Source organism: Rana temporaria, chromosome 10 (genome assembly GCF_905171775.1).
Source record: "Rana temporaria chromosome 10, aRanTem1.1, whole genome shotgun sequence".
In the NCBI taxonomy this organism is placed as follows: domain Eukaryota; kingdom Metazoa; phylum Chordata; class Amphibia; order Anura; family Ranidae; genus Rana; species Rana temporaria.
Window position 1 is genome coordinate 75,332,370 of NC_053498.1, and position 288,358 is coordinate 75,620,727.

At 43.4% G+C, this 288,358-nt stretch overlaps 2 protein-coding genes and 1 pseudogene across 5 annotated transcripts in view; 1 reads left to right on the forward strand and 2 right to left on the reverse strand.

Moving 5' to 3' along the window:
• Positions 1-1,157: 1,157 nt before the first annotated feature.
• On the reverse strand, positions 1,158-121,219 carry MCAM (melanoma cell adhesion molecule). Of its 3 annotated transcripts, XM_040325517.1 has the most exons (18): positions 121,119-121,219; positions 78,088-78,212; positions 76,067-76,289; positions 67,245-67,312; positions 55,281-55,368; positions 51,036-51,215; positions 46,521-46,642; positions 41,224-41,365; positions 31,854-31,969; positions 31,573-31,714; positions 28,303-28,427; positions 24,950-25,103; positions 22,017-22,052; positions 15,011-15,055; positions 8,228-8,257; positions 6,976-7,117; positions 6,174-6,282; positions 1,158-2,395 (listed from the first exon to the last, which is right to left on the reverse strand). In XM_040325517.1, exons 1-18 carry the CDS (start codon positions 121,162-121,164, stop codon positions 2,369-2,371), a joined length of 1,920 nt encoding a protein of 639 aa, XP_040181451.1. In that variant the 5' UTR covers positions 121,165-121,219; the 3' UTR covers positions 1,158-2,368. The 3 variants fall into 3 exon arrangements, with proteins under 3 accessions (XP_040181451.1, XP_040181452.1, XP_040181453.1); XM_040325518.1 differs by lacking the exon at positions 15,011-15,055; XM_040325519.1 differs by lacking the exons at positions 15,011-15,055; positions 22,017-22,052.
• Positions 52,449-52,598, forward strand: LOC120916628 (annotated as a pseudogene).
• A 144,930-nt stretch (positions 121,220-266,149) lies between the features above and the next one.
• CBL (Cbl proto-oncogene) overlaps positions 266,150-288,358 on the reverse strand; it is a 114,194-nt gene continuing 91,985 nt past the window's right edge. Inside the window, exons 13-17 of one of the 2 annotated variants that reach the window (XM_040325520.1) lie at positions 281,956-282,030; positions 276,126-276,278; positions 272,947-273,044; positions 270,129-270,293; positions 266,150-268,807 (exon numbers count right to left, since the gene is read on the reverse strand). In XM_040325520.1, coding sequence (XP_040181454.1) covers positions 268,551-268,807; positions 270,129-270,293; positions 272,947-273,044; positions 276,126-276,278; positions 281,956-282,030 — 748 coding nt within the window. In that variant the 3' untranslated portion in view covers positions 266,150-268,550. The remainder of the gene's footprint in view (positions 268,808-270,128; positions 270,294-272,946; positions 273,045-276,125; positions 276,279-281,955; positions 282,031-288,358) is intronic. The other variant, XM_040325521.1, reaches the window with a different exon arrangement.

Here is a 288,358-nt window from a genome sequence, read left to right on the forward strand (position 1 = left end):
AAATCCTTTTTCTGTAGATAATTTGTTTCCAGTGCACTTGCTGAAAGTACAAGGGCCTATCTTACTAAGATCTGTAATAGGAAACATCACACCTCTCCTATAACCATGGAGCATTTATGCAAATCTCTCTCAAAGACAAAAAACATTGCCAGCAATGCCTGTACGCTAACCTGTGCAGACTTCTGGGAAAGGCAGCAAGCCAATTACAAGGCCACTAAAAGATGGCATTTTCGGAAATCCCATCTCCCAGCTATTAATATTATTGTCATACTAAAGTAAGGAGTAGACATTCTATTTTTTTATATTTTAGGAAACTATAATTAAATTAACCAAATAGAAAAATGTATTTAATAATATTACAATAAAAAAAACGTGATTAGCATTTACAGATGGTATGTTTTTTTTTACCAAGACTGGAGTTTTCCTTAAATACGCAAGAGCAAGAGTGCAAACACTATAGGCAGTGCAGTAAGCCACACCAACCAAAAAGTATATTTTATTACACAAGATTGATATTTGATTGGAAGCTATGCCGCTTCATCATTGTAATACAATGGGATTCCTCTTTGTTTGTTTCTACATGCAATGAGCTGTGTGCTCTTACATTACAATAAACTTCTATCTAATAAAATGGGTGTAGAAACTGCATTGTGCTTATTTTTCAAGACCAGAACCTTGAGGCCTCGTACAAACGATAGGTTAACCAAAGGACAACGGTCTGATGGACCGTTTTCATCGGTCCAAACTGATCGTGTGTAGGCCCCATAGGTTATTTAACCTTAGGTTAAAAAAAAAGCCAACTTGCTTTAAAATTAACCTATGGATTCCTAACCGATGGGAAAAAAAACGATCGTTATTAGGCACGTCCATCGCTTCATAGGTTAACCTTCAGACCGTTGTCCTCTGGTTAACCTATCATGTGTACAAGGCCTGAAACAGCAGTTAATAACCAACACCACTAAAATGTCCTTCAAGAAAGGAGGTGCAGTGAATCTCCTTTACCTAAACATTGCTTGAAAGGGTTGGAAAATTGAGATCCTACATTTCGTAAATGTCATGTGCTTTCTTTTATAAATGCTAAGGGGCATGGTAAAAAGTCCGTACTCCCAATGATTAATTCTGTCTGGGTCATGTGAAATAATGGGCTGAGTCCCAGGTTACACCAATGATTGCCTTCATTTCTATATGTCCATGCAGATTTATAATTTATGAGATCATGACATTAATGATCAGGGCTATTATGTTTCCTCAAAGAAGCTCAGTAATATAATGTGGTGAGCTATGCAAGGTTAAAATAACTCCTGTTTGCCATACATATGCAATTCTTTGGGATACAAAGCATTTTGAGACTGACAAGGTAATGTGGGACAATACAAAAATACAAAAAGTGGCAGTTTTACTGGCAGATAAGCCCTATTTCTGTTCCAACAAACAGCCCCATTTATTATGTTTAAATAAGAGGAATTGTACATGATTCTATAGAACCCAGTGTAATCCATTCTTTCGATTTCCTGCCTACATTGGAAGAATGATTTCTGCATTGTGGGTACTATAGAAAGCTAAAGCTATGCAATGAAGAGCCAGTTTACTGAATGACATTGCTTAAGGCCATATTTAAACTTAAAAAAACATAAAAAAAAAATGTCTTATATAAAATATGTACTAACATACATACACACCCCCAAACTGTACACAAGCAGACTACACAGACAACAACTGTCCATGCAGTAAAAACATTATATTTTCAGCCCGCTCTAATTATTAGGATTGGTGAGTTATTTTAACTCCTGAAAATTTTCACTTAAAATGTTCAATTCACAAACATAAATATTGTTAATATAATAATACCAACAATATTTAATAGTATATTACATTTTTATGTAAAATGGGCCTTATTTTAGGACATATAATTTATTTTATCCCTCAAAACGTTATGATCTCACATGGTTCTTTTTTTGTCATTTTAAGAAATAACTTCGGAAATGATCGTCATTTTCGCAGTCAAAATATCTTATAAATATATCAAATAATGTTCATATTTGAATTCAAAGCAAATATCACATGCTAATGACAATACTGCATTGGCTTTGCTTTTGTGGATTTTTTTTAAGTTAAGTACACTTCTTTTAAGGTTTATGGTCCAATAATTAAGGCTATGAAGATTGATACAGAGTCAAAAATCTGAAGAGGTAATGATACCCAGTTGAAGCATACAGTAGATATCCATGATATATTCATATCTTTGTGCCACTTAGGTTTATGGTTATGATGCTTCCCAATGTAGGGCAGGCCTCTGGTGATCTCTTCAACATCCACAGTTATATAAAGGCATGGACACATTCCCGGAGTTCCTTGTCCATGAGAAAATTTAGTTTCTTAAATCAATATATTTTTCCTAAAAAAAAACAAAAGAAAAAGTACAGAATGTAAACATGAAGGGGAATATAACAGATAAAAAAAAAATTCAAGGCACATAAGTATTATTTTCCATGCCATGTAAGAACTCCACTAAGTGCTTCTTCTATCTAAACAAGCGGCACTGTTCCTATTATAATTGTATTACAATGACAACTCTTTCCTTCAAAGCAATTTACCCAAATGCCTTGTACACATGATCAGTTTTCCCGCCGGGAAAACCGAGAACCGGCTCGGCAGCTTTTTCCCCCTACACACGGACAGTTTTCCTAGCAGGAAAACTGCCATGAGAGCTTTGGCCGCGAATCCCGGCTGTGTGCATGCTCCATCGCAGTGTTTCCCATAGGAAAACTGACGGGCAAAAGACTGCCCGGAATCCCGGCAGGAAAAAAGAAAACATGTTTTCATTTTTCCTACTGGGATTCCCGGTGGTTTTCCTGTGGGGGAAAATCTCCATGGAGCATACACACGGCCAGTTTTCCTGGCCAAAAGCTGTCATGGCAGTTTTGTCCCGGAGGGAAAACTGGTTGTGTGTACGAGGCATAAGACCATAAATATCATTTATGTTGGTTATGAATCTCAGTTCAAGCGTTGCCACCTGTTTTCATCTTGTCTCAGTTGAGAAAAAAAATTGTAATTTCATTTTTTCTGTAAACTGTGCTGTTGATCATGCTTGAAGGTATTGACACCAACATTTTAAGGCTATCGGTTAAGGAACGGCATATAAGCCAGAGCTCACCAACAAGAGAAGTGATATCATGGAAGCAGGATCCTGGGCTACCTGAATGTCTGAAGAACATGGTGAGTGTACTCTAGCCTTTGTAGAAGCTTACCATCAACCTTCAGCCTTATAAGATATTCATACAGGACTGTATTATTGACTGGCAAAGGTTTACAGTTTACATGTAAAGCCTCGTACACACGACCGAGGAACTCGACGGGCAAAACACATCGTTTTCCTCGTCAAGTTCCTTGTTAGGCTGTCGAGGAACTCGACAAGCCAATTTTCTCCATTCAGGTCAAGGAAATAGAGAACATGCTCTCTTTTTGGCTCATCGAGTTTCTCGACAGTTTCCTCAACGAAAATGTACACACGACCGGTTTCCTTGGCCAAAAAATATCTCCCAGCAAGTTTCTTGCTGGTTTTTGCCGAGAAACTCGGTCGTGTGTACGAGGCCTTAGGCTGAAGCTAATGATTTCAAACTTCACTTCATCAGAATCTCTTTTTAAAAGACATTTTACATTTACCCCCTCTGAGCCCAGTTATAAGTTTGATTATGATAAATAATCCAACACTGGACCCAGTGAAAGAGATACTAGGCAAAAACATTTTGTTTGGAACCCATGTCCATCGTTATTTTGTGATTCATTTCACAGAGGAAACCCAGAGAAACCCTCAGCCAAGAAGAAGGAATGCTGTGATAACTAAAAGTAGCCATGCTATCAACCATGTTATCAATTAGATACACACCATTCCAAGGAGTGCACAAATTCTGACACAGATAATAGTCTTGTACTTTACATAGTTTTAGATGTCAAAGGTGAGCTAGGAGCTGGCTTATCCTCAGGGTATCTGTGTCACCATTTCCACATCTGTATTTTGGTGTTTGCCTCAGTTCATGAGCTCAGCTTCCTATGTAATCAATTCTATCACCATATGGTCTGTTGTTAAAAATGGACTGTGGCCATACCAAACTTTAGCTTTCTCACTTCTCCTGATAACTTTCTTTGTTACCAGCTGGAAAACCTCAACTTGGGTGGTATTCTAGCAGCCAAGTACGAATCCTCCATGTGGCCAATAATGATAAAAACTTGATTCTTCTGACACTACAGTATACAACCCAGGTCTACCCACAGCAACTTATGCTGCCATGTAAAGGGCCTGTAGGCCTGTCCTCACTGGTAGTTCCTGTTTCTGGTTACCTCTCCAAGTTCCAGTTGTGCCAGTTTATTGGTTACAGTCGGTGCTTTGACATTTGAAAACAATCTTTTTTAATCAGTTTGGCGTTTTTCTTTGGTACAAGTTCAAAGTATAGCAATTGTAGAATAAGTGCATACATGGCTCATCTGTTCATCACAGTGTTATCTGCTGTATATATTACTTATTTTCTTTCCACATAAAAGCTGCTGCAGCTGCTTTCTCCTCCCTGTTCCATTCTTTGTGTATGCATGAGCAATGGAAAATGATGAGTGAAGAGAAAATGATCCAGTGATAATAGATCAGGACTAAACAATACTAATCTAGCTATACCTTTAGCTATACCTCCTTAGTGATCCATTTTAAGATTTTAAGATTTTTGCCCATAAATAATCATATAGCCAGCATAGCAGGAAAAACTAGCGGTAAGCTTTTCACATACCTGGATTATCATTTTTATCTTTTGTATTTAATGTTTTTTGTATTTCATGGTGTGTTTTAACCATGTATATGTGTATGGATGCATGCACGAGTGTGCACACATATACATATTATCACTACAAGGTGTGTGAAAAATAGTGGCATACACATGGATCACCCAATATGCATTGCAGCTTTTGCCTTTTTTTGGATTACTGCCTGCGGTCAATTTAGACAATTAAAGGGTGGAGCCAGTGATCTTTAGAACTACTATTTATTTCAAAGTTTCATGTCTGTAATGTGGTTATGACTAAGGCCTTATAGGCTGGAAAGCGTCAACCATTCCTTTTTGCGTTTGTCCACTAAGGCTTGTTAACCTCCCTGGCCTGGGGTGAAATTTCAGTACCATTAGCGGTATCCCAGAGCCAGACTCGGGATTGCATCGCAGTATCCAGGCAGGGAGTTACTTACCTTGTCCCCTGAATCCTGCGATGTGTCCCCGCTGTGTGATCAAGCTGTCTCCTTGCTCGATTCACACAGTGCTCGAGTGCCGTCGAGCTCCATTCCCTGCGACGTTACAACGCACAGGGGTGGTGATCGGCACCAAATTCAAGAAAAAAAAACACAGTACACATACAGTATACTGTAATCTTACAGATTACAGTACTGTATAAAATCATTACACATCCCATTTGTCCCTAGTAGTCTGTCCAGTGTCTTGCATGCACTTTTATATTATAAAAACTGTTCTTTCTGCCTGGAAACTGGAGATTGTCCATAGCAACCAAAAAGTGTCCCTGTATGTCAAAAGTGGTTTTAGACCAGCTAGAAAACAGCGATAATAAATTAGAATCACTTGCAGAATTGAGCGATAGCGATTTATGGGGAAATTCGTCATCAAATACTGAAAGTAATGACAGCGACAATTCTGCAACTGAGCAAATTTCAGTGTTTTTGATTTGATTACATTATTAAATAGTTTTTATTATTATTATATTATTATTTGTTACAATTATTTATAGTTATTTATTATATTATAATTAATGATTTTGTGTTTCAACCTTTATCATACCCGGGATGTCTACTAGACTCTTGTTTGGACAGATATAAGTGAGTTATTCCTAAGAATTACAGGCCTACAATATAAAACGCCAAATTTCCATGCAAAACAATTGTACCGCTTTCAGCATCAAAACCCTGACATAATCATACCCCCAGGGAGGTTAATAAACACTACTAATTTTTGGGAGCAACGACCGGAGTGAGTCATCTTTTCTTCATTACTCTACCCACCATACCCGGGAACCTTGATTTCTATGTGATGTATGGGTAGCAGCACTGACTTTTTTGTTTATAATATGGTAAGCAGTAGTGCCCTCTGCTCATTATGGTGCAACTAGAACTGGAGGGAGTAAAGTACCTGATCTGATGGCTTCTTCTCTTGAGGTCCAGTAAGTAAGACAGACTCTTCTGCAGGAGAATCAGGCTTCATTTCCACAATTATTTTATCTTTAGCGCCAGGATTTGTACTACAAATATATTGAAAAGGAACAGAAGTTGATGCAATGTGAAGGAAAAATTGGGCAGATATTTAAAGTGCATTTTAGGGTCATAATTTTACATAAGCAATATAAAAAATGCACGGTAGGTAAAAAAACAACTTGGAATTGTTTAAATGGATGCTAATAGGAGCCAGGATGATAATTGTGTTGTGTGTCTGGATAGCAATGTGTCATGTTTTACAAAATGTTGGGCATTTATTTGGTGCTCTGGTACCTCTCTCAGCATTCACAGTCCCTGACAAAGCCTATGTCTGCTTCTCTCTCCAGCAGAGTGGTGCCATCCTTGTTCAGACATCATCCAGGGTTAGCATCTACTTTATGGGCGCTGTGATAATACAGTCATGTAAATCCAATGTAAAAGTTGGGAGGTACAGCACAAGGGTATTTAAACTCAACCCATGCTATATCTATGCTAGGAAAATATATGATTGGGGATTAACTGATAAAGAACCCAGCACTGTCTGTTGAGGGTGGAGAGTAAGTCCTTAGCCCTGTTTAAGGGGTTAAATATTGCACTTCTAAAGACCAAAAGGAAGGCGAGTATGTGCAAAAAGAGAGCACCAGGTAAGTCAATCTGCCGCTTAGACCTACATTGGCAAAGCACATTTTCACTTTAAATTGGAGATATCATTTTCAGTTAGTGTGACAACTACTACTTACATATCTTTTTTACCAGAGCGTCCACATGGAATATGTCCTTTTTTGTAAAGGAAGTACAGCACGGCTCCAAGAAAGGCCAAGAGCAGGATACATATGATGACGATTACAATCACTATGCCATAGCTTTTCTCGGTTCTGGATTCTGCAGAAATAATAGAGAACACCACAAAGGTAACATACCTTTCATTTGCTGAACAAATGGATCATGTTATAGATTATGGGGCCCCCGGGCTCACAGATAGCCACCACGCCAGGAGGCAGTTCAGAGGCAGGGCAGCTAAAATCTCAGGATTTTCACATCAAAAGCATGTCGGTTTAAGACATAGCAGGGACAGATGAAAAAAAAAACACAGATTTTTACATATTGTCCCTGGTTTTATTGAGCCTGGCAACCCTGATGGGGCCCCCTAGTGCTCACGTGCTCTTCAGTACTGATAGACTGGTTCCAGAGGTTTCTTCTCCCCTGCCCTCAGGTCCCCTGATCTCATTAAGGCCAATGCAGGTCCCATAGTGCCCTGAACTGGACATGAAGACACTGAGGAACAGTCCACTGTCAGAGCACGGGGGATTACTGTTTGCTGGTTAAATGGAGGATCAAGTAAGTAAAAGCAATACAGGGCAGTCAACTCTCACAGTTCAGGTGCAGCCCCACGAGACAAATGGATTTTTTGTTTTACTAGAGTTGGGCTTTAAATGTGGTGAGCCAAGCCTGGCAGTAAAAGGTTTGAGGAGAATGGTTATTCTTTTGCAGTGCTGTCTTTGAACAGCAGGATTTATGAATCAACCTGTAGAAGACTATTCTTCATATATGAGACCTGTACTGAATACACTGTATATACATCTTTAAAGCTTTACACAGATCTTACAGTCACACAATATAACCTTGTCTGACAGGGGAGGAGAACTGATTTTTCTCTGCTGTTGTCAAGTAACAGGATAGGAATAGCAGAAGACTGATGAGCTCATCTCTCTGCTCTCTCCTACTGTTAGCACATAAGTACAATTGATTGGCTCCCTATGTTGCCCCTCCCTCTCTTTTTCTGCGCTATTTTGTACAAGGACTGCAAGAAGTTAATACCAAGTTAAATTTAAGTTCTTAGACTGCATAACAAATTGTAAATGATGGATTCATTTTTGTCTTTGTTATTTTTCTGGAGTTTGGCTTTAATATGGCAGGACCAGAGTCTAGAGATATTGTGCAATTTTTTTTCAGGATGCCCAAAGTACACCTTTCAAATCTGTAATTGCTTACCAGGTTCAGGAGCTCTTGTCCCCATTGGCTCTACAAGATAATGGGAAAAAAAATAGAATCCATTAGACTTCGGTAAAAAATGATGAAATCCGAGCTTACAATTTATTTTTAGTTCACTTATTGGAAGAACTGCTCTATCAATTCAGCCTTTTCTTTGAAACTAATATTTGCCAGCTTGAACAGTAATATTTTTGAAAATGAACATATTCAGTTCTCAGACCTCATCTATTGACTGCATTCCTTTTAGTTTTACTGATATAATGCCTTATCATAAGAAAGTCATTTTCACTGCTACGTGTAATACAAACATATACCTAACAGCAGTGCTACATTAATAGCATGAGGAACACTTCGGTCGAAACTCGTTAGCACTTTAGATGTAGCACTGCTGTTAGTGCCAAAAATATATTTGTAAGAAGAAGCAATCGTGTTGCCTGCATTTCTTGCTACTTTGATGTTCATGGGACACAACAAGCCTGAGCACTGATATTCAGCTCATCGCTCTACAATTGTGCAGTACAGCTTGGGTGAGTTTCTACACTAAAAATGCATCAGTGTGAACCAGGCCTAAAGCAGGATTACAAAAAATAAAGCTGGTCCTGGCGGCGATCGCACCCCTAGTGGCCTGCGCGAGAGCCGAAGTATAGCTACGGGCTCTCGCGCAGGGGAGCCGACCTGCCGCCGTAAAACAACGGCGGCTGGTCGGTAACCAGTTAAACACCTCTTAGCAATTCTAGCCAAAACAATCTTAAAGCGGAATTCCACCCAAAAGTGGAACTTTCGCTCATTTGTTTCCTCCCCCTCTGGTGCCACAATTGGCACCTTTCGGGGGGGGGGGGAGGGGACAGGATACCCGTCTTTGACAGGTATCCTATTCCCACTTCCGGGAGTCTGAGCCGTGACCCATGACATCACCGCAGGGCTCCCTCCTCCTCCCCCTGTCGCCGGGCCAGTAGGAGAGAGAAGCGGGGCCTTGCGCAGTAGGGTTCCCGACGTTAAGCTGTAAGGCTACACTTCCGGGTTCCCTTACCCACAATGGCGGCGGTATGGAAACATCAGCTGTGGTGCCGACATCACTGGACTCCAGGACAGGTAAGTGTCCTATTATTAAAAGCTGCAGTATGTGTAGCTGCTGGTTTTTAATTTTTGTTTTTGGACCGACCTTTGCTTTAAGTAAGGGTAGATGATTAATGTAGCATTTACTCCCTGGAATCCATCTGCCCTTAGCTCAGGCATGCATGCAGAAGGGACCTCCTCTATTCCCCTCCTCCAAGTGAAAGAAAAAAATGCCCATGAAAGTTTATGGGATGAATGACATAATTTTGGCTTAGGCCAGAAATCAAGAAGTAACTGAAGAAATGGTAAAAAAGGAGCGGCTGGCTTAGCTCTCCAATTCTCACTGAGAGGCTGAGCCAGCTGCCAGTCCAGGCTTCTGGGCAAATCCCGACCATATGTTTGGGATCTTTTTTAGAGCCTGGACAACCTCTGTGATGTCAGTTATAAATGGGTCACAGGAGTGCAGAACGACCTCCGCTCCTGTGGTCCCCAGGAGAAGTATAGCTAAAAAAATAAATTTTCTTTCAGAAAACGTATGCTGTCTAATGCTGCGTACACGCGATAATTTTTAATGTTTTTCGTTTTTCTCAACGTGATTCTTGCCTGCCTTGCATACACATGATCGTGAAAAAAATGCTCGAGCAAAGAGCGGTGACGTACAACACGTACAACGGCACTATAAAGGGGAAGTTCCTTTCGAATAGCGCCACACTTTGGGCTGATTATGCAAATTTTTCTTCTTATAACTTGCTTCTGAGAAGTTCCCCGTCGTTAAAGCCTACACACGACCGTTTTTCACGACGAGAAAAACGACGACGTGAAAAACAACGAGAAAAAATAGAGCAGGTTCTAAATTTGTAATGCCCATTTTTCTCATCAAGAAAAACGCTCTGGAGCCTATACACGTTCGTTTTTAATGACCAATTAAAAAAATTGCATTTTTCTCGTCATGAAAAACGGTCGTGTTTACGCGGCATAAGACCCCTTTCACACTGAGGCAGTTTTCAGGCCTTTTAGCACTAGAAATAGCGCCTGAAAACTGGCTCCCATTCATTGCAGTGGGTGCTTTCACACTCAGGCGGTGCGCTTGCGGGACGTTAGAAAAAGTCCTGCAAGAAGCATCTTTGGGGCAGTTTGGGAGCGCTGTATACAGCCCTGCTTATTGCAATGAATGGGCAGTGCTTCCGAAGCGCCTGAAAAGTGCTTTGGAAGCACCGCAACACTGGAGTTTTTAACCCCGATAGCGGCCGAAAAGCAGCGGTAAAACGCCGCTAAAACAAGCGACACTTTAACGTGAGCGGACGCCGGGTTTAAAGGGGTCTTATACTTGAAAATGTAATCACTCAGGGATTAAGGACATATGGAGGAAGCCCACTTATGTTCATCTGAGTACCAAGGGCATACATTGTACGTCCTCTGCTAGATGTGCTCTGATTGGAGTAACTGCTGGACCTTCTGGTTAGTTTGACAGGCGAAGGTTCCAGTTTGCGTGTCACAGATGCTGACAGGATGTCCTTTCTCATGGATCAGTGTAACAGTGTGTTACATTAATAGATACATTGTACAATTAGTTATATGGTAACTAGCCAAATAGCTAGCCTAATACATTGTAATCATTTCCTCACATTGTAATAAAAAATAACGTTTTAAATTATTTCCTGTTTAAACTTTAGTAAAATCCAAACAGCCCTGATGATTCCCTTCCTTAACCTCATTCCTTGGACATTTTCCAGTTTTTAACTGTTCACATATAAACATTTTTATCTTTGTTAGTTACCTTTATTTTTTTTTTTTCCAGTTTACTTACAGATCATGCTGCACTTTCTCTAGGTCCTTGTCACCACTATTAAAGATTGTTGCTATATGCCTGTGGTCTTCACACTGTGGCCCTTTTCTTGCCTTTATCTGGCCCTTGGGGCATTGCTCCTCCCACTGACACCAACAATGGGGCACTATTCCTCCCACTGACACCAACAATGGGGCACGATTCTTCTCACTGACACCAATGAGGGATACTATTCCTCCCACTGACACCAACAATGGGGCACTATTCCTCTCACTGACACCAATGAGGGATACTATTCCCCCCACTGACACCAACAATGGAGCACCATTCCTCTCAATGAGATTAACAACCAGACACTATTCCTCTCACTGACACCAATGAGGCCCCGTACACACGACCGTTTTTCTCGGCAGAATTCAGCAAGAAACTCGATGGGAGACGTATTCTGCCGAGAAAACCGGTCGTGTGTACACTTTTCGCCGAGAAAACCGTCAGGAATTCGTCGAGCCAAAAAGAGAGCATGTTCTCTATTTCCTCGTTGGGCAATGGGAACATTTGGCTCGACGAGTTTTCTGACAGCCGAACAAGGAACTAGACGGGGAAAACGATGTGTTTTGCCCGTCGAGTTTCTCAGACGTGTGTACGGGGCCTGAGGGGCACTATTCCTCCCACTGACACCAACAATGAGGCAGCATTCTTTCCACTGACACCAATGATGGCTTACCTAAAGTCTGAAGGACAGTAAACTGGCCCTTTGTTTAGAAAGTTTGGAGACCCCTGCTATGTGCTATACAGTATGTGTTCACCTGCCTCTATGTACAGTCAGAATGGTGCATTTTATGTATTATTGCATGCTTGATACTTTTACAAATACAGTAAGGCCTTGTACACACGACCGAACTTGTCCGCTGAAAAGAGCCCGCGGACCAGTTTCAGCGGACATGTTCGGTCGTGTGTATGGGGCCTTAGAGCTTGCATAAAAATATGTCTGGGGTGTCTAAAGTGGTTGTAAACTCTTATGCTGCGTACACACGGTCGTTTTTCGGCATGATAAAAAAAAATAGTTTTTAAAAACGTCATTTAACCACTTCCCACCGCCTCATTGTGAAATGACGGCGGCAGGAACCCCTCCTCGATCCGGGTGGATGACGTCCTGCGTTCCCGGCGATCTAGTGACCCGGCGCGGGTGCCCGGCGGCCGCGATTGCCGCCGGGTGCCCGCGATTGTCGGTAATCACGGCAGGAGTGTGGATCACGGCAGGAGTGTGGATCTGTGTGTGTAAACACACAGATCCACACTCCTGTCAGCGGTGAGGAGACCGATGTGTGTTCCCAGTACAGAGGAACACACATCGGTCTCCTCCCCTTGAGAGTCCCCTCCCCCTACAGTTATAACACACCTTAGGGACACATATTAACCCCTTCAACGCCCCCTAGTGTTTAACCCCTTCCCTGCCAGTCACATTTACACAGTAATCAATGCATATTTATATAATATATAGCATTAATCGCTGTATAAATGTGAATGGTCCCAAAAACGTGTCAAAAGTGTCCGATGTGTTCGCCGCAATGTCACGGTGACAGTAAAAAAATCGCAAATCGCCGCCAATACTAGTAAAAAAATGTATAAAATAAAAATGCCATAAATCTATTACCTATTTTGTAGACGCTATAACTTTTGCGCAAACCAATCAATATATGATTATTGCAATTTGTTTTTACCAAAAATATGTAGAAGAATACGTATCGGCCTAAAATTGTGATATTTATTAAATAAAAAAGGAAAAAATATTGTGTTTTTTTTTAAATTGTCTTCTTTTGTTTATAGCGCAAAAAATAAAAACCGCAGAGGTAATCAAATACCACCAAAAGAAAGCTCTATTTGTGGGAACAAAATGATAAAAAAATTGTTTGGGTACAGTGTAGCACGACCGCGCAATTGTCATTCAAAGTACAACAGTGCTGAAAGCTGAAAATTGGCTTGGGCAGGAAGGTGCGTAAGTGCCCGGTATGGAAGCAGTTAAAATGATCGTGTGTGGGCTTCACATCGTTTTTCAGCTTCTGAAAAATTAAAAAAAAAATTTCGAACATGCTGCATTTTTTAATGTCGTTTTTTAAAATGTTGTTTTTCGGGTTGTAAAAAATGATGGTGTGTGGGCTAAAACAACGTTTTAAACCCGCGCATGCCCAGAAGAGAGTTATGAGACGGGAGCGCTCGTTCTGGTAAAACCACGTTCATAATGGAGTAATAAGCACATTCATCACGCTGTAACAGACAAAAAAGCGCAAATCGTCTTTTCCTAACAAGGAATCAGCTAAAAGCAGCCCAAAGGCGAATAGAACTTCTTCTTCAGAGTGCCGTCGTACGTGTTGTACGTCACTGCGCTTTGTTCATCATTTTTTAAAAACTATGGTGTGTGGGCAACATCGTTTTTAATGATGAAGTTGGGAAAAACATTGTTTTTTGGACATGCTGAAAAACCAAAAAAAAATGTCATGCCGAAAAACGACCTTGTGTACGCGGCATTACATTTACCCAGTGAAGTGACTGGCCTTGGGTGATATACAGAGATGAAACAAATCCCCTTACATAAGTTTTACCTATCCATCTGCAACTATCGCTTCATTCTGAATTTTAAAGCTTTTCTGAGAGTGCACAAAAAAAAGGGGGCGTATAGCTGACGTTACACTCTGCAAAGCTCAGTGGGGATAGATCTGAGAGCTGATTGGAGGGCGACACACACCCCTCCCCCCTCCACACAGCACATAGTAACAGAGCTGAGGCTGTCAATCAGCTGTGGACCCCTCCGCCGTCACCCTTTTTCTCTTGGTGTCAGGAAAACTTGTCAGAAATGACTCATGCAGATAGCAGAGGAATGAAGCAGCAGACAGAAATGACACTTACTGCTCTTGATTAAGACAAGTACACACTATAGAGAGATATGCTTTGTTTATATTTCATGTCTGAGGGTTGCAACCACTTTAAGTTTTCATTTTTCAACAAATTTATTTTGCAATTTAGCTGCCTGTGTTTATTTGCTTCTTCTTCAATAATTCACTATATAAAGGTTAATAGATCTACAAAATTCTACGTCTTCAGCAAATATGTCAACATCACTATTTATTCCCCCCCCCCCCCCCCCCCCCCCGACCATTAACGTATTGACTGAAAACAATAGGCCTGTGGTATACCACAGCTAACTACAAGCCCATTTTGAATAGATTCTGTTTATCCTTTATCCTGTTGTAACCTTTATCTTCAGTATTTTAACCAATCTTCAAACCTTATATAGGGCTATGATGAATTAAATTATCAAAGGGTTTAGCAAAATCCAAATCCAAATATCAACTCAACATGCATCTCACCATGCATCTTAACATCTCAGCATTTCCAATGTACAGGGTTACCATTCATAAACACTGATTTAACAAAAAACACAACCTGTCTTCAAACTGGTTCTAAGATTTTTTACCTTAATCCATTCCCTGCATTTAGGTAAAAATCCTTCCAATTCTTGTTTCCCCCCACCTCCCCCCCCCCAAACACTTACCTATCCATCCAGTGCTGTACTTGGCTGCAGGTCTTCTCTCTCCTCTCACAGGTTTTGCTGATAACAGCGGGAGCCATTGTCTCCTGCTGCTGTCACTCAAGCCCTGCATGGAGGAAGCGGGAGGAGGAGCTGAGCTGCACTGTGCTTGTCTATGGACATACACAGCCCAGCTCGCAAGTGAACCCACATGTGCCCACCATAGCAAGGGCACACAGAGAAGAAGAGGAGTGGAGCATGCCAGCTGGAGACCCCAGAAGAGGAGGTAGGTGGCCACCTACCACTGCACGGAGCAAGTAAGCATAAACCTATTTGTTATTTTAATTAAAAAATAATTGGTTTAAATTCACTTTAATAAACCCATGTTCATTTTCTCCTATATATGGTACAATACCTGCTGTACTCCAGTCTCCTTGGTCTGTCCAAGTTGAAAAAAACTCTAAAAAAATTAGATATTCATTTTGTTTGTTAACCTTTTTTACTGTGACATTTAAAAAAATGCACAAAATTGAAAAAAATGACTTCATTTAATTTGTAAATAACTTTGCAATACTTTGTGCAAGAAATTAAAATTTAGTCTTAATATGAGTGAAATAAATGATGCAACATAATGTACACTTTTTAATCTACGTTGACACTAATTGTTTTAGGACTAACACTGACCAAACTAGAAAAAAACTGCACTGTATTGTTTTGTTGTGCCTTTTGACTTTAGATTGCAGAGAAATTCAAATAATTTTGCAAGAAAAAAGAATTGTTTGTCCCAAAAACAAAACATATACTGTATGTATTATTTTATTATCTTTTGTACTGACAAGATATCGCCATATCAAATGGGCCATAGTCTGTATTTGACCAATTTGTCATCGTACCAAGCCATAGTTGTTTTGTTTTATATGACTATTTGAATAAAAAAGAAATAAAAATGTATTGAAATGAATTGCAAAAATGTCTTTGGTCCATAAGCAGTATACAGTGCCTTGAAAAAGTATTTATACCCCTTGAAATTTTCCACATTTTGTCATGTAACAACCGAAAATGTAAATGGGTTTTATTGGGCTTTTATGTGATAGACCAACACAAAGTGGCACAGAATTGTAAAGTGGAAGGTAAATGATAAATGTTTTTCACATTTTTTACAAATAAATATGTGAAAAGTGTGGCGTGCATTTGTATTGTAGAACCACCTTTCGCTGCAATTACAGCTGCAAGTCTTTTTGGGGATGTCTCTACCAGCTTTGCACATCTAGAGAGAGACATTTTTTCCCATACTTCTTTGCAAAATAGCTCAAGTTCTGTCAGATTGCACAGAGAACTCTGTGAAAAGAAAGTCTCAAAAGCTACAGATTCTCAATTGGATTTAGGTCTGGACCTTGACTGGGCCATTCTAAAACATGAACATGCTTTGATCTAAACCATTCCATTGTAGCTCTGGTTGTATGTTTAGGGTCATTGTCCTGCTGGAAGGTGAACCTCCACCCCAAGTCTTTTGCAGACTCTAACAGGTTTTCTTCTAAGATTGTCCTGTATTTGGCTCCATCCATCTTCCCATCTTCTCTGACCAGCTTTCCTGTCCCTGCTGAAAAAAAGCATCCCCACAACATGATGCTGCCACCACCATGTTTCACGGTGGGGATAATATGTTCAGGGTGATTGATGTGCAATGTTAGTTTTCCAACACACATAGGGCCAGTACTATACTTTACATGTAAAGAACACATCCACTGAAGGACTAGAAAAATAAAATATTCCTGAAGACTCTGGCCCAGATTCTCGTAGATCGGCGTATCTTTGTGCGGGCGTAACGTATCCTATTTACGTTACGCCTCCGCAACTTAGACGGGCAAGTGCAGTATTCTCAAAGCACTTGCCCTGTAAGTTGCGGCGGCGTATCGTAAATAGGCCGGCGTAAGCCCGCCTAATTCAAATTTGGAAGATGTGGGCGTGTGTTATGTAAATGTTGTGTGACCCCACGTAAATGGCGCTTTTTACGAACGGCGCATGCGCCGTCTGTGGAATATCCCAGTGTACATTGCTCCAAAGTACGCCGCAAGGACGTATTGGTTTCGACGTGAATGTAAATGACGTCCAGCCCCATTCACGGACGACTTACGCAAACAACGTAAAATATTCAAAATTCGACGCGGGAACGACGTCCATACTTAACATTGGTACGCCGCATGTACGCCACCATATAGCAGGGGTAACTATACGCCGGGAAAAGCCTAACGTAAACGGCGTATCTGTACTGCGTCAGCCGGGCGTACGTTCGTGAATTCGTGTATCTAGCTGATTTACATATTTCTAGGCGTAAATCAGCGTACACGCCCCTAGCGGCCAGCGTAAATATGCAGTTAAGATCCGACGGCGTAAGAGATTTACGCCGGTCGGATCTAATAGAAATCTATGCGTAACTGATTCTATGACTCAGGCGCATAGATACGACCACGCAACTCAGAGTAACGACGGCGTATCCGGAGATACGCCGTCGTAACTCCGTTGTGAATCCGGGCCTTAGCATTTTGCTTTTAGGCCAAAAAGTAGAATTTTGGTCTCATCTGACCAGAGCACCTTCTTCCACATATTTTCTGTGTCCCCCACCTGCCTTCTCGCAAACTGCAAATGTGACTTCTTATGGCTTTCTTTTAACTGTGTCTTTCTTCTTGCCACTCTTCCATATAGGCCAGATTTGTGGAGTGCACGACTTATGCCGCATACACACGGTCAGAATTTTCGACAAGAAAAGTTCGATGTGAGCTTTTGAAATTCCGACCGTGTGTAGGCCCCATCAGACTTTTTCTGTCGTAATTTCCAATCGTCTGTATGCAATTCCGACGCACAAAAAAACACACATGCTCTGAATCAATTTGACGCATGCTCGGAATCATTGAACTTTTCTTGGCTTGTTGTAGTGTTGTACGTTACCGTGTTCTTGACGATCGTAATTTCATACAACATTTGTGTGAACGTGTGTATGCAACACAAGTTTGAGCCAAAATTCAGTCGGAAAAAAAATCCACGGTTTTCTTGTCAGAATTTCCGATCGTGTGTATGCGGCATAATAGTTGTCCTGTGGACAGATTCTCCCACATCTGTGAATCCCTGCAGCTCCTCCAGAGCCTCTTGGCTGCTTCTCTGATTAATGTTCTCCTTGCCTGGCCTGTCAGTTTAGGTGGACGGCCATGTCTTGGTAGGTTTGCAGTTGTGCCATACTCTTTCCATTTTCGGATTATGGATTGAACAGTGCTCCGTGAGATGTTCAAAGCTTGGGATATTTTTTAAAACCTAACCCTGCTTTAAACTTCTCCACAACTTTATCCCTGACCTGTCTGGTGTGTTCCTTGGCCTTCACGATGCTGTTTGTTCCCTAAGGTTCTCTAACAACCTCTGAGGGCTTCACAGAACAGCTGTATTTATACTGAGATTACATTACACACAGGTGGACTCTATTTACTAATTAGGTGACTTCTGAAGGCAATTGGTTCCACTAGATTTTAGTTAGGGGTATCAGAGTAAAGGGGGCTGAATACAAATGCACGCCACACTTTTCAAATGTTTATTTGTAAAAAAAGTGGAAAACCGTTTATAATTTTCCTTCCACTTCACAATTATGTGCCATTTTGTGTTGTGTATACCACATAAAATCCCAATAAAAGACATTTACGTTTTTGGTTGTAAAATGAAAAAATTTGGAGAATTTCAAGGGGTATGAATACTTTTTCAAGGCACTGCACATGAGAGCTGAACTATTTAACCACTTCCCGCCCGGCCTATGGCCGATTTACGTCCGGGAAGTGGTTATGAAATCCTGACAGGACGTTCTAGAACGTCCTGCAGGATTTCATGCCGCGCGCGTCCGTGGGGGCGCGCATCGCGGCGATCGGTGATGCGGGGTGTCAGTCTGACACCCTGCATCTCCGATCTCGGTAAAGAGCCTCCGGCGGAGACTCTTTACCACGTGATCAGCCGTGTCCAACCACGGCTGATCACGATGTAAACAGGAAGAGCCGCCGATGGCTCTTCCTCACTCGCGTCTGACAGACGCGAGTAGAGGATAGCCGATCGGCGGCTCTCCTGACAGGGGGGGTTAGCGCTGATTGTTTATCAGCGCAGCCCCCCCTCGGATCGCCACATGGACCACCAGGGATGCCCACCCTGGAGCACCAGGGTGGGCAAAAAAAAATAAAAAAGCCAAAAAAAAGTCTAAAAAAAAAATAAAAAAAAAAAACATAAAGAAAAAAGATGCCAGTCAGTGCCCACAAATGGGCACTGACTGGCAACAATCAGTGCTGCCACCCCAGTGTCCATCAGCGCCACCCCAGTGTCCATCAGCGCCACCCCAGTGTCCATCAGTGCCACCCCACAGTGCCCATCCATGCCCAGTGCCCACCTAGCAGTGCCCATCTGTGCCACCCATAAGTATCCATCAGTGCCGCCCATGAGTGCCCATCTGTGCCGCCTATGAGTGCCCAGTGCCGCCCATGAGTGCCCATCAGTGCCGCCTATGTGTGCCCATCAGTGCCGCCTATGTGTGCCCATCAGTGCCGCCTATGTGTGCCCATCAGTGCCGCCTATGTGTGCCCATCAGTGCCGCCTATGTGTGCCCATCAGTGTCGCATACCAGCGCCGCCAATCAGTGCCACCTCATCTGTGCCCGTCAGTACTACCTCATCGATGTCCATCAGTGCCATCTCATCGGTGCCCATTAGTGCCGCCATATCAGTGCCCGTAATTGAAAGAGAAAACTTATTTACAAAAAAATTAACAGAAAAAAATAAAAACGTAATTTTTTTTCCAAATTTTCAGCCTTTTTTTAGTTGTTGCGCAAAAAAAAAAAATCGCAGCGGTGATCAAATACCACCAAAAGAAAGCTCTATTTGTGGGGAAAAAAGGACGCCAATTTTGTTTGGGTACAGTGTAGCATGACCGCGCAATTGCCATTCAAAGTGCGACAGTGCTGAAAGCTGAAAATTGGCTTGGGCGGGAAGCTGCGTAAGTACCTGGTATGGAAGTGGTTAAATAACAACCAAATTAGAGAATGAGGGCCAGGGAATGATTTCACCAGTCAGTCCATATTATATAGAATATTTTTTTTTTATAAAAGGGGGAGTTACATTTTACATTCTTATATACTATACTTTACATGTAAAGAACACATCCACTGAAGGACTGGAAAAATAAAATATTCCTGAAGACTCTGTATATATATTTTAATGTTTTTATTTAAATAATTAGTGGGATATGTGGACAGTATATTATATTTATAATTTTTAAGGCATCAGGCAGCCCAATAGGCGCTAGAGTAAGACCCAATGTTTTCAGTAACAGACCTGGTCTGACACGTCCCGTCCCCTTCTCTGCAATACAAGTCAGTGAGAAGAAGCTTGTGCTAAGGAGTGTAGCTGTTAAGCTTGCCATACATTGGATGGGGATGAAGGAATCCACCCCACTGTGTCATTTTATTCTGACAGCAGGAGAATACACTGATCAGCACTGCAGACGATTGGCTGTAGCACTGATAAAGTGAAAATATACCAACAAGTCCATTCATGAAAAGTCAATCAAAAGATTGTCTTCCCCTGTCCGGGAATGGCCATACATGGATTCGTCCGGTCCCTGTTGAACTGGCCGAATTTCTGTCCATGTGTGGCCAGCTTCATTACTCAGCTATGCCAGCATAGAGCACAAAAGAGATAAACTAGAAGCAAGCAATGACAAGCAAAAATCTGTCACAAATCATAACATGCAAAAATCAGTCACAAATCATAACATGCAAAAATCAGTCACAAATCATAACATGCAGATGAAAACACATTACAGTATATAACGTACATGTAAAGCGCCTATCAAACCCTTTTCTCTATTCTACTAGACGTAGTAACTTACCAGGCTCCATGGATAAAATGCACATTTTCCCCACCCCCATTCCTGCACCTCCTGCTAGGTCCCAATGCTATATGGAATATACTGCTACGAGATGAAACCCAATTTGACATTCTTAGATTCAGATATCAATGATATATAAATATGATGGTTCAAACGTATTAGCTACACTACAGTATAGTTAATAAGGTGTGTACCTTGCGCTACTGTGAGTAAATTAAATGTTAAAAATAAACAGATAATGGTGATTAATATCAAAAAAGCAGCAAAACCTAAAGTGTTCACAGTGCACAAAAATCAATATAGATCAAATAAATTATCTTGCGCTATATAATATAGTCACCAAAACACTAAATAATCAAACTGTGAAAAAGTCCTCAAAACTACATAAAAATGTCCAAAAATTCAATTCTGTGCTAAATAAGTGTATCAAAAACACTACATAGATAGAGAGATGGCATATAGTCTCTCAGGATCAATGAATAATAAAAGAAAATATCTTGACATCAATACTGTGACGAATGGATGAAGCTGAATCCTATCAGCAATAGTAGGTGTCCAAAGACCGGTCTCGCAAAACTCTCACCTCATTAGATGTTTAAACTTGCATGAATAAGCTGATAAGACCTCTGGCAATGTGGTCCCCCAGCCTTTTCCTGAAGAAGTCACGAGGAGTGACGCAACGCGTAGGAATTGGCTGACATAAACCAGAAGTGACGTAAGCTGATCTTTGTTATTGCTTGTTTTTTTTTACTTTTTACATGTAAGAGTCCACCCATATAGTATGTAATAAACTTATATTCATTTTAAAACGTACTACACCATTGGAAGTCTCTCCTACCCGACTTTTATATCCCACATATCCGAGTACATTAGGTTGCATATGTGGAAGCAACGGCAGTTCACAGGACTAGTGAAGACTAATGACTATAGACATATTAGAGGTGGAGAGATTTCAAGAAAAGGCTGGAGGACCACATTGCCAGAGGTCGTATCATCTTATTCATGCAAGTTTAAACATCTAACGAGGTGAGTTTTGGGAGACTGGTCTTTGGACACCTACTATTGCTGATAGGCTTCAGCTTCATCCACTCGGTACAATATTGATGTGAAGATATTGTCTTTTATTATCCATTGATCCCGAGAGACTATATGCCATCTCTTTATCTATGTAGTGTTTTTGATACATTTATTCAGCACGGATTAGAATTTTTGGACATTTTTATGTAGTTTTGAGGACTTTTTTCACAGTTTGATTATTTAGTGTTTTGGTGACTATATTCTATAGCGCTAGATCATTTATTTGATTTACACTACAGTATAGCTATGTTGTAACATGTGCAGATCTTCTACAAGATATTACTTTATATTTGTCAGAAAATATGACTCAGATGTGTCTACTTTGCACTGTTTAGCATATAATCTGTGGTCAGATCATTCTGAATATCATTCATCACATTGCTCTGTTTATATTGTGCTTTGCACCATACATATTTCTCTTGCTGCCCAATACATACCAAAGTCGGTGACTGAAAAAGGTGTAGTCATGGATTCTGTTCAAAGAATATAATTGAATTTAGTTAGATATGTATCTTCTCCTTCTATGTGCACAGCAAATATCATATATTTTAAGTCTCCCAATTGGGACAAAGGCAGCAAAATAAAAATGTTTCTTCTAGTAGTGTGAGTTAGGTTTAGAAGTGCTGTCTCGATTTAATTGCTATCTGTATCCCCAGTAGGGAGATTTACCCTCACTTCCTGTCCACATAAGGCTCCATGTATACGAGACGTTTTTACAACTGCTCCTAAATGATTAAACTTGACAGAGAGTAACCCACGTTTAACCACTTAAGACCTGGACCAAAATGCAGGTAAAGGACCCGGGCAGTTTTTGCGATTCGGCACTGCGTCGCTTTAACTGACAATTGCCCGGTCGTGCTATGTGGCTCCCAAACATAATTGGCGTCCTTTTTTTCCCACAAATGGAGCTTTCTTTTGGTGGTATTTGATCACCTCTGCGTTTTTTATTTTTTGCGCTATAAACAAAAATAGAGTGACAATTTTGCTATAATAAATATCCCCCAAAAATATATAAAAAACAATTTTTTTCTCAGTTTAGGCCGATACGTATTCTTCTACATATTTGTGGTAAAAAAAAAATCGCAATAAGCGTTTATCGATTGGTTTGCGCAAAATGTATAGTGTTTACAAAATAGTGGATAGTTTTATTGCATTTTTATTCAAATTTTTATTTTACTTCTAATGGCAGCGATTTTTTTCGTGACCGCGACATTATGGCGGACACATCGGACAATTTTGACACATTTTTGGGACAATTGTCATTTTCACAGCAAAAAATGCTATAAAAATGCATTGTTTACTGTGAAAATGACAATTGCCCGCGACCCACAGCTGGGCACTTAAAGAGGACGTACAGGTACGTGCTTGTGCCCAGCCGTCCTTAAGTGGTTAAAACGTCCGTTTGGCCGCGTTTACATGCTGCGTTTTAGAAGTGTTTAAATATATATTTTTTTTAAATGCCCAAAAACTAAAAATGCCTCTAAACGAAACGCTGCTAAACGAAACGCTGCTAAACGCAGGTTACCGTTTGGCATCTGAAACATGGAAATCTTCTGTGTCTGAACCCATTTTTTTGCTTTCAAAGAAAGGCTGTTAAACGCAACTGCCTTAGACCACTTTCACACTGGAGCACATTGCAGGCGCTATAGCATTAAAAATAGTGCCTGCAATCCGCCCCCAAACAGCTGCTCCGTTGTCTCCACTGTGAAAGCCAGAGGGCTTTTACACTGGAGCGTTGAGCTAGCAGGACGATAAAAAAAGTCCTGCTATCCGCATCTTTGGAGTGGGGAAGGAGTGTTGTGTTTACCACTCCTCCACTGCTGCTGCCCATTGAAATCAATAAGACAGCGCGGCTATACCCTATTGAGAATGTCTGTTAATGACGAAACGTCGTCTGGGAAGGCACACACTGACGTCACCGCGTTCCATCTGAAGGAGGAAGGGCTCCTATTGCCGGCCGACATACATACATGCTTTTAATCATGAGATGTTTGTAAGTACATGTCTTATGCATTTTTATTAAATATTTTGTACGGTATCACGCTATGGTCCGTTTTTATTTATATACCGAGGATATGTTCAATCATCGATGTGGTGCAATTTGAGATCTGCTCCCTGGATCCCTCCCCAGTCTGATGCTAATCTGATGTGGAGTCCATTGAATAGAATCTGTCTACATGCCTAATGTTTGGGTGGTTCTGGTAAGCGGCTTTCAGTTTGGTGGTGGTGTGTTCACACTGAAGTTTTGCTGACACATGGTGGTGCTGCTACGAACTTTTTATTGGACTGAATGTGCTTTTATTCATATTATCTATTATCATTGCTTTTTACCAGCCTGATATCTGGTTTCCTACTTGGCGCAGTTTACTTTTATATTAGCGTGGCTATACCGCCCCACTAGCGGTCGAAATGCGCCGCAAATACGCCCATAGCGTGGGCGGTACAAATAGCGGAGTTTTACCGCGGCTCAGTGTGAAAGGGGTCTAAAAACTGCAATAAACGAGACTGTGTACATGGTCACATAGGATAACAATGAGTTCAGGAGCAGTTGAAGAAAGCACCTGCCTCTGAACGTCCGTTTAGCAGCGTCCCGTGTACATGGGGCCTAACTGGCGCAACAGAAATAGAAGATAAATCTCTTCTATGGGGTTAAAAACAGCATTTCAATTTTTTTAGAAAGAACTCCTCTGTGGGAAACAGACAACAATTAAAACCTAACTAAATGAAAATCCCAAATGTATGAAATATGGTCGGTAGTGCCGGGACCCACCAGCTTGGAAAAGGACAGGAGCTCTGGCTGCTGCACCATGTTGCATTCTGATTTCCATTATGTACATAAGAATAGGGAAAATAGGACTATGAGGCTTAGGTTATTCAAAACCTTTGCTATCCCTTAAACAAAAAATGTATCAGTGGCACAGATGTTTATAGTGTCAATCCACATTAAAATCCTTGTCCAGCTTTACATTTTAGGGACCTGCAGTGGTACAGTTTATGCAGCAGCATTCTCTGATGCATACCATGGTTATCAAAAAGAAGGATGAAATTCAACCTGCTGATTTTTTTTGTATTTGTTTTACATTACAGAAAATGAAGACATAAAAAGAATACATATTGGGGATAGCAGAACCTGGAGCTTGGCTATGGAGATCTCAACGCTGGTGTTTCTGACATATTACAATCAAAATGGCCAATTAATTCCAACAACATCTTTCTAGAACTGATCCGTTGAGGACAGTTACGTCTATTAAACATTCTTAGCTAACAAACAAGCCACAGAAATCGGACACAAGCATTTCTTTTTCAGATGGCAAAAGTAACTTCACATGCAAACATACACATACATGCTAGCAAACATACAGCGACTCACTTTCCAATAGCTGGATATATGCAGCGCTGTTGTTGAACCGATTGAAGGCCACACATTTGAGACTTTGATTAAAGAAATCTTTGTGGACCATTAAGGTGAGTTCGCTTGTCACTTGATTATCTTTGATGTTGTAAATGACAGCGTGTGACGTTACCTGTCAAAACACACAGTATGAGAATCCCTGAGATACACTAAGAGAGCATTATTAGAACAACTACCCACACAGACAATACAGCATACCAAATAATGTTATTAAAGTAAATGTCATAATGTGTATTAATAAGAAAATTCTTAGACTAAAATAGAACTAGTCAATGATACATACCAATAGAGAATGTGTCTGCTTTATCCCATTCGTGACCAAAGGTCAATGAAGTCTGGATGCCCAGATTAAATTTAGCAGCATCTGATGAATTGTTGATCCTAGCTGAAAGGCCAGGTCCACATCGGTGCGCTGCGGTTTAGCCGCAATGCCAATGTATCCACGGTTTCGTGCGTGTTGCCAACAATTGTAGCCATGGTCCTATAGACTTCTATGGGACACGTTTTTGCTGCGTTTTCTAAAAGCACAACAAATGTTCTGCATACTGAATCTCTGGTGTACTTTCAGAAAATGTGGCAAAAACACACAACCTATCTCAGATGCACCTGTTCTGCAAGCAAACCACAGCGCACCGGTGTGAACCTAACTCTATGACTAATTTGTGACCCAAGAGACCTCTATCATGTGCTGCTCAGGCTCACTAAAGGGTGTGTCAATCCTATACATCCACCACTGGGAGTGCTGGTCGGGAAGGAACCTGTCTTGGCTCATAAGATAGCTCAGTATGAAGGAGGGTGTCTCTGTGACCGCACATCCATAGCATCCTAAGGTATGGTAGTAAGTGGCAACCTCAGCCTGGTCTCCAGCCAGGCCATGCCCCCAGGAGTCCCGGCTGAGGTTGCCACTTACTACCATACCTTGGGATGCTATGGATGAGTGGTCACGGGGACATCCTCCTTCATACTGATCTATGACTAATTTGCTTACCCAAATAATTTGTATGGACGTCTAAAGATTTTTTTTCCAAATACTGATTTACCAATACCATGTTCATGTTATATTTTTATTAACTGACAAATGGGCAGAAATTGGAAAAATGTGCAAGTTAACAACGGCATTGGCCTGTTCATGAACAAAGCCCTGTGATCACTATAAATAGCTGCCACAATGATTGCATGATCAAGATCTATGCTGAATCAGACAATGCATTGTAGAAACATGTATATACATATAGCAGACAGGAAGCAGTTAAAGTGAACCTGACCTGGCCTATAACATCATTCAACTGTCTATTTCTGGAACTTCCACTTGCTCACTAAAATTCTGGCGTTATCCTGACTTGGGAAGAGGTTGGTGCCTTGGACAACATGGACCTATTAGCCACTTTGGGCACAGAGATTTATTTGAAAATGTACACAGGTACTTGAAAGCACCACAAGGTCTGTGCGCTTCAGTATTATCGTCACCTTGGAAAAAACATAGGCCCTGTCTGATTCTTCATTACTTTTAATTTAAAACTGGCTTCTTTCTATCTGGGATTACCGAAGTTCCTGTCTCAGGCTTCTAACTGTGAATCATTAATATTTACAGTATATAAACCAAATGTGAACAAGTTTGGCTTTTAAATTTAAATTGTTAAACTTTACATGTGCCAGGTCTCAAATGATAACAGCAATGCATGCAAATAAATGGGGCTAATATGGTAACATCTCCAAAACTTTGACTATATGTGTATTACTCTGTGGTCCTACATTGTCAATTTGATGTCTCTAAAGTGGCTAATACAGTCCTTGGTTATGAACATTTCTAGATTGTTGTCAAATTGTTAGTTTTCTGATTATGTTCTACTAGACACAGCCACCAGTTTAATGTTGATAAATGTAAAGTTATGCACTTGGGGGCTAAGAATTTGAATGCAGCATATATACTAGGGGGAGTACAACTGGGGAGATCCATAGTGGAGAAGGATCTGGGGGTTTTGGTAGATCATAAGCTCAATAATAACATGCAATGCCAAGCTGCGGTTTCCAAAGCAAGCAAAGTCCTTTCTTGTATTAAGAGAGGTATGGACTCCAGAGAGAGAGATATAATTTTTCCCCTGTTCAAATCATTAGTAAGACATCATCTGAAATATGCAGTTCCGTTTTGGGCCCCAGTTCTCAAAAAGGATATCAGGGAACTGGAGAAAGTGCAGAGAAGGGCAACCAAACTGATAAGAGGCATGGAGGAGCTCAGCTATGAGGAAAGATTAGAGGAACTGAATTTATTCACTCTTGAGAAGAGGAGAATTATGGGGGATATGATCAACATGTACAAATATATAAGGGGTCCATATAGTGAACTTGGTGTTGAGTTATTCACTTTACGGTCAACACAGAAAAAGGGGGCACTCTTCACGTCTAGAGGAAAAAAGATTATCTCCAAATACGGAAAGGTTTCTTCACAGTTAAGCCTCGTACACACGCTCGGTTTACTCGGCAAGAACCAGCAAGAAATCTGCTGGCAGTGCTTTCTTGCCGAGTATACCGTGCGTGTGTACGAGGCTTTCAGGTTTCTCATCAAGAAAACTGCCTAAAATCTCAACGAGAAAAATAGAGAACCTACTCTCTATTTTCTCGTCGTGATTCTCGGCAGTGTTTTCCTGCCGAGAAACCCGAGAGTGTGTATACTTACCTGTCGCCGTGGAAACCCATGAATGCTCGAAATTACTTTGACGCATGCGCGGTAGCTTCCGATTGCCTCTCGGGGGATCAGGAAGGAATTTTTTCCCCTGCTGTAGCAAATTGGATCATGCTCTGCTGGGGTTTTTTGCCTTCCTCTGGACCAACTGTGGGTATAGAATTGGGTATATGGGATTGTACGATATTTTTTATTAAAATTTTTTTTTTTTTGTATGGTTGAACTGGATGGACTTTTTTCAACCTGACTAACTATGTAACAATGCAAAACTGTCAACAAATGTTATTTTCTTAGATTTTGGAAAAGCACAAGTCAGAATAAAATAGAACATTAGGCAAACAGCTAAATACAACTGAAATACTTATCTTTGTAATTTGGACCAGTTATTTTTGGGAGTGAAATAATTATGCTGACACACGGTTCATTGAGAAGGCTGGTAGTAAGCTCACTACTTATTGTACAGAGGAGATGGCTGTGCATTGTGGCAGAAGTATTTAAATCACAAGATTGACTAATCATAATCACAAATCATTTGGCAGGTGAATAACCATGGTACATAGAAAGGATTTAGACCATATATGTAGCTGTTTGCCTGGAACATTGCTTTAAAAATAGGAGAAAGCTCAGTTACCTCTGTGTCATTAATATACCAAGTGACCTGGGCTTGTGGATAACCAAATACTGTACAATTCGTAGTCACAGTTTCACCATCTTGCACCTCTATAACTTGTGAAGTCACAGATGCCTGAGGACTTCCTGCAATGAATATGAAAAACAGGATGCATGATCTAGGAACTCTAAAGTTCTCCTTATAACAGGCAGCCATTTTGAGTGTTAGGTTTAATTGTAAAGCCATGTGACTAAAGATGAAACATGCAGAAATCCACGAGAAAGTCCATACCATCCCCTAAAACAAGTGGGACTTTACAATGAACACATGCAGGGACTGATATGTTCATCACATGAGCATGACTAATACTTCATATCTGATAATTACTGACAAGATACTGATAGCAGGCTGAAGCACAAGTTATGTATGCTATTTACGAGGAAAATTTGTTTGCATAGTTATGGGTTGTGAAAAAGTGCTTCATGTTTGGATTAACTGATTCCTTCTGAGCTCTACAATAAAATACAAGCAAGGAGCAAAACACCAAATGCAAAGTGTGTTGCCCATAGAAACTATTCAGATGCCATCTTGAACTGGTCTGACCTCAACAGTGAATTCTGGTAGTTGCTATGATTTATGGTGCTTTGAGTGAAGAGCTTTGCTTCTGAGGTTGTTTATGAAAGGGACACTGTCACCTACCTATTCAGAGTGATGGTGTCTCCTGTCCAGGCACCCTCCAGAAAGTTACGGATATTCGCTCCCTTGCCACCTCTCCAAAAAGCTTTAGTGTTAGGTTGTGTTAAAGCTTACCCAGGTGGATGATGTCACTGCCCCATTACAAGGGAACTTGCCACGGGCCACTTGGGTCACATACAGTATACACCAATACCTTGCTACCTATCTGGTGAGACAGAAAGGCAGCGAGGGGGGAGCTAAGAAGGGTGACTATATTTTGCTTATGACTATTAGGAGGCACTGTCACTTTGGCTCTTTAGGCCTGTATACTGTTAATTCATAAAAGCATAGTGCATACAGTATTTTCATTATTATTAGAGATGGGTCGAACACCCCCCTGTTTATTTTGCAGCAGACCTCCCGAACAGGGGAAAAGTTCTAACCTGAATGGCGAACCCTATTGAAGTCTGTGGGAGCCGAAGAGGAAAAATCAAAAGTGCACATTTTGAAGGCTTATTTGCAAGTAATTGGCCATAAAAGGAGCATGGGGGTATGGGTACTGCCCTGGGGGACATGTATCAATGCAATCTTTTTTAAAACTATCATTTTTTCAGGAGAAGTGATTTTAATGATGCTTAAATAAAAATGAAAAATCCCTTTAAATATTGTGCCTGGGGGAGGGGGGTCCTTAGTCCACCTGTAAAGTGGCGCATCTGTAGCATGCATAGAACATGCTGTAGCAAAAATTACATTTCTGAAGAAAAAAAAAATTGTCAAATCACATTTAAATTGACTCGCGGTTGCATTGAAGGCACCCGGCTATTGAAAAAAATAAATAAATCATAAAACAGAGTGGGGTCCCCCCCCAGTCCATACCCAGCCTTTCACGTCTGGTATGGATTTTAAGGAGAACACCACACCAAAAGAAAAACAACGTCGGGTCTCCCCCAAAATCCATACCAGACCCTTATCCGAGCATGCAGCTTGGCAGGTCAGGAAAGGGGGGGCGAGCAAGCACCACCCCTCTTGAACCATACCCGACCATATGCCCTCAACATGGGGGGAGTGCTTTGGGATTTTAATAAGCGGGCCCCCAGATCCTGCCCCTCCCCCATGTGAATGAGTATGGGGTACTCATGCACTAAAAAAGTGTCAAAAATTAATAAAAACACAGGGACCGTTTTCGACAATTCCTTTATTAAAAAATAAAAAAATACTGTCCCCTGATGTAAATCCATCGCCAATCATTCCACACGCTGCACCCGAAGAATAAAAAAAACAAAAACGCTTCCATCGTCTATGAAGCCTGGCCACCTAATGCAGGCTCCATTTGACAGTTCTTATATACAGTAGGTAAGGACGGGGCCACCTGGCGACGTCACCCCCCTTCCATCATGGACAGATGCTACTAGGTGATGTCTCCAGGTGGCTCCACTCCTTAAATATATATGTACTGTCAAACGGCAGAGCCTGCAGTAGGTGGTCAGCCTTCATAGAAAGCGCAAATGTTTTTCTTGTTTTTTTCGGGGGCGTGCAGCGTGATTAACGATGGATTTACATTGGGGACACAATTTTTGTATTTTTTAATAAAGGATTGTTAAAAACTGTCTCTGTGTTTTTATTACTTTTTTACACTTTTTTGGTGAATGGGTATGGGTACTATGTACCCCATACTCATTCACGTGGGGGAGGGGGGGCCCTCTTGTAAAAGGGGGCTTCCTCTTGTAAAAGGGGGCTTCCGGATTCCTATAAGTCCCCCTGATCGCAGACGCCCATAGCCACCGGCCACAGTTTTGGGGATGAGGCCCTTGTCCTTATCAACATGGGGACAAGGTGCTTTGGGGTGGAGGATGAAGACCCCCCACCCCAAAGAACCCAACCCCCCCTGACCTTCCAGACTGAATGCTCGGATTAGGGTCTGGTATGGATTTTGGGGGGATCCCACACCGTTTTCTTTATGGACCTGGTATGGACTGGGGGGGACCCCATGCTGTTTTTTTCTTCTTTTTTTTTAACCGTCAATTTTTTTTTGTTCAGCTGTCAGTGGAGAAACCCATTTAGCTGATGACTTATTGGTAGTTAAAGACACCATGGCCGGCTTCTTAACAACAATTAGAGCGCAAAATATGCAAATTTGGGTGTTGGACGAACAGCCAATGTTCAGCCCGAAGTCATGCTCTGGGCCAAAAGGTTCACCCAACACTAACTATTATTTGCTCATTTTATTTATTTATTTTTATTTGCTACTGGGTTTAGTACATGGATCTGTATGTTATACTATTGATGTTGTGGAATTCTTTATGTAAAAGCCAATTCACACGCATATCACATAGGTTTTTACTCTTAGAAGTTAGAACCACTGCTAGCATTAACAGTGTCTTTTTATGATGCGTAAAGGTTAGAAAAAGGAGACATTCCACATGTAAATAAAATAATGGCTTTCTAGGCTTTTTATATTTGAATTTCATATGAAAAAATAATAATTCTGCATCAATGACATATTTATTTTTGTAAACTGAACGCTTTGTTCCAAAATATTATTAAGAGTAGAGGTAACCAATGCATGTAAAAAAACTGCAAACAAATCTATCTATCATGAATAACGACTTCAGTTACCTTGCACAGTGATACTTATGTCTTTGCTTGTAGTCATTCCTGGCACGTTAGGAAGGTCAGCCACACAAGTATAAAGTCCCGTAGCACTGTAATCTACAAAATCCAGGTTTAACACAGACCCATTTTCAATGGTGTTTCCGTCCTAGTAGACATAAAAAAAAAAAATTCTGTTCAAAGGTTTGTTGCCTTGACATGTACATTAGCCTGGTCAATACCAGTATAAGACTGGTAAATGGAACACTCTATGCTACTGATGGCTTTTAAGCTAGAGATTCACTAACTTGTTTCCAGTGGATTACAGTTTCATTTGATGCATCCACTTGACAGGAAACCATCAATTTACTTTGAAGATCAACAGTAACAGGAGACTCATGGGACAGCATGGGAGGATCCAGGACTAGAAAAAAAAAAACAGAGATTTCATTATATGTATTATCAATGTTTGAAGACCTGAAGATAATTGTACCGTTTAAAGTAACAGTGAGAACATCGAACCAAATGATTATGCATGCTACTTTTGAAAACCTTTTAGTTGTCAAATAGTATTTCAGTTTGTTTAAAAATAATACAATATGTGTACTAGCCATAAAATCCTTCTCTTGGAGTCCATTGAGGGATACAGGAAGTCATTCACCCCATCTTCCTGTAGGTGGAAATATAACCCAAAAGTGAACGACTTCCTGTGTCTCTGAATGAGCAAGAAAGAAACTGTAACTGGCCATGAGGAGGGGAGGGGCAGGTAGAGCAGCTGCATGCGACTCTGCAGTTGCAGGAGCTAAAGCAAAAGGTCCCAGCTCTCAGTAGAAATTTAAAGTGTAAATTAAAGAGATAAGTCCACAAGGTGGCATGCACCTATTTAGACTTAACCCATGATATTTCAGTACATTTTAGAAAGTGGCTGAATTTTTGGAGTTCAGCTTTAAAAAATGTTCAGCTCTGCCTCCTTCCAACTCTCCAAATGTGTGACTTTATAGCTGCAAATATGGTTTTGTGTCAGTGTTTCCTCTTTTATTACCCAACATTTCAGCAGCCATTACATGCACCCACAGTCATGGCCAAAAATATTGGCACCCCTGCATTTCTGTCAGATAATCCACCACCAGAAAATTGTTGCAATTACAAATGTTTAGGCGTTCTCATGTTTATTTATTTTGGTTGTATTGGTATGACACAAAAAAGGGGAGAAACAAAAAGCCAAATCTGACACATTACACGCAAACCTCCTAAAATGGACTGAACAAAAATATTGGTAGCCCACGACGGAGCACGAGGCAGAAGAGCTAGTTCCGCATAGCAACCGCCCTTTTTTTTTTCAATTTTTTATTTCTATTTATTTTTAGATTTTTTTTTGGGGGGGGGGGGGGGGTGGAACTCCACTTTAATTGACAGAAATAATTTTTATTAACATGATTTTTTAAAAACTTGGAATAAGTTGATAAATGTAAGATGCGAGATGTGTACTTGGATATGAGAAAAGAGAAAAATGTAATAAAGAGATTAAATTTTTTTTTTTACAGAAATGCAGGGGTGCCAGTATTTGTGGCCATGGCTGTATCTCCATTTCTTTTCCTTCTATATTTGAATAGTCTGTATAGTCACTTTCAGGCTAAGTCTGATCTACAATTCAAGCAAATAATGATTGCAATATTATATGAAGTAGGATTGCAGCTAACTGCATATGTTTTTAAATACCTTAAGTATATATATTTAACTCCTTAAATTTAGTTCTTAAACTTAAAAAAATAAATATGAAAACTGCTTTTTGTTCAGACTAGGCAATCTGCATCACCAGTTGGTGCTGTAAATGTGGGTTATAAATGATTTATTTGCCTATTTTTAATATTCATGTTTGTGCAATTTTCTGAAGGAAAATAATACGTGGGCATCTTTAGAGGCTGTTTTTCCGCTAGTATTTTATGTGCTTGGGATAGTATTTCATGTACTTTCTGGATTACAATAACAGAAGTAGAAAAAAATAATTACTGTATATATCTATTGTATATTTGTTATTTGAGACTCCATATATAATAGAATTAAAATAGGATGCCCTGTGCATGTTCCTTTCAATTTTTCCCAGATCATAGGTTAAAGGAAAGAATGCATTTAATCAAATAGCTCCATATGCTAATAATGGAACTGCTGTGGGAAATGTAACTAAGTATCAAATACACAGTGCACCTGGCAATACTTTGTACATGTCCTTAAACAGCTGTTCACGGTTATCTTTTTAATATTTAATACTACCCATCTGACATAATTGATTACCATGTTCTTCAACTGTAAGCTATAAAACAAAGGATAACTAGTGCTCCTTCATCCACTGTTCATTCTTTCACCAGAGACTTTGGGCCAGATTCACAAAAGAGATACGATGGCGTATCTCCTGATACGCCGTCGTATCTCTGTGTTAGGGCCGTCCTAACTATGCGGCTGATTCATAGAATCAGTTACGCATAGCTAGCCCTAAGATCCGACAGGTGTAATTGAATTACACTGTCGGATCTTAAGGATGCAATTCTAGGCCGGCCGCTAGGTGGCGAGGCCATTGCGGCCGGTGTAGAATATGCAAATGAATAGATACGGCGATCCCCGAACGTCCGAACGGCCCGTCGATCTAACTGTACGTCGTTTCCGTCGAGTTACGCCGTGTAAAATTAGGGCTGAGCCCTAGTTGTCCTAAGCCATGTTAAGTATGGCCGTCGTTCCCGCGTCTAAATTTAAAAATCAACGTCGTTTGCGTAAGACGTCCGTGAATGGCGCTGTACGCCATTTACGTTAACGTCTAAGCAAATGAAGTCGGTGCGACGTCATTTAGCGCAATGCACGTCGGGTAATTTACCCAACGGAGCATGCGCAGTACGCTCGGCGCGGGAACGCGCCTAATTTAAATGGTGCCCGCCCCATTTGAATTGGGCAGGCTTGCGCCGAGCGCATTTACGATACACCGCCGCAAGTTTACAGGTAAGTGTTCTGAGAATCAGGCACTTACGCTGTAAACTTGTGGCGGTGTAACGTAAATCACATACGTTACGCTGCCCAGGAGCAACGTAATTATATGTGAATCTGGCCCTTTGTAGCAACTATTCATTATTTTTTTTTAAATTCCAAACAAGTGGCAATCAAATTGATTTATTATAGATTGAAAACAAATCTGTATCCAGCTTATTAAAGGGACTTTATACATTGTTAGCATGCGCCATTTGATACCACCAAAGTTATTAAGGTCCAAATGCTTTCACAACACCCCAGGAGTCCACAATTTCTTATAAAACTTTTTTAGATTGTCAGGAGACACTAGACCAGGACAGACATTAAGACATTTCCCTGTCTTCCAATGACTAGCATGCAACTGAGACCAAGCATGATATTCATTCCAAGTAAACCAAGTTGTAGGTGGTCAAAAAATTTAGGTTTTTGTACCTTTTACTATTGAAAATTGAACTGAAAAAATGTTGCTGTTGTTTCAAAACAGTATGGGGACCTATTCACACATGTGCATTATGGAAACATGAAAAGCACTTGTTCTATTGTCAATGGCAAATCAATACACTTTACACTGTATGGCAGAGATCAATGCACAGCTTCACCATAGAGTACATGCCAGTGTTGTTGTCCACTCTTTGCAAAGAAAGGGTCATGTGGGATATTTTTTTTGCCATGTGTTGGTAGCCCATTCATAATGACTAAGCTGGCACAACACACAGGAACACACATTGTAGTGTGTGTCAAATTACCACAACTGAACTCACTAAAGTGTAAATCAGCTCTTTCACAATGCTTGTTTTTCATATGTCATACACATAGCTAAAGCTAACTGCGGTCTTCGCTGTAATTCTTTTTTCGATAAAAAATATTATAGTCTTTCTCCCGGTTGCAAAGAGAAATTGCATTGTGCTGGAAAATGCCTGAGTGTATTACCAAGGTCTTCCATCATTCAGACATCCTCATTATTTATACAGTATTTTTCAGGACCTTAATAAAGTATGCACGAAAAAAATATGCATTTCTTTTGTGCTTGTTTTAGGGATTATGTTAGAGCAGTGGTTCTCAACCACTGGACCACGGTCTCCTTTCTCCTGGACCTGTGCCAGCAACAGATCCCCAAATATCCCAGAGTGCAGTGCTTCTGAACTCCCATAGGGGCACTAACCTCCCATAGTTGCCCGCAATGCCCCCTAGCTTAATGCAGAGCCTCCAGCCTCCCAAGGTGCCTCCAACAATGTCCAACAGTGCCCCCAAGCCCCCACACTGCACTTCAGTCTTCCACATTGCCCCTGCAAAACACCAACCTTCTGAAGAAATCCCCAGCCCACTCCAGAGACCCTATACCCACAACTGCCCCCTGTTCCCTCCAGAAACCCCAGAAACCCCATCTCCCACAAGGCCACGAGTCTGCTGCAGAGTCCCCGAACCCCCTCCAGAACCTGAACCCCCCCAAAGTGCCTCCTAGCCCCACCCAAAATCTTTTAGAATTTCAATACATAGTTTGTATTCATTTTCTTTTTACTGATGTGGGCATGGAAAGTTTTGGAAGAATTTACCAGGCCATGGTCTCAAAAAGGTTCAAAACCACTGACATAGAGAATACTTGATTTAGATTAACTATTGCTGAGCTGTGTTTTTTTTAGATTTTTTCAGTGCTGGGGGAACTTTACATATCAATAAGGATGTCTATACATTAAAAATATTTTAAAACCATTTTTAAGGCCATGGGCTAGATTCAGATAGGTGAGCGGATCTTTAGATTTACGTTACGCCGCCGCAAGTTTTTAGGCAAGTGCTTTATTCAGAAAGCACTTGCCTGTAAACTTGTGGCGGCGTATCATAAATCCCCTGGCGGAATTCAAATTCCGCGAGTAGGGGGCGTGTGAAATTTAAATCATGCGCCGTCCGTAAAATTTCCCAGCGTGCATTGCTCTAAATGACGTCGCTAGGACGTCATTGGTTTCGACATGAACGTAAATTACGTCCATCCGTATTCGTGAACGACTTACGCAAACAACGTAAAAAATTCAAAACTCGGCACGGGAACGACGGCCATACTTAACACAGGATACGCCACACATACCCCTCATATAGCAGGGGTAACTATACCCCGGAAAAAGCCGAACGCAAATGACGTAAAAAAAAGTGCCGGGCGGGCGGTCGTTTCTGAATCGGCGTAACTCCTCATTTGCATATTCCTCGCGTATACAAATGGAAGCGCCACCTAACGGCCAGCGTGAGATTGCAGCCTAAGATCCAACGGTGTAAGTCACTTACACCTGTCGGATCTTAGGGATATCTATGCGTAACCTGATTCTATGAATCAGGCGCATAGATACGACGGCCGGACTCAGAGATACGACGGCGTATTAGGAGATACGCCGGCGTATCTCTTTTCTGAATCCGGACCCTCATGTTTAAAGATTTGATTAAAGATGTAATCCAGTCCATGATGTTCTTGATTTGCAGATGCTTACCAGTCTGCAATGTGTAACTTGCAGGCTGGTAAAAATAAAGCTGTAGTCTCCATTTTCAGTTTTGGGGGAGATAATTTTGTGTATAGTTTTTAAATATACAAATCAGGACAGCCCAGGCCCCAGTCAGAAACTGTGGAATATCCTGTCTCTCCCTCTTGTCAGGCCTGCTGGCTATATGCCACTTGAAAGTAGATAAGGATTTATAACTATTGGCAAAAAGGTTAGGATGTACTTAATGTGCTCATGTGCCTACCCTTCAGGTCCAACTGAGAGAACATTTAGCACCACTGCCGGTTACATTGCCTTCAAATGTATACTAGACTATTAGACTATTGGCCATAATCTTCAGGGAAATCTAGTCACAAGAACTACATGAAACCCCAGGTCCTTAAGGACCACATGCGACCCCTTGGCACATCTTGAGCAGCCCATAGACCCCAGCAATTTGTAACAGGAGTGGGATCGTTGATTTGTAAAAATGTAGCAGCAGTGACCTCTGCTAGTCTCATTTGACAGCAGTTTTTCATTGTATACTGCAGCACATTTCCAGTCTCCAACCAAACCTCCACCATATCCACAGTCTCTGAACATCATCTCCTCTAGCATGTATGTAACTTCTCGCAATACTTTCCATCATTACATCTATTGAAAATAAGGCCCCTTTCACACGACTGTTCCGACCAGGTCTGCCTGTCAGTTTTTCAGACGGGCCTGATCAGAAGGTCCATTTACCCCTATGGACCAGCGCATGTGAATAGATTTGTTCCTGTTTACACCTGACCGCCCATAGAGCAGAGCGGGCTATGTTCATGTCTGCTCTGCATAAACTGAGCAGACACAGACCTGTAATCCACCCACTCTGCTCAGACCAGTAGGGGATCAGCGGACAGATACCCTGCTGATCTAACCGCAGTCCGCCCCATGTAAAAGAGGCCTTATGTGCGGCCCTTTGGTTATGTCATGAGCCGCAGTTGAGGCAACCACCCCAAAAAATGGTGAATGTTTCATGTGCTCATTGTTCTGTTTTTCTTGTGCACCCACCCAGTAGAGAAAAGAAAGCTCCACCAACTGACAGTGGGAACAACTGATCTTTTAATTAAGGAATGTCACAAAAGCACACAATCTTTGTATTTGAGACCCAGATGAAATCTGACAATTTTTCTTTCTTCAAACTTCATCTCCAGACTCACATAATATAGTATACAGGAAACAAAACCATAGCATAATTCTATTTATTGAAACTAACAAAAAAACAAATATATCAACTCACTTATGGCAAGTGTACAAAGCGCTATGTGTATTGAATATGCTGCTATATGCTCTGCAACATCCCCAAAAAACATCTCTCAAAATGGCTGTTAGTTGTGCACATACATCCAGCCTCCTTCCTATCTGACCCGATCTTTTCACCAAGTGTAGGGTGGGTTCTACTGGTTTTGTTACATTACTTAAATAAGGGTTTGATAAGAAAATAAGAATCTAGTACCCAGGGGCGGACTGACAACTCATGGGGCCCCCGGGCAATAGAAGAATATGGGGCCCCTGGGCCTACAGATGGCCACCACGCCAGGAGGCAGTGCAGAGGCGGGGCAGCTAAAATCTCGGGATTTTCACTTCAAAAGCATGTCGGTTTCGGACATATCAGGGACAGATCTAAAAAAAACATAGATTTTTACATACTGTCCCTGGTTTTACTGAGCCTAGCAACCCTGATGGGGCCCCCTAGTGGCATGGGGCCCTTGGGCAGTGCCCGAGTGACTCGATGGTCAGTCCGCCCCTGCTAGTACCCATATCTACCAGCACCATAAGCAGTATCTGCTCTATTTACTACCTAAGGTCTCATTTACATTTGCAGTTGGGGGACAGCCATTTTTACTGCATTTTTAGCCGTGGGGGGGCGTACACAACTATTAAACCTCCTGCCATAACTGGCAGGCAATACCGCCTAACACGATCCATTAAAATTAATGGGGCCATGCCACAGCCCTGTACAGTGCACATGGTTGCAGTATGGTGGTGCATGCTTTTAGGGGTTAAAACAGACGACATAATGTCTCCTCACCACCTGCCAAACACCCTCTAAAAAGTGATCCAGAGGGCCAACACTAGTGGATACTAGCTATAAGGTAGCTGAAATTTCACAGAACTAAATAAGTAGTCAGAACTGGAGAGAAATGTTGTCATTACAGCACACAGAACAGAAATGGGAATGCTTCAAATCAACTGTATGCAAACACACTGCAAAAGATATTCCCATGGGCAATACGTTTAAAAGGCTAAAAATAAAACTTATGTTGCTCATAAGTTAAAATAACTATAAATAATAAGAAAAGAGCATATACAAAATATAAAAATGAAGGAACACTGTCACCTTTTAAAAGTTTTAAACAATATAATAGAATACGTAAAAGGGAAATTAAGGCTACAAAAATTGAAAACAAATGGCAGGTTGCAAACAATAGTAGGACAAACCCCCAAAAACCAAGAACCATGAATGCCAACATGTACTGTGACATACTGAAGCAGAGCATGATCCCCTCATTTCGGAGACTGGGCCACTGTGCAGTATTCCAACATGATAATGACCCCCAAACATACTTCCAAGATGACCACTGCCTTGCTAAAGATAAGGGTCTGATATGGATTTTGGGGGGGAACCCACGTAGTTTTTTTAAAATTTTGGTGTATTTTTTTCTGCATTTTTTATTGACGGCATTCCTTTGTTTACATTTCAGCTGTCCACTCCCAAACAACCAGCTATTTCACACTAATTCACACAGAATTTGAATCGGTTGATAATTGTTCGACTGATCCTAATCCGAATCGTTCAAAAAAAATTGAATTTGTTAGAAAATTAATAAACAAAACAAAATTAAACAAAACTAAAATAATTTTGGAACAAATCAACGAAAAAAATATTTGTAACATAACTAATCTTTCCGAAACTAAACAAATGTTTCTGTCCTGCACATGTCTAAGGCCTCGTACACACGACCGGATCTCATTTGGTCTGATGGCTGTACACACCATCAGACCAAATTTCCCACGGACAGGATACGCGGTGACGTGGCCGCGCCGTGGCCACGACGATGACGCGGCGACGTGCGCGACCCTGGAAGGTCAATGCTTTCACGCATGCGTCGAATCACTTCGACGCATGCGAGGGCTTTCGGCCGAGCGGACATGTCCGGTGAGTCGTACAGACGACCGAACATGTCCGACGGACAGGCTTCCAGCGGACATGTTTCTTAGCATGCCAAGAAACATTTGTCTGCTGCAAACCTGTCCGATCCGCCGGAAAATTGTCCGGTTGGCCGTACGCACGACCGAACATGTCCGCGGAAACTGGTCCGCCGGACCAGTTTCAGCGGACATGTTCGGTCGTGTGTACGAGGCCTAAGAGGTACGCATTACAGCACAGTATTGTAGTATTTGAAAAATAAACACACACCTAAACCAATTGCTATGTACAAGGGGAGTGGGATGGCCAGTTACATTTTAATAAATGTTAACATTCATTAAAAAGAAACAATTTTACAACTTTAGTGCATATTTGTCAAATAATTCAACTTACAGTTGACATAGAGTGTGGTCTCTTCTTTAAATTCCGCTGGGATCATTTGGTCTGATGGCTGTACACACCATCAGACCAAATTTCCCGCGGACAGGATACGCGGTGACGTGGCCGCGCCGTGGCCACGACGATGACGCGGCGACGTGCACGACCCTGGAAGGCCAATGCTTCCACACATGCGTCGAATCACTTCGACGCATGCGAGGGCTTTCGGCCGAGCGGACATGTCCGTTGAGTCGTACAGACGACCGAACATGTCCGACGGACAGGCTTCCAGCGGACATGTTTCTTAGCATGCTAAGAAACATTTGTCTGCTGGAAACCTGTCCGATCCGCCGGAAAATTGTCCGGTCGGCCATACGCACGACCGAACATGTCCGCGGAAACTGGTCCGCCGGACCAGTTTCAGCGGACATGTTCGGTCGTGTGTAGGAGGCCTAAGAGGGACGCATTACAGCACAGTATTGTAGTATTTGAAAAATAAACACACACCTAAACCAATTGCTATGTACAAGGGGAGTGGGATGGCCAGTTACATTTTAATAAATGTTAACATTCATAAAAAAATAACAATTTTACAACTTTAGTGCATATTTGTCAAATAATTCAACTTACAGTTGACATAGAGTGTGGTCTCTTCTTTAAATTCCATCAAAGTATCCACATCAAGTGAGGTACAGACATAAACCCCAGAATCTTCACGAGAAACTTTCCAAGAATATGGCAAATCTTCTGTCAAAGTGGCATCATCACCTTTCTGGGAACATGTGGAAGAGTTTAGACGGTCAGAGGTGTCAAAAAAGTATACAATATGTCTATAAAGCCTTCAAAACGTTTTTATACCCTTTTCTTTTCCAACATGTTTATCATTTTTTTTAGGTTTACCATTTTTTAAAAAAAAGCAGAAAAAAATCGCAGTACTGTCAATTATTTGAGTTATATGACATCAATGTATATACTCTTTGTTTGTGTTAATGAAGCTTTGATAATCACATTTTGCAAGTGGTTCTTATATGCAACGTAGACAACAATTCATAACCATTGTCAAAATAAAGACACAACATTCACATTTCCAAATGTGTGTGCAGTATAGAGGAAAAACAAGGAAAGGGTATACAAAGGATCACCATTTCACTTTTATATTTAAAGTTTTAAATCTGGTCGATCTGTAAATGATGAAATGGGACAAGATGCTGCTTCTACTATATATTTGGGCTGGTTGGCAGTAGTCCAGCATAGAGACACTCTTCTCAGAGCAGAAAGATGGGCAAAAATCGAGTGCCAACTTTAAGGCCCCTTTCACATGGCCCTTTAAGGCCCCTTTCACACTGAGCTTTCAGTCCGTAAGCTCAGTGGGGATCGCTCCGTTGATCCCTGCTGAGCCGGCGGATGACAGGGCGGTCTCCGCACACTGTGCAGGGACCGCCCTATCTTTTCTCCGCTCTCCCCTATGGGGGGAGCGGATGAACATGGACCGTATGTCCGTGTTCATCCGATCTGCAGACGGAAGAAAAAATAGGATCTTCTTCCGTCTGCAAAATCGGATGTTTGCCGAGGCGGACGATTACGGGTGTCAGCGGATGTTAATCCGCTGACACCCGCCATCACATAGGGACCAATGTATGTCCCTTTTTCATCCGCAAACGGATGGATGAAAAAGCGGACATACAGTCCGCACGTGTGAAAGGGGCCTAAGACTGGCTGACCAGCACCTTGTATAAGCCAACCTACACATTTTAGATTCTTTTTAACCATTTATTCCTGGTTTGATGTGCTACCTAGTGCTTTATTTTTCAACTACCAGCCCAGACGTACGTAAAATGGTTAACGCCAAAATATTGTTGGCTACTCCTGCGATTCTCACATAAAAATCAGCTAGAAAAAATAAAACTAGTTTGTGTCAGTACTAGAGCGATTTCTCTTGGATTCACCATTTTTAGGCTTAGATTACACTTGCTGTTGGGGGGGGGGGGGGGGGGGAAACAGGCGGTTTATTTGCATTTTACTGCCCCACAACCACTCCCCCTAAGCTGCAAAGGTAGCCCCATCATGGCCCTGCAAAAATTATGCCCACTGTCGTATTCAGCGGACAGTACCCCATGCCAAACCATTCCAGTGAACAGTTGCCCCCAGTTCTGCAGGTTTTTAGGGGTTAAAACAGGCAGTGACGGGAAACATAATGCCTCCTCACCTCCTGTCCTCTGCCCTCTGAAAAGGGATCCAGTGCAGATTCTGAGAGAAGCTAGTCTTTGCAAAGAGCTGCCCTCACTACATACCTACAAATTATAGTTTACATTAGAGTCCAGCACTCCACCAACGCTTCAAACGGTGGAGCCTCCTCAGGGCAGGACCCACAAGAACTAGAAGGAAGTTGTCTGGCTATTTCCTATTAGGATATATGCTTAACCTCCCTAAACTGAAGCTGTTTGGTGCTTTAACTGCTTCCAAACCACCCACTGCACATTTACTGCAGCAGGGTGGCCCGGCTGCACGAAACAACATACCTGTATGCTGTTGTCTCTTCCGGGTCTGGGGCGTGTTCGAGCACCATCAGCGACCCTCTCCCACTGTGATTGGACACAGCGGGAGCCAATTAGCAGGAACAGTGGACACGATGTCCACTGGGAACCTCCCATCGTTGACAGGACAGAGGTCTGCTTATGTAAACAAGGCAGACCACCATTTTGACAGACAGCTAAACAGGAACACAGATCTCTCTCTTCCTCCAGTTAAACCAACCCCCACATAGTTAGAAACCCCTTCCCTGCCAGTGTCATTAATACAGTGACAGTACATTTTTTTAGCACTGATTACTGTATTAGTGTCACTGATCTCCAAAAAGTGTCACATAGGGGGTAATCCACAAAGATCCGGCGTAACTTAATTTTTTCCATTTAAGTTACACTGCCTTAAAATTTCTACCTAAGTGCCCGATCCACAAAGCACTTACCTAGAAATTTTTGGCTGTGTAACTTAAATTCCGCCGGCGCAAGGCGTTCCTATTTTCATGGGGGCGATTCCCATTTAAATTAGGCGCGCTCCCGCGCCGGCCGTACTGCGCATGCTCGTGACGTCATTTTCCCGACGTGCATAGCGCGAAATTACGTTACGCCGAGCTTTGTGGATTGCGACGGGTCAATAAAGTTGCGTCGGAAAAAAAAAAAGATACGGCGCGAAAAAAAAACACAACACGAAATGCCCCCAGCGGCGGATGCGGTACTGCATTCTAAGATCCGGCAGTGTAAGTCCCTTACACATGCCGGATCTTCTGCCTAACTATGGAAAACTGATTCTGTGGATCAGTTCCATAGTTAGAAACAGGGATACGACGGCGTAACAGCAGTTACGCCGGCGTATCCCTTTTGAGGATCTGGCCCTTAGTGTCCAATTTGTCTGCCGCAATGTCGCAGTCCTGCTAAAAATTACTAGTAAAAATAAAAATAAAAATGCCATAAAAAGATCCCATCGTTTGTAGACGTGATAACTTTTGTCCAAACCCAAAAATATGTAGCAGAATACATATTGGCCTAAATTGATGAAGAAATTAGATTTTTTTTTACTGGATTTAAAAAAAGTTTTATAGCAGAAAGTAATAAATATTGTATTTTATTCATAATTGTCGGTCTTTTTTTGTTTATAGCGCAAAAAATTCAAACCGCAGAGGTGCTCAAATACCACCAAAAGAAAGTTCTATATGTGGGGAAAAAAGGACATCAGTTTTGTTTGGGTACAGTGTTGCATGAACGCCCAATTGTCAGTTAAAGCAACGCAGTACTGTACCGCAAAAAATGACCTGTCATGAAGGGGGTGAAACCTTCCGGGGGTGAAGTAGTTAAAGAAAAAGCACACTGTTTAACACCATGCTGACGCCTATGTGAGCAAGGTTATAGCAGTGGTGGCTGGTGCTGTATATTTTTTTGGGGGGCGGTAAACAAGACACCCGCTGACCGGTCGGTCCATCAGTCGGTTGCTCATCCGTCACCCACCAGCCCCGCACTTACCCTATCTAGCAGCTTTGGCTCCTTCCTGCTTCTCTTCCTCCTCTGCAGCGGTTTCCTCCTCGGCAGCTACATCCTGCTTTTTTGGCTTCGCAGCAGCTTCATCCTCTGTGGCTTCCCTCCTCCTTCCCTTGGCGGCCAAAACGAGAGCTTCTCCTCTTGGCCAATCGTGTCTTAAGCCCTGCTTCTTGATTGGCCAGGAGGAGAATCAGGAAGACAATAGCAAATAATAATTTACTATTGTCACACAACTGGGTGGGCTCAGGACACAGTGCTCTGCGCCCCAAGCCCACCCTTTTTTTACGCCAATTAGAACCTCGACCTCTAATCATGTGCTTAAAAAAAAAAGCCCATTGAAATCCATGCATCTGGCACACTACATGTATATTAGGGGCCGAGCATATGGATTGGGGGGGGGAGGCACCCCTATTAGACAGGCCGCCACTGGGCTATAGTATCTTGCAGATTATGGTATAGTACTTCATGTGCCAATCTAGTCTTTATAATGTTAAATCTTGTTCACATGTATTTGGACAAAACATTAGTCCATGGTCAGATATGGAGCATGCAAACTACTGTGCAATTGACAGTTACAAGAACACAAACAAAACAGGACTCAAGTCACCAGCATGGCACATTATCCAACAACATTTATTGAAAGTCACCATAAAAATGTATTCACAAACATGTGAATAAAGGTAGCTTACCAAGCTCCTCGTCTGTAGCCTGGTAGTCCAAAAGACTTAGTAACTCCAGAGTACTGGCGGACAGCAAGTGCTGTAGAGGCAGACCGGAAGTAGTGGCTGGAATGCAATTCCGGCCCCAAGCATCGGCATGCATTCCAGGCAATGCAACCACCCCATTTTTTATTTTTATATAGCACCAGGGGTCAAGTCCTGGGGAAAAAGTGTGGGAACTCCCACCCAAGATCCACTCCCCCACCAAAAAAAAAAAATGATACGCTCATATGCATAATTACCCATGTTTTTTTTTCGATCCACTGTACCTTAGTACTTCTTTATGTTACTGGCCGCTTCCTGTATATGGATTCATTGAGTAGTGTGCGGGTATTCCGTCACTTCCTTGATGCCGCAATGTCTCCTGGGAGCTTTTGTCATTGTTCCCAGGAGACATTGCGGAGGTCGGCTGCGAGTTATCGCGGGATTTAGAAAGAAGGAAGACTCGAGCTGGGCATCACCACTTAGTGAAGGATTGGCTCGGGCGGCTTGGCTGCTCTCGGCTGCTCTAGTCCTGCAAAGGGAACTGAGTTCCTATTGTGAAAAAGTGCAGGAACTCCGTTCCCACGCGTTCCCGCAGGACTTGAGCCCTGTATAGCACCCTGTGTGCCAGCAGGGACGAGTCATGTTTTCAAGCAATTTTTTTTTCAATCTTTCCCAGCTTACAATGAGCAAAGTAGGAGAACGTTATTTTACATATACCTATACTTTTGATCCATTGCTTTTTAAGCTTGGGGTGTTGGAGTAGCAATTCCCCTTCCAGAATTATAGACCCCCCCCCTTTTTTGGGAGGGGGCTTTGGCTCTCACGTTGTGGGGGTGACACTGATGTGAGTAAAGGTATTTTTATGGCTGAATGATCATTTGCTGCTGTGCTCTGATGTAGGACATACCTTCGAAACACGTCAGACAGCAGGGACTCATGTGAGGTCCACCCTAAGCTTGAGTTATCAGTTAGCCATGAGGAGTGGCTTTATAAGCGCTTAAACTACCTATGTTTGTGAGTAGTACTTATTTATTTTATTTTTCTAATAAAATTTTGTGGGATAATGCACTAGGCCAGTGCGTCCTCTTTTTTTTTTATCTATTTCTACAGTATTTAATAACTAGCAATTGCACAAAGAAACAAGGCACTGTATTCATGTCTTCATCTTTCAGAAATGATAAATGCTCTTTACCTTTCCCAGTGTATATGAGGGTTGTGGATTTCCATTACCCTCACAGATTAGATCCACGGTATCGCCTTCCTTTATGATTTCAGATGGGCTTTTAAAATATACTTTTATTGAGGTAGTAGGGTCTGTAAAGCAGAAAAACAGAATCAGATGCTAGATACAAATAAAAATGGTGCATAACACATTTATTTTTGACCTAGAGGGAAAATTAACTATATATACAGTATATATAGTATACATACTATATATATATATATATATATATATATTATACTTCAATGAGGGTGATTTACACTTCATTGTCTTTTAGTTAAAATTAGAACAGCCGCATCAAGCAGGCACCACTATCTCCGCTGTAGTACCTGAAACTAAAGGATGTGATATCTAATACATGAGGACACTCTTTTACTGGTAATCCAAGTGCAATACAATTTCAATCACATTTCAGCATAACAGCCATAACACTGCCATTTCTACCACCTGCTAAATGTTACAGTTCCAGCTCCAGCTGGCGTCCTAACAGCCAGTGACCCATCCCTGCCCTACTCTTTCCCCTGTCAGCCAGGATTCTCCCTTAACAAAACACCCTGCCCTATATTTATGAGGACAAGGGCCTGTTCCCCACAACCCTGGCCTGGTGGTTGTGGGGTCTGCGGGCGCAGGGCCGGATTAACAATGGGGCTGATGGAGCTGCAGCTCCAGGCCCCTTTCTCAAGATAGGCCCATTTGCCCAAAAAAAAAAAAAAAAAAACATTTTTTTTTTTTTTTAAGATTTTTTTTTTTTTAAGATCGAATTTGAGGGGTTGTAGCTCGATGACCAGAGGTCACAGAAACCCTACATTTGGGGGTAGGCATGGGAAGACCTACCCCACAACTGGTTAAAATATGGGACAGCTATCATTTATGGTTCCGGAGATACGGGCCTGCTTGCACAGCCTGTCAGAAGCTACATTCAGAGCGGGCAATATAAATACAAGCTGACACACTACAGCAGACTGATAGGATCACAGGGCTTATAATAATAATTATTTGTATATTACTCATGGTAATTAACCCCTTGCCACCCAGGCCAATTCTGACACTTCTCTACTACATGTAAAAATCATCATTTGTTTTTTGCTAGAAAATGACTCTATGGTGGTCTTTGCACTTTTTATGTTGCAGGGTACAGAGCTGCACGATTCTGGCTAAAATGAGAATTGCAATTCTTTTGCTTAGAAGATAGATCACGATTCTCTCACGATTGTTGCGGCGTAACATCATCTTTCACATTAAAACAAAAAAAACAAAAAAAATGGGCTAACTTCACTGTTTTGTTTTTATGGTTTTTATTATTCATTGAAGTGGGAAAATGCAGTGTGACATAAAATATTGCAGCAATAGCCATTGTATTCCCTAGAGTCTCTTCTAAAATATATATAATGTTTGGCAGTTCCAAGTAATTTTCTAGCAAATAATATTGCTTTTTAACTTAAGAAACAAGTGTTGGACTTTAAGTGGTTAAATTTAGTTACAATGTTTCATTTTGTTTACAAACTTTGCAGACTGGCCAGATTTTTTCTTTACACACAGAAGTGTATCTCTTTGATCTAAGAATGAAGTGTCAGTTACAATGTTTCCTGTTAAAAACTTGGCAGACTGCCCAGATATTTTCTTTTGACAGCTGAAAGTCTCTCCACTTGTTATATGAAAGAATCAGCAAACTCTGCATTGGAGATCGTCAGGGGGGTTGAATCGAGATCACGATTTTTTTTAACGATTAATTGTGCAGCTCTAGCACGGTATTTGCGCAGCAATTTTTCAAACATGTTTTTTTGGAAAAAAAAATTCATTCATTAAAAAAACAGTTAGTTAGTTAAGTTAGCACAATTTTTTTTGGTATCCTAAGCGATGCTTTAGATTTTTTTAGGTTACATGTTTAGAGTTACAGAGGAGGTCTAGTACTAGAATTATTGTTCTCGCTCTAACGATCGTGGCGTATGTAACCTGTGTGTATCTGGCTCTGATACTACCAGTGCCTACCCAGCCACTGACTAGTATCTCTCCCCAGCCTGTCCCCACACACCCTCTCACCTGCTGACCTGTGGATGGGGGAATCACTCCTGCAGTGTTATTGTGTTCTGCCAGTGCGTACAATGATCAGTGTTGCTAACTTTAGCTGGTAGCACTGATTGTTTTAAGAAAAAAAACAACAGGCTGGTTGTACTCAAGTTGATTATTAGATTGACTTGTGTAAAACCAGCTAGCCCATACATAGATTGACTATGGCTGGTCTCTGCATAATTGCCGTAATTTCAATCCATGTATGACCCGCTTAACCACTACGCAGTCCCTAAATATCCTTCCACTCCTGTACATAGTGCTCACTGTCATACTCTCCACACTCCTCTCCTGTACATAGTGCTCACTGTCATACTCTCCACACTCCTCTCCTGTACATAGTGCCCACTGTGATACTCTCCACACTTCTCTCCTATACATAGTACCCACTGTCATACCCTACACACTCCTCTCCTGTACATAGTGCCCACTGTCATACCCTCCACACTCCTCTCCTATACATAGCGCCCACTGTCATACTCTCCACACTTCTCTCCTATACATAGTACCCACTGTCATACCCTACACACTCCCCTCCTGTACATAGTGCCCACTGTCATACCCTCCACACTCCTCTCCTATACATAGCGCCCACTGTCATACCCTTCACACTCCTCTCCTGTACATAGTGCCTGCTGTCATACACTTCTCTCCTGTACTTAGTGCCCACTGTCGCACCCTCCACACTCCTCTCCTGTACATACTGCTCACTGTCATATCCTCCACACTCCTCTCCTATACATAGTGCCCACTGTCATACCCTCCACACTCCTCTCCTATACATAGTGTTCACTGTCATACCCTCCACACTCCTCTCCTATACATAGAGCCCACTATCATACCGTCTACATTCCTCTCCTGTACATACTGCCCACTGTCATACCCTCCACACTCCTCTCCTGTACATACTGCCCCATCATACCCTCCACACTTCTCTCTGGTACGTACTACCCTCTGTCATACCCCCTCACTCTTCCTGTACATACTGCCCATTGTCATACCCTTCACACTTCTCTCCTGTACATAGTGCTTTTTTCCGTACCCTTTGTACTCCTCTCCTGTACATAGTGCCCACTGTTAGACCGTCCACATTCCTCTCCCTCACCTGCACATACTTCCCACTTATATACCGTCCATACTCCTCCCCTATGTCGCTTACCCACAAAAACAGTTCTTTAAAATTATACTGAATATCCTCAATGTTACCAGCTCTAGAATGGACACACTTTTGTTAGTTCAACTAAAGGAAATCTCAGTTCTCATATTTGTTTTGCCCCATTATTAGTACTCCTTTAATTTTGTGATTACTACTATGATGTATAGAGGAACATCGGGGATCTCAGCTACTCTAAATCTAGCACTTATATAAAAAAGTGGCCCTGAAAATATTTTTTAAATGTTGGCAACTGTCCACTTAGGCACTGCCCAAGGGCCACCGTCCACCGGGTCAGTAGGGGGCCCCATGAGAGGCTCCTGGGATCCTGTGATAATAAAGCGGTAGTAAACTTTCCTGACATTACTACTTTTTAGAGGCCCTGGGGTAGGTTATGCCACAATGTACAAGTATGCACAGCATATTAGCACATTAGTGTACACTTCAATTTTCAGACTGAGCCCTCCAGTGCTGCGATGAATCAGGTGGGGCCCGGGCACTTCCATCTTCACCCGGTCTTCCTTCTGGGTTCTGTGCCTTTGGTCACTTGCCTTGGCTGGGCTGCGTTCATGTCATTCCCACGCATTTATTTATTATTTATTACACCCCATTCACACCTCCGCGACAAAATGCCCGATGCCGGCCGCTCGTGCCGCTGGAGGGGAGAATTCCCATTGCTGTCTATGAGATGGTTCACATCTCATAGACGCCATACACCTGCGGCATGAAAAAAGTCCCGGACCCTTTTTTTCAGGCGGCATTGGCGTTCGGCCATACAAAGCAATAGGAAGGATTTGTAAAAAAAAAGTTACACTATTCGCGGCAAAATACGCCGCGTACGTGGCGTTACTTGTCGCGGAGGTGTGAATGCAGCCTAAAAGGCCCCACCAAAATCCTCAGCACCAGGCCCATGATGTTCTTAATCTGGCCCTGTGCGGGCGGGTGGCTTATTAGAAGCTATCGGCCCCCACCTCATGTGATTGAGTAAAGGGGAATTCCACTACTTAGTTACAAAAAAAAAGAATGTACACATGAAATATAAATTTACCATATTTAGTCAATGACGTCACATAGGTGGCCCTGCACCTTTGTTTACTTTGGCATCAGGAACCCAGAGATGTCATTTAGAGAGAAGGAATGGAGAAATTCATGCAGCCTTTATCTCTTACTAAATTGATCTCACTGATTGCTAATTTCACTCTCGTTGCAGAACATAATGTCAAATAACGATTGAATAGAGTGCCATGTACATAAAACCTACTCACAATGCACTGTGATATTTTTTCTCTCAGATTCCAGCATATGATCCCCCAATGGAAGACTGTATGAGACATCACAGTAAAATAAAGCACTGGCATCCGACTGCTGCACAGGGGCCAGTAAAATACTATACACTGTGATTAAATCATCAGATCCTGTTGCGACCCGAGTATGAATTTTAACACCTATGTGGAGACAAAATCAGAAGAATATATTTTAAGTGAGGTAAATCATACAAGTCACATGTTTGTTTTTTTACATTTTTATTTAATGGAAAATAAAACTACAGGCATAACACTTTTTTTGCTAGAAATCTGTATTTTTTGCTATAAAATTACTTAGAACCACCAAATATTATATATAATTTTTTTAGCAAAAAACATAGAGAATAAAATAGCGGTCGTTGCAGTATTTTATGTCACACGGTATTGGTGTAGCGGTCTTTCAAATGCAATTTGTTTGGAAAAAATACACTTCACCGAATAAAAAAAAAAGAAACAGTAAAGTTACCTCAGTTGTTTTTGTATATAGTGTATATGTTACATATTTGGGGTTATTTACTAAAGGCAAATCCACTTTGCATTACAAGTGCAAACTACAAGTGCAAAGTTCACTTGAAATTGCACTGAAAGTGCACTTGGAAGTGCAGTCGCTGTAGATCAGAGGGGGACATGCATTACAAACAGCATTTTAGCTTGCACATAATTGGATGATAAAAATCAGCAGAGCTTCCCCTCATTTCAGATATACCCCTCAGATTTACAGCGACTGCACTTTCAAGTGCACTTTGCACTTGTAGTTTGCACTTGTAGTGCAAAGTGGATTCGCCTTTCGTAAATAACCCCCTTTGTGTATAGTGTGTATATGTTACACCGAGTAAATAGATACCTAACATATTATGCTTTAAAATTGCACGCACTCATGGAATGGCGACAAACTACGGTACTTAAATCAGAGTTCCACCCATTTAAAAGTCAGCAGACACTCACCTGTCCCACGGTCCATGAGTGCACAAAGCCTCGCTCCTCTCCCCCTCCTCTCCGCCAGCATTGGAACTGTGGGCGCCCGGCTGTGGATTCACAGTTGCGCACGCACTGTGCATGCACGAGCCGCTGCGTGTTGTAAATGGCCAGGCAGAAGATTGCAGGGAGTGAGGAGGGAGAGGGGAACTTTCTTCCAGTGCCGCGGCTCCAGGGGAGGAAGTGGGAGCTGGGTGCCTGCCAAAAAAATTACATACCAGCTGTGGCATGTCAGGGGGTCACCAGTACTTAAAGCGGAAGTTCCATTTTTAAATGGCACTCTGCTTTAAAAATCTCCATAGGTTGACACTTTACATTTTAATGTCGATTACCAGTTTAGCATTACAGAGGAGGTCTTTTTTCTAGAATTATTGATCTCGCTCTAGCAATTAAGGCGATACCTTTGCGCAGTGGCAGTATCGTAGCCAATGAGGTTCAACTGAGGCTTGATTATTGCTAATTGCTCGCTTGTCGGCTTTTTGGCTAAGATCATGTGTAGTATCCGTTCTTATCAGTTGCCAGAGGAGGCGCTGTAGTTACTCCCAAGTGTAGGGAGGGCACAGACAAATCCGATGGCGTAATTGCACCTGGAAGGAAAGTCTCGGCAGTGTCAGCGTCTGGACGCCCTTAGTCGACGTCAGCAGGGCCGAGTCCCAGCCGACCAGAAGGGTGCTCCTGGTGAGGATGGGTGGCTGCACTGGGTCTGGTCTTTTTTACCGAGTCTTAGACCGGCCTTCTGGCTAGTCGGTGTAAGTACTGCCCCTGTTGGCGATCTGGTGGAGGAGCTGGGTGGCGCCATGCAAATCCGCCGGGTTGTTGGGGGTCTGGAAAGGTTAGTATCAGTGGGGGCTGCTTGCTGCAGGGCAGCTCTGCATGAGAAAACCAGGAAGGGCTCTCTATCCGGCAGGGGCTGAGGGCTGCACTGACCGGTCGAGGGGTTGGATTTGGGACTAGAAAGCCTATGGTGTATGTGCCCCTGGAGTCCACTATCCCTTTCCCCCACTTTATTTAATCTATTAGCCTATGTTTGTCATGTTTTTGTTTGTGCACGTTATTTGTTCACTGTGTGATTAGTAGAGTGCAGGTCTTTGGGCCAGCCCTGAACGTCTTGGGAGTCGGCGGACATGGCCTTCTGGCTTAGTTCACCTGCTCTCATGGGGTCTCCCTTCGGGGGAGCCCCACCTAGTACTGGGAGGGTTCTATTTCGGCAGACCCTCCAAGGAAGTTGGGTCCGTGTCGGCTTCGGTTGCTCAGACCACAGTACCTCCGTCCCCTTCTGGAGCCTAACGCCCCAGGGGATCAGGGTTTGGGTCCTTTTTCACAGGAGGACCACTTGACGTTGCACCCGTCTGCACATTTTTGTGACCACTCTTTATGTGTGTGCACATTTTTTCTGCACCAGGTGAAGTTTTTGGGTGTGTTACACACGCCATAGGCTTTTTAAAAAAAAGTGGCAGTCCAAGGGTGCCGTACAATCACTGTGAGTGAGGGTCACATTGATTTAAGGCACCACGGTCACTGCACCAGAACATGTTTTTTTTTAGCACCTGCCTCCTGGGCCGGGCCTTTTGGAATTTTTTATTCCTGGCCGGAGGGCCTGGCCATTGAATGGCCACTTTTACTCTCCTCTTCACTATCCCTTTCCCCACTTTATTTAAATTCATACCTTGTGTCACGTTTTTGTATTTTTATGTTTTGTACACGCATTAGTTTTGGGAGGGGGTGGACATGGCCTTCTGGCTTAGTTCGCCCTCTCTCATGGGATCTCCCTTTGGGGGAGCCTCACCGAGTACTTGGGCGGGTCTGTTTCGGCAGACCCTCCAGAGAAAAGGGTCCATCTGGCTTCGGCTGGATGGACCATAGTGTAAAGTACCCTGTTCCCTGTCAGGAGCCTAACGCCCTGGGGGATTCAGGGCAGGGCCCTCTGATATTAGAATGCTAGTGTACCCGCTGCACGTTTTGTGTCACCTCTTTATGTTGTGCACATTTTTTTTGGCACCGGGTGAAGTGTTTCACTCGCCATGGGCTTTCGATTAAAGTGATTAAAAAAAATAATTGCGACGATACCTCCCATGTGTCATTTGAACACATTTGTGGGTGCCACTTACGTATGCATTTTCTTTAGTGCGCAAGCACACAGGACAGGGGCGCTTTAAATTTTTATTATTTTTTTTTGTATTTTTACACTGTTATGCAACTAGTTCAAGAAGTTGTATTTAGTCCAACTTGGTACAGCAAAGCTAAGTCTTGGAGAGAGATAAGCAGCACAATGAACCAATCAGCCATGCTGTAGTGCTCATCTGCTACAAAGGAGCATGTTGATAAGAGGAGAGATTGCCTCCCCTTTACTATCCAATCACAGGCTATGGTTATGGACAAGAGTCCATAGCAGCGAAATGTCAGGTCCCCAGGCTGGCTATGTTGTCTGGCAGGGAAAAGTGTGTGTGGCGCTCAGGCTCCATAGGGAGGTGGTATGTAGACAATGGATACACAGATGCTACTAGAGTGCTCACAACAGGAGATGGAGCCAGGGCTGGCCTTTGCGGTGTGCGAGCTGTGCGGCTGCACAGGGCGCGATGGGCAACAGGGGCGCCGTGCGGCCATCGCAGCTCGCAAAATGTGAGTCGCAGCAGGGCCGGGCGGTCGGCGCTACCACTAGGCGGATTAGGAAGGCAGCCTCCTAGGGTGCACTGCCACCTAAGGGCTCCGCTGACTCTTGCCTTACCCCTTCCTCCTCATTGTCACTCCCCAGGCTCCCTGCAGAGGATAGAGGGGCCCCGGACAGCCTCTTTGTGTATGTTTAGGTGACCAGGGGGCAAGGGGCGAAGATGGGGGGGGGGCGCCACAGGATTAGCTCGCACAGGGCGCCTGAACACCTAAGGCTGGCCCTGGATGGAGCCCATCGTGGCTCCTGCAAAGATTCAAGGAAGGAAAGGCTGACCCCTGGAAGTCGCACATCTATGGTGTCCTACTACGATTGAGTGGCAACCTCAGCCTGGATTTCAACCAGGCCACGCCCCCAACATGTTTAACTCCGCCCCCAAACCTTAGTAACGGGAATCAAATGTTGTCTTGCAAGGCTGTGTAAATCGAATGAGTGAATGAATAGGAATACTTTTCAAATTCTTTGGGAAATAAAACAGTTCCCATATACAGTATGTATTTTATATTTGTATTTCACTGTTTGCCTTGAGTTCAGTTTTATTACTGCATGATTATTGTAGTACATACCGTCTTTTGCATCTCTCAGAGGTTTGTCACTCTTATACCATTTGATAACAGGCATTGGGAAACCATTCTTACTTTCACAGGTACCGATCTGCAATAAAACAACTGTGTCAGAGGGACGGTGTACTTTTTATGTATTCACATTTACAAAATGTTGCTGTAACTTCTCAGGCACACAAGTATACAGTAGAGACAATAATTTAGTAAGTTTGCTCACTTACAAAGAAATTAAGGGTCTACAATTTTTATCATAGGTGTATTTTAAATAATAGAGACTAGGGTTGTCCCGATACCGAGCATTTGTGCGAGTACTTGTACTCGCACAAATGCTCCCGATGCCTGGCCCGATACTTGGTCGGCGGCGAGCGGAGTCAGTGGGCGGAGAAAGGTACAAAAGGGCGCAACAAGTGTAAATAATGTCCATATAAACACCAATGAATTATTTATAAAAAAACGCAGAACCAAAAAACGCAGATCCAAAAAAATTATAATAATTGAACATGTAGAACTTGTAGCGAGATTGCTGTGTTCCAGATTTAAAGTGGATGTAAACCCCAATTTTTTTTTTTTATGTCACAATGTAGAGTGAGATGAAAGAAAAATCCTGGATCGCCGCACTCCTCAAAAAAAGATGTCTTTATTCAAAACATGAAAGAACAACAAAAATTCAAATGGAAAAAACAGCCAAAATTCATGCAGTCAACCAAGAAGTGGTTTAGGAAAAAAGAGCTGACATGTTTCGCATCCTGTGATGCTTACTCCTAGCTACGAGTAAGCATCACAGGATGCGAAACATGTCAGCTCTTTTTTCTTAATCCACTTCTTGGTTGACTGCATGAATTTTGGCTGTTTTTTCCATTTGAATTTTTGTTGTTCTTTCATGTTTTGAAAAAAGACATTGGGCCAGATTCAAGAAGCACTTGCGCCCGCGCAACCATAGGTTGCGCGGCGCAAGGGCTTACTTGCTCCGGTGTAACGAGTGCTCCTGATTCAGGAACCTCGTTACACCGACTGCAGCCTAGGATGTGACAGACATAAGCCTCCTTATGCCTTCACATCCCAGGCTGCATTCTTGCATTGGCCGCTAGGGGGCGCGGCCATTGTGATCGGCGTATAGTATGCAAATTGCATACTACCACCGATTCACAAAAGTTGCGCGGGCCCTGCGCACGCAAGGTACGGAGTTTCCGTACGGGAACTTTTTTTTTTTTTTTTAACAGTAAAAGTTTTTTTATTTTTTGAAGACAGACGACAAACAAACATACAAATCCATGACAGTACAAGCCACAGAGGCAACAGAATGATTGCACAAAGTCAAAGCATTTCAGCAGCTAGTTAATACATCCATGGCAAGATAGCAGACCATTTACACAGTTCCTAGGGCATATACCATAAGCAGTACAGTCGCCAGGTTCGAGGCACACCCCTGTAGGCAACCACCCCCCGGGTGTCCTCCCCGCACCACCAGCCCCCCCCGCCCCGAAGCGGGGGGAAGAGGTGGATAGGGGAGGGGTGGGGACAACGAGGAGAAGGGCGGGGGGGAAAAGCCACCCAGCCACCAGACCCCTCAGTCAGGAGCCATCACAGGGGGACCATCAACAGATAAGGTAGAAGAATCAATCCATTTCGACCAGATTTTTTCAAATTTCGCTGGACAGTTCCTGCTTTCATACGTTAACCTATATAGTGGGAGAACCCTATGAATCGTAGCGAGCCAGGAGGACACTGTGGGGAGCTCAGTGCCCCGCCATCGAAGCAGGATCTCCCTTCTGGCATAGAATAATGCAAAGGTGATGCTCAGTTTGGTGTACCTGTCACCCTAAACCTCACCCAGGTAGCTAAGGAGGAACACTTTCGGATCCAGCACAAATTCTACCCCACTGCGGTCCGCTAGGACCTCCGCCCCCCCCCCCCCCAGTATGAGGCTAGCCCGGGGCAGGACCAGACCATATGAAGGAACGAGCCCGTATCCCCCAGGCACCTAGTGCACCTGGGGCTCCTAGAGGGGTAGATCTTAGCCAGTCTCTGCGGGGTATAGTAGGCCCGGTGCAAAAATTTTAGTTGTATGAATCGGTCTCTAGAGGCAATCATAGACGGAAGAAAGGAAGAGACACATTCCTCCCAAATCTCCTCGTCTAGATCTGGGATGTCAGCAGTCCATTTGGCCAGGACCCCCGCCGTGTTCGTGTCGTACGCCACCGTGAAACGCAGGTATAGGGACGAAAGGGGCTTCCCCATGACACCCGAGATCAGGAGGCGCTCAATCGAATCCGACTCGAGCGTCACCGGTTCCGGGAATTGGGCCGCGAGTGCGTGCCTGAGCTGCGCATACCGAAAAGCGAGGGAGGATGGAACCTTGTGGAGCCGGCTCAGCTCCTGAAAGGGCATCACCACGCCCCCCGGCATAATATGCCGGAGGGTAAGGATGCCCCGCCGAGCCCAGACCACCGGGTCGGGGACCGTGTTCAGGTGCGGGAGAAGAGGGTTACCCCAAAGCGGGGTGTGCGGGGAGACCGCGTTGGGCTTCAACATTCGAGCCCTGGAGGTCGCCCACACCCGAATAACTGTCACCATGGGCCCCGTGACGGAGGGGTGGGCCCTGCGCCCCCGAAATACCAGGTTGGATAAGGCAGCGTAGGATCCCAGGACAGCCGCCTCTAAGGTGACCGCCGGGTTCTGTCGTGGCTGAGAGAACCACCACCGGACCGTCACTAGGACCGCCGCCCAGTAGTATGCAATAAAGTTGGGGAGAGCCAACCTACCCCCGGACAGAGGAAGATAGAGGGAGCGTTTCGCAACCCGGGGAGGACTACCCGCCCACACGAACGACACTACTATACTGTCCAGACGTCGAAAGAAGGACTTCGGGATAATAACAGGGGTCTGGCGGAAGAAATATAGCAATTTGGGGAGTATAACCATTTTTATAAGGTTTCCCCGTCCTACCGGTGAGAGGGGGAGAGCACGCCACGTCGCACAGCGTTTGGTCAGGTGGTCTAGCGTTGGGAGGATGTTCTTCTCCATGTATGACCCCGACTCGAGACCCACCCTTACCCCCAGATAGGTGAATTCGTCCACCCATCGTAGAGAAGTGTGAGTGTCGGTGCGGATCAGCGAGGGGTGGAGCGGGAGCAACACCGACTTGTCCCAATTTATTCGCACTCCCGAGAAACGCCCAAACGTCTCAAAATGCGCCAGCGCATTACGGAGAGATGCAGAAGCATCTGCCAAATACAGCAGAGCATCGTCGGCATAGAGCGAGAGTTTCTCCTCAAGAGGACCCACCTTAACCCCTCGGACCCCCGGGTCTCGTCGGATGTGCGCGGCTAGCGGCTCCAAAGCCAGGGCAAATAATGCCGGTGACAGTGGGCAGCCCTGTCTGGTCCCCCTCTCCAAGGAGAAGGAAGGAGACAGGGTCCCGTTGGTGCGAATCCGTACGGCGACTTTAGCATAAGGCTGCTCCTGCTAATAGCAGGCGCAACCAATGCTAAAGTATAGCTGCGCTTCCCGCTCGCGACGTTCAAATTTTACGTTGTTTACGTAAGTGAACTGTGAATGGCGCTGGACGCCATTCATGTTCACTTAGAAGCAAATGACGTCCTTGCGACGTCATTTGCCACAATGCACGTCGGGAAAGTTTCCCGACGGAGCATGCGCTGTTCGCTCGGCGCGGGAGCGCGCCTAATTTAAATGATTCCCGCCCCCGGCGGGATCATTTACATTAGGCGCCCTTACGCAGGGCTAATTAGCATAGCGCCCGCGCAATTTACGGAGCAATTGCTCCGTGAATCGCGGGCAAAGCGCAATATTTGCGTGGGCGCAGAGAAAAATTTTTGCTCTTTGCCCACGCAAATATTGCGCCAATCTACCTGAATCTGGGCCATTGTTTTTTGAGGAGAGCGGCGATCCAGGATTTTTCTTTCATCTCATGGTAATTGAGCACAGCCAGCACCCTCTTGGTTTGTTGGGACAGAAGCAATGGGGATTGATTGTTTTTAGAGCGGTATACTTTTCTTCATCACAATGTAGAGTATAAGATTTCCTATAATCTGTGCCGTCTTGCCACACAGAGTTAATACAGCTCTGAGCTCTGATCCTCTTCTATTGTTCAGTGAAAATTAACAGACTTCCAGATAAAAACCTGTCTAAATAAAAAGTCCTTTCCTCTCTCCTTGCTTTGAGTGACAGGTTATTTACATATCTAGCTTGGACATGTTTATCATATGTTATGTTATGTTTATCATAATATGAGGTGATCCACAGTATAAAAAGTGAGAAATCCACCCCTCCCCCACATAACACATCCTGGTAATATACAATGACCTGTGGATCACCTCATATAGAGATTTGACACATCACGCCTTCACACTGGAGCGATGTTTGTATGTTTTAAACAGCTTAGATGCCCGGCCGCTGCCTTCATTCATAGCTGTGTGTGTACTTGCCTGCATGCACTGTTTTACCTTGCAAAGCTTTTAAAAAAAACGGTATTACACTATCCCCATTTTTGTCGCTCATTGCGATGGAGCCGTTTTTAATTTTTCCAGATTGAATGATTGGAACACACAGTTTTTTCACCAAGGTGCGATCTGTGTTGGATTTATTGGGAATTAATCTTATTTGGGAGAGATTGTATCAAGAAGGATCCTGAGAGAATCTTTATATGCCTGAAGGTCAAATATGGCCGCTTAAATCTGGCGAGCACATTTTGATTGTCACTTCGGGTGAAGCACTTTAATATGCACGTTGCACTTTCTGAGAGCACGGTGGTTGGAGCTTAAATCTAGAACACAGCAATCTCCCTACTAGTTCTACATTTGCAATTATTTGAATTTTTTTGGATCTGCGTTTTTTGGTTCTGCGTTTTTTTATAAATAATTCATTGGTGTTTATATGGACATTATTTACACTTGTTGCGCCCTTTTGTACCTTTCTTTCACAGTTGTATTAGTCACTTACTCGTAATTTTTTATTGCTAATCTTGAATTTTTATTGTTATTGGTGCCATTTCCCACATTTCTCTATTATCAGTGGGCGGAGAGGGCGGTGGCGTCAGTAGGCGGATCGGGCCGCCTCAGTGGCCGGCAGTGTTGCCAGCCGTCCGTATTTTTACGGACAGTTTGTAAAAACTGGCACTTTTTTCCCCCGCTCGTAAATGTCCGTGGTTGCAGAAATGTGCCAGTATAAAATAGCTGAGATCGGTTCGGCTTGGAGCTGCGCATGGAGATTGGAGATAGGGGGTGATGGTGGTGGCTGCGGTGGCACCGCAGAGGGGGATGGAGGCAGGGGGAGATTTGAGGCAGGGGGTGTTGGTGGCACCGCAGAGGGGGATGGTGACACCGCAGAGTGTGGGGGATGGAGACAGGGGTTGTTGGTGGCACCGCAGAGGGGGATGGAGGCAGGGGGTGATTGGAGGCAGGGGGTGTTGGTGGTATCGCAGAGGGTGGGGATGGTGGCATTGAGATGGAGACAGGGGTTGTTGGTGGCACCGCAGAGGGGGATGGAGGCAGGGGACGATAGAGGCAGGGGGTGATTGGAGGCAGGGGGCCTGGGGGAGATTGGAGGCGGAGGGAGATTGTGGCACCGCAGAGGGGGGTGAAGGCAGGGGGTGTTGGTGGCAGAGGGGGATGGAGGCAGGGGGTAATGTGACTAAACAATTTGCCCTTATTATATATCGAAAATAACAAAAATATGTTTTTTTACCTTAATATCTACCTTAAATTACATTGCTATTTGCCTAGTGTACTTGTTTGTAGCCTAAATACTGAAATTTGCACCTAAAAATTAAATTTAGTAACTTTTGTGAAATGGCAGTAAAAATGTGGCTGCGCCAGTAAATTTCGGGTGTCGTGCCAGTAAATTTCAATCTGGTAGGTTGGTAACACTGGTGGGAGGAGCGGGCAAATGGATTCATTGGGCGAAGAGGGCGGGCGGCGTCGGTGGGCAGAGCAGTCACCGTCAGCTTGAACATTCCGACGCCCATCTTGGCACACCCTGCACTTGGCCACAGTAATATAGTTTGGGGCTGGGTGTAACAAGATGTCTGTTGATACTTACTGATGCAGAGTGCAGGGTGTACCAAGATGGGCGCTGCAGCATAGCAGCAATGTAATTTATTGCTGCATTTCAGTGCCTGCCCATAAGTGCCAGCCACCTGTCACTGCCAGCCACCTGTCAGTGCCATCAGTGCCCATAAGTGCCACCTATCAGTGCCAGCCACCTATCAGTGCACATAACTGCTGCCAATCAGTGCCAGGCACCTGTCAGTGCCATCAGTGCCCATAATTGCTGCCTATCAGTGCCATCAGTGCCACCTTTCAGTGCCGCCCATCAGTGCCAGCCAACTGTCAGTGCCCATAGGTGCCACCTATCAGTGCCCATCAGTTAGTGCCATCTATCAGTCCCCATCAGTCAGTGCCACCTATCAGTGCCCATCAGTCAAACGGTCACATGGCATTAAAAAAAAGTATCTGTAATCAGTATCGGCGAGAACATGAAAAAAAGTATCCGTACTTGTACTCGGTCCTAAAAAAGTGGTATCGGGACAACCCTAGTTAGTACTTAAGTTGAAGTACAATGTTGTTTTATACTGTATGTAGACACTTTTTAATAAAGACTTAAATAATAATAGCTGGCCAGGCTGAAAAAGACACACGTCCATCATGTTCAGCTTCTAGCAAACTCCTGCAATTTTTGTTCCCCATCGAATTTTACTTCTTATTTTAAGTATAAAAATCTGTGTATGCAGCACGATATTTAAACTAAGATGACATGTAGTCAATAACAGTATAGAACAGTACATTCTAGTGTATTATTGTCCATTACACAATCAATATGCTCACAGAGTTAGGTTACACTAGGTGTGTCTGGAAAGGTGCTTAGAAACATTACTAGTGAAAAGAAGCATCAAAAAGATTTCTAATATGGAGGTCTATATGATTCCCACTATTCCTTGAATTCTCAACATCTAATACAGAGATATTAAGAGGGACATATCATATGATTTTTCTAAATTTAAACATATCACATCAATACATCAATAGCATTTTCATCATCCAGGTTTAAATATACATAAAAAAAAAAAAACACAGACACCTAATGATGGCATAATTGGGTCTAAAAATAAGATAGGTATTGAAAACAGAAAGCAGGTTCATGAGGAGGGAGGATAGAACCAGGAAAGGCAAAATATAGGTTTAGCTTTAATTTAGTTTTAAAATGATTCTAAGTCTTCGGTCACACTGAATGCGGCTTTGAAATTGTGCGTCTTTACTTGAAATTGCACCATTTCTAAGCCGCATGTCAACTACTTCAGGTGCGATTTGGAAGGCATCTGTGCAACTTCATGCACAGATGTCTATGCAAGTCGCACCTGAACTTACAAAAAGTAGTGCAAGAACTACTTTCAAAATAGGTGTGACTCCGGTAGAGTCAGAGTCGCACCAATTTGACTGCTTCGATTTGCGCACAGTAGGGTGTGTGTGACTTGTCATGTGATTTGAAAGTAGCACTGGTGTGACCGAGGGCTAAAGGCTCACCTTTTCGATTTTCAAAAATAACAAACATGTCATAATTACTGCTCTGTGTAATGGCTTTGCACAGAGCAGATTCGATCTTCCTCTTCTCGGGTCCCCAGCCGACGCTCCTTGCCCCTCCCTCCTGCAAAGTACTCATTAGTAAGACACTTGTTATGGGGGCACTTGTGCATGCTTCTCCTGAGTCCATGAGACATAGAAGAAGAAGGTGGCGGCACTTCCAGGCATAAAAAAGTTACTTTATTGTAGATCCAATTAAAAACAAGGACAGCAGATGTTCAGCAGATGCGTTTCACACACCTGTGCTTAGTCATTGACTAAGCACAGGTGTATCAAACCCATCTGCTGAACATTTGAGCTAGCTGCATGTCATGTCTTGTCCTCGTTTTTAATTGGATCTACACTAAATTAACTTTTTTATGCCTGGAAGTGCCGCCACCTTCTTTCTATTCTGCATCTTTTGGCTTTGGACCTGAGGCTGGCACCTGGCTTGCTTTACAGTAGTATGGACTTTACGGGTTACCTGGAGCGATACAGCTTCCCTGCTTCATGTCATGAGGCTTATGACATCATGAGGCCTATGACATCATGACATCATTTAACAAAATAATATGTAAAGTGGAGGGAAACTTCAGAATGGCAAAGATATTTTCATTACAAATTATGTGAAAAGGCTGCAGTTCCTCTTGTCTAGCTGTGTAACAGTGATAGACAGAAGCCGTCACCAACACCCGATCACACAGACTCTTACCCTAAGGTAATACCTTATCAGCAGCTAGTATTATCTGATGGCAGTCTCAGCAATCCCCCACTCCAAGGATATCACCTTCCTACGCATTTCGTCATCGGATGACATTGTCTGGTCGATGATGAAACGCGTAGGGAGGAGTTGGAACGTCTGACGCGATTACGAGCTGAGACGCAGCGACCATTTTGTTGGTTGGAAACGCTGGTCGTTTCTTCATGCCTGTATTCTTAATATGAAAATGTGAGTTTTATTCTTCGTTTCTAATAAACATTATTTGGGATGTCTGTGAGGTTTCTTCCATTTATGTTTTGAGAATACCATTGCCCTGGTGAAAAGCACCTATTGACATTTCGTGTGGGCTGTTGATGGAATATATCTCTGAACTGGCATCCATTATCTGGTATCATTGCTAATCTGGCTCAGAGGGAGGTGATATCCTTGGAGTGGAGGATTGCTGAGACTGCCATCAGATGATACTAGCTGCTTATATGTTATTACCTTAGGGTAAGAGTCAGTGTGATTCGGTGTTGGTGACAGCTTCCATCTATCACTGTAACACAGCTTAAAGGGGAGGTTCACCCTAAAAACGACTTTCTATTATTACATTGGCCCCCCACATTACAATACAATTATGCCTATTATGTTTTTTTTTGTGCTGTACATACCTTGGTACAGCTAATTCACCCGTGGCTTCCGGGTTGCGAGTCCCGCGGGAGTGGGCGTTCCTAACATGCTGTTGATTGACGTGATGACCAAAAACGAGCTCCCCCAGTCGCGTAAGCTGTGTCTCCTTTCGGCAATCGTGACGCAGCTTACGCGACGGGGGGAGCTCGTTTTTTGTCATCACGTCAATCAACAGCATGTTAGGAACGCCCACTCCCGCGGGACTCGCAACCCGGAAGCCACGGGTGAATTAGCTGTACCAAGGTATGTACAGCACAAAAAAAAAACATAATAGGCATAATTGTATTGTAATGTGGGGGGCCAATGTAATACTAGAAAGTCCTTTTTAGGGTGAACCTCCCCTTTAAGAACATCTACTTGAATGTTTACACATTTTTAAATTTTAACACAGACTTTATTTATTACAGCGCTGCACCATTACCACTTGTTACTGTTTATTGTTCCCAACAATACTGTGCTAGCTGCTATATGATAGGATTTATATTCACCCAAGCACAAGAAATTTGTATTTTTTTTTAAACTGACAGAGTACTACTGATCTCAAGTCAAGTGATTTCTGCACTTAAGTAACCTGTAAACAATTTTTCTATATCTGTAATGTTTCCAAGTGAACGCCGGTATGATCCAATTTATCTTATCTACCCATCTTGTCTCATCGCTGTGGTTTGTCAGCAGTTGCTACCAGTTATGGGACCCCAACTTGCCAGAAGAACATTTCATCTGCATGAATCACCAAACTGGGGACTGTGCCAGGATACTTCTATGATGCTTCCAGGACTGTGACACACTTCCACTCTGTTCAGATTAATGAGGAGGATCCGGTTAACATTCACCTTATTCATAGTGTCATTCTGGGAAAGAATGTGTGAATGGCATGATGGACATAAAAGGTAGATGGGCATATCTATGGAACTGATGTTCATTAAGTGCATTACATAACACAAATAAATAAATAGATAAAATATACAACAACAGGGGCGTCATTAGGCCCGGGCTTGGGGGGCTGGAGCCCCCGAATGGGACCCAGAAAAAGCCCCAAGTCTATTGAACGATGCTTTGTATTGTTGGCCCCGAGCGCCGGGGCCCGGGACCGATCGGATCGCGGCTGTGGCCGAGTGAGGCCGAGTGCGGCCGAATGTAGCTGGGGCCGAGTGAGGCCGAGTGCGGCCGAATGTAGCTGGGGCCGAGTGAGGCCGAGTGCGGCTGGGGCCGAGTGAGGCCGAGTGCGGCTAGGGCCGAGTGAGGCCGAGTGAGGCCGAGTGCGGCTGGGGCCGAGTGAGGCCGAGTGCGGCTGGGGCCGAGTGAGGCCGAGTGCGGCTGGGGCCGAGTGTGGCCGAGTTCGACCGATTGCGACTGGGGCCGAGTGCCATAGGTCCTGCCTTCTGGAGCCTGCAGCGCCAATGCCAGGAGGACCATGGGACGTGTGACATGCGTCCATCATAGCCTGCAGAGTCTCCAGAAGGCAGGGATTCCAAATGCACCCGCCGAACAATATCTCTACTCGGGCGGGCGGCTCTTCTTCCTCTCCTCCTCGGCATGACAGTACTCGCCTCCTCCTCGGCATGGCAGCTCCTCTCCTCCTCCATGGCATGGCAGCTCCTCTCCTCCTCCACAGCATGGCAGCTCCTCTCCTCCTTCTAGGCATGGCAGCTCCTCTCCTCCTCCACGGCATGGCAGCTGCTCTCCTCCTTCTCAGCATGGCAGCTCCTCTCCTCTCTGACAGTGACAAGTGACTAATTGCCTGCTCCCTGCTGTGACCGCACACCACGGCTGAGCTCAGGTAAGTCAGTGTGTGTATCTATGCCATTGTCAGTAGGTCAGTGTGTGTTAAGGTCATGCAGGTCAGTGGTCAGTGTATGTAGGTCAGTGCCAGCCCCAAAAAACGCTACGCTACGCCACATACAACACCCTCCGGTTTCCGACTTTGGACTTCGGGCTGAAGCCCCTGGTCTTTTTGCCACCTAGCAACGCCCCTGACAACAGAATTGCAGAGGGTTGCTTCTATGTTGACATTTATGTGTAAAGAACTGGTGAACGGCAAAGTTTCTGTAGCTAGTGAGCCTTGTAAGTTCAGGGCTGGCTATTTGTGAGGCTCGGGGGAGAGTACAATGGCTATATGATGGATATATAATGGCTATGTACTAAACTCTTGAGAAAATTCACTTTCAATGTCCAACGTCCCTTGCAAAGTGAACAGTCTATTTACCTTTAGTAAATCAATCCATCCTCTTTGTCTTCTTTTTGCTTCTTAACCAGTTGCCGACCGCCTCACACTGATTTACGTTGACAGAATGACAGGGGCAGGCAAATTGGCATACCTGTACGTCCCTTTAAATTTGCCACCTAGCGCGTACGCCGCGCTAAGCGGGAGCGTGGCTGTGGGTCCCGCAAACTCGATTTTTGCCCGCGACTGTCACGGAGCGGCAGAAGCTAACCCCTATTTTGTAGACGCTATAACTTTTGCACAAACCAATCAATATACATTTATTGCAAAAAAAAAATCACCAAAAATATGTAGAATACATATCGGGCTAAACTTTGGAAGAAATTCGTTTTTTTATAAATTTTTGGGGAATATTTATTATAGCAGAAATAAAAAATGTTGCTTTTTTTCAAAATTGTCACTCTTTTTTTAGTTATAGCGCAAAAAATAAAAACTGCAGAGGTGATCAAATACCACTAAAAGAAAGCTCTATTTGTGGGGAAAAAAGGACGCCAATTTTGTTTGGGTACAACAGCGCAACTGTCAGCTAAAGCGAGGCAGTACAGAATCGCAAAAAATGATCTGGTCAGGAAGGGGGTAAACCCTTCCGGGCTGAAGTGGTTAATTATTTTTGACAATTCTGAAAGATGCCTGAAGGAAAACACTTTATGTTGGTCTTTTTCGCCTTGTGATATTCTTTTACTGTTCAGAGAGGATTTCGTTTGACCCTATTTACCGTACTTCTCTTTATATACAGTAGATATAAAATGCTAATACCATTTTGCTTTTACATTTACCTGGACTGCTTCATCTGTCACTTGTATTCCATTCTGTTCCATTTTAAGTTCTGGTTCTGATGGACTCTCTAAATAAAGAAACAAACAAATGAAACATGCACTATAATCAAGCATGCAGTTACAACATATTTGAACATACAACATATTTAAAGAAATATGCATTTACCAAACCAACTAACCAGCAGCAGATACTTTAAACTAAATTGGCCACTGGCCATTGGACTGAAAAGCGCTTTGGAAGCGCTGCAACACAGGAGTTTTTATCCCCTTTTTTGGGACTTAAAGCGTTGCAAAAGTGCTGAGTGCCGCTTGTTTTAAAACAAGCTGCGCTTTACTGCGAACCCAGTGTGAAAAGGGTCAACTGCTAGTCTATTTGCCTCTAGTAAATCAACCTCACAGCTTTTCATACAGTCTGGATCAATGCTGGACAACTTTCTTGATGTAGCGGGCCTCAAATGCGGCCTCTAACATTGCTAAATGACCACAAGTAACATTTAGTGAATGCTTCAGGAGATAGTCATAGACGCGAGATGCATTACATTCAGGGCTCAAGTCCTGCGGGAACGCATGGGAACGGAGTTCCTGCACTTTTTTCACAGCAGGAACTCAGTTCCCTTTGCAGGACTAGAGCAGCCGAGCCGCCCGAGCCAATCCTTCACTAAGCGGCGATGCCCAGCTCGAGTCACTGTCAGGGGCAGGGACAGGCGAACCTTAGTAATCCTTTATGTTACTGGCCGCTTCCTGTATATGGATTCATCAGGTAGTGTGCAGGTATTCCGTCACTTCCTCGATGCAGCAATGTCTCCTGGGAGCTTTTGTCATTGTTCCCAGGAGACATTGCAGAGGTCTGCCGCGAGTTATCGCGGGATTTAAAAATAACTTGCAGGTAACTTGCGAATACCCGCACACTACCCGATGAATCCATATACAGGAAACGGCCAGTAACATAAAGGTTTACTAGGGTACAGTGGATCGAAAAAGCGGTTTGCTAATTATGCATATGAGCGTATCATTTTTTTTTTTTGTGGGGGAGTGGATCTTGGGTGGGAGTTCCCACACTTTTTTCCCCAGGACTTGACCCCTGATTACATTACTGCTACAGATCATTGTGTTTACACATTGATGCTTCCACTTTTTCGGTCTCTACAGCCCTTTTTAATATACATTTTAGAGATCATGAGGTGCCAGATTGCAGAAAGGTATGTTTATATCTTTATGCAGCAGCCATCTTACTTATCCAGCACAGTATCTAAAAAAATGTTTTTTCAGAGTTATTTTAATTTCCTAAGAAATATTTTTTTTTAAAACCATTAAAGGTTGCAATTTATCTCTATATATCCTATTTAATTTATTGGAAACAATGCTTTTCATACAGTCTGGATCAATGTTGGTCGACTTTCTTGATCTAGCAGGCCTCAAGTGCGGCCTCACCATTGCTAAAGGACCACAAGTAAGATTTAAGCCTCGTACACAAGACCGGTTTTATCGGCAAGAGTAAACCGAACGTGTGTACGAGGCTTTCAGGTTTCTCGTCGGGAAATCTGACCAGAATCTCGACAAGAAAAATAGAAAACCTGCGCTCTATTTTCTCGTCGAGATTCTTGACAGCCTGTTTCCCGACGAGAAACCCGAGAGTGTGTATACTTACCTGTTGCCGTGGAAACCCGCGCATGCTTGAAATGACTTTGACGCACGGGCGGTAGCTTCCACGGCATAGCAAGATGCAAGAAGCAAGATGGCGGCGACGGCATCGAATGTGACGAGCGCATGCTCGTCATACCCGATTACGTCACCGCGTTCTTGCCTTTCAAGAGAACCGCGGTTCTTTTGAAAAGGTCAGTGTGCACACTCGGGCGGCAAGAGATTCTTGCCAAGAATCTTGTGGGGAAAAACAACGTTTTTTTCCTGACGAGATTCTTGCCCGTGTGTACGAGCCCTAAGTGAATGCTTCAGGAGATTGTAATGAACGGAAAATGCATTTTTCAGAGTTCAGCTTTATTTTAATTTCCTAGGCAATATTTTTCTTTCTTTAATTCAGTGTTCACTCATTATTTCCTTTTTTTATTAATTAAATATTAGTAACCTCATCCTGAGGAACTAAAATGGTTTCCTTTTCTGCCTTATAGCTACAACTGTCCTACTAAGTGAAACATGCTTTCTTTTATTCTGGGAGATTTTGTTCCCACAGCAGTCTATTTTCTACACAGCATTAGCTCCAAATATTCTTTCAAAATTCCCATTTGGTTCCCATGTCTCTAACAGTACATTACCAGTCAACAAGATCGCTTCTCTGACTTGATTAGACTTTACTTTCCAAAACATGATCCTTTTTGTAAACCTCTTTTTGTTTATTACCAACTCAAATGTTACCATATTGCGTTCATGGTTACCCAAATGTTCCCAGAATTGCACATCAAATACCTAAATCCCCATCTTCAATCTACCAGTTGATGTCTGAATATAGGAAATCGTTCATGACAAGGGCTACATTTGTTTGCTTTCTTTTCAATTAGTAGCAACTTTTGCATTGTTTATATGAGCTAGCTTGTAACAAACCCCAAATAACTACTTAGGACAGCGGTTCTCAACCTTCTAGTGCCGTGACCCCTTGTTAAAATTTTCGAAGTTGTGGGGACCCCTATTGCCGCGTACAGACAAGACCGTTTTTAATGTCATGGAAAAAACATAGTTTTTCTAGACGTGATTCTTGTCAAGCCTGCCTTGCATACACACGATCATGAAAAAAAAATGCTCGAGCAAAGCGCGGTGACGTACAACACGTACGATGGCACTATGCAAATTCTGGTGCAGCTGTGCACGGTACACAATCAGCTTCTAACTTTAGCTTGTTCAACTAAACTTTGACAATAAATCCTAGAAGCTGAATGGTTTCTGTGCACAAATCCACCAGATTTTGAACTCTCCAGTTTTAGTAAATCAATCCCTTCTGTTTCACTGTCACAGTCTTGCTGACAGATTACCCTATCTGTCCTAATAATAGATTCCCTTCACCAGTCCTGTTTCCCCTGTCCTACTATTCTCGCTGCAGAAGTCATTCCACCAGCTGCCAGGGGACATATCCTGCTGCAGAACTTTCCACCTCTGAATTTACACCCTTAAAGTAGAACAACGGGCAGTGGCAGAGGAACGTCCCACCCCGTTGTTATGACAACATAGATAACACAGTGTGCGCGCTCTCTCTTTCTCTCTCGTGCTGCTTGTTTAATAAGAAGTAAGGGCTTTGTGCCCTTTTTGAACATGGCGCGGTAAACAGCTGTGATCGCGTCATTTCCGTTTTTTGCGCACAGTCTCCTGGGAAATGATGACACTAATTTCCCAGGAGTCTGTGCGGCTTAGTGAGCAGGAGAAGGACCGCGGTCCAGGAAGAAGGCAGATTAGAAATTCTGCCTAGCAACAAGCTAATCCAGGGAAGTAAAACCTTTTTCTTTTTTTTTTTGGCATAACTGTATTAAACGGATTAAAAGGAACATATTAATGAAAAGTGTGATTTTAGGGTGGAGCTCCGTTTTAATTAAGTGAAATCTCATTAAAAATATAGCCAATCTTATACTGGTGAGCAGGGCCACTGATAGGGGGGTACCACTGGTCCTCCTGTAGGGGGCAGGGCACAGAGAGGGGCCCAAACAGCAGGGGGAGTCGGATGTGAGCATGACAGGGAGGGGAATTGGTGCTAGGGTGGGGGGAAATTACAAGAATGATTCCCTTGGTGGCTCTCTGCTGCAGCTGAAAGCTGTTTTTTCCCCCTCTCCCTCCCGCTGGCTTTCAGCTGCTGCAGGGTGTGCCCCCCTGTGTGCTCCCCCTGCAGCGCTATGGCTTCCCTCTCAATTCTGTGTCCATTCATAATTGAAGCATAGTAAACTGTGTTCACTATGTGTTTCAGTGTGTGGTTGAACAGGAAATATCTTTAGTGCAGCTAAGGCTACAGAAAAATGGAATTGAAGAACCTGTGTCCTCTCTTCTTTTCTCTGTCTCAAAGGTGAGATGTTAGGGGTCTAAACACAAGTCCCCCAAGTTGCATTATAAATAAATAAATAATGCAAACAATAGTAACAAATTGTAAAAATAAATTTAAAAAAATTGTAAAAAAAAATATTTTAAATAAAATTATTTAAAAAAATTGTAAAAAAATCATAAAAAAAATGATGGGATCATTCACACAGGTTCTCTGACCTATGCAGTGTAAATGAGTGTGTTTTTTTGTGTGCAACTGGAGCTGTATGTTATTCTTAGAGGATGCAGCAGCTGTATGAACATAGCCACAGGTCCTAATATGACAGGTGTGCAGATGAGTGGCCCCAAATGCGTACTGTTATGCCGCATACACACGATCATTTTTCGGCATTAAAAAAAACAACGTTTTTAAAAACGTCATTTAAAATGATCGTGTGGGCTTCACATCGTATTTCGGCTTCTGAAATGTCTTTTTTCGGGTTGTAAAAAATGATCGTGTGTGGGCCAAAACGACGTTTCAAACCCGCGCATGCCCAGAAGCAAGTTATGAGACGGGAGCGCTCGTTCTGGTAAAACTACCGTTCATAATGTAGTAAGCACATTCATCACGCTGTAACAGACAGAAAATCGCGAATCGTCTTTTACTAACAAGTAACCAGCTAAAGCAGCCCCAAGGCGAATAGAACTTCCCCTTCAGAGTGCCTTTATATGTGTTGTACATCACCGCGCTTTTTTCATCATTTTTTAAAAACGATGGTGTGTGGGCAACGTCGTTTTTAATGATGAAGTTGGAAAAACGTAGTTTTTTGGACAGGATGAAAAACAACGGGTTTTTTTTCATGCCGAAAAATGATTGTGTGTACGCGGCATTAGTGTTTTGAGGCCATACACCTGCATCCACATGTATGTCAAATTAGGACCTGTGGCGGTGTTTGTACAGCTGCTGCGTCCCCATATGCGGAACATATGCTGCCTGCACACAGCAATAGCCACATATAAAAAAACACTGATTCACATTGTACAGGCCACAGCACCTAAGTGAATGAGCCCCATGGTTTAATTTACACACAGGACTCTACCGATGGAGGAGTAGAACTCTTCCAAGAAAGAACTATGGTTTTCCTATCATAAAAAAATAAGTAAGGTCTGTATAGCTATAGTAGGGGCCAAATCATCCACCAACCCGAGCATTCAATGCCTTATAGAATTACTTAGAGAGATAGTGGTTACCTCCTGTATACACATCAAAATATCCTTCCAACATTTCTGTATACCAGGACAATCCCAGAAGATATGCATACAGTCAGCCCCCCTTCCAGAACAACGCCAGCAAGAAGAGGTGATTGAACCAAAAATTCGAGCTATCTTCACCAGGGTCATGCATATACAGTGCTGTGAAAAAGTATTCATACTCCTTGACATTTTCCACATTTTGTCAAGTTACAAATACAAACATAAATGTATTTTATTGTGTTTTTATGTGATAGACCAACACAAAGTAGCACATAATTGTGAAGTGGAAGGAAAAAGATAAATGGTTTTCCAATTTTTTTACAAATAAATATCTGAAAAGCGTGGCGTGCATTTGAATTCAGCCCCCTTTACTGTGATACACCTACCTAAAATCTAGTGGAAGCAATTGCCTTCAGAAGTCACCAAAGTAGTAAATAGAGTCCACCTGTGTGTAATTTAATCTCAGTATAAAAACAGCTGTTCTGTGAAGCCCTCAGAGGTTTGTTAGAGAACCTTAGTGAGCAAACAGCATTATGAAGGCCAAGGAACACACCAGACAGGTCAGGGATACAGAAGTTTAAAGCAAGGTTAGGTTATAAAAAATACAAATGCACTCCACACATTTCACATATTTATTTGTAAAAAAATCTGAAAAACATAATTTTCCTTTCACTTAATAATTGCTACTTCGTGTTGGTCTATCACATAAAATCCTAATAAAATACATTTACGTTTTTGGTTTTAACATGACAAAATGTGGAAAATTTAAAGGGGTATGAATACCTTTTCAAGGCACTGTACGATGCAGAAATTTGTAGAGAATTAGTTGGACATGGGCTGAAATTAGTCTGGTGAAGTGTGCAATCCAGACATCCTCCCAATCTTCCATGTCCAAATCAGGAAACCACTGACTCCCACTTAGCTCTACACACACTCAAGAGCCGATCAGTCTCAAGGAAAAGGAACTTATAAATAGTAGATAAAGGCTTTTGAAGATCATCCTCCCTTAAAAAGGACTCAAGGGCAGACACTGAGAACTAAGCTCTTACATTTTAAATTGCATTTGGTACGTGTGTCTTGTCTTGCCATATATACCAAAAAAAATGGGTATTTGGCAACTGATGTAGAGATTCTAGTTTATCAAAAGATTTCAGGTGCACCGTTGTGATGACATCACCAATCTTTTTAATCCCAAATTTCGTCCAGACCATTGGATCTTCAAAAGCCAAATATTGTGACAGATTAGGATTTCTTCACAAAGGGGCATGAGGTGAAAGTGGGAAGGGACCCCCAAATTCCTCACCATGAGCAACCACCCAAGCATGTAAAACTGACCTCAAAAAGTGGTTAAGACATAGGGCGAGCTGAACCCTCTAAATACCAAATGGGCCAACGCTTCATAGGAACCTACTAGCGCCGCCTCACGGGCAACTGTAGCATTATCATATGAACCAGTGAGCCACCTATTAACCATCACCAACTGTCCTGCCAAGAAGTATTTGTAAAAATTTGGCACAGCTAGGCCCCCTCTTTCCAAGGCTGCTGTAACATTTCAAGCTTAAATCTAGCCACCCTCCCCTGCCATAAAAATTCTGACACTAAACCATGTATTGATTTGAAAATAGCTTTGGGAATCCATACGGGTGAGTTCAGCAATGTATACAGCAATAGTGGTAAAAGCTTCATTTTAAGAAAGTTCACCCTTCCTATCGAGGAGAGAGCAAGATTTCGTCAAGCACAATTTTTTTGCTTAGAAATTGACATAATAGGTGTCACATTCAGCTGGATAAAGTCGGAGACTGAGTTAGTGATGGTAAGCCCCAAATATTTAACCTTAGACACCCTCTGGAGAGGTGTGGAGCCAATGGGGCTAATAATGATTTTAGTGTAAATATTGTTTTGGTATTTTTGGGGGGTCCCTTTTAGGTAGGCTGTATGGGGCCTCGTGATTTCTAACAGCAGTCCTGCTATTGAGTGATGTGGCACTGAGAGGGGGGGGGGGGCAGACGTAGATGAACATAACATGTCCCTGGTCCAGTGGTACCAATGCAAGTAGCATGGTCAAACAGGTATCAACATCCTGTAGCAATCTATTAGGGTGGAGGTCATGTGTTGAGTTGTCATCCACTACAGCTACAGCATAGGTGTCTCAACCCTATAAAACATTTAATGTACCACTGATAGGAAGCCTGTTGATGGGGAAAGCAGTTATACTGTATATCATTGGGATTGATCCCCATGTCCTGCTTTTCTACCTGCACAGAAAAAGTTACAAAATCAAAAGGAAAGGAAAGGAAACATGTAGTTGCTGTTTGTGTTATTATAATTTAATAAAATAACATTTGACCCTTTTTTGTTTTAAATGTTTATTATATGTAGCTGGATGGAGGGGCACAATGAATCTGCAATTGCTTTCAAAAGGAGGCATGACGGAAAACGTTTGGGAACAAATGACTTAGGCAATAAAGAACACTTATGCCTTGTACACACGGTCAGACTTTTGACCGTGCAAAAGTCCGCCGTGACCCCGTCGGAAGTCCGTCGGACAAAAAGAGAAAAGGTTCTCTATCTAAGGTCCGTCGGACTTCCGAGAAAAAAAGTCAGATGGAGGCTACACACGGCCGGACTTTCCGAGAAAAAAAAGCCAGACTTTTTTTCTCAGAAAGTCCGGCCATGTGTACGAGGCATTAGTATGACACTAAAAGGTCTCCCTATTGACCCTAGAAAAAAAGTTCACCTGTGGTTTAGAAACTCTGGCAAACTCTCTATCCAAATAACAGCTCTCCACCAAAAGGTTACAGAAAACATGGACCAAGCTAAGCTGTCTTGCAAAAGGTTTGTGGATCAGAGAAGGTTCAAAGGGCTAGATCTATCTATCCTTGACATTTAAGGAGCGTGCTATGGGCATCTAATCGTACAGATATAACCGGGACTTTGAGGGCAACCATAAAGAGCTGATGTGGCCCGTAATGAAATTGAGTTTGATACCTTTGACTTAGGCCTTGTACACACGGGCAAACATGTCCGCTGAAAATGGTCCGCCGTACCGTTTTCAGTGGACATGCCCGCCCGGAGATTTCTGTATGATGGCTGTACACACCATCATACAGAAATGAGAGACAATCCGCGCGGACAGACAGCGCGGTGATGTGTTCGCGCCGTCGCCGCGACGATGACGCGGCGACGTTGAAAGGTCAATGCTTCCACGCATGCGTCAAAGTCATTCAACGCATGCGAGGGATGGCGGCCGCTCGGACATGTACGGTAAGTCTGTACAGACGACCGAACATGTCCGACGGACAGGATTCCAGCGGGCATGTTTCTAAGCAAGTTTAGAAACATTTGTCCGCTCGAAAACGGTCTGGCGGGCAAATGTACGCTGGAATCCTGTCCGATCGGCCGTACACACGACCGAACATGTCTGCTGAAACTGGTCCGCGGACCAGTTTCAGCAGACATGTTCGGTCGTGTGTACGGGGCCTAAGAGGAATAAATGATCTTGGATAGTGTAACATAACACAGATATAACATCTTCATTTACAGTTACATTTACTGGGTATTATACAATTTGCACCATTAGACATTTATGACATGTAAAGCTCATGCTTTGAACTTACTGTAGACATGAAGCTGTATTCTGCTTTCTTTGGTTACGCCATTTTGGAACTCCACACGGCAAATAAACTGCTTGTTATCTTTAACTTGTAAGTTGACAATCTGCAGTCTGGAATTGTTTTTTAAATCAATGCGACTTTTCAATTCAGAATTTTCTATGATTGTTCCTTTTGGTCCAGCAGTCAAAATATTTTGTACTTTTTCTCCCTTGTCTTCAGGAATTACCTGTATGGAATCGAAACATTGTTACAGATTAGCCAACAGAATCCAGCTTGCATGTCAGCTCGGTCACTCATTTAGTGCTGTACCTGTGTTATGTCTGTGAAAGTTCTCATTTAAATCAGGTATAGCTAGTAGTAGCTAGTCACCTTTACTGGGCTTGCTCTGTATTGGTGAACATTTTGCAGCTTATCTAAGCAGCGCCTTCAGCTCTGATGAATGTCATGACTATACAGGCGGTCCCGAAGTTACAAACATCCGACTTACAAATGACACCTACTTACAAAGGGAGGGAGACAACAGGAAGTGAGAGGAAATCTACCCCTGGGAAGGGAAATTCACTTCTGTAAAGCCTCGTACACATGACCAGTTTTCCCGTCAGGAAAACTGGCAGGAGAGCTTTTGGCCGGGAAAATCGGACATATGTATGCTTCCTCGCAGTTTTCCCGTCAGGAAAACAGCCGAGAATCCCGGCGGGAAAATAGAGAACTTGCTCTCTATTTTCCCGTCGGGATTTCTGGCGTTTTTTTTCCCGCCAGTTCTACTACTTACCTATGGGAAACACTGCGAAACAGTGCTGATGGAGCATACACAAGGCCGGGATTCCTGGCCAAAGCTCCATGGCAGTTTTCCTGCCGGGTTCTCGGCTTTCCACTTGGTTTTCTTGACGGACTTTTCGAGCGTGTGTACAGGGCTTAAGAGTTACTATGGGAAAAAGGTCTCTCCACTCAAGCTTTATCACCAAGGCTTGTTTTCACAACAACCCACAATTTTCAAAATCCAATTGTCATTGGGGCAGAATGTGAGGCTAAATCTTCTGTACAGGGGCACAGGCAGCAACACAAACGTTACAGGGGTGATAACCCTTCCCTATACTATCCAAAAAGCTTAAAAATATTTTTTTGGGCTGGAGCTACAGATTCAACTTAAGAACAAACCTACAGAACCTATCGTAGCTATTTAAAAACTGTCAGATGGCAGGGCAGGCAGTCGGCGGGAGCCTTTGTTGCGAGCTGAGCTTTTTTTTTTGGGTCGGTGGTGGCAACTGGCATCGTGATTGACGATGGATCTACACCAGGAGACATTTTTAAAAGAACATTTAATACAGGACTTGTCAAAAACTTGTGTTGTGTCTTTACTCATATTTTGGTGAATGGGTAGTAGTACTATGTACTCTATACTTATTCACATAGGGGGGCAGGATCTGGGGGCTCCTTGTTAAAGGAGGCTTCCAGATTCCAATAAGCCCTCTGCCCGCAAACCTCCACAACAACCAGCCAGGGTTGTGGGGAAGAGGCCCTTGTTCACATCAACATGACGTTATGTGCTTTGGGATGGGGGGCTCTGCTCTGCCCCCCCTGCTCCAAAAGCATCCCCCCATGTTGAGGACATGTGGCCTTGTATTGTACAGGAGGAGGGGGAGGGCTCGCTCGTCCCCTCCCTTTTCTGACCTGCTGAGCTGCATGCTTGGATAAGGGTCTGGTATGGATTATTAAGGGGGACTCCATGCCATTTAAAAAACAAATTTGCCTTGAGGTTGCCCTCAAAATCTATATCAGACCCAAAAAGCCAAGCAGAATAGTCTATGCAGCAAAAACATTTTTTTCCATTAATATTTATTTTGCTCATCAGTATTCCAAATTGTATTTATTGTATTTTTGGGGTGGGTAATGAAGGCTACCCCTCCTTTACATCCAAAATGTACAAAAAGCAAAAAGAAGACTTGAATTTGTTAATTTTAGGGTAAAAGATCAAATTTTATAAAGCACAATGATTAATAATGATACTAGTTACAGACACTTACATACAACCAATGTACTGTGGCCGATTCATCAGGCTTGAAAACTTTACAGGGGAGAACCACTTTGTCATCCAGCATGGCTTTCTTATCTTCTTTGGTCACATGATGATCGTATTGCCCCCATACCCCTACAAGAAATAAAGTCAAAATTAACTAAATGCAAGTAAAGATGGTCAAAAAACATAATACTAGCAGTAGACATGTGACATCCCATGATGGGCAGTAATAACATGATGCCTGTCCTCAATCTTTCTGCTGAATCATAGCAAGAGGCAGCAAACTTCGGCTGGGTTCACACCATTGCAAATTGGATACAGGATCCCGGCATTCAATTTGCAATAGCAGGAGATTTTGACCTGCTCTCTATGGAGCCGGTTCACATATATCCGATGCGTTCTGAAGAAAAACGATGTGCGTCTTTTGTTCCGTTACAAATACTGCTGACTTTTAATTAATGGACACTTACCTGTCCAGGGAGCCCACGATGTCGGCACCCCAGCCTATCTTCGGCTCGGCTGTTGGGTGCAGCCACCACCATTCCTGGTAAGGGAACCCGGCAGTGAAGATTTCGGCTTCACAGCCGGTCCCTACTGCACATGTGGAAAGTGTGCTGCGCTTTCTAATTGGTCTGGCGGCGGAGGAAGGAGGAGGGGGGACGAACTTCCGAGAGACAGGGCCGAGACCCATCTTCTGGAATTGGGGACAGGTACCTGTCAAAAACAGGTACCTGTTCCTCCCTACTCCCCGAAAGGGGGAGAGACGGATAAGCGGAAGTTCCACTTTTGAGTGGAACCCCACTTAAATGGATTATTATTCAGAAATAATAAAAAAAAATTACATTTAAAAACCCCATTGAAAAGTAGCAAAGGATATAGCAAGATCTGCAAAAAAGGAAAAGGGGTTGGAAAACAATTAAAATGAAATGCATTCTGTTAAACACAGTAAAAATATCCAAATAAATCTTCAGAAATAATAGTAGTAAAAGACAAGGCATGAAAATGTAGAACTCCCAAAAATGACAAGGCCGAGTAGCTCGCTGAAGACAAGCAGAACACAGATTTAATAGTTATCTAGTTTATGGTTCAAAAACCTGGAACAGAAGGTTTATACAAATGAGAACTAACCTCATGTTATTTCCAACCCATTTTTATAGACTCTTTAAAGTTCACCTTTTGTAGTAATGAAAAATAAATAACCGCACAGATAAAAAAAAGTTGATTTATTATGTGAAAGCCTTGGAGCCTGCAAAGCAGTGCAGTGGATTGCAGTGTCAGGTTCCTACAGATACTCCGTAAGGGCAGACAGCTGCAGGAAATGTCAGTAAAGTGTCAGTAAAGTGTCAGTGATGAGCCCCCCGGTAGTTCATTGAGAACTACAAGTCATCTTTTTTGACTTGATTCGCAGATCTCTGTAAATAAATTATGCGCCTAAATATGGGCATAACATGTAACAAGTTACTAAGGATGACCAGTATGATTAGTGGATTTAGAACTTACTTTGGAAGTTTTTTTGTATCCTTTAGTTTTTCAAGTCAATAGAGATCATTTCAGCGGTTATACAATGGGGTTGCTTTACTCAAGGCAGTGTGCAAATGTGGGTGCACACCCATTGATGTGTCTGTTTATGTGCCTTAGTGTGCATTGGCATGCGTCCCTGATGCTGGGCATGCACACATGTCCTGGAGGGTATATACAGTAAATAACTTCCCTTAGAAAGTGCTGTATCTTCTTGCCAGCAACCTTGTACCTCAGATTGCTTTTGTTTCTTCTTTACCATTGCTGACTTGGATTGCCTGACCCTACTTGTGTCCCCTGTCCTCATTGATGACTCTGCCCCTTCCTTTTTTATTCTCAAAATTCTTTTATTATTTTTTTCCACACAATACAATAAATACGACATAAAATCAACATATAAACTAACAACATAAATGGTCTCAATAAGTACCCCTTACACTAAAAAAGATAAAAAAAAAGATAAAAGAGGAGACGTCTTCAGCCAGTACTACTTCTGGAATGTTCCTTCTCATTTTGCCTCCAGATCTAATGTTCCCATTATATTCTCTATGGGGGACACCGGGAGAAAAGGCTCAAATACCCCTAGTGGAGGGGGGGAAGGGGTGGAGGGGGGAGATGGGAGAGAGAAAAGAATAGAAGACAAAGAAAAAATATATATTATTATAAAGGGGAACATTTCCCCTTTGTGCTAAAGTGTAGAAAGGATAAAAAAAAACTATTTCCTTCCTTTTCCATTCCTTTTTCCTTCCTCTCCCCTACGTCGTGAAAAGTGAAAAAACAGAAAAAAATATTCTGGGGGGAATGATTCCCCTTATTGTGTATATACTTAAGTGTGATAGAAAAAAAGACAAAAAAAAAAAAAATTGAGGGAAGGTCAGGTTTCCCTACATTGTGAAGGGTGAGAGAGCAAAAAAAGTTATTTATAGGGGGAAATCTGCCCCTTTCTTTTAATTTGTTGTCTGCTGCCTGGTTTGACCTCTGCCTGGACTTATATCACACCCTGTCTGTACACTGTAGCCATTGTCTTCTTGCAACCCCTTGGTGGGACAATCCTTAGGACTGCAAACTGGTGTCAGTTTGTAGCAAAGTAGTCCGAGGCCACTAGGGTTACTGGTCCATAACTCCTTGTGTTGTGTCCTGTTGAAGACCAAGTTGTCATAATATACACCTTGGGTGAGCCTGTGTCACCTGCCAGGGCTGTCAACCTTAAAGTGGAGGTTCACCCGAAAAGTTAATTTTTAACATTAGATTGAGGCTCATTTTGTCAAGGGGAATCGGGTAGTTTTTTTAAAATCGAAGCAGTACTTACCGTTTTAGAGAGCGATCTTCTCCGCCGATTCTGGGTATGGGCTGCGGGACTGGGCATTCCTATTTGATTGACAGGCTTCCGACGGTCGCATACATCGCGTCACGATTTTCCGAAAGTAGCCGAACGTCGGTGCGCAGGCGCCGTATAGAGCCACACCGACGTTCGGCTTCTTTCGACTACTCATGACACGATGTATGCGACCGTCAGATGCCTGTCAATCAAATAGGAACGCCCAGTCCCGAAGACCATACCCGGAAGCGGCGGAGAAGAGCGCTCTCTAAAATGGTAAGTACTGCTTCGATTTAAAAAAAACTACCTGATTCCCCTTGACAAAATGAGCATCAATATAATGTTAAAAAAATTTTTTTGGGTGAACTCCCGCTTTAACACCTGTGTATCTTGATACTTCAGGGTCAGAGATGTAACTGGTGAACATTTTGTGGAGGTAATGTGGTTCAGCCATGTCAAGGATAATATTTCCAGTAATAGTGAAATTCCAGGAAGTATGGATATTGGGGAATGAAGGATGAGAGGGGGTAGCAGATGAGGGGAGGACAGGTAGGGGTAGAGAGAAGGGGGTCTTGGCCAAGGTTAGGATGGGAACAGAATAGGTATATTGGAAAGTGCCCCGACCCTCACCTTAACCACAGCAATCCAGCACCATAGTGCTCATGTTTACATTATGTCCCTTTGAATGTCCATAGCCTGGCCACATAGTTACATTAAAGCAATGTATAACCTCTTGCACTTTATGCACCTTGTATACACTGTACTTTGGTATGGACGTACTATATGGGTGAAAACAAAGTTGAATAAACCTTTTACAGCAGAACATATTCTGTTTGTTTTTTTGCCATAAAATGTAATTTCCATCTATAATATTTTTTTTAAATAATAGTACACTGACTACGGCACATTCCAGGTTACGATAGCAGCATCTGTACAATAACAGTAGTAAAAGCCGGATGGTGGGACATAAGCATATACGGGAGTTACACAGCTCCATCAGCAATGGCCAACCAAACGGTCGAAGGCAGAACACTCTGGATTTGGAAGAAGAATAAGAGAAAATGGCAGTGACAATAGAGGGACAATCAATAAAGGCACACTAAAAGGTAAGTCTGGCAAAAGGATAGGCAGAACTATGGGGATCACACACAGATATAGCTATAGTTTTAAAGGACAACTGTCCCTCTTATTTACAGTATATTTACGCGGTCTTACAACGTGACAGAATTCTGTGTGTGCATGTGTGTATATATACAGCGGGTCATTGATGTGTGCAGGGGGTGTGCCAGGTGTGACTGGGCACACCCTAATTACTATGTGCAGTGCCGATTCACCCTACTGCATGGGCTACCCCTGTGTCCCCCCGCAGTGCTACTGGCTTCCATTCTGTCCTCTCCCCCTGGCTGCTGCGCGGCATGTTTTAGAATGGAGAGTGGGGTAAGGGGCTAGTAAAAATTTCATTTATCAGCACCTTCTTTTTCTAAATAAACACACTCACTCACTCACTGTGTTCATTTATAACTGAAGCATAGTATACTGTGTTTACTATGCTGCAGTTTTGGAATGAACAGAAAGCTGCTGAGCACAGAGCACTTCCCATTTTTTCACTGCCTTGTGCAGCTGAGGCTGCAGAGAAAGTCATGTGGGTTTGAGGTTTGGGGTGCACACCCTAATACAGGGGTCTTCAAACTATAGCCCTCTATTTGTTCAAGAACCACAATTCCCATCATGCCTAGTCATGTCTGTGAATGTCAGAGTTTTACAATGCCTCATGGGAAGTGTAGTTCTGCAACAGCTGGAGGGCCATAGTTTGAAGATCCCTGCCTTAATACAATGGGCTGCGCACACCTATAGAGTGGGTATAGAAAATAATCAGCCCCCTTTAAAATAATCACATTTTGTTGCTTTGCAGTCAGAAAATAAGACAGACACAGTTTATGTTTTATCCAGCTGTATTTACTTAGTGCAACTTATAATATCCAAGTAAAAGATATAACACCAACATGTCAGAAAACAAAACTAACTAAAAAACAAAACAAAGGAATCACTGAGTTGGCAAAAAGGATCAGCCCTCTTCTTAAAATGAATCATAAACTCAATCAGATTTAGCTAATTACCTTCTTAATGGAACGCAAAGCCATTTGACTTTCAACTGTGGCCAGTTGTGGTCATTTTGATTAGCGTAGCATGAAAAGAGCTTTCCTGGAGCATTTCAGTCCCTGGTAGTACAACTGAAGCAAACAATCAACTATGGTTGGCAAGGCACTGTCAAACGATCTTCGGGATAAAGTTGTGGACAGCAACAAGTCAGGAGATGGATACTAACAAATTGCAAAGGTGTTATCAATGCCTAGAAGCACAGTGCAGTGAAGTCTCTTATTAAAGGGGTGGTTCCCCCTAAAACAAATTTCTAACAATACATTCGGACGACTGCTTACACTGCGGGTAGGCTGGCTTTTTTTTTCGTACATACCTCGATCATATCGCATATCGCCGTTTCATCCCTCGGCTTCCGGGTATGAGTCTTGCTGGACCTAGTTGATTGACGTTCCTCCGACCGGCGCATACTGCGCGTCACGACTTTCCGACAGAAGCCGAGCGTCATTGCGCAGGCGCCGTATAGAGTCGGCTCTATACGGCGTCTGCGCAGCGACGTTCGGCTTCTTTCGGAAAGTCGTGACGTCAAGTATGCGTCGGTCGGAGGAACGTCAATCAACTAGGAACGCCCACCGCCACAAGACTCAGGGGAACCACCGCTTTAAGAAGTGGAAGGTATTTGGTACAACACAGACCCTCCATGGATCAGGACATCGCTCCATACTGAATGAAAGAGCCAGGAGGAAACTGGTCAGAGAGAATACCAAGAGGCCTACAGCAACTCTGAAGCAGCTGCAGGAATTAATGACAAAGAGTGGTCATTGTGTTCATGTGACAACAATATCACATATTCTCCCCAAATGTGGCTTGTATGGGAGAGTTGCAAGAAAAAAGACACTCCTCAAGAAAGACCACATGCAACGCACCTTGAAGATTCTGAGGCCACAACCAAACGATATTGTCAATGGGAAGAAGGTTTATCTTTCAACATGACAATGACCCAAAGCACACAGCAAAAATGACCACACAGTGGTTTAAAGGGGTTGTAAAGGTACAATTTTGTTTTCCTAAATAGTTTCCTTTACCTTAGTGCAGTCCTCCTTCACTTACCTCATCCTTCGATTTTGCTTTTAAATGTCCTTATTTCTTCTGAGAAATCCTCACTTCCTGTTCTTCTGTCTGTAACTCCACACAGTAATGCAAGGCTTTCTCCCTGTGTGGAGTGTCGTGCTCGTCCCCTCCCTTGGACTACAAGAGAGTCAGGACGCTCTCTATGTTGCAGATAGAGAAATGAGCTGTGTGTTAGTGGGCGCCCTGACTCTCCTGTAGTCCAAGGGAGGGGGCGAGCACGACACTCCACACCAGGGAGAAAGCCTTGCATTACTGTGTGGAGTTACAGACAGAAGAACAGGAAGTGAGGATTTCTCAGAAGAAATAGGGACATTTAAAAGCAAAATCAAAGGATGAGGTAAGTGAAGAAGGACTGCACTAAGGTAAATGAAGCTATTTAGGGAAAAAAAATTGTACCTTTATGTAAAATAACCTCTTTAAGGAGAAAAAGGTGAATGTCCTTGTATGACCAGTCAGAGCCCAGACTTAAACCCCATTGAAAATCTGTGGAATGACTCAAAGACTACAGTCCACAAACTGTTACTATTAAATTTAACTGAACACGAGCAGTTCTACAAGATAGTTTAGATTTGCAAAGTTATTAGAGATATATCCCAACAGACTAAAGGCTGTAAATAAAGCAAAAGGTAGTCCAGCAAAATACTGACACAAGGGGGGGTGATCCAGGATTTTTCCAACTCCGTGATTCTGTATTTGATTTTTTTTCTTTTTTTCTGACATTGTGGTGTTATAGCTTTCACTTGAATGTTATAAGTTATATATATATATATATATATATATATATATATATATATGAACTAAACCAATACACAGTCATGGTTCTGATTTTCATAACTTCAGTTGATTCGTCTTTATTTATTTTTTGTTAATTAAGAAATACAAAGGGCCAGATTCACAGAGATCGGCGTATCTCTGTGCGGGCGTAGCGCATCTCATATGCGCTATGCCGACGTTACATAGAGAGGCAAGTACAGTCTTCACAATCTTCACAAAGCACTTGCTTCCTAAGTTACGGCGGCGTAGCGTAAATGGGCCGGCGTAAGCCCGCCTAATTCAAAGTAGGCTGGTAGTGGGCGTGTTGTATTGAAATTAATCGTGACCCCATGGAAATGAAGCTCCGAACGAACGCCACATGCGCGCGCATGCTCAAAATTACGTCGAATTTACGCCGTATGATACAACGGCTCAATGGCAACGAAGTGAACGTAACATACGCCCAGCCCCATTCACGTACGACTTACGTAAACAACGTAAAATCTGACGCTTGTTCCGACGTCCATACCTTTGCATTACTTGTGCCTCATATAGCAGGGGTAACTTTACGCCGGACGTACGCCTTACGTAAATGGCGTAGCTTACTGCGACGGGCGCAAGTACGTTCGTGAATTGGCGTATCTAGCTCATTTACATATTTGATGCGTAAATCTACGGAAGCGCCCCTAGCGGCCAGCGTAAATATGCACCCAAGATACAACGGCGTAGGAGACTTACGTCGGTCGTAGCTTGGCAAAATTCAGGCGTATCTTGTTTCCTGAATACAGCGCATAGATACGACGGCGCATCCTTGAACTTACGCCGCGTATCAATAGATACGTCAGTGTAAGTCGTCTGTGAATCTGGCCCAAAATGTTTAGTGGGAGAGCCTCACAGGCCCTACAGAGGTTTGCAGAGCCATAATTAACTGGCTTCCTCCTTAGCATCTAATTACCAGGAAGGAACCTTCTTTATTACTAATATCTCAGAGACGGCCACTTTGTGCCAGATATGGGAAGTCACAATGACCTCAGCCTGCTGTGAAAGTAGGAGAGAAGTCGATCACTGGCAGATACGTTTTAATTGGATATTTTCAGAACACACAATGCTGCACTGTTGATTAAAGGGAATGTAATCGGCACACTCCAACATGCGAATCCACGACTTTCATGAGTAAGATTAAAGCGGTGGTTCACCCTCCTTAACATCATTATAGCATTACATTCGGCATCGTAGCGCGAGCTACAGTATGCCGGTCTTAAATTTTTAATCCCCGTACTCACTGTGCTATTGATCATTGAAGATTCCGACTCCCGCGGGGAATGGGCGTGCCTATGGAGAGGGAGGATGATTGACGGCCGGCTCTGGCACGTCACGCTCCCCGAAGACAGCCGGAGTAGGTCTCGGCTCTTCACGGCGCCTGCGCACAGGCTATGCGCAGGCGCCGTGAAGAGCCAAGCCTATTTCGGCTATTTCCGGAGAACCGTGACGTGCCAGGGCCGGCCGTCAATCACCTTCTCTCACCATAGGAACGCCCATTCCCCGGAATCTTCAATGTGGAATAGCACAGTGAGTACGGGGATAAAAAATGTAAGACCGGCATTCTGTAGCTCGCGCTACGATGCCGAATGTAATGGTAGAATAATTTTTTTTTTTTTTTTTTTTTTTTAATAGGGTGAACCCCCGCTTTAAATATGGCTAATTTGCAAATTCACTGATAGAACCAATGTGTTCTTTAACTACTTCAATACTGGGCACTTTCACCCCCTTCCTGCCCAGGCCAATTTTCAGCACACTTTGAATGACAACTGTGTGGTCATGCAACACTGTACCCATATGAAAGTTGTATCATTTCTTGCACACAAATAGAGCTTTCTTTTGGTGGTATTTAATAGCCACTGTTTTTTTGTTTGCTTGTTTTTTCGAAAATAAATGAAAAAAGAACAAATATTTTGAAAACAAATGCATTTTTCATTATTTCTGTTTTGCAAATATATAATCTTTCTTTATAAATTTAGGCCAAAATGTATGCTACATTTCTTTGGAGAAAATAACCCAAATTAGTGTTTAATATTTAGTCTGTAGGAAAGAGTCCACAAACTATGGTATATATGTGAAAATAGATCAATCCTGATGTACTGAAGGCCCATCTAATTTCTAGGGGCCTGAAAATGCAAGGACAGTACAAATATCCCCCAAATTACCCCTTTTTTTGGAAGTAGACAGTCCAATGTATTTAGTAAGAGGCATGGTGAGTTTTTTGAAGTTGTAATTTTTTTGTCACAAATATTTTGGAAACTGAAAATGTTTTTGGTTATTGGCATTCTGCCACCAGTGCAGTACAGCGTCATCATTTAACTGGTGTGGTGGTGATCAGGGACTCTGACTGTTTTTAATAATATATATATTTTTTTTGCATACTGTGACCAGAGAAACACAATTTTACCATAGTAACACTGTACTACTCTCCGGGACGTGATCACGATTTTTTATGCACACTATAATTGCTTATAACAGTTATCAGTGTTATAAACAACCCTTGATTCACTCAGTGTTTACTATTGTGATTACCTGTGATTGGCCACAGATAATCATATGGTACAGATGGGCTGTGATTGGCCCTGTCTGTACCATGTGATCACTGTGACCAATCACAGATAATAGTACACACTGAATGGCATGAATGGAAGCCATCTATTGTGTACAATTGTCATGTAATCTGCTGTCATTGGTCACAGCAATCACATGGTACTGGTAGCAGGCAATACACTCATCTGTCATCCGCTGTGTCTGGTGGACACAGTGGGTGACAGATTGTACCACAGTGTGGCCTGTGGGGAGAATATGACTTGATGTCAACCCAAACTAGAGTGGTCCCATCTAGACATCATTGTACTCTAGGCCAGATGGGAACTGGTTAAAGCAGAGGTTCCCAACCCCCGGCCACTGCCCAACATCAGGCCGTGGCGTCTCTACTGCCTGGCCGTGAAGAAGACTCTGTCAGCAGTGCGGCAGTGAACAGAGAGATCACATTATCTCTCATCCTCGCGCTGCATACTGCTGTTCCGCCCTTACTTACAGATGTTGCGAGTGACAATCTGCATTTGGTGGCAGCTGATCTGACAAGCTGCATCTGAAGGCAGGTGATGTGGCAAGTGACAATCTGCATCTGGTGCAGGCGATGTGGCAAGTGACAAGCTGCATCTGGTGCAGGCGATGTGGCAAGTGACAAGCTGCATCTGGTGGCAGGCAACAGGGCAAGTAACATTCTGGTGGCAGGCGACATGGCATGTGGCGTTCCACATATGGTGGCAAGCGACATGGCAAGTGGCACACTGCATCTGGTGGCAGGCGACGTGGCATTTGACATTCCGCATCTGGTGGCAGACGACATGGCAAGTGACATTCCGCATCTGATGGCAGGCGACGTGGCAAGTGACATTCCGCATCTGGTGGCAGGCAACGTGGCAAGTGACAATCTGCATCTGAAGGCAGGCGACGTGGCAAGTGACAAACTGCATCTGGTGGCAGGCAACGTGGCAAGTGACAAACTGCATCTGGTGGCAGGTGACGTTGGCAAGTGACATGCTCAAGGCCTCCCACTGATTCTGCATTATGATGAGTTGAACTATTTCATTTATATTACAATCTAATGATAGAAATAATGTGCTTCAATCATCCTAAAAATCGCATTCCCCGGGTCTTGGCAAAATTTTCTTCCATGAAGCTAGTCCCCAGTGCCAAAAAAGGTTGGGGGCCACTGGGTTAAAGGACCACTTTTTTTAAAAAATAGTGTTGTATCAACATTATTGATAATACTATATAATTCTTTTTTTTTTTTAACATTCCTTCGGTAGTAAAGTCTTTTTTTTTTCCTTACCCTTCAGGTAAGTCTATAATAAAGCTTAGCTGTAGGTACAGTGAATATCTCCTAGACTGGCACTGTTTAGGAGATACTCACACTACATGCAGCCACTGATGTCTCCAGTGCATGCACCCTGAAGGGATGGCACCATGGTATGGTACCCTTGGCACCCTTAAAAGGACAGGACCTTTTTGGGGGGGGGGGGGGGTAACTGAAAAGAAAATCTAAAATGTAATATTTACAAACCGTGAGATCAATTTCAGTTTATTATAAATATGGTAGAGAAACGCCCTCTCATGTATAAGTAGGTATAATAAATCATTTACTGTATTATCCTTATACACTAATCTCCACTCCTATCAGTACTAGATGCCCTAACCTCATTCTGTTTTTGCAGAAACACTATTTTATTCTGTGTAGAATCCTAGACTGTCAGCCATGCTACCCTCTAAAACACCAGTCTCACCACTCTCATCTTTCCCTCTTATTCATTCTGTTCTCCCTCCTCCCTTTCCCTCTTGTATAAAACAAGTGCTGTATTCAGCAATAGCTCCTCTCAGAATCCTTCCAGCTGTCGTACTGCTTTACAACACGATGTATTTTAATTCATACAACAGAGCCTTCACTAATAAATCGCAACCTTGTTTTTTTTTTTTTTTCATGAATGCCCCAAAAAGTTCACAGTGAAAGGGTAAAGAGCCCAAGTAAAACCACTTAAATGTCTATATGAAATCTGGCCTTAGATAAGCAGGAAAAGCAAGGCGTGTGCTTGCAGAATGAACTGGAAATGTAAAAGATTATAACATTTTTTTTATCGTAAATGACTTATATTTATTCATTTTGTGCTGGATGAGGGCTCACTATTTTAGCAGGAAGTGATGGAATGTGAGATTGGTTTATCTCGTTGGTGTTTTTAATGTTTAAGGCCTAGTACACACAACCGTTTTCCTCGTCAGCATCCATCAGGAAAACGGTCGTGTGTATGTTTTTCATCGAGGAAACTGTCGAGGAACTCGACGAGGAAAAAAGAGAACAAGTTCTCTTTTTCCTCTTGACGGGAGTCTCAATTTCCTCGTCGGGCTGGTTTTCGACGAGAAACACGTTCGTGTGTATGCTAAGAAACCCGCGCATGCTCAGAATAAAGTATGAGACGGGAGCTCACCTTCGGTAAAAGTAGCGCTTGTAATGGAGATAACACATTTGTCACGCTGTAACAGTCTGAAAAGTGCAAATCGTCTCTTACCAAACTTTTACTTAACACGCAGTAACATGAGATTAGCAAAAGCAGCCCCAAGGGTGGCGCCAGTGGAATCGAACTTCCCCTGCCGTTGTATGTGTTCTACGTCACCGCGTTTGAGAACGAGGAGATTTTTTCTTGACAGTGTGTACGCAAAGAAAGCTTGTCAAGTTTCTCCACAAGCCTAACAAGGAACTCGTCGAGGAAAGCGATGCTTCATTTACCTTCATTTACCTCGTCCTTAGGCTTGCAAATCGGGTGTGATTCCAACCTCCAAAGGCGCTTTTAGAAGGGGATATGCTCATGCAGAAATACCAGGCCTGGAAGTTTAATGCGATTCAACAATTAGCTTACTCTGATTTGGCCAATGCAGCTGGCCATAGGGTGTTAGAGGCTGGCACACCATAACATAAGTGAAACCCAGGGGTCAAGTCCTGGGGGGAAAAAAAAGGTGGGAACTCCCACCCAAGATCCACTCCCCCACCAAAAAAATCTAAAATTATATGCTCATATGCATAATTACTAAACCGTTTTTTTTTTTAGATCCACTGTACCTTTGTAATCCTTTATGTTACTGGCCGCTTCCTGTATATGGATTCATCGGGTAGTGTGCAGGTATTCCGTCACTTCCTCAATGCCGCAATGTCTCCTGGGAGCTTTTGTCATTGTTCCCAGGAGACATTGCGGAGGTCTGCTGTGAGTTATCGCAGGATTTAGAAAGCAGCAAGTTCTGACAGTGACTCGAACTGGGCATTGCCGCTTAGTGAAGGATTGGCTCGGGCGGCTCTAGTCCTGCAAAGGGAACTGAGTTCCTGCTCTGAAAAAAGTGCAGGAACTCCGTTCCCACGCGTTTCCCGCAGGACTTGAGTCCTGGTCAAACCCATAAGATATTTGCAATCTGAATGTTAATTAATGTTCCAGTCAATCATTGTGATCACATGCAGGCTGGAAGTCTGTTAACAAAAAAATGCTACTGCACCCAAAAGCTGTCAATGCATCTATGTTTAGTACTATAATTGTTAGATACAATTAAATTAATACATATATATATATGTGTATATATATATATATATATATATATATATATATATATATATATATATATACACAGCTAAATCTCATAAAATTACAAAATCATCAAAAAGTTCATTGATTTCAATAATCATGGTATTACTGTGCTTGATTGGCCAGCAAACTTGCCTGACTTAAACCACACGATAATGGCAAAAAAAGTGAATTTTTGCCCAAAAAAGTGTGTTTGTAAGACCGCTGTGCAAATATCGTGTGACAAAAAAGTATTGCAACATCCATCATTTTATTCTCTAGGGTGTTAGAGAAAAAAAATATATAATGTTTGGGTGGTTCTAAGTAATTTTCTAGCATTTTTTTTTTTTTTAACTTGTAAACACCAAATCTCAGAAGATTGGTTCGGTCCTTAAAGTGGAAGTAAACTCTCCTGGCATTTTCAGCCAAGGAAGCTGCCATCTTCAACTGCCATGTGATCAGTTATGACACCAGCCATTGGAAGGTTTGGCAGTTTGGTTGAGAGCACAACCAATGGGACACTTGCACTCATGGCACTTGACGGAAATGTAACTGTTTTTCGAAACTAGTAAATCGATGGGTTTACTTCCACTTCAAGTGTTTAGAAATCCTTTTTTTTAATCAGTCTTATGTAATACTCAAATTTTCTGAGATACTGAATATCTAGTATTCACTAGCTGTAAGCCATAATCATCAAAATTAAAAGAAAGAAATGCTTGAAATATATCACTCTGTGTGTAACGCATTTATATAAAATTTTCACTTTTTGAATTAAATTACTGAAATAAATTAACTTTTTGATGATATTCTAATTTTATGAGATGCACCTGTATCTACATTTGTTCATTTGAAAGCCTAGAATGAAAAGCATGAACATGGAATGTTTTTAAACAGTGTACCGAACAAAAGCCTACGTGCCGATTCACACAGGGGCGACTTGTCAGGCGACTTAGCTGCCTAACAAGTCGTGTTCCGTTCTGTACTATGGACTTCTGTCGAGTTTCTCGGTCGTGTGTACGCGGCCTAAGATTAGATGTCCAGCACATCCCCTCCCCTTTACATTAGATGTCAAGAGCAACCCCACCATCAGAAGTTGAGTCCCCCACCCTCCCCTACATCACAGTGCACCCCCCTTTCCCTATGCTGCTGCTGGGAAGAAGCTGGATGCATTGCTTGAAAGCAGGAAGTAAGGGTCTGGAGGAGGACCAGAGGAGGTGCAAGGGCCACATGAAATGGCATGGAGGGTTGGAATTTGGCCAGCGGCCCTTGTGTTTGACACCTATGTTCAAGTAGGTACTCTCCTGAAATGAATTTATATACACTTGATTTCCCATGGGTTAACCACCTTGCTCATCAGATGGCAGGTACTTTATCTACTGCTAATTCACATCATAAATAAATATAGTGACCAGCATTGTTGCACATAGCAGCACTGCAGGTTCGGTAGGTCACCGTGTTTACCAGTCGTATAACCTATATTTTTTTCCGAGTCCATATACAATTGTGCTTGTTCTGGCAACAAGTGATTGAGGAATATAAGTAAACCTCTGAGGCCCCATACACACGACCGAGTTTCTCGGCAGAATTCAGCCAGAAACTCGATCGGAGCCATATTCTGCCGAGAAACCCGGCCGTGTGTACACTTTTGGCCGAGGAAACCGACGAGGATCTCGTCGGGCCAAATAGAGAACATGTTCTCTATTTCCTCGTTAGTCAACGGGGGAACTTGGCTCGCCGAGATCCTGGCCGGCTTCACAAGGAACTCAACGAGCAAAACGATGTGTTTTGCCCGTCGAGTTTCTCGGACGTGTGTACGGGGCCTGACAGATACAAAGTAAAATTATATTGTATAGTCAAGACAGTTCCACTACTTAAACCATGAGATCATGGACTACTTATCCAAAGAATATTTAATAGAAATTCATGTTCTTACTGCATAAAAAGGTTGTTAGGTGAATAAAAAATATAAGGAATCCATAAAGAGAAAACCTGCCTGCTTACATCTGCAATGGTTAGAAAAGCATAGAGTTCTTCTAGAGGTCTCCCATGGATAAATGATCTGTCAACTCAAAGAAATGGCAGTGTGCCCTTCACAGTTGACTTTACAATGATATTTCGTGTCAGATGGGTCTGGGTCTTCTTTGAACTTCACTTGTGTTGAAGTAGAGGTATTTTTGCATTGACAGACCCAGCTGTTCAACTTGCTTTCAAATACAGAAGTGCAAAACTTCAACTCCTACTAGGCTGTTCTTTACAAAGAACCCTTCAGTCCACTCTGGTTTGCAATGTTCCTAAAAAAGTGACATCACTGTCAGGATCGGAGGCACAGACTTGTGGAAAGTGGAGGGCCGGAGACCTGATATCAGGCATATAGAAATACAGTAGGGACAAATAAAGCTGGCAATAGATGGGTTGAAACTTGGCCGGTTCCTGCTGAACCGGAAAAATGTTGATCTATATAAAGCTGTGCCCATTCGAGAGAAGCCAATCTAATAACTGACTCCTCTCGAATGGGACTGTTGGTAAATATTCGTTCGATCAGTCTCTGTAGCCAATCGGCTGCTGCGATGATGCGTCTATTTTGACAGTGGAGTCCCCTATGTTAGAATACAATAGCGCAGCAGTGAGTGTTCCTCCATTCACCTTGCTTCTGTGGGTGGGGGAATACATTCATTTTTTTCCGATCAACCTGCTGGCGGATAAAAATAAAACGATCTATGTATGGCCAGCTTTGTAGGAGAAACAAAGCCAGTGATCAATTTCAGAGAAGGGCAACAAGAGCAAAAGAGCGGGGAAAGAGGAGGGGGCAAAGGGAACAGAGAGGGAGCACAGGCAAGGAGGTGGGTATTAAATAGTTGGACAAACCCAAATGAGGAGAGAAGACTGGGTGCATAGGAGGATAATGTGGGATGATTTACTAAAGGCAAATAGACTGTTTGCAAGGGAATTTTCCCTAGAGCTTAGCAGATGAGTAGAAGCTCTGCTGACGTTTATATTTAAATCACGGACGAGAGGACATTCGTGATAGGCGGAACACTGAACAGAGGCACTGCTGGGAAAATTTGTGTTCCGCCTATCACGGAACAGTCTGAGGAGAAGGCGCGGCTTTTGAATCATGGATGCCCGCAGCCTGGAATCTGCAACTAAATAAGGTAGGGAGATCGTCTTGGCCAGCACAGTGGGGGCAAGTGATGGCACAGTGGGGGCAAGTGATGGCACGGTGGGGGAAAGTGATGGCACAGTGGGGGAAAGTGATGGCACGGTGGGGGAAAGTGATGGCACGGTGGGGGAAAGTGATGGCACGGTGGGGGGCAAGTGATGGCACAGTGGAGGCATGTAATGGCACAGTGGACGCATGTAATGTAATGTAATGGCACAGTGAGATTTGAAAAAAGCCTGTTTCTGTCAGCGGTTGTTCCTGTCAGTGGTTGTTCCGGCTACCCCTCAGCTTCCAGAAAGACTAGTAAGGAGGGGGTAGTCTTTTATGGCGAGTATATCCCAAAACCAACATTTTTCCTGGAAAAATAGGGGGTCGTCTTATACGCCCAGTTGTCTTATACGCCGGCAAATACGGTAGGTGTTCGAGCATTGAGGTGCACACCCTGATGCAATAGGCTGTGCACACCTATGGGTCGAATGTTAAAGTGGAAGTTCACCCAAAAAACAAGAATATAACATTACATTCAGTATACCCCAAACATGTACAGTATGCCGTCTTTTTTTTTTTTTGGGGGTGTACATACAGTATTATCTGTATTTTCGTTCCGGCTTCCGGGTACTTGCTCCCGCGGAACTGGGCGTTCCTGTGCAGTGCCGCAATGTCATCTGGGACTTCGCCCATATGATTGATGTGCCTGAGAAAAACTCCCACCGTGTCACGACTTTCCGAAAGTAGCCGAACCGCGTGTCGGCTCTATACCGCGCCTGCGCAGTCAGCTCTACACGGCTCCTAGTCGGTGCGCAGGCGCCGTATAGAGCCGACTCGCGGTTCGGCTACTTTCGGAAAGTCGAAACGCGCCTTATCCCCCGGTGGGAGTTTTTCTAAGGCACGTCAATCATATGGGCGAAGTCCCAGATGACATTGCGGCACTGCACAGGAACGCCCAGTCCCGCGGGAGCGAGTACCTGGAAGCCGGAACGAAAATACAGATAATACCGCATGTACACCCCCTAAAAAAAAAAAAACGCCATACTGTACATGTTTGGAGTATACTGAATGTAATGTTATATACTTGTTTTTTTGGGTGAACCTCCGCTTTAATGTTTTGCTTTAGTGGTTACGTTTTTGGGGGTGAATTCAAAAGAAAAGGCCTTATTTTGGGGGTTAATTATTAAGATTTTGTTTTGGAGGATGGTTAAGTGTTGAGTTGTCAGGCAGAGAGGTTTAAGGGGAACTTCACTCTCAATCAACATTGACTATTTTTAACCGTTAAGCTACTAGCAAATAGATAGGAAAGTATATCATATTTACTTGTTTTAGGCTAGGTTCACACTGCTGCGAATTCAAAATCGCGGTAAAATCACGATTTTACAGCGATTTCGCGGCTGCGGTTTTGCCGCGATTTTGCAACGATTTCGGCCGCGATTTAAGAGACATCTGTGCAGGGTTCAATGTAAATCGCAGTTCAATTTTGAAATCGGTGCAGCGCCGCAGATGCGGTGTCGCACCGATTAGGACGGTTCCATTGCCGACAATTGCCGCCGATTTGAGATGCGATTTGACATGTGAAATCGCATCTCAAATCATACCAAATCGTACCCAGTGTGAACCTAGGCTTAAACTCTTTTAACATTTCTTCAGCTACTCCCTGGTTTCAATGCCTAGGCATATGATGTCATACACCCCAGTATTCTTCAGTAGGGGAGGAAGGGCTAAGCACACCCTCTCCTACTTGCATGCCTGAGCTAAGGGCAGGTGGATTCCAGGAAGTAAATGCTACATGAATTATCTGCCCTTTTTTAAGATGCCCCAGGCCAGAAATGCTAGGGGGGGGGGGGGTTTCAAAGTGATTTCTCAATAAAATAAAGCATGGAGTAATCGGTGGATGGGGGAATTTGCTTGGAATATTATTAATGAATTGAATAGCACTTTCGGTTTGTGGTGCTCAGATGAAGTGTAGTTCCACTTTAATGCGTAGGGAAGTGCTTTAGCATAGGGGATAGATTACTACTTTCTAAAATTTGAGTGCTGGGATCCTTCTGCTGAAAATTACTGCCACCAGGCTTCTGACACTGAGAACAATTGTATAGAGAATATATACAGGAAATGCATAAGTCGGGACCAATTGTTCCCATTCCTTTTATGGAGTTGTAACATGAGTTTCCCAGCACAGGACTGCCCCCAGCAGGTCAGCTATGGAAAAAAAAACTAGAGGATGCTCATTGTCTTAGTTTTACAGAACGGCTGGAGTGTGTGAGAGCTTTAAAGTGACACTAAACGTCGGCTTATCTGTGCAAAACATTATACAGAGCAGGTAAGTATGACATGTTTATTTTATCTTTTGTCCCCTCTCGACGCCCCCCGCCGCCCTCCGGTGCTTCTACCGACACCCGTTGCGATCGGTGAGTCAGAGAACAGATCCGCCGGCCCCAGATGCCTACCATAGAGATTTCTGGTGGACCAGATGGTCGCCGGAGTCTCTATGATCGCTCGGAGGCTGGGCGCGATGTAATGACGTCACGCCCAGCCTCTGCATTAAAAAAAACGGCGCCGCCTTGGCTGTGAAGCCAGGATAGTTTTTTTGTTTTATTTCAGGATTCCCAGCCTAAAGGTGAGATGTGGGGTTTTATTGACCCCATATCTCACTGTAAAGAGGACCTGTCATGCTTATTCCTATTACAAGGGATGTTTACATTCCTTGTAATAGGAAAAAAAGTAATATTTTTTTTTTAAAGCGTCAAAGTAAAATGTTTAAAGTAAAATTAACACTATATATATATTTTTTTTAAAAGTGCCCCTGTCCCGGTAACTTGCACACAGAATCGAACGCATCCGTAAGTCCCGCCCACATATGAAAACGGTGTTAGGACAACACATGTGAGGTATTGCCGTGAACGTTAGAGCGAGAGCAATAATTCTAGCCCTAGACCTCCTCTGTAACTTAAAACATGTAACCAGTAAAAAAATGTAAAGCATCGCTCATGAGGATTTTTAAGAACCAAAGTTTGGCGCCATTCCACGAGCGTGTGCAATTTTGAAGGGTGACAAGTTAGGTATTGATTTACTCAACTTAACATAATCTTTCACATTATGCAAAAAAAATAGGCTAACTATAATGTTTTGTTATTTTTTAATTAATGAAACCGTTTTTTTTCCCGAAAAAAAGGTGTTTGAAAAATGAATTCCGTGCCCAGATATTTACATTACCTATAGGTTAGCCTTATTATAGACTTCACTTATCTGTAGGTGAAATTCATGTATGGGAGTTTACTCCCACTTTAAACTGGGTTTGACTAGAGATCTATTTTAATCCTTTCAGTGCTACCAACATAACTATTTACAGTGGCAGCGTCAGCGTCTATAGCGGCTGGGCGTTTGTTTACATTCTTTCTGCTGGCTTTCATATACAAGTGCCCACATTACTTCTATAGCCTTGTAATGGGGACGAGGCTTGATGTATTAGGTATCTATTAAAGCAGTTGTATCCCCCGCTTTGTGATTTTTACCTACAGGTCTATAATAAGGCTGTACAGTAGGTAAACTGATTATCCCCAAAACGTACACCATTGCAATGAATGGGCAGCACTTAAGACGTTTTTGGGGTTAAAAGTGCCCCAATAGTGGCCGAAAAGTGCCGCTTAAACAGCAGTGAAGCGGCGCTAAAGTGAGCAGTGCTTTACCGCGAATGCGGCCGTGGCCCAAGTGTGAAAGAGGTCTTACACTCATCTTTTGTTTTACCAAAAACATTTAAGATTCTATATATTTTTTTTTGCGTACTAAGTTTAATTTGAGTGTATTTTTTCCTGAAAATTTAGAGTTAATAAACAGTAGTGTTAGTGCCGGTGTATTGTTACATTCGGCTCCCTAGCACAGAATGCTCCAGAAGTGACTTTTTGTCGCCGCCATCTTGCTACACCCCACATCATTGCACAGTAAAAACGGAGCTTATTGACATTGATTGACATGCTTCCGACGGTCGCATACAGCGCGTCACGAGTTGCCGAAAGAAGCCGAACGTCGCTGCGCAGGCGCCGTATAGAGCCGACTCGCAGTCCGGCTTCTTTCGGCAACTCGTGACGCGCTGTATGCGCTGGTCGGAAGCATGTCAATCAATTAGGAACGCCCAGTCCCGCAGTTTATACCCGGAAGCCGCGGTGAACATATATATATAAAACGGTATGTACGGCAAGGATTTAAAAAAAAAAACAGCCGATTGTCATTCTAACAACTCACCTGAATGTAATGTTAAAAAAAAATTTGGGGTGAACCCCCGCTTTAAGCATATAAGCTTTGTTTTGTGTTGGAAATAACTGTGAAATCTAAAACTCTGGTGGGTGTAACAAGATGTCCGCTTGCCCCCTTCTCACTCTATCATTACTGTGCATGAGTGTGGGGTGTAGCAAGATGGCGGCGACAGAACATCACTTCCGGAGCATTCTGTGATAGGGAGCGGAATGTGATAATACACCGTTTCACACTACAGCAACATGAAAGTCGGCAGAACTTTGCGAGGCAACTTCAAGTCGCCTCCAGGACAGGTAACTTTGCCAGTGGCCAATCAAACAGTAATCAGCTCTGTGGGAGGGAGGGGTTTGCCTGAGAAAACTATTTTCTCTTCCTGTAAAGTTGCTTCAGTTAAGATGTGATCCGACTTTGGAGGCGACTTCCATTGAAATCAATGGGTACAAGTCGCCTAGAAGTCGCCATGAAGTAGTACAGGAACCTTTTCTGGAGTCGGAGCGACTTCAGTAGTGTGTATTAAGACGGCTCTCATTCACTTCAATTTAATTTCTCATGTCGCGCGACTTGGGACGACACAAGTTTGATCCCAAGTCGCTGTAGTGTGAACCGGCACTTAATGACGTGTTACATAAAAACATTGCAACTGTCAACATTTTATTTTATAGCAAGGTCTCCACTTTCAGAAAATGTATAATGTTTTGGAGTTTTAGGTCTATTTTCATGAAAAAAAATTGCATTTTATTAGGTGTGTGCAACATGGAAATTAAAATACGGCTCTGGCAGTGAAAATGTTCAGTGACTGCTATGTGTCAGGAATATAGTACCATAACATTTTAGGGGCTCATTCACATGGGCGGGTACTAATACTTTAGTTTACAGGCATTTAAAAGACGTTACTGCTGCCTCCTGCATGCCTGTATTTGATCCCTAGGGATCCCAATGGGATTTTACATTGAACTACCACACTGTAACCACAATAGATATGTGTGACATGTGATTGCAATACTGCATGTGGCGCAGATTCCCACTATTGCTTGGGATTTCCTCTGTGTTGTGGCCCCTCTGCAGTGCTGCTGGCTTCCCTTCTCTCCCCTGGCTGCTGCGGGGAGAATGAAAAGTGGGGGGGAAGGGGCTAGTAAAAATTTAATTTACCGGCCCCTTTCTTTTCTAAATGAACACAGTGAACACACTCAGAGGGCTAGATTCAGAAAGAATTTACGTTGGAGTATCTATTGATACGCCAAGAGAGAAAAAAAGAAAAAAAGAAAAATGACTGCTGCACACCCTTATGAGTTATTACTACGTTTTATTAAATATCAGAAAATAGAGCATAAAAGGCATTAAAAACACACAGGTAACCAATTATGGTATAGTACCCTAGAAGTGACCTGAGAATACACTCACAAAAACGAGACGGCAAAAATCAGTGACAAATTGAAAACTGGAGCTCGATCATCCAATAAGGAGATCTAAGTCCATAACTCACCCATTCACCCTCCACACAACACAAAGAGACCCCCCACCCCAAGCACATATAAAACCCCCACTGCTATCAATAATCCTAAAGATTTCCACACCATGCGGTGGTTCCCTGTAACTACAGGTAAAAGTACCACCGTCTAAGTGGGAAAAGTGGCAAAAAAGAAAAGCTCAAAAATGGGGACATGAGAAGGATCCACTATATAGTGGTATAGTAATACTGCTCAATTGGAGATAAATAGCAAGTGATAAATCAGATGAGATAGATATAGTCCCAGGGACCGCAGACAATTCTACTAGGCTGGAGAAAAAAAGTGGTATATATGTATATATATATATGTCTCTGCTCTTCAGATGGGTCGCCGTGTCTGGCGTAAACAGTTATTCAATTTCCATCAGATAGTAACTGATAAGGAGGCATTCAACAAAAATATATATTTGAGACACTGTAGTAGTGATCATTATGTATCAGAGTTCACCTATGCTGCACTTAAGAGGACTTTGCAACAATGTAGCCACAATTAATTGACGGGTTCCCATTACTTATGGGTAGTGTCCATTCAAATATATCAAGTAGATATGTCCATCAGATATTGAAATCTTGTTGAACTGCTAGTGGCAATTAGGCTTACATGAATATTGGATGTGTTGATATATACACTGTTGGTGAGCAGATAATTGATCAGCATTCCACAGAAAATAAACGGTTGAAGTTGTACTCACTGTTGGGCTGTTATGTGTAGCTCAGAGTCGTAGCTACCACATCAAATCTGTACTCACGTGCTGCCAGAGAGATTTGCAGCCGAGCCATCCATCCATGTGTAGCACACAGAGCCTGAAGCACTCCTCCTCAGTGCAGTAATGATAGGTGAATAATATAGTAATGTCCAGTATAGAACTGCGATTATACAGTGTCTTCAATGATGTTGGGCAAATACCAATCTCTTTACTTTTTTTCTCCAGCCTAGTAGAATTGTCTGCGGTCCCTGGGACTATATCTATCTCATCTGATTTATCACTTGCTATTTATCTCCAATTGAGCAGTATTACTATACCACTATATAGTGGATCCTTCTCATGTCCCCATTTTTGAGCTTTTCTTTTTTGCCACTTTTCCCACTTAGACGGTGGTACTTTTACCTGTAGTTACAGGGAACCACCGCATGGTGTGGAAATCTTTAGGATTATTGATAGCAGTGGGGGTTTTATATGTGCTTGGGGTGGGGGGTCTCTTTGTGTTGTGTGGAGGGTGAATGGGTGAGTTATGGACTTAGATCTCCTTATTGGATGATCGAGCTCCAGTTTTCAATTTGTCACTGATTTTTGCCGTCTCGTTTTTGTGAGTGTATTCTCAGGTCACTTCTAGGGTACTATACCATAATTGGTTACCTGTGTGTTTTTAATGCCTTTTATGCTCTATTTTCTGATATTTAATAAAACGTAGTAATAACTCTTAAGGGTGTGCAGCAGTCATTTTTCTTTTTTTCTTTTTTTCTCTCTTGGTACATTATATTTTTGATTGCACCCCCCGACAATATCGGTGAGTACTACATATTTGATAAATAGGTGGGATTCCCATATCCTTCTCTCCTTTGTTTATCTATTGATACGCCACGTAAATTCAAAGCTGCGCTGGCGTATCTTCTTTCTGTATTCAGAAAGCAAGATACGCCGAAATTAGGCTAAGATCCGACTGGCGTAAGTCTCTTACGCCGTCGTATCTTAGGTGCATATTTACGCAAGGAATATGCTAATTAGGTAGATACGCCGTTTACGTTAGGCTTTTTCCGGCGTAAAGTTAGCCCTGCTATATGAGGCATAGCCTATGTTAACCGCGATTTGCGGCTGTCAGTGTTTATCCCCAAAACACTGTAGACCCTCCCCAAGCTCAGAATCAAACTATTTGTGCCATGTTTTGCCGCGTTTAGCGGCGTTTTGCCGCGATTTGCGTCTAAAATGCAAAAGCTGAAAGCTTCTGAACCCAAAATTTTGGGTTTGGAAAAACGGCCCTAAACACAACTGCTTTGAAACGCCAAAAAACGTGATCGTGTGCATGGACACATAGGATAACATTAAATGTGTTCAGGGGCAGTTGAAAAAAATGCCCAAATGCCTCTGAACTCGAGTTTAGCAGCGTCTCGTGTGCATGGGGCCTAAAGATATTGTATGCGTTCCAAGGTTCTTGAAGCGCCAGTCAGGAGTAGCAGACCCGTATGTAAAGCATCTCTGTTATGAAGAGATGGCAGAGCCGAAATCTGAATAATTATAAATAGTATGATTGCCAGGAAGAAAAAAAAGAAACAATGTAGTGCCTGAGCTAGTCCTATCTAATTCATAGGGGGATCTGCAGAACATCAATACGCAGCAGTTAATAGAATGTGAAACACAGCCATGCTCTACAAACCTTTAAATAGGTTACTAAGCTGATTATCTGCAATTAGCAGAAATTTAAGGGGACACTTTCCAGCACAGGAAGTGTCTGGTAAAATTACACGGTATTAAAAGGTCGTAAAAATATGAAAATACAGCGTGGCAAATATAACATATATAGGTGAAATATTTATGTTCGAATAAAGGTTTCGGCCCCTTTCACACTGGGGCGTTTTTGGTGATGGAGGAGAGGAGAGAGAGAGAGCCGGCCGTCACGTGACCGCAGGGATCCGCTGTGATATACGGTAAAGGAGGTATTTTTTTAAATAAAGCACACAGACAGGAGCACTTGTTATTAGAACACAGAGGGGTTTATATAACATTTTAAAAGTTATGAGAGCAGCAGGAGTGGAGGGGGCTGACACTGACACAGAGGCAGACAGGCAGGGAGGAGGACAGAGGAGCACATAGGAGGACTGAGGATGGCGGAGGGACATAAACTGACCACGGCGTCAGGGCTCAGCAGCCATGATACACCGTAGTCAGTTTATAGAAGGGAAGGGTATAGCCAGGCAGGATCAGCCAGGTATTTCAGGTGTTACAGGGGCCCAAATGACACAGAACAAACACTATGCTGTATAACATGCTTTAAAGGGACAGGATCCATTATTCAATTTTTTTTTTTGGTTAACAAACGCTTTAAACCACTACTATTCCTTTATATTGGCTTCTAAAAATTACAAATGCAGCAATTTAGAATTTGGATGAAATGTTTAGCACTGGGAAACACTTTTTGAAACATACCGTATATACTCAAGTATAAGCCCCTTGGCTTATACTCGAGTCCTGCGCCTCACTGTGTCGATCTGTAGCCTCATGCGCCTGATCTCCCGGTGCTGTGACATGCAGTCAGTCTAGTCGGCGGCCGTGCAGTGTAACACAGCCCCGCCTCCTCCTCATTACACTGGACAGCCGCCAACTAGACTGACTGCATGTAACAGCGCCAGTGTTCTGGAGATCAAGGTACATGAGGCTGCAGATGGACACTGTGAGGCAGGGAGATGGGCACAGTGAGGCATGCAGATGGGCACAGTGAGACTGCAGATGGGCACAGTGAGGCAGGGAGATGGGCACAGTGAGGCTGCAGATGGACACAGTGATGCAGGAAGATGGGCACAGTGAGGCTTCAGATGGACATACTGAGGCAGGGAGATGGGCACAGTGGGGCTACAGATGGACACAGTGAGGCAGGAAGATGGGCACAGTGAGGTTTCAAATGGACACAGTGAGGCATGCAGATGGGCACAGTGAGTCAGGGAGATGGGCACAGTGAGGCATGCAGATGGGCACAGTAAGGCATGCAGATGGGCACAGTGAGGCTGAAGATGGGCATTCCACTTACAGTAGCTGCTGCATTTCTCACCCTAGGCTTATACTCAAGTACATGCAGTAAATCGTGCATTTTATGTAAAACTATATAGATCAGACCAAAATGAGGGACAAATGAGAAAGAAAGAGGGGCAGAGGGGCATTGTTCAAAATCAGGGACAGTCCTTTCAAAATCAGGGACAGTCCCTCAAAGTCAGGGACAGTCCCTCAAAATCAGGGACAGTTCCTCAAGATCAGAAACAGTTCCTCAAAATCAGGGACAGTTCCTCGAGATCAGGGACAGTTCCTCGAGATCAGGGGCAGTTCCTCGAGATCAGGGACAGTTCCTCGAGATCAGGGGCAGTTCCTCGAGATCAGGGGCAGTTCCTCGAGATCAGGGACAGTTCCTCGAGATCAGGGACAGTTCCTCGAGATCAGGGGCAGTTCCTCGATATCAGGGACAGTTCCTCGAGATCAGGGGCAGTTCCTCGAGATCAGGGGCAGTTCCTCGAGATCAGGGGCAGTTCCTCGAGATCAGGGGCAGTTCCTCGAGATCAGGGGCAGTTCCTCGAGATCAGGGACAGTTCCTCGAGATCAGGGGCAGTTACTCGAGATCAGGGACAGTTCCTCGAGATCAGGGACAGTCCCTTAAGATCAGCGACAGTCCCTCGAGATCAGGGACAGTTCCTCAAAATCAGGGACAGTTCCTCAAAATCAGGGACAGTCCCTCCAACCTCCATATGTATTATATTTAAAGAGCTTTGTAAAAAAATATGAATAATACTGTTGCTCTGCATTCACCTGCATGAACTGTGGATGTTCAGTAGGAATGAGATGACTCATAATGTTTGGCCCATGTCCTTATCTGGCTTTTAGCATGCATCAGTACAGAAACTACAAAATGCATTTGTAGTCTTCTGAAATATCAGGCTGTTATCTCTTGATTTACTCAGGATCAATAGTGGGAAAATATTACATGGAAGTATGACAAGTGTTAATGCACAGACAACCGCTAGTGTATCCCTGGATGAAAACTGGCCCTGAACTGAATTAAACCCAGCTCTGCAATGTACTCTGCCCACATTTCCCTAATCGGGGCCACTTATTAAAAAAAAAAAAGGGAACGTTGAAGCCTAATTATTTGTGTCTTTTATATCTGCCTGAGCTCCGCTTTAAAGGAGAAATCCAAGTATGGATATTTTATACATAGTTACATGAATCCAGCTTGGATCAATGTAACTCTGTATATATCATACCTATGGGATTCACCTGAAAGCTGGAAATCAGTAGACACAGCTACTCAGTTCTGGAACAAGGTCCTCTTGCACCCAGGGCGAAGATGCCAAATGGTGAACCCCTTCCCCAAAATGTATAAGCATTATGTGTCAGAAAAAGTGCCCTCCCTCCCACCAAAAACATCACTACTCCTGTCAGCTTGTAGGTAGATTATTTTAAGCAGCGCCCCACCACCCCTTCACATGATACCACCACGCCCAGGGCAGCCTCCCCTCCTGCCCACCCCTTGTCCCAGCCCTACAGCTACTACAGTGACCTCCACTTGCTTCTGAGTCCTGCACTGAGCGGATGTTCTGCTGCATTGTGAGCACAGGAGGTCGGCTGCCCAGCACAGGCGCCATTCAGAGAATACTTTGCATTTCTTGAGGGAATGCAAAGCATTCTGATTGGTCAGGGACTGGAAAGGTGGAGCAGTGACATAACACTCTCACCCTTATCCACTCAGAAAACATTTTGCATTAATTCAGAAAATGTAAAGCATTCTCTGAATGGCTCCTATGTCTAATTTCTGAGTTCAGTAAGCAGTAGGGCAGCCGCTCAGCATTGCACCCAGGAGAAAATGGAGATCATTGGAGTAGAGTTGTCTACCTCTGTGATTTTCAGCTTCTAGAGGCTTTGCCTAGGTATGGTATATACAAATTTACATTGGACCAAGCTGGACAGAGTATACAGTGGAATCTTGGATTACGAGCATAATCTATTCCAGGAGAATTCTTTTAATCCAAAAGCACTCGCATATCAAAGCAAGTTTCCCCATAGAAGTCAATGGAAATGAAGATAATTAATTATGCATTGACTTCTATGGCATGCAATACCGCATGTGGCCAGAGGTGGGGGGGCGCCGGGGAGCCTCGCAAATACTCGGACAGCTTAGCTGATCTTGGAAACCCTCAGAAAGTCTCGGGAACTGAGTGTTTCCAAGGATTTTTGAACGGCTCCTGAACCGTTTGAGTGTCAACGGAGCCCCCGCCCCTCTGGCCAAATGCGGTACTGCACACCCCATTAGCTTGAATTCTGCTTGTTTTGCGTGACAACACTCGCAAACCAAGTTTTTTTTTTTTTTTAAAGTTGCTCGTCTTTCAAAACGCTTGTTAACCGCGTTACTTGTAAACCGAGATTCAACTGTAGTTCTTTTGTGATGAAAGTTAAATATGCAATGTTATACCCTAAAAAGGAAGAAAAACACCCAAGCCGGGTCATTTACAAAGAGAAAAAACACAGAGAGTATATTGTATGCGTTGTGTATGTATGCGTTGTGTATGTATGCGTTGTGTGTAGATGCGTTGTGTATGGATGCGTTGTGTGTGGATGCGTTGTATGTGGATGCGTTGTATGTGGATGCGTTGTATGTGGATGCGTTGTGTATGGATGCGTTGTGTATGGATGCGTTGTGTATGTATGCGCTGTGTATGTATGCGTTGTGTATTGATGCGTTGTGTATTGATGCGTTGTGTATGGATGCGTTGTGTATGGATGCGTTGTGTATGGATGCGTTGTGTATGTATGCGTTGTGTGTGGATGCGTTGTGTGTGGATGCGTTGTGTATGGATGCGTTGTGTATGTATGCGTTGTGTATTGATGCGTTATGTATTGATGCGTTATGTATTGATGCTTTATGTATGGATGCGTTGTGTATGTATGCGCTGTGTATGGATGCGTTGTGTTCGTATGCGTTGTGTATGGATGCGTTGTGTATGGATGCATCGTGTATGGATGCGTTGTGTATGTATGCGTTGTGTGTGGATGCGTTGTGTGTGGATGCGTTGTGTATGTATGCGTTGTGTAATGATGCGTTGTGTATGGATGCGTTGTGTATTGATGCGTTGTGTATTGATGCGTTGTGTATTGATGCGTTGTGTATGAATGCGTTGTGTATGTATGCGTTGTGTATGGATGCGTTGTGTATGGATGCGTCGTGTATGGATGCGTCGTGTATGGATGCGTCGTGTATGGATGCGTCGTGTATGGATGCGTTGTGTAGTGATGCGTTGTGTATTGATGCGTTGTGTATGGATGCGTTGTGTATGGATGCGTTGTGTATGTATGCGCTGTGTATTGATGCGTTGTGTATGTATGCGTTGTGTATTGATGCGTTGTGTATTGATGCGTTGTGTATGGATGCGTTGTGTATGTATGCGCTGTGTATTTATGCGTTGTGTATGTATGCGTTGTGTATTGATGCGTTGTGTATGGATGCGTTGTGTATGTATGCGTTGTGTATGGATGCGTTGTGTATGGATGCGTTGTGTATGGATGCGTTGTGTATGTATGCGTTGTGTATTGATTCGTTGTGTATGGATGCGTTGTGTATTGATGCGTTGTGTATGGATGCGTTGTGTATTGATGCTTTGTGTATGGATGCGTTGTGTATGGATGCGTTGTGTATGGATGCGTTGTGTATGGATGCGTTGTGTATTGATGCGTTGTGTATGGATGTGTTGTGTATGGATGCGTCGTGTATGTATGCGTCGTGTATGTATGCGTCGTGTATGTATGCGTCGTGTATCGATGCGTTGTGTATGTATGCGTTGTGTATGGATGCGTTGTGTATTGATTCGTTGTGTATGGATGCGTTGTGTATTGATGCGTTGTGTATGGATGCGTTGTGTATGGATGCTTTGTGTATGGATGCGTTGTGTATGGATGCGTTGTGTATAGATGCGTTGTGTATTGATGCGTTGTGTATTGATGCGTTGTGTATGGATGTGTTGTGTATGGATGCGTCGTGTATGTATGCGTCGTGTATGTATGCGTCGTGTATGTATGCGTTGTGTATCGATGCGTTGTGTATGTATGCGTTGTGTATCGATGCGTTGTGTATGTATGCGTTGTGTATGGATGCGTTGTGTATGGATGCGTCGTGTATGTATGCGTCGTATATGTATGCGTTGTGTATCGATGCGTTGTGTATGTATGCGTTGTGTATGGATGCGTTGTGTATTGATGCTCTCGTCTGCATGTCAATCACAAGTTCTAATGAAAAGAGAAGTGGCTACAAAACACAGATAGAAAAGATAGAAAAGCCCTTTAATTTGAAGCAAAATCACTTGAAATCAACAATCATTTCCTGGCAAGCACTTTCATTGATGTTTACATTTGCCTTTTCCCTCCTCCGTGTTACTTTCATATAACTAATGCATATGTTGAATTAATCATGAAAGTCTTTACGGCATCTGTCACTACAGCAGGTTCTGAAAACACTTATTACAATGGAGAGCGTGTTTTCAAATACAGTGCCTGGAAGATTCAAAGGACACAGCGTGAAAATGCAAAACGCGGTCCAATCAGCACCCGGGGCAGAGCGTAGAACACTTCCTGTTAGTCTAAACTTCTAACAGCCCAACCATATATGGTTAGCTTTTCTTTCCAACGTTTGTATGAAGTTTTGTAAAATCCTTTGTCAGAACATTCATTGAAGCCAACATTCATTCAACCAATTCCATTCAAACGTCCTTAAAGTGGTTGTAAATCCTTACATATACCCAATGAAGTGTCTGGCCTCAGGTGATACACAGATCCTCATACATAAGATGTACCTTTTATCCTGCAGTCTTCTCTTCCCTACACCCAAGTCCAGAATTTGTAAAGCTTTTCTGAGAGTTCAGAAAAAAGGGAGCGAAGAGCTGAAGTAACACTCTGCAGAGCTCAGTGAGGAGAGCTCTGAGACCTGATTGGAGGGAAGGGACACGCCTCCTTCACACAGCACACAAGAACAGAGCTGAGGCTGTCAGTTAGGTGGAAGTCCCTTCCCTGCCACCTTTTTTCTCTTGGTGTCATGAAAATTTACCATAAGTAATTTATGCTGATAGCAGAAGAACTAAACAGCCAACAAAAACGACACTTAGTGCTCTGGATTGACACAAGAACGCACTATAGAGGGATATGCTTTGTTCACATTTCATGCCTGAGGTTAACAACTACTTCAACCACTTTGCGCCGGCACTATAGACGAAAGACATCTACAGCGCGGCACTCAATTGCCGGGAGGGCGTCCCTGGACTTCCTCCTGTTTACAAGTTCCCTGTGTGCTGCCGCAGGCCGCGATGTCCGCCAGGTACCCGTGATCGGCATTTACAGAGCCAGGGATGTGGATCTCTGTGTGTAAACCATCCATGTCCTGTCAGGGAAAGGAGACTGAAGGTGTGTCTCTTGTACATAGGGACACCAATCGGTCCCCTCCCCCAGTCAGTCCCCTCCCCCCACAGTAAGAATCACTCCCAGGGAACACATTTAACCCCTTGATCGCCCCCTAGTGTTAACCCCTTCACTGCCAGTCACATTTATACAGTAATCAGTGCATATTTATAGCACTGTTCGCTGTATAAATGTGAATGGTCCCAAAATAGTGTCAAAAGTGTCTGATGTGTCCGCCGCAATATCGCAGTCGTGACAAAAATCGCAGATAGCCGCCATTACTAGAAAAAAAAAAAAGAGTCATAAATCTATCCCCTATTTTGTAGACGCTATAACATGGGTGCTCAACCTGTGGCCCTCCAGCTAATTCAGAACTACAATTCCCATGAGGCATTGCAAGCTACTGACTGTTACAAGCATGACTCCCAAAGGCAGAGGCATGATGGGACTTGAAGTTCTGCAACAGCTGGAGGGCCACAGGTTGAGCACCCATGCGCTATAACTTTTGCGAAAACCAATCACTATAGGCTTATTGTGTTTTTTTTTTCAAAAAATATGTAGAAGAATACATATCGGCCTAAACTTTCAGTCTTTTTTTGTTTATGGTGCAAAAAAAAAAAAAACCGCAGAGATAATCAAATACCACCAAAAGAAAGCTCTATTTGTGGGAAATAAGGGACATCAATTTTGTTTGGAAGCCACGTCGCACGACCGCGCAATTGTCATTCAAAGCGTGACAGTGCTGAAAGCTGAAAATTGGCCTGGGCAGGAAGGGGGTGAAAATGCCCCCCCAATATTTTGTTTTTAAAACCCCTACTTACCTGGTGGTGTGTTCTGCATATTTTGGGGTAGATAATTAAAAAAAAAAAGCTTGCCATTCATGTACTAGAGGACCAGAGGAATGCCGCATACAGACGGTCGTTTTTTGTGATGAAAAAAAACGAAGTTTTAAATCATGAAATAAAACGATGTTGCCTACACACCATCGTTTTTTTAACAATGCTCTAGCAAAGCAAGGTTACGTTCACCACTCTTTTCCATTGAAGCTCGCTTCATAACTAGCTTCTGGGCATGCGCGGGTTTAAAAACGTTGTTTTAAAAGTCGTTTTTTGCTACACACGGTCAATTTCTGTGAAACAAAAACGACGTTTTGAAAAACGACACAAAAAATTCGAGCATGTTCGAATTTTTTTTTGGTCGTTTTTTTGAAGACATAAAATGACGTTTTGCCCACACACGATCATTTTAAATGACGTTTTTTAAAACGTCGTTTTTTTTCATCACAAAAAACGACCGTCTGTACGCGGCAGAAGGATGGAGCAGAGGGATAAAGTTTTGGAGGGTAAAGATCTGCTTTAAACATTTCTTCCAAACCTGTTACTTGAATGAATTTCCAGATGCAATAAACAGGTGTTTTGTATTGCTTATGAAATCAATGAAAGATGGGCCACCCTTTAAAGTGGAGGTTCACCCTAAAACAATTATATACCATTCCATCCAGTATACTGCCGGCATGTACAGTATGCTTTTTTTTTTTCGCTGTACATACCGTTTTATCGTTCTTTTCCAACTCCCGCGGGTAATAGGCGTTCCTATGAAGAGGCGTAGATGATTGACATGAGGCTAAGACGCGTCACGCGTTCCGAAAATAGCCGGACTGGGACTCGGCTCTATACGGCGCTATATGGCACCTGCGCACGGACTAGGAGCTGACTGCGCAGGCGCCGTATATAGCCGAGTCCTAGTTCGGGTATTTTCGGAACGCGTTAACGCGTCTCAGCCGCACATCAATCATCTACGCCTCTTCATAGGAACGCCTATTCCCCGCGGGAGTCGGAAAAGAAAAAGAACAATTAAACGATAAAACCTTAGAACAGGGGTCTCAAACTGGCGGCCCTCCAGCTGTTGCAAAACTACAAGTCCCATCATGCCTAAGGCCTCGTACAGACGAGGGGATCTCCGCTGGAGATTCCTCCTCCGGATTTTGATCCGATGGCTTGTACACACCATCGGATCAAAATCCGCGCGAAATACATCCACAGTGACGTGTCGCGCCGTCGCCGCGACGATGACGCGGCGACGTGCACGACGCTGGAAGGTAAGTACTTCCACGCATGCGTCGAATCATTACGACGCATGCGAGGGAGGGGAGCGGACGGATTGATCCGGTGAGTCTGTACAGACGACCGGATCAATCCGCTGGACACGATTCAAGCGGATACATTTCTTAGCATGCAAAGAAATTTCTATCCGCTTGAAATCGATCGGCCGGAGGAATCTCCGCGGATAAATATCCGCTAGGCCGTACAGACGACCGGATTTGTCCGCTGGAACTGATCCACGGATCAATCCCAGCGGATAGATCCGGTCGTTTGTACGAGGCCTTAGTCTGTGGGAGTCATGTTTGTAACTGCCAGCCTTGCAATGCCTCATGGCACTTGTAGTTTTGCAACAGCTGGAGGGCCACAAGTTTGAGATCCCTGCCTTAGAATAAAGCCCTCCAGCAGCGCTGAGGGCGCTTCCATCTTGACCTTGTGAATGCGACAAAATACTTTTTAAAAACTGTTCAATTTAAAGAAAAATCTCCACAAATCAAAAGCACAAAACATTTGACTCCTACCAACCAGACTACTGCATCTCAGACAATTTCACTCACTGATGAGCAGAAAAACATTTTTCTTACCTTGGAACAAAGATGACCCCTATGATAGATGAAATATTTGCAGAAAATTCCTGCATCAAAAAGGAACTACAGGAATGGCATAAAGATATCTATACATAGTCTGGCATAAATGCCATCCCTAAATTGCATATCCCCCCCCCCCCCCCATACTTTATTTGTTTCAGACTCCACTGACAGCTACCAGCCTCGTTCCTCCACACGCTCCGTCTGGAATTTACTCACTCACGTCTCACGAACCCAGATTAGCTTACAAATTTATTGACACTACCCAAAGTCTATGGAGACCTTGACTTCCCAGACCCAAATAAATACTATCAGGTGACGCATTTAACCAGGACAGTAGACTGGCGTAGACGCTCACTCACAAAACAATGAATAACCTTGAAGCAAGAAACCAAAAAATCCGATGACAATCATGGCTTGACCACAAGCATGCCAACCTACTCAAAACTTATTCCACTGTTGGCCCAATCATAAAAGTCCATACTGCTATAGGATGCGTTACTCCTATGGGTGCATGCCATTTCAGGAATGACTCCTATGAGATGGGTAATCCTTCCTTCCCTCCTGGCCCAAACAAGAAACATCTCAAATCCCCTCTTAAAGCCAATAAATTCAGTCTCTATTGCCCTGTACACATGAGCAGAATTCCCATCAGAAAAAACTTGGATGGTTTTTCAGACGGAATTCTGCTCAAACCTGCCTTGCATACACACGGTCAGGCCTCGTACACACGACCGATCGTGTGTACACTTTTCGACGAGGAAACTGTCGAGGATCTCGTCGAGCCAAAAAGAGAGCATGTCTTCTTTTTCCTCGACGGGAATGGGGAAATTTGGCTCGCCGAGATCCGACAGCCTAACAAGGAACTCGACGAGCAAAACGATGTGTTTCGCCCATCGAGTTTCTCGGTCGTGTGTACGAGGCTTCACACAAAAGTTTGGTGAACTTTTGACTGCCAAGAACGTGGTGACGTAAAAGACTACGACGAGTCGAGAAAATTAAGTTCTATGCTTCCGAGCATGCTACAATTTGTTTCCAAGCATGTGTCAGAATTTAGAGCGACGGGATTTGTACACACGATTTGGAATTCCGATCTGATATTTTCCCGACGGGAAAATAGAGAACCTGCTCTCTATCTTTTTCCGGCATTTTTTCCGTTGGAAAAAGTCAGATGGAGCATACACACGGTCGGGATTCCCAACCAAAAGCTCTTCCGACGAAAAAAACGATCGTGTGTACGGGGCATAAGGTTTTTAATCTCTATGGGTGTCTTAAAAATATCAGAAATTCAGGGGATGATGGAACCCCTCTTTAGTCACTGGGGAGCAATGCAACTGTCACACTTTTTTACTGTCCCATACAAAAATGTCACTCTGAAATGATCACTTGTTGGACTTTGGGGTTGACTTTATGAAGGTAAATAGGCTGTTCACTTTGAAAGGGGAGTTTTATTCCCCAGAAGATAGTGAATGAGGAGAAGCTCTTCTGACCTCCATCATCCAATCACGTGCAAGCAAAAATGCTATTTTTTATTTTATTTTTTGCATGTGATTGCAAAGTGAAACTGTACCATATTCACTCATTTCTGGTTCAAATCCCCTTGCAAATTGCAACTTTCCTTGCAAAGCGAGCCGGTTATTTGTTCTAAGTAATTTTGCCTCTTTTTGTACAGAATCCAGTAGACACACACTTTGAAGAAGATATTGTTACCTTACTTTTCCTGCTGGAAGAAAATACATCACCTTATATTTGTAAATGGGAAAAAAATCTGAAGGTGTCCCTTACCCCTCAGTAGACATCTTTGTTTTGCCAATCATTCCACTATAGCTAGGAGATTTCAAGGTTCAAGGAAACATTGGTACCGGGTTCCACCTGTTCTCCTTACAATTTACCCACACATCAATCAGCTTTGTTGGTGTTGCAAAAGGATCTAATGCATACACACGATCGGAAATTCCAACAAGAAAAGTTTGATGTGAGCTTTTGTTCGACCGTGTGTGGGCTACATCGGACTTTTTCCGACAGCAAAAATTTGAGAGCTGGTTCTCAATTTTAACGACAAGAAAAGTTCTTGTGGGAAATTCGGATCGTCTGTATGCTATTTCGTATGAATCAATTCGACACATGCTCGGAATCATTGAACTTCCTTTTTCTCGGCTTGTTGTAGTGTTGTACGTCACCCCGTTCTTGACAGTCGGAATTTTGTGTGACCGTGTGTATGCAACACAAGTTTGAGCCAACATTCCGTCAGGAAAAATAAAATCCACGGTTTTCCACGGCATAAGGGTACACTATTATACAATACACTGCCAGAATCTGTAGTATGACTACCACCTCTTTGTAGAAACAAGAACTACCCCTTCAGTAGGCTTATGGTTCTCCAAAAATCAATAAAATAAAAGTTTTGGAAGATTTGAGAAGATCATTAAAACATGAAGAGGAAACATTATGGAGGACGTGGTATTACTAGACAGAGTTCTCTCCCTTGCAGAAGTATTGGATCTCTGACAACGAGGGATTAGCCATGGATATGGAAATATTGAACGACTGGACCAAGTCCAAACAATGAGGGCACTTCAACAGCCTTGTCCTACGTTCCAACCTCATACCCCCCACACCCCTCCCTCCCAGACCCTACCCATCCTTCCATATCACCCCCTCCTTCTTTTCTCTTCCTCTTTATTCCTCGTATGTTTTGCCTGGAAGTTCCTTCCCATCTCTTTAAGATAAAAGCTAAGGATGCAACCCATGTTAATTTCACAACACCTAACACAGACTATAAAACTGATGCTACCTTCCATATTTGCCGGCAGGTTGTATTGTCTAACTGAAGCCTCGTACACACGACCGAGAAACTCGAAGGGCAAAACACATGGTTTTGCTCGTTGAGTTCCTTGTTAGGCTGCCGAGGATCTCGGTGAGCCAAATTTCTCCATTCCCGTAGAGGAAAAAGAAGACATGCTCTCTTTTTCGACGAGATCCTCGACAGTTTCCTCGTCGAAAAGTGTACACACGTCCGGTTTCCTCGGCAAAAAAAAAAAAAAACAGCAAGTTTCTTGCTGGTTTTTGCCGAGAAACTCGGTCGTGTGTACGAGGCCTTATTGTGCATTTGTATTGATTTTGGATTGTGTGAGACACTTTGTAACAACTTCTTTCCTCATTTACTTGTCAATACATCCTTTGTTCCTATAAATTAGGAATTTCATAAAGCAAGTGGCATAGCCATGGTAAGACTGTTGCTTTATAAAACATTTCCCTAATATCATTCAACACCACAATCTAGCCTACGTTACTACAGTAAAGCCTTGGTTTGCGGGCATAATTTGTTCCAGAAACATGCTTGTAATCCAAAGCAAAAAGTATGTAAAATGGCATTGTACAAATCTTTGTAACTGACTTTATTCAAATGAAGTAATGTTACTATGGCCCGGATTCACATACATCGGCGCATATTTATGCTGTCGTAGTGTATCTCATATACGCTACGCCGACGTAGCGCAGAGAGGCAAGCACTGGATTCACAAAGCCAGTGATGCCAAATCTGCGCTGGGTTTCCTAGGCGTAAGTCATCGTAAGTGGAAATGGGCGTGAGCCATGCAAATGAGGCGTGACCTCATGCAAATGATGGGCCGAGTGCCATAAAGATACGAATAACGAACGGCGCATGCGCCGTCCCGTGGACGCATCCCACTGCGCATGCTCAGAGTCACTCCCTAAGATACGACGGATCACTGCCTACGACGTGAACGTAACCTACGCCTAGTCATATTCACGTACAACGTAAACGACATAAGATACAACGGCTTGTGTTCCCTGGTCCATACCTTTGCATGGGTTGCGCCTCCAATATGGGGAATAACTTTACGCCGGATATACGACTTACGCAAACCGCGTTTATTATGCGCCGGGCGCAACTACGTTCTTGAATCGGCGTATCTCCCTCATTTCCATATTTGAATAGGAAATCAATGGGAGCGCCACATGCGTCCAGCGTAACTATGCGCCCACGATACGCCGGCGTAGGCAAGTTATGTCGGTCAGAGGAAGCCTTTTTTTAGGCGTATCTTGGTTTCTGGTTCGACGCATAGATACGACGGCGCACATTTGTACTTACGATGGCGTATCTGGAGATACGTTGGCGTAAGTGCTTTGTGAATCCGGGCCTATGTATATATTTGAAGTTTTCAATAAAGTTTTTTTATAAAAAAAAAAAAAAAAACTTGTATATCAAAGCATTTTTTTACAGGGTATAAAAGAGAAGAGATGCAACTCTAATGCCGCGTACACACGAGCGTTTTTAATGTCATGGAAAAAAATACGTTTTTCTCGACTTGATTGAAAAATAGAGCGGGGTAGGTTCATGTAGGAGATACGTTGGCGTATCTCCAGATACGTCGTCGTATCTCTGAGTGTGCGGCGTCGTATCTATGCGCCTGATTCATAGAATCAGTTATGCATTGATATGACTAAGATCCGACCGGCGTAAGTCTCTTACGCCGCTGTATCTTATTTGCAATTTTAGGCTGGCCGCTAGGTGGCGCTTCCGTATATTTACGAGTCGAATATGCAAATTAGGTAGATACGCCGATTCAGAAACATACGTTTGCCCGGCGCATTTTTTTACGTCGTTTACGTTAGGCTTTTTCCGGCGTATAGTTACCCCTGCTATATGAGGCGTATTCTATGTTAAGTATGGACGTCATTCCCGCGTCGAATTTTGAAAATTTTACGTCGTTTGCGTAAGTCGTCCGTGAATAGGGCTGTGCGTAATTTACGTTCACGTCGAAAGCATTGGCTTTTTGCGGGTTAATTTCGAGCATGCACAGTGGGATTCTTTCACGAATCCCATGCGCCGTTCTTAAAAAACTTCAAATACGTGGGGTCACATTACATTTAGGTAAAACACGCCCACATCATCCACATTTGAATTAGGCGGGCTTACGCCGGACCACATACATTACGCCGCCGTAACATAGGGCGTAAGTTCTTTCTGAATACGGAACTTGCGCCCTAATTTACGGTGGCGTAACGTATCTGAGATACGTTACGCCCCGCAGAAAGATACTCCATTGTATCTGAATCTACCCCAGCATGTTCTAACTTTTTAATGGCCATTTTTCTCGTCAAGAAAAATGCTCTGGAGCCCACACGCAATCGTTTTTAATGACCAATTTAAAAAATTGCATTTTTCTCGTCATGAAAAACGGTCGTGTGTACGCGGTATAAGTGTAGCAATAAGTTGCTAAATGTTGTACCTTCATTAAATAGAGGCTCCACTCTTCTTTTTTTATACTCGGTTGTGACATGACGCTACTCTTATATCAAGACATCGCTTGTATATCAAGGCAACATTTATTAAAATATTTTGCTTGTCTTGCAAAACGCTCTCAAACCAAGTTACTCTCAAACCAAAGTTTTACTGTATACTAAAACCAAATACAAGTACAGTCATATAAAAGGATATGAATGTGATTTTATTACAAGACCCTGTTTTTGGCGGCTGTACAGGCTTGTAAATACTATCCTGCATTGTGTAAATCACACATATGGCAAAACAGTAGCGGCTATAAGTTGTCCCTGTTCTATGAATCTCTAACAGTCCATCAGCTTTTACTCATTTTTACAACAAAAAAAATCAGACAACTTCAGTTAGAATTCTATCTTCTATTAAATGCAGATTTCTGGAATTCCTCCTTTAATTTAGTCATTGAGTAAATGAAGTGCCCGTTAATAAGTTCATTATATGGCGTCCACAAGCACCTATTGTTTAGTGAAAATGTAATGAAGAGGGTAGGAAGACTGTCACCATTCAGCCCAAACAGTTTGGAAACGATGACGACAGAAGGGGTGCAGGGTCAGTGTTATGAATTGGATTTGCATTTGGGGGGTTTCCTAATGTCAATCAGTAAATGCCAGTCTCGGGCAATCCGTTGGGTGTGTGTGAGCTGAGAAAAGGGCATGGTGTACATTTTTTAGGTACACCACCCCTAGCAGAGTATCAATTGCATTCCTACCTCCCAAAATCACACACACTCCGCAATATACAATCAAGGTCTGCAAGAATATAAATAGCCGTGCTGTGACAGTCACACCGCCATGGAGATCACTTCCCAGCCCAACGCTTAGCAATAACAGATCCACATGATTACAACTTTCTCTAAAGACCTCCCGATTGTTTAGAAGGAGCTCTTTGCAGACTTGACTTAATAAGGCATGCTGCCAGATCTGTTTTTCTACAGTTCTTTCCATGAAAGACAAAAGACCGGCTGAGCAAGGAAACAGAAGGACACATGGAAGATCTACACACAGGGATCTGTTCTTCAGGAGAACACAAGAAGATCCCTCCCGGACGGACGGACAGACAGGGATGAGGCACTCAGTACATACACCAAAGTCACATTTACAAGTGTATTCCTGGCGCTGTCATCTCATTTAGTGCAAGAAAATACCAAATTCTCTATCCATTATTATTTTTTGGGACAAACTTTTTTTTTTTTTTTTTTATTGTAAAACCAATTGTGTCTAGAGATGAACAGAGAGTTTTTGGCAAAATAAATTTTGCTGCATAATTACCAAAGTGCAAACTCTGCGCTTTTCTCATTTCAGTGTAATTAGGGAAGTTTGCATGTTTGTGCGCAGCCCGTTGCATTAGGGTGTGCCCCCCAAAGCTCAAACACACATGCGTGTGTGTGAATATATATATATATATATATATATATATATATATATACACACACACACACACACTCTTATAAATAAATAAATAAAAATAAATAAACATTTTAAAATGTATTAAATCATGGAGAGTGTCAGCACAGCAGTGGATGTGTCAGTAAAGCAGAGGTTGGTGTCAGTAGGACAATGACTGATGTCAGTCAGTCAGTAGAGAAAAAGGTGGTGTCAGTAGAGTAGTGGATACGTTTGTTTTTGTTTTGTTTTTTTATTTGCTTTTTACAATTTTATTTTTTTAATTTGTTTTTACAATATTATTTTATATATATACATACATACATACAAATAAAATAATATTGTAAAAACAAATACAAAAAATAAAATAGTAAAAAGCAAATAAAAAAACAAAACAAAAACAAATGTATCCACTACTCTACTGACACCACCTTATATATATAACAATGTTTCTTAATTAATTTTTACAATATTATTTTGTATTATTTATTTATTTATAGATATTTTCTGCATTTTTTTTATTTGCCTTTTACAATTTTATTTTTTTAATTTGTTTTTATAAAAAAAATATATATATATATATATATATATATATATATATATATATATATTACAATGTTTTTTTAATTAGTTTTTACAATATTATTTTTTTATTTATTTATAGATATTTTCTGCATTTTTTTTATTTAATTTAATTTTTAATTTTAGTAATTTTACAATATTATTATTTGTTATTATTATTATTATTTTTTTTTACTATTTCTTTTAGGAACCCCTGTTGGGAGGCTTTGGTGAAATATCAGGGGTCTAAACAGACCCACTTTTGAGACAGAGAAAGGGACTGAGGACAGAGATTCCCCAATCCTTTTCTCTGCAGCCTCAGCTGCACTGGACAGTGGATGAATGGGAAATTCTCTGTGCTCGGAGGCTTTCTGTTCATTCACAAACTGAAACATAGAAAACAGTTGTATATGCTTCAGTTCTGAATGAACAGAGTGAGAGATCAGTACCAATCATATACTAATCGGAAAAGGAAGGGGCCAGTAAATGACATTGGTGCCCAGGCAGCAGGGGGAATCTGCGCCACATGGGTGATTAGCACACCCGGCACACCCTGTGCGCGGGCACACCTATGGTAGTTTAGTTGATTTAATTTATTGTTTTTTGTTATTGTGCCTATTTTTTTTTCTCTATTTGATCATCATACAGACGGATCTATTAGATCAGGGGTGCCCAACCAATGGCCTGGGGGCAACATGTGGCCCGTGGAGCCCTCTGATGTGGCCCACAACCTCCTGCTCTGGGATGGAATAAAATAGAATAGAGTACTGTTATTAAAGGTAAGTTTATTACTAATATCACAGTGTATATACGGTATGGGCATATCTGTCTGCAGTGGTTACTGGGCTGCTTTCAAACTGATCCGCCGGTGCAGAGAATTGCCCCAGTGGGTTACCTCCCTGCATTGAGCCATAGACTTCTATTACCTGCGAGTTTGTTGTGCTGAGAGTAGAGTGGGCTCTATAGAGCCGAGTGGGCTGCCATCCACCCGCTCCGCTCATTGTGGCCCGCGACCGGTTGCCAAGTCGCTTTAGTGGCCCTTGCTCTTCAAAAGGTTGGGCACCCCTGTATTAGATCATCATGAAATATATATTACAAGTGTTTCAAAAGAGTGGTGGCATGGAACCAATCTGAACTGATGGCAAACAGAAAAGGCGAGTGAGCCATTTGTAATACTTATATATGTAACAAGTGGGACAGGAAGGGGCAGCATCAAATGCTGGTTAGGTGTGCTTCATACAAACAACATGCTGATAGCAGGAGAGATCAGAGTGAAAGAAAGTTGAGGTGCTGCTCGATCACTCTCCAATCACAGGCTGGGGACAGGGAAGTGACCTAGCTTCATTGCTTATCTTCATAAAGAAGAAGGCATGTCACCAGCCTGGCTGTACTGTCTGGCAGTTGCATTCTTTTGGAGAATGAGGATATTGTTTAGGTTGAGAAAACGATGATCGGTATTTGCTCTGCTCAACAACAATAATAATAATAATAAAAGAATGCGTAAACTTGTGTTGTGATGATACATACTGCCAATAAATATGACGGATGAAAACAAAAGCCAAATACATGACAAGGAAACCCCATCAGGAATCACAATATCACATCTATAATGAGGATCAGGACTCAGTCACTTTATCTATGAAAAGAATGGGACCTGATGGGACTAATGAGGTCCTCCTGACACAAGTACAGCCAGGAGACTTGGATGGGGCTCTATAGATCCTCAGGAGCCATTCAATCCCATCAGCAACCTTCCAACCAACAGAAAGCATCTCCATGTCGCCTTCCCATCCTCTCCATAATGGGAAGAATGTGAGATCTCCGGATTTACCAACACAAATGTCTTATTTCTCTACTTGTGATCCCCAGAAATGACAGCTTTCCTATCTTCTCCATAACACAGCAACATACACATTAGAGGGATATAGAGAGGATATTCTGCTTGCTGGTCAGGACTGCACATACCCAGCCATGCCTTACTACTGCTACTGTGTATTCCTGTGTAGTTGTCACATCTCCTGTACAGAGGGAAGTAGCTGTACATAAAGGTGAGATGACAAGTAGAAGGAGCCTCCCCTCCCCCCCTCATTACCTGTCCAGCCCAGCAGACACCCGGAGATCAGCAGTAGGAGATGCATGGTCCAGCCTCAGCACACAGCACCCTGCAGAGGATGAGCAACACTGACAGTACAGGACAGCACGGGTGACGTCACGGGAGGGGCGGGGAGGGGGTGTGGACAGAGCCGGGGAGCTCAGCTGTTGCTATTGGTTCATTCCCTCCGCTGAAGGATGACAGACGGGTCCGCGTGCCGAGTAGAGGTGTGAATGACAGCACGGGACAGACCGCTGAATACACACCGGGCTCCATACACATTACTGATAAACAGTACACAGATCACTGTACATGATAGAAAACAGGATTCACTGTAATACTATACACAACGGGCTTCATACACATCACTGAACAGAATATACACCGGGCTCCAGTGGCGGCTGGTGCTCAAAACTTTTTGGGGGGGGCGCAAACAAATAAAACAAAAAAAAATCATCAATTGTTGCCACTGTGCCATCAAACGCAGCCACTGTGCTATCAAACGCAGCCACTGTGCCATCAATTGTCGCCACTGTGCCATCAATTGTCGCCACTGTGCCCATCAAACGCAGCCACTGTGCCATCAAACGCAGCAACTCTGCCATCAAACGCGGCCACTGTGCCATCAATTGTCTCCACTGTGCCATCAAACACAGCCACTGTGCCATCAAACGCAGCCACTGTGCCATCAATTGTCACCACCGTGCCCATCAAACGCAGCCACTGGGCCCATCAAACACAGCCACTGTGCCATCAATTGTGGCCACTGTGCCATCAATTGTCGCCAATGTGCCATTTATTGTCGCCACTGTGCCATCACACGAGCCACTGTGCCATCAATTGCCACCAATGTGCCATCAAACGCAGCCACTGTGCCATCAAAAGCAGCCACTGTGCCATAAATTTTCGCCACTGTCCCATCAATTGTCGCCACTGTGCCATCAAACGCAGCCACTTTGCCATTAATTGTCGCCACTATACCATCACACGCAGCCACTGTGCCATCAATTGACGCCACTGTGCCCATCAAACGCAGCCCCTGTGCCCATCAAACGCAGCCACTTTGCCATCAAAAGCAGCCACTGTGCCATCAATTGTCCCCACTGTGTCATCAATTGTCGCCACTGTGCCATTTATTGTCGCCACTGTGCCATCACACGAGCCACTTTGCCATCAATTGTCGCCACTGTACCATCAAACGCAGCCACTGTGCCATTAATTGTCACCACTGTGCCATCAAACGCAGCCACTGTGCCATTAATTTTCGCCACTGTGCCATCATTTGTCACCACTGTGTCATCAATTGTCGCCACTGTGCCATTTATTGTCGCCACTGTGCCATCACACGAGCCACTTTGCCATCAATTGTCGCCACTGTGCCATCAAACGCAGCCACTGTGCCATTAATTGTCACCACTGTGCCATCAAATGCAGCCACTGTGCCATTAATTTTCGCCACTGTGCCATCATTTGTCACCACTGTGTCATCAATTGTCGCCACTGTGCCATTTATTGTCGCCACTGTGCCATCACACGAGCCACTTTGCCATCAATTGACACCACTGTGCCATCAAACGCAGCCACTGTGCCATCAAAAGCAGCCACTGTGCCATCAATTTTCGCCACTGTCCCATCAATTGTCACCACTGTGCCATCAAACGCAGCCACTTTGCCATTAATTGTCGCCACTGTACCATCACACGCAGTCACTGTGCCATCAATTAACGCCACTGTGCCCATCAAACGCAGCCACTGTGCCCATCAAACGCAGCCACGTTGCCATCAAAAGCAGCCACTGTGCCATCAAATGTTGCCACTGTGCCATCAAACGCAGCCACTGTGCCATTAATTGTCACCACTGTGCCATCAAACGCAGCCACTGTGCCATTAATTGTTGCCACTGTGCCATCATTTGTCACCACTGTGTCATCAATTGTCGCCACTGTGCCATCAAACGTAGCCCTTGTCGCCATCAATTGTCGCCAATGTGCCATCAAACGCAGCCACTGTGCCATCAAACGCAGCCATTGTGCCATCAATTTTCGCCACTCTGCCCATAAAATGCCGCCAGTTTGCCCCATAAAATGCCGCCATATTGCCCCAAAATACAGCGAGATGGCCGGCGCTCAACAGGGGGCCGGACATCTGAATAGTGGGCAGGGGCGACAATACATAGATTCATGCAATACATGAACCTATGCATTGTTGAGTGACGATGCAGGAGAGAGGGGGCAGCGCTCCTGCGCCCACTATGGATGCACCACCATTGGCTGCCACCCCCCTCAAGTACAACTGCTGCCACCCCCAAGTACCACCGCTGCCACCTCCTCAACATCACCGTTGCAACCCCCCTCAAGTACCTCCACTGCTACCCCTCCCCCCAAGCATCACTGCTGCCACCCCCTCAACATCACCGTTGCCACCCCCCTCAATTACCACCGTTGCCACCCCCCTCAACATCACCATTGCCACCCTCCTCAAGTACCCCTGCTGCCACCCCCCTCAACTACCGCTGTTGCCACCCCCTCAAAAAAAAATCCTGCTTTTTTTTGGGGGGGGGGGGGCAGAGAGGGGCACCAGGGCCCAGAAGTTTATAGTTACACCTCTGTACTGTGCAATCAAGTTTAGATTTAGATTTACCAAATTTTTATGATCATCCACCTAATATTGAGTAGGTCCCTCTTTTGCCACTAAAACATCCTTGACCTTTCAAACCATGGACACCACTAGACCTCTGAAGGTATGGTGTGGTATCTGGCACCAAGTCATCAGTAGCAGATTCTTTTAATGAGAAGTACTGCCAAAGCTTATTTAGCTGTACTTCTGTGGATTACAGGAGTGCAGTTCGTTTTGCTCTCCTCTGACCTGTTTTCAGCAGAAGGCTGGGTGAAGCCCGTTGTCGGCTGATGCCACAGAGTAAGTAGAGGGTGGGGTAAGATCGTGACAATGAAGCCGTATCCACCCACATGCCTGGACCAACTCCCGGCTCAGCTCCTTAGCAAAAAGTAAAACATATTGGGGCAGATTCACGTACCTCGGCGCATATCTCCGCCGGGCGCAGCGTATCTAAGATACACTACGCCGCCGTAACTTCTTTTTTTTTGAATCGTCAAAGAATTTGCGCCGTAAGTTACGGCGGCGTAGTGTATCTTTGGCGGCGTAAGGGCGCGGAATTCAAATGGATGTGATGGGGGCGTGCTTTATGTAAATACATCGTGATCCGACGTAAACAACGTTTTTTTTAACGGCGCATGCGCCGTCCGTGGGGGTATCCCAGTGCGCATGCTCGAAATTAAACCGGAACAAGCCAATGCTTACGACGGTGACGTCATTCTACGCAAATCCCTATTCGCGAACGACTTACGCAAACGACGTAAAAAATTCAAAAGGCGACGCGGGAACGAAAAAATGTGCCGGCCAGACGTACGTTCGTGGATCGCCGTAACAAGCTAATTTGCATACTCGGCGCGGAATTCGACGGAAACGCCACCTAAAAAATGCATTTAAGATCCGACGGCGTACTAAGACGTACGACTGTCGGATCGATCCGAGATGCAGTGGTATCTTGTTTTGTAGATACAAAACAAAGATACGACGCGCAAAATTAGAAATTACGTGGTGTATCAAGAGATACTCTTTTGTAGATCTGCCCCAATATTGTTAACTTTTTGCTATAATAAATATCCCCAAAAAATATCTCCAAAAAATTATTGTTTATTTTTCAGTTTAGGCCGATATGTAATCTTCGACATATTTTTGTTAGAAAAATCGCAATAAGCGTATATAGATTGGTTTGCGCAAAAGTTATAGCGTCTACAAAATAGGAAATAGTTTTATAGCATTTTAATAATTAATATTTTTTACTAGTAATGGCGGTGATCTGCGATTTTTATTGTGACATTATGCCATATCGGACACTTTTGACACTATTTTGCCATTGTCATTTATACAGCGATCAGTGCTATAAAAATGCACTGATAACTGTGCAAATGACACTGGGGGGGAAGGGGTTAAAGCGGAGGTCTACCCTAAAAAAAAAAAAAATTACATAAAAAGGCTAAAAAAATATATAAATTTTTATTTAATTTTTACTTACCATAAATGGCGGTTGCTAGGCAGATCTTCCTAATCTGCCACTTCCTATTCCGCGGTAGTCTTCCTACTCACATTGTCTTCTGGGCAATGGGGTGCGCTGTCTTCTGGGACCTGTGTGTGTCCTGGAAGACAGCCGCCCATTCACAAGTGGCCATGCGACTCGCACATGCGCAGTAGGAAACGGGCAGTGAAGCCGCAAAGCTGCACTGCCTGTTTCCCTTAGTGAGGATGGCGGCGCAGGGAAACACTCTGAAGGACGGATCGGCCTCGGGGGGCCGACATCGCAGGCGCCCAGAAAGGGTAAGTGTCCTTATTAAAAGTCAGTAGCTACAGTGTTTGTAGCTGCTTACTTTAAAAAAAATAATTGTAGCTGGAACACCGCTTTAAGTGTGTCCTAGGGAGTGATTCTAACTGTGTGGGGGCTGGGCTACGAGTGACACAACAGTGATCACTGCTCCCGATGACAGGGAGCAGTAGATCACTGTCCTGTCACAAGGCAGAACAGGGAAATGCCTTGTTTACACAGGCATCCCCCTGTTCTGCAGCTCCGTGACACGATCGTGGGACACCGTTCAAACTTTATCATACCCGAGATGTCTACTAGGCTCTTGTTTGGACAGATTTAAGTGAGTTATTCCTAAGAATTACAGACCTACAGTATAAAATGCCAAATTTCCATGCAAAATAATGATACCGTTTTCAGCACCTAAAATCTGACATAATCATACCGCCAGGGAGGGTACGGTGAAAACCCTTCTGTGCTGCAGAAGCCCCCCTTTTACTTACCTGAACCCGATCGTTCCAGCATCAAGGATGAGCCCACTAGCTCCAGCCACTGTCTCGGGTTCTCATTCGATAGATTAATACCAGCGGGAGCTATTGTCAATCAAATTCAGTGGCACGGGAGCCAGGGGCGGGCCGAGTCCTGCTGTCTGTGTCAATGGACACGGGAGCTCGCCCGCACATGTGCCCCAGGGAATGAGGCTGTCCAAGGGGGCACCCAAAGAACAGGAGGATCAGTCCTTGCACAGAGTAGGTAAGTATCACATGTTTGTTATATAAAAAAAATAATAATAATTTACAATCACTTTAATCCAGAAGATTTAGCCCTCGTTCACACTAAACACGGCTTTGAAATTGTGTGACTTTATCTGAACTCGCACAATTTCAAAGCCGCATTACAGTCCAGGCTTCGGGGCGACATGAAAGACATCTGTGCGGCTTCATTCACAGATGTCTATTGAAGTCATCCCTGAAGTCGCCAAAAGTAGTGCTGGAGCTACTTTTGGAAACTGGTGCAGCGGCGCACATTTGGCGTTGCACCGATTGGGGCTGCCATTTGACTTGTCATATCGCGCCAGTGTGAACGGGGGCTAAAAAAGATTAAAGTATAAACAAAGGCAAATCTTTTTTTTAAGTTCTGGATAGAGTGGAGGGGGACTAGGATGCTTGTCAGTTTTTATTTCTCCCTGTGCCCCCATTTAGGAGATTCACCCTTTCTATTTTTCCTCTTTACCATTATCATTGATAGTAAAAGAAAATCCCAAATTTTGGGTTGTCCCCAGAGAAGTAATAGAGGAAATCTTACAATGGGGACACTAATTCAGATGACTTAGGGCTCTTTAACCACTTGCTTACTGGGCACATATACCCCTTCCTGACCAAGCGAAATTTCAGCTTACGGCACTGCGTCGCTTTAACTGACAATTGTGCGGTCGTGCGACGTGGCTCCCAAACAAAATTGACGTCCTTTTTCCCCACAAAAATTTCTTTTGGTGGTATTTGATCACCTCTGCGGTTTTTATTTTTTGTGCTATAAACAAAAAAAGAGCGACAATTTTGAAAAAAACACAATATTTTTTACTTTTTGCTATAATAAATATCCCATTTAAAAAAAAACAAAAAAAAAACATAATTTTTTTCTCAGTTCAGGCCGATAGTAAAAAAAAAATCATAATTATGTCCCCTATTTTGTTTTGCGCAAACCAGTCACTATACGCTTATTGCGATATCGCAATAAGCGTATAATGACTGGTTTGCGCAAAACAAAATAGGGGACATAATTATGATTTTTTTTTTACTAGTAATGGCGGCGATCTGCGATTTTTATTGGGACTGCGACATTATTGCGGACACATTGGACACTTTTGACACATTTTTGGGGCCATTCACATTTATACAGCGATCAGTGCTATAAATATGCACTGGTTACTGTATAAATGTGACTGGCAGGGAAGGGGTTAACACTAGGGGGCGAGGAAGGGGTTAAATGTGTGCCCTGCATAGTGTTTCTAACTGTGGGGGGAGGGGACTGACTGGGGGAGGTGACCGATCTGTGTCCCTATGTACAAGGGACACAGCATTGGTCTCCACTCCCTGACAGGACGTGGATCTCTGTGTTTACACACAGAGATCCACTGTCCTGCTCAGTTACTGGGCAATCGTGGGTGCCCGGCAGCCATCGCTCAGAATCAAGTGTGTAGCCCGAAAGCAGCCCAAAGGGTGGGGCCATTTGAAAGGAACATCCCCTTTATAGTCTCGTCGTACGTGTTGTACGTCACCGCGCTTTTGTCAGACTTTTTTTGCATGAACGTGTGTATGCAAGTTAGGGTGGAGAGGAATCACGTCGAGAAAATCGTCGTTTTTTTCCTGCCGAGATAAATAGTGTGTACGAGGCATTAGTGTAGCAATAAGTTGCTAAATGTTGTACCTTCATTAACCACTTAAGGACCGCCTCCTGCACATTTACGTCAGCAGAATGGCACGACTGGGAACATGCACGTACATGTACGTGCTGTGCTATTGTCCAGCCGTGACCCGCGACCCGGTCCGAAGCTCCTTTTATAGGGATACATAATCGATGACGTCACACCTACAGCCACACCCCCTACAGTTGTAAACACATAACCCCATCAACGCCCCCTGTGGTTAACTCCCAAACTGCAACTGTCATTTTCACAATAAACAATGCAATTTAAATTAATTTTTTGCTGTGAAAATTACAATGGTCCCAAAAATGTGTCAAAATTGTCCGAAGTGTCCGCCATAATGTCGCAGTCACGAAAAAAATCGATGATCGTCGCCATAAGTAGTAAAAAAAAAAAATGTTATAAAAATGCAATAAAACTATACCCTATTTTGTAAACGCTATAAATTTTGCGCAAACCAACCGATAAACGCTTATTGCGATTTTTTTTACCAAAAATAGGTAGAAGAATACATATCGGCCTAAACTGAGGACAAAAATGTTTTTTATATATATTTTTGGGGGATATTTATTATAGCAAAAAGTAAAAAATATTGAATTTTTTTCAAAATTGTCGCTCTATTTTTGTTTATAGCGCAAAAAATAAAAACTGCAGAGGTGATCAAATACCACCAAAAGAAAGCTCTATTTGTGGGAAAAAAAGAATGCCAATTCTGTTTGGGAGCCACGTCGCACGACCGCGCAATTGTCTGTTAAAAGGACGCAGTGCCGAATCGCAAATCCTGGCCGGGTCCTTTAGCTGCATTTTGGTCCGGGTCTTAAGTGGTTAAATGTAACCATATTGCTACACTTAGAGGCTCCTCGCTTCTTTTTTATACTCAGTTGTGACATGACACTATTCTTATATAAAAACATTGCTTGTATATCAAGGCAACATTTATTAAAACATTTTGCTTGTCTTGCAAAACGCTCTCAAACCAAGTTACTCTCAAACCAAGGTTTTACTGTATGTCTTAAATCATCCATTCTTAGCCAGGCTTCCTCCAGGGGTGGCTAGGGTTTCCTTGAGCCGTGGATAACTGACCTCCAGCTCAAATGTCACTTGGCAGAGCCAGCAGCATGTCATTCTGGCCACCCCTGTAAAAGGGCATTCTGCCCACTTACCACCACCAATGTAAGGGGGCATTTTCCCAATAAACCCTGAGGGACTAACTTTACTAGGGGTTCCCTGAAAAATATTTCAAGGGTTCCTCCAGGGTAAAAAGGTTGAGAAGAGCTGCCTTAGATAATACAACAGTGAGTTCTCTTCCTTTTGGGAGATTTTGGTGTTCTCATCCATCCAGCTTCTCCTGTGTCATTCTTCGTATTATAAAATAAATCCACCAGGGAGTGTGGAAATCCCTCATAGTGGCTCCAGATGGTGTGCAGACCTAGGGGCCCAAATGCAGGGAAGTCACCAATAGTGTTTCTAAAGCCCTGTATACACGATCGGCTTGTCCGATGAAAACAGACCGATGGACTGTTTTCATTGGACAAACCGATCGTGTGTGGGCCCAATCGGTCTTTTTTCCATCGGTGTTAAAACACGTTTTAAATTTTTTCCTATGGATAAAAAAACGATAGAAAAATCTGATCGTCTGTGTGGAACTCCATCGGAGAAAAATCCACGCATGCTCAGAATCAAGTCGACGCATGCTGGGAAGCATTGCACTTTTTTCGGCTCGTCGCAGTGTTTTACGTCACCACGTTTTCCGTGTAATAGACTTCAGTAGACCGGAACCAATAACGCAAGTGTTGCATTGCTAATGCTTTTTTACATGGTGGCCGCCCACTCCTTAAAGGGGTTGTAAAGATTTGTCTTTTTTTTTCTAAATAGGTTCCTTAAGCTAGTGCATTGTTGGTTCACTTACCTTTTCCTTCGATTTCCCTTCTAAATGTTTTTTTTCTTTGTTTGAATTTTTCACTTCCTGTTTCTCCTCAGTAAGCTTTCCACCATCATCCGAGCGGTGGAAAGTCATTCAGAACAGCTTACTGAGGAGGAACAGGAAGTGAGAAATTCAGACAAAGAAAACAAAGAAAAAAAAACATTTAGAAGGGAAATTGGAGGAAAAGGTAAGTGAACCAACAATGCACTAGCTTAAAGCGGAGTTCCACCTAAAAATGGATTTTCTGCTTAATCCACTCCTTGCCCCCTTACATGTCACATTTGGCATGTCATTTTTTTTGGGGGGGAGTGGGGACTTCAGGAGGAATGGGACTTCCTGTCCCACTTCCTCCTTCTGCCGAGGGGCTGGTAAGGCGAATAGCTTAATCGCCTTATTGCATCCCCTCCCTGTAGGCAAACGCCTGTCCAATCGGACGGCGCCACGCCGCTCACGCATGCGCAGTGCCGCTCGCGCATGAGCAGTGGGTGCCCGGCCGTGAAGCCGAAAGCTATCACTGCCGGGTGCCCACACTAGGAATGAAGACGAGCTGGCGAGGGGGGCGAGGAGCGGAGCCCCGGCCAGCGCGTCGCTGGAACCGTGGAGTAGGTAAGTGTCTGTTTATTAAAAGCCAGCAGCTACACTTTTTGTAGCTGCTGACTTTTAATAAACTTAAAAACAGGCTGGAACACCCCTTTAAAGGAACCTATTTAGAAAATAAAAAACAAACCTTTACAACAAAAAAGCAAAACACATTAAAACCGCAACCAAAAACACAGGTTCAAAAACACAAAACGCATCACAAAATCGTATTGACTGATACCGCATAGATGTGAACCTAGACTAAAGGAGTGGCATTTTACAGTATGTGTTCCTCTCCTGTTGCATGATGCCGCGTACACACGATAGGATTTTCCGTCGGAAAAACCTTGAATGGTTTTTCCGACGGAATTCCGCTCAAGCTTGGCTTGCAATCACACGATCACACAAAAGTTCTCTGGACTTTCAAGCGTCAAGAACGCGGTGACGTACAACACTACGACGAGCCGAGAAAATTAAGTTCAATGCTTCCGAGCATGCGTTGAATTTCTTTTCGAGCATGCGTCAAATTGTTTCCGACCATACATCGGAATTTTGCGCGTCGGAATTGCTACAGACGACCGGATTTTCCGATAGGATTTTTTTACGTCTGAAAACCAGCTCTCAATATTTTGTCGGCGGAAATTCCGACAGCAAAAGTCCGATGGAGCATACACACGGTCTGAATTCCCGTTCAAAAGCTCACATCGGACTTTTGCTGTCTGAATTTCCGATGGTGTGTACGGGGCATTGGATCACATGCCACTGTATTATTTTCTTTCCTTCAATCATACAATCCCTTTTAGGACATTCTTACAACCATTGATGGTCATGGGGAGACATTTCTAGAAATTAGGTCATAGCAAAATCCTTTGTGTTCAGAAATAATGTTTAAACGACTTTAGGAAGCTGTATTGTCGTCTGTCCGCACATACTTAAAGGAAATGTTTTGTCAGATTAAGAAAAAGCCCCTTCCTTTCTTTCAGGAAAATCAGCATTTGAGGAATATTCTCTGAAGATCTAAAGACAGAAATTCAAATGGAACAAATGTATTTTAAATAGTTTACAGTTAAAGAAGTTTCTATAATATCCCAATCATTATTCTAAATGGTATTACAGTAGCATCTATCCTTAGAGGCCCTGCAACTTCTGCAGAAGCATAGCGTGCTTGTCACTAATTCAATCAATTCCAGCTAAACAGCGAGGGACAATAGTAAATTGTTATAGAAGGACATTTAGCAGGTTCTATAGTGTGAAAGGACTACAGATCTCCTCAAAGCCCACAGCTGCATGTATGTATCTCTCTATCTAACTTCTAAAACTATCTGTCGTTACTGTCTGTTTGGAAATACACTTTGCAGCCACATTACCACGTCAAGTCACCTGACAAGTCTGAGGCCCCGTACACACGATCGAGTTTCCCGCCAGAATTCAGCCAGAAACTCGATCGGAGCTGAATTCTGCCGAAAAACCCGGCGTGTGTACACTTTCGGCCGAGGAAGCCGACGAGTTCCTCGTCGAGCCAAATAGAGAACATGTTCTCTACTTCCTCGTTGTTCTATGAGGAAAGTTGGCTCGCCGAGATCCTCGGCGGCTTCACACAGAACTCGACGAGCAAAACGATGAGTTTTGCCCGTCGAGTTCCTCGGACGTGTGTACGGGGCCTAACTCTAAATTCCCAAATATGGGACATACCCTATATCACCAAAAGTATCGAGACACCTGCCTTTACACACACATGATGACATCCCAGTCTTAGTCCATAGGGTTCAATATTGAGTTGGCCCACCCCTTGCAGCTATACCAGCTTCAACTCTTCCGGGAAAGCCCACACACACATTCTGTGGTGTCAATTTGAAACAGTGAACTCCTAGCAAACACCTCAATTTACAGCTGAAATACATATACGAGGGCTGCTTTACCTGTCAAATGATTTATAAATTTGTCTAGCCAAGCCTGAGATTTACACAACCATTTGTCAATGCCGGGACAAGGTCACCTAGAGCCCAGGGCGAAAATGCCAAACTGCGCCTCCTGCCCACCAAGATGCATTATGTGTCAGCAAAAATCCCCACTAGCACTAATCTGCATGCTTACCCCCTAAGCATAAATCCCCCTCCTCCCAGTACAAATCTGCCTACCTGCTGAAATCCCTCCTCTCATCCCCCAAATGACGCCAGCACAAATCCTCTATCCTTCTAATCCCCCCCCCCAGTACTAATCTCTCCGCCAATACCCCCTCCTAGCAAAAATACCACCCAAACATCCCTACTATCACCCCCCCCCCCACCACCTACCGTATCACCTCATCTAGCACAAACTCTCCAACAATTCCCTCCATTCTAGCACAAATCCTTTTCCCCATCTCCCTTCCCAACACAGATCTCCCTAAATCACCACCCCCCCATCATTACAATTCTTATCCCCTGCTGCCTCCCAAATTCTCCCTGCCAACACAAATTCCCTCCCCCCAATCTTCATGCAGTGCCCCCCCCTTCCTCACATGAATCCACAGTACCCAGGGTGGTCGCCCATCCTGCCCACCCCTTGTCCCGGCCCTGCCCTTTGTCACTATATGAAGTGGAACACTACACTTTTGTATTATTGAATCAGCAGTCAGCATGCTAACCATGCCAATGCTGTACTTTAGTAATACAGCTAGGTCACCTCCCTGCTCCCTGCATGTGATTGGACATTAAAAGGGTAACTGATAAGGTAATCCCCCTGCCCTCTCAGCCTGTTCCTTGTCATCATATGTACATTACAATATAGATTGGCTATTAAAAAGAAAAGGGGCAGGAATATAAAAAGGAAAAGGGCAGGAAAATAAAAACAAACATACATATTTACCTACCTTCTGCAGCATCGATGCAATGCTACAAGCTGTCCCCCGTTGGCCGAAAACTTAGTGATCAGGCGACTAATGATCGCTCAGTTCTCAGTCTTCACTGAGCAAAGAGTGATGACAATAGACTACTGGCTCTCTGCTTGGCCCCTCCAGCACTCATTGGAGTGCTGGGCAGGAGAGGGGGTGGGAGTGGCTGGCTCAGGCTCTCAGCGGCATGCTGACTAGTGTTGAGCAGAATACGCCACATTCGATTTAGCGATATATCACGAATATATAGCCGAATATTCGAGAAATATTTGCTAAATTCGAATATTCGTGATATTTTATCGAAATTAAATGTTTGCGAAATTTTGCTATTGCGAATGCGAAAATAATTGCGAAATTTCGACAACTGCGGTAGGAGCACTCTGATTGGCTCAGAATATTCGTGATATTTTATCGAAATTTTGCAAAATGCGAATGCGATATTTATTGCGGAATTTCGACAACTGCGGTAGGAGCCCTCTGATTGGCTCAGAATATTCGTGATATTTTATCGAAATTTCGCAAAATGCGAATGCGATATTTATTGCGGAATTTCGACAACTGCGGTAGGAGCCCTCTGATTGGCTCTGATGCAAAAGAAGGGCGGAGAAAATAATCGCGCGATATTCCGATTGCCGAATAATCGCATTGCGATTTTTCGGCAAACTAAAACGATCGCTTCAGCTACTCGGCCCAAGGTCTCTAATCATACCAGCAAAGCTTTTAGACGTCGATGGAGATCTCTAGGATGTGATCTGTTCTAAAAATAAAATTGAAAAAATTCGAATATTCGGAATAGCGAATATTCACCGCGAAATTCGAAATATATCGCGAATACTCAAATATGCCATATTCGAGCCGAATATTCGCAATACGAATATTCGTGAGCAACACTAATGCTGACAGGCTGAGAAAGCTGCTCCTCAGGCATCTGGGTGAATCCCGACATTATTGTCAGTGTCTGGAGCGGGTCTGTGACATCAGCCAACAGTGCGCTTTAGTCAGCTGTCAGCTGATTCTGGGTCACATGAGAGCACAAGTAAGTGCACTCCTGTGACCCACATGAAAAGAGCTTTGGCCATACTTCTCTTTTACCGCTGTCCCTGTTTTTTCCAGTCTGAGTGAGGCTGTACTGAGGATTAGTAGAGGCTGATATGAAGTCAAATTCAACTACTTGTTTCATGAAAATAACTACATTACTTGGTGTTTTCCTTAGACCTACTTGGAGTGTAGCTGTAAACTCCTTCTATGTTCCTGGACCGTGGCGGGGTCTTCAAACACCTGGAGGAAGCATCACAAACACAGGAAGAACATACAAACTTCATTCAGCCCCTATGGGACCTAAATCCAGAGCTGCAAGGCAAGTGTCAACCACTTAGTCACTGCTTTTCCAAAGATTCGTAGCCTAAGATGTTGTGGACAATTGCAGCTTAGTGGTGTAAGGGCACGTATTTGTATCTTTTTCAATGGTAATGTTTTGGAGGAAAAAAACAACATAAGTGGGAGACCCAAATCACAATACCTTGTTCAAGTGAAATAGACAAATTATTAAGCCGTGTACAAACGATCGGTTTGTCCGAAGAAAACTGTTTTCATTGGACAAACCGATCGTGTGTGGGCCCCATAAGTCATTTTTCCCATCGGTGAAAAAAAATAGAACATGTTTTAAATTTTTCCTATGGATAAAAAACCGACAGAAAAATCAGTCTGTGTGGAACTCCATCGGAGAAAAATCCATCTCAGAATCAAGTCTACGCATGCTCGGAAGCATTGAACTTCATTTTTCTCAGCACGTCGTAGTGTTTTACGTCACGATTTTCGACTGATGGTGTGTAGGCAAGACTGATGAAAGTCAGCTTCATCGGATATCCGACGAAAAGATCCATCGGATTAGATTCCATCAGATATCCGATCGTGTGTACAGGGCTTTAGTTTTAGCTCCTGTAAGCTGTTGCTGATGCTTACGATTAGTTATTTAATCTGGTCGAAAAAAGTCCATCCAATTCAATCAAAAGAGAGAAAGAAAACACACACATTGAAAACCTCCATATACACTATCCTTTACTCACAGTTGATCTAAAGGAAGACTAAAAAACTCAATAAAGGGAGTTCTGCTGGTGGACTACTTCCAAAAGGTTTCAACCATCAATGCAACATATTACTGTGCTTTATTGATGAAGTTGAGGCAAAATATCAAGGAAAAACTTAGAGGAAAGCTCTCCAAAGGTGTCATCCTGTTGCATGACATTGCCCCGTCACACACTGCGGGTAAATCAAGGCTAAACTGACCTCCTTAGGCTTTCAAGTGATACCCCACTCACCCTATTTGCCCGACCTGGCTCCTTCTAACTATCATCTGTTCCCCAATATCAAAAAACACCTAAAGGGACAACGATTTGGGAGTGTTCCGGAGGCAACAAATGCTGCAAATGAGCGGTTACACCAGCAGTCGGAACAATTTAATATGCACTTGCAGGACAGATGTCACAAGGGCATTGACTTCCTGGGGGAATATGTAGAATAGTGTGGCAGTTACAGCTTCCTATCTCAATTGTATCTGGGTAAGGCTCAATACTTATCACCGCCTCTTCGTATATCCATATCATTTTACTGACTACCTTCCCCATACTCCTGTACTCATACAGGTCACGATACAAGAGAGTATTCGTTTGTCTCATTCAACTGCAATTGTAAAGTGGTTGTAAAGGATGTCTTTTTACCTTAATGCATTCTATGCACTAAGTTAAAAAATCTTCTGGATGCAACGCCCACCCAGCCCCACATTGTACTTACCTGAGCCTGATCTTGATCCAGCAATGTGCGCAAGAGTAGAGGCTCTGTCTGCTCTCTCCCTTCTTATTGGCTCAGGCACAGCAACAGGAGTCATTGCTCCTGCTACTGCCAATCAGTGCCATTGACAAGGAAGCCAGGAGGTGGGGATGAGTCCTGTTATCTGTATCAACAGACACAGACAGCGAAGCTCGGGAGCAAGCACACACAAGAGCCCCAACAGCAAGCCGCTTGCTTTGGAAGTACTCGGGGCGTAAGAGCCAGGAGCATCAGAGGAGGACCCGAGAAGAGGAGGATTGGGGAAAAACTATTGCACAGAGGATGTATGACAGACTTTACTGCTAATCCAAGACTTGTACCTACCTGCAAAAGAAAAGCCATTATATTTACCTCTCCAATGGTCCATGTCTACCTTTTCTTCAGTCGGGCACTGCAGCCTCCTTTTTTTGATTTTTTTTTAAATTAAATGTATAAGTATAGAGGTACAATACAGAGCCTCATGGGCAAACCCTGGTTCGAAAAATACAGAAAACAGAAAAAAAACTATGAGCACTGGTTATGCCAAAAGCCACTACAGCCTCCTTCAAGTAATATGAAAATGTATTTTTTTTTGTAAACAACAATGTTATACTTACCTGCTCTGTGCAATTGTTTTGATCCTTGATCCTCCTCTTCTACGGTTCCCCACCGGAACTTCTGGCTCCTCCTGCCTTTGGCTCCAAGCTGCTTGCTAGGGTTGGTACTCGTGCAGGCTCACTCCTGATCCTCACTGTGTATGTCTATAGACACACACAGTGTGGCTCGGCCCTGCCCCCTGCTCTCTCAACACTGGATTTGATTGACAACAGCAGGAGCCAATGGCTTCTGCTGCTATCAATCTGCTCTGTGAAGAGGGAGAGAGCAGAGAGTCTGGGCTAGACTGAGATTGGGCTCAGGAAAGTATAAGTGGGGAGCTGCACCTAAAATATTTTTTACCTCAATATTTTAAAATTCTGGTGTAGGATGCCTATATTTCTTGACACAAGCTGTGGTTTCTTGTCCAACCTCTATCTCACTACAGGGCAGCATTTGGGTAGGGGGCTAAAATTGCAGAAGCCACAGTTCTATATAGGGATCCAAAGAAGGAAACAAAGTTTGGGGTACACCTGGTCCTGTCCCACTTTGGACTCGGGTCCATGAAATATCCCAAAAGTTTTCTGACTGAGTACTCTCTAAAACGCCAGAATTTTCCTCCTACATCACAAACAGAATTCTAACATTGGCATATAAAATGTCCCTGTTGTGCCACCCGGTTAATGCGTCACGATCCTGCATACCGGTACTGTGTAAGTCGGCCCAACTCCCAACAATACAACAATGGATCAAAAGGGTTAAGAATATCAAGGAAATTTATAGTCTCATAAGTTATCAAGAATACACATGCCAACTTCAGAAACACATGGTTTTATTGGATTGAGTTTACACTGTTGACTTTAAACAATTATTGGCTGTCCAAACAGACTGCTGTCTGTGATTTGTCAGGAGTGAGTCAGTAAAATCGGGGGCCCCTCCTCCATATCATTCCTTCTCTGGGCCTCATCCATGTGCACTCTGGCTGACGGTTCCTTTTTTGCCCCTCCTCCCCTCCCCCGCCCGCCTTTTTACTTTTATTTTTCTCTTCTTCTTCTTCTCCCTCTAATTTTCGAAACTCTAAGGCCTCGTACACACGATAGGTTAAACAGAGGAAAACGGTCTGATGGACCGTTTTCATTGGTCAAACCGATCGTGTGTGGGCCCCATAGGTTATTTAACCATTGGTTAAAAAAATCCAACTTGCTTTAAATTTAACCTATGGATTCCTAACCGATAGGACAAAACCGATCGTTAGTAGGCACGACCATCGGTTAAAAATCCACGCATGCTCAGAATCAAGTCGACGCATGCATGGAAGCATTGAAATTTTTTTTCCACGTCGTTGTGTTTTACGTCACCGCTTTATGACACGATCGTTTTTTTAACTGATGGTGTGTAGGCGCGACGGACCATCAGTCAGCCTCATCGGTTAACCAATGAAAACGGTAATCGGTCCCTTCTCATCGGATGGACCGATCATGTGTACGCGGCATAAGTCTAAGAGCTCCAACCATTGCATGGGCCCCTTGGGGTTTATCTGGACATCATCATGCAAGTTATGTGATAGATGAATATTGCCACCCTCTACTGTTATGGGCAACAGGCCCTCGATTGTCATACTTTCTATTTTCTACTATATTGTAAGATTTGTAGGTGAATTCACGTCTGACCCCTTTTCTCTCTTATATTGTACATCCAGTACCGTATGATACCTTCCAAACTTTTCCAGCACCCCTTGTTTTGAAATGTTGCTGCTTCGCTGCTTCCTGACTACTGCAAGTATTCCAAGGAACTGAGTATGTGGAACCTGCTCTCCCACTGTACGCTTTGGTTTCTCTTACCAATTTGTACAGCACTGCAGAAATTATAAGTCGTTTGGAGGAAGCACCATGTGCTGTGGCGGAAACAGGTAATGGACCTGTAACGGACTGCCTAGCACGCTTGAGTGCTTACAGCAAAATACAGCTTCCTCCACTCTGAAACCAGGTATTATAGCTGAGCATTGCATCCAAGAACTAGACAACACCAGAGTAGGTGGAAACTGGAACTCACTTTATTGTAAACTCACACAGAATATATACCACACAAAATCAGATAAGAGCTTGATCACATTAAGCTAAACAATGCAAACTGTAAACAGTAATAGCAGTACATCTAATGAACAGCTAACATAAAAATAAGCAGTAATCTAATTAAACAGTAAGCTAATTAACAACTAATCACCTAACAGCTAATAGTGAACTAATCAAACAGCAATCTAATTAACATAAACATATAACATACCACAATAGTTTGGTAACAAGGTGAATTGGACACAATACTAGCAGACAGACATAAACAATATGTGACTCAATTAACAATGGTAATTTACACCTAGGTGGCATACATTGGGGTATTATACCATGAGACAAAGACACCTTAATAAACAGATTATAGAAGGAGACACCATCATTAGGTAATTTTGAGCTGATTATATTAACCACTGGCTTACTGGGCACATAAACCCCCTTCGTGCCCAGGCGAAATTTCAGCTTCCGGCACTGCGTCGATTTAATTGACATTTCCGCGGTCGTGCAACGTGCCTCCCAAACAAAATTGACGTCCCTTTTTCCCCACAAATAGAGCTTTATTTTGGTGGTATTTGATCACCTCTGCGGTTTTTATTTTTTGCGCTATAAACAAAAAAAGAGCGACAATTTAAAAAATATATATATTTTTTACTTGTTGCTATAATAAATATCCCAATTTTTTTTTAAAAAAACAATTTTTTTTCTCAGTTAAGGCCGATATGTATTTTTCGATGTATTTCTGTAAAAAAAAAAAAATCGCAATAAGCGACTGGTTTGCGCAAAAGTTATAGCGCCTACAACATGGGGAACAGAATGATGATTTTTTTTTATTATTTTTTTTTTACTAGTAATGGCGGCGATCTGCGATTTTTATTGGGACTGCGAAATTGCGGCGGACATATCGGACACTTTTGACACAAATTTGGGACCATTCACATTTATACAGCGATCAGTGCTATAAAAATGCACTAATTACTGTATAAATGTGACTGGCAGGGAAGGGGTTAACACTAGGGGGTGAGGAAGGGGTTAAATGTGTATCCTGGGTGTGTTCTAACTGTGTGGGGGGAGGGGGTGACTGGGGGAGGTGACCGATGCTGTGTCTCTATGTACAAGGGACACAGATCGGTCTCCTCTCCTCTGACAGCACGTGGAGCTCTGTGTTTACACACAGAGCTCCACGTCCCTGCTGTGTTCCCGCCGATCGCGTGTACCCGGCGGACATCACGGCCACCAGGTACACGCATCGGCTCTTCAGCGATGCGCCGGGACAGTGTTTACCCGCTGCACGCCCCCCCAGTGGCGCGCGCGGGTAATGCACTTTAAAAGACGTCCAAAGACGTCCACTTGGCACTTGAGAGACGCGCTGTGGACGTCTTTTGTCTATAGCGCGGGTCTCAAGTGGTTAACATCTATTCTAAATGGCAGTTATTGCTGGTTTGGGCACAGAGGCCCCAAATCTGTATCCAGGTCCTAGGATCCCAGAATCTGTGTGTTTTGGGGAGACATGGACTCAAATCCAAAGCATCCTCACTCTAAAGGTCCCCCAGGCACATACCTCCCAAAGAATAGAGCCCCCTCAAAAGCCAGGCCCATAGTCAGTTGGTAAGAGGCTACCCTGCAGTCCGCTCCATAAGCCCCCTGTCCCGGTTGGGTCTGTCACAGGACCCATTCAGCCAGTCTAATATTTGTAGCAGCCAAGGAGCAGCAAAGTAGTGGGGTATGAAGGCAAGACCCACCATAAAGGTACGTATATTAACTTTTCTTTAGGACACAAGTGGTTCTGAATTGACAGGGTCACTTAAGTACAGACTTTGCGCTTCCTGCTTTTTCATCTCCTGTTATGATTCCACTTACACTAGAAGCTACTTGAGAGAGCAACCTGATAAAAATAAGACAGGATTCATGTTAATTGTCTTTTATTTATTTATTTCACTTGTATAAACATCTATGAAACATACAGTAGTCATGTCCTCCTCTGTATAAGATAAAAGAAGAAGATAAGGAGTTTTGCTATAACTTAAAGAATACCTTCTGCTTTATCTCTTCCTTCCTCCAAAGCGACCTCTGCGAAATGAAACACAATGATCAGAGCCAAGGCCACCCCAGTAAATTACTTTAACAGCTGTACTTGAGGCTAGCCTAAGCAATCTGCCAGACAATAGGCGACATCCTGTTACAAATCACATGCTTGGTAAGCTCATAGATCCATTTATATCAGTATTAAAATAAAAATATGTATAATACAAGTATATAAAACAAAATGTACACATTTGAGAAGCAATCATATATTATTTTAAAGATACAGTATATTATAGAGCAAAAAATATGTATACACAGAATATATATATATATATATATATATCTATATATATATATATATGTATATATATAGATATATATAGATATGTACAGTGGGGATCGAAAGTTTGGGCACCCCAGGTAAAAATTTGTATTAATGTGCATAACAAAGCCAAGGAAAGATGGAACAAATCTCCAAAAGGCATCAAATTACAGATTAGACATTCTTATAATATGTCAAAAAAAGTTAGATTTTATTTCCATCATTTACACTTTCAAAATTACAGAAAACAAAAAAATGGCGTCTGCAAAAGTTTGGGCACCCTGCAGAATTTATAGCATGCACTGCCCCCTTTGCAAAGCTGAGACCTGCCAGTGTCATGGATTGTTCTCAATCATCGTCTGGGAAGACCAGGTGATGTCAATCTCAAAGGTTTTAAATGCCCAGACTCATCTGACCTTGCCCCAACAATCAGCACCATGGGTTCTTATAAGCAGTTGTCTAGAAAACTGAAACTGAAAATAGTTGTCGCTCACAAAGCTGGAGAAGGCTAAAAGAATATAGCAAAGCGTTTTCAGATGTCAATATCCTCTGTTCGGAATGTAATTAAGAAATGGCAGTCATCAGGAACAGTGGAAGTTAAAGCAAGATCTGGAAGACCAAGAAACATATCACAGAACAGCTCGCAGGATTGTGAGAAAAGCAATTCAAAACCCACGTTTGACTGCACGATCCCTCCAGAAAGATCTGGCAGACACTGGAGTTGTGGTACACTATTCCACTATAAAGAGATACTTGTACAAATATGGTCTTCATGAAAGAGTCATCAGAAGAAAACCTCTTCTACGTCCTCACCACAAAAATCAGCGTTTGAACTTTGCAAATGAACATATAGACAAGCCTGATGCATTTTGGAAACAAGTTCTGTGCACCGATGAGGTTAAAATAGAACTTTTTTGGCCGGAATGAGCAAAGGTACGTTTGGAGAAGAAAGGGCACAGAATTTAATGAAAAGAACCTCTGTCCAACTGTTAAGCATGGGGGTGGATCAATCATGCTTTGGGGTTGTATTGCAGCCAGTGGCACAGGGAACATTTCACGAGTAGAAGGAAAAATGGATTCAATAAAATTTCAGCAAATTTTGGATGGTAACTTGATGCCATCTGTGAAAAACCTGAAGTTAACCACTTAACCCCCGGACCATATTGCTGGTCAAAGACCAGAGCACTTTTTGCGATTTGGCACTGCGTCGCTTTAATTGACAATTGCGCGGTCGTGCGACGTGGCTCCCAAACAAAATTGGCGTCCTTTTTTTCCCACAAATAGAGCTTTCTTTTGGTGGTATTTGATCACCTCTGCGGTTTTTAGTTTTTGCGCTATAAACAAAAATAGAGTGACAATTTTGAAAAAAATGAATATTTTTTACTTTTTGCTATAATAAATATCCCCCAAAAATATATATAAAAATTATATTTTTTCCTCAGTTTAGGCCGATACGTATTCTTCTACATATTTTTCGTAAAAAAAATCGCAATAAACGTTTATTGATTGGTTTGCGCAAAAGTTATAGCGTTTACAAAATAGGGGGTAGTTTTATGGCATTTTTATTAATAGTTATTTTTTGCTAGTAATGGTGGCGATCAGCGTTTTTTTTTTTTTTTCGGTACTGCGACATTATGGCGGACACTTTGAACACTTTTGAGTCATTTTTGGGACCATTGGCATTTTTATAGCGATCAGTGCTAAAAAAAAGCATTGGATTACTATAAAAATGCCAATGGCAGGGTAGGGGTTAACACTAGGGGGTGGAGAAGGGGTTAAAGGGTCACTAAAGGAATTTTTTTTTTGCTGAAATGACTGTTTACAGGGTATAGAGACATAAAAGTTAACTGATTCCTTTTAAAAATGATTAAAAATTGAATTTAATCTATCATATAATGTGCCTCTAGTTTCACTTTCGGTTTTAAAGGTACATACATGAAGTTCCGGGTGAGAGGTGAGTGGGGAAGACTCACAGAACAAAAACAAACAAATCCAGGGCAGTGTTTTGTTTTTAAAATGAATCCGATTGGTTCTGAGGAGTTTTAGACACACAGTAATGACAGCTTAGACCACTGTGAAAATCTCCCAGTACCATGGTTATAAGGAAACAGGCAACCAGGAAGTGTGGAGATCACAGCAGAATTACAGCTACTTCAAAGCAAAAACGAACAATGAGGACATGAAACCAGTACTGCAGTAAGGTAAAGGAAGCTATTTAGCTAAAAAAAAAAATCCTTTAGTGACCCTTTAAGTATGTTCCCTGGGTGTGTTCTAATTGTAGGGGGGTGGCCTCACTAGGGGAAATGACTGATCACTGTTCATACATTGTATGAACAGACGGTCAGGCCTTTCTCCCCTGACAGGACCGGGATTGCTCGTTACAGAGCGAGGACCGGGAGCTGTGTGTGTAAACACACAGCTCCCGGTCCTCGCTCTGTAACGAGCAATCCCGGGTGCTCGGCAGCGATCGTGCCCGCCGGGCACGCACACGGGAGTCAGGGACGAGCGGGGGGCGCGCGCCTCTGGCGGCACACATGCGCCCCTGGTGGCCGCTTAGAGAGCCAACGTTATTGTACAGGCTCTCGCGCAGGGGAGAGCCGTTCTACGGCGGCTGGTCGGCAAGTAGTTAAAGAGAGGATGGCTTCTACAAATGGATAATGATCCTAAACACACCTCAAAATTCACGGGGGATTACATCAAGAGGCGTAAACTGAAGGTTTTGCCATGGCCTTCACAATCTCCTGACCTCAACATAATTGAAAATCTATGGATAGACCTTAAAAGAGCAGTGCGTGACAGACAGACCAGAAATCTCAAAGAACTGGAAGACTTTTGTAAGGAAGAATGGGCAAAGATACCTCAAACAAGAATTGAAAGACTCTTGGCTGGCTACAAAAAGCGTTTACAAGCTGTGATACTTGCCAAAGGGGGCAGTACAAGATATTAACTCTGCAGGGTGCCCAAACTTTTGCAGACGCCATTTTTTTGTTTTCTGTAACTTTGAAAGTGTGAATGATGGAAATAAAATCTAACTTTTTTGGAATATTATAAGAATGTCTAATCTGTAATTTGATGCCTTTTGGAGATTTTTCCTTGGCTTCGTTATGCACATTAATACAAATTTTTACCTGGGGTGCCCAAACTTTTGATCCCCACTGTATATCCTAATATATATTTATAGATATATTTAGATCTATCTGTATATATAGATATATATATATTTATTTATTTTATTAATTTTTTTGACAAAATAATTATTCATCCTTGCTTCCAATCACCTATAGCCTCTCTCAGCCACTTCCTGTCTATATGTACCTGCTCCAGCATCAGTTGTACATTATTGCTCAGGACCTGATTCTTTATGGTGATGGTGTATTGTACCTACTGTGATAGTCCAGTTCCCTGTCCTGGTAATGGTCGCCCAGGACTCTCCAATAGGCAGGAATCTCCAATCCTGGGACCGGGTTTTGGAAACAGCCAGGAGTCTGGCTGGTTGATTGAGCAGGTGGGTCCTGGGCTTATAGTAGAATCAAGACCAGTGTTCTGGACTCCACCCTCCCGAGGAGTCCAGGCAAGCAAGGGAGAAGCATGCATGTCTGCATGGTATAGACAGAGGACCCAAAGCTGTGGGCTGAGCAGCACAGAAGCTGAGAGAAGGTACAGTGATTTGTACAAGTACTTTGGTACGTGGCCAAGAGGGCTGAAGTGTAAGCCTAGGGGGCTGTATTTCTGAAGAGAGCCAGTTGGCTTGGCATTTTCGTTTAACCATTTATTTATTGCTGTAGAAACTTGAAACCCCCTGCGTGGGAAAGTCTGGATGGACGTTTTTCTTTCTTTTAATAAAAGTGGGTCAACAAACCCTTAAAAAGCACAACTGGCGTGGACTCTGCTGCTCACTGGTATGCTCTACCCAGATGCTAAATCACCCCAACATTACACTACGTAACGTATCACCACAGCCGCTTTAACATATGGTGACAACACAAGAGCAAAAATGGAAAACAGTTGTCTCGTTATAACAGAAACTAGAACCTGAAATCCCAAATTAGAAATTTTCCTAATGTCAGTGGGAGTAAACATGGCATCTTTGACATTAGGAGGAGGAATGGCGCCCCATCTTTGGCATCAGTGGGAAGAATAGTGCCCAATCATTGGTATCAATGGAAGAATAGTGCCCCATCATTGGTGTCAGTGGAAAGAATAGTGTTCCGTCATTGGTATCAATGGAAGGAATAGTTCCCTATTATTGGTGTCAGAGGGAAAAATAGTGCCCCATCATTTGTAATAAGGGAAGGAATAGTGCCCCATCATTCGTGTCAGTGGGAAGAATAGGGCCCCATCATTGGTATCAATGGAAGGAATAGTGTCACATTACTGGAGTTAATGGGAGTATTAGTGCACCATGGTTGGTGTCAGTGGGAGGAATAGTGCCCTATCATTGGTGTAAATAGGAGAAATAGTGCCCCATGGTTGGTGTCAGTGTGTAGGAATAGTGCCACATTTTTTGTAAATGGGAGAAATAGTGCCTCATCATTGGGATCAATGGGAGAAATAGTGCCCCATTCTGGGTGTCAGTGGGAAGAATAGTGTCCCATCATTGCTGTCAATTGAAAGAATACTGCCCCATTATGTGTGTTAATGGGAGGCATTCAAAGTAAACAGTAGAGGAGAGGCTACAAAGCATGCAAGGAATCCAGGAAATTATGGAAAGAGACGGCCAGCAGACAGGCAGAGCTAAAAAAAAAAGCTTCCATTGGATTGTCAAAAATAACTGTCATTCACATTACTATTATAATGCTTATGTTATAAAGTGCATCTAAACCAGGGACGGCCCGTCCATTAGGGGCGCCACCCCCTCTCTCTAGGCAACCACCTATATGATTAATGGATAGGTTTCATGCATAGCACCGGAGTCGGGACTACTGCAGGGGGAGGAAAAGAGCAAAGTGGAGGTGCCAACTTGAGAATTGAAGAGAAAATGGATAGCCGCACTCCAATAACCGTTGAGGTTGTCTTTATTAAACGAACAGCAGGTACATCACAGGGTTACAGCAATAGGAACAAGGGAACAGCCGACGCGTTTCGCACTGGATTAGTGCTTATTCATGGCTTGGAGGTGCCAACTTGGGGCCCGGCATCCTGAGGGACCAGCCCCCGCCGTCACTTTATGCCGCGTACACACGATCGGTCCATCCGATGAGAACGGTTAACCGATGAAGCTGACTGATGGTCAGTCGTGCCTACACACCATCAGTTAAAAAAACGATCGTGTCAGAACGCAGTGACGTAAAACGCAACGACGTGCTGAAAAAAATGAAGTTCAATGCTTCCAAGCATGCGTCGACTTGATTCTGAGCATGTGTGGATTTTTAACCGATGGTTGTGCCTACTAACAACCTTTTTTTTCCCATCGGTTAGGAATCCATCGGTTAAATTTAAAACAAGATTGCTTTTTTTTTTAACCTATGGATAAATAACTGATGGGGCCCACACACGATCGGTTTTGACCGATGAAAATGGTCCATCGGACCATTCTCATCGGTTTAACCGATCGTGTGTACGCGACATAAGGCTTCTCTTTTGTGTGTGCCAGCATAGTAAACTACTTGCTATAGGGGCGCATGTGCAGGCTCTCTCTTGAACTGGGCTGTGTGTGCCCATAGCCACACAAAGTGCAGCTTGGCCCCGCCCCCAGCTCTCTCCTCACAGGTTTTGGTTGACATTGGCTCCCACTACTGCTTCTGGGCCTTGTGAGGAGAGAGAGCAGTGCCACTGCAGACAGGCACAGCACTGGCTCAAGATATGACTCAGGTAGGTATAAGGAGGGGTGAGGGGGCAATACAACAACTGGGACATTTTTACCCTAATGCAGGGACTGCATTAAGGAAAAAAAATGTTTTGATGTTTGATCTTTAGAACCACTTTACTATATTTTTTCCTTTATTTAGGCCCGATATATACTTTAATATAATGGAAGCTGCAGATTTTAAAATATTCTGGGGAATGCAGCAGTTTTCAATATAGCAAACTGCTGAAAATCCCTGCAAGGTTGTACCTGGTGTATGGGATGTGAGCTGTCTGCAAGGGAAGCACTGTGATCGCTAAGAGGTAATAAATAAAGTACCCGTAATTAGGGATGAGCCAAACACCCCCCCGTTCGGTTTGCACCAGAACCTGCGAACAGACCAAAAGTTTGCGTGAACTTTAGAACCCCATTAAAGTCTATGGGACTCGAAAGTTTGAAATCTAAAGTGCTAATTTTAAAGGCTAATATGCAAGGTATTGTCCTAAAAAGTGGTTGGGGACCTGGGTCCTGCTCCTGGGGACATGTATCAATGCAAAAAAAAAAAGTTTTAAAAACTGCAGTTTTTTCGGGAGCAGTGATTTTAAATGACACTTTGTGCAGGGACAGTTCTAAGCACGGGAAACATGCACTGTTTCACAGGCATACTTTAGACACCGCCCCAGGTACAAAGTTTAAAGGAATATTTCACTTTTATTGTTTCACTTTAAGCATTATTAAAATCACTGCTCCTGAAAAAACGTCCGTTGTTTTAAAACTTTTTTTGCATTGATACATGTCCTCTGGGGCAGGACCCAGGTCCCCAAACACTTTTTATGACAATAACTTGCATATAAGCCTTTAAAATTAGCACTTTAGATTTCTCCCATAGACTTTTCTTAGGGTGTTCTGCGGCTTTTTGAACTTGCCGCGAACACCCAAAATAGTTCGCTGTTCGGCGAACAGGCAATGTTCGAGTCGAACATAAGTTCGACTCGAACTCAAAGCTCATCCCTACCTGTAATGTTATGCATACATATTTCTAAACATGCATAAAGTCTATATGAAAATATATATATATATCTGATGCCAAATCCACTCTAATAAATACTACAAACCTTTAAAGCAACAAAGCAATGGGCTCTGGGGCCTTATTGTAACACTATGAACCAAATACTCTGATTGCTGCTTGAGGCTTTCCTCTGTCTGTGACCTTAAAAACACCACCACAGCATGTTTATCAATTAAGGGATGCTTTCTAAATTGGGAACACTCTGTAATTACATCACTGCAAAGCACTTCTGCAAGGATTTAGAACTGGAAATTCCTCTATCGCTATTCCTATAGTTACTAACAGAGCATAGCAGTATTTCCATAAGGTCCCCTGCAAAATCTGCATTCCACATTTGGCCTTTATCATAATCTTAGCCCATTGAATCTTTTGCTGTACTATAAGCGCTAACATGGTACAGACTGACTTGGGGTGAGGCCAGCACTGGTGATGTTCTTGTACATGTAGCGGTCTGCTCCTGTTGGGCAGACGCTGCTTTAAATTTAGAGGGGGTCTGAGTGTTAGTTGACTCAGACATGTGTAATTATGGTCAAATTTGGCCTCTATTCCAGCCATGACTGTGCTGGGAGTGGCCACCAATGTTCGCCTGGGGGTGTCATTACCACTTAAAGGAGTTCTCTGACCTAAAAGTTTTAACCCCTGCTGTGCCCGGGCTGTAAAAAAATAGAAAATAAACTGTCACTTACCTGCCTACGATCCCCCGTTGTTCCGATATCGCCGTCCCGTTCTCCGGTCCCGGTCTCTTCCGCTTCCTGTGTGTCGGTGACTCATAGTGCGCTCAGCCTATCAGTGGCCGCGACGGGACATTGCTGCGGCCGCTGATAGGCTGAGCGCACTATGAGTCACCGACACACAGGAAGCGGAAGGGGCCCGGGACCGGAGAACGAGACGGCGATATCGGAACAACGGGGGATCGTAGGCAGGTAAGTGACAGTTTATTTTCTATTTTTTTACAGCCCGGGCACAGCGGGGGTTAAAACTTTTAGGTCAGAGAACTCCTTTAAGGCCAAGGGTGACAGCCGAAGAGTCCGGGTGTATTGGGTGTCTCCCCCGGCAGCCAATCAGTGGGGGTGATAATCCCGCTGTGCATGCTGGGGAGGGGTACTTAAGGGACAGACACCACTGGACCGAGGTCGTCGTTGGTCTGTCATCCCACGCACCTCATGGCCCGCCTGGCCGGGGGTGCGTGCTCCTGAAATCCTGGCTCCGGGACCACGTTGGTCATGGGGTTGTGATCTATCTAAGTAGGCCCAGTAGTCAGACTGGGTCTACGCTTTCAAGGTGATCCTGTGCTGTCTGTCCTGCGGGAGGAAGCCACTTGATGAAGGAAGCCAGGGGAGGACCTATCCTGGAGAGGACCATGCAAGAGGCTGGTATCTTGGGAGAAGGCCTGGAAACTTCATTGAAAGATGCACCATACACTGAGAGGATTGATGGTGATCGCCTGTCAGATTTGAGTTCTACAGAAGTTATTCTGGAGAGATCTGGGTGCTGAATCCTGTTTTAGGGGATTCCGGACCGAAAGTGTCTCCTCATAAGGGAAGGTCTGTGGCAGAGACTGTACTCCCTCCCTATATTCTTCTTACTGCCCCCATGTTCTTCTTACTCCTCCCCTCCTCCCTATGTTCTTCTTACTACTTCCCCCCTCCCTATGTTATGTTCCTTTTACTCCCCTCCCCTACCGACCGTAACGCGTGGCAGGAGATTCAGTTTCCTGTTCCCAGCCGGACTGAAAGGAAGTGAGCAATCAGTGTGCACTTCCTGTCAGTCTGGCCGGGAACGGGAAACTGAATCTCCTGTACCGCACGGTACCTGGCCAGACTGACAGAAGGAACAGAGGAGCTCGGCCACGCTACAGCGGGAAGTGACGAGAGAGGCAGCACTGCAGCAAGGCAAGGGCCCTGCTTGGGGCCCCAGGCCAGCTCGGGGCCCCAAGCAATTGCATGGTTTGCGGGCCTGATAATACCCCTACTGGCACTCCAAGATAACTGGTGGTGTTATTCAGAAATAACTGGAAGCAATAGAGCTGATTTACTAAAGGCAAATTGAGTGTGCACTTTGAAAATGTGGTTGCACTTATTTTCCCCAGAGCTTAGTAAATGCTGTAAAGCTCTGAGTTCCATAATTTGATCATGTGCAAGCAAAAATGCAGATTTGTATTTCTTGCACCTGATTGGGTATTTTTTACAAAGTGAAGCTTTAACACATTTACTAAGCTATGGGTAAAATAAGTGCAACTGCACTTGCAAAGTGCACGGTCTATCTGCCTTTAGTAAATCCATCCACTGTTTTGATAGGAATGCAACATAGGCAGGCAGAAAAATAAGTTATCGGCTGACTAGATTTCTGGTAGGATCAACAGGTATTTCTTTGCACATACACATAAATAACCCATTTAAATGGTGTATATAACAGACCAAAAGTGGACCAAATAAAATACGTTTTTGTCAGGTGTACATACCCGTTAATTATGCATGATAGTGCACAATGCATTTTTGTGCAGTTATCATTTATTTCAAGGAGCCTGCTTACCATGCTTGAAAGATAAAAATGCAGCATGTCCAATACTCTAAAAATAGCAGATAGACATAAACTGACCACATAAGAACATAATGGACTATATCTTGAAATGCATTTTCATTCAGTAAAATGCTTGTTCTTTAGAGAGAAAAAGGAACAAATGTGACCAGGAGAGTCTGCAGGTCTACAATGTGAATATTTTTCTTGCTCCCTGTTGTATTAACCACTTCCTGCGAATGGATGCACCCATACCTCCTCACTCAGATTTCACCAGGTTCTCCTGGTATTATTTTTTTAAAGCCAGTGATGCGCTATAATGTAAAAGTGATCCAAGCGGCTATACAGCCACTGGGTTACTTTTATAGGTGGCAGAAGATGGTCCTCCCCCTTCAATCGTCGCCTGCCATCTTCTCGGGCTCTTGTGTTCCACCAGGAAAGCTTGAGACTGGTGTGGACTTGTAAAGCATCTGATCAAACTGTTCTTGATGTTGATGTTGTTCATCCCATGTTATAGCATAAAGCTGATTAAAAAAAAACTAAAGAGAGAGTGTCAAAAAATGAAAATAAAATAAATAATAAAATATACATATTTTTAACCACTTCAGCCTTTTCCCCCCTTCCTGACCAGAGTACTTTTTGCGATTCGTCACTGCGTCGCTTTAACTGACAATTATGCGGTTGTGTGACGTGGCACCCAAACAAAATTGACATCCTTTTTTCCCACAAATAGAGCTTTCTTTTGGTGGTATTTGATCACCTTCTGCGGTTTTTATTTTTTGCGCTATAAACAAAAAACCGACAATTTAAAAAAAAAAGCAGGATTTTTTTCTTTTTAATAAATATACCCCAAAAATATATATATAAAACATTTTTTTTCTCAGTTTAGGCGGATACGTATTCTTCTACATCTTCAACAATCGCAATAAGCGTAATTTGATTTTTTTTTCTCAAAAGTTATAGGGCCAGATTCACGTAGGGCATCGGCGGCGTAACGTATCGTAGTGGGCTCACTACAGCATGACAGAGATCACTGCTCCTGATGACAGGGAGCAGTAGATCTCTGTCATGTTGCTAGGCAGAACAGGGAAATGCCTTGTTTACATCTCCCAGTTCTGCCGCTCCGTGACACGATCGCTGGCCGCCGCCGAGCATGGAGTTCTCTGCTCCCACGGGCACGGTCACAGAGTATTTTTTTATTAATAACAAACATTTCATACTTACCTCCACTGTGCAGCTCGTTTTGCACAGAGTGGCCCCGGTCCTGGTCTTCTGGGGTCCCTCGGCGGCTGTCTCGGCTCCTCCCCGCAAGATCTAACCCCTGTTCTGGGAAGCGCTCTCCCAAAGGGGTTAGCTTGCGGGTGCGCTCCCGTGATACAGTCGGCGGCTATAGCTGCCAAGTGTATCACTTGGCCCTGCCCCCGTCGTGCTGCGTCATTGATTAGATTGACAGCAGTGGGAGCCAATGGCTGCACTGCTATCAATCTCCAATGAAGAGCCGAGAACAGCCGAGAAGACAGGGGCGAGTAGCCAACGCGTTCACCATACGGGACTTTCGAGGGCTCGGGTAAGTAAACCAGGGGGCTGGGGGGCTTGTAAGAATTGGATGTTTTTTCACCTCAATGCATGGGATGCAGTAAGGTGGAAAAACGTGAAGCTTTACAACCCCTATAATTATTTTCAATTGTCGGTCATGACAATTTTTTTTTTCATTTTATTTTCATTATTATTTCTTCTTATTTACCTGTATTCATTCTATTTATTGGTTAATTCCCTTCATGTACTTTCATATATATATATAAATAAGATCTTCTGGTATCGATCTTTTGCTTATGGACTCAACAGCACCATTAGAGCCATACAGCGGGGCCCACCATACATCATTAAAGTAGTGGTAAAGTCGGGGGGGCGTGTCCAGCCACAGGAGTGTATGGACACAGTGTGAGGGAGCTCTGCTATAACAGACTTCCCTGAGCTACTTATATAGCGACTTGTAAGCCCCGAGTGACACCGTTTTGCTCCGGAGGACAGCGGGAACAAAAGAGGGATGGCGGCCAAAAGAAAAACGAGAGAGGGGCTACGTAAGCTGAGTGAGTTCTGTAGCCCTGCTGCACCTCAGAGAATCCAAGATGGCGCCCGCCCCTCTCCTCATGAAAGCAATACTGCCAGCTCTGACATAGCTGTGGAGAAACATAGTGCTTCACAGGCTGAATGCAGCACAGAGCACCAGGAGGACATTCTGAGCCCTGTGAGGCAGAGGAGAAGGATTTCTGATAAAGAAGGTAGCTTTTCCATCATTAACCCTGACACTGCCTATATTCCAGAATGTAATCCCTATGATGACAAACTTAATGCTATACAGACAGCAGGTCAACCCATACTGGACACGACTATAAAAGAAATGATTATGTCCCTCAGGGGTGCCTTACAGCATGACATGCTGAACTATATGCACAAGTCCAAACTAGAAATTGACACGCTGGGGGACAGAGTGGACTATGTAGAGAATAAGATGTGCGATTTTACCTCAGCGCACAACGAGTTAATAGATTCTCACTTTGACCTGGAGGAAGAAGTCAGACAGCTTAGAATTAAGGTCGGAAATATTGAGGACCAGAGCAGAAGAAATAATATAAAATTCAGAAGAATACCAGAAACAGTAAAACCATCAGAGCTGAAAGGCTTTATTAAACGCATGATTTCAGACCTAATTCCTTCAGTCTCAAAACAAGAATTAGAGATTGATAGAGCTCACAGGCTCCCTAAACCACAGCATATAGCTGAAAAGTTACCGCGAGACGTCATTGCTAGAATTCTTTTTTTTGAGGTAAAGGATCAGCTCATGCAATACGCTAGACGCCATTCACCACTACCTGACCCTTACGCTGGGATAATCCTTTTCTCAGACCTCTCCCAAGCGACAATTCTAGCTCGCAAGAACATGAATTCAATCACAAAAATATTCCGCAACCATGGAATGATCTATAAATGGGGGTTCCCCACAAAATTGCTTATAGATTACAAAGGATCCTCCTACGCAATTAAAAGTTTGGATCAGGGTCTAAAACTTCTTCGCTCCTGGGGTTTGATCCCCAATCAAGAGACTGATAAAATGGATGTCAGCGCTCCTGGACCAATACCACAAGACTGGAAGAAAAAAGAGAACTTAGTCCACCATTAATTTGGTTCTACCGGTTTTCTAACGTTTGCCTTCAATATTTCATTCGGGAATTACCTGATGGCTCAGGGGAGGACGTTTAAGGGAACTTGTTTGAGTTATTCCCTATAACCTCCTACTTAAAAGTACATGTTATTGTACACAGGAGTTGTTCCACAACTCCTCCTATTTTTTCTGATTTTTGTTTTGTTTTTGTTGTTTGCCTTCCACTATAGTATCTGCACCATGCTGCTTTACCTGATACAACACCTCCACCTACTGGAAATAAAGTATTACTGCATCTGCACTCTGCTTTTTCCACATGTTAACATGCAACTTGTCTACAAAAATGATCTTGCATCTCAGCAATTAACCTCTTATCAGCAATGACCCTTAAACTCTTTTCAATGAATGTGAAGGGCCTCAATAGCCCATACAAGAGGAGAGCTCTATGGGCCGACGCCATCAAATTTGGCAGCGACATCCTCTGTATCCAAGAATCTCATTTCGCCAAGGATAAGTCTCCTAAATTTCAACATCACAAATTTCCACATATTTTTGTTTCCAACCACAAGAAAAAGAAAAGAGGGGTGATTACGGCTGTAAAGGATACGGTTTCCTTTCAGCAGTTAGACCTTAAGACGGATGCCCATGGAAGATATATTATTTTAGTAGCCTCTATAGATAACTCAACGTATACTATTGTCAACATTTATGCTCCAAATAAGAATCCCCACCAGTTTATCCAGAAAGTGATCAAGATGGCAAGGAAGATTCAGAAGGGTTGTCTTATTATTTGTGGAGACTTTAATGCACCCCTAGACCCTAGACACTTCAAGAAAAGGAAAGACTCCTAGGAAAGGTTTAGCTGATATTTTCTTGAAAGAAGATTTGTATGATCCATGGAGATGCTTACACACTACAGAGAAAGATTTTAAATTTTTTTCTAATGTTCACAAGTCATATTCTAGATTGGATTACTTTATCACAGACAAAAATCTCCTACCGAAAATAGTGGACGCAAAAATTCATAATCTAACGTGGTCAGACCACGCTCCTATTACGATGGAAATTGATTCTAATCAAATCTGCCCCAACAATTACTTATGGAGGAATAATACATTTATTCTTGCACAGGGGAAACATCAGTCTGTGATGAAGGAATCTATTGAAGAATTTTTTGTTATGAATGACAATAGTAGTGTTAACGATGCTACTTTATGGTGTTCCCACAAGGCCTACGTTAGGGGCCTCCTGATACAATTAACTGCCAGGGAGAAAAAAAATAGAAATATCAAAATAAACTCACTACTAAAAGAGATTGCAAGTCAAGAAGAGTTACATAAAAAAAAATCCTCTAGATATTAATTTGGAACGTCATCTTTCCACTCTAAGAATGGAACTCAAATCTATCCTGATAACTGACCATGAGAAGTACTTTAACCACTTACCCCCCGGACCATATTGCTGCCCAAAGACCAGAGTACTTTTTGCGATTCGGGACTGCGTCGCTTTAACAGACAATTGCGCGGTCGTGCGACGTGGCTCCCAAACAAAATTGGCGTCCTTTTTTTCCCACAAATAGAGCTTTCTTTTGGTGGTATTTGATCACCTCTGCGTTTTTTATTTTTTGCGCTATAAACAAAAATAGAACGACAATTTTGAAAAAAATGAATATTTTTTACTTTTTGCTGTAATAAATATCCCCCAAAAATATATAGAAAAACATTTTTTTTCCTCAGTTTAGGCCGATACGTATTCTTCTACATATTTTTCGTAAAAAAAAATCGCAATAAGCGTTTATTGATTGGTTTGCGCAAAAGTTATAGCGTTTACAAAATAGGGGGTATTTTTATGGCATTTTTATTAATATTTTTTTTACTAGTAATGGCGGCGATCAGCGATTTTTTTTTCGGTATTGCGACATTATGGCGGACACTTCGGACATTTTTGACACATTTTTGGGACCATTGGCATTTTTATAGCGATCAGTGCTATAAAAATGCATTAGATTACTATAAAAATGCCACTGGCAGTGAAGGGGTTAACACTAGGGGGCGGGGAAGGGGTTAAGTATGCCTGGGTGTGTTCTTACTGTGGGGGGGGGGGGGGGTGGCCTCACTAGGGGAAACACTGATTTTCTGTTCATACATTGTATGAACAGAAAATCAGCATTTCCCCTGCTGACAGGAACGAGAGCTGTGTGTTTACACACACAGCTCCCGTTCCCCGCTCTGTACCGAGCGATCGCGTGTGCCCGGCGGCGATCGCGCCCGCCGGGCACACGCACGGGAGTCGGGGGCGAGCGGGGGGCGCGCGCGTGCGCCCCTAGTGGCGGCTAATAGGCAGGACGTCCATTTACGTGGTCTCGCCTAGGAGAGCCACCTTGTGGACGTATTTCGGCGGTGCAGCGACGGCAAGTGGTTAAGAAACTTAATTTAAAATATTATTCAGAAGGTAAATAGAGCGGGTAAACTATTAGCTTCCCAATTACGCCAGCGTAGACAAAAAAATAAAATTATTAAATTAGCCCACCACAAATCAGGAAAAGTAATGTTCAATCCCCAAGAAATTGTAGATGCATTTTCACAGTACTATGAAGAATTATACAATCTTAAAGAAGATATTAATACCCCCCAACCTAATACTAATAAAATAGAAACTTTTTTGGATACTGTTAATTTACCCTCCATCGACCCAATATCCTTAGAAAATCTCAATAAACCAATCTCCAATGAAGAAATTTTGAAAGTCATAAATGATCTTCCCAAAAATAAAGCTCCAGGTGCTGATGGACTGTCAGGTGAATATTACTTGTTTTTTAAGGATATTTTAGCCCCATATTTATCCAGACTTTTCAATCAAGCAGCAAATTCAAAAACTTTCCCAAATAAACTTCTAGAAGCTGTAATAATAACACTTCCAAAACCTGACAAAGATCCTGACTCTCCCTTGAATTATAGACCCATATCTTTACTAAATTCCGATCTTAAAATGTATGCAAAAGTCCTAGCAAATAGATTAGTTGACATCACCCCCTCATTAATTAGACCTGATCAAGTAGGATTCGTTAAAGGTAGACAAGCTCCCGATAGCACTAAAAGAATGCTGAATATTATTAACAGAATACATAATGATCGAATGCCCGCCCTACTTTTAACACTTGATGCAGAAAAAGCATTCGACAGAATGCACTGGGGATATATTTCACACACTTTATCTAAATTTGGCCTTGAAGGATTTATACACTCTGCTATTATGGCATTATATACTCATCCCACTGCTAAAGTTTTTTCCTCAGGTATGCTTTCTAGAACTTTCACACTAACCAACGGGACCAGACAAGGGTGCCCTTTATCCCCACTGATTTTTTCCCTTGCAATAGAACCCCTAGCAGAATATATTCGCTCTTCCCCAGATATCAAAGGCATTGCGATTGGTCAGGATGAACACAAGTTGGGCCTTTTCGCTGATGACATTATACTGACTCTGGCCGATCCTGAATTATCCTTACCTTCAGTAATTAATGCACTAGAAAAATTTAAGGAAGTCTCATACTACAAAATCAACATAAATAAATGTTACATATTACCCATAAATATCCCTACTCCATTAACAGTCAGCCTTAAATCAAAGTTTGGATTCATATGGAATAACAACTCGGTAGAGTACTTAGGAATTCGACTTGCACCACTGCCAGCCAAAATTTATGATGTTAACTTCCCCCCCCTCATAGAACAAATTAGTGGCGACCTATCGAAAATGCAGAAAATTCAATTATCATGGGTCGGGAAAATAGCTGCATTCAAAATGCAAACATTACCAAAGATCATATATTACTTTAGATGCCTTCCTATCCCAATTCCCGCTAAATTCTTCAAGCAACTAAACATTAAACTGAGACAGTTTATTTGGAATAAAAAAAAACCAAGGGTAGCCTTTTCCATTCTTACCTCCATTACGGCTCATGGTGGTATGAACTTACCTGACATCAGGAATTACTATTATGCAGCAATACTAGATCAAATGAAATATTGGTTCTCCCCCCAGAAAGATAAACTATGGTTGAACATAGAACAAGATTCTACCAAGGCCTCTGATTTATACACCCTAGCATTAGCTAATATTGTACTCCCAAAAGTAGTCAATCCCAATCTATTAAGTATTAAGGCCACACTATTTGCATGGAAACACATACTTTCTAAATCTAGACAGTTAGGAAATAAATCTAAATTATACCTCCCTACAGAAATTATTAACTACTGCAAAATCCGTATGTCAGTAGACGATTGGATCAAACAGGGATATTATCTTTACGTTAACCTCCCCCTGAATTATAAAAATGTCACTTTGTGCAAGCTGGGAAGGTGTAAGCGTCTGAGGGATTTTAACCCGGAAAATACGATAGAGATACCATCGTTAATCTGGGATTGTTTATCCCAACAAAGGGATTACGTTAAAAAAGGTATTTCATACTTCTATAACATACTTTCATCCCAGCCAGTTGAAAAAAACGCTCATATGATAAAATGGGAAAAAAACTTAGACGTATCCTTTTCCTGGGATCAATGGAAAAAATCATTCCAGACAATTAAAAATGCATCTTCATGCATCGAACATTGGGATAACGCCCAAAAAATTACCAATAGATGGTATCTAACTCCCTACAGGCTATCTAAAATCTACCCTACAATGTCCGACATTTGTTGGAGGTGCAAAGAACAAACTGGAAACCTCCTACACACTCTTTGGAGTTGCAAATCACTGAGAAGCTTTTGGAACTCAATATCATCCTTCATAGCAGATTTCACAGGCAACCTGCTTACGCTTACACCTGCCTCAGCTTTACTGGGCATTGACCTGGAGATATACCCTACCATTTATAGAACTGTCGTGACCCATATCTTGATAGCCTCGAGACTAACTGTTACTAAACTATGGAAATCCACAGAAGCACCTAATATTTCCACGGTTATAAATAGAGTGAATACCCAAGCTCAATTCGAGCTGATGCTAGCTTATAAAAACCACACAATCCCCTCTTTTAGGAAAAAATGGAAAACATGGCTAACACATCATAGAGCCTCCGCCTATTTAAAAGATTGCAATATTTAATTTCTACTTGAGTTTTTGAAAACATTTATGCTTAGTATTAAGCAGTATGCAGGTGTAGAGCAATGAATATTTTATTAGTTTATAGTGGATATTTTGTTTGTATTTATTTTACTTTTATTTTTATCTTTATTTATTTATTTTTACTCTTTCTATAGTACAGGCTGTACCATTACTTATCGTGATGTCCTTCCAGTCCTACAGTTAGAACCCAGTTGGGGTAGACTGGTCTAGGTCATCAAGGCCCGTACCATGTTTACAAGCACAGCCTTTACAGAACTGATTATATCTCTGCTGTTTTGTTTGTACTGCAACTCTGTCATTTATGCTTTTGCTGTATGTATGTACTATTTTATTGATATAATAAAAAATTTATAGTTGGGAAAAAAAAAAAAAAAAAAAAGTAGTGGTAAAGTCTTTACTACCACTTTTACCTACAGGTAAGACTATAATAAGGCTTACCTGTAGGTATAAAGATAAATGATTGCAGCAGCGCATGCGCATGTGATGCATACTAGCTCATTCTGCCTTTTGCCTTTCAGGTGTAAAAAAATAATAATAATTATTGCGGGTATACAACCGCTTTAAGTTTTGTGGTAATGACATCAAATAAATATAGTCCTAGTTTGTGTCAGATCACAAAGAATCCCAATGAGAATCCATTACCAGGGGCCACTAATGATGAGGCCATCTTCCAATCTCAAGATGACATCTTGCAAATTCTAGAAGACCTATGGTTGGAGGGGAATATAGAAAACCAAACTCAATGTCCTTTTTTAGACCCAGACATTAAACATACCAGCTTTAAACCCCCATCTATATTTAATCCTACATAGTCCAAAGGCCCACACATCGAGACATTTTACCAGGTAGTCTATAAATGCTTTATACAGTTGTGTGACACTTCAGCAAAGCAGAGCCCCTGTAATCTTAGTACAGCTGAACAACAAGCCCTTAAAGACTTAACATCCAATAAAGACATTACAGTAAGACAGGCAGATAAAGGAGGCAGCCTAGTTGTTCAAAACAAATCAGACTACTTCTGAGAGGCCTATCGGCTATTAGCCGATACTGACACCTATTTGGAACTTCTCTCTGACCCCTTTCCCCAATACCAGTTGGAGCTTATCACCCTGGTGGAAGCAGCTTGCAGGAAAGGGGTGCTAAACAAAAAAGAGAAGCGTTTTTTTGCTTCCGAAAGTGTGCAGCACTCCCTATTTCTATCACCTCCCCAAGGTGCTCAAATCCTTGGTGGACCCCCCAGGTAGGCCAATAGTTGCCAGCACCAACCGCTTCACCATTGGCCTGTCAGTTTATATAGACCACTTATTACAGCCTATAATCTGACAATTATCATCATATATTAGAGACTTCAGTCATGTCATTGATATCCTACAAGATTATTCTTGGCAGGAGGGATACCTGTGGGCTTCTTTGGATGTTGCCTCATTGTACACATCCATACCCCATGAGATTGGAATTACCGCTGTACAATATTTTCTCACCAAAAATGAAGAGATGAATTCCATACAATCTGATTTCTTGCTCAAAAGCATAGATTTTTGCTTACAGCACAATTATTTTACCTTTTTGGATCAATTTTATCTTCAAGGGAACAGCTATGGGGGCTAACTTTGCCCCAGTGTACGCTAATCTCACTATGGGGTACTGGGAGGAGATGCATGTCTGGGCCAATAACCCCTTCTCTGAGCACATTGTCTTTTATGGCCGCTATTTCGACAATGTTTTGCTCATTTGCGGGGGGAATATCTCCTAAACCGTGCAGGTTTAGGAGATATTCTCCTTACCTACAGGTAAGCCTTATTATAGGCTTACCTGTAGGTAAAAGTCCAAATAGTGGGTTTACAACCACTTTAAGAAGGATTTGTACAAAACTGGAAGATTACACTACACGGGGTGAATGTATGCAGAGAAAGTTTGAGGAGAAGACATGTCCTAGAGCAGTGATTGCGAACCTTGGCACCCCAGATGTTTTGGAACTACATTTCCCATGATGCTCGACTACACTGCAGAGTGCATGAGCATCATGGGAAATGTAGTTCTAAAACATCTGGGGTGCCAAGGTTCGCCATCACTGTTCTAGAGATTTGGTTTCAAATGCTTTCTTTCTGAACATGAATAATCAATTAAAAAAACAAAGATAAAACCACCAAAAAATGGAAAATACAGCTAGATTTGTATTAACTTTTAACACCAAATTTAGGGCTCTCAAAAATGATTTATAAACATTTATAACATCCTTAAGCTGGACCAATATTTGGCTCCTTTGCTCCCTCCTAAGCCTCAAAAAACCTTTAGAAAATCCCGCCCCATAAAAAATATCATTGCCCTGAGCAAGTTGGAAAAATCCAACAAAAGACCTCTGCTCCACATTAGGGCCTTTTTTGATAATAGGACAGGTATCTTTCAATGTCAATGGTGTTTGACTTGCCAATCCATCACTCACGGATGTTCGAAGATTGTCGCCAACAAAGGCACTTCTTTTCAGATAAAACATAAAACAATTTATTACATTACGTTCAACTGAATTTGTTGTTTATGTTCTGCGATGCCCATGCAATCTCTTGTATCTGGGTCGTACAATACATACCCTTCGTACAAGGGTGGGTGAGCACTGCAGATTCATTAAAAAGGGTTTTGATAAACACAGCGTCCCAAGTATTCATGCTTTACCCATAGAGTGCTGCTGTTTTGTTTTCTGTTACACATTTTTCCAGTGGTTGGCAGCTGCACTGGCTATTAGTCCATTTTATATTTCCCAGGTTTTGTATATCCACACATATGGCTGACAGTTTGTAGAGCCTAAGGAACCTTGTGTATGTTTGACACAACAGTAGCATGCCCTTCTGACCCCCCAGTACCATGCTCACCTGACCCCCCCAGTATCACGCCCTTCTGACCCCCAGTACCGTGCCCCTTTAACTGACCCTCCAGTACCATGCCCTCCTGTACTGTGCCCTGATGATGCCCTGTCCTCTGCCATGCTGACCCCCTGTCCTCTACCCTGACCTGCTAACCCCTGTCTCCTGCCTTACTGACCCCTCTACACTGCTGACATCTGTACACTTCTCTTCATCCTATTGACCACTGTTCACTGTTCTACATCATACTGACACCTGTACACTGCTCTACATAACACTAAACACTGTACAGTGCCCTACCCACTACTGACCTCTGTACACTGCCCTACATACTACTGACCTCTGTACACTGCCCTACCTACTACTGACCCCTGTACACTGCCCTACATACTACTGACCTCTGTACACTGCCCTACATACTACTGACCTCTGTACACTGCGCTACATACTACTTACCTCTGTACACTGCCCTATTGCTACTTACACTGGACGAAAATCCGAGCATATAGCCAGGCTGGCATTTAGGTCAACCGAGCAAATCAGCCTGCAATACCAGATGTTCTGCTGTCCTCCGGCTTCGGCCTTATTGAGTGACCAATTACTTCCCAGAAATTAGAAAAATTGTAAGTGAATGCTGAGTTTCTTTACAGAAGCTACATTTTAAGGTAGGCTAAGTTTATATGTTTACAGTGCCATTAGTTTTATTAGATTTCTCCACGTTTTCTTCATGCCATCTTTTTATTGGGAGCTTGATAGTTTATTTCTTAAAAAAAAGGGTGCTGCACCCCAGTGATCTTTGATCTCTTCCATATTATCCAGATAGATCTCCACCTCTCAAAGGTTGCCTACCCCTGATGTACAGCATAGATGCTTATGGCAGACTTTACTCTCAGTTTGCCCTTTTCCTATCATCATGTCGACCACTTATTTCTGACAAAGTGTCTTTTCTCTTTGACATTTGGGTGGACCGCTAATGATGTAGCTGCTGTGCATGCAAGTTGGAGTAATTTCATTCAAACGCTAGGCTCAAATACCTAGACTGGAGCCACAGTGTATGCTGCACTATGCACACACTACAGGCAGCACGCAGATAAAAATTCCTAGGAGTTTTTGGCAGTAAGTAATTCTGCCAAAAGTTCTATTCCCAAGAAATAGTTTTTCAGACTTCAGTTAAGTTTTAAAATGCATGTAAAATAAAGCACTGTGTGTTATAAACCATTGCTATTTTTTTTAAATATAATTGTGTTTTTATCTTTTTTATCATTTTTTTTTATCTCAGCAGCTTTGTGATGATAACAGCAGTGGTTGCCTGCACATTAAGTCTTAAGCCCTGTACACACGATCGGTTTGTCCGATGGAAAGGTCCATCGGTGCGTTTTCATCGGACAAACCGATCGTGTGTGGGCCCCATCGGCTTGTTTTCCATCGGTGAAAAAAAATAGAACATGTTTTAAAATTTTCCTATGGTTAAAAAAACGATAGAAAAAAAACGATCGTCTTTGTGGAAGTCCATCGGTCAAAAATCCACGCATGCTCAGAATCAAGTCGACGCATGCTCGGAAGCATTGAACTTTTTCTCAGCACTTTGCAGTGTTTTACGTCACTGCGTTTGGACACGGTCGGATTTTTTACCGATGGTGTGTAGGCAAGACTGATGAAAGTCAGCTTCATTGGATAACCAACGAAAAAATCCATCGGATTAGATTTCATCAGATATCCGATCATGTGTACAGGGCTTAAGTGACACAGTGACAAAGCAGAAGCTCAATTTGGAGACAATTGTCACTCCATAACAGGAAGTGCCTAAACAAAGACCTTCATGACAGGATCATCAATTAATTAAAGACATTTAAAAGATTGAGAACAACATTTTAAACTATTGTTGGATAGAGCAAAGGAGGTTTATAACCCTTGTTGTGGAGATGTCCTATAGCCAGCATGAAGTGAAAGGAACTCCCTGAAAATTAATACCAAAGTAACCCACCCCACTGCATGGAAGACGGCCGTTAATTCAGCGAGTGAGCCTCCCCACCACCCGTGGAATACGGATAGAAATGCGGCGATCGATTCCCCCTCGCACGCATGGGGGAATGAAGAGCCGGGCCATTGATTCTCCTCCCGGAGAGCCTCAGGCTCTAATCACATGCTTAAAAAAAAAAACACGGGGGCGTGGCTTGGCTGAGCCTAGAGATGGCAGCTTGAACGGGGAGCTCCTGCCGCCGCGGACTTCATGCTTATCCTGTAGGTGCTGGTAAGAAGACCGATCACCCCGAATACACAGGAAATCTCCCCAATTACTTGGAGATTCGTTCGGTGCAACTCCGGGTCCTTTCCGAGGATTTTTGAGCAAATTCTCAGACTTTGATCCCACACGCCTTTGAATATAATGGCCGAATCAAAAAGCCTCCATACGGGAGCTAGCGGGACTGCTACAGGTACCAATGACATTCCGGTAAACCCGCTCAACGGAGGGGAAAATACATTCCCGCATGATTTAACATTGACCCCCAGTCTTCATGACCTTTATTCGGTAGCAGCAGATATTAAAACAACCCTGTCGGCTGCTATTGCAGGGTTGAGTATGGAAATACGCGCAGTTACAGCGCGTGTACAAGAAGTAGAATTAGTAACTGCGCAACAAAGCACTGCACTGCGTCATGTAAATAACAAGACTGATGCTAACACGTACCAACTCAGAGAATTGAATCGCCAAATTGAAGATTTGGAAAATAGAAGTAGACGCCATAATGTGAGAATTAGGGGACTCCCCGAATCGGTGGATGTGGACCACATTACCCCAGTCGTTACTGGGATTTTTAATGACTTACTGGGACGTCCCCCGCTCACGGTCATTAAAATGGAGCGTCTACATAGAGCGCTAAGACCAAAAGGTAGACCGAATGACCCTCCTAGGGACGTGATCTGTCATGTCGATGATTTTATTCTTAAAGAAAACATTCTCAGGAATGCCAAATTGAGAGCAAAATTCACTTATGAAGGGCACTCCATATCCTTCTTTCAAGACTTGTCTCAAATCACCCTCCAAAATAGAAGGGATCTGAGACCCTTATTGGATAAACTGCGCATCAAGGGAATTATTTACAAATGCAGATTCCCATTCGGTCTGCAGGCTACCAACCAGGGGCACACTGCTATTCTGAGAGTCCCAGAAGACCTCCAGGCATTTTGTAAGGCAATGGACATACAATTTATTGAACTCCCTAATTGGTATGCCGAATTTCACTGCAAAATCCCGGTCAGAGAGACTAATAAGGAGGATTTCATGGAGACAACCCAATCTAGATTTCGGAGACGTCGTTCCCACTCGAATGAAAACAGAAAGGATCCCTCTCTAGATCTGAATGTAGATCCTCGATCAACATCGTCACCACGCTCCAGGAGACCAAGAAAGGAATAGTGATATGTTGTGACATTATATGTTTTTGTTTCTCCCATTAATTAATACAATATTTTCTCTTTAATCTCTATTCTCACATGTCATATATATCCATCAAGTGAAGAAGAGAAATAGACAACCTTAGTCCAGGTTTTAGAGTGGTCCTGGCGATATAAGTTTTAACAAAAAATAAAAATAAAATAAAGAAATAATAATTAAAAAATGAAAAAAAATAAAAAAGAAAAGAATGAGACGCAAAAATTTACAATGTTATGTAAAAAACGTGGTTTGCTTCTCTTCAATTGATGGGTCTGTTGACTGTTTTTGATTCAAAGTATGTTTTGACCCCAATTAGTTATGTGATGTTGATGTTATTGTATGGATTGCAGGTCTTGTTATCCAGAAGGCTACAGAAATATTTAACCTGCTTTTTCCTTCAGATTGCTTTCTAGGACTGCTTTAATGTTTTTGCCTAATACTGGTCCTACTTTAATTTAGATATTTTTAACAGGTCTGTGGCGGCGGGCAGTCGAATGGTTCTGGTTGTTGTTTTTGGGCTTCGCCCTTTCAACCCCCAAGTAGCAAATATTTCTGTCTATTTTTCCTTTCAGGAATAGGTCAGAAAGACTTTGCTACATCCAATATTTTTTTTCCTTCATTCCTCTTGAAAGAGGATCATTGATACTTTGTTATATTTCGATTGTTTCAATTTCCCCTCTACTTGATTTACTCGATACATATTCTTTTAATTGAATATAATAAACAAGAAATTCTTCTAGTTTATCCTTCCTAGTCACCCCTTGACTGTTTCTCCCCCCTCAGGCTTTTGTAGCTAATCCTCTTCATAGTGCTTGTCATGTCTTCTTCCACTGGCAATATTATTGTATCAAAAAGGAAAATCAAATTTTATTCCATCAATACAAAAGGCCTCAATATACCAGAGAAAAGATCAAAACTCTTACTAATGCTGAAAAGATCTAACTCTGATATAATATTCCTGCAGGAAACGCACTTTAGAACAGATAATATTCCTACTTTTACAGATAAGAAATTTGCACATATTTTTCACGCCACTAACCCGGATTCCAAGAATAGAGGAGTCTCTATACTAATTTCAAAACACTGCCCCTTCCATGTATTGGATACGAAGTTTGACAAAGAAGGTAGATACTTATTTGTGAAAGGCTCACTTTTTGATAAGACTTTCACGCTAATAAACATCTATGCCCCCAATAGACTCCACGCCTCTTTTTATAAAGCGATGGTGGAGTCCCTTGAGGCATTCGCTAGTGGTACGGTGATAATGGGAGGTGATTTCAACCTGGCCCTAAATCCAGTTATTGATACATCATCTGGATCTTCCAAAACCCCATATCGAACACTAAATATAGTTAAGGGATTATTGCATCGCTTTTCCTTACACGACTCCTGGAGAACATTAAATCCGTCTTCAAGAGATTTCACATATTACTCACCCCCACATAATACTTACTCCAGGTTGGATTATTTTTTTATTTCCCAAGGGGATCTAGAACTACTAGATGATGCTTCCATTGATCCTATGATCCTTTCGGATCACAATCCCATTTCTATGAGTATAACAATTGGGGACAAGCCCTCTCTGGGAAAATCTTGGAGATTAGACAATTCGCTACTCAGCGACGCGAACACGGTCCTGAAGATAAAATCTTTACATTCTAATTATTTTAAAGAGAATTCAACAAATGATGTGAACCCTCCGACAATATGGCTTGCTCATAAGTGTGTGGTCAGAGGAGAACTGATCTCCATAATGGCAAAACGCAATAAGGATAGAAGGGAACTCATAAAGAATCTCACAAATAGGATAGAGGCTTTGGAAAAAACCCATAAACAATCTCTCGATTCAGTTGTATTCACCGAATTATTCAACACTAGAAAAGAATTGCTTGAAATATTAGATAGGAAAATTAAACGCAACAAAATTTATTCGCAGAAGTTCTTCTACGAATACGGCAATAAAACAGGTAGATTACTGGCCAATACCTTAAATGCTTCAAGCAAAAAATTTGACAATATCCACTCTATTGTCGACTCGAAAGGCAACAAATTTACACGCTCATCTGACATTGCTAAACAATTTCAGTTATATTATTCTAATTTATACAACTTAGGATCTGCAGGCTCGATTATAAACCCGCAATTGAGGAAAAAAATGCTTACTGACTTCCTCGACTCATATTGCCCTAAATCAATTAATCCAGAGGCAGCAAGGGACTTAGATAAACCATTAGAAATCTCAGAGGCCCTTACAGCTCTTAACCAACTTAATATGGGTAAGAGCCCAGGTCCAGACGGTTTCACAGTCAATTACTATAAAATTTTCAAGGACTCTCTACTCCCCCACTTTATATCTACTTTTAACTCTCCCCCTGCTCAATGGACGTCGTCTAGAGACCTTCTCGAGGCTCACATAGTGATGATACCCAAACCTAACAAAGATAAGAACCTAGTAACCAACTATAGGCCTATCTCTCTCCTGAATGTGGATATCAAGTTGTATGCCAAAATTCTAGCGAACCGTCTCTTACCCCTTCTAAACAACCTGATATCATTAGACCAAGTGGGCTTTACACCAGGAAGAGAAGCCAGGGACAACACCATCAAGGCCCTGTGCATTCAGAATTGGCTTAGTGAAACGAAATCTCCCGGATTCCTACTTTCCCTCGACGCGGAGAAAGCTTTCGACAGAATTGCTTGGGATTACATGCATGCTGCATTGGAATCTTTAGGCCTCCAAGAGCGCATGTTGCAATTCATAAACCTTCTTTACTCATCCCCAACAGCTAAAATCAAAGTCAACGGTTGCCTGTCGGAAGCTTTCTCCGTGGCGAATGGAACACGCCAGGGATGCCCATTGTCACCAATAATTTTCATTCTAATAATGGAACCCCTCCTTTGCAGAATACGTGCAAACCAAGATATAGTGGGTATCAACATAGGAAACAAACAATACAAATTGGCAGCATTTGCCGACGATGTGCTACTGTTTCTGACCAACCCCTTAATCACGATCCCTAATCTACTTAATGATTTTTCTATGTTTAATGATATTTCCAATCTGAAAATTAATTTTGCCAAGTCCAGAGCTCTCAATATCTCACTACCCACTGCCACGGTGGAACTATGTAAGCTGAACTTCCCCTTTACATGGGAGGACGAAAATCTTTCTTATCTAGGAATCAAACTGACTCCCAATATTAAGGACTTGTATGCCAAAAACTTTGTACCTTTATTAAATACAATTCGATCCGACATGTTAAGGTGGGATAAGAACATGTTCTCATGGTTCGGTAGAGCAAACGTAATTAAAATGAACATTCTCCCTAGGTTCTTATACCTCTTCCAGACCCTTCCCATAACCATCCCGGGTCCATTTTTTGAATCTTTTAGGAAAATTAGCATGAAATTTATCTGGGGTGGTAAACAACCGAGAATTAAATGGGACAAATTAGTGACACCAAAGCTTATGGGTGGAATAGGAGTCCCAGACCTACGCAAGTACTATTGGGCTTGCCACCTATCCAGGATAGTTGATTGGCATGTACACGCTCTTTCTAAAGACTGGATAGAATTAGAGGAGAAGTCTGTACCTGCGAATGTACCTATCAAACACCTGCCATGGACTATTGTCAGAAAAATCCCGAACAGTACTAAGGCACATCCGGTGACGGGTTCGTCACTAAAGATCTTCAGACACTTATGCAAGACGTTAGATTTATCATCTGTATACGGACCGATCACTCCAATTACCCATAATCTTGAGCTATCTCTTCCAGACTATAATAGTACTCAGCTAGGCAACTCTACAGCGGTAACGCTTAGGGCATCAGACTTCTTTTCGCACCAAAATCCACTTACATATGATATATTCGGATCCAACAATCCTGAATGCAATTTGTCTAATTGTAGCTTTAACAAGGTCATTAGATTTCTCCAGAAAATCAATCCTATGGGAGGGTGGTGTAGAACTAAGACGTTGTTTGAATCTGTATGCCTCAGGGGTTCCCCCCAGAAACACTTGATTTCCTTGATGTACACTCTTCTCAACTCGAATTTTGATATCCAAAAGGACAGTGCCAGTATATTTTGGGAAAGGGAATTAAGTATATCTGTAACCAATGAAGAGTGGGCTACCATTTTCAAGAGAATACATAAGGGCACGCTAAATGTATTAACTCAAGAAAATGGATACAAGATTTACTCAAGGTGGTATAAAACTCCTTCAACCATCCATAAATACAACCCTGATACTTCACCCATGTGTTGGAGGTGTGGAATTGAACAAGGTACTTTGTTACACGTTTGGTGGAATTGCACCGCTTTGTCTAAATTTTGGTCGGAAGTCCACAGGCTGATAACACACATAACTTCCTTCTCTCCAGACTTCACTCCGGGACAATATTTGTTACACCATTCTACTCTCTCCCATTCAACCTACAAAAACACCATAGTCATACACCTTGTTAACGCGGCGAGACTATGTATACCCATAAAATGGAAACAATCCTCCCCGCCGACTATTTCAGATTGGTTCCGCAGGATCAATCATATTGCCAACATGGAAGAACTAATACACCTATCAAATGAATCCTCCAAGGACTATCATGATATGTGGTCATGCTGGAAGCATTTTACGAGTACTACAGAATATCATATGCTGATGACACCCTGAATTTGTGTCACATCCTCTTATTTATTGGTCTTTTCACAGTGGTAAGGAGACTATTAATCTTTATCCACCTAGTCTACTAAACCCAGGCAAGCTCTGCTACATCTATCAAAGCCTGAACTTTTATATTACATTCCCTCCCTTTGTGGACTTTAGTTCCCCCCCCCCCTTTTTTCTCTCCCCTTCCTCACCCCTCCATTACTTTTATTTATAGAGGTGATTAACTTTGCATGTTATGATTTATTCCATGCATTTATGTTGTTTATTATTTAATAAGTTTCTTATGACATCGCAATATGTGTAATGCCTTCATGAAGATGTTTGTACCTATATAAATATGAAAACTTAATAAACATATTTAATAAAAAAAAAAAAAAAAAAAAAAAAAACACATTGGAATTCATGTGTCCGGCACCCTGCATGGAGATTAGAGACCAGGCGCATCGATTAGGGGGGCGGCGCCCCTGCGACCTGTTTCGATGGGCTGCCAGTGGTGTACAGTGTGGACAAGCAAGTAGGACACGTTAGTGAAGAAGTGACATGAAATGTATCAAAAAGCCTGTCTAATCACAATTTTTTTATGTTTTTATCAAAGTTCCATTATTATGGAATGATATAACAAGCTTTGATTAGCTCTTTGCTCTGAAGGCTTCCCACATGGCTGCCCTGTATATGAAATGCCCTAATAGGCATATTTGTTGAGCTGATCATTTCCAGTGTGACTTACATCACAATAGCACAGTTGCTCAGTGCCTTATTGCTCATCAAATTGTAAGTGCTTTATTGAATCAATTCCATGGCATGCAAAGGCTGCACAGTCACACAGCGTATTACTGTCTCTAACACCACGCCTTGTTCCTACTCATAAAATGTTATATAACATGGACATTGTCACAGCTACCTCTTTGTATGATATCCTCCTCTTGTATACTGTACTGTCTGTGAAAGATATCTTTCAGACGGAAGGCTGGAAAAAGCATTTGCTGGCAGAGCAGAGTGGTTATTTAATGGCCTGACTGCGCAGAACAAGATGCACTAAGAGGGGGATGGGTGGCGAGAACCAATTACTAATTCTCTGAAGAATATTCTAAAGGTAATAACAAAATAACTTGTCAGCAGCATAATAATGTATCAGAAAAACACCAAAGAAAACGCAAATGACCCTATTTAATAAACAAGGCAAACAGTAAAAAATCTGTAAGTGGAAAGTGAAGCATGCCATTATACATGGCTCCCAAATGTCCCTGATTTCAATGGACAGTCCCTGATTTGGAAAAAAGTCCATCTGTCCCACTTTCATCTTAATTTGTCCCTCATTTTGGTCTGATCTATATAGTTGTATATAAAATTCACTTTTTATCTTTTAAAAAAGTGTTTCCCAGTGCTAAACCTTTCATCCAATTTATAAATTGCTGCATTTGTATATTTCACAAGCTAATATAAAGAAATAGTAGTGGTTAAAAAAAAGCAGTTGTAGATTTTACTAATTGCTTTATTTGTATAATTCTCCTTAAGAGGGCATGGCAACACCCCACCTTATTCCCCCATTACCCAATGCCTTAACTTTCCCCTTTTTCCCGTCATACCTTCCCCTGTTCTTAGAGAGATACTCTTCAATGTAGAGTCCTCACGCCAATTCTTACCTTTTTAGATCTATTACCCCATTACTCTCACCGACCCCCTACAACAGTTTGCTGTTTGAATATCCACATGAAGTTACCCTATCTTTAATACACTTACTGCCCTACAACTCAAGCTGTGGTATATTGCATTGGATATGTATATCTTTCGAATTACTGATACTGTTTTGTTTTATTCAGTCTGTATACTATACGTAGCGGCTGCGTCCGCGAGTTTACATTTGCCTGTCATGCTCTGCTATGTTACATTGCTCTTCAATAAAATAAAAATTGAGTTAAAAAAAAAAAAAAAGAGGGCATGGCAGGGGATGGGTCCTATGCCTACATACTTCTACTAATAGGTGTCCCTCGTTCCTATCTCAAAAAGCTGAGAGGTATGTGCCATGGCAACCAAGAGAAGTCAGATTGTTCCAAAATGGATCCTGAGTAGATACACTTTGTAGTTTGCTCCTTGCACTCTTTTACTCAAAAAGAGTTGTATACATTATTCATTGTCAGACTGTACTGTACAGGGGCGGACTGACCATTCGGGCACTCAGGCACTGCCCGAGGGCCCCATGCCACTAGGGGGCCCCATCAGGGTTGCCAGCCTCAGTCAAACCAGGGACAGTATGTAAAAATCTGTGTTTTCAAAAAAATCACAAGATTATAGCTGTTCTGCCTCTCCAGTACCTTTTCAGTGGGTGTATTCTGTGTGTATACTTTGTGTGTATATTGTGTGTCTGTGTGTGTATAGTGTGTATGTATACTGTATCTGTGTGTGTGTATACTGTGTGGCCCCATAATCTATTGCCTGGGGGCCCCATAATCTCCTATTGCCCGGGGGCCCAAAAATCTCCTATCGCACGGGGGCCCCATGAGTTGTCAGTCCGCCCCTGGTACTGTATGTCTATTGGGACGTAGTGGCTGCAAGGACAGTCACTGGTCCCAATTTGACAGCCATGCAGCCGTACCCTCGCGGCTGTCAAATTAAGGCCAGAAGTGGTGTCCAAGCTGCCGCTGCGTCTCAGTAGACATGAATTGGACTGCCAGCACATGCACGGAACACCTGTATATACCATGTGGGTGAAGACAGCCCTTCACACGGGTGTACACATACAGTACATGAGGCCTTGCATACCATGTCAGTCTCTACCAAGTATACATGGACATGGCTAAAGTGTAAGTTTAAGTGGTTGTAAACTTCAGACATGAAATACGGACAAAGCATACCCCTCTATAGTGTGTACTTGTCTCAATTACAGGAGAGCTCCACCCAAAAGGGAAAGCTTCACTTGTTTGCACCCACTCCTCTGCCACATTTGCCAAGTACCTGCTCCCACTTCCGGCCCAGATCACCGCGGTGAACGAAGCCATAAGGTTTGGCCCCCCCTCCTTTCCCTGCAGCCTCCTGGGACCTATTACAATCCACAAAATATATAAACAGAGCCAGGTGAAATAGAGAAAAAACTGCCAACATCCCAATTAAAGGACTAGAGAAAATGCATGCAGTAGCAGCAAACAAACCCTTCGGAGACTTTGAGGCAGTTAAGAGACAGGTAATAGGGTTGAAAAAGGCTAACGCCAATTTATTAGTGTATAGTCATAAAATAAGGACATAATCCATAAAATGTAAATACAAAAATGAAATAATAGAAAATTGTAACAACATACAGATATATGAATAAATTCCAGAGTACAGGTGGTCCCCGGGTTACAGACAAAATAGGGTCTATAGGCTTGTTCTTAAAGCGGGGGTTCACCCTATAAAAATTTTCTAACACTACATCCAGCCCAGTTTTGCAAATAAAATTACACTGACCTTTTTTTTTTTTTGCCGTAGATAGCGTTTATCGATAGAATTCACCGCTGCTTCCGGGTAGGGAATCCCACGGGAGTGGGCGTTCCTATTCACATGCCAATTGATTGACATGCTAAATGACGGCGCGCACAGCGCGTCACGACTTCCCGAAAGAAGCTCGGGTCGGCTCGGCTCTATTCGGCGCCGGAAATCCAAACTTTACCAAAAGTCACATTTGAAAACAGGTAAACTATAACTCCAGAATATTTCCAGGAACATTTTCGTGTATATGCTCCCCTGCAGGCTTTCCCCATAGGAAAACTGCCGGGTTAAAAAACGCCGGGAATCCCGGCGGGAAAAATAGAAACATGTTCTAATTTATCCCGCCGCAATTCCGGCGGTTTTCCTGTGAGGAAAACTGCCATGGAGCATACAGTTTTCCCGGCCAAAAGCTATCATGGCCGTGTTCCCTATGGTCGTGTGTACGAGGCTATACTGAAAAAGAAGGTTGGTTCAGGAGTGAGATGTAGGGCTCAGCATTGGAGTAATAAAGCAGCATCTTCAGATCCATATTGTTTCTGCACCAGTGCTGTCACCAACAGGTGTCCACTTTTCACTTAAAAAAAATTTGATGAGCATAAGGCAGGGCATGAACCATATTAAAAGGTTAAGGCTAGCTTCACATCTGTGCGGGCTGCACAGACTTGAGATTCAATTTCTTTAAATGGGCTGCCATGTCCAGCGACACGCATGAAAGAAATCCCTGCATTATTATTGAAATCGCAGCCTGTACGAGAACCAAGGTTCCCAGTACGGGTGCAATTTCCAGTGCGGGCAGCGTGCCATTAGGAATAATGGCACCCACTTTTCTCTGTGTGGATGGTTGCAGCTGCCGATATTTGTGCGGGTCCACCACCCACACAAATGTAAACCTAGCCTAAGTTAATTATGTATTAATGTTATCGTTGCCTGTCCTGTAAGGCCCTGTTTACCTTACGTGATTTGGAATCATGGGCAGAATCACTGCAATTCTGCCTGCAATTCCAAATCATAGCAAGATGCGCATTTAGGTGTCATTATTCTTAATGCCACCCCAAATGCGGAGCGATTCTGCCACAAGACAGACATGGCAATCGCAACAAAACATGGGGTTAAAAATCCCGCTAAGCTTCTCGCTCAAAAAGGAGCAGGAGCTTCTTTTGGAAGAAAAACACGTATACGGTTACAGTCTATTGAAGTGAATGGGCTGCCCTATATGCAACACGTGGAATCATGTGAAAATCACGCAACAGAAATTGCAAAGGAGAATATGTGAATGGGGCCTTATAACGTTTTACTTTTGCAGTTAGAAATTCGGACCAAATGGCTTTTAATCTGGATTTCCAGGAAAGTGTTTATGTGTATAGCAGAGCCATAATCTGAGCTTCTTTCATTTCTCATCAGTTGTATGTGTTTCATTAATTATGAATCACATTAACAATTATTTATTCATAATAATATAATACATTGACCCATAAATTGCCAGGGAGCTCAAGCATACAGTGTATCATAAAAAGTGAGTACACCCCACATTTTTGCAAATATTTTATTATATCTTTCCATGTGACAACACTAAAGAAATTACACTTTGCCACAATCAAGTAGTGAGTGTACAGCTTGTATAACAGTGTAAATTTGCTGTCCCCTCAAAATACCTCAAATCATTAAAGTGGAGGTCTGGCCAAATTTTTGACACTTATCCTGGAGACCAGCGATGTCAGCACCGCAACTAATGTTTCCATCAGCTGTCGGATGCATGCCGCCCCCATTGCGGGTAAGGGTTCCCTCCAGTCTAGCCTTTCGACTTCACGCCGGGAACCCTACTGCGCATGCGCAAGGCCCACTCCTCTCTCCTACTGGCCCGGTGACAGGGCAAGGAGGATCGAGAAGGAGGGAGCCCCAGCTGTGACGTCAATACCCGCAGCTCCTAGAAGTGGGAAAGGGATACCTGTCAAAGACGGGTATCCTGTCCCCCATCCCCCCCGAAAGGTGCCAATTGTGGCACCGGAGGGGGGGGAGGAATCAGATGAGCGGTTCCACTTTAGTTTCCGCTTTAATTTCTAAACTACTGGCAACAAAAGTGAGTACACCCCTAAGTAAAAATGTCCAAATAGGGCCCAATTAGCCATTTCCCCCCCCTCTGTGTCATGAGATTTGTTAGTGTTACAAGGTCTCAGGTGTGAATGGGGAGCAGGTGTGTTAAATTTTGGTGTTATCGCTCTCACTCTCTCCTACTGGTCACTGAAAGTTCAACATGGCACCTCATGGCAAAGAACTCGGAGGATCTGAAAAAAAGAATTGTTGCTCTACAAGAAGATGGCCTAAGCTATAAGAAGATTGCCAAGACCCTGAAACTGAGCTGCAGCACGGTGACCAAGACCATACAGATGTTTAACAGGACAGGTTCCACTCAGAACAGGCCTCACCATGGTCATATCCAGAGGTTTTCTATGGGAAATAGACGTACGAGTGCTGCCAACATTGCTGCAGAGGTTGAAGGGGTGTGGGGGGGTCTGCCTGTCAGTGCTCAGACCATACACCACACCCTGCATCAAATTGGTCTGCATGGCTGTCTTCACAGAAGGAAGCCTCTTCTAAAGATGATGCACAAGAAAGCCTGCAAATAGTTTGCTGAAGACAAGCAGACTAAGGACATGGATTACTGGAACCATGTCCTGTGGTCTGATGAGACCAAGATAAATGTATTTGGCTCAGATGGTGTCAAGCGTGTGTGGCGGCAACCAGGTGAAGAGTACAAAGACATTCAAGCATGGTGGTGGGAGTGTCATGGTCTGGGGCTGCATGAGTGCTGCCGGCACTGGGGAGCTACAGTTCATTGAGGGAACCATGAATGCCAACATGTACTGTGGCATACTGAAACAGAGCATGATCTCCTCCCTTTGGAGACTGGGCCACAGGGTAGTATTCCAACATGATAACGACACTGTAAGTGGAGTCATGTCTGGGATGTCACAATCCACCATTAGCAGATGCGTGCACCAGGTTGTCCCCGCAATCCTCACATGCATGTCCCACCACATCATCAAACCCACCCATGAGCATCTGCGGCAGAAGGCAATGCAGGATTTCTAGAGAATTGCCGGATTCCCACGCACCGTGGGGGCCATTGATTGCACACATGTGGCACTACGGCCCCCTGTGCCACCGAGCACATATACCACAATCGTAAGCAGTGGCATTCCATCAATGTACAGGTGATAGCCAATGCCCAATGCCTCATTTGGCACGTCCGTGCCAAACACCCAGGGGCCAGCCACGACAGCTACATATACCGTAAAAGCAACATCTCAACAGAATTGGAACAGAACGTGTATGGGGACAGCTGGCTGGTTGGTGAGTGACATGGGTGTCAGGCATGACTGTCCGACCCCATGATGCAGACATCACGAGGGGCACATGCACGACTAACATCCTCCTGTCTTTTCCCTTCCAGGTGACTCGGCATATGCACTTGGGCCCCATCTCCTGACTCCATATAACGGAATCCCCAAACCAGAGGAGAGAGAAGATACAATGCTGCACAAATACGCACCCATGCAGTGGTGGAGCGCACATTTGGCATCCTGAAGTCCTGTTTCCAATGCCTGGATAAGTCCGGGGGGACCCTGTTGTATTCCCCAAACTTTGTGTGCTAGATCATCGGTGCATGTTGCATGCTGCACAACTACTCCATGAGAAAGGGCCTGGAGATTGACATATGTGATGACCTGACCCCCAAACCAGACAGTCCCCCCCTGCCCGAGGCTACCCCGTCTGCTGAAGGAACAGCAGTCAGGAGTTGCCTTGTGGAACGTATCTTTGCACGTTAAACACATACATTCATCATGGCACACAAACAATGCACGCATGCACATCACTGTGGTCCCTAGCTCACACACACCACATCCACCTCACATTGGTTTAGCCCAAGTCCACCGTGCAGGACTTGGGAGCAGCAACGCCACGCCAAGGCCCCAATGATGTTGCTGTCCATTCATACCACATTCACACGGTCGTGGGGATAACCTCTCCCTGACGATCCAAGGTGACAGGCCTTGCTGGCAGGAATGTCACACACACATACACACACTCACACACCAGTCACACTGTAGCAGCACCGGGCAAACCCTGCCCCTGCAAACGGGTGTCCGGGCACCACTTCTGCACTCCTCACCGTGTGCAGTGACAAAAAAATAAAAATAAAATAGGGATCATGCCCTTACAGGAGGATGGCACATACCTCTGTGCACGTCCAAACAAAAAAATATAAAGGGATCATGCCCTTACCGGAGGACGGCACATACTTCTGTGAACGTCCAACAAAAACAAAAAATAAAGCTCATACCAAAAACAACAGAGAACAGTCATTTGCCCCCTCGTGGACCAGACCTGGTGCCACGGGTACGGCTCCTCAATTGTCTGGGGGGAGCCTCGGGTGGGGGGTGGGGCATCAAGAGGAGGTTCATCCCCTGGTCTGTCACTTCTGGCTCTGATGGCAGATGGAGCCTGCATGCCCTCCAACACAACGGCAATGCGGGTGAGAACAGTGTTAGTATCCGCCTGCATCTGCAGCTGGCAGGTGTTGGTCTGCCGCTGGAGGTGCCTGTTCTGCTGACCCTCTGCCTGGATGGCAGCAGTGTTGGTCTGCACAGCCTCCCCCAGGCTCTTCACCTCTGCCAGGATCCCAGATGATGTGGCCTGCAGCTGCACAATTGCCGCAGTGGGCCAGTCCTGGGTGGCCTGCACGTCCCCAGATGACGAGGGAGCCCCTGCTGACAAATGATGATGCATGGCATCCAGGGTCAGACTTTGGTCACAGAGATTTGTGGCCATGGCTGCACAGTTGGCATTGATGTCATGCAGGCAGTCCGTTATGGCCTGGGTATGGCCAGCCTGCTGGCTGAGGCACTGCTGCATGTCCGAGGACCCAGCAAAAGAGGCCAGGCTGTCAGCCACTCTATGCAGGTCGCCCGCAATATCGGCCATGTGGCGTGTCTGCCTTGCCTGCTCCCTCTCAAGCCCTTCTTGGAGGGAACCGGCTACACCCCTAGTCTTGGCCAGAGCCTTCCTAGGGGAAGTAGCCGATTGAGTCCGTCTGGACGGAAAAGCCCTGGCGGGAGTAGCCCTGGATGGGGTTCCCCTGTTGGGCGCGGAGGTCTCTGAGGGTCCGGGGAAAATGGAAGCCTCATCAAAGTAGAGGCATTCCTCAAGATCAACCGTCTCCTCCTCAACTACCTCTAGAGCAGAGGTGTGGGCACTCCCCTCCACCGATGGATCATGGCTTCCCAGGGGGTCAGGCTGAGGCAGATGTTCTGGGGATGGCGTGGGTCGGACACCGGCACATCTGTGGATGACACAAAGCATTCACATGTTGGTGGACCCACACACTTGTCACATATTCCCTTCCACCCCCTCACATGCTACACACCGGATGGGGGATAAAACACACTTACCTGTCCTCAAGTCCTGATCACTGGAGTCAAAGCCCTCCAGGCCCTCCACCTGCTCCAGACAGCTTGCTATCACCTCCTCCTCAGCTGTCAACTTCAGAGAAGAAGCTGGTCTGCCTCCCGTGCCCCTGAGGTGCCTCCTCACCTTGGCCAGTTTCTCCCTGACCCGCCGTCTCATGTCATTTATTTTTTTAGTAATGTCTTTGGAGGTCCTGGTCTCATGCCCAAGTGCATTGATCTCCAGGGTGACCTTCTGGTAGATCTCATTCTTCCTTGCCTTGCTGGTCCTGGCACTCTGTGTGCCATGGAGGTACACATCATACTGGGCTATTGCTGAGGTCAGGATCGCCCTCTCTTCCGATGAGAAATTTTTCTTCCTCCTCTCCCTGTCCACCTCAGCATCTGACATGGCTCCGCAAAAGTACTGTGCTCCAGGGGGAAGACAAGGAAGCTGGGGTACTTTTGCGCTGGACGGGCGTATGGCTGGGCGTATTCATGTGCTCGGCGTAAGCCGGTGGGCCGGCGTATCTTAGGAAGTTGCACCGGCATAGTTGTGAGCACGCGCATAAGGGTGCTGGGCATACGTCCGCATCACGTCGCATGCGCCGTTCATGATACGCCGGGCGTAAATCATTGCACCACGCTCGGACCATCATTTGCATGGGGTCACACCCACTTCCACCTACGCCGGTCTGCGCCTTCGAAATCTACGCCACGCCGACGCAGCTTTGGGAGCACTGGCTTCCTGAATTCCATGCTTGCCTCTCTGCGCTGCGTTGGCGTAGCGTAAAGGAGATACGCTAAGGCGGCATAAATATGCGCCAGTGTCTGTGAATCCGGGCCTATAACTTTTGCACAAACCAATCAATATCTGCTAATAGTGATTTTTATTACCAAAAATATGTAGAAGAATACATATCGGCCTAAACTAAGGAAAAAATTAGCTTTTTTTAAAACAAATTGGGGACATTTATTATAGCAAAAAGTTAAAAATATATTTTTTTTTTTCAAAAGTGTTGCTTTTTTTTGTTTATAGTGCAAAAAATAAAGAACACAGAGATGATCAAATACCACCAAAAGAAAGCTCTGTTTGTGGGAAAAAAGGACGTCAATTTTGTTTAGGTACAGCGTCTCATGACAGCGCAATTGTTAGTTAAAGCGATGCAGTGCCGTATGGCAAAAAATGGCCTGGCCATTGAGCAGCCAAATCCTCTGGGGCTGAAGTGGTTAAACATGAAGAATACATGCATATGTGAAAAACACTTATGACATTGGAAAACGACATACAAACTTTGAAGTGTCACTCTGAGGTTGCACACATGTACAGTGTGACTCATTTACAGAACAGATGGAAAGTCACATCTTTCTGTAAATAGATTACTATCCATAATAACTACAGTTGTCTGTGATGATGAGAAAGACAGCCATGAACATGGAAGGAAGACATATACAGTCATTTATTGATACAGAAGATGAATTATAAAACACAAAAGAAGCATATTTTATCAAGACTGGTTTTCCATCAGGCACACTGTAGTCTACCAGCCACCGCACAGCTTGTTATTCAAAACCCACCCACCCAGCCAATTCTTCCCTCGTGCATGGCAACCACACATTTCATTATTTTTATTTAAAGGTCCATCTGTAGATGTTATGGGAAAGCTCACCTGAGGTAAGGGTGGCCCTGAAGTGCACTTCCCCAGGAGAAAGTATATTAATTGTCTCTTTTTATGCCCTATACACACGATCGGAAATTCCGACAAGAAAACCGTGGATTTTTTTCCGACGGAATTTTGGCTCAAACTTGTGTTGCATACACACGGTCACACAAAATTCCGACCATCAAGAACGCACTGACGTACAATACTACAACGAGCCGAGAAAAATGAAGTTCATTGATTTCGAGCATGCGTCAAATTGATTCAGAGCATGCGTGTTTTTTTGCGTGTCGGAATTGCATAGTCCCTTGCTCCACAGAGCATCAGAGGGGAAAAGAGCAGGATGGTGGGGAGTACAGTGTTCTGGAAGTCATGGTGGGTGCACAGAAGAGACACACAAAGGATGTCATAGAGTTTGGTAGACGTAGACCCACTTAGTCACCAGGGATGACGCTTAGAAATATGTAAATCAGCTAGATTTCCCGGCGTAAAGTTACCCCTGCTATATGAGGCGTATATGCGGCGTACCAATGTTAAGTATGGCCGTCGTTCCCGCGTCGAAATTTGAAAATTTTGCGTCGTTTGCATAAGTCGTCCGTGAATGGGGCTGGACGTAATTTACGTTCACGTCGAAACCAATACGTCCTTGCGGCCTATTTGGAGCAATGCACACTGGGATATGTCCACGGACGGCGCATGCGCCGTTCGTGAAAAACGTCAATCACGTCGGGTCACATAACATTAACATAAAACACGCCCCCCTGCCCCACATTTGAATTAGGCGGGCTTACGCCGGCCTATTTACGCTACGCCGCCGCAACTTACGGAGAAAGTGCTTTGAGAATACAGCACTTGCCCGTCTAAGTTGCGGAGGCGTAACGTAAATAGGATACGTTACTCCCACACAAAGATACGCGGCTGTACGTGAATCCGGCCCTCAACCTGTTCTCTATCTTTCCATCAGACTTCGACTGACTCACAGCGGACTTTTGCATGGTCAAAAATCCGAACGTGTGTACAAGGCATAATGGATCCCATTGTAACCTTCCTCTTATAAATAGTTTTGTTGCAGATTTTTTTTTCTATTTATTTTCTTATTGCCTTTAGCACAAACAATATCAAGATCCCCCACAAAAAAAGTTTCACCTTTGCTTTTTAGTTAATGACAAGGCTTCTGTCAAGTCAGTAGACTCTTAGTTGAAAAATAAACTTGGTCTCGTCCATAAGGGCTGCACAACTGCTATCCCTTAAGAGGTTAATAAACATAAGAGCACTCTCGGTAGAACAAACCCGTCCTTGTCTTAAAATCAGACTGCTGTGCATGCCACTTCACAGTCTATATTGGTTTTATTCACTGCATGAAATGAGTCTCTTAGAGTCACTCAATTTAAAGGCATTCCTTATTGCGAGATAAGTAATTAAATTAATTGTGAACCTTTGCAGTAGCCTCAATAGAGACTTACTCCAAACTTGACCCCTGCCAAAAAAAAAGCCTGAGAAATGTAATATTTGTATACAGCAAATAAGTTTTATTTTCTATATTTGTCCATCCCCCCTTGTACATTATTGTTCCTCCCCACCCCCCTACTGGGCAGTGCCAGATTTAGACCTTGGGGGGCCCTGGACAGGCTCGGGTGGGGGCCCTTATACACAGAGTTGGTTTACATTCTCAATGACAGTCCCACATTTTTAAAATGCAGGAAACAACATCATTCCAAGGTCATGTGTACACACACACACACCAAAATGAATTTCTAAAAACTTTACAATATACTAATCCAGAGTAAAAATATTTACAGATGATGGCTGGCAAAATATTACTTCTCAAGATACATGATATATATATTTTATATTATTTTATTATTATTTTTTCATTATTATTCTATATACTGTTTTATATCGTTTCATATAATCTTCTGTCGGGGGGCCTGGGGCAGTTGTCCCTTATGCCCCCTTATAAATCTGGCGCTGCCACTGGGCACTATTGTACTCCCCACATCCTGGATGCTTTTGTTCATCTCTATTTCCCATCCCCTGCTGGGCACGACTGTTTACCTCTACCCACCCACCCCACACCCACTGGACACCACTGTTCTTCCCAACACCTTATTGAGCAGTAGTGTTTTCCCCTGGCTCCCTCACTGGGCACTATTATTGCTGAGGTAAAGATGATCCACACTCTGGTCGTTGATCTTTAAAAAATGTACGTATTTATTTACAAGCCACAGTGAACAAACGCAAATGAGAATAGTTGACGCGTTTCAGCCTATAAGGCCTTAGTCAGAGCTATTATTGCTCCTATTGCCCACTGGGTACTATTGTATCCCTCGCTAAGCCCCACCTCCCATGGGGTGCTGTTCCCATCACAACCTGCTCAGCACAACTGTACCTCCTACTTCCCCCAAGCATGATTGTTGCACCCACTGAGCAAATGTATGTTTTTTTCTCTTTCCCCTCACTGACCACCAAAATCATTCTTTTACCCATATGCCTCGTACACACGACTGGTTTTCCCATCGGGAAAACTGCCATGACAGCTTTTGGCCGGGAAAACCGGCCGTGTGTATGTTCCATCGCAGTTTTTCCGACAGGAAACCTGCTGGGAATCCCAGCGGGAAAAATGAGAACATGTTACCTATGGGGAAAACCTGCGGTGGAGCATACACACGGCCGGGTTTCCCGACCCAAGCTCTCATGGCAGTTTTCCTGCCGGGAAACCCGGCCGTGTAGGGGGAAAAAGCTACCGAGCAGGTTCTCGGTTTCCCCCTTGGTTTTCCCGGCGGGAAAACCGATCGTGTGTACAAGGCAATAGACACTAACACTAGGCATTTTTTTCTTCCAACAGAACACCACCTATGGTCAATTTTTTTCCTCCCCGAAAACCCTGTGAAGTTGTAATTGCTTTCTGTTGCACCTTTGGACATAGACAGCAAAAAAACAAAAGCTGTCACAGGTTTTAACCATTCCTTATCCAAAACTAAGAAAATGCTTTACCTTAGATATAAAAACATTTTGGCTTTAATTTTTTCTCAGTGGGGATTTTCTTCATGGGTTAAACAAATCTAATGCCGCGTACACACAATTGGCATTTCCGACAACAAATGTTCGATGTGGCTCGTCGTAAAGTTGAACATTACCGCGTTCTTGGCGATCGGAATTTCCGACAACATTTGTGTGACAGTGTGTATGCAAGACAAGTTTGAGCCAACATTCCGTTGGAAAAAAATCCACAGTTTTGTTGGCGGAATGCCTGATCGTGTGTACGGGGCATAAAAGCCTAACCCCAATTTTGTATTTTTGACATGTGTTAGTAAAACTGTACATATAACAACTACTTGGTGTATGAAGGTGGATTTGACCTTGGTTTTTTTTCAGGACAAATTAGGCTTTAATTTGGTGGTAAATGGTAATGGGTATCTCCTGATTTATTTATTTTTTTATCAAAGGAAAACTTGTTCAAAATATAAAAAAAAAATATTGTTTTGTAAATGTAACTGTATATTTAACTGCAAATTTCTATAACCTACCACCAAAGAACAAGCCAAAATATTCTCCCTATGATCGCAGTGATACCATATATGTGTTTGTTTTTTGTTGTTTGTTCCCATAGTACAGTCCAGAAATAATAGTGTGCATTTTGCTCCTTTTTTTTTTTTAATCCTACCTAAAACACATTGACAGTGATAATAACTGGCACTAATACTAATTAAAAAAAAAGAAAATCCTGTCCAAAAAAATACCGACCTGACCTTTGACCCTGTGACCTAGATCAAACCTTAATCTAGGTATTTTTTTTACTTTTTTAAATATTATTATTATTATTATTATTATTATTATTATTATTATTAATATCTTCTTCTTCTTTTTTTTTTGCTATGTCTGCAAGGACAGAGATCGATACAATGTATCTCTCTCGCTCTCTCGTCCATTCACAGAAATAGAAAACATGGGGACAGGCTTCACAGTCACTGATCTCTGTGATAGGCAATCAAAGGCTATCACAGCAATCAGGTGACCGGGAACCATCCATTCCGGGTCCCAATCGTTGGTGAGACCCTGGTCTCTGTGCTGGGAGCGCGCCGTGCCCACTCCCAGCGCAAAGGGAGGTATTTAAGTATGTGGCCCCCACAGAAAAAAGCCCAGTGAAGTGGGGCTACATATTTGCGTAGATCAGCGTGAAGGGGTTAAAATGGCTTCCACTAGTGCGGTTTATTCATCTGTCCATGCGATGCAAGTCATTCTAAAAAGGGAGGTCATAATATTCTTATATAGTATAGCTTTTGATGTAAATGCACAAAATGCATGTACAAACTATGTACAAATAAATGCACACCACACTTTTTAGAAATTTTGGATAATTTGGAAAACCATTTATCATTTTCCTTCCACTTCACAATTATGTGCCACTTAGTGTTGGTCTATCACATAAAATCCCAATAAAATACATTTACGTTTTTGGTTGTAACATGACAAAATGTGGAAAATTTCAAAGGGTATGAATACTTTTTCAAAGCACTGTTTATAAACGAATTGTAATATGTGTCATTTAGTTAATAAAAGTTTATAAAATGACAAAAGTCCATAAATCCACAGGAAGTAAAGGTGTACCAAGAGAGCACTAGGTGGGCAGCTCCTTCCAGAGACAGGAAAGGATCTCTGTAAGGCCTCGTACACACGATAGGTTAACCAGAGGACAACGGTATGATGGACCATTTTCATCGGTCCAAACCGATCGTGTGTGGGCCCCATAGGTTATTTAACCATAGGTTAAAAAAAAAGCCAACTTGCTTTTAATTTAACCTATGGATTCCTAACCGATGAGAAAAAAAACGATCATTAGTAGGCACAACCATTGGTTAAAAATCCACGCAAGCTCAGAATCAAGTCGACGCATGCTTGGAAGCATTGAACTTAGTTTTTTTTCAGCACGTCGTTGTGTTTTACGTCACCGCGTTCTGACACAATCGTTTTTTTAACCGATGGTGTGTAGGCACGACGGACCATCAGTCAGCTTCATCGGTTAATCTATGACAACGGTCCATCAGACCGTTCTCATCGGATGGACTGATCGTGTGTACGAGGCTTTATACAACAAAAACACACAGGGGGCGCCTCCAAGTGCAATATTTATAAGAACTTTAATGGAGCAGCCAAATAAACACTTAAATGTGTTCCATAAGAATGTGCATATATAGTAGTATCAACAGAGGGGTTTCCCACATTCCAGGTCAGTAACCAGCCGCTGCTGGTGGTGTCGGACGGTGGGAGATGGGTCACCTCCCATCAGATGTAGAGGAGGACTTCTATAACCACCGTGGAACGCGAAAGTGACATCACGCCCGGATGGCGGTCCTGTTGCCTTGGTAATGCGTTTCAGAGTGCCAATCAGCTCCTTTATCAAATCACAATAGGGCATATGAAGGTACTGGATACTTATAGTAGGAGTGCGCGAGAGAGCCAGTGTGGAGCCAATCAAGAGGCAAGCCATTCCAACACTAAGGCCTCGTACAGACGAGGGGTTATCCGCTGGAAACGGTCCGCCGGACCGTTTCCAGCGGACATTCCTCCTCCGGATTTTGATCCGATTGCTTGTACACACCATCAGATCAAAATCTGCACGGAAAACATCCGCGGTTATGTGTCGCGCCGTCGCCGCGACGATGACGCGGCGACGTGCGCGACGCTGGAAGGTAAATACTTCCACGCATGCGTCGAATCATTACGACGCATGCAAGGGATGGGAGCGGACGGACTGATCCAGTGAGTCTGTACAGACGACCGGATCAGTCCGCTGGACTGGATTCCAGCGGATAGATTATGTAGCATGCTACAAAATTTGTATCCGCTGGGAATCTGTCGGCTGTATTTTTATCCGCCGAAAATTGTCCGCTCGGGCCTACACACGACCGGATCTATCCGCTGGAACTGATCTGCGGATAAATCCTAGCGGATAGATCCGGTCGTGTGTACGAGGCCTAAGTGGAAAGCAGAAGTGTCACATGGGCTACAAACCGCTCCACGTCCCAATCCAAAACATATATAAACGGCATTGATCATAAAATATCAATTGATATGGTTATAACACAATGATGCTGTCAGTAATTACATTTTAAAAAAGTGCATAAAAAAGATATAAAAAGGATACAAAAAACGGGGGATATAAAAGGATATATACAATCCAGAAAGAGATATGCTGGTGTCCCAATGACTGTGATGAGTGGTGACTTGGCTGGTCTGACACCACCAGCGGCGGCTGGCTATCGACCTGGAACTTTGACGACTCCTCTGTTGATACTACTAGATACGCACACTCTTATGGAACACATGTAAGTGTTTATTTGGTTGCTCCATTAAAGTTCTGATAAATATTGCACTTAGAGGCGCCCCCCTGTGTGTTTTTGTTCTCTTGGTGTCCAGCCCAGCCTTCAATTTATCAATGACTCTTCCTCTCAGTGGCATCATTTTCCAATCGCACGCTCATGTCTCCTTCGCTGCAGCTGGAGCCTTATATCAGAAGAACTTCCTGGCATCTTATTACTTTTCTTTACTTCCTGCACCTTGTCATCATAGAATCACTCTGTTACAGCATAATGTATTAAAGCTCCTCTACAGTTTCCAGGAATAGTCACAATGGCCCTAGGGCTGATGATGCATGGGCATATGAAACACTGGACTTTAGCTTTTGCCTGCTGAGCAACTGATGTTCCTGTTCTGGTAACAGCATTTAAATTAAACTACTTATGAGATATGACATTTTTTGGTATTGTTTCTTTTTTGATTGTTTCAGATTGTATTTTTTTTATTTGAACCTAAAAATAAACTGCAGGATGGGAAGTGAAGGAAAAACTCCTCAGTGGGGACAGATACAATAATACAAACCTAACAAAGGTTCTAACCATTCTTCACATTATCCAAAACTTCATAAAGGTTTTGTCTATGCTTTGTTTTAACAAATGCCTTGTACACGATCGGTTTTCCCGGCGGTAAAAAGTTCACCCGGGAAAACCGAGAACCTGCTCGGTAGCTTTTTCCCCTACACACGGCCGGGTTTCCCGACAGGAAAACTGCCATGTGTATGCTCCACCGCAGGTTTTCCCCATAGGGAAACTGCTGGCTTAAAAACCGCCGGGACTCCTGGCGGGAAAAAAGAGGACATGTTCTTTTTTTTCCCGCCGGGAATCCCGGCGGTTTTCCTGTCGGCAAAACTGCGATGGAGCATACACACGGCCAGGATTCCCGGCCAAAAGCTCTCATGGCAGTTTTCCTACCAGGAAAACTGGCTGTGTGTACGAGGCAAAACAGCATTAAAGTGTTACTAAACCCACAACAGTAAAACCAATTTGTATATGCAGTAAAACATGCTTGTTATACTCAGTGTGGGACGTAAGGGGTTAATCCTCCACATTGCGTAAAAAAGGATGTTTGATCCTGTCTTCTCTGATCCCCCTTCTTTTACTGTCCCCAATTCATATCCGGATAGAACAGAGCCTTGGAGGTACTCTGCACATGCTCAGTTCGGTGTGTATTGCTAGGGAGTTTTTTTTTTTGGGAGAGTAATTAGCACAGGGCCAATCAGCACTGTCCAGACAGAGGGTCAGGGGTCCTGCAGCGTCATCGAACAGTCAGAGTAGAATGAAAACTCCTCCTACAAGCTTTAACCAAACATGGATGAAAGTCATGACTGCTATATACTGCTGATGAGAAAAGGTATTTAGTAGTTTGTATTTACTAAAATATTTGCATTTCCATGTACTGTGGGAGGCCAGATATAATGAATGCAGGCTCCTGGGTTTAATGAGACTTTTAATAAAACAGTGTACATTGAAATCCATGACAGATTAACCTCCCTTTCTTTACTTACAATTTCCAAATATGTCCCTTTAGATGTTTTTCTTCATTCCATCCTAAGTTAGGGCGACAAGACTTCCGTTATTTCCAGGGAAAGACTCAAATTTAAAGATAAACAGTGTCCTTTGTGTCTTTGCTTTAAAAAGATTGTCCTTGAAATGCCCTGCTCCAGGGCAATAAGGATCCAGCACAGAACTTTAATGATTTTAAATTACACACAGAAAGGGACTTTAAACATGAAAACTGATACACAAACATTGTCATTTTTTTATTTAATTTGAGTTAAAAATGTTCATTGGAACCAAGAGTCACAGACAATCACATTTTTTCTGATCAACAACCATAGTTTACATATTCCATGTTACAGTAGATGCGTCAATCTCGACATGTTTAGCCTAATAATTCTCGACTTCTTCAGGAATTGTATGGATCAATGTGAACTGTATGACATACTGTCTACAAAATATATATATATATATATATATATATATATATATATATACAGATTATAATTCAAGAATGGTACAAACAGTATACACAGGACTTTTTTTCTCCAAAAATAGGTAGAGTAACCCAATCACGACCCCCCTCCCACACGTCCCTTACACACACCCTCCAAACCACATCAAATAGTGGGTGTGGTGAAATTTCACTAACAGCGGAAGGGTCTTAACAGGGTCATTAAATACCAGGAATGCATTTTTTACAGAGTGCAGAGTTCAGGGAGGGGGTTACACACAGACTGCAGAGTTCAGGGTGTGCTACTTAAATAGTGCAGAGTTTAGGGGTGCGCTACATACAGAGTGCAGAGTTTAGCGGTGCGCTAAACACAGTGTGCAAAGTTCAACCTTCTTCCACAGCTGCTTACCTATGCATTCCACATCTCAGGTTTACCCCTCCTCAGCTCTGACCTCTGCATGCAACCCCTTTCTTCTGCCCCCATATTCTCCCTATCTCCTTAAAAGCTCCACCCTCTTCCACATGTCTTATTTCTGTTGCTGTTTTAAGCTGAAGCACCCAGCAAGCTCTAGTACCTCCCAGCATACTGTAGTTGGCACTACCTCTCTTACTTGCAGAGAGATCATCCAGTGGTGATGTTGGCATTTGCACTGCACCCCATGTACCTGCATCTCCCTTGTTCCCATCCTTCACTCAGTGGGAGGCTGGGAGCCATTCAAGAGATCTGATCTGTCAGAGCTGTTGGGGAACAAGCTGTCACTTGTAAGCATAGAAGCCGGTCTTTTCTGTTTTCAAGTAATAGATGTCAGCAGGGAGCAGAGGTCCAGAGCCAGAGGTGGTGGAACTGAGTTCCACCAAGTTCCAGCTGAAAAAAAGCCCTGATTTTACATATGCATGATAAGGTTCAAAGAAAGGTTCAAATCACATTTGACATTTATCTTAATAAATGTGCATTCCACATCTAAGAACATTTTGGCAGTTTTTTTTTTGTTTGTATTATTTGTTTTAACTTACATACCTATTGGATCATAGAAATTATGAAAATGGATATTGTCTATATTTGTATCAGCAATTGGAATCCATGTAGAAATGACCAAGGCGGTTGAATAGATGGCCACAGGTAGGACAACAAGTCAAGGTTACGAAAAAAGCACATATTCATAATCGTATATCAGATGTTATATGTAATAGCAAATATAGATGACTAATAAACATGTTTAACTTACAAGGGAACCACTGATTTAATGTATCAATCAGGAGCAACCTCTGGCCCTGCTTTATGGTTGGTATATCCAGATGGAATATATTAATTTACAAATCTAAAATAACAAGAGTATATCTAATTATAATATATATATATATATATATATATATATATATATATATACCGTATATATGTATGTAACTATTTTGTTGTCAATTGTATGGATTATATGGATCACCATTATTTATCCTAGCCAATAATCAATAAAATTAATATATATAGTTTAACATAAATCCTATTAAAGCGGATATAAACCCTCACATTCATCCAGTCAAGTGAACAGTCTCAGATGATACACAGGGATGAAACAAATCTCCCTACATAAGTTTTACAGGTACATCTGCTGTCTTTAGCTTTATATACTGTTTAGAAAGTTCAGATTGTGTTAGGAGATTTTCTTTTCCTGTTCAACACTGCAGTGAAGTTTGGGCATGCAGCCAATACATCTGATTGGAGGAAAGGCACACACCCCATATAGGTAGAGACTTTCAGAGCTGATCGTTGAATAGTTCAGGGCTCTGCTAATCTATTTATAGCATCCTCCCCAACACAAACCTCCGGCTGCCTTTATCATGTGTGACAGAGAACTTGTTAAAAGTTAGCAGGCTGATAACAGAAGGACAGAGCAGGAGAAAGCCACAAGACACAGTGCTTTGAAGAGAGATAACAAAACACCGCAGATACAGTATATGTGACAAGCTCAAATTTCATGAATCAGGTTTACATCCGCTTTATTGCAGTTAATTTGCATGGATGTCCATGAAACAACCATATGTTTTCCTTTACTGGTCATATAGTGTATTAGTTAAATCATCATAAGCAATCCACCAAACAATGACAGCACTATAATAAATTAGTTCAAATACTCTCAGGAGCAAAGAGGAAACTCTCTTCCCCCGAGAATTTAAATATATTCCATTGGCTCCAAGTTTCTAAATATGTCTGCAAAGGAAGGAATATATGGACAGCCGCACTCCACTTCTAAATATGTCTCCTTTCGATTTTGAGCCGATAATAACAATTCCTCCATCCTATTAACCTCTTCAATTGGTGTGACCCATGTAAGAAGTGTGGGGGGGCTCGTATCTCTCTACTGCCGTACGATTCATGATCTAGCAGCGTTGATAAGATGGCGCAAAATTAATTTACTATATGTTTTCCCTGGTATGTTTGGGACAGGTAACAAAAATAAGGCTGGATCTTCTGGGAGGTTATACTCCGTAAATTTCTGTGCTATCCGCCGTATCTCTCTCCAGAAGTACTCCAGTTTTGGGCAGGACCAAAGAACGTGAAGTAACGTCCCTCTTTATTCCTGACACCTCCAACATTTGTCCGGGATCTCCAGAAAGAATTTATTAAGTAATGAGTGTGTACAGTACCATCTTGTCATTATTTTAAAATTTGTTTCTTGGATTGTTATGGGTAACCCCTTCTGTTTGCATAACCTGTTGCTGTGTAATGAGATATTGTGTTTCCTCACAAGCTACTGGGGTCCACAACTCTCACATTACCAGGTGCGTCACAGAAGGGTTTTGAGGCACTTTAAGGGGTTAGTCACCGAGCATAGACCCAAAAACAACCAGCAGCTCCTCCGGGGGTAGTGCTACACATGAAAATACCTGTATATATTACTACCATTGCACAATAAACTATATCTGATATTGTACATGAACTCTAGGCAACAGCTAAATATACAGATAAAAAAACTTATATGGGAACAGTTCTGGGTAAGGCCCTCTGGCACCAAATGTGAAGATGCCAAAATGGGCCTTACCAAGACAGCACAATGACTGGCACCATTGTGTCTTCCCTCTCTAATCTGAACTCCGCTTTACAGAGATTGCAAGAGGTTCATACTATGTCAAATGCAGATACTTACTGTTCTTGCATTTAAAGAAATACATTTGCTGATGTATTCATGAATACGGAGCTGCATTCATTTGTGTCTCTTATATCAGTTCATATGCCACCATAAATGTCCTACAGATCTTTCAATGCATTGGCTTACAGCTGGAATGTGGACCTGTTAGTACTCTGGCTTGATTCTATAGTTGCACCCACTGTCTGCTGCCAGTTGATCTGGTTCTGTTTAGATCCTAAATCTGGCTATACCCAGAGCAAATTCTTGTCCCTGTCAGCTGCCTCCTGCCCAATGTCCCTTGACGGAAAAATCAAAGGAGCCGGGCAGAAAATTGTCAGTTGAACATTGGCTACATTGAATCAGATGCAGCTGTTGTTGGCATTTTCTGACAACTGGCGGGCTGTCTGTCAAAATGCAATAGTCACAGTGGGAGATTTATCCGTCTTCCAGTTGTGCACTGGCAGGACTGGAAGCAGAGAGAGGATGGAGGAACTGGTAAGATTTTTTTTTCCGTTCAGCCTGAAGAATCCATATGTGTATGGGCAGCTTTAGTTCCTATTACCTCTATCACCCTTGCTCTAGTGTATTTATGGGAAGGCCGGCCGTAGGCGGGCCTGAATTTGTAGGAGGAGTCGGGGGGTTCATAAACCCGCCCTCCTTTCTCCTTCCCCACGGCCGGACCTTCTCGTTTTCGACGTGACGTCGGCGTGACGTCATCAGCAGGCGACGCATCGGCTCCACGCGGCGGAGAGGCGGCTCGTAGGGCTTCACGGCTCCTCGGCTTCACGGCTCCTCGGCACTTCGGCGCTCACGGCCCCACGGCCCCATCGACTCCAACGGCAGGTTCTCAGGGCTGATTCCTTCTCCTCGCTCGGCCGCTACATTCAGGTATCGAGGGGAGGTGCATTTATGGCAGCGCAGTGTCACATCAATCGGAAAGGGGGGGGGGGTTTCTGTGGCTCTCCGGCGGTATGGCAGGTGAGGAGACCTTGGGGTGGGAGGCAGGGGGGGGGGGTCCTGTGGCTCTCTGCATGGTTGGTGAGGAGACCTGGGGGGGGGGCGCTGCTGTGCTCAGGGCAACCAGGGGTTTCTGCAGTGTTTTTACTTGACGGCAGAGACCTTTTCATCCATAAATTCATGCCTTTCATTCCCTGCGCAGGATGTTTCTGTTAAAGTACTCCATGTGGTTTAAATTTATTTCATACATGTGTCCCAGTTAGGAGATATCTCTTGATCCTCCGCATCCCTCCAAGCGGCAGCTGGTGAAAGTGTTTTGCTGGGACAGAGCCCTATAGGGTGTCACTCTGAGGTCCTGGTCTCCCTGGGGTGAACCACTCCAGGTGAACGAAGTACCTTTCCAGGTAAGCCAGCCGAGCGCATGCGTTCGTACGCTTTTGATACGCCAGTCGTGGCACAATCTCCATTGTCGTTTGTTATCTCTCTCAGCAAATATTGTCATGTTGATACATGTCTATCGTTTTCCTTCATGGCTTTCGTTTGTTTTTCTTCTTTCTTTTTCTCTGTTCCAGGACTGTTTCGTGCAGTCTCGTTTCACGTAAAGTACAGGGTTCGTGTCAAAACTGTTGCAGTGAGTGTCAGGCATATCGTTTCATTTTTGCAATTGTTCACACGCAGGGTGCGGGTTCCACGTCACTCAGCGGTCTCGCAGGTGTCACCAGCAGAAGGTGGGGTGGGTTTCCGCAGGTTTGGGGGGGGGGGGGGGAGTCGCACGGACCTTTTTTGCAAAGGGGGGGGGGGGTCGTGGTTCCACTGGGGAGTCATCTTCCACAACGGTGGGCTGGTACGGTTTGAGATGTTTCGTTCTTAATTGACCTGGTCGGTGGGAAGTTCTCCTCAACCGGCTGGTATGGGTCACCTTCTCCATTTTTTCATGCTTCACGTGGCACTTCGTTGTACACTCGTTGTACCTGGTTCGTCCAGGGGGGACTGACGCACTTCAGTCCTTTACGTCTTTTGTTACAGGTACCAGACGCAAGGTTCCTGTTAGGTGTAGGACTTCCGGTAAAGGTAAGCCGGGTTCCGGGAACCTAACCTGATCTGTCCCCGGTCATCAAGGGTTTGCCTGCCACTGAGGGTCGCCTAAATCGTTTAGGTTGTAACGGGTTGAGTTGCTTCGTTTTTAATTGACTTGAGCAGTGGCAAGTCTACTCACCCGTTCGGATCCTTTTTCATCACCCATATAGTTACTCAGCAGCTCCTAAAGCGTGGGACCCAGGCCCGGACTGGCCATAGGGCATACCGGGCATATGCCCGGTGGGCCGCGGCGGCCCGCGGGCCGGTAGTGGCCCGCGAATGGCCCTTTGAGGCCCGCGGGCCGATCGCGGCCCGCGAACGGCCCTCGGTGGCCCGCGAACGGCTCTAGGCGGCCCGCATGTCACTTCTACCCAGAGGTGTACCAAGGCCCTTGGGGCGGACTGGGCAGGGTGCATTTGCCCCCTGGGCTGCTCTAATGTCCTGCAGAAAGGCCACTGAGCTGGCCGAGTGCGCCACCTGCCACAAGTTGTGGATTGTCCACTGGCCACGTCACCTGCCATGTCACCTGGCCACGTCACCTGCCACAAGTTGTGGATTGTCCACTTGCCATGTCACCTGGCCACGTCACCTGCCACGTCACCTGGCCACATCACCTGCCACATCACCTGGCCACATCACCTGCCACAAGTTGTGGATTGTCCACTGGCCACGTCACCTGCCACGTCAACTGGCCACGTCACCTGCCACAAGTTGTGGATTGTCCACTTGCCACGTCACCTGACCACGACACCTGCCACAAGTTGTGGATTGTCCACTTGCCACGTCACCTGCCACAAGTGGATTATGCACTTGCCAAATCACCTGGCCACGTCACCTGCCACAAGTTGTGGATTGTCCACTTGCCATGTCACCTGCCACGTCAACTGGCCACGTCACCTGCCACATCACCTGGCCACGTCACTTACCACAAGTTGTGGATTGTCCACTTGCCACGTCACCTGCTTCAAGTTGTGTATTGTCCACTTGCCATGTCATCTGCCATGTCACCTGGCCACGCCACCTGCCACAAGTTGTGGATTGTCCACTGACCACGTCACCTGGCCACGTCACCTGCCACAAGTTGTGGATTGTCCACTGGCCACGTCACCTGGCCACGTCACCTGCCACGTCACCTGGCCACGTCACCTGCCACAAGTTGTGGAATGTCCACTGGCCACGTCACCTGCCACGTCAACTGGCCACGTCACCTGCCACAAGTTGTGGATTGTCCACTTGCCACGTCACCTGACCACGACACCTGCCACAAGTTGTGGATTGTCCACTTGCCACATCACCTGCCACAAGTGGATTATGCACTTGCCAAATCACCTGGCCACGTCACCTGCCACAAATTGTGGATTGTCCACTGGCCACGTCACCTGGCCACGTCACCTGCCATGTCACCTGGCCACGTTACCTGCCACAAGTTGTGGATTGTCCACTTGCCATGTCACCTGGCCACGTCACCTGGCCACATCACCTGCCACGTCACCTGGCCACGTCACCTGCCACAAGTTGTGGATTGTCCACTGGCCACGTCACCTGCCACGTCAACTGGCCATGTCAATTGCCACAAGTTGTGGATTGTCCACTGGCCACGTGACCTGGCCACGTCACCTGCCACATCACCTGGCCACGTCACTTACCACAAGTTGTGTATTGTCCACTTGCCACGTCACCTGCTTCAAGTTGTGTATTGTCCACTTGCCATGTCATCTGCCATGTCACCTGGCCACGCCACCTGCCACAAGTTGTGGATTGTCCACTGGCCACGTCACCTGCCACAAGTTGTGGTTTGTCCACTGGCCACGTCACCTGGCCATGTCACCTGCCACATCACCTGGCCACGTCACCTGCCACAAGTTGTGGAATGTCCACTGGCCACGTCACCTGCCACGTCAACTGGCCACGTCACCTGCCACAAGTTGTGGATTGTCCACTTGCCACGTCACCTGCCTCAAGTTGTGTATTGTCCACTTGCCACGTCATCTGCCATGTCACCTGGCCACGCCACCTGCCACAAGTTGTGGATTGTCCACTGGCCACGTCACCTGGCCACGTCACCTGCCACAAGTTGTGGATTGTCCACTTGCCATGTCACCTGGCCACGTCACCTGCCACATCACCTGGCCACGTCACCTGCCACAAGTTGTGGAATGTCCACTGGCCACGTCACCTGCCACGTCAACTGGCCATATCACCTGCCACAAGTTGTGGATTGTCCACTTGCCACGTCACCTGCCTCAAGTTGTGTATTGTCCACTTGCCACGTCATCTGCCATGTCACTTGGCCACGCCACCTGCCACAAGTTGTGGATTGTCCACTGGCCACGTCACCTGGCCACGTCACCTGCCACAAGTTGTGGATTGTCCACTTGCCATGTCACCTGGCCACGTCACCTTCCACGTCACCTGCCACGTCAACTGGCCACATCACCTGCCACGTCAACTGGCCATGTCACCTGCCACAAGTTGTGGATTGTCCACTTGCCACGTCATCTGACCACGACACCTGCCACAAGTTGTGGAATGTCCACTGGCCACGTCACCTGCCACATCACCTGGCCACGTCACCTGCCACAAGTTGTGGAATGTCCACTGGCCACGTCACCTGCCACGTCAACTGGCCATATCACCTGCCACAAGTTGTGGATTGTCCACTTGCCACGTCACCTGCCTCAAGTTGTGTATTGTCCACTTGCCACGTCATCTGCCATGTCACTTGGCCACGCCACCTGCCACAAGTTGTGGATTGTCCACTGGCCACGTCACCTGGCCACGTCACCTGCCACAAGTTGTGGATTGTCCACTTGCCATGTCACCTGGCCACGTCACCTTCCACGTCACCTGCCACGTCAACTGGCCACGTCACCTGCCACGTCAACTGGCCATGTCACCTGCCACAAGTTGTGGATTGTCCACTTGCCACGTCATCTGACCACGACACCTGCCACAAGTTGTGGATTGTCCACTTGTCACGTCACCTGCCACAAGTGGATTATCCACTTGCCAAATCACCTGGCCACGTCACCTGCCACAAGTTGTGGATTGTCCACTGGCCACGTCACCTGGCCACGTCACCTGCCACAAGTTGTGGATTGTCCACTTGCAATGTCACCTGCCACGTCACCTGCCACATCACCTGGCCACGTCACCTGCCACATCACCTGGCCACGTCACCTGCCACGTCAACTGGCCATGTCACCTGCCACAAGTTGTGGATTGTCCACTTGCCACGTCACCTGACCATGACACCTGCCACAAGTTGTGGATTGTCCACTTGTCATGTCACCTGCCACAAGTGGATTATCCACTTGCCAAATCACCTGGCCACGTCACCTGCCACGTCACCTGGCCACGTCACCTGCCACATCACCTGGCCACGTCACCTGCCACAAGTTGTGGAATGTCCACTGGCCACGTTACCTGCCACGTCAACTGGCCACGTCACCTGCCACAAGTTGTGGATTGTCCACTTGCCACGTCACCTGCCTCAAGTTGTGTATTGTCCACTTGCCACGTCATCTGCCATGTCACCTGGCCACGCCACCTGCCACAAGTTGTGGATTGTCCACTGGCCACGTCACCTGGCCACGTCACCTGCCACAAGTTGTGGATTGTCCACAATGCAATGCAAACAATTAAATTTTTAATGTTTTTTTTATGGTTTTTCATAATTTGCCATAATTTTTGAGATTTCTAATGTAAAAAAATAAGTCACCTTTAAAAACGCCTATAAACGAAATCGCGGCAAAATGCCGGTACCACGTTTTGCCGCGTTTAGCAGCGATTTGCCGCGATTTGCGTCTGAAACGCGAAAACTTTTGCGTCTGAACCCAAAATTTTGCTTCTGAAAAAAACGAGCCTAAACCCAACTGCTTTAAAACGCAAAAAAAAAGAATGTGTGCATGGACACATAGGATAACATTAAATGTGTTCAGGGGCAGTTGAAAAAAATGCCCAAATGGCCTGCTGGCCTGCATTTGATGGGACAAAGTGGCTGCATTTGATGGGACAAAGTGGCTGCATTTGATGGGGCACAGTGGCTGCATTTGATGGGGCACAGTGGCTGCATTTGATGGGGCACAGTGGCTGCATTTGATGGGGCACAGTGGCTGCATTTGATGGGACACAGTGGCTGCATTTGATGGGACAAAGTGGCTGCATTTGATGGGGCACAGTGGCTGCATTTGATGGGACACAGTGGCTGCATTTGATGGGGCACAGTGGCTGCATTTGATGTAGCACAGTGGCTGCATTTGATGGGGCACAGTGGCTGCATTTGATGGGGCACAACGGCTGCATTTGATGGGACAAAGTGGCTGCATTTGATTAGCACAGTGCCTGCATTTAATGGGGCACAGTGGCTGCATATAATGGGGCACAGTGGCTGCATTTGATGGGGCACAGTGGCTGCATTTGATGGGGCACAGTGGCTGCATATAATGGGGCACAGTGGCTGCATTTGATGTTTTTGTTCAGTTCGATTGCTTCCCCCCAAAAAAATGTTGAGCAACAGTGTGAGCCAAAAGGCTTGCACTCACAGATACTCCACTGAAAAGTTATCAATTCTCATTTCACTTTTCAGAGGCATTTGACAGACAGTAAGGAGGTGATGCCTAATTTCCTCCCTGCCTGTTTTAACCTCAGCCAGTCCCTCCAGATATTTCACTTTGTACTCCACCTTATTTTCATTACTCTTTATAGGTATTAGATGTTCTCTCACCTTATTCTTTGCACATCTAATACATAATGAGAGTTCTGGAAATAAGGTGGAGTTCAAAGTGAATTTCTAAACCTAAGTTGAGAACCCCTTTCAGAAGATTTGAGGATATTATTAAACTCAGAGACTGGTGGACTTAGGCCATCATAAATAGATTGAAAATCTGCCAGTTCAGCAGAAATTTCAATCTATCAATGTGCAGACTGGTTATACAGACTCCGATCTATCAACTGACTTCAGTACAACAATGGGAAATGTCCAACGATTTCTCTCTGTTCCAGCAATGTGGAGTGATTTCTCTCTGTGCCACAAATGTGGAGCAGTCTCTCTCTCTGTGCGGGCATTCCATCATTAACCCCCGCCGCGTGCCCCCCCCCCCCCCGGGCTGCTCAGTCTAAAATGCCCGGGCCTATTTTTTGTCCCAGTCCGGGCCTGGTGGGACCTGTCTCGTTTCAAGGTCCTAGGGGGGGGGGGGCCTGAGTGGTTAGTTTTTAATTTGTCTGCGTCGGCAGATGGCTCGGCCCTCCCAGTGGGGGAGGGGGGGGGGGTTAGGTTTGTTCCGATCCAGGTTAGGTGGGTTCAAGAGTGGGGGGGGGGATTAGGCGGTGTTTTTCCTTATTGGTCTGTGAAAGGCTCTATCACAGTGTTTTGTTTTCCATCAATTTTCAGGGCATGTCGCAAGCAGCGGATATCGACGAGTTCGTCTCGGGTTCCCCTGCTTCAGCTAGGGGGTCGGCGAGGGGGTCAGATCGGGGCTCCACGCCTACCTTGAGAGCCTGGACCGTGCCAAGATTGATTGCAGAGTTACGGCGCAGGGGCATTTCCCACCCGGCTTCGGCACGCAAAGCTGAGCTGTTCAGACTTTTGTTCCCCTCCCCGGCCAGTACAGACAGCACGGAACAGGTTACTCTGCGGGCCATGGCCGCATCCCTGATGCAAATCCATTCCACCCTCAACTCCCTAGCGGGCTCGTTTCAGGACCTGAGGGCCAGGGTGGAAGTGCTGGAGGCCAGCCCAGTTCCTGCCCCAGTGGTGCCGGCTGTTCCGGAGGTACCAGTCCCGGTGTCCCTTCTGTCACCCCAGCGCATTTCATCCCGGCAGGCATCAGGAAGGACATCCTTGATGGGAAGGACGTCAACCTGGTGTCCTTGTTGATAGCCACCCATGACATGGCTGACAACAAGTCCTACGCCTGTGGGGACGTTTCTGTGATTATCAAAGCCAGGGATCATAGACTGAACCGGAAGCTTTCCATCCCCGAGTTCGTGCTGGCGTTCAGCTTGTTTAGGGATGTAGTCTGCTCTGCGAGCCCCCTCAGAAGAGAAGAGTTGGACCACTATCTTTACGCTGTTGTGGAGTTGGGTCACAAATTCGGACGCTCGGCGTTCTATGACTACCACCGTTCATTTTCCGCCAAAGCGGCCGCTTTGTGGGCCCAGCACCAGGTGGTGGCAGTTTGGAGCCGTGTAGATACGGAACTGTTCTGCCGCCATTTTGCGGGGTTGAGGTCACCAGTTTGCGCCACCTGCCAGTCGTCTTCCCACACGGCCTATTGGTGCCCCAACTCGGAAGCTTCGGCCCTTCCGGGCACTTCCAGAGCTTTCCCCGGGTCTCTCCCAGCACCTGCGCAGGCACCCACTGTTGACAAATTGGGCCGGCCTATTTAGTATTTGGGGAAATCCCCTATTTGCAACAACTTTAACCATGGGGTCTGCAACTACGGTCAGTGCCGGTTGCTACACATCTGTTCAGGATGCTTCAGGGCCCATCCGAAGTCTACCTGTTCTCTGAGGTTGACAAAAAATAGCTGACTAAGCCACATCAACGTTGGGTTGCTGCAGGACTGGCTGTCCTCCCACCCATCCGCAGAGCTAGGCCCCTTTTTGGTGAAGGGTTTTACTCAGGGCTTTCACACCGGGTTCATTACATTGCCACTGCAGACCTTCGAATGTCCCAATCTCAGGTCATGTTGCGGGGACTTGAGGGCGGTGGACACCTTACTGCAGTCCGAACTGGACAAGGGTTTTGTCATCGGCCCTTTCGCTGTGTCTCCTTTCCAGGCTTGGAGGGTCAACCCGTTGGGTCTGGTCAAGGGGAAATTCTCAAATAAACAAAGATTAATTTATGACTTGTCCGCCCCTCATTGCTCCGCTGTTCCCAGCCTCAATTCTTTAATTCCATCAGAGGAGTTTTCCCTTAAGTATGCGTCGATAGATCAGGCCATCCAGCGAGTCATCGAGGTAGGGCAGGGCGCCTGGCTGTCCAAGGCAGACATAGCGGACGCCTTCAAACTCCTCCCGATCACGCCGTCACTCTGGCAGTGGCACGGGATCAAGTGGAGAGAGTTGTATTATTTTGCCACCAGACTCACCTTCGGGTCCAAAAGTAGTCCTTGGCTTTTCGATGTGTTTGCCCAAGCGCTTGAGTGGATTCTCGTACACAAGGAGCGATGTCAGGCGGTCATCCATTACCTGGATGACTTCCTCCTCATCGAGAGTCCCCAGCGCGCCCCCTTGGATTTGCAGAAACTAGTGGCTGTTTTTTCTGCGCTGAATGTGCCCCTGGCTACCAAAAAACTTGAGGGCCCGGCGTGGACTCTCACCTTTTTGGGGGTCATCTTGGACACCAAAGCCATGCAAGCCAGGCTCCCGGCTGACAAACTCGCCAGGATCAGAGAGTGTATTCACACCTTCTCGGTCTCTCGGGTTTGTACCAGGGTGGAGTTGTTGTCTCTCCTGGGCATGTTAAACTTCGCCATGCGCATCATCCCGCAGGGTAGATCTTTCATTTCCAGGTTGTTAGCCTTGCTGCCGTTAGCACCAGATTCAGACTCACGTGTCAAACTGGACGCAGCCGCGTTGGCTGACCTCCGCATGTGGGACGAATTCTTCCGATATTGGAATGGGGTCGCTATGTTCATTCCTGGGGAGTCTTGCTCCTCTCCCCAGGTAGGAACTGACGCGGCGGCCACGGTGGGTTACGCTGCTATTTTTGGCACCCATTGGTTGGCAGGTCCCTGGCCGGAGGAGGTTTTGGCCATTCCGGGGTTCACGGAATCATCTGCCTTGTTTGAGATCTACCCCATAGTAGCCGCAGCCTGGGTGTGGGGCAGTTCATGGGCAGGGCAGACAGTGGTGTTCTCCACGGACAACCAGGCGGCCGTGGAGATCATCACCAAGGGAAGGTCCCGGTCCTTGGTCATCATGTCCTTGGTACGCAGGTTAATCTGGTTGTCCCTGCGTCACAAGTTCCATTTCCTATGCAGGTTTATCAGTGGGGCGGAGAATGGTGCGGCTGATGCCCTTTCTCGGCTCAATTTCCCGTCTTTTTTTCTACAGGTCCCGCATGCCGATGCACAGGCCACACCATCCCCGCGGGCTTCTCTGCTGATGCTGGACTAGACACCCTCTTGCGCGAAGCGGCAGAATTAGTTGGGGCGTCTCTGGCGAGCAACACCAGGAAGGCTTACGCCACGGCCTGGAGGGCCTTCCTGGTCTTTCAGTCTTTGCACCCCTGTGGCAACAGCATCGATGTCAGTTTTTTGTTGGCATTTGTCACTCACTGCCACACTCGGCTGAGGTTGTCTCATGGCACCATCAGGACATACCTCGCCGGGGTGCAGCACCACCTGTCCCTGCAGGATCCCAATCGTCCTTCTCCTTTTTCAGCCCACATCATCAAGGCTGCATTAAGGGGTGTACAGAGGAGGTGCCCTCCAGTTACCACTTGCCGTCTCCCAGTCACAGGGCACATTTTCCGTGGCATGTCCGGGTTGCTGGATGGGCTGCCGTTCGGGAGGTTCCTCAGTGGGGTACTTAAAGCGGCCATTTACTTAGCTTTTTTTGGGTTCCTCAGGCCAGGCGAATTTTGCCGTTCCGGTCCTGGTTCCCGGGTCCCCACGGTCGGTCAGTTGGGCAGACATCCACACTGTTATAATTTACTTTTGACGGCTTGCAAGACCCAGCAGGTGGGGGCTGGCACCAACGTGACGTACTTCGAGACTGGCGGGTCGTGGTGCCCCGTGATGGTGCTAGATCAGCTCAGGGTGTTGATTGGCAACAAACCCATGGACAGTCCCTTGCTCCCTTTCCCGGTGGCTCCTCTCACGACGGCCCAGTTCGCCAGCCACTGCCGCACGTTGTGGGCTAGGTTGGGGTTGAACCCAGCAAACCGGTCGGGTCATTCATTCAGGATTGGGGCAGCCTCGGCAGCATCCCGTCAAGGGATCCCGGCCCACATCATCAGGAAGTTGGGGAGGTGGAATTCGGGTTGCTATGCCAGATATATTCCAGATCCGCAGGTTGAGATGGCTCGGGCTTTCATGCACCTTACTGATTAGGTTGTCATTTTCTTGCATTAAACATTTTCATCATGTACCCCTGTGTCCTTTGCTTTTTTGGCCCCTTTTAGGCATACTGACCACGTGACCATTCGGCACACTCTCAGGTCTTGTTCAGGTTATCTTTCCATGTTCGCATCCTCAGTCCATGTGGAGACTCCAAGTACAAATGGGAAGGCCGGCCGTAGGCGGGCCTGAATTTGTAGGAGGAGTCGGGGGGTTCATAAACCCGCCCTCCTTTCTCCTTCCCCACGGCCGGACCTTCTCGTTTTCCCCACCCTCCCTTTCCCCCTTTTTATTTTCTTTTCATTTATTCATTTCATACTTGGGTATGCCCCCTTTTAGGCATACTGACCACGTGACCATTCGGCACACTCTCAGGTCTTGTTCAGGTTATCTTTCCATGTTCGCATCCTCAGTCCATGTGGAGACTCCAAGTACAAATGTACCTTTGTAAATTTTACACACTTGTTCTGTCTAAAGGGAAATGTGTTCTGGAATGCTGGAGTTAATGTAAACAGCAAAATCGTGCAGAGGACAATTCAGTATGCGCCTATAGAATGTGGAAACTGCGGCTATTTCTACCTATGCAGGAAATGTTAACAAATGTATGGCACCTCCTAGAATAGTGTTTGTTTAGAAGTGTTTAATTGTCACTTGTTTCTGTTTTTGGCCAGCGTTTGCTATTGTATGGTACACAATATATGGAAGCGCAGCAAATGATTGGGCCATGTTTAAGAGATCGGTTTAAATAAAATAAATGTAGCACCCCCTTTACTTTCAGTAAGGGCACTACGCTAAAGTTAGTGGGAGAATGAGAGAGATAAGTTGCTCTCATTCTTAATTTTGTTAAATTTGGCTGTCGCCAAATTCTGGATTGTCCTGTGGGTCAGTCTGTGTGTCCAGCGATACGGTCTCATCTCTGGACAGCAGGTGGCGCCAGGGGATCCAGGCGGAGCCACTTCTTCCCAGCAGCCAATGAGAGGATTTGGGCCTCTCTGTGCATGCTGGGAGGGGGTATTTCTGTGGCGGAGGCCGTTGTTCTTGGTTCTTCGCGGGTTCCTGGTTCCAGGTGCGGCACCCATCTTTAGGGTGTGCGCACATCGCGGGCCCCACCACTATGGCCTACCTGGCCTGGGGTCGCGCGCAATGCGGAGTTCCAGACTCTAGGCCCTTCTGGCCTGGAGCAACTGATGCCACAAAGGGGCCCCAGTGACTTACTGGGTCCCCCTTCTACTGAGGAGATCCCAGGCTGCATGCCGTTCGGTGGGGGATCGGCTTGAGGAGAACCCGGAGGCTGGTTATCTAAAAGGGCTTGAACGAACCATCAGGGATCTGGTGACCGGGACATTGACAGGTACACTTGCACTGTCAACTGGTGACCCTGACATGATCTATTGGGAGGATTCGCTCTGCTGTTCACATTGTCAGCATTGAGCCTGTGGCAGAGGTTTCATCTAGCATCCTAATCTAATCAGAGCCAAGTCTGTGGCAGAGACCTGTTCCTTCCAGTAACCTTAAAGTGACGCTTCGGCTGCCAGGCCTGTGGCAGAGGTCTGTCCGGGGGCACTTCACCCATTCTGGCTGGAGTGGTGACGAACTGTACTACTACAGAAAGCAGGATTGCCTTCCCTCTATCCAAAGCCTGATACCGCAAAGTTCCTTTACTTCATCAACCTTTTCTGTCTACCTCAAGTTGATGTTGGTCGTGTTGGGCCAAGAAATAAAGCATTCAAAAAACCTCATCTACGAATTGGACATTCGCTTATTGCTCTACTCACTACCTTCACCCCTAGACAACACATAGAGGTAACTTAATACGCCGATCCCAAAACAATCAGCAGCTCCTGAGGGGGTAGCGCTACATAAAAAATCTGGAAGTGACGCAGACAGTTTTATATGTGCATGGGCGTCCGCTCCATAGGGCAAGGGGGGTCGATTGCCCCCCCCCCCTGGAACCGAGAAAGTGTTGTTGAAGAGCAGGCGCAGCCCTGCACAGATCTGCATTGTAGCACATGTACTCCCTCCTCCTCCCCCCGAGCCCACCACAGCTCCCCGTAGTGGTCAGTGGTCAGACTGCAGTGTAGTGTAGTGGTCAGTAGTCAGTGTGTAATGTAAAAGGATCCAGTGATGCAAGTGGCTGTGTAATGGAAAGGGGTCCAGAGGTGCAGTTGTGGAGAGTGGGTACACAGTAGTGACAAAGAGATATTTAAAGATGCAGGGGGCACAGTGGGGTGTTTTTACATTTTAACGTGGGGGGGGGTGCTTTTAACCCCCGCTAGCGGTCGAAGAAAGGGTAAAATGCGTATCGCTGCTGCCAAAGTGCCCCCCCCCTGAAAACATTTCAGCGGACGCCCATGTATATGTGGAATAGAAAAGAAAATATGAAGGCAGATAATGTGCAGTGACCACATTCTTTTTAACACAGTACATGGGCCTATGCTTTGTTTCTGTCATCCATAAAAGTAGCTGTTACTATTAAGGCATGTACAAATACCTTCTCTAGGACATCTGCACATGACCGCTCTGGTGCAGTCAGCACCACTAGGTTCTATCAACACATGCATACACAAAATATACCCAGGGGATGGAATGTTGGAACGAACAATGAAGGGTGGTGGCACGTGAGAACATATAATGAAGGAGCTTGGCATGTGAGAACTAACAATGAAGGATGTTGAAATGTTAGAACATGTGTGGTCTTGAGGACTATATACACTATATTACCAAAAGTATTGGGACGCCTGCCTTTACACGCACATGCACTTAAGACCCCTTTCACACTGGGGCGGTTTCCAGGCCTGCAAACCGACTTGAAACAGCGGCTGCTGTTTCTCCACTGTGAAAGCCCAAGGGTTTTCACACTGGTGCACTGGCAGGACGAAAAAAAAAAAGTCCTGCTAGTCGCATCTGTAGCGCCTGGCTACTTTCATAGCTGGTGCTGCTGTAAATTTAGAGGGTGGTCAGAGAGTTAGTAGCCTCTGACTGTGTTTATTTGGCTAAATTTAGGGCTTCTGTTCCAGCTTTGGTTGTACTGTGTGTGTATACTGTCACCCCAACACCATGCAGGACTCAACATTACTCTATATAGCCCATACTGTAGCTCCATACTATTAATGATATCTATAAACCCATTTAATGTATTAATATTGATAACAATTATTACATTTTTAGGGTGTTATCCTTTTGGATATTTGCACCCTATCTATGTACACCCAACATTATAAGTGATTATTTATGTATATGGTCCTATTCCCCTCTCTCCTATTTTTTCCCCTTCCCCCTAGGTGGGGTGACGCCATTTAATCAGGCTTCCCGGCACGGTGGGGAGACGTGGAAAGTTTTCACGATTCTCCCCTTTATTATGCTTTCCCAAGGCCAGGCCATTCCACCTTTGGCCACCAGGGGAAGCACTATGTGTCGGCGGCGTTCCTTGATCACCACTAGACGGTGCATGGCGCTGTGCGCATGTGCGGCTTCGGCCCTGCGTGCGTTCTGGCGTCATGACGTCACGCAATTGCGATAGTGGTGACGGCAGTGGCCGGGGCGGAAGCATCATCTTTTACTATTGACATCCATGGCATATATTTCACAATTCTAGTATATTCAACAGCATTGGTGGGTCACCAATGCCAATAGATAACACAATCTAATCTAATTATTAACCACAACATTGGGGCACACACTCATACTGACATTCATTTCACACACACACCTTCACTGATTCTTTCAACTTACTTTTTATTTGTTCTAATTCATTTTCGTTTTCACTCCTTGGCACATATACCCACATTCCTAGTTCACTCACTCATACACAGTTTATTTCACATCACACTACACCACACTCCTACATTGACGCTCATTTACCACTCACCCCACATATACAACATTAGTCACATATTTTTGTCACTTTCATATCAGCATGAGATTTACCCCACAATAATCAACCACATGGTTTTTGTATACCCATACTACTATTATTATACGTCATTCGTTTTTTATATACGCATCAGCATTACATACCCCATTACTATTTTTATATATGTTCATGCTATGACCCTACTAGATCCTAATATGCGGGTGGGGTTAAGCCCAATTGATGCTACCTATGTTGTTAAAACACAACACTATCTTACACTTTATTAAAATACACATTGAATCGTTACAGGTGTCGTCCAATTCTCTCTTCTCCCTCGAGGCTCCACACATGTGACTCCTTGTAAGCCCCTTTTTGGCTGGCTCCCGCTTGGAGGAACAGGTGATCTTTTCCTGCGAGGGTCTTCGGATCATTTTACTTATTTTAGCCATCATCTCTGGTTATATGCCATCTCAATATTATTCTTTGAGCGGTAAATACATTTCTATTATCCTTATAACAGATGTCAGCACTTTGTTAGAGGGCTACAATCCTAAAAAAAAATCTGATATATTCCACCAGAGTACAAAATTCGCCCTGAAGAAGACCTTGACAGTATTGGTCGAAACGCGTCAGGATACTCCTATGGAAGTTAATCCAAATATGGCTTATCACGCACTGTATTGTATTGTTGACTTTCTTTACTACTGCTGTTACATTTTAATCATGTATAACCAGAGCTTATTACTATTTTTAATGACCTAACCATGTTGTATCCATAATTACAAACAAAGTAAAGATTATAATTTAATACATTTAATATCTCTTTAATTGAATACATTGTCGCTTAAAAACCCCTCCCTGGGGGACCTTTCCATTTTGTTTTTGCATCTTTTGGGGTGTGCGGCCCATGGACTCTATACACATGCGTTTTCCCTTTCTACTCTGACTGTGTTTATTTGGCTAAATTTAGGGCCTCTGTTCCAGCATTGGTTGTACTGTGTGTGTATACTGTCATTGTCTGGGGAGTTGGTTCCACCCCAGACTGGCACGTGGCAGCAGTAAAGTCAGGGTAGTGTGGATATTTCTCCTCGGCAGCCAATCAGGAGGGTTGATCGCCTCGCTGTGCATGCTGGGGAGGGGTATTTAAGGCGCGGACTCCATTGATTCGGGGTCATCTTCGCCGCCATCCGCCTGGGCAGTCGTCCCACCACCCCCGTGTGTGGCCCTCATAATATAACCAATATTTTGATAGAAAAAAGAAAAATTTGAAAAAAAAAAGAAAAAACAAAAAAATTGCTGAAAAAATAAAACAATTCAGTGAAAGTCTGTAAAGAGATTGAACTCCAATTAATTGCAGATAAAGACAGTTGTGACATCAATCTTCCCAAAACAAAGAGTGCGTTCGGGTCAACACCCAAAGTGTAAAATGGCTCACCTACCAAAAAATCGTGACTGCTAGTGACAGTCTCATCCAGCATAGGGAAATACCGGTCTCCCTAAGACCAATTGAGTATCCAGAACAGCAGCTGATGTAGCTGTGTTTTGTTTTGTATGCCTACTTTTATCGAATAAAGACAACTTTCTGAAGTTCTTTTGGAGTGCGGCTGTCCATCTTCTCCCAATTCTCTACATTTGCCTTGTGCATTGCCAGCACCTTGGTTTCCTGAGAGGTTCCTTAATTGCTCACAAGACCCACCTGGAGCGGTGACTCCCTTCTTTTGATGTAGCTCAAAGATAAAAGATAAAGGCTACCATAGTGCAGTATTTCAAATCAACAATAGTTTAATAAAAGAAAGGTTTGCAAGAGCATACTGTAAAATCAGCAGTATTGTAGTACGATAGCCGCAGCATCTCTATTTGCTTCTCCCTATTTCCTGTTTGTCTCACTACCGTCTTGGAATGATAGCGTGATGACATCACGGTCAGGGGCCCCGCCCTATGCATTTCGTCACAAGTTGTCGTCTTCTGGGGCAGATTGGGAGCATCATCACGACGTGTGGTTTTATATGCCCTCATCACCATTTTAACTATTGACATCCAGAGATACGTAACAGAAGAATATAGCGGCTCAGCCATTTTAAGTATTGGTCGCAAATGGAAATAGGGAAATAGCGGAACTACATAGCAAGGCCATCTAGTGGCAAAAAAGGAGAAGACTGGAGTAAACAACGAATACAGGGAGGGAGAAGCATTGGAATAATAATGGAAACAGAGATGTTTAAATAAGGGCTATCAAGAACATGATATTGATGAAACTATTAGCAATGTTGCCAAGTGAATAACCCTCCTGCTGATAAATTTGGATGGTCAATGATAACTCGATACTCCAATCGGCATTTTTCCATTAAGAAAATCCTCAATAAACATTAGGGAGTTTTACGGAACGATAGGGTACTTGGTCCCATTATCCCTGAATGGCCGGTTGTAATCTCTGAGACACATGTTTTTTTTTCCTTGTCGCAGATGTAGTATCTGCCAAATTAATTCTTTTAGAGGGCTCAAATGTGAAACGTTCCAATCTACCGTGACTAATTAACTCTGTTATATTGAGTCATTTATAACATATTCCACACAATATGTAATTTGGGTTCTGCAAACTCAAATAAATGGGCAATGCCTCCACCTATACCTGACCTCTGCAGCAAGGAGCACATGGAAGGGCGACACATGCCAAACAAAACCAAAGAAAATTACCAGCTCAACTTACCAACCAGCCTGTAACCAACCAAATTATCCCATCTAATGCCCCATACACACGATCGGAATTTCCGTCGGGATAAACTCCGACTGATTTTTCTGACGGAATTTTGTTCAAGCTGTCTTGCATACACACTGTCACACCAAATTTCGATCGTGCAAAACTTGGTGACGTACAACACTACGTTGACCCGAGAAAAATGAAGTTCAATGCTTCCGAGCATGCGTGTTTTTTTCTCCTATACAGACGAACGTGTTCTCTGTCCTCATGAGGGGGTACGTGCTGACGCCACTACATTCGCAGGATGGGAGTTTTGCATTGTAAGCCGGCTGGCTTTTACTATACACGTTGTTTTTATCGTATCTACATGTAAGTGTATTCGCTTTTATATTATTAAATTCTCCGATGGTATTACACTATTAGTCCCTTAATCTTTTTCTGGGTACTTGCCTAACTCACGAGTCCCACAAAGTTTGGTTCACCAGCGAGGAACCTGCATCCATCCATATTGTCTGCGTACAATATCAATGCCTACAGCTGCCTTAATCTGGTAAGGGGATATCCTATATGGTGGCAGTTCACTTTGTGGTGTATTTGGGTGCCATCGTTCATCACTTGCTCAAGGCCTATAATATCTGTTGTCTGGTAAGGAGACTCTTTGTGCGGTGGTGGTTTACCTGTGTATTATATCATCACTGGGGGCAGCTATCCACTTTTCCATATTCCATATGATTTGATCCTGTCACAGGGTCATCATTTTTGGCAGGATCACGCTATATTTTCTCTTTTTCTCTTTTTGGGTTAATCATCTACCTATGTTATGCTACCATCTGCTGGAACTTGCCATCATTGGAGTAGTTAGTGCTATTGTACTGACCAAAGGCCTGGGCTGGGCTATAGCAACCTGCATAATTATCTTTCATATCTGGTAAGCATGTCTTGTAATAAGATTTGATTGAGGATTCAAGAAAATATATTTGCCCCTTCATACCAGCCTAACCCATTGGACTTATTATTCAAGCATATTTTGGACTCATTAGCGCAATTTTTTCTTTTTCTTTCTATAAGATTCAGAGTGTGACTCAGACCCATCCCACGGCTCCCTCCTCACTGGCTGTGATTGCAGCAGCGGCAGCCAATGGGTGTGTACAGCCTAATGCAATAGGGTGCGCACACCTATGGCACTAAGGTATAAGAGCCTTCTACTTTAATTGATACCTGGTGATCCTGCCATAAAGGCACATCTTTTCAAAAATGGAACAGTGTACTGTTCCTCTCCTCTCCTGCATTATCACCCTGTCACATAGGTTACCAATGGGAACAAGTAACCATTTCTGCAGACATGGCCCACTATTGTCACTGTGAGAAAACACATCCATATGCCAGGCAGTCATTGCTAAGGTATTCTCAAAAAGAATAGTCAGCGATAGGGAAAAATGTAATATGTATGCAGCTAGCGAGTAAGGTATTTGGTCTCACACCCAAGTACTGGCCAGGCCCAACCTTGCTTAGCTTCCAAAATCAGATAAGTGCAACACTTAGGCAGCTAACAAGTAAGGTAAGTATACAACTCTCAAAATAAAATGTCAAAACAAAAGTGCAGTGCCTAAGTGATCAAGAATTAATATAACAATGTTACAATCAAAAACCAAAGTTAAAACAATATACTTTTGACAAGAAGAGTGACTGTAGTATCCTCTGAAGACATGCATGCGCACAAAACGTGTTGGGAGGAGCTACGCGCTGACAACACACCACCGCTTCTTTTTTGGGGACCGGTGGCCATCTTGGTAAGTGAATGTCCCCACATGGTAGATTTACACTCTACTATACTTATAAACCTTGGGGTATGGACTTAATGGATGGGTAGAAGCTGATTTTATGAATAAATTACTACACAATATACCTTTTTCTGGTGTGGTGAGCGTTCTTCCTGTGTGAGTGGAGAATTACAATACTGATAGATTCCCATACTGTGATGTCCTGTCAGTGCTAAAAACGCTGTCTGCTGCTTTTCTGATGCAGGTTAATAGCTGGTGATTATGAAAAGGTGGTGTTTGAAGCAACACATGGTGATATATTTGGACTGTTGGATGAATACTACACACGGACAACTGTTGGAGTTATTATTTACTACTAAAGCTGACCATACATTATACAATTTTCTAATTCAATTTCTTTTAGACTTACCTTCAACTATGTAGCGCAAGGGGCTGCCTGATTGCATACAAATTTAAAGTGTTAAAAGGTTGACCTCATACTACACTGCTCAAAAGAATGAAAGGAACACTTTTGAATCAGAACTCCTGGGATATTGATCTGGTCAGTTAAGTAGCAGAGGGGGGAGGGGTGTATACAGAGGGGGTTGATAATCAGTTTCAGCTGCTTTGCTGTTAATTGAAATTAACAACAGGTGCACTAGATGGGCAACAATGAGACGACCTCCAAAACAGGAATGTTTCTTCAGGTGCCGGTGTCTGACATTTTTTTCCTTACTCATCTTTTCTGACTGTTTTTCACTAGTTTTGCATTTGGCTAGGGTCAGTGTCACTACTGGTAGCACAAGGCGATACTTGGACCCTATAAAGGTTGCACAGGCAATCCAACTCCTCCAGGATGGCACATCAATACTTGTCATTGCCAGAAGGTTTGCCGTGTCTCCCAGCACAGTCTCAAGAGCATGGAGGAGATTCCAGGAGACAGGCAGTTACTCTAGGAGAGCTGGACAGAGCCGTAGAAGGTCCTTAACCCATCAACAGGACCGGTATCTGTTCCTTTGTGCAAGAAGGAACAGGATGAGCACTGCCAGAGCCCTACAAAATGACCTTCAGCAGGCCACTGGTGTGAATGTCTCTGACCAAACAATCAGAAATAGACTTCATGGGGTGGCCTGAGGGGAATCCAAAAGAACACCTCTGTGAAATTATGTTTCGGTCCATCCGGTGCCGCCAGGTTGCACCTCAGTCTGTTCAGGAGCTCAGTGATGCTCTGGTCCAGATCTGGGAGGAAATACCCCAGGACACCATCCGTCATCTCATTAGGAGCATGCCCTGATGTTGTGAGGCATGCATACAAGCACTTGGGGCCATACAAACTACGGAGGACCATTTTGAGTTGTTGCAATGAAATTTCAGCAAAATGGATTAGCTTGCTGCATAATTTTTTCACTTTGAATTCAGCCCTCTGTAGGCGGATAATTTTAATTTCCATCAAATGATGTTCCACCTTTTTATTCCTAACACATTACCCAGTCCATATCAGTATAGATATCCAGCATGAGATTTTTGCCCGTTGAGATCTGATATGTTTTCAAAGTGTTCCTTTAATTTTTTTGAGCAGTGTGTATGGTTTTGGTCAATCTAAAGGAAAACTGTACATAAAGATTGTATAATGTATGGCCAGCCTAAAAAAAAAACTTTGGGAGTTCCTATGCAATTTTTAAAGTCACTTTTTTGTTGGTTATTTTTGTCATAAGTATATTATTTACACTTTAGTTTTTGATTATAAGATGATTATATTCATTGTTGATCACTTAGGCGCTGCACTTTTGTTCAAGTATTGTATGTTAGACAGAAAGACCCGGATTCTCAGTGGAGATACGACGGCATATCTCCAGATACGCCGTCGTATCTCTGCGTTGTGCCGTCGTATCTATGCGCCTGATTCTTTGAATCAGTTACGCATAGATATCTGTTAGATTCGACAGGCGTAAGTCTCTTACGCCGTCGGATCGTAACTGCATTTTTGCGCTGGCTAGCTAGGGGCGTATACGCTGATTTACGCGTCGAAATATGTAAATCAGCTAGATACGCGAATTCCCAAACGTACGCCCGGCCGACGCAGTAAAGTTACGCCGTTTACGTTAGGCTTTTCCCGGCGTATAGTTACCCCTGCTATATGGTAGCGTAAGTGCGGCGTAACAATGTTAAGTATGGCCGTCGTTCCCGCGTCGAAATTTGAAAAAGTTACGTCGTTTGCGTAAGTCGTCCGTGAATGGGGCTGGATGTCATTTACGTTCACGTCAAAACCAATGACGTCCTTGCGGCGTACTTTGGAGCAATGCACACTGGGAAATTCCACGTTGGGTCACAGAAGATTTACATAAAACACGCCCCCCTGATCCAAATTTGAATTAGGCGGGCTTACGCCGGCCGATTTACGCTACACCGTCGCAACTTACGGAGCAAGTGCTTTGAGAATACAGCACTTGCCCGTCTAAGTTGCAGAGGCGTAACGTAAATCAGATACGTTACGCCCACACAAAGTTACGCGATCGTACGAGAATCTTTTAAGAATAAAAAATATATTTTAGCTACAAAAATGCAATTGTTTATGATACACAGAGTTTTAGCAAACTAAATGTAGTTCATTTAGAGATTACATCGACTGGAGTGTCCCTGGGATGTGAAGTGAAAACCAAACTGAAAGATCCGACACAAAACCCAGTGGGGGAAAACAGTTCTCATCCCTTGTTCCGCTGCACTACGCTGCTCAGGAAATGATTTAGTGATGATGGGGGTATCTATTTATAGATTGTTTTCCCAAAATGTGAATCTTTTTCCTTTTTCTCAAGGTTAAAAAATGGTCCCATTGTAAAAAAGCAGCGTCGCTGTCTGGGGATGAAAGGGAGGGGCGAGGAGGGGCTGCTAGTCAAACAATCATTCCATACAAGGCAATTGGAAGGTGGAGGGGAAATAACTCCCAAGCCCTTCTTCATTCATATGTATACTTCAGAAGCATTTTTCCGAGAAAGCCCTAATAGATACGACTCTCACCAGATTCCATTAGTCAAACACTAAAATGTACAGGAACCTTCAGCTGACTAATTGTTTAAGCCCATCCGTGAATCTTGTAACCAATTATTTGCCTGCCGTGATACATAGTCTGTTATAACATAATTGTGACCAGCATGATAATGGTATTGCAGTTTACAAAACGATGCTGAACTAGCTCCTGAAATCATAATCTTTGTGGATAACTTTTCAGAGGGAGTTTGATAAGGTGGTGAGGAGGCATTATGCTGCAGATTTAGTTCTGCTTTAACCACTTCCATACCAGGCACTTACACACCTTCCTGCCCAAGCCAATTTTCAGCTTTCAGCGCTGTCGCATTTTGAATGACAATTGCGCGGTCATGCTACACTGTACCCAAATAATTTTTTTATCATTTCGTTCCCACAAATAGAGATTTCTTTTGGTGGTATTTGATCACCTCTACGATTTTTATTTTTTGCGCAAAAAACAAAAAAAAGACTGAAGATTTTGAAAAAAATTAAGTTTTTTTCTTTTTCTGTTATTTTTTTGTGTGAATAAGTACATTTTCTTCTTCGATTACGGGCACTGATTTGGCGGCACTGATGGGCACCGGTGAGGCGGCACTGATAGGCGGCACTGATGGACACTGCTAGGCGGCGCTGGTATGCGGCACTGATGGGCACTTATAGGCGGCACTGATGGGCACTCATAGGCGGCAATGATAGGCAACTCATAGGCGGCACTGATAGGCAACTCATAGGCGACACTGATGGGCACTCATGGGTGACACTGATGGGTACTTATGGGTGGCACAGGTGGGCACTGATAGGTGGGCACTGGGCATGGGTGGGCACTGGGCATGGATGGGCACTGAGAGGTGGCAATGATGGACACTGAGGGGTGGCACTAATGGCATTGCTGGGCATCACTTGTGCCCATGTTGCCAGTCAGTCCCCATTTGTGGGCACTGCTTGGCATCTTTCTCATTTATTTTTATTTTTTACTGCCCCCTTTCCTGGTGGTCCAGTGTGGGTTTCCATGGTAGTCCAGTGTGGGCATCCAAGGGGGGGCTGCGCTGATAAACAATCAGCGCAAACCCCCCCTGTCAGGAGAGCCGCCGATCGGCTCTCCTCTACTCGTGTCTGTCAGACGCGAGTGAGGAAGAGCCATCAACGTCTCTTCCTGTTTACATTGTGATCAGCCGTGATTGGACATGGCTGATCACGTGCTAAAGGGCCTCCGCTGGAGGCTCTTTACCGAGATTGGAGATGCAGGGTGTCAGACTGTTACCCCGCATTACCGATCGTCGCGCTGCGCACCCCCACGGGCGCGCGCCGGCATGAAATCCTGCAGGACGTCAAAAGACATCAAGTCAGGATTTCACAACCACTTCCCGGACATCAATTGTATATTGACCAGGCGGGAAGTGGTTAAAGTGTCACTAAGTCTAAATTAACCATGAGCTCCCCTTTGATCTGTTATATGTATTATTAAAAGCTGTCCTGACCACACTTCCTGTGTGATCTCAGGCAGCCTGATCGGCACTCCCAGTTCTCATCTTAGGACTACGGATCAATTAGTGCCTATATTATAAGAATGAGAAGAAGGGGCATAATTCAATAGTTTGGGAAAAGATAGCTGGGCAGGAATGAATGAATTCCTGGTAGATTAATAAGTATTTTTTGTGCTAGCAGAGACTTTAACCGCTTCAGCCCGGACCATTTTAGTGGTCAAAGACCAGGCCACTTTTTGCGATTCGGCACTGTGCTGCTTTAACTGACAATTGCACGGTCGTGCGACGTGGCTCCCATACAAAATTTACGTCCTTTTTTTCCCACAAATAGAGATTTCTTTTGGTGGTATTCGATCACCTCTGCGATTTTTATTTTTTGCGCTATAAACAAAAAAAGACCGACAATTTTGAAAAAAATTCTATATTTTTTACTTTTTGCTATAATAAATATCCCCAAAAATATATATATATTAAAAAAAAAATTTTCACAGTTTAGGCCGATACGTATTCTTCTACATATTTTTGGTAAAAAAAATCGCAATAAGCGTTTATTGATTGGTTTGCGCAAAAGTTATAGCTTCTACAAAATAGGGGACTGTTTTATGGCATTTTTATTAATATTTGTTTTACTAGTTATGGCGGCGATCAGCGATTTTTATCGTGACTGCGACATTATGGTGGACGCATCGGACACTTTTGACACCATTTTGGGATCATTGTCATTTTTACAGCGATCAGTGCTATAAAAATGCACTGATTACTGTAAAAATGACACTGGCAGTGAAGGGGTTAACCACTAGGTGGCTTTGCAGGGGTTAAGTGTTCCCTAGGAAGTGATTCTTACTGTTAGAGGCGTGGGGAATGGTCATCAGTGGCAGTGTCACTAGGTAGAATAGGGGAATGCCTTGTTTACAAAGGCATTCCCCTGTTCTGCTCTTGCCCACTGCAATCGCGGGACTCCCGGGACCTGCGGCCGCACACGCGTCCCAACGATTAACGATTTTGTGCCGAAAAACGAACAAACTGTCTAAACGACTGAATTTCGGACGATTTTTAGTACAGTGTATGGCCAGCATAAGTAACCAGGACTAGTCTTGCATGAATGTGTTGCCAGGGTGACCGTGGCCACCTATACATTATGTTTCTGGCTATCAGTGCAGTGCAGTGCCAATTTATTCACCATGCTCAGACACAGGTGCAGGTCCCTATAATATCCCAATAATTTCCCAATAATTCCTGGGTTACTGCACACACCCAACGAAGATATGTTTCTCTGCTCCTCAGCAGCTCAGCTGTATTGTTAAATTTTAACTTTGCATCTACTTGGTAACCTACAAGTTACAATTACTCTCTGTCTGATTGTTATGATGTGCCCAGGGTGGAGTCTAAGTGGCAGTTGAGATCCACCAAAGCTCCTGATGGTAGGGATGGCCTTAAATCCTAATGGTCCCAATTTTCTTTGTTGCAACTGGCACAAGGTTGTAGCCCTCAGGATTTTCCCACCAGGAGGGTGGATGTAATGGGAAAGCTATAGTGAGGAGTTCCCAAAGCTGTAGACAAGAAAGTGGCCAGGTCAGGACAAGCAGGAGGTGATAAAATAGACAGGTCCAGGCAGGAGTCGAGGTAGATGGAAGGTGAGAGAGTAGTTAGGTCCAGGCAGGAGTCAAGGTAGATGGAAGGTGAGAGAGTAGTTAGGTCCAGGCAGGAGTCGAGGTAGATGGAAGGTGAGAGAGTAGTCAGGTCCAGGCAGGAGTCGAGGTAGATGGAAGGTGAGAGAGTAGTTAGGTCCAGGCAGGAGTCGAGGTAGATGGAAGGTGAGAGAGTAGTCAGGTCCAGGCAGGGGTCAAGGTAGGTGGCAGGCAAGAAAATAATTACCTTCAGGCAGGAATTAAGGCAGGCAGCAGGCGGCAGGCAAGAGAGTATTCCGGTCTAGGCAGGAGTCAAGGCAGGCGGCAAGAAATAGATTATTTGGGTAAATCTGGGTCAGCAACAAACAGGCAACTGACAGGTTTAGCTCTCAGGTAGCTGTCAATAAATCAAAGCATTATCAACTTGAAAGGCTTGTGCTTAAACACACATATCGTCAGAAGACATGAACATTTCTGGGAACTCTAGAAGTCCTGGAGGTAGTGGAGGTCCTAGGAATCCTGGAAGACCTGATGATCACAACCCATATTAATGCTCACAAGCAACCTGTGTCCTCCTCTGTCCCATGTGTATTAGTTAGTCCACTCAGTCTCTTCACCACGCACTGTAATCAAATAAAACGGGTCGCACATCAATGACATCTTGATCTAGTGCTATTTAATCCACTGACAACCCAGCCTGAAGCTAAGCAGCTAACGCGTTTCATCCATCACATGTAATGATTAGAATGCAATCTGGTGGAAGTTTCCAGTGTGTGCTGTCAGTGGATTAAATAACACTTGAGCAAGATATGTGGTGGTCAATTTTATTTGATTATATTATTTGTTTGTACCAATAGTAGGACCGAGAAACAAAAGTGTGCATTTTGACCCTGACCTGTGACCCCCCGCCCAGACACTAACCTAGATCAAGCCCTGATCGAGCTATTTTTTTTTTTTTTTTTTTTTTGTATACTATTTTAAACACACTTTTTGTTTACATCTTTCTCCTATAGCCAGAAGAAAAAAGATACAATAGGAAATTTACTAAGGGTGGAGCAGCCAGAATCAGGAGCAGCTGTGCATGGCAACAAGTCAGCTTCTAGCTTTCATTTTTAATGCTTAACTGAACAAGCTGAAGATAGAAACTGATTGGCTACTATACACAGCTGCTCCAGATTCTGTCTGCTTCAGCTTTAGTAAGTTCCCCAAGTTGCATCTTTTTTTAGATTAGAAAGGGAGTCCGGAGGAAGGTTTTACAAGTGATCACTGTGATGTCTACTCAGAGTCTATTACAGTGATCATGTGATTAAGAGCAGGTCCTTCAAGCTCCCAATGGCTGTTTTGAGACTCAGAGCTCAGTTTGGAGATGAGGTCCAGAGATCTACATATGGAAGTTCAGTAGGAATAGCAAGAGATACACCGACTGGAAAGATGGAGCACTTATATGTTGGCCACAGGAGGGGCAGATCAGATCCTAATCTGCTAATAAAATCATCCATACAATCCAATAGGCCAGCTAAAGGGAGAAAAATTCCCCCACAGGTATTCGTCTGATAACTCACCACCGCACCAGTACTTGTCCCAGCTCCCTGCCTTTTGGATGCCCAAATGCATTGATAGTGTATAGTGGTGTCATAACAAATATCCCCTAAGGAAGCCAAAATCATTGGCGAAACATGTCGGGCTATCACCTTACAGTTACTATCAACTATTGATCATGTCTGTCAAACATCCAAAAAGGATGTGATCCAGTAATTAGTGGGAATGCTTCAGCAGTCCCACTATTGTTTTTAGTTTTTTTATTTATTCCAATTTATTCTTAACCACTTAAGCCCCGGACCAATATGCTGGCTAAAGACCCAAGGGGTTTTTACAGTTCGGGACTGCGTCGCTTTAACAGACAATTGCGCGGTCGTGCGACGTGGCTCCCAAACAAAATTGGCGTCCTTTTTTCCCCACAAATAGAGCTTTCTTTTGGTGGTATTTGATCACCTCTGCGGTTTTTATTTTTTGCGCTATAAACAAAAATAGAGCGACAATTTTAAAAAAAATGCAATATTTTTTACTTTTTGCTGTAATAAATATCCCCCAAAAACATATATAATTTTTTTTTTTTCCTCAGTTTAGGCCGAAAATGACAGTTGCAGTTTGGGAGTTAAACACAGGGGGCGCTGTAACATTTGGGGATTACTTTGTGTGTGTTTACTAGTGTAGGGGGGTGTGGCTGTAGGACTGACACCATCGATGGAGTCTTCCCTATAAAAGGGATCACTCGATCGATGCGCCGCCACAGTGAAGCACGGGGAAGCTGTGTTTACACACGGCTCTCCCCGTTCTTCAGCTCCGGGGAGCGATCGCGACGGAGCGGCTAAAAACAAATAGCCGCGCCGTCGTCCCGGATCGCTCCCCGAGCGGACCCGACCTCCGCATGTACCGGGGGGGGGGGGGGGGGGGTCCCGATCGGACCATCAAATACAGACATCAAACAAACTTTAAAATGTTCACAAAATATTCAGCTATCTGGCTCTAACTTTTCAGTTTGATATCTTTTACAGTTTTGTGAAAAAGCTGTTTAAGTTTAGTGATCATTTCAGGAAATGTTATTGATTAAACAGAGTGTGTATTAGGCTCAGGGGCGGACTGACAACTCATGGGTCCCCCTGTGTCCCCCGCCCACACTTATGGGAACCCCTCTTTGTGCCATGACTCTCACCCCTACCCCAACCTCTCACAAAGTAGAAATAAAATTGGCACTGTGGAGCGCTACTCTTACCTTAACTATGGGTGCTGTGGCTGGCTCCCGCATCCTCTGTGGCTGGCTGGCTCCCGCGTCCTCTCTGGCTGGCTCCTGCTGTGGATAGTCACCGTGGCTGGTTGGCTCCTGTCTCCCTGCTGTGGGTGGGTCACCGTCGCTGGCTCCTGTGGGTGGTTGGCTGGCACCCTGTTGTGGCTGGCTGGTTTCCTGGTGTGGTTGGGTCACTGTGGGTGGCTGGCTAGCACCCTGGCCCTGCTGTGGATGAGTCACCATGGGTGGCTGGCACCCTGGCCCTTCTGTGGGTGGGTCACCGTGGGTGGCTGCCTGGCACCCTGCTTTTGGTGGCTGGCCTGGCTCCCTGCTGTGGGTCAGTGGCTGGTTTGCATGATGCACCCTGCTGTGGCTGGCCTGGCTCCCTGCAGTGGGTGGGTGGCTGCATGGCTGGCACAGTGCACCCTGCTTCAGGTGGCTGGCCTGGCTCCCTGCTGTGGCTGACAGAGAGGGGGTGGGCTGACAAAGGGGGGTCGGCTGACAGAGAAGGGGTGGGCTGACAGAGAAAGGGGTGGTGGGCTGACAGAGGAGGGGTGGGTTGACAAAGAAGGTGTGGGTGGTGTGCTGACAGAGGGGGTGTGGGCTGACAGAGGAGGGGTGGGCTGAAAGAGGAGGGGTGGTGTGCTGAGAGGGGAGGTGTGCTGACAAGAGGGGGGGTGGGCTGACAGAGGGGGGTGGTGTTCTGACAAGAGGGGGGGTGGTGTGCTGACAAAAGGGGGGGTGTGCTGACAAGGGGGGGTGGTGTGCTGACAAGAGGGGGGGGGGGTGGTGTGCTGACAAGAGGGGGGGTGGTGTGCTGACGAGGGGGGGTGGTGTGCTGACAAGAGGGGGGTGGTGTGCTGACAAGAGGGGGGGGGTGGTGTGCTGACAAGAGGGGGGGTGGTGTGCTGACAAGAGGGGGGGTGGTGTGCTGACAAGAGGGGGGGGGGTGTGCTGACAAGAGGGGGGGGTGGTGTGCTGACAAGAGGGGGGGTGGTGTGCTGACAAGAGGGGGGGTGGTGTGCTGACAAGAGGGGGGGTGGTGTGCTGACAAGAGGGGGGGTGGTGTGCTGACAAGAGGGGGGGGTGGTGTGCTGACAAGAGGGGGGTGGTGTGCTGACAAGAGGGGGGGGGGGTGGTGTGCTGACAAGAGGGGGGGGTGGTGTGCCGACAGAGGAGGGGTGGGCTTAGAAGGGGGGGGGGTGTTGACAGAGGGAGAGTGACTGACAAATGGGGGGGCTGGGGGAGGAGCGCTGACTAAGAGGAGGGTAGATGAGACCGAGAGACCTCTGAAAGTAACACACATCAGAGGCGGGACTCCAGCAAGTGGTCACGACCAGCTCCGCCGATCCATTGCCGCTCGCAACACACATGCCCTGTGATTGGCCGAACAGGGTCATGTGCGGCCGCACGCTGTGGAATTCTGGGCCTCGCATCATGACTACAAGTCCCAGAATTCCACAGCGTGTTGCCGCACATGACCCTGTTCGGCCAATCACAGGGCGTTTATGTGACCTGCCGCCTACAAGTCCCAGAATGCGGCCGTGCATGTGGTCATCACAGGAAAAAAAGACGGCAGCAAGGACCGCGGCCGTTTTGAATACAAGTTGGGACGGCCTGGATGGGAGGGAAGGAGGGGCCGCCGGGGAGGAGCACATCATCAGAGATCTGTTTACTGCAGTCTATTCGCAGGGATTCGGGACCCGATCTACCCGTCAGCTAGCTGTGATTGACGGGTAGATCGTGGAAGCTGTCATGGGGCCCCCTACTGGCCACGGGCCCTCGGTCCGTGCCCGAATTGCCCTATGGTCAGTCCGCCCCTGATTAGGCTGCTTAGAGTGGTTGATGTCACAGCTAGAGCACAGAGCCTTAAAAAAATGATCTTAGTTCCTTCTCTATATAACTTTCTCTCACGCCCACAAGATCTACTTGTTATACATAAAAACATAGGTATTTTTGTCTAGTTTCAGGCAATGTGCTCAGTTTTGTGATACGCCTTTTACTTTTGGTAGGTTGAGCTTCCAAATGTCAAGAGTTCTACACTTTCTTCCATTGACTATCCTGTATAAAAATGTTCACATTTCCCGCACAGCGAACTTCCTTTTTAAATCGCTGACATGCCCAAATTTTTAAGTTTATCAACATAAATTTTAAACCGATACGTTCACAAAGGCCGTGTGTCTCTAATGGCGAAGTTGCTGTTTGAATAGCATGCACTGTTGTGGATTTAATAAAGCTTGTTTGAAGGCTTCTCTCACCATGGCTCTCACTCATTAGGTGTGGGGATATGCGTCGAGTATGCAAATTAGCTATTTCCGACGATCCACGAACGTACGAGCGGCCGTCGCATTCTTTTACGTCGTCTCTAGTCGACTTTTTTCGGCATATAGTTAAAGCTGCTATCTGGTGGCGTACGCAATGTTAAGCATTGCCGTCGTTCCCGCGTATAATTTTAAAAATGTTATTTCATTTGCGTAAGTCGTCCGTGAATCGGACTGGACGTAATTTACGTCCACGTCAAAACAATGACATCCTTGCGACGTCATTTAGCGCAATGCACGGCGGGAAATTTAGGGACGGCGCATGTGCAGTTCGTTCGGCGCGGGGACGCGCTTCATTTAAATGAAAGACGCCCCCTACTCGCCACATTTGAATTGCACGCCATTACGCCGCGAGAGATAGACTACTCCGCCGTAACTTACGACGCAAATTCTTTGTGGATTCGAAGCTTCAAAAAGTAAGTTACAGCGGCGTAGCGTATCTCCCATACGCTGCGCCCATGCAATTCTACGAGGATCTGCCCCTTAAGCTATTCATCCAGTTAGCTTTAGCAATTCAGCTATTCTGCACTCCCACGCATTTTCTGCCGGAAATGCATTTTCTAGTCTTAAGTGCTCTTTTATTATGTGTATCTTTTGTTACTTTAGAATTGTTTAATCAACACAATAAAATGTATGAATTTTAACAGTTGTTTATTCAGTTATTGGCACCGTAAAAATCCCAGCTCCTTAGATGAGCATCTATCATGTGTCCTACATGCAGATACATTTGTTTAGGAATGTTCTGCTGTGCTTCTATTTGGTTAGGCTTTTTGTGCTGGTTATATGTTCTCCTATTTTTTACAAAAAATATAAAATCACTACTTCTAGTTTACTCAGTAAAATGACCTGTACGTTAAAATGATTACTTTATTTATTTTTTCTATGGCTATTTTCATTTATTTAACACTAGAGTCATAGTAAATCTCACACTGACATGATGTGTAATGCTGCTTTGTAACACATCTTTGACATAACCTCAGTCCACAACATTATTAACCACAGGGCAGTCTTGTGTATGTCTATTTTTTTTATTTTCATAACTAAATACATTTGTCCAAAATCCACCCTATTAACTCACACTACTAAACTGGTTGCTAAAAGGTTTCTTCAGTTCACTTAAATTAATGTGACCACATTAGTACATATAGTTGGTTTGTCTTATACTTCTGCAATACCACAAGATATATCATTAGCCACAGTCTTCCTTCTCAAGGTGTATGCGAGGAAACACATAACTGCTGTAAAAATCATGTGATTTATTGCATTATATTTACAACAGCCTTGCAACTATAATGTTTATTGCACATACCATTAATGCCATACACTCCTCACCCATTGGCTAATATTGCATGCCAAATATGCACATTGATCCAATATCCTCATGCTTTATAGGGATGAGCTTAGTGTTTGGTCCAAACCTTAGGCCCCATACACACCATAGAATCTATCCGCAGATAAATCCCATCAAATGGGTTTCTGCGGATAGATTCTATGGTGTGTACACCCCGTCGGATATTTATCCGCGGAGAAATCTCCCCTGGGATGGATTTCCAGCAGATGGATATTTGCTGACATGCTCAACAAATCCATCTGCTGGAATCCATTCCAACGGATGGATCCGCTCGTCTGTACAGACTTACCGGATCCATCCGTCCAAAGGGATTCCCCGCACACGTCGTAATGATTTGACGCATGCGTGGAATTCCTTATATGACAGCGTCGCGCCCGTCGCTGCGTCATAATAGCGGCGACGGCGCGACACGTCATCGGCAGAGGATTTCAGCGCGGATTTCAATGCGATGGTGTGTACACGCCATCGCATAGAAATCTTCTGAAATCCTCGAGAGGATTTATCCGCGGATACGGTCCGCTGGACCGTATCTGCGGATAAATCCTCTCGTGTGTATGGGGCCTTAGTCCGGACCAAACACTGGCTATTGGATGTTTGCCTGAATGCCCAGTGTTTAGGGTATTTGTAAGCAAGGGTTAGTAAATCCCCTTTATGGAAACCTCTCCTCTGGGTGGACATAGTGTGTTGGGTAGGTGCACTATGATGTGGTAGGCAGTAAACACTCAGGGTCCTGATTGGCAAAGAACAATTTATTAAAATAACACGTTAACAGCACAAACAGGCCCGAACAGGAGGTTCACCCATCCGGTGCCATTTACAAATATGCAGAGAACTGACAGAGTCTGCCACGAGGAGTGAAGTGCGGTCTGGCTGGTTTGACCCAAATGGGGAACTTCCTTAAAGGATGGACAGTGGTCCCTGCTATCTCCCTACTCCTCCAGAAACTCTCCCTTTCACTGGCACTGTCCCTGATAGACAAGGAACCTGTCCGTACCCTGTCCAGTCTCTTAAAGTGTGCCAAACCCAGGGGTCAAAGTCTTAAAAGGGCTCTGCTAATCTAAGATGGCTGCCAGGGTCCCATGGGGCATGTGCATCCAACCCCATCACCGCCTGGGTGACTGAGAAAATGATAAAGAAACACAGCTTCTCGAAACTTCCCCTCCAATCTGCATTGCCACTGCGGTAAAACGCAAACTGCAGTGAAGAATAAAGACTGCACCTGCCTACAAGTGGATGGGGCCGGTCTGTCCAAATAATCTTGAGCTCGTAAGAGCTTGGGGCAGAGGGTGATGGAAAAAGGCTACCCCTCGTATACTAATACTGTATGTAAACTTGTATCCTTAAAAAGTAAACCCTATAGCAGTAAAGGCGAACCTTGGCACCCCAGATGTTTTGGAACTACATTTCCCATGATGCTTGTGCACTCTGCAGTGTAGGTCAATCATGGGAAATGTAGTTCCAAAACATCTGGGGTGTCAAGGTTCGCCATCACTACCCTATAGGGTAGGCCCGTAACAGACTTGATTGAGAACCCACTAATGGGGGCCCTACAGTGAGAATCATGGAAGAGTTGCTTGGCTATCATATTTTATTGTTGAACATGCATTGTGCAGAATGATGATGTTGGAACTGACAGAATGGAGGTGAGTTTCTCCATGGTATACATAACAGACGACAGATCAATGTACCAGCCCACTGCTGGTACCATGTAATCTGCTGTGATTGGACACAATGGATGGGTTCCAGTCATGCCATTCATTGTTTATTATAGTGTTGATCTCTGTGATTGGTCAGTAACCACGTGGTACAAACAGGGCCAATCACAGCCCATCTGTACCACGTATTTAGCTGTGGCCAATCACAGCTAATCAGTAAACACTGAATGAATAACTTTCATTCAGAAAAAAATGGTTGCTTATAACAATGAAATTCACTGTTATAAGCAACCCTAGTGTCCAAAAACAAAAACTAAATCCTGATCACCTTCTCAGAGTAGTAAAGTGTTACTCAGATAACACTGTATTACTCTGGTCACAGTATATGTAAAAGATTGTAAAAAAAGAACAAAAATTAAAAAAGGCACACTAGTCAGTGATCACCACCACACAAGTTATATGATGATGCTGTACTGCACTGATGACAGTATGTAAAAATATATATATATTTTTTTAAATACTTATGTAAATTTCTAAATTTTCCAAAAAATTCAGACAAAAAATTACAACTTCAAAAAACTTGCAATGCCTCTTACTAAATATCGTGCACTGTCTGCTTTCAAAAAAAGGTCAGTTGGCGGATATTTGTACTGTCCTGGCATTCGGGCATCAAGAAATGAGATCAGTACATCAGGTTTGATCGATTTTCAGATATACAGTATATACCATAGTTTGTGGACTCTATACCTTTTCTACAGACTAAATAATATATAATAATATAGCTTATTTTCATCAAAGAAATGTAGCAGAATACATTTTTGGACTATATGTATGAAGAAAGAGTTTTTATTTGCAAAACTGTATAACACATTTTTTTACATTTTTGGTATTTTTTTATTTATTTAGCAATAAATAAAAAACTCAGTGGTGAATAAATACTACAAAAAAGAGATCTCTATTTGTGTGAAAAAAAATGATAAATATGTCAATTGTTATTCAAAGTGCAAAGCACTAAAAGCTGAAAATTGGCCTAGGCAGGAAGGAGATGATAGTGCCCAGTATTGAAATGGTTACTATATCGTCACCCAATATGGTTGGTAACTAGGCAGCCATAAAATGGGTTAACAATGGGTGGCGTGCATTTGTATGGCGCCCCCTGAGTCAATACTTTGTAGAACCACCTTTCACTGCAATTACAGCTGCAGGTATTTTTGGGGATGTCTCTACCAGCTTTGCACATCTAGAGAGTGACATTTTTGCCCATTCTTCCTTGCAAAATAGTTCAAGCTCTGTAAGATTGGATGGAGAGCGTCTGAAAACAGCCATTCTAACACATAAATATGCTTTGACCTAAACAATTCTATTGTAGCTCTGGCTGTATGTTTAGGGTTGTTATTCTGCTGGAAGGTGAACCTCAGCTCCAGTCTCAAGTCTTTGGCAGACTCTAACAGGTTTTCTTCTAAGATTGCCCTGTATTTGGCTCCATCCATCTTCCCATCAACTCTGACCACCTTCCCTGTCCCCGCTGAAGAAAAGCATCCCCACAACATGATGCTGCCACCACCATGTTTCACGGTGGGGGTCGTGTGTTCAGGGTGATGCGCAGTGTTAGTTTTCCACCACATATAGCATTTTGCTTTTAGGCTAAAAAGTTTAATTTTGGTCTTATTTGACCAGAGCCTTCTTCCACATGTTTGCTGGGACTTCTTATGGCTTTCATTCAACAATGGCTTTCTTCTTGCCACTCTTCCATAAAGGCCAGATTTGTGGAGTGCACGACTAATAGTTGTCCTGTGGACAGATTCTCCCACCTGAGCTGTGGATCTCTGCAGCTCAGAGATGGGCCTCTTGGCTGCTTCTCTGATTAATGCTCTCTTGGCCTGTCAGTTTAGGTGGACGGCCATGTCTTGGTAGGTTTGCAGTTGTGCCATACTCTTTCCATTTTCGGATGATGGATTGAACAGGGCTCCGTGAGATGTTTAAAGCTTGGGATATTTTTTTATAACTTAACCCTGCTTTAAACTTCTCCACAACTTTATCCCTGACCTGTCTGGTGTGTTCTTTGGCCTTCGTAAAGCTGTTTGTTCACTAAGGTTCTCTAACAAACCTCCAAGGGCTTCACAGAACAGCAGTATTTATACTGAGATTAAATTACACACAGGTGGACTCTATTTACTAATTATGTGACTTCTGAAGGCAATTGGTTCACTAGATTTTAGGTAGGGGTATCAAAGAAAAGGGGGCTGAACACAAATGCATGCATCACTTTTCACATTTTTATTTGTACAAAATGTATCATTTTCCTTCCACTTCACAATTATGTGCCACTTTGTGTTGTTTTAACACATAAAATACCAATAAAATACATTTAAGTTTTTGGTGTAACATGACAAAATGTGTAAAATGTCAAGAGGTATGAATACTTTTTCAATGCCCTGTATGTACAGGTTAAACCATAGCACAAAGAAATTTATAAATAGTAATGTTATGAGCTGATTTTTTAAATATTTATATTTTTGAACCCCATCAACAGATTGCATTAAAAAAAGTTCATGTATATGGTCAGAAATATAAATGCATGATTGTAATGCATACTAGCACATTATGGCATTGCTTTGTATTTGTATTTATTTTTTTGAAAATCCACGGTTTACAATCACTTTAACCACTTAACCCCCGGACCATATTGCTGCCCATAGACCAGAGCACTTTTTGCGATTCGGGACTGCGTCGCTTTAACTGACAATTGCGACGTGGCTCCCAAACAAAATTGGCGTCCTTTTTTTCCCACAAATAGAGATTTCTTTTGGTGGTATTTGATCACCTCTGCGGTTTTTATTTTTTGCGCTATAAACAAAAATAGGGCGACAATTTTGAAAAAAAATTATATTTTTTACTTTTTCCTGTAATAAATATCCCCCAAAAATATATAAAAAAACATTTTTTTTCCTCAGTTTAGGCCGATACGTATTCTTCTACGTATTTTTCGTAAAAAAAAAACGCAATAAGCGTTTATTGATTGGTTTGCGCAAAAGTTATAGCGTTTACAAAATAGGGGGTATTTTTATGGCATTTTTATTAATATATTTTTTTTACTAGTAATGGCGGTGATCAGCGATTTTTTTTTGGTACTGCGACATTATGGCGGACACTTCGGACACTTTTGACACATTTTTGGGACCATTGGCATTTTTATAGTGATCAGTGCTATAAAAATGCATTGGATTACTATAAAAATGCCACTGGTAGTGAAGGGGTTAACACTAGGGGCGGGGAAGGGGTTAAGTATGTCCCTGGGTGTGTTCTTACTGTGGGGGGGGGGGGTGGCCTTACTAGGGGAAATCACTGATCTTCCGTTCATACATTGTATGAACAGAAGATCAGCATTTCCCCCGCTGACAGGACCGGGAGCTGTGTGTTTACACACACAGCTCCCGGTCCCCGCTCTGTAACGAGCAATCGCGGGTGCCCGGCGGCAATCGCGCCCGCCGGGCACACGCACGGGAGTCGGGGGCGAGCGGGGGGCGCGCACGCGCCCCTAGTGGCCGCTCTAAGAGCTGATGAATGCTGATTTGTCCCCATTAACTAGTAGCCGACCAGCCGCCGTCATTCTACGGCGGCAGGTCGGCTACTAGTTAATGGGGACAAATCAGCATTCATTTATGACTGCATGCATGAGAAAACTTTTTTTTTTTCCAATAAAATTTTATTAAATATTTTTTTGACATAGACTTGACATCAACATACACATTCTTACATTTATATATTGACATACATATAACAACACATACATGGTCTCCTTATAATCCCTTATGTAAGTTATTCTATGGTGGCCCTTATTTTTTTTTAAAAGAAAGCAAGATACTTCATCCTCTACCGCTCCTTGTACCCCTCTTTATGTCATTCTCCCCAATTCACTTAGAGAGAGGAAGAAAACCTCTCTGGGATATGTACAAATAGGTGCGGCTAGGTTGTGCATGAGAAAACTTAATGGCACAGGTTGGAAATGTATTCTCTTTTCTTATACAGTGATAAGCCATAACAATATGACCACTGATAGGTAAAGTCAATAACATTGATTATCTCATTACAATGGCATCTAAAAGTGGGTGGGATATATTAGGCAGCAAGTGATCATGTTGTTCCTGAAGTTGATGTGTTGAAAGCAGAAAAAAATGGGCAAACATAAGAATTTGAATGACAAAGGCCAAATTGTAATGGCTAGACCCATGCTCACCAGTGTCCACAGCCAAAAGTGCCTACAATGGGCAAATGAGCATCAGAACTGGACCACAGGAACAATGGAAGAAGGTGGCCTACCATGGTGCATCGGTTGCCTAGGGGAAGAGATGACACCGGCATGCAGTATGGGAAGAAGGTAAGCTGGCGGAGGCTAAAGGGATGCTTTGGGCAATGCTGTGGTGGCAATGTTTAGGCCCTGCCATTTACGTGGATGTTACTTTGACACCTACCACCTACCTAAACATTGTTGCTGACCAACTATACTCCATCATGGAAATGGTATTCCCTAATGGCAGTGGCCTCTTTCAGCAGGATAATGTTCCCGGCCACACTAAAAAATGGTTCAGGAATGGTTTAAGAAACACAAGTTTGAGGTGTTGTTTGGCTTCCAAATTCTTCAGACCTCAATCAAATTGAACATCCGTGGGATGTGCTGGAAAAATAAGTTGATCCATGGAGGCCTCTTCTCACAACTTACAGGACTTAAAGGATCTGCTACTGACCTCTAGGTGCCAGATACCACAACATACCTTCAGGAGTCTAGTGGAGTCCATGCCTGATGGGTCAGGGCTGTTTTGGTGTCAAAAGGGGGATCTACTCAATATAAGGTGAATGGTCATAATGTCATGGCTGTCAAACAAACAAAAGTTTTCCCAGCACACTTACCAACTAGCCTACATAACAACTTAATTGGTCCTGTCTAACAATTTATGTTAACCACTTCAGATCCTGCCCATAGTCAAATGACGTCCACAGATGGGATCTCCCATCCTGGGTGGACGTCATATGACGTTCTGGGCTTCCCAGCCATCTAGGGGGCACACACGCCCGTGGCATAGCTCGGGACCCAGTGCACGTGCCCGACGGCCGCGATGTCCGCCGGGCACCCGTGATTGCCCGCAATCACGGCAGGATCATGGATCTGTGTGTGTGTAAACACACAGATCCATGTCCTGTCAGAGGTGAGGAGACCGATGTGTGTTCCCAGTACAGAGGAACACAGATAAGTTCTCCTCCCCTTGTGAGTCCCCTCCCCCTACAGTTAGAATCACTCCCTAGGGAACATATTGAAGTGGCTAAGCCTGCCTAAACGTTCATACCCTGCCAGAAAATCCTCATTCTAGCAGCTCCCTAACTAGAGGGTGCTGCATGTTCAAATGCAATAATTTAATAAAAATAAATAATAATAATTTATAAATACATAAATAACATATGAAATAAATAAATACAAATAAATAATAATAAAAATAAATAAAATAACCCCAACCAATAACCGTAATATTAATCCCTAACCCTAATATTAACCCCAATCATTACCCCCTAACCCCTAACCTTACAAAATAAATAATAATAAGTAAATAAATAATAAATAAATTAACCCCTAACCATAACCTTTAATCCCCAACCAAAAAAAAAGTAAAAAAATGAATAAATAAATAATAAATAAAAGTGGATAAAATGCTGAAAAACATAGCAACAAATAATATAACAGATAATATTTTTTTCCGTTGCCTAATAAAAAAACACCAATGCCCAAAAACGCTTTGAAAAACGCTAGACACAAATGCCCTAAAATCTCCCATACAAATGCCTGAAAAAAACACCCGAAAACAACTCTCAAAAACTAGGTGCTCAGGTGTGCATGCAGCCTTAGTGAGGAAAGTAGCAAATTCTTTCTTTACTACAACACAGAAGTTCAATAGTATTTGTATAATTTCATGTTAAGAGTGTTTATTCATTTTTCTTTTTTTTATATACATATATATATTTTTTTATTAGCGTATTTTATTTAATGAGTTTATTGTAGTGTTTGTATTAATTGTGATGTTACACTTTGACTTAAGTAGTATACAGTTAAAATGTTTCTTATTAAACTTAGGATATTGCTTCCATGCTGCTGTCCTATCCTCGTCCCATAGCAGCTGTCTTTGTCACTCAGCAATATGATTGGAGTCCTTGTTTCCCAGAGAAGGCCTTTCAGTTGATCCCCCAGAGGAAGGTGTGGAATGATGGGAGGGAGCAGACATATGCTTTGCAATGCTGTAGCTCTTCTCACGAGCTCTCAGCTTTTTCCCAGGGCTCAGTGTTCTATTTCTGACTCAATGGATACTTCAATTAGAAATGTGTCCCCCCTCCTGGAGATTAAACTTTTGTCCCGCACTGTCCTCATACAGCTGGCCTGGATATCTGCTCTATGAATATTTATTCTGCAGTTGTGTCACGGCACCCGCTGAGCGATCCAGAATATGTGCTGCATGGAGGTACATTATCCGAAATGTGATATAGTACAAAAATGTCTCAACCCCTCACCTCAACTAAGGAATGGGTTATAGTGAAAGTCAGTATAAATGCTAGGGGCTCAAAGATCTCACTGCCAGGCAGAGTCTTAAAGCAGAATGAAATCCATATATTTCAGCTTACCAGTCATTAGATGTGGTGGCTGCATTAGCTTTCCTTATTTAGGCTTTCTTCCCCCTGTTTTCACCTGGTGATCTGGCCAGTAACACACATCCTGTATTAGAGCACCCCACGCTGGATGCATAGGGGAACAGCAAATAGTTTATTTTCCTTTGGGGATAAAGGTTTTACATGAATAAATAAAAGCTGATCATTGTAAGCAGGGCTGGATCTAGGGGGTGTTTGGGTGGGCTGTGCCCCTCAAATTTTATTTGTACACCCCCAGTTGTATCCATTGATCCATAAACCATTTTGATGCAGACACCAGATGTAAAGAGACACTCTGATGGGGACACCTGCTGTAAGGGGGTGCTCTGATGGGGACACCTGCTGTAAGGGGGTGCTCTGATGGGGACACCTGATGTAAGGGGCCAATCTGATGGGGACAACTGATGTAAGGGGAATCACTTGCTGAGGACATCTGATGTAAGGGGGCACTCTTGCTGGGGACACCTGATGTAAGGGGGCACTCTTGCTGGGGACACCTGATGTAAGGGGGCACTCTTGCTGGGGACACCTGATGTAAGGGGGCACTCTTGCTGGGGACACCTGATGTAAGAGTGCCCTCTTGCTGGGGACACCTGATGTAAGGGGAATCGCTTGCTGAGGACATCTGATGTAAGGGGACACTCTTGCTGGGGACATCTGATGTAAGGGGACACTCTTGCTGGGGACACCTAATGTAAGGGGGCACTCTTGCTGGAGACACCTGATGTAAAGGGGATCTCTTGCTGGGGACATCTGATGTAAGGGGACACTCTTGCTGGGGACACCTGATGTAAGGGGGGACTCTTGCTGGGGACACCTGATGTAAGGGATCACTCTGATGGGGACACCTGATGTAAGGGATCACTCTGATGGGGACACCTGATGTAAGGAGGCACTCTGATGGGGACACCCGTTGTAAAGGGGCACTCCTAATGGGAAACCTGCTATAAGGGGGCACTTTGATGAGAAGTCGTGATGTAAAGTGAGACTCTGATAGGGACATCTGATATAAGAGGGCACAGGTTCTGTTTATTAGTGTTTCCCAAAGACTCACACATACTGTTGACAATATGACCCCTGACTTTTTTACTGCAACCACCGGAGCAGATTGTAAGCACCCCTGCCAGCTTTGAATTGTTTGTTTTATCCCTGTAACTGACACATCTGGAAGAGAGATTGTTCTTTTGAAAAGCAGACTCACTGTCTAGATCAGTGTTTCTCAACTCCAGTCCTCAAGGTGCCCCAACAGGTCATGTTTTCAGGATTTCCCTCAGATGAAACTGCTGTGGTAATTACCAAGGCAGCGAAATGGATCAAATCACCTGTGCAAAATAATGGAAAACCTGAAAACATGACCTGTTGGGGCGCCTTGAGGACTGGAGTTGAGAAACACTGGACTAGATCACCAGATGGAAATAGTAGAGCAAAAGAAAACAAATGCACTTATCACATCTGAGAGCCGGTAAGCTGGGATATAATAAATGTTTTCTATTGGGATTAATACCACTTTAAATCTAGCAATGGACATTTCGGTGGCTGATTTATAAAAACAAGAGCAAAAAAATATAGAGAAGTTGCCCACAATAACCAGTTTTTAAAAACTGAGCTCCAACCAAACATAAAAACATCACTTTAATGAATTTCCTTAACTCTTTGAATTGCACCGGCATATGTCATATTTAAAAATGTTTAAGGCCTCCCCTATACAAAAACAAACATATGCCTCGGGGGCGCCTATGCAGGAAAATGTTGATTGCGCTACAAATGTTGTATTGCGGCACACACCTGAGTGAGAGCAATAATTTTAGGCCCATTATTCATCTTTAACTCTAAACTGATGGGTACCAAAGGTTGTCACTATTTCACATACACACACAATTTTAAGGCTTGACTGACATGTTGGGTATCTATTTACTCGGTGTGATCTAATTTTTTACCTTTTTTCCCTAAAAATTGCTTCCATTGCGTTTTTATAGTTAAAACAGGTATGAAGGAGACATATTGCCTCCCAGCCATCTGAAAAGCCATTCTCCACGGATTCCTTTCCAGAGGGGCGATAAGGGCTGCTACATGTCTGAAAGAGTCCTCAGATTTTTCTAATAACTATTAGGGCCTCTGTCAATGGTTTTGATGGGTAAATACAGTAAACGTTTGAATTCAGAATTTATTGCTAGTGCGTTTTTTTTTTTTTCTGAAACTGAACTGCATTTGACTTGCTTTAGCTGCTTTTGCATCACCATAGAACAGGGGTGTCCAAACTTTTTTCAAAGAGGGCCAGAATTGATGAAGTGAAAATGCGTGAGGGCCGACTATTTTGCCTGACATTCTTTGAACCATTAATATTCGGTCTAAGTGTGTTCGTCTGAGCAACTAATACACAACGCCCAACAAGAATTCTCTTGCCTTTGTGGCTGTGTGTGGTGAAGAGATGAGCTTGGGCGTGTTATTTGGATATACTGTATATATTTCTTTTGTGGCCCCAACGAATCCCAGAGCACTGCTCAGGACTAAGGATGATCTTGGGCATGTTATTTGGATATACCGTATTTATCGGCGTATAACAAACATGGGCTTACCATTGCCATGAATGCAGCCTCACCATTGCAACCAATGCAGCCTCACCATTGCAACCAATGCAGCCTCACATGTGCCATGAATGCAGCCTTACCATTGCAACCAATGCAGCCTCACATGTGCCATAAATGCAGCCTTACCATTGCAACCAATACAGCCTCACATGTGCCATAAATGCAGCCTCACATGTGCCATAAGTGCAGCCTCACATGTGCCATCAGTGCAGCCTCACATGTGCCATGAATGCAGCCTTACCATTGCAACTAATGCAGCCTCACATGTGCCATAAATGCAGCCTTACCATTGCAACCAATGCAGCCTCACATGTGCCATAAATGCAACCTTGCCATTGCAACCAATGCAGCCTCACATGTGCCATAAATGCAATCTTACCATTGCAACCAATGCAGCCTCACATGTGCCATAAGTGCAGCCTCACATGTGCCATAAGTACAGCCTCACATGTGCCATCAGTGTAGCCTCACATGTGCCATCAGTGCAGCCTCACTTGTGCCATCAGAGCAGCCTGATCGATGCCCATCTGCAGCCTCGGTGGGCACAGGGAGGGGGCAGGACGAGTGCCGGCAGATTACAAACAGGAGGATATCTTGTTTACTCTCTGGCCTCTTTAATACAAAGTCCCGCCTCCTACGATAGACAGAACAGTCATCCAATGGCATCCCAGGAGACGGGACTTCCAATACAGACACGGCTGAGTAAACAGGAGATCCTCTTCATGTAATCCGACGGTGCTTGTCCTTCCCCTCCCTGTCCCCTCCAAGGCAGCGCCGATAAATGCGGTATATATCTTTTGTGGCCCTGGGGGCCACAAAAAATGTATATATCCAAATCCCCAGGGGGGCCATATTAAATCAACAGGGGGGGCGCATTTGGCCCGCGGGCCGGACTTTGGACATGCCTGCCATAGAAGTTGGATTTACGTTGTTGGAATATTTTTTTTTTTGAGGGGTGTTTTTAGTATTTATTTTATATTTAGATATACTATGTACGTCATACTCGTTAATGCGGGATGGTGGGGCATATTTCTGGGGACCCATTTTAGTAATCACATCCCTACATGCAACAGCTCAGTTCTTATTTACTCGGGTAATCAGCTTTCTGTATGATCATTATCTCATGTGGATGGTTGAAATTTTCAAATCTATATCTAATAGCCTTTTAGTCCTGTTGGATACTGCTTTGTGTATCTACTTGCATTACACTTTCCTTGTGCACCAGAAGACTGTTCGGCTGTGTTCATTCCCAGAGTGCTAAGCAGATGCAGCAATATCCTCTAAATGAAAAAAAGATGCTCTCAGAATGCATATATTATGTTGTACTACTACAGGAAATTGGCCGTAATTCTCAGGAGAAAAAGAACAGTACTGCACAGGAGGCATCAAGGCAATATTACTGGAAAGTGAAAAAAGATGTCAGAGAAAGATTAGAGATGACATTGGTATATAAAATATTCCATTGTCAAGCTGAGAATTGGAAAATGTTATTTTTAGCCTTTGTTTGGAGCGCTAACATATTAAACTGCATATTGCAGACCTATCCCACCCTCCCCTCTCTGATGATATTTGGAAAAGCACGTCCAGTCCTCATGTGCAGATAACTATCTTCTCTCTTCCGGTCCTTCTGATGATCAAGCAACATTTCATTCCCCTCTGTTCTCTCCTAAGTTATGTTCATATTCAGGCTAATTTTCAAGGCCTGGCTATGGCTAACCATTATTACAGACTGCTATGCAGGCATACAGACAGTGCCTTGAAAGATATTAATACTCATAGAAATGTTCCACATTTTGTCATGTTACAACCAAAAACTTAAATGTATTTTATTGGGATTGTATGTGATAAATGTGACAGGAAGTCAGGTAAATCTGTGGGTGTTGTCACAGACGGGAGATACATTTCTGCCTTGTTTGGACAATACACCAATCATTATCGGGCGTCGGTTACAAACGTAGCCAGAGAAAGGCTAAAGGCCGTTGAAAAACTTCAGCTGTTCAGAATGAGGCAATTAAGGCCTCTATAAGTAGCCCAGATGATTACCACTAATTTGCTGCATCCTGAAGCTTTGTGAGGAAGGAGAGCAGTACTGAAAGTCTTGTGAGGAGGTGAGGAGAGGATTGATTTTTCTGTGTGATAAAAATCAAAAGACTATTGTTTTGTGCTGTATGACCAGCACTGTCTGCCCAGCGCTAGGCTGAGTCAGACTCCATAGATAGATTCCTGTGTGGAAGGTAGACGCCCAGAGTGGCTAGGGTTTATTTCATGTTTGATTTTGTTTATGCTGTTTGGATGCTTTCAATTGTTTTCCAGCAAGATGGAAAAATAAACCAAGAACTTTGTTTTCAACCGTCTTCGACTGCCAGTCTGTATAAATTCAGTGTGTAGTGAACCCATCCAAGGGGTCACACACCCCGCTACCGAGCTAACCCCTTACATAAACCAACACAAAGTGGCACATAATTGTAAAGTGGAAGTAAAATGATAAATGGTTTTCCAATGTTTTTACAAATTGATATCTGAAAAGTGTGGCGTTTTTCAGTGCTTACTTTGTAAAAAAAAGACTTTCGCTGCAATTACAGAGTCTCTTTGGGGATGTCTCTACCAGCGTTGAACATCTAGAGAGTGAAATTTCTGCCCATTCTTCTTTGCAAAATTTTCAAGACTTGCCACAGATTCTCAATTAGATTTAGGTCTGGACTTTGACTGGGCCATTCTAACACATGAATATTGTTTGATCTAAACCATTACATTGTAGTTCTGGCTGTATGTTTAGGATCGTTATCCCACTGGAGGGTGAACCTCCGCCCCAGTCTCAAGTCTTTTGCAGACTCTAACAGGTTTTCTTGTAAGATTGCCCTATATTTAGCTCTATCCATCTTCCCCTCAACTATGACCAGCTTTTCTGTCCCTGCTGAAGAAAAGCATCCCCACAACATGATGCTGCCACCACCATGTTTCACGGTGTGGATAGTGTGTTCAGGGTGATGTGTAGTGTTAGTGTTCCGCCACACATAGTGTTTTGCTTTTAGGCCAAAAAGTTCCATTTTGATTTCAACTGACCAGAGCACCTTCTTCCACATGTTTGTTGTGTCCCCCACATGGCTTCTCGTAAACTGCAAATGGAACTTCTTATGGCTTTCTTTCAACAATGGCTTTCTTCTTGCCACTCTTCCATAAAGGCCAGATTTGTGGGGTGCATGATTTATAGTTGTCCTGTGGACAGATTCTCCCACCTGAGCTGTGGCTCTCTGCAGCTCCTCCAGAGTTACCATGGGCCTCTTGGCTGCTTTGTTGGGATAGGCAGCAGCTTTTAACCACTTCCATACTGGGCACTTACGCCCCTTCCTGCCCAAGCCAATTTTCAGCTTTCAGCACTGTCGCACTTTGAATGACAATTGCACGGTCGTGCTACACTGTACCCAAACAATTTTTTTATCATTTTGTTCCCACAAATAGAGCTTTCTTTTGGTGGTATTTGATCACCTCTGCGGTTTTTATTTGTTGCGCTATAAACAAAAGAAGAGTGACAATTTTAAAAAAAAAACACTATTTTTTACTTTTTTATTTAATAAATATCACAATTTTTAAAAAAAAAAACGTTTTTTTTCCTCAGTTTAGGCCGATATGTATTCTTCTACATATTTTTGGTAAAAAAAATCGCAATGATCATATATTGATTGGTTTGCGCAAAAGTTATAGCGTTTACAAAATAGCTGATAGATTTATGGCATTTTTATTTTATTAATTTTTTTACTAGTATTGGCGGCGATTTGCGATTTTTTTTACTGTCACCGTGACATTGCGGCGAACACATCGGACACTTTTGACACGTTTTTGGCGCCATTCACATTTATACAGCGATTAATGCGATAAATATGCACTAATTACTGTATAAATGTGACTGGCATTCAAGGGGTTAACACTAGGGGGTGAGGGAGGGGTTAATATGTATACCTAAATTGTGTTCTAACTGTGGGGAAAGGGGGGTGACTGGGGAGGTGACCGATCTATGTCCCTATGTACAAGGGACACAGATCGGTCTCCTCTCTCCCCTGACAGGACGTGGAGCTCTGTGTTTACACACAGAGCTCCACGTCTTGTCCCTGTAGCCGCCGATTCCGAGTGCCTGGCGGACATCGCGACCGCCAGGCACGCGCATCGGCATCTCGGGGACGCGCCGGGCGCGCGCGCGCCCCCCAGTGGCCGCAAGAATACAGGACGTCATATGACGTCCTGTTGAATTTTCAGAGTAACCGTGGAGCCGTCATTTGACGATGGCCCGGTGCTCTAGTGGTTAATTGGCGCTGCAGTTACACTTTTGAATAAAAGTTTAATAAAGATTACACATTCCAGACAAAATAGGAAAAAAAGATGATACAGGTGGAGAAGGAGGCCTCCGACTGAAGGAGATTACAATCTAAGAAGTACTGAAACTCAAAATACAATAGGGTTGATTTTTTTAACCACTTAACGCCCGCTGCACACCTATTTACGTCCACAGAATGGCACGTACAGGCAGATGGGCGTATATATATACGTCCCCGCCTTCTAGCGGGTCGGGGGTTCGATCGGGACCCCCTCCGCTGCGTGCGGCGGGCGGATTCCCGCGGGGAGCGATCCGGGACGACAGCGCGGCTATTCGTTTATAGCCGCCCCGTTGCGATCGCTCCCCAGAGCTGAAGAACGGGGAGAGCCGTATGTAAACACGGCTTCCCCGTGCTTCACTGTGGCGGCTGCATCGATCGAGTGATCCCTTTTATAGGGAGACTCGATCGATGACGTCAGTCCTACAGCCACACCCCCCTACAGTTGTAAACACACACTAGGTGAAGCCTAACTCCTACAGCGCCCCCTGTGGTTAACTCCCAAACTGCAACTGTCATTTTCACAATAAACAATGCAATTTAAATGCATTTTTTGCTGTGAAAATGACAATGGTGTCAAAATTGTCCGAAGTGTCCGCCATAATGTCGCAGTCACGAAAAAAATCACTGATCGCCGCCAATAGTAGTAAAAAAAAAAAAAAATTAATAAAAATGCAAAAAAACTATCCCCAATCGATAAACACTTATTGCGATTTTTTTTACCAAAAATAGGTAGAAGAATACGTATCGGCCTAAACTGAAGAAAATTTATTTTTTTATGTATGTTTTTGGGGGATATTTATTATAGAAAAAAGTAAAAAATATTGCATTTTTTTCAAAATTCTCGCTCTATTTTTGTTTATAGCGCAAAAAATAAAAACCGCAGAGGTGATCAAATACCACCAAAAGAAAGCTCTATTTGTGGGGAAAAAAGGACGCCAATTTTGTTTGGGAGCCACGTCGCACGATTGTCTGTTAAAGCGACGCAGCGCCGAATCGCAAAACCTGGCCTAGGCATTTAGCAACAAAATGGTCCGGGGCTTAAGTGGTTAATGGTACAATGTGAACTAGAACTAATGAAGTTAGCTAGTATAAGCCACACTTTCAATGCACAGCCAGGCACCTGCTTTTATCAGGCTCTTTGTGGTGTGCAGCTGTGTATATCCCAGACACCTGCCAGAATAGAGGGAAGGTAATGACAGAACAGAACAAAAGAAGGTGAAAGATGGTGATGGGAGGAAAGATGAATTATAGATAGATTAAAAAAAGAAAAATAATAAAAAGGGCTGCCTGAAAAAAAGAGAAAAATAACAATATGATTAATGTAACGCCTAATTGCACTTTCCAGCTTTACTGTAAAACGGTTGTAAAGACTTGGAGTTTTTTCCTTAATGCATTCTATGCATTAAGGAAAAAAACTTCTGTGCTGCATGTGTTCCCCTCATTCCCCCCTGAGGCTGGGTTCACACTACTACACTACTTTCATCCTACTTTGCTCTGCTACATTGGTCCTACATTTATCCTACATTGGTCCTACATCCATCCTACTTTCATGAACAGGATACTACTTTGGTCCGACTTCAATGATATTCAATGGGCCTGAAGTAGGATCAATGTAGGACCAAAAGTAGTACAGGGAGCATTTTCAAAGTCGGACCGACTTGTGTAGGACGCTACAAGACGCTCTCATAGGGAAACATTGAACACAGAGCAAAGTAGGATGAAAGTAGTGTAGTAGTGTGAACCCAGCCTCAAGGCCCATACACACGATAGGACTTTTTGACAACAAATGTCCAACGGACCTGTTTGATCGGACAATCCGACCGCGTGTACGCTCCATCGGACAAACTTTTTGTGTTTTTTATCGGACAAATGTTCGCTGTGCAAACTTTCCGGCAACAAATGTCCTACGTTGGCTAATCCAATCATGTGTACACAAGTCCATGCTAAATATCAGACAATAGCAGAAGTTGCCCACAGGGTGGTGGTAAAGAGCTGAAAAAACACGTAATTTGGTGAAAGTTGGCTGAAAAAGTTCTGCCGAGTGTATGCATACCAAGTTCACGGCGAACGCCCTTCGGAGCAAAATCCACAGAAAAGTCAGATGGAAGTCCGATCGTGTGTATGAGGCTTTATACTTAGCTGAGCCCAATCCCGATTCAACGCTGTGCATGAGAGCAGCAGCTCTCCCGGCTAGGTCCCTCCTCATTGCACAGATTGCTATCAATCAAATTCTGAGCCGCACTGTGTCAATGGACCCAGACAATGCAGCTTGGGAGCAAGCCCACTTGAGTGCCCCATAGGAGCCGAAAGCGCTGGTGGGGGACCCAAGAAGAGGACGATAGAGGCTGCTCTGTGCAATACTATGCAAATTGCACAGAGCAGGTAAATATAAAAAATATATTTTAAAGGAAAATAAAATAGCCTTTAATGTTACTTTAAGCATTAGGTAAAGTGTGGGTGGTTAAAAACTTTGCTTGCGCCCCTCCTCATACCTATGATGCATACTGTTTGTGAAAGAGACCTATGTAAATATCCTTATTTTATCAGCTTGGGTGACCAAGAAGCTGCAGCTCCTCTGTGGCAGAGAGTGGTTGCTGCAGCAGATGGGAGGTAGTGCCGACAATAGAGGGGAAATAGAAGCCAGCGGAAATTCAGCCCCATTGTTGAGTGCTCACTGCCAGTAATGACCTTCGGCATGTTCAGACTAGGACCTGTACCTACTTCGGACCAGGTTCTATACACACTTGGTGCATGCAATGCTACCCCCACCCCCCTCCCTCGCTTGGATCAGCAATATCCTTAGAAGTCTGCACTAAGATACAAGCTAGACTTAAGGCACCCTCTGGAAAAAAAAAAAAAAAAAAACATTTTTTTTAGGGAGATGTTCTTAAAGGGTTAATCACTTAAAGGAATGTTGACCCTGCAAGTGTCCTCATTAGAACACTGCAAATGCATCAGCTAATCAATAATGAAAAAGTCACTCTCATATAGAATCAGTATCCAAAAGACACGGAAAAACAAACAGCGATTCCTTCAGAGTGAAAACAGGTAGGAATTTGTTTTTAAAATCATTGCAATGTATACTTATCACCCAGAAGGGATTTTTTTTTGTATTAACTAAAGTGGAGTTACTTTTTAAGGTCAAAAGATTGGTGAGGACATTTATGAGCCTATTCATCTTCGTATTTAGGTGTAATGTAGATACATGTTACATCATTTCACTGTGTGGTTTGTGCAATATTCAGGTAAAGTGCAGGCATGAAGACATAGTGGGATTCCGCAGGGGCCAGTTGGAGGATAAGTTGTCCCTTTATGCTGATGATGCCTTACTGCGGACCCTGATGGCAACCATAATTAAATTCGGGGATTTCTCCGGATTTACTATTAATTGGTCCAAATCCGTACTTAAGCCCCTAGATCCACTGATGTCACCTCTCCCTTTGGAGGCGTCCCAAATTGCCATTGTTAGCACTTTCAAATATCTGGGAGTGGTGGTATCACAGGACCCTACTGAATACTTGAAACTTAATCTAGCCCCCCTAATGGAAAGACAACGTGTTAAATGTCAGGGATGGTGCAAGCTTCCACTGTCAGTGGTAGGGTGGGTGAACCTGATCAAAATGATCTGGGCACCGCAGCTCCTATATATCTTCCACAATTCCCCTATGTGGATTTCTAACGCATGGTTTAAGAAGATTGACTTCCAATTTCGCGACCTTATCTGGAAAAAAAGGTAAAGCCCGCATCAGCCTAACAACACTACAATTTGGCAAGGACGGGGGGATCTGGCGGTACCACACTTCTTAGCATCCCAGCTGCAACAGCTTCAGGATGGGATCTACATGATTCGGATGACCCTATTGTGCAGTTGGTGTCTCGCACTAATCCTATATTAACAGCCGGCTCTCACTTGGAGATGGGTCTGCCGGGTATCCCTTCGTCCTCCCCAAAAGCAACATTACTCCTGAAGGTTTGGAAGGCAGTTACACATGCACGGTCCAATGGAGTTTACTCCCATTTGGAACAATCCCAATTACCCCGAACTGACCAAACTATAGCGATTCTCCCCTTGGTCACGGCTGGGGATATGGTACTTCACTCAATTATATGATGGCACTGTACTCAAATCATTTGAAAATGTATGCAGGGAATTCTCTCTCACGCGGAAACAATTTTACCAATACCTACAACTTAGACATGCTTTGCAAACCCAGGCACGGACTGTCAAGCTTAAAATTACTAACTCTTTCCTGATACAGGAAGTTCTACAGGCTGACAACCGCAAGGGTTTGATATCTCGAGCCTATTCTACTTTAGTAGCTACGATTCAAAATCCTGCTCTACTTAAATGTAGACTGCACTGGTCAACGGATGTGGGAGACATAGACGGTGATCAGTGGGACATGGCCCTGGAATCGGTTCCGGTGGTATCAGTCTCGGCATCCCATAAACTCTCACAATTGTTCATACTTCATAGGTCATATCGTACACCCATACAGCTATATGAGTGGGGCAGAAGAGATTCCCCCCTATGCCCTAAATGTACTATTCACAGAGACTTTATACACATGATATGGCACTGTCCGAAGCTCACTAGATATTGGATAGAAGTCACACAAACTGTATTCGATGTACCACGAACACCCATACCATGCGCACCACTGGTGTCCCTTTTGGGATCTGTTGATGCTGAAATGTATCCAAAAAGCGTCTATATAATGGTAACTAGATTATTATACCTGGCAAGGAAACTCATAGCACATTGTTGGCTTGTGACTAATGTGCCTACAAAGGCCCAGTGGATCGCGTATGTCGATTCTCTCCTCATTCGGGAGCAGTTGGCATACCGACAGCGAAAGGCTCCAGGAAAATTTGACCTTGTATGGCAAAATCGGTTGGACACCCCCAACCTTGCTCCCCCTCAGCTTATAATAGATAGACTGCTGCGGTTATAGACTCTAATGTTGTTTGGTAGGCCCTCCTCCTGAGCTTGGGGCCTCTCCTATAATGCATACACTGTGCTGAGGTAACTTATGTGGTTTAAGGGCCTATTGACAAGCCTGGAGGAAGGTGACTATTCTTCATAATGTTGTATTTTACCCTATTTTATTTTATCTCTCCCCCCCCTCTTTTTTTTATTTTTTATTATTTAGTTTTGTTTATGAAAAACGAGGTTATATATACAACTTATACCAGGTAACTGCATCATATATGTTGCATGTGTGATTTGTGTATAATTCAACTGTGGGGAATTATGTTTATCCCCTTACTGTGACTCAGTTACTCACTACTCTTGTCAATAAAAAAAGTTTTGATAAAAAAAAAAGTGCAGGCATGAAAATGACATTTTGATATTTGATATTTCAGAATCTTCAGGCACCAAAGTAAAGATGTGCGTGTTAAAGGCTAAAGCTGCTCACACACGTTTTCAAGGTTTTTTTCTTGCTTAATGTAGCAGGTACTTCTCCAGACTGATCTAGTTAGGGGATAGATGTCTTCTGTAGCAGCATGGGCTTTTCCACCCACCCCCCACTTCTCTCTTCACACACTCTCAGAACTGCTTGTTTGTAAACTCCCTATTGGAGGTTGTCTGTAAACTCCCTATTGGAAGAGCCTGAGCCAATCATCAGACAGCAGCAAAGGACTGTGGGGGAGGAGATAAAAAGCCAGAGGAACTAGGCCAGAGCCTTTTTTTTTTGCCTGCACCCTATCAGGAGAGCATCTCCTGCACTCTATGTGTGTGTGGAATCACGGCCTACCAAGGGGCACACAGCCTGCAACTCCAGCCCAGAGGAACAGACTGTCCATGCTAAAGAAGGACACCCTGCAACAGCTCAAGGACTGAATGCCACTGCGACACACCTGCATCTAAGATCGATCTATCGCTCAGGGGAGGACCGCTGACTGTGTACAGGAGTTGGTGAGGGGGCTTTGCCCAGGAACCTTTAATGCTTTTCATAGAATACCACATCCAAATATTGTCCACAGAGCTCCTACATTGCCGGTGAAGATAATAAAACGCAAAGCTTTGCCTCCAGGACATTACCGCGGTTGCTCTTAAAGGGGACACACCACAGGTTTTGAGATCATTTCACTGGGTGTATACTAGAAGCATCATAGGCCGGCCTGGAGTTCCCCTTTAGCCACAGCATCCCACACACACCACAAGTTATTGGGGAGTCTATTTAACCACTTAACCCCCGGACCATATTGCTGGTCAAAGACCAGAGCACTTTTTGCTATTCGGCACTGCGTCGCTTTAACTGAGAATTGCACGGTCGTGCGACGTGGCTCCCAAACAAAATTGGCGTCCTTTTTTCCCCACAAATAGAGCTTTCTTTTGGTGGTATTTGATCACCTCTGCGGTTTTTAGATTTTGCGCTATAAACAAAAATAGAGCGACAATTTTGAAAAAAATGAACATTTTTAACTTTTTGCTAAATATCCCCCAAAAATATATAAAAAAACATTTTTTTTCCTCAGTTTAGGCCGATACATATTCTTCTACATATTTTTCGTAAAAAAAAAAAAAAAAAATCGCAATAAGCATTTATTGATTGGTTTGCGCAAAAGTTATAGCGTTTACAAAATAGGTGGTATTTTTATGGCATTTTTATTATTTTTTTTACTAGTAATGGCGGCGATCAGCCATTTTTTTCGGTACTGCGACATTATGGCTGACACTTCGGACACTTTTGACACATTTTTGGGACCATTGGCATTTTTATAGCGATCAGTGCTATAAAAATGCATTGGATTACTATAAAAATGCCGCTGGCAGGGAAGGGGTTAATGACTGATCTTCTGTTCATACATTGTATGAACAGAAGATCAGCATTTCTCTCCCTGACAGGACCGGGAGCTGTGTGTTTACACACACAGCTCCCGGTCCTCGCTCTGTAACGAGCGATCGCGTGTGCCCGACGGCGATCGCGCGCCCCTAGTGGCCTGCGCGAGAGCCGACGTTATACTACGTGCTCTTGCGCAGGGGAGCCGACCTGCCGCCGTAAAATGACGGCGGCTGGTCGGCAACCAGTTGATCTGTACATATTGTTACCTATTGCTTTACTTGTTTGCATAGTGTTCCTGACTGTTTTCTTTAAACTGTTTCAACCAAGTCCTGGGTACTTACACAGGTCCTGGCTGACTAATGTTAACCTGAACTTTACTTTTCTTCAAATAAACTACAAGAAGAACTGTGTTGTGTATTCCAGCTGAGTTATTCCATTAATCACATTGCTAGGTGTGCCAGAGGGGCTGGGACAGTTCATTGGGGTTGAAAGGCAGAGTAACGGACTAAACAAACAAAAGCAGCTCCCTTGGGGGTTTGCTACATAAAAAAAAAAGAAAGAATGAATAGATTCCTCCATTTACACATAAGCATTTCTTTCCTGTGCCCGCAGTACGGTGTGCAAAAACAAAACCCCAAACTAGACCAAAAAATTGCACGTTAACACACAAAGTGCACAAGGGTATGTCAAATGGTCTCTTCCTGAAGAGAAAGGACCCCTTCCTGAATCCTTCCTGATTGGGATGAGGCGTATTTAGGTACACCCAGCCAAAAGTCCTAGCAGACCCCACTCCTCGTGATCAGATGAAGCTGACCAACAAGTAATGGATGAGAAGATCTCCCAAAAGGGACCCCTTGAGGCAGGGGAGGAAGGAACCTAATGGCCACACTAGATTTCAGGGGAGGCCCAAGGACCTATACCCTACAATACTGAGTAGAATTGACAGACACATGGAAAAATATTTTTTTTCCCCCCATACTTAACCACTTAAGGACTGGCTCACGTATATATACATTGACACAATGGTTCCTGTGGGCACATCGACGTGTATATATACGTCGCCTTTAAGAAGCGACAGTGTGGGCGGCGCACGCCCGCAGCAAGCCCCGTGAGTCCGACCGCGGGTCCCGCGGATTTGAAGTCCGCGGGGATACCCGCAATCGTCTCACGGAGAGGAAGAACTGGGAAATGCTAATGTAAACAAGCATTTCCCCATTGTTCCTAGTGACAGGACACTGATCACAGCTCCCTGTATTTAGGATCGGTGATCAGTGTCGTGACACACATAGCCCATCCCCCCAACAGTTAGAATAAATCCCTAGGACACACTTAACCCCTTCAGCGCCCCCTCCTGGTTAACCAATTTACTGCCAGTCAGATTTACACAGTAATCAATGCATTTTTATAGCACTGATCACTGTGTAAATGGTCCCAAAATAGCGCCAAAAGCGCCCGATGTGTCCGCCATAATGTCGCAGTCACGATAAAAATCGTCACTAGTAAAAAGAAAATTTATTAAAAAAAATGCCATAAAACTATCCTCTATTTTGTAGACGCTATAACTTTTGTGCAAACCAATCAATAAAAGCTTATTGCGATTTTTTACCAAAAATATGTAGAATACGTATTGGCCTAAACTGAGGAATTTTTTTTTTTTTTATATATATTTTTGGGGGATATTTATTATAGCAAAAAGTATTGCATTTTTTTCAAAATTGTCGCTCTATTTTTGCTTATAGCGCAAAAAATAAAAAATTCTTTTGTTTGGGAGCCACGTCGCAATTGTCAGTTAAAGCGACGTAGTGCCGAATCGCAAAAAGTGCTCTGGTCTTTGACCAACCAAATGGTCCGGTGCTGAAGTGGTTAAGGGATAGGAGGGTCTTAAAAGAGGGGAGAGGCCTGCAGAGAACTGAGAAAGCAGTAGGGGAGCTGTGTGTTCTCCCCATTGGGAAAAGTCTGGCTGGGAATCGATGGCTGTTATATAAGATTTCAAGATTAAATGAGGACACGTTACAGAATTGCAAGTACCCTAATTTTCCCTTCTTCCACCTTGCTGTGCATTATTGAAAGGATTGCCTTTTTATGGGACTGTTTACCATTCAAATGGACTGTGTTACATAATTAATCTGGTTGGAGGGAGCTGCGGTGGCTCAACGCGATTGGCACTGCGCTGACAAGCCATTCACCTCTGCAGCTAGAGGTTCGGATCCCGTGCTCAGCTACATGTGAATTGAGTTTGGTGGTCTCAGCCCGGCTCCCGGTGGGTGTGCTATGCGAGGTAAGCTTGCGCTTAGTATGCCCACCCCCCTCCCGCAAAAACCACCACACTTACACGCACTCGAAACTGGGTTAACATGCACGCACTTTGACCACGCGGTCTCTAAAAAAGAGAGGCGAAGGACTAACGGGGCTGGTTGAGCGGGCTAGATCCTCTCACTCCCTTATAGGGAGTCCCTCTGCCCCGTTGGGCTTCAAAGCGGAGCATGTAGGGCGGGCTGTGTGGGAGGACCCCCTCACACCCGCCATTGCCACCCGGGGCATGGAGAAAGGTGGCAGAGGCCTGCCTACTCCCAACTCCTGCAGTCCGGCTCCTCTCTCGAGTACACGCACAAAATACACTTAAAAAAAAATTAATCTGGTTGAAGAAATACATAAGTCCATCCAATTCAACCAAAAAAAACAACACACAAATAGAAAACCTCCATAGATACAATCCTATACCCATAGTTATTCCAAAAGACAAAAAAACAATAAAGCATGATCCAATTTGTTCCAGTGGGGAAAAGATTTCCTGGATCAACTTTACCTTAAAATATTAGTATCCAGTTATATTATGTGCATTTAGGTAAAAATCCAGGCCTTTTTAACCACTTAAGCCCCGGACCATATTGCTGGTCAAAGAGCACTTTTTGCGATTCGGCACTGCGTCGCTTAATTGACAATTGCACGGTCGTGCGACGTGGCTCCCAAACAAAATTGGCGTCCTTTTTTTCCCACAAATAGAGCTTTCTTTTGGTGGTATTTGATCACCTCTGCGGTCTTTAGTTTTTGCGCTATAAACAAAAATAGAGTGACAATTTTGAAAAAAAAAATCCTCAGTTTAGGCCGATACGTATTCTTCTACATATTTTTCGTTAAAAAAAAAAAATCGCAATAAGCGTTTATTCATTGGTTTGCGCAAAAGTTATAGCGTTTACAAAATCGGGGGTAGTTTTATGGCATTTTTATTAATATTTTTTTTCTTACTAGTAATGGCAACTATACGGCAGACACTTCGGACACATTTTTGGGACCATTGGCATTTTTATAACGATCAGTGCTATAAATATGCATTGATTACTATAAAAATGCCACTGGCAGGGAAGGGGTTAACACTAGGGGGCGGGGGTGAAGTATGTTCCCTAGGTGTGTTCTAACTGTAGGGGGGTGGACTCACTAGGGGAAATGACTGATCGCTGTTCATACATTGTATGAACAGACGGTCAGTCATTTCTCCCCTGACAGGACCGGGAGCTGTGTGTTTGCACACACAGCTCCCGGTTCTCGCTCTGTAACGAGCGATCGCGGGTGCCCTGCGGTGATCGCAACTGCTGGGCATGCGCGGGAGTCTGGGGCGCGCGCACGTGCCCCTAGTGGCCGCTTCGAGAGCCGACGTAGAGCTACGGGCTCTCGCGCAGGAGAGCCAACCTGCCGCCGTAGAACTACAGCGGCTGGTCGGCGTCTAGTTGAAGACAATCTACTGAGCTGGTCAGAAACAGCTCTTGAGGGAGTCTATTCCATATTTTCACAGCTCTTCCTGTGAAGAGGTTTTTCTGTTTACGATATTTATTGAATTGCAATTTTGGGGACTATTTACATTTATTTCCAGTAGAAAGATCAAAATGTATTAAGCAGTCTATGTGTTGTTAAGAAGGAGATTAGACACATACATTGGTATGCACAGCCAATACCTGGGGAATAGACTAAAGTCATACATGGATTACAATTCAGACAGTTCAGCAGGGACTGGACAAATTTCGATCCATGTATGGGGGCAGGCTGATTTTATAGAAGTCAATCAACCGATCGACAACAGGGTCTTTTCTTTTTTGCCGTCTGTGTCCCATAAAGGAAATATATATCAACTTCCTGCCTCATAAACATAACAGAAAGTAAATGGTAAGCACTCCAAAGTAAGGGGAAATCTTGTCTTGGACAGTTGCCACCATAAAAGGTGTCCCTATTGGGAGATTTTCTTTCACTCCCTCTTCCTGTGACAACTCAAAGTGTGGATTTCCTATCACTTTATGTCTTACTGATATAAAGTGATAGGACATCCTCTTGCAGGTCTCCCTTAGCTTTCTTGCTCCATTACACCAAAAGTGAGTTGGTATACATCAAAGTGTTAGACAAAGGGGGATTACAAAAATATGATCTTTTGGAAAGAAACGTTTAAACAACTCAGAGAAGCGCACTTGTAGTTTGGGAATGTACAGTTAGAGACATGAAAACCAAAAGGGAATTTTTAAAAAATATTTGAAACTACTGTAGAAAATAGACTGCTGTGGGAACAAATTCTTCAGGAATGAAAGAAAACATGTTTGACTTGGTAGGACAGTTTTAGATATGATAAGGCAGAAAAGGAAACCAACTTCCTCCCTCAAAGTTGAGGTTACTAATGTTTAACTCATGAAACAAAAGTAATGTAATAAAAAATAGTTAGTGAAGACTGGATCTAAAATAAAAAAAAAATAAAAAACAGATTGCCTAGTTAGTATACTAAATTATTATTTTGGGAGATATTGTACTAGCTAAGTTAGCTAGCCTTAAATATTTCTATACTTTGTGTGGATGGCTGTTGCATGATATGGGTGTTGTGGGCATGAAAGATGCATCTACGGTAGTAAAGGGCTCCAGTTGCATCCCTTAGCCTTCCTCTTCCTTCGCCCCTTATGTTTCAGGTCCGAATTCAGACAAAAATTCGGGCTGAAATCGGATCTGAACTGGTGAATGGAGACGTACCAGACCCCCTGCTGTGAGCCACTCCGTGTTCTAGTGGGAACCCAGCCTTAAAGCGGGGGTTCACCCTTAGAGGGCACTTTTCCCCCTTAGATTCCTGCTAGTTATGTCTAGGGGAATCGGCTATTTATTTTAAAATATGTGCAGTACTTACCCGTTTACGAGACGCATCCTCTCCGTCGCTTCCGGGTATGGGCTTCGGGAATGGGCGTTCCTTCTTGATTGACAGGTTTCCGAGAGGCTTCCGACGGTCGCATCCATCGCGTCACGATTTTCCGAAAGAAGCCGAACGTCGGTGCGCAGGCGCAGTATAGAGCCGCACCGACGTTCGGCTTCTTTCGGCTACGAGTGACGCGATGGATGCGACCGTCGGAAGCCTCTCGGAAGAATGTCAATCAAGAAGGAACGCCCGCTCCCGAAGACCCATACCCGGAAGCGACGGAAGAAGATGCAGCTCGAAAACGGGTAAGTACTGCACATATTTTAATATAAATAGCCGATTCCCCTAGACCGAACGAGCAGGAAGCTAAGGGGAGATTTTTTTTTTTTTTTTTAAATGGGTGAACTCCCGCTTTAAGAAAAAAACTTTTAGCCTTTCCCAACCTACAAGGGATTCTGTGAATAGAAGAGAAGAGGGGAGGGTTGGGTACGCAACATCATTTCTCAAATTTATATTTAAAGCACTGTAGGGAGCACAAATATGGAAGCATTGAGATTGTAAGCACAGTGAACTCTATCAGTAATGTAATAACATCTCGTGTCTATGAATATCTCTTGAAGCATCCACTAAATTAAATCAAATGAGAGAATAAAAACTCTTAGCGGATGTATCCCAATAATTTAAAGGAGAGGTTGTTCCAAGCTTCCTACTAGACTCCACTCATAGGGTAAAGAAACACAAGAAACCAAACCTCATAGTGCAGTATGCAGAAAGAAAAAACTTTATTAAAAGATAAATTGTGCACTCTCAATAAAAATATCTGGGTACCAACATCTCAATAGTAGTTGCAGCTAGATTCAATCCCAGCCCCAGTTCTTTGACTGATGTGTGCGATGATGTCACATCAGGCTTTGCCCTATGCAGTTTGTGCCACAATGACATCATCGTGGCGTGGCTTTAAAGACAATGGGCCAGATTCACGTAGATGGTCGTATTTGTGGGCGGGCGTAACGTATTTGATTTACGTTACGCCGCCGCAAGTTTATCAGGCAAGTGCTTTATTCACAAAACACTTGCCTGTAAAGTTGCGGAGGCGTAGCGTAAATCACCCGGCGCAAGCCCGCCTAATTCAAATTAGCCAGGTAGGGGGCGTGGAGCATTTAAATTGCACATGCTCCGTCCGGAAAATATCCCAGGGTGCATTGCTCCAAATGACGTCGCAAGGACGTCATTGGTTTCGACGTGAACGTAAATGGCGTCCAGCCCCATTCACGGACAAGTTACGCAAACAACGTAAAATTTTCAAATTGCGACGCGGGAACGACGGCCATACTTAACATTGGATACGCCACCTAGGGGGAATGTTTATCTTTACACCGCGTATCTCTTACGAAAACGGCGTATCTTTACTGCGACGGGCAAGCGTGCGTTCGTGAATCGGCGTAACGACTCATTTGCATATTCTACGTCGAACTCAATGGAAGCGCCACCTAGCGGCCAGCGTAAATATTGCACCCTAAGATACGACGGCGCAGGCTGTCGTATCTTAGGCATGTTTAAGTGTATCTCAGTTTGAGCATACACTTAAACATACGACGGCTTAGATTCCGAGTTACGTCGGCGTATCTACTGATACGCCGCCGTAACTCTTTGTGAATCTGGGCCATTGTATAGGATAAGTGTGAAACATTACAGAGTGCATTTCAATGTAAAGTTTCTGCTTTTTTTTTTAAGTTCTTCATTAGTTGGCTTGTTAAATATGTATTTATTTAATTATATGTTCTAATGTGAATGCTTCCTTACACTGCATGTTTCATTTTGTTTGTTTCTTTCTTTATTTATTTAGAGACTCCATCACAACCAGAACTAAAAATGGAAAATAATGCAATATCAGTGCAGGTAAATGAAAGAAAATGATGACAGTGCATTATATGTCTGTCTGTCAAATGGTAAGGTTTTTTTTAACCCATTAGGAAAAGTGTGGTCATTTTACTTTTCCAATACACCGGTGGCAGATTGAGTTTATTAAACCAATAGGCATTCTAATACTTATAAAATACTCCAGCTCTTCTTTTAGAGTAAAAGTTTGATATGTAGCAGATATATCTTTGTGTTCATGGATAGATCTTCAGTGCAGTAGCCGTTTCGTTGATGTCACCGGCCTATATAATTCTTTCCATGATTTCAGTGACATTTTATCATGTCAAACAGATTACTGTCCTAGAGGTGATAAAACTACCAAGCAATTAAGGTTGCTGTCTTTGTGTTCCATTTTTACTAAAATTCTGTGATACAGAAAGCACAATATATTGATCCATTATATAGCCGTCATGCAGCCATTTTACTATATCCAGAGCCTCACAATTCTCATCACAAATAGCCAACCCTGAACGTACAAGGCTTACTAGCCACAAAAGTAATTCGCCAGTTCTTTACCCAAAAAATGTGACCATAGAAGCAACCCTTGGGAATTCTGTTATATACTATCAAATGTATTTCTTTATGTTATGGATTGTACATGATGAACATCAAATCCATAGATATGGCCATCAACACGTCATTGAGACTTCACACATTCTTTCCCAGAATGACACTATGAATAAGGTGAATGTTGACCGGATCCTCCTCATTAATCTGAACAGAGTGGAAGTGTGTCACAGCCCTGGAATCATCATAGAAGTATCCTGGCACAGTCCCCAGTTTGGTGATTCATGCAGATGAAATGTTCTTTTGGCACGCACTCAGTGGGGGGTCCCATAACTGGTAGCAACTGCTGACAAACCACAGTGATGAGACAAGATGGGTAGATAAGATACATTGGAGCATACTTGTGCTTACTTGGAAACATTACAGATATAGCAAACTTGTTTACAGGTTATTGAAGTGTGAAATTCACTTGACTTGAGATCAATAGTACTCTCTCAGTTCACTTTCCCTAAAATAATCGATTCTGTTTTATCATTCTAAAACAATTCAGTATTATGTAGCAAAAGCTTAATACATAGGATTTACGTCTGTTCCCTCCATTCAACAGTGCTTATAGGAAGGAGGTGTGAAAATTAGATTGTGTTTCAGAGTGTCCCCAACATCTAACCTGTACCTAACTCAAAGTGTATCTAAGCCACACGTTTTTTTTTTTTAGTTTTGGATAGAGTAGGCAGGATATGAACCTGTCTGTGTAGGAATACTGCTAGGAATTTTGTCATCGTCAACAGGACTAAAAGTGAGGAAATTTTAGTTGGGACATATCTCTCACTTTAAAGAGATTATCTTCCACTTGCTTAACCTACCTTCCAAGCAGTCAGGTCTCCCTTTCACTTCAAACAATGTAGGCCAAAACCACATTAAAAGAAGCCTTCCGGTGGCTTGTCCAAGGTGGCAGAGTGACATCTTTCCCGGAGCTCTGCTGGAGTTTTATCTTGCATTTACCTGTACCTGAGTGCTGTACTATCCCATGCTGCTGTGATGACGGCAGATGCTTTCTAAATGCTCAGGCCATGGTAACGGAGCCAGGAGAATCCATTTTACCCTGGGAATGTCCACCTCCGAGCGGCTGCTGCGTGCCAATATGGCACCCCAGACTGACCCTCCGGAGCAGCCCGCCACTTCCTCACCAGGGATTCCGGAGGTCATGGCAGCAATTGCCTCGTGTCAGACTGCCATTGCTATTGATGGATGTGGGACTTAATTGCCAGGATATGGATAAGATCCAATGCTCCCTCCTTACTGCTGCAGGGGTGCGGGTAGGTCATATAGAAGACATGGTGGCGGAGCATGATGGGGCTCTCCGCACAGTACAATCTAAAATGAAAACGTTGAAATAAAGAACCGAGGATGCTGAAGATCTATATCATTCTTTTTAGCAGAGGGGGCTGAGGGTAAAAACCCCACGGTCTTTGTAAAGGAACTGCTGTGCTCCCTCCTGCCCGCAGCCCAGTTGTCACCCTATTTCACTGTGGAGAGGGCTCACTGTTTGCCACCACAGCAAGGACCATAGGAAGCCCCCCCCCCCCTGCACCTTTATCCTCCGGCTCCTTAACTTTAGAGCTCGGGATGAGAAACTGTGGGCAGCAAGGGCTCCAGGTGAGCGGAGCCAGCTGATGATGTTCCCCGACTACTCCTTACCTGAATGCCGAGGGAATCTAGGCACCATTGCTGCGTAGACCTCCTAAGGTTCGTGCCCCTGGCCTAGTTCAGGTGATTACTCTGACTCAGGTAATATATTTCATTCCAGTATCTCCTCAAGGAACTTTATGCACCTGTATAGGTCCGAACACACGATACACTAATCGGATGGAAAAATTTGGACGACGAGCTGTCTGGCGATTTTCAGATCGTTAGTACGGTGCTTTCAATAGCCGATTTTGCTTTTTCATCAGACAAAAGCTGGATGTGCGATTTTCATTTCAGTAGTATGGTTTTCATACGAAAAAAAAAAGTAAGAGCAGGACTACACATACTCAGAAACGAAAGAATACATACACAACTATTGAACACATTACATCACTTACATTGTATTCTGTCAGAATACATCACTGACATTGTATTCTGACGTACAAATTTTTTCTTATTGTGAGTAACCTTCACTTTCAACATGAGACTAGCATGTCACAAAAAACGGACGTTCGTCATCTGAAAATCTAAGCGTGTGTATGAGGCTCAACTGTTATGATTCCCAGAAGGAAGGCAAGATTAATGACTGCCATGGGTTGATTTCACTCCACGTTATGCTACAAGTTTCCCAAGTTACAGTTGCCTTAGGGCAGGTTATAGGGGATCTAAGTGGTTTCACACTATGTGGGGAGGGGGGAAGGGGTGGTCGGCCGCTGCAGACTATGATATTTTTACCATTTTTTTTCTATGATTCTACTTTGTACTCTTATATTGTTGTTGCTTTATGGACTGCTTCTTTTTGATATACCTAATGGCATTGTGTTACAGCAAGGGGTACCATCAGTTTTGCTCTGCATGCACAAGTTCTTGGAGAGTTGGAGTGCAGGCTTATACTGTGTGTGTGTATATATATATTTACATTATATTACAATTGTCTGATAATAGCCTCATGTCGACAGTAGCTGTAATTTCCTGGAATGTGCAGGGTAGCATACTAGCTCATTATGAAATACTCACCTTGGATCAAAGCCCCTGCAGCGTTCCCAGTACACAGCTCCAGCCAGCAACATCGCTCTACGGATATCGCGGGCTCCGGTGCTGTGATTGGCCTGGAGCCGTGATTATGTTTTTCAGCAGTCGGGACTGGGAAACTGGTCAGAGTTGAGGGAAAGATGGATGGTGCTAAATACAGGGATATTCCTGTACCACTCTGTGTGATTTGAGGCTATGACAGAGGTTCACCTTCCAGCAGGACAATGACCCCAAACACACTGCTAAAGCAACACTTGAGTGGTTTAAGGGGAAAACATGTAAATGTGTTTGAATAACCTAGTCAAAGGCCAGATCACAATTCAATCGAAAATCTGGGGTCAGACTTAAAGATTGCTGTTCACAAGCAAAAACAATCCAACTTGAAAAAGCTGAGGCAGTTTTGCAAAATAACAGAAAAAGTCAAAGTTGTGGGCATGTTCTGTAAATTAAATGATGCAAATCCTCAACTAAACCATGTGATCTCCAGGTTGTGAGGCAACAAAACATGTAAAATACCAAGGGGGGGGGGGGGGGTGAATACTTTTGCAAGGCACTGTAGATGCTGCATCTGTCTGCCGCCGGCTCTAAGGCTGAGAACCAAGTAATCAAAGAATGCAAAGAAGCTATATCTGAACATGATACAGAAACTCTGCAGTCTTCTTTGGGCCAAAACTCATGTAAAAGGGTCTGTTGCAAAGTGGAAAACTGTTCTGTGGTCAGATGAATTGAAATTTGACATTCTTTTTTGGGAACAATTGGCTCTGTATCCTCTAGACCAGGGGTCTCCAAACTATGTCCTTCCAGTTGTTCAGAAATTCCCATCATGCCTAGACATGTCTGTGAATGTCAGTGTTTTACAATGCCTCATGGCATGTGTAGTTCCACAACATCTGGAGGGCTGTAGTTTGGAGATCCCTGCTCTGGACGAAAGAGGAGTGCATATGAAATAGGCAGTTTGCACATCTAGAAAGGCATCATCAATGCCGAAAGATATATCCAGGTTATAGAACAGCATATGCTCAGGCAAGAATGGGACAACATTCCTCTCCCAAAATTCTAGAAACTGGTCTCTACAGTTCCGTGATGTTAACAGAGTGTTAAAAGAAGAGGGGATGCTACACTGTGGTAGACATGGCTTTCTTGTACTTCGCCAGTTTTTTCTTTTTTCTGCCCTTCTAATTTTTTGAGAAGTGTTGCTGTCATCAATTTCAAAATGACCTTATTTTTTTTCTTTAAATGGTGCATTTGCAAATCTTTTAAACCCACATTTTATTCACAATAGAAAATCATTGCATTTTATTTTTTATGTGGATTTTACAAAGCATCGCAACTTTTTTTGCAATTGTGATTATCCTATCCTATAAGCCGCACTCCTCCACTCTGTGCTATACATGAAATTCTCTACATCTTCCTGCTCTGTGCTGTATATACTACAATCCACAACCCTCTGCTCTGTTCTGCATATGCTATACTCCACACACAATACCGCACACACTGTGGTGTACATCTCTCTTTTTGAGGCAACATTTTCAGTCTGCCAATATAGACCACTGGCACAAATCAACCATTTAAATAAAGACATCATGACAAGAGTATTTTATAGAATTCAGGTAAATAAGCTTGCTGTACAGTACTACTTTCCCCAGATAAGTTCCCAGTAAGAGACATCAATTTAAGAAATAACACAAGTAATGTTTAAACAGACAAAAAAAATTTATTTTAAAAATAATTTTCTCCCCAACAACTTGTACAGAAAACAAAACTGAAAATAAAATAAGAAAAAGTTCTTTAGTCAAAAGAAGAATGTCATTAAATAAATAACTTGCATTTTTTTTCTTTTTTAGTATAATCTACAATCGTTAAAAGAAGACAGGCTTAAAATATAAACAAATCAAGATGAGGGACTTTATGGGGGCCCTCATCTGCAAGAATATTTACCTTTGGAGTCCTGATTAAATGCTCAAGACAACATTAATAAAGATAGGCTTATTGTTGTGAAACATTCAAGCTTATGACACTGCCTACTACCGAAATTGGTGTTGTATGCATACAGCAGGGCCTAGAAAATTCTTGAACACCAGCTGCGGCAGAGATTCAATCAGGTCACTGTGCAACATCGGTAAAAAGGTAGAGTTTGGCAACATTACTGTGCCGAAAAATAACCAATCCTTTACAAAAGGTGGGATGTTCAAGGAAGATGTGAATGCACTAATATTTATTTTTCCATATGCCAAATGCCAGTAGGCTTGACTTGAAAGATGAATGCATTAAATGACTTAGCAAACTGCATTCTGCAACACTGCCTTAAACACCAACTAACGTACAGGCACATTGTGAAGGGACAATAAGAACTCAAGACCCCTAACACAGCTACAATGTATAGTTTTTTTCTGAGATAAAAGAAAAAAAAAAAAAATGTAATGCTTGCATTTTGTAAACATGATACATGAAGTCAGAGCAAAGACAAAATATTTAACACACCTAAGACCTATTCGCACTTGTGCTTTCATTGTGGTAAATTACAGCACACTTGAGAGCCTTTCACGACAGAAATATGGGAGCCCCTGACCTGAACAAGCATTTGCAAAAGCAGATGTTTATTTATATATATATATATATATATATATATATATATATATATATTAGAGGTAGACCGATATGGGTTTTTCTCTGGCCGATACCGATGCCGATATTTAGAAATCACGGCGGCCGATAGCCGATTTATGATGCCGATTTTTTTGGGCCGATATGTTAAGCCGATTTTTCAGGCGCTTTTGGGCTAAACAGTAAAGTTAGCCCATATTTATTTTTTTTCAACCAAAAGTTTTCATTACCTGTTTTTGTGTAATACATTATATATATATAATGTAATACACAAAAACAGGTAATGAAAACTTTTGGTCGAAAAAATAAATAAATATGGGCTAACTTTACTGTTTAGTTTTTTTTTTTTTATTTGTTAAAGTATATTTTTTCCCCAAAAAATGTGTTTGAAAGACCGCTGCGCAAATACCGTGTAACATTAAATATTGCAGCAATCGCTATTTTATTTCCTAGGGTCTCTGCTAAAAAAAAATATATAATGTTTGGGGGTTCCAAGTAATTTTCTAGCAGAAAATACAGGATTTTTACTTGTAAGCAACAAATGTAAAAAAAGATTTAGCCTTTAAATGGTTAAACTGAGAATTCTCCTACACGGAGTTCAGTTAATTGATAAGTAGCAACATTGTATAACTTTTCTAAAACTTGGCAGGCTGCCCAGGAGAGAGAGAGAGAGAAGGTCTTCTACGGGAAGCACTTGGATTGACTTGTATTGCAGAAGCTTTTTGCAAGTCGCGGTGCTGAGCTTATCAATCGGCTTTTTTAAAGCACAAATCGGCCGATGCCGATTAATTTAAAAACGCCAAATATCGGCCGATATATCGGCCAACCGATATATCGGTCGACCTCTAATATATATATATATATATATATATATATATAATATATTCATTCAGTATCTCACAAAAGTGGTGGGAGTGTCATGGTCTGGGGCTGCATTAGTGCTGCTGTAACTGGGGAGCTACAGTTCATGGAGGGAACCATGAATGCCAACATGTACTGTGACATACTGAGGCACAGCATAATGCCCTCCCTTCGGAAACTGGGCCGCAGGGCAGTATTCCAACATAACGACCCCCAAGTACACCTCCAAGACGACCACTGCTTTGCTAGAGAAGCTGAGGGTAAAGGTGATGGACTGGCCAAGGCATGTCGCCAGACCTAAACCCTATTGAGCATCTGTGGGCCATCCTCAAACTGAAGGTGAAAGAGTGCAAGGTCTTCCACCAGCTCTGTGAAGTCATGGAGGAGGGGAAGAGAACTCCAGTGGCATCCTGCGAAGCTCTGGTGAACTCCATGCCCAAGAGGGTTAAGGCAGTGCTGGAAAATAATGGTGGCCACACAAAATATTGTCACTTTGGGCACAATTTGGACACTTGGGCTGTATTCACTTTTGTTGCCAGCAGTTTAGTTCATTAGAGGATGTGTGTTGAGTTAATTTGAGGAACAGCAAATTGACACTGTTATACAAGCTGTACACTCACTACTTTACATTGTAGCAAAGTGTCATTTCTTCAGTGTTGTCACATAAAAAGATATAAGATATAATAAAAGGTTTACAAAAATGTTAGGGCTGTACTCACTTTTGTGAGATACTGTGTGTGCATATATATATATATATATATATATATATATATATATATATATATACACACACACACACACTTGTTCCAGGTCACAAATGTACAACAGTGTGGCCAAATGTAAAGGGAAACTTGATGAATGTGGATCTTTTTCTTTGCAAGTCTGATTTTCAGATCTTTTAGTTTAACTATAGGTAAACATTCTGTTTTACAAATCTACATTTAATGCCTTACAAAGGATTCCCAGAGCACTGTGAATCAAAATAGGCCGACCATGGAAATAAATCCAGCTTGAATGTAATAAGTGGGAGGATTTACAACATATAGTCTTGTCTGTCCACCTCCCACTCCAACACTTTTCTTCCAAGAAAGGGCTTAAAGGAGAAGTATGGGAATAATCATACTTGCCTAGGTGGATACAGCTTTGTCCGATGCTGCATCTGTCCCCTGTTGTCTCTTCACTGAGATCCGAGCCATCGAACATCGCCGATTGCTTGGTTCTCTTGGCTCCCCAAGCAGAGAGCTGCTGCCTGTCAATCAACAGCTCTCCTGCTGTGCTCCTCCACGCTCACTGGAGCGCTGATCTGTGGAGGGGAGTGGATCAGCCATCTCAGCATCTCGCTGAGAGGATGAGACGGTCATAAGTCCAGGCACGTGGCAGATCCAGACTCCCAGAGTCGGGATGACGCGGTGCCTGGACTGATTTGTGTGACATCAGCAGAGAGTGGACTTCAGTCCGCTCTGCTGAAAACAGGTCACAGGAGTGCAAAACGACTATGCACTCTGGTGACTCTTAGGAGAAGCTCAGCCTAATGAGCTCAGACTGGACTTCTTTAATCATGGAAACCACTAATAAGCCCTTTGTGGGATGAAATGTGTTGGAGCGGGAGGTGGAAAGGTGAGACTATTTGTTGTGAATCCTCTACTTATATTAAACTGGTTTTACATTGGTGACTGCATCAGTGTAGGGCCCATTTTCTTTCTACTTAACAATTGGAACAGCTAAGCACTCCTGGGCATGCAGCTCACAATCAATATTTCTTAAAGCGTAACTAAAAACGCTTTTAAACATCATTAACTATTTTGAATCCTTATGTTGATAGCATTAGTAAATGGATAGGAAGATACGTTATATTTACCTATTTATTTTTTCAAATATATTTAATTGATGCCTGGTTTTTGGACTAGGCTAAAATGTCATACATCTCATGAGTCTTCATGCTCATTTCCTTTCTTTCCTTTGGGGGGAGGGGCACTCAGCCAAGCACACCCTTCTGTCTGCATGCCTACGCCAAGGACAGATGGATTCCAGGAATAACTGCTACAAGAATCATCTGCCATTACTTAAGATGGTCATGGCTAGTAATGCCAAGGATAGTTTTCAAAGGGATTTCTCAACAAAATTGGGCATGGAGACATGGATGGAGGGGTAAGTTTGCTTTGAATATTAAATAAAAATGTTCAGTTTGTGGTGCTCAGATAGTTTAGTTCTGCTTTAATTTATCTTTCCAAAAATGTTTATATCATTTTTTTTAGTCCTCACTGCAATTAAAGTGTATACATACAACTACACATTCTCTTAAAAGATAAAAGCCTCAGAGCAAGGACTTTAAAAATGAGTTGGCATCCCATATTTCTATGTTGACAAAGTCTCTTACATTTCACAAAACGAATAGATCTCATCTGTTTTCTTTGAACTATATAATGCTAATGAGGAAATTCTAGGAGCAATGTTACCTTGCAGCAATTCTGATACATTTCCCATTTGGCAAGAATGCCATCTATATAATGCTTTTAAATTAGGCTGAAAACATTCCACGGAATTATTATTGCCATTAATAAAAAGTAAGAAAAGGTGGAGTTGGACGTGATACAATTTATTCGATAATTTGCACTTAAAATGAATGCTTCCAAAATACTTAGCACTCCAATTTACTAAACAAATTCAGTGAATTTACACTTGGCAAAAGATTTTACACTTTGTTTTCTTTTTTGTTTTCCTTGCACTGAGTGAACATACTCAATTTCTTCAGTAAAACAGGGTCTTGAGTCAATTATATAGGGGGCTGGAGGTTTAGATCTTTGAGGGCATCTGACGTGCTTACTATACAGATGCATATCAAAAAATCATCAAAAAGTAAATTTCAGTAATTCAATTCAAAGTGAAACTCATGTTTTATATAGATGCATTACACACATAGTGATACATTTTAAGCATTTAAATAAATATATATAATATTTTGAGGATTATGGCTTACAGCTAGTGAAAACACAAAATTCAGTATCTCAGAAAATTAGACTACTAAATAATAATAATAATAATAATAAAATCAAATTAAAAAAAAGTATTTTTAATACAGAAATGTTGTCTTACTGAAAAGTATGTCCATGTATTGCACTATACCAACACTTGGTCGGGGCTACTTTTGCACGAATTACTGCATCATTGTGGCATGGTATGAAGGAGATCAGCCAGTGGCACTGCTAAGGTGTTATTGTAACCCAGGTTGCTTTGATAGCAGCCTTCAGCTCATCGAAATGGTTTGGTTTGGTGTCTCTTGTCTTCCTCTTGACAATACCCCACAGATTCCCTATGAAGTTTAGGTCAGGAGAGTTTGCTAGTCAATCAAGCACAGTGATCACATGTTCCATTACACCAGGTATTGGTACTTTTGGCACTGTGGGCAGGTGCAAAGTCCTGCTGGAAAATAAAATCGGCATCTCCATAAAGCTGGTCAGCAGAGGGAAGCATGAAGTGCGCTACAATTTCCTGGTAGAGGGCTGTGCTGACTTTGGACTTGATAAAACACAGTGGACCAACACCAGCAGGTGACATGGCTTCTCAAAATTATCACGGACTGTAGAAAATGTTGCATTTCATTTGAAAATCAAGGTCCCAGAGTCTGGAGGATAAGTGGAGAGGCACAGAATCTCCAAGTTGCATGAGGTCCAGTGCAAAGTTTCCAAAGTTGGTAATGATTAGAGGAGCCATGTCACCTGCTGGTGTTGGTCCACTGTGTTTTATCAAGTCCAAAGTCAGCATAGCCCTCTACCAGGAAATTCTAGAGCACTTCATGTTTCACTCTGCTGACCAGCTTTATAGAGATGCGGATTTCCTTTCCCAGCAGGACTCGACACCTGCCCACACAGCCAAATATACCAATACCTGGTTTAATAATAATTGTATCACTCTGCTTGATTGGTCAGCAAACTTGGCTGATCTAAACCTCATAGAGAATCTGTGGGGTATTAAGAGAAAGATAAGAGACACCAGACCCAACAATGCAGACGAGCTGTAGGCCCCTATCAAAGCAACCTGGGCTTCCATAACACCTCAGCAGTACCAAAGGCTGTTTACCTCCATGCCACGCCGCATTGATGCAGCAATTCGTGCAAAATTAGCCCTGACCAAGCATTGGTATATAGTGCATACTATACTGCACATGGACATACTTTTCAGTAAGCCAACATTTCTGTATTAAAAAATACTTTTTTTATGGGTCTTATTAAATTTTTCTGAGATACAGAATTTGAGATTTTCACTAGCTGTAAGCCATAATCATCAAAAAAAAAAAGAATTGCTTAAAATAAATCACTCTGTATGTAATGCATCTATATAAAATAAATTAGTTTTACTTTTTTAATTGAATTACTAAAAAAACATAATTTTTTGATATTATAATTTTTTGAGATGCACCTGTATATAAGGGCATCAATAGCTGGTGAGTTCATCGCCTGGGGAAACTGGAATAGGTATTTGTGATATCCATCAGTGCCCTAGAGTGAATGTATATGGATTTGAATGTTACAACGAACAGCTACACTTGATTTTTGGAGGAATGTAAGTAGCAATTACAATAGTGCAGTGTGATTATCAATTCTACACACATCAAAGCAGGAAATTTGGGTGGAACACAGCTTAAGTACGGGTACGTCATTGAATACTGGGAGGAATCCTATAAAAAACAGGATCAAACATCCAAGCAGAGAGAGTTTTCGATGGGCCTCAAATCCATTTGGGCTTCTTCACCGACATGATGCCTGGTATTTTGTCTGACAAAGATCTGAATATGTTTAAAGCTTGAATTTAAATCTACTGAGCTTTGCAATAAATTGTATCACTTCAAAACCACTTTTCCTACTACCAAGCCAAAAATAATATGAAGACTACAGGCTGACTTCTACAATAACTCCTCAATGCTCCAACATTAATAAGGAATTTGACCTTGCTTAGCCTAACAAAATGCCCAAGGTTGTAATACTTTAGTGCATCTACACTCAAAATATGGACATTTGTATTTAATAACTCTTAACAGGCTTCAAAATAAAAACAAGCCCTGACTGACCTTTATAGCTGCAGGCACTGGGGGAATTCATATGCAAGCTGACAGAAACAATAAATTGGCAACTCCTATGTTTCTTGCAGCAGAGACCTGCCAGTCCTCAAATGAAAACAGTTGGTGCTTAGAAACAGACTTCATAGTCTCTGTGGTGACGTTTGAGGATGAATTCTTTCACTGTACCTGCAGCTACAGAGGTCAATGAAGACTTGTTTTAGAGCACATTTACTGTTAAAGAATATGTAAACACATTAATGTCGATAATATGGGCTTAGGTGCAGTTTAAGTTCTGGCTCCTTGTGTTACCTGTTAGTCTACAAATCAATCTGTTTATTCATGTGCAACACATTGGATCCAGGTCTTATTCATTGCCTTTACTTCTCGTCAAAGTTAAATTAACCCTGTGTTCATTATTTACTAATCAAATTTAACAACCGCGGTGGCCACTGGAAACTTGCATTAGACGGGTGAACAGAATGAGATATAATGTGGGGTGGGGGAGAAAATCTCAACGTATACAATCTAGGCCAGGGGTCCTAAAACTATGGTCCTTCAGTTGTTCAGGAACTACAATTCCCATCATGCTCAGTCATGTCTGTGAATGTCAGAGTTTTACAATGCCTCATTGGATTTGTAGTTCTGCAACATCTGGAGGGCCGTAGTTTGAAGATCCCTGGTCTAGGCCCTAATATTCAAAGGGCAACATTAGATCAATTTGTAAGACTCATACAGGTACTTCAGGCACCACAAAATTCCTGAATTTCAGCAGTATTGTTCTTAGGCCAGGCCATGTTCACATTAAGTAGTGCATTTATGTCTACTAGATGTAGAGAACTGATAATTCGCCTTAAGTGACTTGGATGAACTGCTATAGTACAATTCCCTACATTCACAATTACTTTCCTCAGCATTGAGAAATTGTTATAAACTCATAAACCTAAATAATATACTTTCTTTGCCCTGCTGTTCTGACATGGCATTTCATTTTAATTACCAATGTTGGCAAATAAAATCATATCACATATCAATTATCAATATACATTTGCTTGTAAAATGTAACAGTGGATTGTAAAAACAACAGATGGATGTAAACAGCGTAAAAAGAACTATCTTGACCTTTAAAGAAAAACTGTACACATAAGAAAACTTCTCCAGCTCCCACCTAGTTACCATAATTTCACAAAATTAGGGGGGGCGGCGCGGTCAGGGTCCTTTATAACAGTTATCCCTGTATAAATAAACAAGCCACTGCCCTAAAGCCCAACTGAAGCAAGGACTATTTTTTAGCTCTCAACAGAACAGGGAAGGACTTCTGTCAAGTTCTCACTGCTGTGACTTCATCTGGCAGATCCACATTCTTTCTATTTGGCAGGTGTCGGAACAAAGTGAAGGGAAATCACACCCAGTATACAGACAGCAAACAGTTGTAGCTGGAGTTGGGCTTTAATGCAGAACTGGCGTAAAAACAAACCAAATTAATATAAAACATTGTCGTTAACAAGCAAGACAGAACAATTAATGCAGATTAATGATGTGCACAATATACCAAACAGGTAGAGCTCAAGGCTAGTTTGTATAAAAGGAGGAAAGAATACTTTCATTTATATAACACAATGTATTCTTGATGGCTTTTTGCCTGCCATCTGGAGACTGCGAAATTTGATGGGTTAAGGGGATGCTATTACCCAATAAAATGATATATACAGAGTATTGTAGTTCAACAAATCCCAAAGAATTGTTCTGAAAAACCCATGATTGATTACAATTTTGCAGGAGGACAGTGGCATATGGTTCCTATGTTATTCTGCTTTTTATCAGCTTTGAAGAGATAGCTCTTCACCGGTGGGAAAAATAAGACCAGTTTGTTATTTACTTAATCGATGATCGTAAGGAAAACAGGGAGAACTGCGACACTCTAATGTGCATAAATAAGTTTACTCCACTTATCCCCAATTGAGAAGATAGGATTGAAGTTTGGTCCAATCAACTCATTACATAGAATAGCCGCAGGACCCATTCTAAGCTGTTCTCATACTGGTTTAAAAATCTTTAAAAAGACAGAAAACTGAAGTGTTAAAAATTAACTGTAAATGAATGACGGAAAGAAAAATAACATATTGGCTACATGGTTGTGGCAAACGCTTATGATCACTACTTACCTCTGCTCTGCTTATGCATACTACATTTTTAAAGACAACTCAATGTTAATTAGGAAAGGAAGGTAAGTATAGTGTGTAAAAGTACTTCCCATAACCGAGATACCACTTAAAATAGACCCTGTTGGTTAATTTTTCTAAAACCCCAAATCAAAGGCATGTCTGCAAAGAGAAAAGTTAATCTTTGAGGTCCACTGAAAAAAAAAAATTAGCATTTGAAACTACTGGAAGTTTCTGAACCCCGATACCCTTCTGTTATTACCAAGGTCTCATGTAATGACATAAGGGACAGTGTGCAGAGGGCAAAGATTTCAAATACTTAAGCTTTGTGTTAAGGCATGTCCGATCTCTTGACCACTGTGATTGGCTGACACAGTGGTCACATGATCAGGATCCATCTTCCAATAATTACTAGAGACCGAGAGCAGTCTGTGGAAGCTTGGCAACGTCGGCTGCCCATTGACGCATATATGTGCGGTGTGTGGGTAATAGAGCCCACCCTCATTGCCAATGCACATATGTGTTATGTGGATGCCAAGAAGTTAAGCAGATCTGACGAAAATAGACCTGAAGTGCTATTTACACACCATTACACACCACCCTTTCCTAAAATTCCATAGGTCATCAACACAAGATGGGAGTTGCTTTTTAAGTGTTGCATGTGGGAGCAATACATTTTACCAAATCTGTACATATCAGTTATGATTTCAGCATATATAAATATACATGTAAATAAATATACATATGCTCATATGACACATGTATTGATATTATTACAAATGACTACATGGGTATGATTGTAGGCATACTTTTCTTTACATGTCATTTGGAGCCAGTAAGACATGTAGAATAAATTAAGATAATTTATCAGTGTGTGGCTGCATATAATATTACTCTGTCACATCCTTAAACTTTCCTCCCTTCTATTCTGCCTAATAATGCCATCCTTTTCTGCTATAGTAATGTGACAGTTCCCCTTTCACCCTGAGTCATGTGGCATACTGCACTCCAGAGGGAATTAGTGTTGGCACCAAACTCCCAGAATGCATCACTGCTCTTCATCACAGGACTTGCTAAAGAAAAAAAAAAAAAAAACGAAAGGCCAAATAGGACCTCAACCACCAACTCTAGAATGTCTTTAATAGTGGGCTTTTATGAGCTTAAAATAAAATGTTATATACTAAGGCAACTTTTCATGTCACTGAGGTCCACCAGAGTGCACCACTAAGTGCAAATAAAGTCCATTAAATAACACTGGATAATAATAAAAAACGCACACAAAGGTTTGAAAATGCATTTCCCCATATACACACAAACAGAAAATCATAGGACCTACAGCGACAGGCAGTTTAACGTTAAAAAGGGTGGGAAAGATGGGTTCAGTGTATCCATGATAATGACCTGAGCCAATCAGAGCCTCCCACGTCTTCATTCTCAGGAAGGTAGTAATCCAGATGGTATAGAAGAAATTTTAAAAACACGGCTAATGGAGCATAGTGCTCTGATTGAGAATCTGGTTAGGAATTACCTGATGTAACACTGCTAAATAATGGCAGGCTGATGCCCCTACCCTGTACTCTTCCGGGGAGGGGGGCGTGGTGTTCGGAATTCTCCATCCGTTTATTTCTATACCCACAGTAAACCCAGCTGGTCCCATCCACTGCACTCGAGCTCAAGGATCAGATGTGCACTTTTTCGTTCATGGTATACAGCAGTATCTGGAAATCCTATTGCTATGTAGCCACATGAGGAGGTGATGGGATAGCCACAAATTCACGTAGGATATTGCGGGCCATCTCAATGTTATTGTGGGCAATGACTAAGGCTTTATTCACATCTTGCTGAGAATATCCCTGGCTCAGTAAACTCTCAATCTCGCCGGAGAGGGGAGAAGCATCATCACCAGGTGGTGCTGGACGACGCTCAGAGTTCATCCTCCTTGGAAAGGGCTTTGGGGGACGCTCTGGAACAGGTGATGACTCTTGGAGTCCTGAAAGAAAAATCTATTTTAAGCAAATATAATATTCTGCATGTGTCCATATCTAAAGATTTGACAAATAAGATTTCGGCTAGCAGGTGGAAAACCTATTCATTCTGGCTACAGTTAGAACTGGCATGTTGCTTCCATAATCAGATGGTTAAATAGAGCCAAAGATCGCCTCCAAGATTTTTATAAGTAGTGTCCGGTCATATGACTATCAATGTTACAACATTAGTGGATGGAGTGTATTATCGTCATGCTTTTCATTGACTGACAGGCACTTCTTCAGATGTTAAGAGGTAATATCTGTAAACTGAGAGAAGTCCATTCAACAGTTAAAATTGTAAATCAAATCCTATGTGTTTTTTTGCTGTAAAGGGTATGTGAAAGGGACACAGTTATATAAATCTATATTTCAAAATGGCCACAAGAGGTCACTATTGACACTAATACTGCCTCTGTTGACTTAGCCTGTCATACTGATCAGTAAGGCAACCCTGCAGGGGTATTCCATAGTATGTCCTGTACTTGCTTGGATCTGCAAACAATATTAGATATGCCTCTTTGCACATATTAGTCCTGGTCCATAGTCACCACTTGAAAGGCCTCTATCCAACGCAAAAATGCCGGATGTTTCTGCGCTGAATCTCACCAGCGCTGTGGTGTGAATGGGGCACATAGAAACCCAATGTTTTCTATGAGCCCTGAGATGTACTGGACTAAAATAACAATACCCAGTTCTAATATTTTACGTTTCTTCAAAAACACAACTTTAAAGTGAAATTTAAGACTGCACATTTATGGGTGGATTTACTAAAACCAGAGAGTGCAAAATCTGGTGCAGCTGTGCATAGAAACCAATCAGCTTCCAGTATTTTTTTTTGTTTGTCAAAGCTAAATTGAACAAGCCGATTGGCTACCATGCACTAGATTTTCACTCTACAGTTTCAGTAAAACAACCCCTGTGTTTTGAATAGCGGTGACAGAACCTTAGATTTACATTGCTGTCTGCATCCTTGTTGGAAAGATTCTCCCTCCAGATTCCCGCCAAGATTCTAGCACATGGTAAATTTGGGTGTTTTTGCCATCTATTATCCTATGAGATACAACTTCAAGGATTTCTTCATTTGTTTTGGACACTTTATAGGCGGATCACCATTATTTATTTATTTTATATTGTTCACAAGTTAATAGCTTGGCAATCTTTTTGTTTTTCATATGTTAAAGACCAAACTCATAAAAATCACAATAGCCCCTCTTACATAAGGTCGCTAGATAATCTGCAAAGTACGGCAATTCTTTGAGTGATGTAAGAGAAATGTTTATGTACCTGCTCCAGAATCTCTGCTGGTAGTCGCGGAACTGAAGGTAGGTACAGCGTTTGAGATATCAGAAAGTGTTCGGCGAGCCGGGGCCATTGGCAAGTTTGACTTTGGTACCTCATACCCATCATCTTCATCCTCAGGCCCATTGATTGACATGGCAGCGCACTCTTCTGTGTTTACAAGGAAACATTTTAAAAATTGACAAAATACTTGTAAATTATTATAACATGTTATAACTGGGTAGGTTATGTGTACATACACTATATTGTCAAAAGTATTGGGACACCTGCCTTTACACGCACATAGGGTTCAATATTAAGTTGTCCCATCCTTTGCTGCTATAACAGCTTAAAGCGGTTCTTCACCCTAAAGTGAACTCCCGCTGATCGGAACCCTCCCCCCCTCCGGTGTCACATTTGACACCTTTCAGGGGGGAGGGGGGTGCAGATACCTGTCTAAAAGACAGGTATTTGCACCCACTTCCGGCCCGGCATTCACGGGCAAAAGATGGGCATTGCGTCACATCCCGTCACCCCCCCCCCCGTTGTGTGCTGGGAACACTCGGCTCCCAGCACACAGCGGGAGCCAATCGGTGGGTGTGGCGCGACTCACGCATGCGCCGTAGGGAACCAGGCAGTGAAGCCGCAGCGCTTCACTTCCTGGTTCCCTCACCGTGGATGGAGGGGGGAGCAGCAGGGTGACGAGCGATCGCTCGTGCCCTGCTGCGGACGGCGCTGGACTCCAGGACAGGTAAGTGTCCTTATATTAAAAGTCAGCAGCTGCAGTATTTGTAGCTGCTGGCTTTTAATATATTTTTGGGGTGGAACATCCGCTTTAAACTCTTCCTGGACGGCTGTCTATAAGGTTTAGGCGTATATAGGAATGTTTGACCATTCTTCCAGAAGCGCATTTGTGAGGTCAGGCACGGATGTTGGACAAGAAGGCCTATTATCGGGTTGAGGTCAGGACTCAGGCCAGTGAAGTTTCTCCACCCCAAACATGCTCATCTATGTCTTTTTGAACCTTGCTTTGTGCACTGGTGCACAGTCATGTTGGAACAGGAAGGGGCCATATCCAAACTGTTCCCACAAAGTTGGGAGCATGAAATTGCCCAAAATGTCTTGGTATGCTGACACCTTAAGAGTTCACTTCACTGGAACTAAGGGGCCAACCCCAACCCCTGAATAACAACCCCACATCACAATCCCCCTTCCACCAAATGATTTGGACCAGTGCACAAAGTAAGGTCCATAAAGACATGGATGAGCGAGTTTGCGGTGGAAAAAACATGACTGGCCTACACCTCAACCTAATAGAACACCTTTGGGATGAATTAGAGCGGAGACTGCGAGCCAGGCCTTCACGTCCAATATCAGTCCCTGACCTCACAAATGCATTTCTGGAAGAATGGTCAAACAGTCCCATAGGCACACACCTAAACCTAGTGAACAGCCTTCCCAGAATTGTTGAAGCTGTTAAAAGGTACAAAGGGTGGGCAAACTCAATATCGAAACCTTTGGACTAATACTGGGATACATTAAAGTTCATGTAAAAGCAGGTATCCTTATACTTTTGACAATATTGTGTATCCAACATACACTGCCAGTTTGGTTAGTGCATGAGCCTGAGACACTTCCAAAGAGAACTTGCAACTGCATATGCACTAATTCTTCTCTCCTAGAATAACTTATATTAGGTACCTACTGCAATATTGGATAAATTAGAATATGATTATGAATGTCCTTTACATACAGAGTTGCCATATGGAACCCCCTCTTCAAAAGGCAGGATTTCTGAACTTATTGTTTCAATATTGTACCTTTCAGGGCAGATTCACAATACTATGTTGCATGATTGCACCACGACACAGGATAAAGCACAGCTCAGATGGTTGTTGGGCCATTCACTTTGAATGACACTCAAACACCTGCGTGTGAACTTTTTTTAAATTTCATTAATGAGCCCGCGGTGCGCAAAAACTAAATACCATAAATAAACCAAGAGTACATGTGAACACACAAAAAGTGCACTTAGGGAGTGTCTAGTAGTCCCCTCCTGAGAATAAATAGCCTTTCACTTACCCCCTGGGGCACAAGGCTCCTGACGGGGTAAGGTAGAATCAGGTCCACCTAGCCAAAAGGCACAGTGAACCCTGCTCCTCATGGTCAGCTGAAGTCGACCAACGAGTACTAGGCAAGGGAGTCACCCAAAGACAGACCCACCAAGGCAGGGTGGGGGGAATTTGTGCTATGGTCCAATGACTGTAAATCTAAGGTCTTCATGTATCATTGTGGATATGAGCCTACAACTGGTCTAAAGATCACAGTGGCAGCATCCCTGGGCATTCCAAATGAGCCGCCGGACACGGCACAAGGCTCTGAAGGAATGGAACGGGTGGCCACTCTTTCAGAGAGCATGTGCCAAGGATGTAATCGGCTGCATATACAGTAAATATCTCAAACGGTGCACATTTAGGAGATATTTACAGTACCTATAGGTAAGCCTTATGATAGGCTTACCTATAGGTACAATTAATCAAAGGGAGTTTACAACCACTATGATCTCTGATTAAGCACAATCATACAAAGTTATGGTCAGTCAAGTACTCTGGGAGCTTTCAGGAGTAGATTGGTCTGTTTAACCCAATGGTGTGAATGTATTGGGGTAAAAAAAAAAGAAAAAAGAAGCATATCCTTTATTACTACTATAAGGATTACTATCTAATATTTGCCTTATCCATCGAGAATACGACATGTACTGTATATGAATACACAATCTCCAAAATTGCCTACTATTTAATCTATAAACGCTCCCCTTACTCACCTTCATCACTTCTTGGCTCCATGACGACAGCGTTGGCTTGACAATGGATGTTGTACATGGTCTCATACGACTCTCTTTCAACCTGCTGTTCGACTGGTCTAAAAAAGAAAATTAGAAACCGCTAGATTGTTCCTCAAGATGCTTGAACCCAAGTTACATTTTTTTACATAACAAACATACAAAGTGTAGCGCATATACAAAAATAAGGATCATCCAGTTGAATGGATGAATTAATAAGGTACATCAATAAACATGTTTAAAAAATAGTGCAAATAAATTTCAATCATAAGAATTATCAAAATTCTAAATAGTGTATATAGGAGTCCTCAGTGAAAAAGATATGAATCCAAAAAAAGTTCAAGATAAGCAAAATGGGTAAAATATCTCCCAATATTCACAGATAAAGTGCAAAAAGATGCCCACCACCGATCATTGAAGAGGAAGCTTATCAGAATTACTGTACCCTAATGGACATATGTCCAGAAGGTAGAATGTAAACCACTGTTAAGCCTGGATCGTCAGCTGCAATCACCACTGAGACAACTCGTACGTCAATCCGAAAGGGAACCAGGAGAGTGATTCAGTAGAGGAAGGCCTGTGATTGTCCGATACGCGACTAGAAGGGAGGAGCCGATAGTGTTACGTTCAGCCAGGCACTGGTACCTCCTGGAAGCATCTACCCATCTGAATCACTCTCCTGGTTCCCTTTCGGATTGACGTACGAGTTGTCTCAGTTGTGATTGCAGCCGACGATCCAGGCTTAACAGTGGTTTACATTCTACCTTCTGGACATATGTCATTAGGGTACAGTAATTCTGGTAAGCTTCCTCTTCAATGATCGGTGGTGGACATCTTTTTGCACTTTATCTGTGAATATTGAGAGTTATATCACCCATTTTCTTATCTTGAACTTTTTTTGGACCACAGCTCCCAACAATGTCACTCTGTCCCTCATTTTGGTCGGGTGCATATACCTCTATATAAAAGGCACTATTTATCTATCAAAAAGTGTTTTACAGTGCTAAACCTTTCATCCATATTCTAGATCACTGCATTTGTACATTTAAAAAGCCAATATAAAGGAATAGAAGTGGTAAATAAAGCATTTGTGGGTTTAACTAATATTTTTTTGTATAATTCTCCTTTTGGAGAAATTTGGCGAACTTGGCATCACTTACAAATGGGGTCACCCGTTTCACCTTATCGCACGCAAGAATAGCTTTTATCCTTTGCGATACCCTTCAGAGCTTCCTTCAGTGGTCTTGAGATGACACCGGTACCTATCCCCAATTGGTTGGCGTTTATGGTTCTGGCACCTGTGGTTAGCAGATCAGAGAGATCTCTCCGGAATCGCTGCTCTCAGCGAAAAGAGCGTCAAACTCCTCAAGACCGTGAACTCTAACTGGCGGAATCCAGGGACTTTCTTGGCTTAACATCTTTCCATGACACCCAGAGATTCTTTCAGTACTTCTATACTTTAAGCTCACTTTCATTATTGGATGCTGTTTAACAGGGACCCTAGGTGGCCCTTGGCTGTCTTGTCTGGTCACCTTGACAGGAACTTGGTGCTTATCTGTGCCCTACATACACTTTCTCCAGTACCGTCAACATGGAGGACTCTACCACAAGAGTGGCCTGGTCACTGATCATTATTCAGACGAATACTTAACCTATTCTTAAATAAGTGAGTTTTCTATTCTCATTTCTGAGAGCTTAATTACCTGTGCCAACGACCCCGCTGTTGGCCCCCCCCCCCCCCCTCATATCCCCTCATCTTGACTTGCTTCTCTCCCCTGTCTTCCCCTGCTCTGTCTGTAAACATTGCAAAAGGCTATGCAGTATGCACCAATCAGCTGGTAGAAAATGTGCAGAGTAGGGTACCCCCTGGATGTAGAGTAAGTAGATTTTTGCCTTTATCCGACAAAAGCCAATTATCTATCGGTGATCTGATCCTCTCAGAAGGTTCATATGAGGCATGTTCTTTTAAATGTTGTTTATTACATGGCAACACTTTTTTCCAGTTATGTATTTAAAATATTCAATATGATGTTACCTTATAGATATCTGGTCTCTTAGTTGGTTAGTGATTATTATACTCTAGTACTTGAATATTCATTATGCTAACACTGATACCCTTTATCAGAAGTGTGCTGTCATGTTACTGTTCTATACTGCATACCAGTAAATAAAGAATTGAGAAAAAAAAAAGAAAAAGAAGAAAAGAAGCACTGAATAGTGAGAGCTGGGGACACCTGGCATAGGGGTACTGTTAAACCAGTCTCCTCCTTCACCTATGTCTAGAGTCAGGCATGTTGAAATTGTGTGGCAGCAAGGCTACATACAGGCTCAGGTCAGGTACATACAGACAAGGTCTCAGGCACTCATGAAATCCAGACATCATGTCACAAAAAAGGGTGCAAATAAGATGCCAGTGTTCAATCCTACAGTAGGTAGCAGTATTATCTGAAGGTTAGAGACTTTCTGTATCTCTCAATCAACGAGAGAGAAATACACTCTTAAAGAAGTATTAAACCCAAAAGTATTTATTTTATTGCAGCTTACCAATTCTTGGATGTGATGGCTGCATTCGTTTTCTTTTTCAGGCTTACTTTATTGATCTGGCCAGTAAGTTTGTTTTTTTCAAAAGAACAAGCCCTCATGCAGATGTATTGGTTACAGGGATGAGACAAACCATTCAGCAACGACAGAGATGCTTACAATGATCACTTTTATTCAAGTAAAACCTTTATCTCAAAAAGAAAAATTATTAACCTGTTCTTGTAACTGCTTATAAAGTGTTAGCTGAAGTTTGGCTTTAACTTGTTATTGTATTTAAATATGCAAGTACATCTGACACTCACCAACACCCCCCCCCTCTCAGACTGACAATGCTGCTGTCCAAATGTGCCCATGTGCTCCTTCACCCATTGTGTGGGGCACTCTAATACAGGAGGTGTGTTACTGACCAGGTGAAAACAGGAGAGCGGAAAAAACAAACAAAAAAAAAACACGAATGCAACCACATCAGATGATTAGTATGCTGCAATTTATTTGTTTTTGTTTGGGGTTTAATACCGCTTTAACAGTCCCTTTGCCACACTTGGCATGTTTAAATGCTTGAGGACTGCAGTAATTTACTGCATACAGGTTTTAACACTAAAGTTCAAATATTCACTAACCGTATTCCAGGAGGTAGGGATTCAACAGGCCTCTTTGCTTCGCTTTTAGGTACCACAGGAGGATTAACTGGCAGAGACGAGGGGCACATATACTCGGAATCATCAATACTATTAGAGTGATCTTCCAATGAAGCCTTTGGCACTGGGAATGGCCTTTGGTGGAAAAAGCAAATAAGAGTTACATGAAGCAGTCAAGCATTAAAACGTATGCAATATATGAAACCATGAAAAGGTGACATAAAAAGACTGAGGAATTGTATTTCAATTAAAATTATTTTAGAATGTTCTTGGTGGTAAGTTTTTCTTTGGCCATTCCCATTCATAGTATTGCACATTCTGGATCAGTAGTTGCTACAGTAGTTTCTGCCCAACAGAGGACAGAGATGGTATCACAGTCTGTTTCAGCACCGACATTCTACCAAATTGTTGTCAGAATACAAATGTGCCCTACTGTGTTCATCCAGCTGCAGTAGGGCCCTTAAGTGCAACCTTCTTTGTGGGCAAATTGAGTGAAATGGTCATGAAGCACTAAAGCTGATACAATAAGATAAATGTGCTAAAATCAACCTTTGCTCTTAAACAGTACACACTATATATATATATATATATATATATATATATATATATATTATATATATATATATATAGAGATATAAACACTGCAAGTGTTACAATAAAACACTATGAAAGTATTCCAAACCATATAAAGTGCAAAGGACACTGTAAAGTGAAAAAAAAAACCCTGATAGGTGCAGCAACGAACAATTCACAGTTCAGTCTAGTACTGCCACGTGCTGTTCCAGCAGACCAACTCATGCGAAGAAAGGTGAGAGAAAAAAAAAACACAGGAGAATGCTCATAGTGCAGTATGGCCAACAGAGATTGTGGACTACAACGAAGAAACCACACTCACGAATCCCTGGACACAGACAGCCTAGAAATACAGCTCAGTGCTGCGATGATCTCATGCAAAGTCACGTGACGAGTGACATAACGCTTGGGGGAGGAGCCGAGTGAAGAGATCGACGGAGCTACATCCACATGAGGAGATCGCCGCACTGAGCTGTATCTATAGGCTGTCTGTGTCCAGGGATTCGCGAGTGTGGTTTCTTCGTTGTAGTCCACAATCTCTGTTTTTTTGGCCATACTGCACTATGAGCATTCTCCTGTGTTTTTTTTCTCTCCCCTTTCTTCGCATGAGTTGGTCTGCTGGAACAGCAAGTGGCAGTACTAGACTGGGGTAGGAGGTACAGTGAAGTACTGAGCACACCACAGGAGCTCCCTATTATTGAGCCAGTCTACATGCCTTAACTGTGAATTGTTCATTGCTGCACCTATCTGTTTTTTTTTTTCCCACTTTTTCAGTGTCCTTTGCACTGATGCACAATTGCACTTTATATGGTTTGGAACACTTTCATATTGTTTTATTGTTACACTTGAAGTGTTTATATCTATATATACACGGTGTGTACTGTTTAACAGCAAAGGTTGATTTTAGGGCATTCATCCTATTATATTCCTATTTATTGGCTTAGCACCTTTTTATGTATGCAGCTTTATCATGTGGTTATTTTTGTTGTTGTTTTTTTCTCAGCAGAATCCAGCCAGAAACTCGATCGGAGCTGAATTCTGCCGAGAAACCCGGCGTGTGTACACTTTCGGCCGAGGAAGCCGACGAGTTCCTCGTCGAGCCAAATAGAGAACATGTTCTCTATTTCCTCGTTGTTCAATGAGGAAAGTTGGCTCGCCGAGATCCTCGGCGGCTTCACACAGAACTCGACGAGCAAAACGATGAGTTTTGCCCGTCGAGTTCCTCGGACGTGTGTGCGGGGCCTCACTGTGAAGAAACCTTTCCATATTTGGAGGTGAAATCTCTTTTCCTCTAGACGTAAAGAGTGCCCCTTGTCCTCAGTGTTGACCGTAAAGTGAATAACTCAACACCAAGTTCACTATATGGACCCCTTATATATTTGTATAATGTAAGGGGGCATGACTCCATCATTATTATCACTGGTTTCATTTTATTACTGTTAGTTTAAATATCTTTCAGAGTGGGAGGTATTAAAAAATGATCCATTCTAGTTGTCGAATATTTTATATTATTATTTTTTTAAATACAGTGGCAGGAAAGAGTTTGTGATCCCCTTGGAATTCACTGGTTTTCTGCAGTAAATTGCCATAAACTGTGATCTGATCCTCAAAGTCACAACAATAGACAAACACAATGTGATTAAGCTGATAACACCCAAACCAATTCTAATTTCTCATGTCTTTTTTTTGAACACACCCATTAACCACTTAAGGACCGCCTCCTAAACATATACGTCGGCAGAATGGCACGGCTGGGCACATCCACGTACAGGTACGTCCTGTACTAGTACCCAGCCGTGGGTCGCGGGCGCGCGCCCAAGACTTGGTCCAAAACTCTGGCTTCCACGTTCTTCACTGTGGCGGCAGCATCAATCGTGTCATCCCTTTTATAGGGGGACACAATCGATGATGTCACACCTACAGCCACACCCCCCTACAGTTGTAAACACACTTCAGGGAACACAACCCCAACAGCGCCCCCTGTGGTTAACTCCCAAGCTGCAATTGTTATTTTCACAATAAACAATGCATTTTTTGCTGTGAAAATGACAATGGTCCCAAAAATGTGTCAAAATTGTCCGAAGTGTCCACCATAATGTCGCAGTCACGAAAAAAAAAACGCTGATCGCCGCCATTAGTAGTAAAAAAAAAAAGAAAATGATAAAAATGCAATAAAACTATCCCCTATTTTGTAAACGCTATAAATTTTGCACAAACCAACCGATAAACGCTTATTGCGATTTTACCAAAAATAGGTAGAAGAATACGTATCGGCCTAAACTGAGGATTTTTTTTTTATATATATTTTTGGGGGATATTTATTATAGCAAAAAGTCGCTCTATTTTTGTTTATAGCGCAAAAAATAAAAAACCGCAGAGGTGATCAAATACCACCAAAAGAAAGCTCTATTTGTGGGAAAAAAAGGACGCCAATTTTGTTTGGGAGCCACGTCGCACGACCGCACAATTGTCAGTTAAAGCGACGCAGTGCCGAATCGCAAAAAGGGGCCTGGTCTTTTACCTGCATTTTGGCCTGGGTCTTAAGTGGTTAAACATTCCCAGTGATATAAATAGTAAGTGAACCCCTGGAGTTACTATCTGGTTGACCTTCCTTTGGCAGCAATGACTTCAAGCAAATACTTTTGGTAACTATGACTGGGCCACTACAGAAGGCACATTTTCTTTTTCTGAAGCCAGTCTAGTGTTGGATTTACTTTGATGCCGTTCCTTCAGAGTGCATGCACTGGTGACATTGCCAGCTGCATCTAAAGTAAATATCTCCTAAACAGTGCAAGTTAAGGAGATATACTGTACCTATAGGTAATATTTAGGGCTAATTTTTTTGATCAGTACTCACCTCTCCGCCGGCTTTCGGGTCTTCAGGGAGTTCCGGCGGAGATCCGGTGACGTCATGGACACCGGCGGAGCCGTGTCCACCTGAAGGCCTCCTGTGCCTTCAAATCTGCATGCCGGCAAGCCCTTACTATCTGCCACATGCAAGGGCTGTTTCACTTCCCTCTTTTACCCTGGGATTCTACAGCCATTCACTGGGAGTTGTGATAGTTCCCTTCACATGACATCTACATGCCGACAGACTGAGGTTAACCTCTCCTCATCTGGATTCAGCAGTGGTATCATTGTACAAATTTTTATACCAGTATCATACTTGGCTACATGTTTTTATGACTACTTTTGCTACCGTTTGGTATTACTCGCACCATTTTTACAGTTTATGTAGCTACATCGATTTTATCTCCAGTGCAATATTTATTAAACTATAAAAGTTTTAATGCTATTCCCATCGAGCACTGCCTTTGTTTTTTGTATCCTGCTATCCATTTTTCCAGTGGTTGGTAGCTGCACTGGGAATCAGCCTGCAGGGAGATCAGCTAAAAGTAGTTTGATCTGTATGTGCGGTATAATCGAAATTAGTCGATTAAAAAAAAAATTGATTGAACACGAAAATTTTAAATCAGTAACAGCCCTAGTAATATTATATGCTTAACTACAGGTAAAAATCATACAAGGAAGTTTACGCCCACTTAATGTAGAAAATGCGATTTCAGAGCAGAGGTGTCACTCTCAAGGGATAAAAAAATATATAGCCACTGGGATGTGGCAATCAAAACTGTAAGTGCTGATACACAAGACTAACTTTGCCAGCAGCATCTGGCCACACGTAGCCTTGGTCACTGCTTTCTGGATTGGCAGCACAGCCTCTCTTGCTGCAACTCTTCTGCAGAGTATTCGGATAAGATTATTGTTTATTTCTGGATAGAGGCACGCTCACCGACCTGGCTGTGTTTCACTGGCTCCAGCACATGCCAATCAGCAGATGGGATGACAGGAGAAAGATTTGTGTTGATAAACAATACAGATCTCTCTACTAACAGTGGAGGTGCTGGAATAAAAACAGTCACATTCATCCCTTATCGAAATTGGCAGACAGTAAACTCATGAACACTGGCTAGGCAACACAGTTAAGCCTTTGATTGCCCCAGAAGTTAACCCCTTCCTACCCAGTGTGATTAGTGCAGTAACAGTGCATATTATCAGCACTGATCTCTGTATTAGTGTCACTATCAATTAATCCGTTTACACTCAATGTCATTTAGTGTCAGATTGCCAGCTGCACAATCTTGCTTAAGTCACTGATCGCCGCCATTACTAGTATAGAAAAAAAAAATAAAAAATTCCAGTATACATACACCGTCATTTGTAGGCGCTATAACTTTCACTCGGACCAATTAAGTAAAACATATACATTTTTTTTTTATAATTTTTGGTATTTTTTTTGTTTTGTTTATATAATAAAATTAAAGACCCAGTGGTAATCAAATACCACCAAATAAAGCTATTTGTGTAAAAAGAATTGATAAATTCCATTTTAGTACAGTGTTGTATGACCATGCAATTGTCAGTTAAAGAAGCGCAGTGCCGTATAGCAAAAAATGTCATGGTCATAAAAAAGATAAAATCTCCCAGAGGTCAGGTGTTTAAAATAATTTTTTTGTTTACTTATGAGGCTTGTGCATCCCACAGTAACTAGGTTTGGTACTTGTTTACAATGTCACGCAGGAGCCTCCAGTTTGCACTTAAAGCGGAGGTCCGCCCACCGCTGCGAAAATAAAAAAAGCCAGCAGCTGCACATACTGCAGCTGCTGACCTTTAATAATTGGACACTTACCTGTCCTGAAGTCCAGCGTTATCGGCACTGCAGCTGATGTTTCCATCAGCTGTTGGATGCATGTCGCCTCCATTGCGAGTAAGGGAAACCCGGCAATGTAGCATTTCGGCTTAACGCCGGGAACCCAACTGCGCATGGGCTCCGCTCCTCTCTCCTACTGGCCCAGCAACATGGGGAGGAGGGGGGAGCCCCAGCCATGATGTCAATATCTGCAGGTGAGGCTCCCAGAAGTGGGGAAAGCATACCTGTGAAAGCATACCTGCTGTCCCCCCCCCCTCCCCCCAAATGTGGCATCAGACTGGGGGGGGGGGGGTACAATGAGCGGAAGTTCCACTTATAGGTGGAACTCCACTTTAAGCAGCTTAGGGAAAGGGACTTCCATGAAATGTAATGCCACCATACTAAATAAAGAAAATAGAAAACGGTCATATTTACTGCAAATTCGTATACATAAAATTAATATCAATAGACAGAGGCGCCAGATTTTTTTCCCCCCAAGTGAACATGAAGCGTATCGAAGCACAAATAAAAATATAATATACTGCAGCTTACCAGTTTTTAGATGTGGTGGCTGCATTAGTTTCCTTTTCCTCTCTTATTTTCTGGTGATCCTGACAATTATACTTCCTGTCATAAGATGACAAATGTCATGAATTGTACTGTATTTGTGGAGGAGAAACTTTGTCACTCTAGGCTGTTCTCTTGACTTGGACTACAAACACCCTTCCTCTCCTCAACTCCATTACAAAGAGTTGTTAACAAAAACAATTAACAGAAGATACCTGGGAAAGCTAACATTGTTTAAAATATCAAAGCACTGCACAGTTACAAAGACACACGATTTCTGGAAGGAGCAACATGTATTTTTCTGTGCCTGAAATAAGAAAACTAATGCACCCACATTTAAGGTCTGGTAAAATGTAATATAATACGATTTTTTACTCACTGTAAAATCCTTACTTCCTATGTCCCTCAATAGACTACCACGATCTCTAACTTGGCTAGCCCAGGAAAATCCCTCTTACCAGCATGCAAAGGTTTTGTAGCAAACTAGTACAGAGTGCATGATCAATCACAGAAGGATGAGACCAAAGGACAGGTTCCTCAATGTACTCCAAGAAAAGAGTACAAAAATCTTGCTTCTTTATCCTTAAAAGCAGTTCAAATGAGGGGGGAGGAGGTTGTCTCACAACACAGCAAACAATTGCAAACTGTCCCAAGAAAAAAAAAAAAAAAGTCTGGTTTAATGAGTTGCCCGGAAAACCTTACACCTGAATATGGCATTAGAGGAGGCCAGAATGTCTACCTGGTAGAACTTCGAGAACTGTAACAGATATGTAAACAAGACTGCCAGGTGGCAGCCCTGAAAATCTGGGAAACCATTACTTCATGCTAAAATTCCCAAGAAGCATTCCCAGATTTAGTAGAGTTCCCCTTGACAAAAAGGAGTGGAACATGATCCTTGAGACCATAAGTTTGAATGATGATCTGCCTAAGCCACCAGTTTAGCAAAGACTGGCAAAATTTCGATCAGAGAGCAGATGGTTCTGCTCAACAGAAATTGATCGTTTGATTGACTTCTGTCAAACGAGAATATTCGAAAAGGGCTCTGGATCAGCATCGGATCCGAGTATTCTGACAGCCGCAGGAGCGGCAGTCAGAATATTATATCTCAGCTGGGAGGATTCCTCCATCAACAGCAATTATATGGAAAAACAATACGTGTTCGTTTTTTTGTTCATGTTGCTGGCTGAATAAAAGAAACACACATCTCAACTTAACTGTTCCTGAAAGAAGCAATGGCTGAGAGATTGACACATGCAGCCCAAACAGATGCAGGAAAAGAATGAAAAACTAGGAGTAAGGCCCCTTTCAGACTGAGGCGGGAGCCTCGTTGGCGGTATAACGCCGCTAAAAATAGCGGCACTATACCGCCGAGATTTCCACGGGATTCGGCATGATTCGGCATTATTCGGTGCGGTATTAACCCCCGCTAGCGGCCGATAAAGGGTTAATACCACCCGCGATGCGCCTCTATAGAGGCGCATTGCGGGCGGTATTGCCGCGGTTTCCCATTGTTTTCAATGGGAAGGAGCGGTGAAGGAGCGGTGAAGGAGCGGTATACATGCCGCTCCTCTCACTGCTCCAAAGATGCTGCTGATAGGAGATTTTTTTGTCTCCCGCCAGCGCTTCGCCTCAGTGTGAAAGCCCTCGGGCTTTCACATTGAGTTGGCAGTGAAGGAGTTTTTCAGGCGGGATAGCAGCGCTATTTTTAGCGCTGTACCGCCTGAAAAACTCCTCAATGTGAAAGGGGCCTTAGTTACCTGGTAACTCCATTTCCATTAATCTTCCAGGACAGCACATGAGTGAGTGGTTCCACCCACCTAAAAACAGGAAACACATAATCCACAATCAAATAAAAAGAGCAGTCACCCAATGTCCTCAGTAGTAAGTAGGAACCAAAGGAAGCTAATGGAATAACATAATAACCCAACACAACACAGAATATAGGGCGGGGGGGGGGGTCCATTCTGTCCTGGAAGATTAATGGAAATGGTGTTGCCAGCAAACTAACTCTAATTTTCACATTTCATCTTCCAGGACAGCACATGAGGACATTATAAAAATAACCTATTTGGGTGGGCTACTGCTTCCAGGAACTAGATTAAAAGTCCTGAAAGGACAGCTGAGCAATCCAGAGGTGTCAAAACACTGTATGAAAATTAGACCGGGCAGTGACTTTGTAGAGCTTTTGAAGCAAAACTACTAATTCTGTCCACACTGATGTCAAAGACCTGAGAAATGACCCAAATCCACAGGGCAGTTCGACTTCTAGAACGATGAACAGTGTGCCCTGAAAAGGTAAACGTGATCCACCTGCCTACATGTACTTAGACACACGAGCAACTGACTTGGGTCCTGTGAATAGTACCGAAAGGCTACATTTTTTGTGCCCCATCATTGGTCTTCGGGGGGAGGGATAGTGCCCCATCATTGGTGTTCCTGGGGGGAGGGGGGAATGGTGCCCCATAATCATTGTTCCTAGGGGGAATATTGCCCCATTATTTCCGTCAATAAAATGCTGCAGAAACCACCTTTAATATTCCTAGTTCAGCTTAGGGTATGGAGAAAGGAGTTAATAGGTGGCAGCTTATGCTGATCTCAGATTCATACCAGCACTCTGCTCTGCAGATTGACAAGCGTTAGGGCCTCTGCCTCCAAAGATACCATACTAATGGTGGACAGAACACAAAGAAAATTCACTCTGTATTTGTAGGAGGCACGCCAATACCCAAAGAGAGGACACCCTCCTAGGGGTAACCCCACAATACGGGTATAGTAGGAAGGAGAACTATAGAAAAAAACTCAAAACAACCTAACTTGGAACTGACTGCCAGATTCAAAGCAGGTGTCATGGCGGAATAAGACTGCATAGTGTAGCTTTGCTGACTAGATGAAGTCTGCTGTAATAGTCCTGGGAAGATCCAGGTCCACCTACTGCTCCATCCCCCACCTATTTGCGCTCCCTCCCTGGTGTCTGTGGATAATGGCACCAGGGTATATGCACAAACCCACCATATTGCTATCCATTCAGGGGGACTGGCCTACACACAATAGCTTTCCAGCCTCAGCAGAAATGCGCCCCTCCCATCTGGAAGTAATCAGGGACTTAGGAGGCCTAAACTTCAGCCTCACTGATCCCTGGGGGGTGGACTGCTCCAGCCATGCAGTTCTTCATCCAAAATATTTGGGGAAGCCAGTGGCCATGATCCATCCATATCAATCAGCAGCAAACATCAGGAGCTCAGTTAGCAACCAATGACATGGAGTTTGACCAAATGCGAGTAAGCAAGGGCTCCACTAGAGCCTTGGCACCCACAGGGATGGCTGCGTCTCCTCTGGCGGAGAAGGAACCTTTGGGAAAACCAAGAAGGTTATGAGGAGGGAAGGTCCCACAGTGAGAATACCTACAAAAGTAGCCTTGAAAAAACCCTAAATATGCGACCCCTCCAAGTCACTGTCCTGGAATCATTGAGAAGCATATACAGGGAGGCCCCTGCAACTAGCACGAAGGCCTGAGGGAAAAAGCAAACAAACCACCTACATGTTCCTGCTAGGCTGGAGGAAACACAAATACAGAGGACACTGGGTGGCTGTGCTCTTATTGTTTGATTGTGGATGATGCGTTTCCTGTTTTAGGTGGGTGGAGCTACACACTCACGTGCTGTCCTGGAAGATGAAATGGGAATTTTTTTTGGGGGAACTGGAGTCTGGCAATGAAACAGTAGAACAATGTCCTGGTTGAGGTTAAAAGCAGAAACTACCTTGGAAAAAAGGCAGTTCTGGGCCTCAATAGCACCATCTTCCTTTATAGGATTCCTTGCAGGATAAGGTCGCCAGTTTGTAAAGTTGCATCACAGAGGTGGTGTTAACAAAGAAAACTAATCCGTGGGTGAGACTAGAGAGGAATGTCTGCTACAGGTTCAAATGGCATTCTTTGAACCAGATTCACCACAGTCATAGGGGAACTGATAAAGTGTGGGGGGGGGGGGGGGGGAGCTATATGGAAAGTCCCCTGTACAAAGATCTGGAACAGACCAGAGAGGCAGAAAACCTGGCCATGGATAGTGTTAAAAGCTCAACACTGGTCTAGACCCAGCTCCAGGAAGTAGATTTGTCCCATGGAGAAAGACCTGTGATGACAACAAGTAAAGTATGCCTTTCAATATCTGATGACGGACCTTGTAAAAAAAACCTGTTAGACTTACCGGTAACGGTATTTCCTGGAAATACCGTTACCGATAAGTCTTAGGGGGGGTTATACCCCTCACCTTCCAGGACAGCTATTTGAGAGGATAAGCAAGATTCTATACCTTAGGGAGGGACAACAGCCTGAAGCACTTTCCTACCAAAAGGAGAGAGAGGTCCTGGCTGGAAAGCATCTGAACTCTATAATGTTTGACAAATGCATGAGAGGAGGACCAGACGGCAGCTTTAAAAATTTCTTCCCATGATGCCCCCGCTCTTTCTGCCCATGACGTGGCCATGTGAAGCTCCATTTGTACGCTTCACAAATAGCTTCCCTAATCTAAAGTCTATTATTTCTGACCGTCCATTGGTTAGCTACAGACGAGCGAGGAACATAAAAACATTGATAGCACCTAGTAAAATCTAGTAAAATCAAAAACCCCAGACCTCAAGCTAGTGCTTCCCTCACGTTTTTTCAAAGGGTATGTACCAGTGCAGGAAACCACGGTGCCTTACTTGCAAATTTGTCAACCATAGACAAAAACAGTTCACATGCAAAGGCAAACAATATATTATACCCGAGTTTTTTACATGTGGCTCTGAATATGTCGTGTATTGTCTCACCTGCCCCTGTGGGCTTTTTTATGTAGGCCGCACTATACGTGCTCTCCGAAACAGGTTCGGTGAACATAGAAACACTGTGGAAGAGGGATTAGAGAAGTACAGTGTAGCTCGCCATGGAGCTATTGTGTGTGTTCATTCATGTTAGCCCAAACAGCCCTCTATCCTTCACTATAGATTTATGTTAATATGCCTTTTTCCATTAATAGTTTTGAGGCCGCTTGTTGGATTTAGCCAATTATGGCTACTATTTTATGTAACTATCGTGGGTGGCATTCTTTTTCCATATTAATGATCCTGCCAATGGGAATGCAATGGGCGGGCCGATTAGTGGCTATATTGCCCTTCAGTAAAATGGCCAATACAATGCCTGATGAAGAGACACGAATGTCTCGAACGTGCGCATCGTCCCGCGCCCGGAAGTGACGTCCAACACGCAGCACACTGTGGAATCCTGTTCCCTTCTCGTTGGTTCCGAGGGCGTTTGGTCCCAGCCGCCGTCTGTGGCAAGGAGAGCACTACATGCCTGCATGAATGATGATCGCTCCCACCGGGACTCCCGCGGATGACACGTCATATCAATCCATGCCTGAACTTGCGCTTGTTTTGTGAGTAGGTTTTTTATATGTCTTTACCTTTTTAAAAATAAAAACTCATCTGCTCCGCTTAGAAGGCGCTGCTTTGTGTTTTTCTTAGGAATATATTTGATGACCTTGGGCGCCTGTCTAGATCTGGCTGAAATGAACCTCCTGACTAAGGGATCTTCTGCTAGTCTGTTATCTGAAAACAAAGACAGAGCCGTAACCTGAACCCTAAGGGTGCTGAAAGAGTCCTTTCTCTACTGCAAAAAGTCCAATATACAGGGAGTGGAAAAAGAATCTAAACCAGATTTCCTTTACCAGGAAATAAAAGTTTTCCAAACTTTTCCATAGATTTTTCTTGTGACCAACTTACAGCTGCTCAGGATAGTTTGAATAACCTTCTCTGAACACCCCCTCAACTGTAAGATGCGCCTCTCAGCCTCCAGGCCATCGAAAGGAAGGTCTGAAGGTTTGGATGCAACACTGGTCCCTGGTGGAGTAGATCCTTCCGATCTGGAAGGGGCCAGGGAAGATCCGCAGAGAGGGTCTTCAGAGTGGAAAACCAACTCCTCCTGGGCCACCAGGGGGCAATCAGAACAACTTCTGCCCAGTCGTGAATAATCTTCCGAATTACCAGAGGTAAGAGGGCAAACGGAGGGAAAGTGTAGGCCAGAGTGAAATTCCATGGGAAGGAGAGAGCATCCATCCCCAAGGACTCTGTCTCTCCCTCCAGAGAGAAGAACGCTGGCAGTTTTCTGCTGAGACCGGAGGTAAAAAGATCCACTGTGGGAAGACCCCAACTTAGCACAATTTCCCGGAACGTGCCTTGATGTAGCTCCCAACAGCTGAAACTGATACTCAATCTGCTCAGATAGTCCGTCAGTGCATTCCTCTAAACCCCTGATGTGGACTGCCCTGATTGAATTGACATTGACCTCTGCCCAGGACAGAATCTTTTGTGTTAGCGGTCAATGACTCCGAACGAGTGCCCCCCTTGCTTGTTC

Excerpts from the sequence above, each read along its gene's own strand:
- MCAM (XM_040325517.1), bottom strand. The coding sequence starts at position 121,164 with ATGCATCTCCTACTGCTGATCTCCGGGTGTCTGCTGGGCTGGACAG. Across the intron at positions 67,313-76,066 it reads AATACAGCTTCATGTCTACA|AGAGTCCATCAGAACCAGAA; the intron begins GTAAGTTCAAAG and ends TTCTTTATTTAG. Across the intron at positions 22,053-24,949 it reads ATATATCCAGCTATTGGAAA|AATCCATGACTACACCTTTT; the intron begins GTGAGTCGCTGT and ends TTCTTTGAACAG.